We start from the raw sequence: 269,317 nt of genomic DNA on the forward strand, positions 1-269,317 counted from the left end.
TACAGCAAAAACATAATCAATGAATCCTTTATTAGGATTACTCCAACTTTCTTAGCTTTAAAAGTGGCTCAGTTAATATGATTTCACTGTAGTGAGCCCTTATCAATACAAACCCTAACTATTTTAATGTATAAAATGATTTGTGACATACTAATATAAGGTTACTTGCAATTGGTATTGGAAATTACACTGTAAAAATACCATACAAACAGCAGTGATTACAAGGCTACACATCAACACTTATAACTCATGATCTACTATTGGTTCCAACTTTAAACTCACAGTGATGAATGATAGGTATTAGAACAACATGTAAACCAAAAAATAAATTTAATTAAAGAATATATATTTTTGAAAATTAAGATACAAGGAAAAAGCTACATTTTTGTGGTTTAACCGTTTCCTTTGAGTAATCATAAAACATTATATATCATCTGAAAGAGAATTTAATACAACTTTCAAAAATCTAAACCAGAAGTTTCTATGTCAATCACAAACAAAGTTATGGTCATTTTATTGAAGACATGTAAGCAAAATAAAAATTTCAGCAGAAACTTTGAGTGGTCATAACTTAAAGGGAGACCAATGGAATGAGCCAAATTTTGGTGTGAGAAAGTTTCTTGATAGGGTCCACATTTGTGCCAAATTTCATGAAAATTGAAAGGGGTCCGGATTTTTTTTTGTTGATTTGGTATGGAATGACCCATGACCTTTCTTTATCTGGGCAGTCTGGTTCACACTGTATGCTGTTTCTATATTATAACGTCAGCATTCTGAACAGGGGTGTAGCTAGCTTTCTGGATTGCCCGGGCACAAGGTTCAACTGTTGACCCCCATGTAAACTATTTAGCAAGAAACATGAGCCCATCTCTGTGGACTCTTTTTTACACATTTGCTTTTGAAAAACTGTTTAAAAGTGCATACATGTACCTAGCTGGCTACTATGACACTGCTGTTTGTGTAGCTTGATCAGACTAAGATACTACTGCATGAAAAATATAGAAGCTAAATCTAAAAAAACAATGATGGATTAACTTAGCCTCCAACCCTAGTATCGGTCTTCTTTTTTCACTTCTCTGTCTGACACCGTCAGCGCTTCATAGGCATAATACTTCATCAGTGACAACTCCAGCCCCAACATCAACTACAGCACAAGTGCTGAAGGTCTGTATGACACTTGGTCCTACAGCCTGTTCAAAAACTTTAGCTACATAAGGTGTGTTTGAAAAGTTGGAGAAAGGAGAAAAAATCCATGACTGGACCTAGGTAGCCTACCTGCAGCCATCCGATTTACGCTCGAACGCTTACAGGAGTCTACCAGGTGGTCAGGATGTTTTCTCCTTGTTATTTTCATGTAATTTTATTAATAAAGAATGTCAACAAGCATGAACTAGCTATACTGCATGCTGCTGTTATTTGCAGCTTATTTCTGTGCTCTATGGCGTTAATCTACACATAGAATCTAAGCAACCTGGAATTCCGAGCACGGTGTAGCATTACGTGAATCATAAGTCTGCTTATTCAGCTTTATGCTTATCTTTGTGATGATGTAGGGATCACTAATCCTTTCACTAGGTCTGAATCTGGTTTCTGCTTTGGTATGTGATATATTTCTCGCTGTCGGGAAATATATCACGTACCAAAGTTGATTAATGCTAGAAAACTTATTTACTACCAAACAAAAAAAAAATGAGAATGTCACTTTATCATGTTGTAATACAGTGTTTGGTTACAGGTTGGCTCCAGTATTTTAAGTGCCATAAAATTTAAACATTTATCACATGAGAAAATTTAAACATTTATCACATGAGTACTATATCTTTTTTTAAAAATGATGAATAGTATAATAATCGAGACATAATGACACGGCAAGTGTATAAATGCTATTGTAATTAGCTGATTCAGCTCTCCACCAAATGCAGTTCAGTGGAGATAGCAGGATGCTCTGATGGCTGCAACTTTCTGCTCCCTCGGATAGCCAGCACAGCAGAACATAATAAAGAAAATGAGATGGCACAATGCGTCTGTCGCAGAGAACGAACTATAGGTTTAGGTAATATATACTGTTGTACTAAATAGTTGGAGTCATTAGGCAATTGTTGTATCACGTGTTTGTTGCAGTTTGTGATTGTGGGTATAACATGTGTATCGGGAGCGCTTGAAGCAATCGCTCCTCCACCATCGTCGAGTAGAACTTGGTTGTTCCACCAACGAACTGACTACATTTTGGTGCTGTGACCAGGTACGTGCCAATGCTGTCATAACCACGCTACATTTTGGTGCTGTGATCCAGAAGAAGACACACCATGGCGGAGTTCAAGTGAGCGCAATGCTCAAGATGAGGGTATCTAACACACTTGAAGAAACTGCAGCAGTCTGCCGAAGAACTACTATCCACCCCTCAGCAACGACAACGTGGTTGCTCTAAGAGATTTACATGAACAACTTCAGCGTAAGCAAGACCTTATTACAGCGTTAGATGCAAAGATTCTAGAAGCCACTAAAGGTGATGATGAAATCTTAGCTGAAGTCTTACAAGCTGAAGAAACAACCTCTTCTATATCAAGTGCTAAGACAAGGATAATCAGCCGTCTGAAATCTACAACTTCAACAGAAGCAACCGCTACTTCCAGCAAAGTTACATCACCCCCACCCATCATAGAGCACCACGTTGAACACACATGTGACCCACCTCCCCAAGCTGGACCTTCCACAATTCTCAGGCAGTCCCCTCAACTGGCAGCCCTTTTGGGATTGCTTCCAAGCTGCAGTGGACACAAACAGATCACTAACAGGAGTACAGAAACTAAGCTACCTACGTGCTCAAGTTCGGGGAGAAGCATCAAGAATTATAGCTGGATTTCAGCTCACCAATGCTAGTTATGCTGACTCTGTTCAACTGTTAAAGGACCGCTTTGGCCAACCCTATAAGCAAATAGATGCCCACATGCAGGCACTCATCGATCTTCCTGGCCCGACCAATTCACTTTCTAGTACTCGTGAATTCTGTGATGCTACTGAGAGCCATATCCGCAGTCTTTCAGCACTTGGCAAGACAGAAGATACTTATGGCAGTTTATTGGTCCCCTTAATCTTAGGCAAGCTTCCAGGGAAGATTAAGTAGAACCTGGCCAGGTCCCATGGCAAGAGAGAGTGGACTATCAATGAACTACGTATTGCCATTCATGACGAGCTCTATATTTTAGAGATAGGATCACAACAGACAGAATTTCACACCTCATCACAACCTACAGCTTCGTTTTTTTCAAGTACAAGCAAGCCAACACACCAGCCCAAAGGGAGAACGCAGTGTCCATTTTGTAATGGACCACATTCTGCTTCACTGTGTGAAATGATCAAGGACCCCAAACAGCGGTCTGACGTTGTATGCCAAGAAAGACTGTGCTTTAATTGTTTGGGGCACCACAAAGCATCATCATGTAACTATAAACACAGATGCCACCACTGCAGGAGAAAACACCATACTAGCTTGTGTACTTATGGTCAGCAACCACCAACCCCTACCAATCTGCAGCATACTGCAACGACAAATGTCACACAACAAACTGAATACGGAAGTGCAAATTCAGGACCAGCCACCTTACAACCTGTCCCTCCACAACCTATCACTCCTACAACCACAAATCAAGCCAACACTAGTTCATTGTTGTAACACGTGCACGATAGTATCAAATGAATAAGAATACACGTGCAACCTATAGTACAATCACGTGATCAACTACATATATGTTACATCTCCCTTGTTACAAAAAGGAGTGTGGTTATTGGTACAATTGCTAAATAATAATTACAGTGCTCAAATCAAACAAAGTGATAAATTGTGCAGTGTATGTATAAAGGTCCAGTTATGGAAATTGATCGGCATACCGCACTGGAGTCTTAATGGTTCTTTGTGAGCGTCGTAGTGTTGGTTCTGTAGCCAGTGCGGCAGGTGGCTGGAGTTCATATGCTCTAGGGGATTCGACCACTGGTTCACTTGTATCACATTCATATTCTTGGTCATCTAAGAAATCATCAACACTTGTGTCAGTATTAACAGGGGATGCCAATTTTCTCAAATCTTTTCTGTTCCTTCAGTAGTGTTGTCCCTGCGGTGTTATAATATTGTAAGAGCGAGGGCCATTTTCATTTATTCCGGTGACCTTGGCAGGTTTCCATTTGCCATCTTTTGCTGACACAAGTATTGAATCGCCAGTTTTTAGATGTTTCAGTGGCTTTGCATGTTGATTATAGTAAAATTTTTGCTTTCGTTGACGTTGGATAAGTTCTTTCTGCACTGTAGTTGGATTAATTGTTCTAGGCTGTAATAAGGTACCTGCAGTGGGTACAAGTGTTTTTGTCCGCCTTCCCATTAGGCGTTGGACAGGTGAACCAATGGCATCAGACCAGGGAGTGTTTCTGTACTCCAATAATGCTAATTGTAAATCTTTTCCGTCATGTACAGCTTTCTTCATTAGTCTTTTGACAATTTGCACAGCCTTCTCAGCCATTCCATTCGATTGGGGGTGATATGGGCTGGAGGTGTGATGATTAAACTGATATTGTTGGGTAAAGCATCGAAATGTATGACTAGAGAATTGTGGTCCATTATCTGTAATCAGGACATCAGGTATTCCATGTCTGGAAAACTGTGACCTACAGATTGCTATTACTTGATTGGCTGTCATGCTAGTAAGTTCGTCTACTTCAACATATCCGGAGTAGTAGTCTGCCAAAACAAGAAATTGCTTCTTTTGTAGCTCGAAAATATCAGCACCGACTTTTGCCCATGGGCGGTCTTGTACACTGTGCGGAAGTAAAGGTTCTTTTGAGTTGCATATTTGGTATGTGGTACAAATAGCACAAGATGAGATGATGTTTTCAATTTGTGATGACATTCCTGGCCAGTACAAGACATCTCTAGCTCGTCTTTTGCATTTTTCTATGCCCAAATGGGAACTGTGAATTAGTTTGAGCATTGCTGGTTGCATTGCTTTTGGGATAATTATCTTTTCACCTTTAAAAAGAACTCCATCATTAAAAGATATTTGGTCACGGAATGTCCAAAATGGCAAACACTGGGCTGGCACTTTTGATCTGTCATCTGGCCATCCATCTGTACAGAGTTGCATCAAGTGTTGTAAAACTGGGTCGAACCAAGTCTCTGTTTGCAATAGGTGTAGTTTGTCATCTGAAATAGGTATTGTAGTGAGTACATTTACCTCAAATTCAAAGGAAGTACAACTGTCGGTTGGTTCTGTCATGTATGCCCTTGACAAAGTGTCTGCAATTACTAGTTGCTTTCCAGGACGGTATACTAGATTGATTGGGTACTTTTGTATTGACATAATCATTTTTTGAAGTCTGGCCGGAGCTTGGTAAAGTGGCTTTCTTAAGATGGCTTCCAAGGGCTTGTGATCTGTCTCTACCTCAATGACGGATATCCCATATACGTAGTCATGAAATTTATTGCAGCCAAATACAATGGCGAGCATTTCCTTCTCGATTTGAGCATAGTTTTGTTGACATGTCGTGAGAGCTTTAGACGCATAGGCGATGGGGTGATTATCTTGTAACAAAACAGCTCCTGAACTGGCATCAACAGATAATTTAATAGGTCTTTTGGGATTAAAATATTTGAGGACAGGAGTTTTGGTTATCAACTCTTTCAACAATGTGAAACTCTTTTGTTGTTCAGTTTGCCACTGCCATTCTACATTCTTCTCCAAAAGGGCTCGAAGTGGTGAAGCTACATGAGATAAATTTGGAATGAATTTACCTAAGTAGGTTAACATACCTAGAAATCTTTGTAGATCTTCTCTGCTTTCAGGGCAGGGCATGTCTATCACAGTTCTGGTTTTCTTCGGGTCAGGCTTCAGTCCGTCTTTACTGAGGATATGTCCGATGTAGCTAATTTCATTCAGTTTTAGTTGGCATTTACTCTTGTTTAGCTTGAGGTTTCGCTGTCTCACTCTTTCCAAAACTTTTTTCAAACGTTTGTCATGCTGTTCATCAGTTTCTCCCCATATGAGTAGGTCGGCAACAACAACTTCTACTCCGTTGATGTCCTGAAACATGTCTGACATGATCCTTTGAAAAATGTCCTGGGATGATGATAGTCCAAAGGGGAGGCGCTTAAACATGTACCATCCAAAAGGTGTGTTAAATGTGCACAACTTGGCACTGGATGGGTCTAGCTTCACTTGCCAAAATCTAGAGCTGGCATCTAGGACTGAGAATACTTTGGCATTTGGCATTCTAGTGACAATTTCTTCGATTGTGCTCATTGGGTAAGGTTCACGCTTTATGGCTTTATTCAGGTCACGTGGGTCTATGCAAAATCTTAGGCTGCCATTAGGTTTCACAATAGTGACCATGCTATTTACCCAGTCTGTGGCTTCTTCAACTTTTTCAATTACATCTAGCTCTTCCATTCGGTTTAATTCTGCTTGGATCTTGGGCCGCAAAGTGACTGGAACTCGTCTAGGCATGTGAACAACTGGTTGGCAAGTTTTGTCTACTTTGATGTGATAGTCAGTGTTGCTTATGGAACCCAATCCTTCAAACACGTCACTGTAAGAGTCCAGGAAATCAGTATCATTGTTGTTGATGGCATCCAGGCGTTGCACTAGGTTCATTTCCACACATGTCTCCAAACCTAAAATGTTTGGAACTTCTTGGTCGATAACTTCAAAGTCGACAACATAAAGATTTCTTTTGTGTTCACATTTCATGGTAACTCTGCCACATGCATTGAGGCGTTCACCACCAAATGCAACAAGTCTTGCATGTGATTGTTGTAGTGGCATCATAGATATTAGAGAGAAGGGATAGGCAACCGAGCGCGCGCCGTGTATATCTACCATTGATTGTGGTTGAAGCACTCCTCGGTATTGATTAAATCCATGCGGACAGGATGGCAGTTTGTGGTTTAGTTGTCTTACAGTTGATTTCAACCACCTTGTGGTATTTTAGTTGATATACAAGACTTTTAATGCTTCTGGCTTCTGTTGTTTAATCGTCTTGGGTGGTTTTCATCGCCATTTACGATTTTGATCATCAATGGGTACCTCCGTTTTTTGTCTACCTGTTACGAAGAACAGAAGTCTAGTTCCACTGGGGAAATAGTGCTGAAGTCTTCGCAATACTTTGAAGTTTTGCACAGTACCACTGAAAGATGTTTCGCGCATAACAGCGTTTGTGTTGAAGTTGATAAATCATGGAGTAGTATTTTAAAGAACCAAGATGAGACTGCCAAAGGGCGTTAATCAAGCGGAATAATAAAATAAAGTACACCATGCAAAACTATGTTACTTTAGGGTTATTGTGGCATTGTTTGCCAGTTGAAAGTGAACTTACCATGAACACAACAGGTACACAAAAAAATCGTGTTGACTGAGATTAAAATGATTGATGGCGGCAAAAACTCAAAACAAGACTTACAATAGGAGTTTGCCTAGTACTTGTAAAACATAAAGAGATTGTCATGAAATACTCCACGCCCGTAGAAAGTAGTCCAGAACAGAAGACACCATTTTGGCCTCATAAATTCACCAACGGCGGAGTGTTTCAGGGTGCGCGCTAGTTTCTAATCCCTACACTCTAATATCTATGGTGGCATTGAGCTGAGTTGGTGGTATCGTCTCTTGGAAATAATGTTACACTGTGCACCTGTGTCGATTTTGAAAGAGGTTCTTTGATGGTTTACTAGGATGGACACTTTCCAGTCTGGTGTTTTAGTGGTTGTACATTGTACCATGCCTATAAAGAGGTCGTCGGGAGTGTCAGATCCATCATGTGCAACACTGTGGACTTTGCGGTGTTACTTTGTAAGCGGGCGACTTCTGCAAACTTTGGAAAATGATTCTTCCGCCCACAGTTGTAGCACTCCATGCCATAGGCTGGGCAATTCTGGTGACATTGGTGTTGAGTACCACATTTGTCACATTGGGTTCTTCGTGGCTTGGCTGTACGTCGTTTTTGAACAGTGAAGAGTTCTTGATCAACTGACTCTTTATTAGTGGCACATGAACTAAGGGTTTTAAGTTGACTTGTTGTTGCTTCGTTTGCTCTACAAATATCCAATGCCTTTTGTAGGGTTAACTCACTGTCTTTAAGCAATCTTGCGCGAGTTCTGTCACAAATAATTCCACATACGATGCGGTCACGAATTAAGCTGTCCTTTACATTGGCAAATTCACACGTCTGTGCCTTCTTTTTTTAAGTCTGTCACGTATTGGTCAATACTTTCTCTGACTTGTTTATTCTGTGTGTTAAATTTGTGCCTTTCCGAGGTGACATTTTTACGCGGGTTACAGTATCCGTCGAACTTCTCTGTTATTTTGTCTACTTTGCTTTTATCGTCGTCACTTTCCCAAGTAAAAGTATTGTAAACCTCGAGTGCTTCAGTTCCTGCCACGTGAAGGAATGTGGCCGTTATAGTTATACAACGGCCACAAGTGCTCTGCCTGATATAAATGCACGAGCCTGAGGGCCGTCAGGCCCGAAGGCAAGTGCGTTTATACAGGCAGAGCACGAGTGCACGTTGTATAACTGTTATGTACCATTCACCTAATTGGTGGGGAGAGTCTCACAAGACAGCTGTAACACTTATAAAGGCCAGGTTTCTAACATCGATTGTGGGTAACCAAGCCTGACGTTGCGATGACGTTCCCCCTGCAGTACTGCAGCCACCTGAGATATTGAAAGCTAGTACGCTATGGGTTTTATCACTAACCTGCATTCGCTGTTCCACTCTCATCATGTAGTGCTCACACTGCTTGAAGTATCTTAGTTTACTAGAGTGGTATATCCCCAGTATATGGAACAGTTAATTGTTTGTTATTTTAGTAGTTTTTCAGTAAACCCGCATTCACTGATGTTTTACTGAGAGTTTAAAACTTAGTAAAATAATTATGTTCCATATACTTAAGTTTACTGACACTTTACTATCAGTATAACTACAGTAAGGCATCTTAACAAATTAGTAAACTAAGAACCTTCAAGCAGTGTCAGCATGCCAGCCATATAGACTAAGCACCAGACTAATAATCGCCAATGATTCTCTCGAGCGAAAAAAATCAGCTAAATAGACGGTTTAAGTAAACAAAACCTAACTACTAAACGATACTAGTCTAATTCTTACTATTCACTCTGGCTAAACTCGAATCTGGTAGCATGACAAAACTGGTTACCACAATCGAACGTAAAGGTTAGTATTATTTAGAATATATTTGTTTTATTGAGTCATTGTCGAAGTGGACTACAGTTTAATCTGGGCTAAGATGGCACCAGACTAGTAAGGTGTATAAGTACGTTTATATATATGTAGACTAGAGTTGTGGCCACCCGCGTTGGCTTTTTTGATCGCCATTGGCTGCTTGTAAACATTATACGTATTGGTGACGTTATGGCCCACAATCGACCTTTACATGTCAGGCTATAAAAGAATTTGAGTGATCTGTGTAGTGTTTTTCCACCTATTAGGTGAGGTGTCGTAGTGGTCTTCGCCACCGGCACTTGTGCTATGCTGCACAAAACCGCAGCCAGTGCAATATCTGTATATTGCACTGCGGTCGGTTCATTATAACTTATAATGCACTCGTTGTGGTCTACAAAACCGCAACCAGTGCGTTATAAGTTATAATGCACTCGCTGCGGTCTGCAGCAGTGCAATATACAAATTATGGCACTGGCGGTGCCTTTGAACTTCCCACGCAGAGTGGTACATTTAACAATTATTGCATTTGAAATTTCATACTAATCACTATACCTAAAACAGGAATGCTAAACTGATGAAATACTAATCAAAATCCAAACTGACACAATTACATGTATTATTAATGCACAAACCAATCAAAACTTTATTTATATATAATTATATATGTGACCGGATTTGGGAAAAGGTACCTTTTCACACATTTGACATACCAGCAAACGAAATATCATAATGGCTGCCTCCTTTCACTTATCAACTTTCTTTATATATCAAAATGTAGCCAACTAATGTAGGTTTAATCAAGAAAAATTGCAACCAAATGTAAGCATTGATACAAAATTAAAGTTATGAAGTTTCAAAGTTCAAAAAATGGGTCAAATTTTATGTGTGATAAAAGTACCTTTTCGCAAATCCAGTCAGATATATATACTGGGTAATATTTGAATGGCTAAAAAAGCCCAATACTCTGTATACTATGTACGTATATGATAAACAACGTAACAGCACAGTTAACCAGTACATAAACATTTGTTCAATTGCAGCCACACCATAATCAGCAGCGCCTTAATGTGCATGTAGTCTATAAAGTAAGTATATGGTACTCTTCAACGACAAAGTTAAATATGAATGCCGAGAGACTATAATATATATGAAGTTCTATGTTATATCACAAAACCTACTAAATTATTTTAATGCCAACTGTTTAAATAGTAAGGTATTCAAACTGAAGCAAAACATAGAAACTTATAGTGAGCTAATCAGAACAAAAATTAGAAGTTAATTAGCTATGTTTATCATTACAAAAACTAAAAGAAAAATAAGGTGGATCATTTATACACACTTAAACTACCTTTCTGCATCCTTCTATCTCAGTTTCATCATTATGACTCCACGAAAATGACTTGAAAGAGCAGTCCTTAATATAATTCAGTGAAAAAACAAGCACCAACACATGCAACCTTGCTGTTTTGAGTTAATATTTGGAAACTGCAAAAATGGAAACCAGTAATGGGAAAATATTAGATATGGTCCAAGCTTCATATAAATGTATCCAAGAGTGAATTTCACTTAAAAATCACTTCGTTACCTTTTTACAAGATCACATTGTAAACATTATAGGTCTCAACCACATGCAACTGAGCCATACAGTACGTACTTCATAGACTCTCTGAGTAATAAAAGCCATGCATTATGGTAGCCATGCATGCAGGTCCCAAACATATCTCTAAGGTGTACTTCATGACTTGATTAATTAGAATGACTCCTTAGTGACTATGTAAAATATGTAAGATCAAGGAAATTTACAGCATACTTTACCTTATAATTACAGTAGGTAAATGTCATTTTTCATCTTTTGATTTATGCTTTGCTCCAGTCATAGTTACACTGTACATTAACAAGTCAATAACAGAATGTGCTATGTACAACGTGGTAGTTGTACAGTACAATAGGAGCTTTGTCTGTATGCAAGTGAAACGTAGGGTAGTATAAAAATGTCAAATTGCAAAGAAAAATAAGGAGATACTGTAACTTTAAGTACCTAGCTTTCTTAAGACCTGCAAAATGACACGCTGACTGTTGAAGTGATAATATATAGAGTGGGACTTGCAACCAGAGGTGTGCGATGACTAATTTAGACATATCTCGATATTTCCTTTGAACTTATCTCAATTATTTAACATATCTCGATAACTGAAACAATTATTTATTTTAGTAAACTGCCAATATTGTAGTAACCAGTAAAGTGAGCAAATTGCAATTTGAAGACTTGAAAAATGTTAGTCTTAACACTGTTCACAAGTGGTAGGAGAGTAAGAGCCCCCAGGAGGTGCCTATACCATCAGGTATACAAATAATTTACAGAAATTTACTATTATCTAAATTAATAAACCTATCATCCTTATCTTGATAAGTCTTATGATATCTCGATAATCGAATATATCTAGATAATCGCACACCTCTACTTGCAATGTGGTCTTAGTAAAAAGGTGGACTTTTAAATGTGGTCACTGAGTGAACATTTACTCTAGAGTTTTGACCATGTCTAAGACTAGTTCATTATACCTTTCCATTTTTAATCTTTTCCATTGCTTGTTTCCATTTCCACTGCTTCCAATTACCCATATTAAATGCAGCTCTTCTGAAAAACAACAAACATAGAAATTACTCAATATCCAAGATTTCTTGTTGCTCTCTCACCACTGTTGGTATGGCCACTCCAAACAAATTCTTTGTTTCCCATTCACCGCCCACATCTGGTTACTGTTAGCTCAAATATTCTATTATTCCGTATTCTTCCATTATTTTCTGGTTATTCTTGCATACTGTACAGGCTCAGTAAAAGTGATCCTGTAACATAATAGCGTAATTTCAGTGTGCTATCAAGCTTCAAGCCAGCATAAATTCACATTTGTGTTAATTTTGTAACTAAAAAGGAAGGTACAAGCTTAAGCATGCCTTTTATTTTCAGCTTTTAATGGTTATGCAAGGTAAGTAATGGCTTTAAAAGCTACCAATCTTATAATGGAATAATGGAAATGGCCTGCCCACCCACATGCAAACATGCCTGTGTCCAAGATGGGAAACAGAGAATTTATTACAGTATATGTACTATAATCAAAGTTGTGCAGTTGGCTATATGTAGTTGACTAAATACCTCAAAATTTGATCTTGAGAGAAGCCTTTAGAATAGAAGAGCTGGCGGTAATGGTACACCCATCCACCACACTATTAGAAACCTTGAAACTAAATGTGCTATTATAATTAACACCATAGTTCGTTGTTTTGTGAATTGCAATGTTTTTATTTTCACCTTCTATAGATGATTATATCTTGGTAGCATTGTTTACTTTTTGTAGCTATTCACCTTTTCGAAAATAGCTATGCAGACCTTTCTTTATATTACCTAGCTACATATTAACAAGTTGAAACTGTGCTAGCTTCTGTACTTCTAAAAATCAAGCACCCATGCAGTTAACATCTACCATCCCTCTCTAGCTAAATAGGCAACTAGTCAATTAATAGCTAGATAATTAGACTAGATTTTGGTTTGTAAGTTAATATTGTAATTTAATGTATCTCATAATTCATGAATTATTTGGCAATTGCACTTCTATGTACTGCTACAGTATAACACAAATTACATATAGAAGGATAGTGTGTCTATCATGTTGTACTTAAAGAAAGCACACAGCTGCCTTTAACTTTTGTTCATGACACTTAAAATGTAGTGTACGGTGATTATGTGGTGTGTCAGCTGATTACGACCTTGTCCTAGCTTGAAAACTGACTGTAAAATGGCTCCTCGGTAATCCTTCAAGGCTGTATCCAGGCTTTATTATGTCATTGATTGAAAATTGTTGCTTTAAAAAAATACAGGTAACTAACGTTGCCAGCCTATGTCAATTTTAAATCAGCTAAATTCAAATATCATTTTGATGTTTAAGTGCCACAGTATGGATTAGAGGTTATTTGGAGCTTGAAATATCTTTTCCTGTATACAATGCAGTATTTGCTTCAAACCATACAAATTGTATTGGAAATATAATAGTTTTATTAATTAAACTGACAGGTGTAACACTACAAAAACGGATCGGATTTACGTATATTTCCTTGTTTCTGGAAACTCATGGAAAGATGATCTTTCAAAGCCCTCTAACTTTCCATATATTTTACATTGCACAGTAAACATAATTAAAGTTGTTAAGTATTTAAATGTATGCAATGGAAGTTATTTAGCTAAGAATTTAATACTGGTGAATGTGTGCACCACTGAATGAGGCTGACTATGGTAGGGTCCGCAATGCGAAAAATCGATATCCTCCAATCAACTATCTAACTATTGTCATGTGTTAGGCTAAGTGTAACTTGAATAACACCAGCGTGGCAGCCAAGTTTGTCACTCTCTTCTGGTAGAAAACTATACAAATGTCTTAAAATCACGTGATTTTTCGTTGCAGCAGTTCGTAGGGTTCTTCGTATGCCACGATATTCACTCTCAACATTATTCAAGTAGTGTATCATCAACTCAAAGTATTGGTGGTTTGATTATATTGGTCAGTTTCCGGTGGCAGCACGATATGTGCAGCTTTTTGGCGACAGACAAAACGTTTCTTGCTCTGGAGCACAGGACAAGCAGAGCAGCAACTGCGCCGTGGGTCAGCAATGACCAGTACTAGGTAAAGTACCTGCATGCGGAGTATGGTTATAATTGAAGCTTGTTAGCCATCTGGCTGAGCCATCTATATGCTGATATTCGGCCAAAACGACGCGATTTTTGCAAACAAATACCAGAATGGTTGATACATCAGTGAGACAGTCTCCAACAGCAAGGATGTGAAGCTTATAAACACCTAACAATACGGCTATCTCGTCCAGTAAACGCATAGAACAATCCATTGCATGAAATAAGCACTCACGTGATCGAAATTCAAATCGCGGAAAATACAACCATAATCTATTCCAATAACTTTAAAATCACTTGGAATCAAGTGGCAATCAGTTTGTGGGCATTAGGTTCAGCATCTCGATTAGTCCAGCTGTCTGAGACTCTCCCTATTATGCCATCACAGCATAAAACACACTTGCACTAGCCCAGACCACGCCCGAGAGAACAATTAACAAATATTTACGAAAGGAGCACACTGCATGGTTCCTATTCAGAAATGAAAGCGATTTCATGGATATTTCCGCGATTTAAATTTCGATCACGTGAGTGCCTATTTCATGCATTGAATTGCTTTATGCATTTACTGGGCGAGATGGCCGTATTGTTAGGTGTTTATAAGCTTCACATCCTTGCTGTTAAAGACTGTCTCACTGATGTATCAACCATTCTGGTATTTGTTTGCAAAAATCGTGTCGTTTTGGCCGAATTTCAGCATATAGATGGCTCAGCCAGATGGCTAACAAGCTTCAATTATAACCATACTCCGCATGCAGGTACTTTACCTAGTACTGGTCATTGCTGACCCACGGCGCAGTTGCTGCTCTGCTTGTCCTGTGCTCCAGAGCAAGAAGCGTTTTGTCTGTCGCCAAAAAGTTGCACATATCGTGCTGCCACCGGAAACTGACCAATATAATCAAACCACCAATACTTTGAGTTGATGATACACTACTTGAACAATGTTGAGAGTGAATATCGTGGCATACGAAGAACCCTACGAACTGCTGCAATGAAAAATCACGTGATTTTAAGACAATTGTATCGTTTTCTACCAGAAGACAGTGGCAAACTTGGCTGCCACGCTGGTGTTATTCAAGTTACACTTAGCCTAACACATGACAATAGTTAGATAGTTGATTGGAGGATATCGATTTTTCGCGTTGCGGACCCTAACTATGGCTACAACTCGCGAACTAGACTGCTAGACGTCAAGCTGCCATGCCAGCGATTACTAAAACAGGACGTTCTGCATGGCCACTGTGACTTAGATCTAGTCTACCTATTTGGCTATTATCACCAGGTAGTCTAGTTGAAGTCGTTATCGCTATTGCAGAGTACGTGGCAGAGTAGCTTTATAATATCCGCACTTGCAATAGCGCATTATTGCGCTAATACTTCTTGGAAATGTTCGTTTATTATAGTTTACAGAAGTTGTAACTTGGCAAAGAAGAAGTGGATGACGGTGACAGCGGTCTACGTCTACAGCTAGAGCAATAAACGCTCAGGTTTAACGCTGAAGTAGCGTGAGAGCGGCGCACGAATGGAGGAGAAAGATTGCAGCTTGCCGACCCGAACGAAATCCTGCCGTGGCCTTCCCACTATGGGATTGACTAAGTTCACCCAATCCCATGTCACTCACGTGACTAGTATTATGTAACCACAGTAGATTGCGGGTGAATCACGAGGTGACGTAACACGTACCTTACAACTCTTATTAGAGCGCTTTTACGATGATGACTTGCAGGATGCTTGTAAGAGAAGAACAGCGGTTTCTTTGTTGGGACTAGACCAAGTTTCACTGGGGTTAGCTACTGAACAAAGAAACTAGAGTACTATAAATGGTAAGTAGGAATGTATTGCATTGTACTGGTAGCTAGCTCCATAGTAAGGCTACAGTCCACTAATACTTCCACTGTGGCCAAATAACTGGGCTGCTGCCGTAGTTCTTCCAAGACAGTACAGAGGCCAAACAGAAGTTGTCAGGCTATGGTGCATGGCTGTTAAATACTCATTCTGTATTCTGTTAGTGCTGCTGTTGGGTATGCCCTAGTTGTTGCATGCTGCCACTAGAATTTACTTGATTGACACAATAACAATATACTCCAACATACTGGGCAAGGCAATGTTTCTCATCATCTACCAGGCTGTGTTCCCTTTATCAACTGTCCCTTGTCATCCTTGGCAGTATTTAGGTCGTCGTGGAACTTCAGGCCTGGCCACTATTTGTGACACTTGGACAGTCTTACCTGAATAGCCCAGTGATAGTTTGCTGGGCAATATGGCTGCCAGAAGTGTGCGTATGTCTTCGGTTGTGTCCGGTCGTATTTTTCTTCAGTAGGAAACTATTACATTGTTCAAGTGTACCCAGCTGTTTAAGTGGGGATCAGCTGCCAGTTAACACTAGATCCCCATTAGATTAACCCAGGTCCTGACTTTAATTACTATAACTGGTTGTACTGATTTTTACTGGGGAAGAAATTCCCCAGGTATATATATATATATATATATATATGGATGTACATAGTACATGTTACATGATATCTGATAACAGGCCTAGGTACTGCATGATACATGACGGAACCCTCATTTGATGAGAGCACTGAGATTATTTGCAAGAAATCAGTTTTCATCATTGGAATGTCTGCCCGGATTTGGTGGTTGGGCCAAAAAACTTCTCTTGAAGGTGTTGCTAGTACACCACAATTATCTACTGGTGTTGTAGCTGATTCTTCTGATTCTTTTATTATGATAAGTAAAACTGTGGACACTGAGGTGAACTATAAGTAGCTACCCCTCATGGCATCATTCATTGATCCATAGTTGCTGCCATGGAAGGCTTCCCTACAGGAGAGCTCTGAAAATTGTCCTTTATATCAATAGGATCTCGGTGGGTTGAACAATGTATTATTAAGGTAAGAGCTAGCTACTTAAGTGCAGTGGAACCTCTTAAGTAAAGGACACTTGGGGACCATGCTTGCTTGTTCTCTGTATGGAGGAGTCCTATGCAGGAAGGTTGACGTTATTTTAACTTGCAAAATTATTTTAGCAAATTCTTTTAGCTAATATTCTGAAGGCTGCAACGCACAACTTAGCAAGGAAGTGTACACACTACATTGCATTAGACACAAGTATGGCTTAGACAGCAACTAGCTAGCTTTACAGTAGACTGCATGATAACATAATGTAACTACTTAGTTTCTTACATACCTATTTATTCATAATCACCGTAAATGTTCCACAACACTCCTCCCAATTTGTACCGACTTAAAGACATAAGAGTATTGTAATAATTGGTGCAGTGCATGTTGTCTCTAATAGTGTGGAGGATTGACTTTAAGGAACTGCAATTAAATTAATATGTTATTTAGAGGTAAAAGCATGTATTCAGTGCACAGCAGGGGTACTCATAGATTGTCCATTACTTGTTATATAGAGGTGTACAAAGGTTACCAAATGGTAGGGGCCCATGATGTAGTGTCCGTAATTAGGAAATGTCCATTTCAGCGAATGTCCATTAATTGAGGTTCTACTGCTGGTAGATTTGTATACAACCAATTGGTAAAAGTTGCTAGCCGGTTCTTCCTGCTTCACAGGTAAGGTACATACACGTACACTGTATATCATCCTGATATGATGTGGATAATTTTAGGTCGTAAACAACAAGGCATAGGTGTTCTCAACCAGGTGTTTTAACAGGTGTTGATTCACTGAAGTTACTGCTGATGGTGCATATTGACAGATAAGGTTAGGTCTTGCAACAAAACTGTTTCTAAAGGGGAATTCTTTAGCATTACTTTACTAACTGCACTACAGCCAACTAACCTTATCGTATTTAGTGGAATTGCTATTATTGGGCACTAATTAAGTTGTCCGGGTGCCTATGTATGCAACTTATGGGACCAAATTATATAACCTTATTAATAGGGGTGCTACAGAGAATTGGTTTGAAATGTTATGATAACTATTCATGTAGGAGGCATCTGATGACCTCATCACCAGCCATGCTTACAAGGTTATCATGAGCTCTTAAAGACCAAGCCATCCTACACTGTATTATTGGAATGTGACAATGAATGGCAAAGTAGCCAAAGGCTATGGAGACAAGAGAAGGCAGCTAGAAAGAAAAACATCGGTCATACTTGTTTAGTGTTGTACAGTCATTATGTTCCCTTGTAGTGGCAATAATATCTGAAGAATAAGAGAAGCCGAGAAATAAAGAATAATGACACAGCTTGTCTAGACAGTATCCTAACATTCAACTATACATGAATTGAGACCTTCCATATGCAGAATAACTCTACTGTAAAACATGGTATGCATAAAATCTTTTGATCTTTGGGTCTTTAAAATCACTAAGAGACCTCTGGAGAGTTCACTCAGATCTTCGTGGCTTTAAAAAACTTTGACGTCGCCTTGGATTTTTATGTATCATCCTTAGTGTTTAAAACCACAAAGATCCTCATGGTAGGTCTCTAACTATTACTTAGTGTCTGTAAAAGTACTGCTTACTACAGTAGAGTGGTTAAACGACAAATTTTGATGAAATTGTTCACTATTGTGATGTGATAAAAGCACCAAATTTTATGTACAAGTTGAGTAAGGTATACTAAATCATTTGAGATATGGTGCGACATCCAAATCACTGTAGAAAGCCATACAAGTGTATTCAAATCTTTGTTTTTGTTTAAATAGCATGAATGTAATTTCAAATTTAGTGCAATCAGAAAATGTAATCAACTTAGTCACTTCTAAAGGTGCCAATATTTCAGTGTAAAAAGTAGAGACACAATCCGATAGAAACAGTATCTATGGTTTTGTATACCTTAATTCTCCATGCTTCTTAACATTGCAAGCTAATGAATGACCTGGATGGACACCTCAGCTTCTGGATGTGTTGTTTATGGACACCTCCCTTGATCACCTCCTGGCCAGATCTTTAAACTCGACATAGACTACAAACGTTTTACAAAGCATTCCACACCCAAATTCCTTTAATTATCTTCCAATGACCAGAGAAACCAGGCAATATCATTTCATGCCTCCAACAACACCTACAACATCATACCAAAAAAAGCTTTTTTTCCATAACAGTACAAGAATGGAACTCGTTACCACGATTCCTAATCGAACTAGATGGCTTTGATTCATTTTCTATTTCAAATTACTGTACCAATGTGAATGTATGATTTTTTCTTCCTGAGCATACCAGCATTGACAAATGCAGATGTAAAGTGTCAGTATGTTCACTTTTATGGCTTCTTCAATACATTTCTGTTGGTTTTACTTTTCAGGTTCTTTGAGCATATGATGGGTACTTTTAATGGCACCATATCTAATATCATATTAGTATGAATCAAGCAAATATGTGATCAGATTTGCGAAAAGGGGTCTTCCACACTTACCAACTTTGATGGTTAATGACTTATGATTGGAAAATGCTACTGACTTGACATTTGGCTAGTAGCGAGTACCAACATAGCTTTATGGATGGAGAAAATTTCAGGTTTGTGCATTAGCTGAACACTAAGTGATGAGCTGATCTCCTGAGTTCATACAAGTGGATGTGTGTCGAACACCCCTTTCGCAAATCCAGTCACATTGTATCAAGTTTGGAGCTTATATCAAAAAGTGAACAATTTTTTTTTTGCTTAGCCGCTCTACTATTATGGACACCAACTAATAGTGTCCTGATTATCAAGGCTTCCTGCTTTTTCAGGTCCGTCTATGTACTATGGGATACTTTGGGACCATTACTGAGTGTCCAGAATGCACAGGTGTTGCTGTAACAGGTTAACGGATTCCACTGTACCAGGTACTAATGACTATTGGTCATTAAATCTCCATCTGCTGCAAATGCTTTAAGGTGTGATACTATTACATGGTTACTTGTGTACAAAGTGACCTGCTAATTAGTAAGGGTAAGTGAAATTAAATTAACGCATTCTTTGCTATCCAAACTTTCTCATGGACAAATTTAGACAAGTCTTAAACTTGGTATTATTATAGTCATGAAGGAAATGATGATTTCAAACTGTCTAGGTGAAGGGGTGCAGTGTAATAAGCAGCACACACAATAGTGTAAATGTGGTCTAATTTTATTTGGTGATTTTAATTGGGAGACTATGCATTGGTTTTGTAACCATGGCATGGAGGGATATTGGCAGAATTTTATTTCAGGGAATTTTGTAGTTTAAATTTCACACCAATGAAACCACATATCTGGTAATTCATTATATCCTTTAATTATACATTAGATAAACACACATAATAGCTGTATTGGCCTGTCAGATCAGTATTGCTCCATATCATACTTCAGACAGCCATTCCTCCAATATCTCCTGTATACAAATACAGCAGTAATACCTCTTTTAAGCATCTAACTCTCCACTAGCTATGTAGACAAGGTCTTTAGCCTTGCACACTCCCTAGCAGATTTTTCAGGTCCAGAGCTTATAAAGATCAGAATGGATGGATGGATCAGTGAGATTATATCAACCAATCGAACTAACATAAGTTGGACACTGACTTTGCCCTTCTTCATCACATTCCACAAGTAGATAGCTTCATCTTTAGGAGCTCAGGACAACCCTTGCGAACATGGTTGGTGATGAGATCATTAAATGCTTCCTACGTGAATATATTTATCATGATACTTCATGAATGGAGCCATACTAGTATATAGTGCTGTGCTAAGCTTTCTGATCGGCCAGGCAAAGTACAGATAACTTGTTTCTGATTGTCCACTTAATACCTCAGCTTCGATACAGGGTGGGTTAGGAATTTAGGAGTATGCAATAATGAAAAAGACTATATCTCAATAACTTTCAATAATGAAACCAATTATCACAATAATAATGAGTCTTTACAGGTGCAAAAAAATTGTTTACGAGCAAGCAAGTAATTATTCTCAAAATGGTTCAAACAGCACTGCCACAACTGGTTGGAGAAATGTCTCACAAGTGTACCCTCAAACTGCCCTTGTTAACAGTATATAAAGGTTTCTATTATCTTAATAATTAGAAAATCAATCACAGCTGTAAGTCATACAGGTGTATAAGTGATCATTGCACAGCACTTATCTAGGTAACCAAAATTGCAACAACAGCAGGCTATTTGTCACTACAAAGATTTGAAAGACATTCTAATCACAATTGCTTATAGACCCTAAGGAGTGGTCCGGCTAAACATTGCTATGGCTTCAGATTTCATGTTTTATTTTTATGGGGAAACTGAGGGCAGAAGCGTTGAGTGTTCTATTACAAATACAAAGCGGAATAACTAGACATGGAACAAGTCTTTTACCTAGTAACTTACTTTTCAATAGCAATACTTTACCTTTCAGATTCCTTTACATTAGCATTTATAGAACATATACATTTTTTGCCCTATAAAAAGATGGATGCACTTTTCACGGCATGTATTAAAGTGCCACACCCTTGTGCGCACAGAGTCTATACTGTTATCGCTTTTCTGAAAACATTTCATAGATGTAAATGATGGTTTGTCTATCGTAACATCGAGCTTGCACAAATTACATAATATATTTTAAGGTGGTGGATGTAAAGTGAGGTAGGCTGCAAAAACTAGGGCATACCCAACAGCACTACCAGTGAATACAGAATGAGCATTAATAGCCATGCACCGTAGCATAATTAACAAGCTGACAATTGGCTGTTTCTTCTGCTTGGCCTCTGTACTGACTTGGAAAAAGAACTACGGCAGCTTTGTAAGCAGCCCAGTTATTTGGCCACAGTGGAAGTATTAGTGGACTGTAGCCTTACTATGGAGCTAGCTACCAGTATAATGTAATACATTCCTACCATAGATATTCGAGTGTATTCTAATATCTATGTTCCTACTTACCATTTATAGTACTCTAGTTTCTTTGTTCAGTAGTTACCCCACTGAAACTTAGTATAATCATTGGAAGACATTTGATCACTTACACTGATTTTCAAAACAAACCGCTGTACAAACATCCTGCAAGTCTGAAACGTAAAAGCGCTTTAATAAGAGTTGCAATGTACGTGTTACGTCACCTCGTGATTCACCCGCAAAATACTGTGGTTAAATATACTAGTCACGTGAGTGACATGGGATTGGGTGAACTTAGTCAATCCCTCAGACTATTGTGGCGCCGCTGTCACCTCTGTTTCCTGACTTTCAGTACCGCTGTGCCGCCTTTTGACACCAAGTACAATAGAGGCAAGCAGTAATTTGCCTGTGTTTGTTGTAGTTGATTTTACTGTAGCATCACCTCGAGCAACACAGATCGCGAGACTTACGTATGAACTAGGAATTAACCGCAGTTTTAGCGAACGCGAGTCACTGAGGGTTATGTTTGAGGTAAGTTGAGTGTATGAGATGGTACGTACTCCTTCGCATTTCTTTTAGGGATGAGATACAATTTAAGACAAAGAATGAGCTAACCACATGTGAACTTTTAAAGTTTCAGGTTAGTGGTTATGATTAATGTGATTATTGGTTGTTAGTGTGGATTGTATGTAAAGAAGTGTGTCTCCTCTAAGTGTAAGTGGTATGGCACTTTGTGTCTCTATCCTCTAATCCAATTCTTGATCCAAAAACCTGTATTGGATGTTAGACTAAGTGTGCAATGTGTGTCTCCTCTGAGTGTAAATGATATGGTACTTTGTGTATCTGTATCTTGTAATCCAATTCTTGATCAAAAACCTGTAATAACACATACTCATGTAATAATACATGTAATGACACATACCCATGGCTCAAGTATATTATCAACTTTACTGGTTAGGAGGGTGAACACAGAAGGTAGAGCTTGTATGAGGTCCTTACGACCAACTAGAGTATTTTATAGAAATATAGTGTATTTGTTCTGCTTGACCTTGGCATTATTAGAAGTTTAGGACAGCAGAATTGTTTGACATTTCTGATGCTGATGTATAGTTTTGCATAGTATTCACTGTGCTGTGACATCCGGCTTGATTTCTTGTGGGTACAATGACATAAAAATAGTAGCTATCTATGTTATACTCCAACAAAACATTCGCAAGGTGGCTTAAAATCTGAGCCTTTGCATGCACATCATTGTTTACTACACATCAGATAAGTGTATCCCTGTTGCCATTAGCCTATGCAAAAACGTAGCGCTACTGTGGTCCAGTGTTAAAGAGGCAGGTAATTTAGGCTGCTTTTGTATAGTACTACTGTATGCAGTTCTATACGCTTATGTATTCATACTCAGTTTGTTTTGTTAAAATTTTTAATCCTGACAAAACCAAAAGAACTTTAGAAATTGTACAAACTAGGTAGGTTTTCATGAAGATGGTCGCATTTACTAGGTTGATTATGGTAGCGAGGTATTGCTATAACAACATACTATCAAAATACAAGGACTCCTAATTCATCACTTCGTATAGCTGTAAAATATTTTGTACTGGTATTGTGATGTGTTTTTCTATTACCAGCAGTAGTTCAATAGCATTCTCTGCATTGGACCATTCAGCATGATTGTTCAGGTATTGATCGCTGCCAGGAAAAGCTGTTTTGGCATCTAGATCGATTATTTCTGGTGAGTTTCTTGAAGGATAATTCTATAATAGAGTAATATATTTTTTGTTAGATATGACTAGTAGAAGGATACGACTTTAAGAGGTGGAACGTTGTTTGGAAAAAGATACAATACTAACAGGTATTTAATCGTACTGCACAATGTTTTGGCATTGCATCTATTTTTTTCTATTTACAGTACACAGAAAATGTTTGGGCAAGGAGTCTGCCATTGATGAACACCCAAGACAGAACATTTTTTGTACATTTACTATGTTGCATTTTTGTGTATGGATGGATGACCTTTTGTTGATTTAAAATTGGAAGTATTTAAACCAATTAATACAGAATATAGGGGTGGGACGAGGGTAAAAATGTGACATCTCCTCACATTTACTGTTGGGAAAACGACCTTTCCTAGCCTTTAAGTGGTAAGGAAATATCAAAAAGACGGCTAAATCTTTTCAGGAAAGTTGTGGAAATGTGATCATTCCTGATGAAAGGAAAGGTAAGATAATATTGTGGAAATCTGACATTTCCATACCTTTCCACAGTCTCTTAAAGGTAAGAAAATCAATTCTTTTTTTGTAGTGTAAACAGCACAAATGTTCTAGTTTTATAATGATAATATTGGGTGGCTGATAACTTGTGAGGTTATGTAGCAGCAGTAATCTATTCACTGCTGTGCTACATTGCCTTATATTTACATTCTCATATGTCTTCAATATTTTTTCTTTATTGTATCAGGCTTTATGACCACCGAAAGTTAGCAATGCAAAAATGAAGTAGGGATCCAAACAGTGAAACAAGAGATAAATGATGGTATTGCAGCATAGCTTGGTGGAAAAATTCCTACTTAGGTTTGTTATAACATGCTAATATAGGGATTTTCCCACTGAGATAGCTGTGATGCCATCTTGTTTCACTACTTTTTATCACTTGGATCCCTACTTCATGTATAAATTAATAATTTTTAAATATACTAGTGTATGTAGGATTCACATTGTATGCTGGTCAGGGGCTGATCCATGGTTTGGTAAATGAGGGTGCACCATGACCAGGGTAGTAGGCAGCTAAATCAAACAGGGGGTCTGGGGGATGCAGCCCCTCGGAGAAGCTAAAAGTATTTTGTTTCATTACTGATTGCTTTATGCAGAGCACAAATATTTAAATTATAGTACTAAATCATGTTTTCTAAGTGGTCAGTACTGATTAAAATCTGGACCATGCAGTGACAGTCTTGAGTACAGTATGAGCTTAAACTATATTATAGAATGACATACAAAGGACCAAATTCATTTAATAAGCAGGTTATATGGCTAAGTGTGTCCATGGGATGGTGCTGCGGATGGAGGTTTTCATACTCTGCAATGATTGATTGTGGTGGATTCTTCCTAGTGTAAATTGCAATGACTGTTCTATTAGAGTATCTCAGTTTATGTATAGATTTTGTTTTTTGGGGAAGTGGGAGGAGAGGGGGTACATGACCCCTGTGCCCCCTCTCTGGATCTGACATTGCTGGTAATTTGAAGCTTTAGCATGATACAGTACTAAAAAGTTTGACATGCCCATTTTTAAAGATTTTATCCTGCCCACACCATCAACAACATCTTATCAACAATCATTGTACTCAAGATCAATCAAAGAATGGAATGAACTACTTGTACTTATTATAGAGATGACAAACTATGATGAGTGTACAACTAACATACAATCACACTTTATTAACAATCAGCACCACACTTAGTAATTGTACCTAATACTGTAATTTCCTCTTTTTTTCCCCTGGGCACGTAGATCTTGCACCTCTCAAACAAATGATCACTGATCATGATCTTAAACAATAATGAAGCCAATGAATCATCTAGTCATAGCACTAATGCAGTTCGTCAGACAAAGGGTGGTGAAATGTCTGTAAAATGTAACAGTGGTGGGTCCCTTGCCACTGGCAGTTGAAAACACAAGAGGTAAAGGTTTCACATTCAATATTACATACTCTTTCCTCTTACTCACACTTTTTTTTCATTTTTATTCTTCTGATAGCAAGAAGAAAGAGTCTAACTAATGTGACTCTTAGCAAAGGGATTAAAACTCTAGCATCAAAAAGGCCAATTGCAACTCATGGGAAGTGTTCCACAAACCCTTAGCAGAGATATCCAATCTTGCTTAGTCATCTGCTTCTGCTGTACGATGAGAAAGGATTTCACCTGAAAGTGGTTGAAGGTGTGGTTCAATTTGTACATTGGGACAGACTTAAGACAGCAAATTAGTTGTCACATCACATAAAATTCATTGGTGGGAAAGCCACCAAAGGAACAACAAAGTGAATGGTCAACAGAAAAAGGCACCACACAAACACAGGTGGCTGGGAGATTAGAGGGTCTCCAGCCATACTGAAAAGCTATAGCATCACAAAAAGCTTGTTTATGTAAAGCATACCCGCGCTTCTGAATTGGCATTCCAGAAGCTCTATTGCTTTCACTACCCTAATAGAACATACATCTGCCCTAATAGAATAAGACCTGGATCAAATTGCTAGTTGGGTAACAACCTGACAACTTATCACCAAGTGTGTACTAATTCGATGTAATAGATCTCATTCACCAATTCATCATCATTACATTTTAAATCATTGTATCCTCAAACAAACTGATAGTCTTGGAGTCATGCTAGACAAGACATTATCATGGTTGCAACATATATCAAACATTGCTAAGCTAAAAACCATCAAATACTATAAACTTTCTAAAGCATTACTTAATTGACTGTCACTGAATGTTAAGGCACCGGCTTATCTAACAATGGTACATGGAGTACACTTCTGTTATGTGGGATCCATATGCCATATCATAGCGATTGATATATAAATTAGAATCAATTCAGTGAAGAGCAGCTAGATGGGTTTTAAGTGATTATAGTAGAACTAGTTCAGTATCATTAATGTTACATCAGTTATCTTGGCCTACCTTACAAATTTGATGGAACATTTCAAGATTACAACTGTTTCACAAGATTTTTCATCATCAAATATCCCAACTTACTACATACTTATAACAAGAGACACATGACACTATCACCCTTATCATTTCATTCTCCCACCTGTATCAACCACATCACATCTACAATCATTCTTTTCAAGGAATGGAACAACTTATCCACTAGACACAACTGACTATGACACCTTTTCAAATAATTTGCAACTATTCCTAACCAATAATTAACTGTATGCTGTTTCTTTTTCCTGCCAGCTGGGCTGACTGCCCAGTACAATAAATAAATAATAAATAGAACACACACGTGCGACTTTTAGTTGTTGCTGAGGGGAGGCTAGCTTCACCCTGATCCCTAGGCTTGTAGGGTCTGTTTGGGCATGTTTCTGTAGTGTTTAGGTAAAAATTTTATAGTTTACTTCGCAGTAGCTAAAAAAACTAGTTTTTACAACTAGCCCAAACTTGAGATAGGGGGAGAGTTTCACATACTGTTTGAAGTAAGTATACATTTGTGCTGTATGATTAATGCCAAACAATTAAAGTAAAGAGAGGGCTTGTGTGACAAAGTACATATGCTATAGGGATTTCTGATTAATTATTGGGGTCTGGGGCATACTCCTGGGAAACTTTTAAAATGAAAGTATGCCCAGATTGAAACTGGAAGCTATTTTAGAGAAATGATTGTGATCTGGAAGTAATTAGCAAGCCAAACGGACAAATATAAAACTAAAAACTGCATATAATTACATACAAGCTTTGTTTAAGGCAATTCTATTTAATAGTGGGCTGTAAGAAATAAATAAGACAATAAGAATAGACCACGAATTAAAACTTTTTGAAAATGGCTATCTCAAGTTTGGATCTTGAGGTACTTTATTCAAATTCCTGTAGTAAATTATAACACAGTCAAGATGTACAACACGTCAGTATATATACATAACTTTGAGTTTATACTATTCTGTGGTGGTGCAGCTGGCTAAGTTTTACAACTAGCCCAATCACCATTTACAACTAGCCAAAAGTCATTTACAACTAGCTTTTTGACCACAACTAGCCCCCTTTTTAAGCCTCTGTTACTTCGTGGAGGTGGTAGGGCTGGTGTCAATTTAAAATAATTAAATAAAAGCTTCTAATTGAGCTTGCATGAAAGATTCTCTTTGGCTATGCTGATGCCTTCTGAAAGCAACTAACAAAAACAACTCTTCGCTATCTACATTATATTTATAAAGCAAATACACATGCTGATGTTTACCTTCTTACTCATTACAGCCAATTAACTTGAATATGACATGTTGTGTGCAGGGCATAGCTGAAGAACAGCTTCGGCTGATGCTGCTTCCCAGTTAAAATAACAATTAAAAAAAACTATACTCAATACTGTACAACACATGTACATAATTATATACACAGTTTGTTATGCAATAAGTAAACAACACAACAGCAGTCTTCTGATATCTGCTTACAAGAGTTAAACTGGCCTTCCATCCAACAATGTCATAGCTATTTCTCCATTTGTTATATTCAAGATAGTCTTCTCCACAGGAACTTGTTACATTTTTGTGAAATTTTCCAAGATCACATCCTCTATCTATTTGGCCTGTTGCTTCTTTTATTAATTCTTTCCGTTAATCTTTGTCAACAGCCAATTTTTGTGGAATAGCCATTCTGCATATTAAAAAGGCCTTGTTCTGTCCAGCCCTCCATGTTTTCTTTTCTGATTTTGTTGTTGTGTGTTTATATTAAGGTGTTTACTTTATTTTTGTACAATCCTGTTGTTTTGTCCTTGTATTCCCAGTAGTTTCATTGTGTTTGGAATGTCTTGTGTTACTGTATGTATGTGTTTGTGGGGAGTAAATTTGTAGGCTTGTCCTTTTGTAAAATCCAGTCTTTTGACAAAATTGATAAATAAAATAAAATACCACGACTAGATGAAGAAATGAAACTCCAATTCAGTTATGCTAATAGAACACACTGACAACACAGTCTAATTAAATGGTTCATATAAACCACTGCATGTGAAAAATGCAAGAATATAGCTCATTGTAGTGATGCACCAACCATTGGTAAGCTGATCATGCCTCTGAGTAATCCACAAATCAGCATGCAGACAAGTCTCATATCACACTCAGACTAATCATGTTAGTTCATGCAACACCACCATCCAATTGTGGCATTGGTCTGCCACTCAAAACTTAGTTTGTGGCATTTTAAAGAGCCTGTAACTGTATAATGGGACACATCTTGATAAGCCACCTTCATGATAGCTGTGTAGATGTGATCAGGCATGTAGGTCTCTGTGTATGTGGCAGTTTAAAGAGCCTGTACCTGGGACACATGTATCTTGATACACCATCTTCATGGTTACTGCACTGATATTCCAGTGCACAAGGCCTTATCAAAACTATGACATCAGTCACTCTTCATTGGTGCGCCAGTTCACCAATGCCTGCATGACATTATAAATGTTAGTGTGCAACACACTATTAAAAAAATGATGTGTGCACATCAGTATAGCTGCCAAATCATGTCTTTGCTGGTACGTATAATGATTTGATTACTCCTTGATTAATTGTAAGTGTATTCACACAATAGCACATAACAATTTCCTTAGTATCAAGCGCATTTTGTGTGGGTACAACTAGTGTTCAATAATACCATATGCCTGTAGGAAACAGCAAGGTATGTTAAAGGAATTACAAAAAAGATAAAGGGATTTATTTATAAATTACGTTATATATAAGTAAAATTGCATTGTCTATCATCTGATACCTAGAACACTGGGAGGTAAAGAAGCTAATGTCTGTTGCAAGAAATATTGATAGTGACCAGTGTACTTTCAACAGTTTATAGTGATTGATCTATGTAGATGTAAGAAGTCATTGTTTGCTTTCTAGATTGTTATCTTAAAAAGTGTGCATGATATTCAGCAACATGTTAGTTTCAGACTTAGTGTAATGCGGCCATAATATGAATTTTGGTCTATCCATTATATCTGTTTTTCATTTTCATTGTATAAGATTGATACCAGATAGTATGCAGTTGCAAACTATCATTAGTGAATGGCTTGAAAAGATAATTATGTAAACAACGATGAGTAGCAATGAACTATATAGAATAGCTTAATTGTATTCTCCAACAGTTAGAACATAATGACACATGCTTGTTACAGTCTCCTGGTGTAACTTATGGGTGAAACATTAATAATTATAAACTTAATAGCTTATACTATATATATATAGCTAGTGCATGATCATGATACTGCATATTTCACACAAAAAATATTAACAAATCAATTGTGTACTTTTCTCAGCAAATAAAGTGAGTACAGTACTGGATTCTGGCATACCTATATAATAATCACAAATAGTTAAGGCCAGTTTTTAATAATAGGTTAAATATTGTCATAAGAAAGACAACAAGTTAAGCAGTTTAAGTTAATTATTTGCTAAGAACATATGAATTTTGAACATATTAATTATTGCAGTATGTTGTTGTTAATGTTATGTAATGTTTCCAACATAGTAGGATACAGCCTGCATGTTACAGTAGTTCCCATAACTATGTAACTGAAGTGTTACAATGTTACATATAACAGCACCGAATATAATCATAAATGCATGTTAGCTATTGTTTGTATGTACTATGTAGCAATAAGCTTAGCTAGGTTTTGATGTGTTTTCAAAGTCCGTTGTACATCAATGCAGTATTGTAGTTATTAAGTTGCAACATACTGGAAAGATAAAGCATTTACAGTGAACTTGTGTGAGTTTGATCATTCATAACAGATGGTGGAATGTCTAATTTTAAATTATCTTCATTATGTTTCTGTTAAGAGTGTGGAGACCAGGAAACATTCTATAAGCAGTACCAGGAAATGATCTTGGCAGGTAATAATTTCTTTATCACTCAGAATAATTATGATGTGGTAGGCAAACAAAAACTGTCTTGATCTGTTTCTGAGCCTATACACATTCTTGTTCTCTATAGATCTGGGGGTTTGGTGTATTGAGACACCTTCTGGTATTTCTGGTAGTGCATCGTCTATTGAGACACAACAGTGTGTAAATCAATTACACAACTGTAAAGGAAGACCATTACACACACACACACAACACACACACACACACACACACACACACACACACACACACCGTATACACGTACACACACACACCCGCGTGCACACAAACACGCACACACACACATACTATAAATGCATAGTTAGACACTATAAAGAGCTCTTGTAACAGACACATCTATAATGTCCATATACTTCCACAGTTGCATAACAAAAAAAAAGAGTATAATTATAGAAGGAAGGACTTTTTAGTAACATACATCTCCTTTGCTCTTCCTTCTTTATATAAATGATCTCCCTAGTAATGTTACCTCTAAAATCAGACTCTACGCTGATGATGTAATTTTGTATAGAGAGATTCATAGTGTAGAAGATATTATTAGACTACAGAAAGACTTGGACATCATTGCTCAGTGGGCCCACACCTGGCTAATGAAACTCAATTTGACGAAGTGTGAACACCTCACTATAACAAATAAGAAAAACCCTATAAATTCTACGTACAATATCAACAGTCATTTCCTCTCTAAGGTCAATTCTGCCAAATACTTAGGAGTCACCTTTACTCACAACTTGTCTTGGCATGATCACGTTGTTGCCATTTGTAATAAAGCAAACTCTACACGTGCATTTTTGCAAAGAAATCTCAGGCAATGCTCTCCTACTATTAAATCACTTGCTTACCTCACTTACGTACGACCAATTTTGGAGTATGCATCTACTGTATGGTCCCCTTATGTCAGAACTGATATTGCAAGACTAGAAATGGTCCAACGTAAGGCTGCTCGTTTTGTCTTCAACAAATTCTCGGCATACTCCAGTGTGACCTCTATGTTGTCTCAATTAAACTGGCAATCACTTGAAGTAAGAAGAACTAATGCCATCATCACCATGTTTTACAAAGTTATCAACAACCTTATTTGTATTGACTTCTCACAAGATCTCCAACCAGTATTGTCATCTACCCGGGGCTATCTTAAAAGATTCATCAGTTTACCTGCTAGAGTTAACTCATATTATCATTCATTTCTCCCACATTCAATTCAACTTTGGAACTCACTACCTACTAACTTAACTAATACACCTGACTTAAACACATTTTGTCATGCACTTCATCTTTATAGAGAACAGTTATTTTAAGTTCACATCTTTTCACATGCACACAACACTCAATTATGAGGTATGTGCATTAAACAAATTAAATTAAATTAAATCTTCACAGAAATACAATGGAACCTCAGTTATCGGAACCCCTTAAACCAGGGGTGGTACATAAGTTTGAAAAGTCCATATCTCTGAAACTGTGTTTAATAACCTTAAAGAAAAATATTTGGTATTTTAACTACCCTAATAGAACAGTCACTACTCTAATAAGAGTAATCATTTCCGTAGTTTGGTTAACCAAGAATCTGGATATGTGGGGTCCGGATAACTGAGGTTCCACTGCAGTGTGGAAGAAAAATCTTCAGGAGTGGCTGACACAATTCTAACCCCAATACATACACAGTTAGAAAAAAGAGTTAGCTATTATAGAAACAATTTCATGCCTTTTTGAAATCTACAAAGTCAGGGAAAGCAGTACAATCGCACAGTACTGTGGTGAAAGTTTGTATTCAAGTATAGTATGTATAATTATGTAAGAATTCACTTGGTACTGTTTTGTATAACTCACATGGTAGTCACATGGTATTTCCTTTGACAATAACTGAAATATTTTAATTAGTTACTTATTTTGTTCAGCTAGTATGCTTCAATTGTGAGTGGTAACTTAATTCCCTGATATCAACAATGTGTACATAGCTACAAGGTGACACGCTACATGCAAAAAGTGGATAGCATTGCACATGAATATGTGTAATTGTATGAACTGCGTACATTATCAATACACATAATTATATGACAGTGTGTCATGAACCAAGGAAGCTAGCATAACAAAATGTGTGTCTATTGGCAGGAAGAAAGAAAACACAATTTCATCACATGGCCCTTCATCCAAATAGCACTATCTTTCATTACAGCTGCCTGCCAGATAGGACAGGTCAGTATGGTCACAGATCAAAATTGCCCTGGGGGTGTTTCTTGTTACCAAATTGTGACCACCAACTCTGTAGCTACAAGTGTTATGAACAAGTTTGGTGTACAGTAATCCCACTAACAACTTTTATAACTAAATATATATAAGTACCAAGCAAGAAGTATCATCTAACTCTGGCTTCAAAATGACACAGATTTTCTTATGCATCTGAATGGATGTATGTACGTAGCATTGTACTGAGAATACCTTTAATTTGTGGATAAGAGAAAAACACAAATCATTGCATGTTACTGTAAATGCATTATTTTACATTATCAACCATAGCTAGCTACATGAAAATTATCTGTTAATGGCATATAAAATTATTAACTTGCCAAGTGTGTGTGTCCTGCATCTCCCCTTTCAGTCACTGCTTAATGTATTTCATCATAATTATTATTAGCCAATCAGTAGTATTGAAAAATCATTTCAGGTGGAATGTGTATATTAAACTACTAATAAAAAATAATACTTGTGATTTGTGCTGTATACGTATGTGACGTTAACAGTGTAGGTACATATTTAACTATTTCCAGCACACAGAGGGCATCCATTTGTGTAGAGCTAGTAAAGCAAACCATTGCCACGTGTTTGATGATCTCTGATAATACAACTAACCAAAACTGCAAGATGTTTGTTGTGTCTGTATTAATCAGTAATATTATGTTTGGGTTAGTACAAAAATATCAAACAAATAACTTACAGCTACAACTGGACAACAGGCCAGGCACTGATAAGTGTAGCTACAGAGATTACTAAATCTCAAATATTTCTCTACATACTTTATTGTCTTTGCTATAACCAGGATAACATGCTATTACCATTCCACTGCAATCTCTTTCTTCGGTTTTGTTTCAATTTTGGAAAATGCATTAAATAATAAATATTATAATTATTGTTAAATATTTGCGTTAAATATCTCGCCAAAATGTGCTTGAAGATGATGCACGTCAGGTGCGTTTTGTTCATTAAAGTTTTGGCATTGTCAATTCTACATTTACACTTGTGTTGCGGATTAAATTGTAAAGAAGGTGCGGAATACAACTTGGAAATGGAAAATGGAATTTCTAACGGAATCTCGAACGGAATATCCTCACCTTTGCTGAAGGAATGTGACCCAGTGACGATGGTGAATTATTCATCAAGCCCATGCATAAAAAACAGAAGCGAGTCTTCTAACGGACAAACGGTTTTCCTAGCCACAGAGGGGCAGAGTGTGTCTTACAATATTACATCACTATCTGAATGTATCATCTATGTCACAGACGTTTTGTACTCCAATGACGGCGACGAAGATTGGATAAGTGTTTACCTGGACAATGATACGATTGGTGAATTCACTACTGTTGCAAAAAGTGGAGATGACCATTTTTGGAATGTATTTGAAAGTTCTGGTATACTAGGTGAAGCACATGCCTTTTTTCCTGGGAAGTACCAGCTGACAGTTATGCTTTTGTCAACAGACTTACATGGTGTGGAACTTGATACAATAAAAATATCATTGACATGTGATGGTGCGTGCCCAGTTGTGCTGCCTCCACACACACCCCCTGATGAGGATGACAATGGCATGGAAAATGGTGATGATGAAAGTTCATCAATTAAATTTGTTGTAGAGGTAGTTGCGCCAATTCTAGGAACAATAGTTGCTATACTAACATTAACAGTTACCATTTTCACTGCTTTTTGTTGTTGTCGTCGTTGATAAATCAGTTACAACCAAGATAGTAATCGATCCTATTGAAACATGAGAAGTCATGTCATTAAGTACAGAATGCAGAGGAAATCCTGGAGGATTCCATGCAAAACGTTTGCCTAGACTGCAAGTTGTATGTGGGATGAAGTCATCACCTGCATGGTCCAGAATTTTATATAGTGCTAAGTTTCTCACTTCCTGCTAAACAGGTTTTCAGTAGCCTTGCTAGTAAGACACTGGTACATAATATCTTTGAAGTATATATTTATACTAATGAATATATAGCTTGGGTGTACAATTTTTTACATCTTGCAAAAATGTGCTATCCGTAATGTGGGATATGGCACAGACTTTTGATTTTCTATATGTGACCGGATTTGCAAAAAGGGGTCTTCCACACACATCTAATTGTATGAACTTCAAACACCATAAACCCATGTTCAAGAAACATAATAATTATTTATAAACCTGAAAATGTCTCCATCCACTAAGTTATGTTGGTGCTCACTACTGACTGAATGTCAAGCTAATAGCCTATTCCAATCCGAAGTTATGAGTCGTCAAAGTTGGTAAATTAGATGTGTGTGGAAGACCCCTTTTTGCAAATCCGGTCACATATATAAAGACTTTGTCATATAGGCACATTGTTAGCATCGACTTACTAGCAGCAATGTCCTGTCTTGCAGGATATTGTTGCTAGAACAACCACCAAGAGTGGCAACTCTCGTTGTCTTGCCCTTCTTCATCTGCTGGTACAGCTCTCTGTTTGTCTTTGGTGACATGCATGCTCGAATGTTTTTGCATCTGTTCAGTTTGTTGCCTGACGGTCCTCTGTGGGAGTTAGACTCTTCCTCCTACTCCCTGCAGTGTACTCAGTCTTAGGCTGCAAGGCTTGCCACTGCCTGGGAGTTGTATGTATGCTGGCAATCCATGCGGTGTTTGTAGGTCTACATAGGCTCTGTAGGTTAGCTGTTTTGTTTTTTCTTTGTTTTCAGTTAGGTTTTAATTCTAGCTGGAGAAGTGAGGGTGGAAAGGAGTTCCATTAGGGCCAGGTAATAAAATATATATATTTTAAAAAACTTTCTATATAAGTTTCTTGATACTTTGATTAAAGCACTTTTGTAGTTTGTCCTTTTTATTGTTGTTTACTTATTCTCTCATGTTTTCCCATTCATGTATTATAGCTGGTGATGTAACAAATGTATTTAGTCAGTTTGCATATGTATGTGTACATGTGGCCATTTGCGTGACTAATAAAATTGAGGACTTCGTTATGATGTACATCGCCATAAACTTTCCAATAGGCTGCTAGGATTGCAAACAACAATACCTAACAATACCTGGTAACTCTACCTAACAATACTTGGTAACTCTACCTAACAATACCTGGTAACTCTATTTCTCTGATGAGAAAGACAAAATACATTCCATGTCTTAAGTATGGCTGCATGACTGTTACCATATATATTATATCTAGTACAGCAAAATTTTAAAGAAAATAATAGACTGGGAACTCTTTGTTACTACAATACCATCATTAGTGCTCTTAGCCATTATATACAATCATCACTGTCCTCACTGTGTAATGCTACATTCAACAAGCTACAGCAATCTCACGGTCTCAATGTAGAAAGTTACTTGATGAAGCTGCTGGATTATCTATTACTGCATCTAGAAGAATTTTTCTAGCAAGGAACTGTGCTGAGTGGTCGGTAGAAACATAGGACTATTTGTTTATTCACTGTTATTTTTTGTTTGTTGTTTTATGTGTTTGTTGTAATTTCACTCCTTGCCACGCCCACCTTATGGTCTTCCATGTTGTGGTCGCATGTGCCCGAGGACACACCACACTTTCAGTTACTGCGGTATAATTTATGTATGCATTATTTTCATCATCGTTGATGGTTCTCTCTCATTGTTGTATTGTTATTGACAAAAGGTGTGCAACATTAATGATTGTTATTATTTGGATCAGTGTAACTCTAGTCTATACATCTGTGGTCTAACTGCATGCATGCTCAGAACTGAGCATCTATGGATATGGCGTGCATAAGCCTACATGAAGAAAAAATGAATAATAATATTATACTAGTGCTATTACATGCTGTTAGAAAGGTTGTAGTGTAGCGTGAATAGAAAGACACATGTGGATGACAGTGTGTCACACAGTCAAGAATGCAGGTGCTGCACATTGTCCACAATGGTATGTTGTCAACAGAAACAAGTTGATGTTAATTGTGCTACCTCTAAAAACCGGGCATCATGCAGCTATCTAATTCATCTGGAATTAACCATAGATAGTATATGCTACTATGAATTAACCAACTATATATGTGTATTACTATTTTACAATAGGGTAGTTTTTGGTTGTACAATAATATTATTAGCTAATTCTCGTATTTCATGAAATTTTCGTAATTCGTTCAATTACGTTGCTATGCACTGCTAACAAGGGGGTGACACACAGGCACTTACTGCGACCGCGGTCTAAGTCAAAGGTAAAGGTCACCAAAATCGTGCCAATTCAACGGTCAAGGGTAAAAGCTTCCAACCCACAATCGAAAAGTGCTGAACTGAATACCGTCGCTAAGTCACCGGTCAAAGGTCGAAAAAGGGTCTTAGTCACAGGTCAAAGCAAATCTTCAGCCGGTCAAGACTTTGACCGCGGTCGCAGATCTGCCTACAGCGCGTACCTACGCGACACCCCCCTTGTGCTAAGGAAGCGCTTGTCAAACAAACCGCTTTAACCAACATATTACGCACAGAAGTACCTTCTAAACTGTTTTATAGTTTAACTATCGTGTTTTTTCCCCACAGATTCTCTCGACAAAGCCTCATAGCTGCTCTTCATTTTCGTTCGCGAGACTTCGCGTACGTAAGGGATACGCCCCCTTTCAACTCGAAGCGATAGGCTATTCCTGGTAGTGTACGAGGCCTGCACCATTGTTTTTCAGTTGTTAAACGCCTGAAAACCTCAAAGGGAAGGTAGTTTACAAAGACTGAGAATAGTCGCCACACCCGTATTTCAGTCCGCCGAAAAGAAGCCACCTCAGAGCAAAGTTCACCTGTGTAGAAGTTTAATACAGACTTCATTTCGCTTTTACTTCTTACGAAAAAGCTGCTTTTACCATTATTCAACGAGTTTGCTCACGTGGGTGCGTATGGACAAACATAGATAGGTACACACACACACACACACACACACACACACACACACACACACACACACACACACACACACACACACACACACACACACACACACACACACACACACACACACACACACACACACACACACACACACACACACACACACACACACACACACACACACACACACACACACACACACACACACACACACACACACACACACACACACACACACACACACACACACACACACACACACACACACACACACACACACACACACACACACACACACACACACACACACACACACACACACACACACACACACACACACACACACACACACACACACACACACACACACACACACACACACACACACACACACACACACACACACACACACACACACACACACACACACACACACACACACACACACACACACACACACACACACACACACACACACACACACACACACACACACACATTTACGAAAACAAATTTCAGTAAACCAGGCGCGCGCCCACAGCTGGCCAAAGGCCGGCTGTGGGCATGCGCCTGGTTTAAAAACATACAATTCAATTATTTGCTAAATAATGGTACAGTGGATTATCCTGCCAGATTCCAACCGATTGAGCCAGTTCGCTTTAGAAATAACATAATTTTTTTCCCCTGCATGTTTGCTTTTGTGTAACTTTAGTGCAAATCTGTGAAACATTCACAGAGGATTAGCTATATTGTCAGTTGAGCATGTGATAGCATTATTTTATAATATTGCTCTAGTACTGCACAGTTTAGCTTCACTTCTAGTATATACCACAGTTGTTCAATTGTAGTTTTAGTCAGCTTTACGTCTAGTACTCCCTGCTCATATGTAGCACAAAATGAGGTATTGCATTATGGAAATGAAGTTACTGTTGCTGGTTTAAGTAATAACAATGATAGCATACATTGGTGATGTTCAAGTGAGCAGTATTTGACTTGTACCATCGTTGGGCTACATAGCATTCAGCAACGCCGGATTGGTTACATAAAGGTAAATACAAGTATATATCAGTAGTAGGCAACAGTGAGTAACTACAGGCATGCAATTTTAAAGTTAGAACTAACTGGAATCATAATTCTAGTAACATGAGTCATGATCTATTTGGACTTCATGCAGAACTACAGTATTGTTATGCTATTGTGTATATAAGCAAAGCAGGGATAATAGAATGGGACTCTTTGACTACATGACAACACCATAATTCCATTGTATCTCCTGGTATTATAAGCTCACACTTCATTTCATCTGTTACTTTCTTGTCACTAAATCAATTCCCATAGATGCACTGTGTGAATATATTTCTGAGAATAGTGGCTGTTTATCTATATACTACTCCAGTGATGATAGCTACATATAAAGATACAGACACTAACAGACTCACGCTGACTGGGTTGTGGTAAGCAGGTGATGCTACCAAAATGTGCAATTGTCAGCAGTGTTAAAATATAGATCAATATAACATCTGTTATGTCTGTTAGCTATGTGGCTTCTATGTAATAACTCTATGACAAAGTTTATCAACTCAGCAATTGCCTGTGTATACTATGCACCTTAAAATCACCTTGGCTGTATAGTAAAAGTGATGTTAAGAAGGCACAAGTGATTGCTTGTTGGACAAACAGATGTGATACAAAAATCTGGCCAAAAGGATTTATAGTAGGTATGACCATGCAGACACCTCATTCTCAATCTCTGCATAAGATACACGTCATTATTTGATTGTTATCTCATGTGTGCTTTCCATCTCACACATTGCAATTTTTGTTCACACATGATATAATATTTAAAACCAGCAATTAGGAAGGAACTAAATAGTGCTAAAAATGAAAACATACAACCAAAGTAGTAGATTTTGCATTTTTTAATTCCATGAAAAGAACATAAATTATCCATGACAGGGGATCACACTCATTTTAGCCTCAGGTTTCACTCCAACCACACTTTACAGATAGAGGTCTCTGAATGACTAAATACTTCAGCTCATAATGAAATTGTGGTAAGCAATGCCAATGGCAACTTACTGTAGGTACTGTGTACACAATGTATACGTTGATGTCCAAGTATTATAGTGGCCAACATATGGACTGAGATAACTGATTGTTGTCTTGGGATACTTGTTTAAAACATTAGTATAGAGTGCAAAATAGACATCCCTATTATAAATTGTAAGCAGCTAAAAGGCAGTGTTGACTAAGTACATACATCACAATCACCATCACAGTATAGACATGAAAAGAAACTTGCTGAGTTGGTAGACTATCCACTAATACATCCTACCTAAAGTAAACCACAAGAAAGGTAGAAGCCTTGTAACACAGTTATTCTAGTGGACCAGTATTTTTGCTGTTTATGACAGTAAAATTGCTGAAAAGAGCACATTTTGTCTCCTACTCATCACCTCACTGTTTGCGTGTAAAAGTAGTTTATACCTGTAACAAATATTTGGTGTAAAACTGTGATATTCCAGTAATTTTAGCATCTGTCTGAATACACACTACCTTGGATTATATAGCACACTGTCTATCAGTTGGCTTCAAAACACACTGGCAGTGTATACATACTGTATATGCAGTGTATTAGGAACTTTTGGAGCACAAAAATACATTTTCTATAGGCTTTGCTAACAGCTTCATATGGGCTCATGCATTTGTGTACGTATAAAATATCCAGACTGATTCACATTTTAATTATTTTCCCTATATATGGTAAAATGATGACATCACTACAGCTACTTATAGGCTAGGTGCTGACACAACAAAATCACAATACAGTTGTGGCAAAGAGAAATGAAGTTAGTGGTTAGCTTGTTGTTGGTTAGTATAACACTGTCTACTTGCACTGGTACCTACACTAATGCTGTGCCAGGAATATTCAGTAGGACTAGCAGCTGTGATGAACTAAAGTTACCCAGTGTATCATCAACTTACTTTGTACCAATTGGTGCTCTTATTACCACTGTCTACATAGCCCAGCCAGCCAGAGTGTTTGTACACTACCAGCTGAATGTCAATAACACAGGTACTTTCACGACCAAATTACAGATTGATAATTTTGATATTGGGTCTATTGTACGTGTTGGCACTCGACTGTACAAGACAATGACTGGATTCTGGATGGGACACCTTAATCCTGGATATTATACCTTCAAGGTCCTTCATTCTGGGTCAGCAGTCTACGTCCCTGCAAGTATGGACTGGCAAGCAGCTAAGTTGGATATAATCTGGTTCACGCACACTACAACTGATGTACTGTATGATGACATCAAATGTTACCCTACTCCAATAACATCAAACAGTTATGATAATTGGGGACCAATCACAAATCTAGCTGTTAACGTACAGTTACCATCTGATGGACCAATGTTAAGTGCTTACCAATTTTCTGCTAGTTCAACAACAACCATGTTTGCTTCACTTGACATTAATGGCTTCCAGCAAACTTCGACAGCTTTTGTTGTAGATGGAGTAAGCAGTTCGTTAGTTGATGTTCGTGGAATTTGGGCAGGTAATTATAAAGATGGTATACATTACTTCAACGTTATCTACCGATCACCTTCTGTCTTCTATTTTACTGACTGTCAATTAAAACATCGCAACAACAAGAATCTTTATGTTATGATACTGCCCACAACATGTAATGTCATTAATGTCAACCCCCGGTCTGATTACGAAGTTAAGAATACAACATGGTCACAAACTGATGTGTGTTATGACCTCAACATAACTAAGACACGGCACTTAATTGTCTTCTTCCATTTCACCGCTGAGAGTGGAAAGCATTATGTGTTCAACCGACTGACCATCAACTCAGATCCGATCAAGCACACAGCATCCATTACAGGTAATGGGAGGCATGCTGGTAATACTGGACTATGGCAGGGAGCACTACCACCAGGTAGTTATAAGATCTGTCTGGAGTACACCAGTAATGTTGAGACACCTACTATCAATACAGATGTCCCATGGCACACTAGATCCTTGACGATTGTGTACTGTTGAACTATCAACTGATATCTCATCCAAGAACACGTACAATAACGCACCTTACATACTTTATTACAAAATCACCTTTTATATAGAGTGTGTCATATCTATGAGTATAAAGTGTGTGTAAAAGCACAATAATATTTCTTCAGTATTTCTTAAAAATACTAGTACTTTTCATTCATTTGTACTTATGTTTCTATTATACTTAAGATTGCATATTATGTACACTCAACAAAAATGTGAGTACAGATCTCAAATTGTATAGTTACATACATAGTAATGCATGCTATGTAATTATGGTATTTGCATGTCCTATATACTGTAGAATCAACTTTAGTAGCTGACCACCTATTGATGAGCAGATTGTCACAGCACTATAATAGTACTAGGGTTTTTTTGAAACCATCAGATGGAGATATAATTATGTACAACTCCTCGGTCATATGCAACCACAAAGACCAAAGTCAAAGTAGGCATTGCAAGGTTGGATATGTTTTGTTTTCTCTGTATCTTTTAATGCATCGATATAATCATATGCTACAGGGGGATGACACACAAGCCCTTGGCAGTCAAACTCAAAGTCAACAGTCAAGCCAAAAAAATTGTGCTAAACCAACGTTTAAGGAATCCACACTTGACTTTGATAAGTATTACAGTAAAGATACGTATGAAGTCATTAGCCAAATGGTGGAATTTTGTCAAGACTTTGACTACGGTTGTAGATCCAGCACCAAAATCGGCTCATTACTGCTGACCCAGTCACCTGGATTAGCCACTGACTCAGATAGAAATTAATCAAGGGCTATCTTTTTGGGCAGTTGCTATTGCATGAGACTACATTTTGGGTGCTTGATTAGCATGTAAACAGGTAAATTTTGTAAATGATCAGTCAGTGGATGTGATTTAATGTAAGTTAACAGACAGAAAAACACCCTACTTATGTATGTTAACATGTTGTATATAGCATGGCACTACATATGCCTACAAAATTACTAGTATTACACATTTCCAATATTAGAGTGAGCATAGCTTATGTACATACCTGGAACTGCTAGACTTAACTTGTGCAATAATGCAGTTTTGCCCCACCTACCCCCCATGCAGACAAGAAGGAGTGGGAGGAGATTTTACCAAGTTCTAAGTCTAATTCCCTACCTTGAGGCAAAAATCAAAGTTGTATGTCTAATTCCTCCCTCTCTACATTAGAATAATTATCTCGATCCTTGTTTCTAGCATAATATTATTGTCTTCAGAGTGGGTTTGGCTCAACCTGTATGCTTCCATTAAATTCATTTATTTATTTATCATCAAAGGCTGGGCTGCACCAAAAGGCTCAGCCTGTTCAACCCAAGATACATGTGTAGAATATGCAATGATGTTTACACAACCACATTCTACAACTATCTGAACACATGTACAAGTATATATTATAGAGACAAGGTTTAAAAGCTGTAAAATAAAAAAAAAATATATATATATATATATCATTTGTAACTATTCAAAACTTTCTGAAAGACTTCCACCTTAGTAATGTGGTGAAGATTGGATTCACTGTAGGATGGGGCAAGTGGTGAAAGTTTGAAATATTAGGAAAATTTATATGTGCCCACATGCCCTATTTCACAAGCCCTGTCACAATTATGCGTTTAAATAAGTGAACATGTTCTATTAGAGTTATGTCACTAATATTATATTCTATTAGAGAGCATTGATGTAAGGAGCTTTGTACAATGCATTTGAGTGCTCTATATAATTTTCTCTATTAGGAAGTTTTATTTTCATGTAAATAAGCTCCACAGTTTGAAATATCCACCTAACATGCCGGCATAGTACTCCAGCCTATTATGACTTTTATCATGATGGCATATTTTGATTCAGGCCTATTCCCTCCCATACACTGTGTGTGTAACAGCCTCTCTATATATTAACCATGTTCTGTCATGTCCAGTGTGTATTTCTATAATGAGGTGAGGCCATGAGGGACCTAACTGTTAAACTATTATCTGAAGTGTGCCATGATCTACACCTGCAGCCTCTGAATGTCAACATAAAACTGCCAAAATTCAAGATGATGCACATTTAGACATTCAATGAATGGCTTTTAGGGCAGTTGTTATGAAAAAAATACTACACAGAGATGACTTATAACTTTTAATCTTAGCCTATATATCATAATATTATTGTATGATTTTCAACCCTTAAGCCATTACAAACTAATCTTATGTTTTACAGATGTGGTGGGTCAATGGTTTGGCTAACCCCAAAATAAATGTACATCATGTGATTTCTTAAAAAGGGTACTAATATGGCTGTGGACTCTACAAGTGTAATAGCAGAGGGGAAGGAAATGGAGTTTATTTTGGAAGAACTTTGGTTTTAATTTTGCACCTGTCAAGATTGAGATACTTTAATAGCCTGAGAGCAGTCATACAAACTCTAACAAAATAGTCAATTGCAGCTGAAAATGATTTACATTTTTATCTTCCTGGGTCACTGCTAATAGCTAGAGAGCAAACAATCGGTGAAACCAAGAGTACATAATATAATAATTATATATTTAGATATATATATTATGAACTCTTGGTGAAACATATGATTAATTTGATATGACCTTAGTAAACAAGTTGGCTATATAACATAAGTTACAGAATGCAAATATTTTATTCCAGTGCTGAGGTATGGCTTATTGTGTGATGGGGTGTATATAGTTTGGCCCATGTACTTGTATGTGCACAGTGCACATGCCCTACTTTCAGGCCTGAGCTGGTCACAAATATGTTCCAAGATTACTGTAAGAATTTTTGCTAACCTAGGAGTATAATGCAAGCATAATAGAAACACTGAAGTGTTACATAATGGTGAAGACTTTGTGACACACTGTAAAAAAGGTGGGATACAATATGGTATTTCCAGTGGCTAATTGAATACAAATAAGCCTTAATATAAATCTTGTATTATAATCATCTTATACTTTAGTATAATCCATACTATACTATTGCATATATGGTTTCAGTTTACCATAATTCGCTGCAATTTTTTTTTGTGATATAATTTTTTGTATAATTTACGTGAATGACTGCTCTATTAGAGTGGTTCGATCTTGTATGAAAATTTTCGTACAAATTTTGCATACGAAAATTATTTTACAATGAAAATAAAGCAAATTACGGTATTTACCACACTACCTGAAATAGATTATATCTAATAACCACACTATACCATCACATAATTATGTGGTTTCAGTCTGTATCATTCTGAGGGAAGTAAACCCACCTCCCTTTCCATTGCCTTATGCACATACGTAGCAATCATATAGCTGACGATTTTTGCTGTGGACACTCCCTCCAACTTCAGTACTCCAAATTCCAAATTTGAGCGAAATCGCTTCTAGCGTTCCCGAGATATGCGACTTCAAAAATTGGCTTAGTTTCTTCTTATTTTCTTCCTCTTTTCGCACACTTACAAAACCGCTATAAAACGCGAATGCAATATCCGATTGCCTTGAAATTTGGCACACAGAAGGGGGTATAAAGGCGCATCTCTGTACCAACTGTAGCTGGAATACGATAAGTAGGCAAAGAGGTATTAGCGATTATTCACGAAAAATAACACCAATATGTTGTCACGCCTACAGGGTAAACCGCGTATGGGAAGAAGCTGAATATCGGTGGGTGAATAGGTTAACTATTGAACCTCACATCTTTTGTAGTTTGAAAGAAATCGAGCTAAAAACAAGGAAGATAGAACAAAAAAAAACCAACAGTGTGTAACAATTACGCAATCGAGATCAACTAATAAAAATACTACTTTCCACGCCCACCAGAAAAACCACTTGGGGTAATGCTTTGAAATTCGCTGTACAGATGGAGTAATCATCTTAGAAAGGATCTTCAATGGTGTAGAAAAATCAGACTTGAAGCCACGGAGTTATAACACGAAATCAAACTTGGTGTAGCAAGTGCGAGATCGAGATACTCTAATAGAGCAGTCAACCTAATAGAGCAGTCACCCTGAAAAGAATTCAACAGATCAGCTAGAAACTAGTAACCTGTATAGAGATAAGCTACAAACAATTCACCCTGTATATAGAGAGATCATCTAGAAGAAGCTACCTTGTAGGGAGTTCAACTACGTAGTTCAGCTAGAAGAACTCACCTTGTAGAGAGTTCAGCTACAAAGAAACCACCATCTAGAGAGTTCAGCTACAAACAAATCGCCCTGTAGAGGAATCAGCTAGAAGAAATTACCCTGTACAGAGTTCAGCTACAAAGAAACCATCATGTAGAGAGTTCAGCTGCAAACAAATCACCTGTAGAGAGTTCAGCTACAAACAAATTACCCAGTAGAAAGGTCAGCTAGAAGAAGTCACCTTGTAGAGAGTTCAGCTACTAACTAATGACCCTGTAGAGAGATCAGCTAGAAGAAGTTACCTTGTAGATAGTTCAGTTACAAACAATTCACCCTGTAGAGATCAGCTAGAAGGACTCACCTTGTGGAATGTTCAGTTACAAAGAAACCACCATGTAGAATTCTGTAATAAATGTATGCATTATATATATATATATATATATATATATATAATTTGTACATTTATTGATAAAATCAGAAATATTTAAAGTATTCATCTGCTTCATCTTTTCTTCCTCCTGTGGAAAAGAGAAAAAAGATAGGTTAAAAAAGCCCCAAAGCTGGCCTGGCCATAGGCCAGCTTTGGGGTATATAAATACAAAAAGAAGTGAAATCTAACCCAAAACAGCCAAGCTGTAAAAAAAGTGTGGCCCTCAAAAAGGCTATGGTGGAAAAGATGTGAAATCTAAGGTGGCGGCCAAGAATTGGCTGTGATGGTAGGTTAATGGTAAAAATTTTAATAACAACAATCCAGGTGAATTTTGTGCCCCACCTTGGATTTCACATCTTTTTTCACCATAGCCTTTTTGAGGGCCGCACTCTTTTTTTACAGCTTGGCTGTTTTGGATTAGATTACTCCTTATCACAACTATTTAGATTCAATCTTGAATAACAATATACACCTTTTCAAACAAAAGGCAGCCAAATTTAAACAGATTTATTGTTGTTCAAGTTTAGCATCGAGATGTTAATTTCTTGCTAATGATCACTTACACACTACATAGCAAAAAACTACATAATTATAAAGAATAACTTGTTGTAAATTACATCTCTAATAGCCGCTAATCATATAGTGTATATAACACAGTTCTTGCCTATTTCATATGTATTCTAAGCCAACAGTGTTTATGTGCACATGTTCAGCATATATAGGCATACTAATTATGTATAATGTAATAACAATAACTGTACAAGTAGTTGGTTGTGGTTTACACTTTGAAAATGTGTTTCTTTCTTTGTTGTCTGCTGCATCCTCTGGAACACTTTACTTTCAGTGCAATGCGATGTTTCCCTTTTTGAAGATCAGTATGAATCATTGGACTTGAACCTAATCAAATGTGAAGTTACAAGACACTCTTTTCAATTAAAGCACACTACACTGTTATGTATCGTCTATCCCTACCTACAATATTTATTTATGAATGCATATACTATTTTATATGCATGTCCCATACTAAAAAGTTGTCAACCAATATTGTGTGTAGCAAGCTAGTGGGTATACTATACAATTAATGTACACCTGTGCAGCATATATATTATTATATAGTTATACAACGGCCACGAGTGCTCTGCCTGATATAAACGCACGAGCCTGAGGGCCATTAGGCCTGAAGGCAAGTGCGTTTATACAGGCAGAGCACGAGTGCACGTTGTATAACTGTTATGTACCACTCACCTAATAGGTGAGGAGAGTCTCACAAGACAGCTGTAACACTTATAAAGGCCAGGTTTCTAACATCGATTGTGGGTAACAAAGCCGAACGTTGCGATGACGTTCCCCCTGCAGTACTGCAGCCACCTGAGATATTGAAAGCTAGTACGTTATGGGTTATATCACTAACCTGCATTCACTGTTCGACTCTCATCATGTAGTGCTCAGCATGCCAGCGTGATCACTCAATCGCCATATAGACTAAGCGCCAGACTAATCGCCATAGTGATTCTCTCGAGCGAAAAAAAAGTAGCTAAATAGACGTTTTAAGTAAACAAAACCTAACTACTAAATGATACTAGTCTAATTCTTACTATTCACACTGGCTAAACTCGAATCTGGTAGCATGACAAAACTGGTTACCACAATCAAACGTAAAGGTTAGTATTATTTAGAATATATTTGTTTTATTGAGTCATTGTCGAAGTGGACTACAGTTTAATCTGGGCTAGGTGTATAAGTACGTTTATATATGTAGACTAGAGTTGTGGCCACCTGTGTTGGCTTTTTCGATCGCCATTGGCTGCTTGTAAACATTATACGTATTGGTGACATTATGGCCCACAATTGACCTTTACATGTCAGGCTATAAAAGAATTCGAGTGATCCGTGAAGTGTCTTTCCACTTATTAGGTGAGGTGTCGTAGTGGTCTTCGCCACCGGCACTTGTGCTATGCTGCACAAAACCGCAGCCAGTGCAATATCTGTATATTGCACTGCGGTCGGTGCATTATACTTTATAATGCACTCGTTGTGGTCTAAAAAACCGCGACCAGTGCGTTATTAGTTATAATGCACTCGCTGCGGTCTGCAGCAGTGCAATATACAAATTATGGCACTGGCGGTGCCTTTGAACTGCCCACGCAGAGTGGTACATTGTCCAATGTGCTCTTAGTTCATAGCATATGTAAGTACCATTGTGTATACACATTGTGATGTGCATAGCAAACAATCTATGTATATAGTACTGTGTAACCTGTTAATCAGGACTCTTGAAAATAAAAAAAAGACACCTGCATCATCTGCACATGTAATAATGGTCCCAAATTATTGCTTAGCAGACGTTGACAATTGGGTAATAGGACACTTTTGTCTAGTCCTAAGTGTCCCTAATACACAGGTTCCACTGTACAATGATTTACTCACAAGATTTAAATCCTTTGTTATCCAAGTTACACTTGAAAGTGGCAGTAGGGTTACTAGATGAAAATGCAATGGTTGCTGTACTTCCCATAACATCATCGGTAATACTTTCTATTATACAAGGAATACCTGTAGAACAGAGTTGTACCAATCAGTTGACAGTCCTTTTTGTTGACATAAATGGAATTAACTGTATGTGATGTAAAACATTTTTTTGTATGCAGTTTGTGACCAAATTTTGGAAGATCACCCTTATGGGTACATTCGACACATTCAATATTTAGTTCTGAAACACAGCATTATAGGTATAATTCCTACCCCATTTAAGGGTAGAACAAACAATAGATGCCTTGAATTACGTACAAGAAAATTTTTAGAAATGTTTTAGTGTTCTTTGCTATTTACAGCACCATACTAATTTCAAAAATTATTGCTTCAGGCACAATCATAAGGATGATTTTACAAAATTCAGTCTCATAAACAGTATACTTTTACATACAGTCTATGTGATATATGCTGTGTAATACTTGTAACACATCCTTGAGGTTTGTATCTAATTTGCCCGAAGGATGCAGGCCAGTAGATGCAAACTGAATGAGTGTGGACATGTGCAGATCAATGATGCCCATTTATATACAAACATGGAAGAAGCAAGAAGCAGCAGGCTATATTGGCTATTGCTGACTTGTCTGAATGAATGGGAAGCAGTATAATGGCTGTGCTGAATTGCCATTGATATCCTGTACCACATGCTTGTTTGTCAATACATTAAGAATAACTAAGGCTATGTACATTGCTACACTAGCTGCTCAGCAATGAATATTATTTCAGCCACATGCCAAAATGTGAAGCAATACAATGCCTGCACAGATTCTTAGGCTGACTTGATGCATTGCACTCATGTTCATGTCGAACTAGCTACCAAAAGCTAGAGTAGCTACCAGCTGACACTTGCATGGGCACCAGCTTGCAACAACATGAAATTTGATAAGGTCCTTGAGACATTGTCAACCTTGCAAGAATATGAGAGTTACAATTCTTAGTCCCTACAAAGGAAAGCCTACCTCATGAGGCTGAAATTACATATAAATCAACCATTGTGAGTACGATAAAAAGAGACAGTTAAAACAGAAACAGTTTGAGACAAGTTTGTTTTTGAATTGAGAAAATAATGATCTGAAGGAATGATTCCTACAAGAAACTAATATACATTTTGTTGATCTAATGGCCCAGAGAACAGAATCCTCAAAGCCAAACATTAAGGAGATGAAGGAATGTAAGAACAAAAACATCAGGTTGATGCTGTTATTAGAGAGGTGCATATACGTACACTTAGACCAATAGAATACCTAGAGTATGCATGGACAGAGGTGCTCTATTTGTCATAAATACAACCACTTTGCAACATGGTAGAAATCAGCCTGCAACAGTTCCCAAGTCCCAATCAGAAAATACAACTTTTACACCGATAATGAAACCTCAGACACTCAGTCAGTGGGTGGGTCAACTTTCTTTATCATGCCACACTGGAGATTGATATCCAAACACTGCTTTTGTTCACATTGGAAAATTGTTTAATCATTTCCTTTAACATGTGTGGATGTCATGAACTATATGCCATGAACTCTAGGTCAGACCTAGTGTGATATAATCTCTAAGACCCAGGATGGGTTGGAACACTTTGGCTACAACAAAAAATGTGGTCCCTTGACATATTTATAGTGAGTTATCCTTTGCAATGTGCCAACTGGAGTACTAAGTGAACCTCCAAAAGCTGACAGCTTTATTGCTGTATGCTCAATTGGCAGCTTGTTCTTTAACCATTTGAAACCTTTGTAGCTTTGCTGTCCTGAACATCAACAGTGGACAGCCATGTAGAGTCTAGTCTCAGTCTACCACCCCTTGTACCTACAATTCATTCATGGATACCAATGTCTCTGTACACAGTGTAGTAGTAGTTGAGAAGAATGGCACTCTGCATTAATGTTTAGACCCAAGAGATCTTAACAATGTTGTAAAAGGTGATTAAAAAATACCTACAGCTCAAGAAATTTAAAGCCACCTCACTGGCAAGAAATTCTTTTCCACACTTGACCTCAAAGATGGCTACTGGCAGGTAGAGTTACAGTTCCCAACTTGTGTACATTTAATATACCCTTTGCCAGTAATATTTTACTTGTTGCCAATTGGCATCACTTCTGCAAGCAAAGTATTTCAAAAGAAGAAGTCTGCTTTTGAAGGAATTGAGGGTGTACACATAATGGCTGATGCTATTGTTATTTCAGCTACCACAGTTGACAAATCTGATCATAACATGCTCAAAAGAGCTTGTGAGTGCAATATTGAATTCAACTGGGGAAAGCTTCAACTCAGAGGTAAAAATAGTGAAATATACTTGGGTACCATCATCAGTGAAGAGGGAATCAAATCAATCCAGACCCTGACAAAATAAGTACCATTTCCTATATGTACCAACTGACAAGTCTGCTGTTTGCCACCTTTTTAAAATGGTCAAAGTTCTGGCCAACCACATTCCTAACATGTCCAATAATTATAACTGCACTGCTGTTTGACGTGGTAACACATGTGCAATGGGGCTTGAGCATCACACAGTCACACACAGTAGAAAAGCTGAAAGCAGGGATATATATCATGCATTTGCAAGTATTATTCTAGCTTATAATGATGATGTACTGGTGTACTTTTTATTAAAATATAATTACTCTCGAGTTGTGAATACCACAGCATGGCCAGACATAATTATAAAAATCAGTTAAACCACTTAATGCACACCCTGAATTATGATGCAAAAAATACTGGAAAATGATGTGGCCACCCCACTTTTTTTTGATTTGTTCCACACATTATACAGCATAATAAATGAATAACAGTACGAGAAATGCTTATGCAATCAATCCTAGTTGTTACTATGGAAATTGCAACTAAATGTGTGCCCCTACAGTTACTGGGAAATGAAGTGGCCATTCCACTTCATTATCAGGTTTGTTCTATTTTAACCTAGCAAGCCTTAAATAATGGCGATGTCTTTTAGTGGCAATTAGTATGTATTTAACCAGCTCCAACCCATGCCTTCAATCTCTTATTATGTATTAAGTCAGCTGCTATTTACACTGTAAAATAAACCTTACACAGCTATTAAGTGGTCTTCTTTCTACTTGTTCATTATGGTTGTTTTTGTCATGATGTAAGAATCAATCAAGTATTATACACAATAAAGTAAATGGGATCATACAATTCACTCACAGTCATTATCCAGTATTGTTACAACTGCTTTGTCTCTTCTACCGATAATCACACCATTGAGTGATGAGGATTGATCAATTGTGAGGAGAAATTCTTCATTTTCCTCAAACACATTATCATCATTTATTGGAACATCAAATGGAACACTGATCTGTCCAGCAGGTATTGTCACATTGTATGGTCCAGAACTGTAGTCAACATCTCCTCCTGTAAATTGTAAACAGGAAACTTTAATGCATTTAAATTGAAGGTAATAATGTATCCTTACCAGTAGCTGATCGATTAGTACTAAACACACTGATAGTAATATCAGTTGATGATGGGTTACTGAGAACTAGTACAGGTTGTGCTGGTCCATCATCTTCATTAACTTTATATTTAGTCTTGATGAACTTCACACTAGGTACTACAATAGAATAAATGATAGTGCTCATGTAAACTAGTACAGTTGCTAGTTTGCTGATTACTCTTCTAAAGTAAGTTGTAACTTGCACCACACACCATCATTATACATGTACGTACATGTAAAAGTTACAAAATAGCTGGTTTGTTTCAATGATATAGAATACACTGAGTAAGTGCATGTGTACAATAAACTGTAATTCAACATAGCACAACTGACAGTAAGCCAATCACTGGCTAATAACCAATTTTGGGTGACCAATCATGTGATCTCAAATACTGGATTCATTCTGAAGGCATGCATTCATGGAACATCAAATAAGTTTGTGTTAGCATAAACACAGAGAAATGCAAGTGATTTTGTTGACAGTAAGTATTGTTCAATCCAGTCACTACAGAAAGTATGGGCGATAAGCATAATAGCCAACAGAGCCACAAGGAAGCCACATCATGGTTTCATGAATCAACACCTTGTGTATAGTCAGTGAAAAGAACTGGAACACAAAGGAGGACAAAGGCAATGCATGTATTGTATGTACCACAGTTGGTGAAACTCATCTTGTGATGAAGCGGCATAGAGGAAATAAGCTTGTAGCTTTATCCATTATTGAATCATGCTTGGCTGTTTCCATCAGTTAGGCAGGCAGTCAGTCAGTCAGACAGCATAAAAGTCTGTCAAATATATATATTTTAAAATTCTATGGAAACATTTCGGAAGGGTTTGGGATTGGTCTGAAGACATTTTTGGGCTTGGTTTTGCCTAACCAATGCTGCCAAGCTGTCATGAATACAAATTGAGGATGGTTTTAGGGAAATATTTAGGGACGAGTCTATTTTGCATTTTTCCACCTATTTTTCTTTCCAGCAATTCTTTTTTTTACCTATTATGCTCCATATTTTGCTCAAGAATTATATATTTTGCTCAGCATTAACCTTTTTATTGATTAACCATCAGTTTCCAAGTGCAAAGCTACAATTTCACCTTAAAGTGACTGTTCTATTAGAGTATCTCAATTTGTACTTGCTCTTACCATGCACAGCAAGAAGCTGGCTAATATTGCTTAACATGTCTGACTGTTCTATTAGGGTGTCTTGATTGCCATTTGCTCTTCCTGCAACGATTAACTATGTATTGCTGATATTTGATTGTATGTGACTGTTCTATTTGGGTATCTCGATCAGTTTTCATGTCCACTTCACAAAAATTGAACCAATTATGCCAGCATTTTGCTAATTGCTTTTACCTACCCATTATGCCAAAAATTTTGTCTGGGAAATTGATGTTTCCCTAGCAATATTCTTGGCTGGAAAATCCTAGTTCTTCATGATCCCAATTTACAGTGTTACTGTACTGTATGATACTGTGATAAACTGCTGAAATCACTCTCAGATTCAATTTTCTTCAGAGGGTCTAATTTTATGCCCCCCTACCCCCCAAGGCTCTCCACACACTAAGGTATGTATTTCCTATATCTTTGCTGCAAATATTTAGCTAGGACTTGGCATCACCAAACGTCTGACTACACCTCTGGAAGTAGTGTAGTTGCTATGTCTTGTTTTCTACAGCAAAACTACAGCTAACTGCAATTAGATCACTAAGGGGAGTGGTTACTGAATTCTGGCTATTTTTGACCACTGTGTTTTGATTTTTCAAGGGCACAACTACCATGCTCTGCTTTCAGTAATTATCTGCTACAGGCAGCTATCTTCCCCCTCTTGTAGTATCATATAACTGCTTCATATACGTAGGTTGGTGTCACCTAAATAATGTGACTGGATTTGCAAATAGCTACCTTTTTCACACACAAAAGTTGACCCATTTTTTGAACTTTGAAGCTTCATAACTTTTTACCATTGCATATAACCTGAAATTTTCATGAGTGCAGTTAAACATCTGGCTACATTTTGATACCAAGAGCAAGTTAATCAATACAATTAAGGAATTAAGTGCTACATCATTCAGTTTGCTGGCATGTAAAATGTGTATGTTTGCATAATGCAATCACGTATGCTTCTCTATGAAAAATTAACACCTTGGTGTATAGTTTTCTTGCATGATGAAAAGAATGACTGAAATTAAAAGCAAAGGACACTTATTGGAAATAGAAAAGGTATATATCACATGTGAGTTTGTTATGGTGGTGTGAAATGGTGGCCGTGTGCTACTTTGCTTAGCCTGTAGCCTTGTAATCATGGTCAGCTGACAGGCAACAAGCTGAGAGGCAGGGAAAAATGAGTTTTGAAAATTTTAATTCAATGTTTGGCTTTTGTAAGTGTTTGTTTTAACATTTTGGATGTGACGTTATTATGTTGGATGCACTAAGACTCTTCCATTTAAAGTGCATGATACTTCTGTGATGGTTTTAACAGCAACAATAGGAAAGAACCATTCATTCATTTTAGGGGGAATCCTACTAAACAATATTACTTCACTCACAGTCATTATCCAGTATTGTTACAACTGCTTTGTCTCTTCTACCAATGATCACACCATTGAGTGATGAGGATTGATCAATTGTGAGGAGAAATTCTTCATCTTCCTCAAACACTTTATCATCATTTATTGGAACATCAAATGGAATTCTGGTCTGTCCAGCAGGTATTGTCACATTGTATGGTCCAGAACTATAGTCAACACCTCCTCCTGTAAATTATAGACAGAAATCTTCAATGGGTTAAAGTGGAAGGTAATAATGTGTCCTTACCAGTCGCCAATCCATCAGTACTAAACACACTGATAGTAATATCAGTTGATGACGGGTTACTGAGAACTAGTACAGGTTGTGCTTGTCCATCGTTTTCATTAACTTTATATTTAGACTTGATGTACTTCACAGTAGGTACTAAAATACAATAAATGTTAGTGCTTGTGTAAATAGACAAAGTTATATGTTTTTTTGCATACTCTTCTTGGGAATAAAGTTAGGCAGCTTATGGTGTCTAACGGTGTCTAGTGCAAGTCGCCACTTGCACTAGACACCATTGTATGTAAATGTAAAAGTTGTATAATAAACAAAACTGATTTGTTTGATGCACTAAGTATCAGCACATGTACAGTATTCTGTTATGCAGTATAGTGCATTGCAGGATAAAAGTTGGTGGGTGACCAATCACCCTGACCAATATGATTGCAAATACTGAAGTCATTATATATATATATAGCTTTATGATCAGCATCAATTTACTGTAAATTTGTAGCTAGCATGAACTATAAGAACTACAATAATATCAAGGAACGTGTTTTAAGGTTTATGTGATTTTGTTGAGTTTAGGTCAGTTTGCTGGCTGTACATGAAGACGCACAGTGATGTGTCAAACAGTCTGGCAGCCAACATGCTACACTTGGGTATATTACCAGCAACAAAGAAAACATGACTTTCCACAAGCATAGCTCCATGGTTCATTTTTCAAGTTGCATCATTGCTGCATTATAACTGTTGTTAGATAAGACAGGAAACACACCAAACTAATCAGATTGCTACAGCTATTTCCCTAAAGTAAGGAAATTCAATAGGGACTGGAGCTGCCCCCTTGAGTTGCTACGCCTATGCCATGTAGTAAAGTAGTACTGTATAGGAAATTATTGACACGGCTGGCTTAATTCTTAGTGACTGATCATGCATGATACGCAGAAAAATCAACACAGAAAATGTTTGGCCAACTACACTGTATATATACCACCTATGCTGCCTTGAGAGATCAATGTGTACACATGTTATGGTATTGAATATGTGTGTTCCAATTCTGTTAATGAATGTTGATCCCATTCATACCCTGTCTGTTAACCTACAGTGGCAAATTGTGTTTACATGCAAATACGTACCATGCAGTTAAAGCAAACTAGTGAAGGTCATGATCACTACTAAATGTAATGAAGGTCACTACTAATGTCTGCCACAATACTCACTGTTTTTGTGTAGTGACGTTCACAGCTACTTTCATAGTGGCTGTCATTACCAGGGGCAGTTCTAGAAAATCTGTTGATTGGTTTCCAACTCAAAGGCAACAGTGGTAGGCTCCCTTTATTACAACTCTTTTAGCTAATAATGAACCAAAAACCCAATAAAATGTTCCGCAGTTAAATGTTACCACTGTAAGTCCATAAAGAGAAATTTGTTGCAGTATCGGAAGTGATAAAAGCATAATAGATAATTATTTTTAGAGACGCTCAACATGTTTAAATTTTGGGAAAAGCAGTTCTGTGCTGGAGAGAAGCAATTTACATAGTTTAACCACTAGAAGGTACTACCTTTTAGTAATACACCACATTTTAGACTAAAATTCTGCTTACTGTTTTAATTATTTATTCAATTTTAAAAAGCTGACTGGTATCTGGAAACCAGTGAAACTCCCTTAGAACCGCACCTGGTCACTACCATGTAGTGATGACTGTCACGTTCACTGCAATGTAGTGAAAGTCACTACAAAAGTAGAGAAGGTCACTACACAAAAATAGTAAGTATTGTGGCAGAAATTATTCACTACTAATTTTTTTACAGTGTACTGCATGTATGCTATTGATGATATGATAGCTTACTATCATTATCTGATATATTCACAACTGCTACATTTGGACTACCAATAATCACACCATTGAGTGATGAGGATTGATCAATTGTAAGGAGAAATTCTTCATTTTCCTCAAACACATTATCATCATTTATTGGAACATCAAATGGAACACTGATCTGTCCAGCAGGTATTGTCACATTGTATGGTCCAGAACTGTAGTCAACACCTCCTCCTGTAAATTATTAACAGGGATCTTCAATGGGTTAAAGTTAAAGGTAATAATGTATCCTTACCAGTAGCTGATCCATCAGTACTAAACACACTGATAGTAATATCAGTTGATGATGGGTTACTGAGAACTAGTACAGGTTGTGCCGGTCCATCATCTTCATCAACTTTGTATGTTGACTGCGTGAACCTCACGACAGGTGCTAAATTGTGAAGATATTAATAGCATAAGCTCATGTGAACAAATTTTTGCATTATGACTTCCTAATTAAATTTCCACTTGTACTTAATACAAGGAGGACATCCAAAAATACATGCATAAAAATTTAATATAATTGTACCTAAAATTTAATACTCTTGTATATTCAGATAACTGGTAAAAATACGAAATAGCTTGAAACTGTAGCCACAACAGCCTACAAATGATCATAGTCTTTGGGTGGGTAGCTTGTTGCAGCAACTAATTTGCATGCGCATGAATGAACATGAACACTGTAGGTTAGGCCTGAGCCTATTATGCTCAAAATTTTACCTATTATTCTTTCCAGAATTTCCCAAAAAATTCTCCTATTATTCTTTTTGCTAATCTTGTATCCAACCTATTATTCCATAATTGTTCTCATTCAGTATACAGATTTGTGAAAATGGGTCTTCCACACACATCCATTTGCAATTCATAACTTCGGATTGGAAAAAGTTGCTGCCTTGAAATTTGGACAGTAGTGAGTACCAACATAGGGTAATGGATGGAGAAAATTTCAGGTTTTCTTGAACACAACGTTATGATCTTCTAAGTTCATAGAATTGGATGTGTGTGGAAGACCCCTTTTTGCAAATCCAGTCACAATTATATCTGTGGCTAGTCGCCTGTTTTTCAAGATGCTGCTATAAGTAGTTTTGTCCAAATTATTAACAGCCATACTGTATATGAAGCATTCCACCTTACACATCATTTTTCTATCCATATTAGTTACAGCAGACTTAGAATAGCTATCTACAGTAATAATTCAAGTGTATTTAATTAATGGTGTATTATGCTGTAACTACTGTATAGCTACTAAGTTATGTAGATAATAATGCTTAAAGACTTGAAGAAGATAAAGACTTGAAGAAGATACACTGGCATAAGATGTACAAGTTTCAGAATTGCAGATAATCATATGTAGTTAAATCCCTGATGCTGGCTGCAGATTGTTAACATGAAACGATCTGAATGCTCTATTAGAGTGTTTGAGCGTTTTATTAGAGTATATCGATCTTTAGAGGCTTTTCAGCTCCTTTCAGCCAGCGCTCCAGTCAGCTTTATATCATTTGTAGTAGCTTAATTCTTTCTTCTAGGTTATCAAGAAGAGACACGCCCCCTGATTCCACCGATTATTCTAAAATTATGCCTGTAACCATCCTATAATTCCGGAATTATTCTCAAGAAATCGGTGACCCATTATTCTGAAGATTATGCTGCAATAATAGGCGCAGGCCTACTGTAGGTATAAGCTTGCAAATAGCTGCAGCCATTGAATTACAGGCATGCAACAAACAATGTGAGTAAATACACATGTAGTAGCGATGCTACATCTAGAACACATGTAATAAGTTTGTGAATATAACGAAACAACCATGCATGTAGACAATGGCAAAAGAATGAAGGAGGGCCCAACTGAAGCTTGGAAAAGATGCTTAAAATTCTGTATTAACTTTTCAGTAGCATTTTGGGTCACTTTGAAGGCATGTTTAGACTTATTGCAGCAGCCAGCACAAAACTAGGTATGTGAAAAAGTCATGTTTCAAGTGACCATAGACTACTGTATGAATAACACACATATTTTCATGCCATAGGTAAACATAAGCTGTTTATTGTCTTTCGTTTTTGTATAAATGTTCTGTACTTTTATACTACCGTATATGACCGTATAGAAGCCCGGCGTTTATTTCCTATAAATCATTTTTGACCCGGCGTTTAAACGAGACCGGCGTTAATTTGGCCCCGGGCGTTTATTTCTTACTAGCCACTTGTTGAGAATGACAGGTGCCAGTACAAGTACCTACGAAATACGAAATCCATAGCCCATCACGTACATAAACCCATGGACTCCTCTGCTGAGTGAAACATTGGAAGTCAGGCGGAAAGATGACAATGACCATGATAATTACGCTATGGCCATCACCAGAAGAGAAGGCATAGTCGAAAAAGACAAGACATCATAAGACTGGTGACGAGACATCACTGTATAGTTAGCAGCTGACACGAGTTTAGAACACCTTTCAGTGTATATCATTAGCACCCCAGCGTTTAAATGAGTCCCGGCGTTTATTATGACAGTCCTCTAGCTGTAACCGGAGTATATTTGAGCCCCTGCGTGTATTTGAGCCCGGCTTTAATACGGTCATATACGGTATTATTATTAGTGTTTGTCCAAGTTATCATAAGATGAATTGGGGGTGCTTATCACCTCCAGCGAAATAGTTGGAAGACCTGGAGCACCCCCAGCACTCCCTCTTCCACCACCTATGAAATTGATTTTACTGTTGCAGTATTATGAAAAAAGGGAAATAGTACAAATTATAGAACACAGAAAAGCTTTACGCTGATGTTGCTGGCTTACCATCATTATCTGACATATTCACAACTGCTACATTTGGACTACCAATAATCACACCATTGAGTGATGAGGATTGATCAATTGTGAGGAGAAATTCTTCATTTTCCTCAAACACATTATCATCATTTATTGGAACATCAAATGGAACACTGATCTGTTCAGCAGGTATTGTCACAATATATGGTCCAGAACTGTAGTCAACACCTCCTCCTGTAATTACAAACAGATATCTTCAATGGGTTAAAGTTGAAGGTAATAATGTATCCTTACCAGTAGCTGATCCATCAGTACTAAACACACTGATAGTAATATCAGTTGATGATGGGTTACTGAGAACTAGTACAGGTTGTGCTGGACCATCATCTTCATCAATATTGTATGTTGACTGGTTGAAATTTATGGTAGGAGCTATAATGAATTATGTAAATTATGTATATAATAGTAGCTATTGAATTTGTCACATTTCACCTTGAGTTCATCCCATTTACAATTGAATTCATTTCTTATGCAATACAAATCATTGTCTTGGCAATTGAATTTCACTCGTTTGCAGTAGAATTAAGTGCTATTGCATTTGCAAGAAATTTCATCACACCTAATCAGTGAACACCTGGCTAACCAAGAACACTATGCGAGACAACTGATTGATTAACAAGAACTTGTAGGAATTGGTTGTATTCAGTGCTTAATTCGTGTACAGCATGCTTGATAAGAATTGTTACCACTGCTATTGATGGACATTATGCCACCAAATGTTCACATGGAATTTTACACCTCTGATATCCAGTAATTCATTTAGAAATCATGACACAGATGTATGCAACAATAACACAATAACTTAATGAAAGAAATTCACTTCTATCTTGGCCAGTAGAACAAACAATCAGTCATGATGCAAATGTGACTAATTCTAATAAACCCTAGAGCGTAATTTTATTGCAAATACATCAAATTCAATTGCCAAGGTAACAAATTCTATTGCAAAAGTGACAAATTCTACTGCAAAAATGACAAATTCTACTGCAAAAATGATGAATTCAACTGCAAATGGGACAAAGTCAATTGCAAAGGTATGAAATTCAATAACAAAGCCATAAAGTAGGAAAAGCTTGCGCATAAATAACATTATCTAGGATGTTCATTTACACCAGTTCCTTGCTGTTCAATCTAAAGCAAAACATGAGGTAATATAAAGGCATATGTGTTACTGTTGAAATTTTTACTTAATGTCTTTCAAAAATGCTGTTAGAATAAATACAATGTGCCACAAGATAACCCAGGGAACTTGCTATACAAGCATTCTTTACAAGCCATTAAAATGTAAAGAAATCTGTTAAGTCTTCATGGAGCATGCCATTAAATGTTTGTGGGTGCCTTATTGTCTAAAGTGTGCAACAGTAGCCACACAATCACTATAGAAAATCAGGCATAACAGATTTTACAAAACTGATTCAAATTGCACATCCGGCAAATCAAATTAACACCACTAGTATTATGCACTACTGTATCATACTACTAGTTTTGATCCTCAGCATTGTTCAAACAACTCAAGGCTGGTTTTAAGAGATTGGTGGTGTGGTGAGCTTGGATGGTGGTTTCTAGTCTTGTGAAGGACCTGGCATGACAAGAATCTCCAGTGTACCGGTGGATGACCTGATACGGTTGGCCAAACATTTTTTCCGTTGATTTTGCTGCACATCAGCTACTAATGCCCTGTAATGTTGTGTCTGCATTTCATTCATGTATGAGCACTAGTGATACTACTTCACTCATCCAACTGCTCATATTTTCTATCTTATTTGGTCAGAAACTCTACAAGCAGCTACAAGTGCTAGAAGTAGGGCTGAGTGATACTGCATGCATGCCATTTTAGTATCATGATCGATACTAAAGCCACTATTCATGATACTGAATAGTTCACAATACTTACAAATATGTCAATCATAGCTGGTGCCACATAATGTATTGCTCAGCATTCCTGCAGAAAGTCCTTATGGGTGATAGCAAACTATCCTTGTTTGCAGCAACAGTTATTGTAACACATGCTTTGAGGTTGTTATGGTGTTCACACCTCTCTGCAGGGGAAACCAGATGGGTGGACTTTATCATTTACAAGGATTCTTAGCCAACTAAACTGCATAACAAATGGATTTTTAATGACAGTAATGTACAGGCATGGTATCACGATAGTTAATAATAAAATATTACTATACTTTCAAAATATCGCGATATATAGCTAAAACGGTAGTATCGCTCAGCACTAGCTGGAAGTAGTCTAAAAGGTAATAGATTGATGCTTTTCTTGTGTAAACTTCATACATGTGCTTGCTATCCTTGGAAAATTACACTGGATAGAAAGCAATTTTATTTCAATTCTTTAAAACGGTTCATGTTGAAACTTCTAATGTGCGATTTTGATCATTTTTCCAAAATGCAGTCACATGATAAAAATTATGTGAAATGCATCCAGAATATTGCGATACTCTCTGACTGTATCGCGATACTGATATCATGCTTGCATATTGATATTTTGATTGTGCAATCATGGAAATGGATGTCTGGTTTAGTGCTATTTAACAGTGTCACTTGGTTGTTTACCAGTTTCTTAGACTTTAACCTTATTGTATAATTATGCAGTGAAGTGAAAGCTGGTACCTAACCATGAAAAATTATCAGCTGCCCACACATTTAATTAATATTAATATGAAGTTTTGTATATTTGCACTATAACAGTGTAGCTGGAATGCTTACCACTTTCCTGAACTCTTTTAAAGCTTGTTATATAACAGTGCAATGGGGTATAGCCGGTACTTTGCTATGAAAATTCATTAGCAGCCCATGAATATAATTGCTTTTTAAAAAAATGTACCATATCATGCGTCGTATCATATTGGCAACTACACAACTGCTAGATAGCTGCAGATGCACTCTTTCATGCATATTGCACATATGTGACCTGCTGAACAAAAACTAGTTTGCATTTTCTAAATCTTCATTTTTGACTCTACAGGGAAAAATGAATGGACTGTTAAACTCTCAGCCTTATCTGGTGAATACTTTTGAAAATGTGTAATAATAGCAGTATAGTTGATTTGACATGATGGATATGTACAAAATATCAAGCAGTATGGTAGTACTATTTAAGTAGGAATCCCCCTCAACATGACACACAGCGTCTTTAAAATCATCATAGAAACATGTTACTTAACAAAAATCACTACTAATATTAGTCCTTCTAACATCAAATACAGCATTAGAAACAAGGAAACAAAGGTGGTCAGATACAGAATTTTTAAACTTGAATTCAGCTGCTTGCTAGCCTGTCTGCCTGCCTGTCTGACCAGGGCTGTCTGACCAGGGCTGTCTGACCACAGTTGCAAGGCAGGAGGCCAAACAAAGCACTGCACAGTACGAATGAGGCTATTATGCTCCAAAAATTAAGCACTATGCTTTTGAGCAGTGCTCAGAAAATCACCTATTATGCTTTTGAGAATTGCCAAAATTATGCTACCATAATGCCAGTTTATTGCTGTACCAGACCATTTTCATTGATGTTTAAGCTTCCAATTGTCTTGCTGGTTGCTGTATTAGAGTATTTCGTTTCAACGTGATTGCTTTATTAGAGTAAATAATATTTAATCCAAAACAGCCAAGCTGTAAAAAAAGTGTGCGGCCCTCAAAAAGACTATGGTGAAAAAAGATGTGAAATCCAAGGTGGCGGCCAAGAAATGGCTGTGATGGTAGGTTAATGGTAAAAATTTTAATAACGACAATTCAGGTGAATTTTGGTGCCGCTTGGTCTTGGCACAAAATTCACCTGAATTATCGTTACTAAAATTTTTACCATTAACCTACCATCACAGCCATTTCTTGGCCGCCACCTTGGATTTCACATCTTTTTTCACCATAGTCTTTTTGAGGGCCGCACACTTTTTTACAGCTTGGCTGTTTTGGATTAGATTTCACTTCTTTTTGTATTTGTATACCCCAAAGCCGGCCTATGGCTCGCTTTGGGGCTTTTTTTAACCTATCTTTTTTCTTTACCACAGGAAGAAGAAAAGATGAAGCAGATGTTAAATACTTTAAATATTTCTAAATTTATCAGTAAATGTACAAATTATATAATATTTGTTACAGAACTCTCTGCATAGTGGTTTCTTTGTAACTTAACGCTCTACAAGGTGACTTCTTCTAGCTGATCTCTCTACAGGGTGAATTGTTTGCAGCAGAGCTATCTACAAGGTAACTCTTCTTCTAGCTGATCTCTCAACAGAGTGATTTGTTTGTAGCTGAACTATCTACAAGGTAACTTCTTCTAGCTGATCTTTCTACAGGGTGATTTGTTTGTAGCTGAACTATCTACAAGGTAACTTCTTCTAGCATTTTCCACAGGGTGACTTGTTTGCAGCCGAACTCTCTACATGGTGAATTGTTTGCAGCAGAACTATCTACAAGGTAACTCTTCTTCTAGCTGATCTCTCAACAGGGTGGATTTGTTTGTAGCTGAACTATCTACAAGGTAACTTCTTCTAGCATTTTCCACAGGGTGACTTGTTTGCAGCTGAACTCTCTACATGGTGAATTGTTTGCAGCAGAACTATCTACAAGGTAACTCTTCTTCTAGCTGATCTTTCTACAGGGTGATTTGTTTGTAGCTGAACTATCTACAAGGTAACATCTTCTAGCATTTTCCACAGGGTGACTTGTTTGCAGCTGAACTCTCTACATTGTGAATTGTTTCCAGCAGAACTATCTACAAGGTAACTCTTCTTCTAGCTGATCTCTCAACAGGGTGATTTGTTTGTAGCTTATCTCTCTACAGGTTGATTTGTTTGTAGCTGACCTCTCTTCAGGGTGATTTGTTTGTAGCTGATCTCTCTACAGGGTACTTTGTTTATAGCTCTTCAGGGTGATTTGTTTCTAGCTGATCGCTCTACAGGGTGATTTGCTTGTAGTTGAACTCCTTACATTGTGTCTAGTTTTTATCTGATCTCTGTACAGGGTGATTTGTTCATAGCTGATCTCTCTACAAGTTGATTTGTGTGTACCTGATCTCTCTGCAGGTTGATATGTTTGCAACCGATCTCTCTACAGGGTAATTTGTTAGTAGCTGAACTCTCTATAAGGTGATTTGTTTGTAGCTGATCTCTCTGCAGTTGATTTGTTTTAGCTGAACTCTCTACAGGGTGATTTACTTGTAGCTGAACTCCTTACATTGTGTCTAATGTCTGGTTGATGTCTCCACAGGGTGATTTTTTTGTAGCTGAACTCTCTACACGGTGATTTGTTTGTTGCTGATCGCTCTAAAGGTTGATTTGTTTTTAGCTGAACTCTCTGCAAAGTGTTTTGTTTATAGCTGATCTCTCTACAGGGTAATTTGTTTGTAGCTGAACTCTCTCCACAGTGACTTGTGTGTAGCTGAATTCTCTAGAGAGTGACTTAATTGTAGGTGAACTCTCTACAGGGTGCATGACTTGTTTATAACTGAACTCTCTTCAGTGTGACTTGTAATGTTCTGAATCTCTACCGTGATATATTTGTAGCTTAATTCTCCACAAGGTGACTTGCTTCTTGCTGAACTGTCTATAAGATTAAATGTTTGCAGCTGAACTCCCTACAGAATAACTTGTAATGTAATAGAATTCTATAATGGAGTAAATAAATTAGCTGAATGCTCTATTAGGGTGACTGTTCTATTAGAGTATCTCGATCTCGCATTTGCTATACGGAGTTGGCTTTCGAATCATAACTCAGTGGTTTGTACTCCAATTCTTCTATACTACAGCAAGGGAATTCTATGAAGATCTATACACCAATTTTCAGCTCATTGATCTAAGCGGTTTGCCTAGTAGGCATAAAAACTAATACTTTTTATTACTAAAAATCGATCGCGTAATTGTGACACAGGTTGGGTTTTGTGTCATATCTCCATGGTCTTTATCTTGATTCCTTTCACACAACCAAAAGGTACCCCTACGATGGTTATTCCATCTACATAGCAATTTTCAACTCATTCCCTGAAGCGGTTTACCCTGTAGGCGTAACAACAAATCGATCTTGTTTTACGCGAATAATCGGTAACAACTCCTGAACCATTCATCGGATTTGCACCAAATTTGATGCTAGTATTCGCCTTTGGACTCCCTTTCTGTGTGCTAAATTTCAAGGCGATCGGAGTACGCGTTTGCGTTTTATAGCAATTTTTACAAGTGTGCAAAAAGACGAAGAAGAAAAAAAACCAAAAAAAAACGAAACTTTGGCTGCTCGTATCTCGGAAATGGCTTGAGTGATTTCCTTCAAATTTGGAAGCATCCAATCAAGATAAATGATGGTATTACAGCGTAGCTCGGTGGAAAAATCCCTACTTTGACATTGAACAAAATCATGATTATAACACACCAATGTAGGGATTTTGTCACTGGGCTATGCTGCAATACCATTATTTGTCTCTTGTTTCGCTATTTTTTATCACTTGGATCCCTACTTCATTTTTAATTAATAATTTTTAGTATGCTAGTTATACATAGACAACCAATAACAAATACATAAAATCATAGAACAGGAACACTTACTAATATTTCATACACAGCTTACCATCATTATCTGATATATTCACAACTGTTTCACTTGGATTACCAATAATCGCACCATTGAGTGATGAGGATTGATCAATTGTGAGGAGAAATTCTTCATTTTCCTCAAACACATTATCATCATTTATTGGAACAACAAATGGAACACTGATGTATCCAGCAGGTATTGTCACATTGTATGGTCCAGAACTGTAGTCAACACCTCCTCCTGTAAATTATAAACAGGAATCTTTAATGCTTTAAGGTTGAAAGTAATATGTGACTGGATCTACGAAAACCGTTCTTATCGCCCAAGACAGGAAGTTTGATTTTTTCACACAAACGCAAAGCTTAATGAATGCACTATCAAGTTTCACTGCCACAGTGGACCAGAGTGAAGTGGTCTGCTTTTGCTGGCTGCTTTTTCAGAGCACAGTGGCGAGCCGTACGAGTGGTCTGGGGTCTTGATGGAGCCCTGGCCAACCAGGTGATGGCTGTGTGTGGTTGTACAGCTCCGTGGTGTTGGACAGTGGCCTGTGCTGTAAATTTCCTTTCATTTTAGCCAGTTCTGAGCCCTGAATGGCCTATAACTTGACCCAGATCATCCCAGCAAGTTTCTTTTCAATTTGTGAACACCATCTTGCCCGCCTTCCAGGGCCCCCGCCTCCCACCCTTCTGGAGCTCACCTGATACAGACAACCTCGGTTTAAAAACTATCTAAAATGGCGGGAAACTTAGCTGCTTATTACTTCTTCAGTGGATGATCAGGAAGGTAAGAAATTGCTGTGAAACGTGTGAAAATTTGGTATGCGTACCTACCACCATTGGCCAGCTACAACACACTGAATGTTTAAAACCGACGTTTCTCGATACTTTTAAATGGGCGATAAGACCGGTTTTCCCAGAGACAGTCACATATAGTATTTTTACCAGTAGCTGATCCATCAGTACTAAACACACTGATAGTAATATCAGTTGATGATGGGTTACTGAGAACTAGTACAGGTTGTGCTGGTCCATCATCTTCATCAACATTGTATGTTGACTGGTTGAATTTCACAGTGGGTGCTATAAAGAAATGTGTACTCTATGTGTAGCCATAAGTAAACACAAAAATACAGTATAACCCTTAGCATCTAATTTCCCATACATTTTTTTGCATCTAATTGACTTATTTCTTTTTGTAGCTGGATGGAAAGTGTTTTGTCTATACCATCTATTTTATTGGTTCAGTAACTTTTTAGCAAAAGTAAGTAGAGTATCACGTCCCTTGTGTGAAAGTTTGATGGCAAGGGTAATTTGTGGTTTTAGTATGGTATCCTTAATGGCAAGGACAGATTTTCTACATCAGTTTTCTCATATACTAGTGAGTTAGACCTCTGTATTTGTGCTGGCTTGTTTACTATACTATAGTATGTTAACGTTGAGCTGAATCCTCAAAAACAATTAATAACTCATGGATGCAATTACACATGATCTTGAAATTTGGCACATTTGTAGCAGCGGTGAAACCGGGTCGGGTCATCCGGGTCATCCGGGTCTGACCCGGTTTACAATTTATCCGGGTCTGACCCGGATTGGATCACGTGAGAAACGAAATTGTTCGTTTGACGATGTGGAACTTATAAACGATATTGCGTAGCTCTTTCGTGAGCCACGCCCACTTATCGCATTACCAACATATGCTCAGCCACACCTATTTGTAAGTAAGTGCAGTATGTAGCATGAAACTGAGGGTATCTATGGTGAGGGGTAGCGATTGTCAGTAGGTGAAGACCTTTTATTATTTTTTTTTTTTGGTCTTCAACCTACAGCTAGGCTGAAGTTGCAATAGTTACTCAACACAAATCAAACGCGACTCGTTCGCTCGCCCGAGACTAGCCGAAACACGTCTCGGCTTTAATTAATCCGGGTCACATCCGGGTCAGTGGGTCATCCGGGTTAGCAGTAGTGACCCGGTTTCAACGTTGATTTGTAGTACTGCTTGACCCGCTAAAAATAGTTCAAAAAATTTTTGTTCGAATGTTTGACATAATATTTATTGCCAATCAAAATTTTCACAAAACATTTCCTATGGGGAAGCCATATAAGTACAGTGTCCATTACAGCCCTTTCCCGAACTTGTAATGGAGTCAAACCATAAAATGTCTGTTGTTGACACCTTTGCTGTTACCATTAATCATCTGGTTAGCTGAAATGTTAACTTTGCTGAGAAAAATTAACTTTAATTTTTAGCTGTTTTTCAGGATTCAGCTCAACGAGAACATACTATAGGTGTAGTGACCAGTAGTGTAAAGAAATGGCTTCTATTGCTGAAGTGAATATTACTCGCAATATTTTCACAACTTTGCAATGTCACAAAAATAATAATGGTTAAAAGCTACCTAGATTTCTCTGTTACTGGGCACTAGCTAGCAGGCTAAGCTATTGTACAGTGTTGGGACTACAGATCTGTAGATACATCCTTTGTCACAATTTTATGGCAAGTGATTATTTTGAAGGTAAATTTAACCCATTGAGTAACTTGGCAAGTGAAGATGCCACTTCTCTAAACTTGTAGTCATGAGTAGGAGGTACATTACATCTTCAATTGCAAGCTTAACTTTTGTGTGTGACTTGTAGGGGGTGTGTGTGTGTGTGTGTGTGTGTGTGTGTGTGTGTGTGTGTGTGTGTGTGTGTGTGTGTGTGTGTGTGTGTGTGTGTGTGCTAGAACAGCACTTTTAAGGGTATGTGTATTTTCAGAATTTTAATGGTTTCTAGTGCACTGCCATCTTAAACAGATATCCATTACATTACTGAAGGTTTGTACCTTGATAAATTACCAACGTATGCACAAAAAGCTGTTTGTACACTCCATTCATCTTCAGCAAGTCATTGCTTTGCAAATTATGGGATGAAAAGCAAGGTTTATTATGCAAGAGTGCATAAGCACTCTTGACAATATCTTTTTGAGTACAGCATTCGTATGTACTGTATCACCTGTAACCATGTCCATTTATTTTGTGTGGTAAATTTTTATGGATTATTTTATTTATTTACGATTTTATTTTTATTTGTTTAACAAAAAAAGGGTAAGGTGAGTACAAAAGGCAAACACCTATAGGAGTATCACCTACAAAAACACAAGATACAAAAACAAAACAAAGAGAACAAACTACACATCACTGTAGTACAAAACAATTAAATAACAAAACAATTATAATGTGGGATGTACTGTAAGCATTAAAGTGCTTAAACAAGAGCAATCATTTTCTGAAGTGTAAGTTTAATCCACACAAAAACAGCCAAGCTGTGAAAAAATGGTGAGGACTTAAAAAGCCTAGATGAAAAAGGTTATGAAATCAAAGGTGATTGCCAAGAAATGGCTGTAATGATATTAACATTCTACCTTCATGACACATCACGGCACGTTACGGCATGCCCTACACAAACCACCCTTCCACCGCACCGAGCTCTAACACATTACTTCACATGATAACTACATAGAAACATCACATCACATACATGTACACACATACGTACATACAACTCTTTGGGGGAGGTAGGGCAACTGAGGTGAGGCGCATTTGCTTGAAAGGGAATCGTGTGTTATCACTGTCCCAGTTGTGCCACGCTTAATGCTACCATTGATGATGTAACTTACAAGACATTAATAACGCCCAACAGTACATACACCCAACAGTGCTTACGCCCAACAGTACTTATGCCCAATTGTAACTTTACCCAATAGTGCCTATACCCAACAGTACTCATGGCCCACAGTACCTATACCCAACATTACATTACAACACTCTAGCATTACCAACATTAAGTGACAGCCCACATTACAAACATCTAGTCGCAACAAACATTACAAACATTAAGTCGCAACAAACATTACAACATTTAGTCGCGACAAACATTACGAACATTCAGTCGCAACAAACATTACAAACATTCAGTCGCAACAAACATTACGCACATCGCAACAAATAACCACATGTAATCGCAACACATAACCACATTTAGTCGCAACAAATATCGCACATATAATCGCAACACATAAGCACATATAATCACAACATATAACCACATTTCTCCGCAACAAACATAGGCACATTTAGTCGCAACAAACGTAACCAGTTTGAAAATAGCATTTATTGTTATGTCACATTAGTGATAACACACGCATCTTTGGACTGAATTACTTTTAACTAAGTTCAGCAATTTGCGCCCAATTTCCCCCAAAATAGTTGTTAACAGTGATATAAAACATAACACATGATGATGTATATTTTGCAGAACTTGTGTCTATTTGTCATACTTGAATTAATGTTCCAGTACTATTACCATACACATACAATATCAAAGCTCACAATGAATACAACATCATGAGTGACAAAATCCAATTCTTCCATTGACTGTAACTCTGATTTACCATAGCACTCATTACTGTTACATTATGACTATTTAATACTGCCACATGTGATGGTAATTAACCCTTAATGACATCAGAATCTATGAATGATGTAATGTATATAGTAGTAGTAGTATATAATCAATATGTATCTGTGTATTATTATCACAGTGGTCTTGTTGAAACCATAAATGGTGTCTACCACTACTGGGACAAGCCATCAAGTTGTGCTGCTGCCCCCCTTTGAATAGCTTCTTATGTACTGACCGTAAGATTTGATGACAAATATTATTCTACTTACCATGGCTATGGGATGTGCACAACCATAAATCTGTGACATGTTTTATGTGAATACAATGTATCCTCTGGTGATATTCTATGTACCCATATATTTTCAATGAAACTACATGACTAGCTTCAGCGGCCGTATCACTATGCACACAAAACCAAGTTTTGCAGGGTAATGTGAACCTACACATGAATATGCATGATGGTAACAAGTGCTACAAATTAAATATGACGCATAACTCTAGTACATTTGTTAATGTATCCTGGTGACATGTTGGGATAATGTACAGAATGAAGAGTTTGAGTTGAATAAAATATCAGGGATCTTCGTGAAGTGTTCAAATGTAATAAGGATTATTAGTGATTATCAGGGTTCCAACCTTGTTAACTATGGAGCATATCTACTGCATAGTAATTAAGAACACGTGCAGAGGGATCTATAAAATTGTTACTGCTGAAACCCACAGGTGCATACAGGTGAGGGCAATGAAAGGTTCTAGTTTGAATGCGTTCTGAGCACGAGGATCGCCCAAAACAGATGGGTTCACAAACGCAGATTGTAAGTTGTGCGCTGTGTCCATGGAGTGTGGGGCAGTGGCGTAACCAGACTTGTACCGACACCAGGGCCCAGTGCAACAAGTCGGAATCGTATTCACAAGCGAAGCCATTTGAGTAGCTAAATTATCGAAGTGACAATCATCTCCAGAGGCGCCTATACCAACAACCTGGCAGCTTGAAGTGATTTCACAACAACGAAAGGTAATATAGCTGCCTTGCAGCCAAAAATGTGTGCAAGGTCTCGATCGATTATTCGGCAAAACAGTCCCCTTCAACCACTCCATTACCAACTCCGTGGGCGCGACTTGATTGCTGACACCCGGGCCTGGGCCCGGGTTTAGTTACACCATTGGTGTGGGGCTGTGTAACCGAAGTTACACCCCTGTCAAATGTTTGATAAGAACAGCTGTACAAAAGCCTTGTCACGGTGATTGCATAGTTCACACTCAAGAGTGAGTGGTACTGTAGTAGTGGGGTGCATGCACCCTACTTACGTATGCTAGGTAGGGGAATCCCCACAAATAAGTTGGCGTGTTGGCAAGTTATTAGGTTGGTCAAATCACAGCAGATTTACATGAGTGATTGTGGTGGGAAGGTAGGATGGACTGCTAGGGGGCAGGTTGGAAGTTTAAAGTTGCGTTGCACTAATAGTTGGGTTGAATTATCGGTAAAAGCCGATATTAACTAATTTTACAAGTAGCAGTATCAGTTACAAAGTGGAGATATTTTGTTGATTAACTAAAACCCACAATCAATCATTGATGACGGTAATGAACAAGTAAAGCTGTGAAATGCAGCATACAACACTTAACTGTTTATAACTATGTAGGCTTTTTTTTTTGCAAGTATGGCTGCCAGGCTATAGTAGGCTGTGGATATTGATTGGCACCCCACGTAATGAGTCAATCACTTTTCGCAAATGGTCTCGAATCCCACCAGAAACACTGTTTGATAAGCTGGCTTAGCTATTTTATAACCACTTGGCTTCTTTTCCATGAAGGGGTTAGTGGCAATACTTCAACAACATTGTAAAATCGTATGCACACTCAATTAACTACATTGATTACATTATCATTACATTTGCAATTTAATTTAGGTGATATCCTGCTCCCCCATCCTTCTTCTGAAGGACTGAACATCAGCATAACCTTTACAAGAATAGGCAAATATTGATATTGGTAAAATTAATGTGAAAAATGTGTATCGGTGCAACAATAGTTTAAGGAGTATAATGCACTGGTAGCTGAACATTTCTAGCACTCGGGATAGTTTAGCTAGAAGAATGGTGGAGACATACATGTTCCAGGCCACCATCCATGAGGCAAAGGAGTTGATTTTTGGAGTGGGTGGGGATTGGGGCAAGTTGAAGCGCATCACTCTGAGATGATATTTTCCGCATGAAAAACATTTGCAAATATGCTGCTGAGTGGTGGGTGTGTCAGGTACAGAGGATATGGCATGGGCAAACGAGCTATTGAATTCTATGTACTACTCCACAAGGATTCCAGTGCACAAATGTGCCTGTAGTGGAGCTATTAGTGGAGGAGGATGAGTAGTACCAAGAATGGCTAGTTCTTGGGTATGCAGTTGTAGCTGGTTGAGGCTACCCGAAGATGGCCAGAACAGCGGGACATAGCCTGAATTGTAAGTTGTTGTTGATTGAGGAGCTTTGGTTGCTAGCTGTAGACTGCAGCTGAGGAAATATGTTCGGGTTGACTGCTGGTTGAGAGGTAGGGGTCACTGTTGTTCCAGACGCAGGAAGCACGAGTTGTGCCAGGGAAGCCTGTGGACTGGAAATAGCAACGGTGACCTGTGACAGGTATTTGGGTGCAACAGGTTTGCAAGCTGTATTGTGACAAAAGTAGCCGCAGTGACTCGTTGTTCATTGTAGCAGCGGCGTCACTGTGACTGGCGGTTGCATTGGTATGTTGAGATGATACTGTGGGAGACGCATAGGAAGCCTGACCAGTGACAGGTGGAGTTTCGTCAGCTTGTATGTGTTGTTGCGTCAGCCTGCAGCTTCAAAGAGTCATGGAGTTCATCCTCGGCATGACGCAGGTTTCTGGACTTCCGCTCCGCCAAAGGATCCAAGCTACGACAGCCAATCCGGCGGAGCGAAGGACCGCCCGAGAGCCAGGTCCAGCGCCTCGACGAGCCCCTCCGCACGATCAGTGGTTGTCTGAGCAACCCCTCACAGCACTATCGGGACGCGTTGCTGGTTAGGTGATAGCTAACGCTATCGCTATTGAAAACAAGCCCGCGTGAGCCGGTAAACCCACTATTTTACATTGCTATTTTACGTCACGCGCTCAGTTGATAGTTGAATAATGCAATAGCTATATTTATATTAAGACAGTTATACACATGCAGTGTGACTTAGCTGGTTTTGTAGCGGAGCAGCTAGGAGGTTGCAAGCTGGTGGTGAGGGATTTCACTGGCGTAACTTAGCGATCTCAGTCAAGCAGCTTATGACTTCTCTAGCAGCAGCAGCAGCTCAGAATGACCGACGACGGTTTATCCTGTTAAACTTCTCTAGTTAGACCTCCAACTTCTCTAGTTCGACCTCTAATTGCTGAGAAACTAAAACCGGGCACCAAATGCACAGATGACACAATTAGACAATTGGCTGCCAGGCTATGTTAGCATTAACATCATTGCAGCCATTTCTTGGCCGCCACATTTGATTTCACCACTTTTTTCACCCAGGCTTTTTAAAGCTGCACCATTGTTTTTGCAATCTGGCTGTTTTTGTGTGGATTTCACTTCTTTTAGTACTTTATAAAGCACCAAAACCAGCATATGGCTGATGTTGAGGTTTTCTTTCTCACATTTCTTCTTTTCTATGTAGATACAATGATGATTGTTGAAGACAGACTTATAAATGTATTTCATTGCATGATTTAATACAGTATTTGTGACTGAATTTGACAAAACAAGGCTTCGACGCACAAAGCTTTGTTAGGAGATATGGCGATTTTAAGCAATCATTGTGTAATAACTTCCCAGTGCCTACAGCTGTGCAAACAAAATTTGCACCAATTGTTCATCTGTTCACTAGCTATCACTGAGTGGGTGTATACATTTCTGATACCAAAACTTTGCCCTGTTTTGAGCAGCTTTTTTCGAGCGGGTAATAATATCACAGGTGGTAGTAATAGGGTGGGAGGGTGGGGGTGGACGGTGGTCTTAATATGCGGGTATAAAATGAAGTAAGAAGACGATTGAAATCCAGAGGCCAAGTTTGGGCTCTCCATGGCCCTCCATGGCCCTCAAATTACTCCAAATTGACTGAGAGCACAATTGGCGAGCTCTCTGTGAAGTCCCAGCTCACTACACACCATTGTCACAAAGCCATGGCCATTTAATGGTGCCAATCTCACACTCGTGGCTTTGACAGGGTCAGAAGAAAGCTGCTACAGAAACCAGACTTGCCAGTGCTGAAGGAAGTACAGTGTGAAATATGATAGTGTATTAGACCAGCAATCCATTTCTGGTAAAATCGTAAGTTTGATTTTGTGTGTGTGGAAGCCTTGCTATATGAAATCCGGTCACATTTGATAATATTATTGTAATACTCTAATAGAGTACACATTTTTTGAGGACTTCTAATAGAACATACACAGAATGTTCTAGAACAATCTAGTAGCTACTTCTATTGGTAGACCTATGGAATTACAAATGTTTGATTATAGTTAAGCAGATTTCAACTAGAAATTTCATTTATAAAGCAGAAATTAAGTGAGGTGATCAGCCAAGGTTAGTGGTTAAGGATGCAGTTGTTAGGTATGGAGATCCCTGGTTTGAACTCTGGTAAGTTTTTTTGACATTTTTTGCACAACTTTTTTACCCTGCAGTGACTGCTCTATTAGAATATCTAGATCCTGCAATTTTGCACTTGCTTGGCTTTTGTTTATAACTTTGTTGCTGTAACTCTATTGCTATTCAAACTATCAAAAGGTACTGCTACGATGATCAGCCTATCTACACACCAACTTTCAAGTTATTTCTATACTCGGTTTACCCTGTAGCCGTGACAGAAGTTTTATCTTTTTGTAGGTAATAAATGCTCATAACTCCTTGAATATACCTCAGATTCAGAAACGACTTGGCGTGGGAATCCATCATTACACACTCTTCATTTGTGCCAAAGATCAAGGCAATCAAGTTACATGTGTCCATTGTATAGCAATTTTTGCAAAGCATGTAGAAAGAAATCAAAGCCACCGTAGCCCCCACAAGGCATAAGAAGAAAAAACGAAGAAATTAAAATGAAACTTTGAATGCCCATATTTTGCAAATGGCTGTTGTGAATTTAGTCAAATTTGCTGTGTGGCGTACCCTACTTGGGGATCAACTATAATGCAAAAATCGTGTGCATTGGAGAAGGGGCCATGAAGCTATGCACGCATGAAAAAGCTGTTTTCTTTCTTCCTATCACAATACTCACGGTGTGGATGCCAGCTTTCTTGGCTGCACGACACACTACTGTGTGTCTTGATCTTTAGTCTTTAGATGATGATCAATTTAAGCATGTTTCATTTTAATAATCTTGGCTTGTAATATTCCTGTTTTCCTTATGGTTTTTAGTTAACTTTGTAGCATAAACTATTCATCTTCAATAACACCACGTACCTCCAAGGAAAGTACAAGAGATATGCAGCTATGTTTGTACAACAAAATACACTACTTATAAACACATATTGTTTGCATTCAAGTTTGGTTGCAGTTGAGTATGATGATCGTAATATGATATGAATGCAATTTTTTATGAAGTTACCTCCATTTACCTTACATACTACTGTACCAATCTACCTTGTGTTTGTTTACAGCTAGAGAACTTGCATAAACTTACCATCATTATCTGATATAATCACAACTGTTACATTTGGACTACTAATAATAACACCATTGAGTGATGAGGATTGATTAATTGTGAGGAGAAATTCTTCATTTTCCTCAAACACATTATCATCATTTATTGGAACATCAAATGCAACACTGATCTGTCCAGCAGGTATTGTCACATTGTATGGTCCAGAAATGTAGTCAACACCTCCTCCTGTAAATTATAAACAGGAATCGTCAATGGGTTAAAGTTGAAGGTAATAATGTATCCTTACCAGTAGCTGATCCATCAGTACTAAACACACCTATAGTAATATCAGTTGATGATGGGTTACTGAGAACTAGTACAGGTTGTGCTGGTCCATCATCTTCATTAACATTGTATGTTAACTGGTTGAATTTTACAGTGGGTGCTACAATGAAATGTGTACTCTATGTGTAGTCATCAGTAAACACAAAAATACAGTATAACTCTTAGCATCTAATTTCCCATACATTTTTTGCATCTAATTGACTTATTCCTTTTTGTAGCTGGATGGAAAGTGTTTTGTCTAAACCATCTATTTATTGGTTTAGTAACTTTTTAGCAAAGTAAGTAGAGTATCACGTCCCTTGTGTGAACGTTTGGTGGCAAAGGTAATTTGTGGTTTTAGTATGGTATCCTTAATGACAAGGACAGTTTTTCTGCATCAGTTTTCTCTTGTATACTAATTAGACCTCTGTATTTGTGCTGGCTTGTTTACTATACTAGGTGTAGTGACCAGTAGTGTAAAGAAATGGATTCTATTGCTGAAGTGAATATTACTCACGATATTTTCTCAACTTTGCGATGTCACAAAAATAATAATGGTTAAAAGCTCTTGTGTGTTCAAAGCTACCTAGACTTCTCTGTTACTGGGCACTAGCTCGCAGGCTAAACTATTGTACTGTGTTGTGACTACAGATCTGTAGGTACATCCTTTGTCACAATTTTACAGCAAGTGATTATTTTGAAGGTACATTTAACCCATTGTGTAACTCGGCAAGTGAAGATGCCACTTCTCTGAACTTGCAGCCATGAGTAGAAGGTACATTACAGTACATCTTCAATTGCAAGCTTAACTTTTGTATGAAACTTGTAGGGTGTGTGTGTGTGCGTGTGTGTGCGTGCGTGTGCGTGTGTGTGTGCGTGTGTGTGTGTGTGTGCGTGTGTGTGTGTGCATGTGTGTGTGTGTGTGTGCTAGAACTGCACTTTGAGGGTATGCATATTTTCAGAATTTTAATGGTTTCCAGTATACTGCCATCTTAAACAGATTTCCATTTCATTACTGAAGGTTTGTACCTTGATAAATTACCAGCATATAAAAGAAAAGTTGTTTGTGCATCTTCAGCAAGACATTGCTTTGCAAACTATGGGATGGAAAGCATGGTTTATTATACAGGAGTGCAAAAGCACTTCTGCCAATAGCTATACAAGTACAGCATTCGTTTATTTTTGTGTGGTAAAATTTCATGGATTATTTTATTTTGTTTAATGAAAAAGGGCAAGGTGAGTACAAAAGGCAAACACCTATAGGAGTATCACCTACAAAAACACAAGATACAAAATAAAACAAAGCAAAACAAATTACACACCACTTCAGGACAAAACAATTAAGTAACAAAAAAAAAAGTGGGGTGTCAGCATAAAAGTGTTTAAACAAGAGCAATCATCTTCTGAAGCATAAGTCTAATCTTTAGTCTTCAGATGATGATTAATTTAAGCATGTTTCATTGTAATGATCTTAGCTTGTAATATTCCTGTTTTTCCTCGCGTTTTTAGTTAACTTTGTAGCATAAACTATTCATCATTAGGGAACTTCAATAATATTACGTACCTCAAAGGAAAGTATAAGACATACGTATGAGACTATATTCAGGGCATAGGCAGGGGGTTCGGATGGTTTGGGTGAACCACCTTTTTCAGTGGCAAAAAAAATTAAATAAAAAATTGCATTGAACTTTTATCCTTGATACACTGCAGTACACACGAATCAAATTGTGCTCTAAAGGTGAATCATTAATGATGAAATAGGTGTATCACATGAGCAATTGTGCAAGTGATACCAGGTTGAAACAGTGGAGATCTGATTGTGAAAATGGTGGAGATTAGTTGAAGGGTAGCAGCTGCGGTAATCATCATACAATACAATAGTACTGTATAGTAGGGAACCACAAAGGAGTAGGCGTGGCCTCAGACTGACCCAAAACACTTTCAACAAGTTGCTATGGAATTTTTTTTTTAAATTAATGGAATTTTCTATTGACTGACTGACTGACTGACTGAGTAACTGACTGATGCCTTCAGACAAGTGTAACTTGATAATGGCTAAGGCTATGAGCTAGATTTTTCACCGTTCGATGTCACTTTGGCCTGACAGGTTCCTTTTGGCATACCACTGTACGTACAGTGCATTCTTCATGGACTTACCAGTGCCCTCCTTTGCGTCCCATTCATCTTTGCTGACTGCAAAAAGTGTCAATTCGGCAGTAGCATGTGATGGCTTCTCTTTGTACAGAAACCGTCCGTATTTTTCATAGTGGCTATTTTGATAGCAGAGGTGCTTTTCAAGCAGTTCTTGATTCGAAATGCTGTGTAACGCATTGAACATAGTTGACAACAAAGTGTAATGGATACTTCACTTTTCAGATGATAATTGGGATGAGAGACACAATTTCAAGTGTGGTATGTGTGGATTGCAGAGGTGCTTTTTGAACAGTTCTTGATTCGAAATGCTGCGTAATGCATTGAACATAGCTGACAACGAAGCGTAATGAATACTTTACTTTTCAGATGATAACTGAGGCGCGCGGTGTCATTTCCAGATGCAGTATGTGTGGGTTCACCAGTCATAATAATTATTTACAAAAAAAGTTAACAAACAAGTACACAGAAAAAATTGGAATTTTCAACTAGAGTAGGGACCATAGCACATCGAAAAAAGTACTGAAACAAGTTGGAGTAGTGCACAATATTAAATCACAGTAAAACAATAAGAAAATAATGTTATATCCCTACTGTGCTCAAGAAACCATAATGGAAATGCACAGTAGGGATATAACACTTCTTGACTTTTTACTGCAATTAATTTTAATATTGCGCACTACTCCAGCTTGTTTCAGTACTTTTATCGATGTGCTATATATGGTCCCTAATCTAGTTGAAAATTCCATTTTTTTCTGTGTACTTGTGACATGTTAGGTTAGTATAAAGTATTGAATATGATATAATTATTTACACTGTGAATGTCTGTTTAGTTGCCATGAGGCGAGCATGTGATGTTTCATATGTATTGGAGTACAGGCCAGTCTAGTGACTAGTTGAGAGAAGTGCTGTCAAGAATGATGGTAAAGAATGATGGTAAAATCTGTACTTGGAACAATGTTTTGCCTGGAGCTCAGCAGTGGATCCCAGAGAAGGGCAGCATGCTAGAAGATTAAAGTTGGGGAGTATGCTATCCAGAAGTAAAGATTAGCTAGTTTCATTAATACAGTAGGATTATAGTGTTCATAAACTGCATAAACAACAGCGTACAGTAGGTTTCAGCTAGATAGATTACATAGAGAGAGCTAATTTTAATTTTACTGTCTAAGGGCAGATTTTGTGTATGCATAATTTTCATCTTGAAATAGCTGTAGGGGAATATCCTGGGAATTTCCCAGATATTCCACTTCCAAACTCAAACCCCCCTCCAAAATTTCCTGGCTATGCCCCTGATATTTGTACAACAAAATACACTGCTTTTATAAACACATATTGTTTGCATTCAAGTTTGGTTGCAGTGGACTGCAGTTGACTGTACCAGTCTAGCGTGTACAGCTTGTGTTTGCTTACAACTAGGGAATGTGCAATAAACTTACCATCATTGTCTGTTATATTCACGACTGTTACATTTTGACTACCTATAATCACACCATTGAGTGATGAGGATTGATCAGTTGTGAGGAGAAATTCTTCATTTTCCTCAAACACATTATCATCATTTATTGGAACATCAAATGCAACACTGATCTGTCCAGCAGGTATTGTCACATTGTATGGTCCAGAACTGTAGTCAACACCTCCTCCTGTAAATTATAAATAAGAATCTTCAATGGGTTAAAGTTGAAGGTAATAATATATCGTTACCAGTAGCTGATCCATCAGTACTAAACACACTGATAGTAATATCAGTTGATGATGGGTTACTGAGAACTAGTACAGGTTGTGCTGGTCCATCATCTTCATCAACATTGTATGTTGACTGGTTGAAATCAATAGCCGGTGCTATGTATATTGATATGTGTACTAATGCAATAGTCTCAGCAAACATGAAAATATAGTAACCACATATTATTCAACAAAATGTCACTAATGCAATCACAGCTTGTCTGTAGAAATAGGTGTGATATCTGAAAATAAATTTTAATGAAAGTAGACTACTATTTACTAGATTTAATAGTGGTCAATGTATCATGTGGTGACCACTGCCTTAGTAAGACTTGCTTTCCTAATCAATACCTTTTAATTTGACTGCAATAGTTGTATTAACATAAGTGTAATGCAAAATTCAAAATTTTACAAGCTAGTAGAGATCATCTCCTGATGGGCAAATTTAAGTTTTACTTTTGCCCACACAACTAACTGTATATCAACATTACTAAAGTAGGGATTAAAGTTGTGCTTCAAATGATGGCTTGTTGTTTAAGTATTATTAAACCAGGTGCGTGCCCACAGTGGGTGCACGTCTAGTTTACTAAAATTGTTTTCTTTAAAGTGTGTGTGTGTGTATGCAGTGTGTGTGTGTGTGTGTGTGTATGCAGTGTGTGTGTGTGTGTGTGTGTGTGTGTGTGTGTGTGTGTATGCAGTGTGTGTTTACATATCTACCTATGTTTGTCCAATGCACCCACATGAGCAAAATCATTAAATAATCATAAAGCAGCTTTAATGTAAGAAGTAAAAGCAAAATGAAGCCTGTATTAAACTTCTGCACAGGTAAACTCTGCTCTAAAGTGGTTTCTTTTTGGCAATCTGGAATACGGGTGTGGCAACTCAGCACAGACTTTGTGAATTACCTTCCCTTTGGGGTTTTACATGTGTTTAAACAATGGTGCAGGCCTCATAGACCATTAGGAATAGCTTATCCCTTCGAGTTGCTGAAGGGGGCATATCCCTTAAGTACACAAATGGAAATGAAAAGCAGCTTTGAGGCTTTGTTGAGAGAATTTCACAGGAAAAACGCATTTCAGTACGTATACTACACGGAGTACCGGCTGAATATTAGTGGCGGTGATTGCACGTATCAGCATGGCACAGCTGCTGGGATGGATCCCATTTAAGTATCCGGACGTTAAATGGTGCATGCACAGATATCGGGTATCGTGTCCGTGTAAGAATGGAGCACCATAAATCGCTCGATTTCACTCGACATCAATAAACAGAAGACATTAGCTACCCTGTATTAGTGCAATATAAGAGCTGAGTATTGTCAGCATAGACAGTGTAAAAAAACCCATCATGATTAGAACTTGAAGGGTAACTGAGCTCTGCAGAGAATTTGAAGGTTAGCTGGGCGTAGTTACGTGTTTAAAAATAACCAGAGTATGGATAATAAATGGGGTGGCTGGAGAAACAAAACTACATTCGGGAAGTGGAAGTACATAGCTGAATAATTCTTACAGTAATAAGCGCCTGCGCTTTTGATTGTACATATTGCCTACCATATTGTGCACATGTTTCGTGTCAAGCTGGGTTTGTGGATTCTAACTAAAATGGAAAAGAAAGGCACTGTATTGTTTGACTATATAACTTCTTGGCATTTTGGGTTGTGTTATTGTCGTTGTGTTATATCATTCTGGCCGCCATGCTGTTATTTAGCGGACCATGTCATTGGGACTGTTTGCTGTTATTGTTGTGGTGTCATCTCATTCTTGCAACCATGTTTCTATTTATCAGGCCATGTTATTTGGGACTGTTTATTGATATTTTTTGTTTCATTTGCGACTGTTTTTTTTTGTGATGTCAGATCTCATTCTCACATTTTGTGCAGGTCATGTCATTTGAGACTGTTTGTTGCGGTGCTGAAACAACGGAGCTAAGCTGTGGTGATAATATGTCAAGTGAATCTCAGAACAGGAGTTTCAAAAGCCAATGGTCAACTTTTCAAAGAAGGGCACACCAGACAGCAGTGAGTGTTGGAGGGACAGCCAGTCACCTTTGAAGAAGCGTACCAAAGATAAAACAAAACTATACACAATTGAGTTCTCATCTACCCACCTTCAGGAAAATCCACATGTGGTGGGGTGTTTGTGATCGTTATTGGACACTGTACTGTTGTAAAAAGATGCCTATACGAATCAGTATAAATGAAAAATATTAGCACCAAGTTTGGTATTCAGAGAGTGAAATTAATGTTGCTAAACTGCAGAGTTGTATTATCAGGAGCTGATGCATGATATTGTCACTGCTGATTCCAGACTGATATAGCTACATGTATTGGATGTTGTGGTGTACAGTGTATTATGTTGTGCACCGGCGACCTGTCTCGGGTCTTGTAGGTGTACGGTGTATTGTGTTGTACACTGGCGACCTGTCTCGGGTCTTGTAGGTGTACAGTGTATTGTGTTGTACACTGGCGACCTGTCTCGGGTCTTGTAGGTGTACAGTGTATTGTGTTGTGCACCGGCAACCTGCAAAGCGCTGATACGGAAAATTAACACCTGGATATGGTTTAGTTGGATGAAGAAGAAGATAAACAGCCTGATTGAAGATAAAAGAAAAGACAAGGCATAGAGGACCTACACTTGTCGGAACCCCAGAAGGCACATCCCACTAGTGAGTTTGTTATTGTGGCGTAAAATGGTGGCCGTGTGCTTCTTCATTTGGCCTCTAGCCTTGCGACTGTGGTCAGTGAGGCAGAAAGGAAGTGAGGCAGTGAGGTAGTCAGTGAGACTAAAATTTGAATTTTTGCAATTTTAAAAAAAGTTGCTATCTGGCCACCTGTAAGTGTTTTGTTATAATACTTTTAATGCTGTAGTGTGTATTATATGGGCTAGTACTATTTTGTAAAGGTGATTTTTGTTGCATAAAATGTCTCTAGGGTGATTTTTGAAAGCGGAATTTTGGGCGGCATGCAAAAGTTTCACTGCTATCCCTACTTAAATGGTACGACTGTGCCATTTGATATTTTCAAATTTACAATAGACACATAGTTGCACACAAATTGTAGTTCATTTCTTGTTCAACATTTCCTGTGGTAAAGAATGACAAAACAGGAAGCATGAAAGGTAGCCATGGCCAGCTTTGAGGCTTGCAATCAATAACAAAAACGAAGTGATATCTGTACCAAAGTTAGGAACAAGGGAGTTATGCCCAAGTTTGGAAATCACAAAAGTGGTTTGTTATCATGCCTACAGTGTAATCCCCTTTACTAAAAACCTTGAAAATCAGTCTGTACATGAATTATTGTAGAGCGACCATGCCCCTCAAATAAAGATAATAGCGAAAGAGTACTGACCCTACCTCTTAACAATCTTACTAGCTGTTTACTTAACAATAAACAAGATCAACTCACTCCTTATTGGTCTAACTACCTGCACACCCCTTGGCTGACTCCAGATATACTCTTCATGTATGATGGAACAGTTACAAGAAAAAAAGCAAGCACAATATAAAATTAGTATAATATACAGTAGTTCCAAATGAGACAGGTACCCCTCAGCAACAGCAAGGTCAATGGCTGGAGACATACAGGGAAGCTTACATTTAAAACAGGCGATCCCCTGATACTCATTATTGAAGAGTGCAGCAAGGAGAACCCCAAAATACAGCATAACCACAGAATATGAGGAACTCCACTTCTCACTGACCAAATGGGCATGATGTTAATAAGTGATGCATGGTATATTTGCCTTTCCCATACCTACAGATGTGGAGTACAAGTGGACTAATACAAGTTACACTGCAGCTAGCTGTGCCACAACAAAAAAACTTATATGTTCTTTCTTTTCTTTTTGTGTGCTTTAGAATAATCTAAATGTGACCGGATCTGTGAAAACCCGACATAATGGCACAAGCCTAAATTTTCAGTATAAGCCATTGATTGCAATGGGTAAAATATTTGCGTAATTGAAAAAAAATTTTTGTAAAATTATTAAACACTTTGCTCTTTGTAAAGAAAGGGTCCAATGATAACAACCAGGATATCATATTATTCACCTACTCAAGAGGAGTTCACAAATCTTTGTTTTGTTGCAGTAGACTACAGGATACATAAGTTATGGGCATTTGTTTACATCACGTCAAAACGATGGTACATGATTGATTTTTCTTCACTGATTTCGTCTCTGTATGCAGTGACAATTAATAGTGTAGCACAATTATACAAGGGAAACTGGTACACAATGATTGATGAAAACACAGAATGGGCTAACACTACTGACTCACCATCATTATCTGATATATTCACAACTGTTACATTTGGAATACCAATAATCACATCATTGAGTGATGAAGATTGATCAATTGTGAGGAGAAATTCTTCATTTTCCTCAAACACATTATCATCATTTATTGGAACATCAAATGGAACACTGATCTGTCCAGCAGATATTGTCACTTTGAATGGTCCAGAACTGTAGTCAACACCTCCTCCTGTCATTATAAACAGGAATCTTCAATGGGTTAAGGTTGAAGGTAATAATGTATCCTTACCAGTAGCTGATCCATCATTACTAAACACACTGATAGTAATATCAGTTGATGATGGGTTACTGAGAACTAGTACAGGTTGTGCTGGTCCATCATCTTCATTAACATTGTATGTTGGCTGGTTAAATTTCAGAGTTGGTGCTAAATTACAAATAACAATATACATATGCATATATGTACTCCATATTTTTATGATCACTCACCATCATTATCTGATATATTCACAACTGCTACATTTGGACTACCAATATTCACACCATTGAGTGATGAGGATTGATCAATTGTGAGGAGAAATTTTTCATTTTCCTCAAACACATTATCACCATTTATTGGAACATCAAATGGAACACTGATCTGTCCAGCAGATATTGTCACTTTGAATGGTCCAGAACTGTAGTCAACACCTCCTCCTGTAAATTATAAACAGGAATCTTCAATGGGTTAAAGTTGAAGGTAATAATGTATCCTTACCAGTAGCTGATCCATCAGTACTAAACACACTGATAGTAATATCAGTTGATGATGGGTTACTGAGAACCAGTACAGGTTGTGCTGGTCCATCATCTTCATTAACATTGTATGTTGACTGGGTGAATTTCACAGTGGGTACTATAATGATATTAATATCTAATCAAAAACAGCCAAGCTGTAAAAAAAGATGCGGCCCCCATAAAGGCCATGGTGAAAAAAGATGTGAAATCCAAGGTGGCGGCCAAGAAATGGCTGTGATGGTAGGTTAATGGTAAAAATTTTAATAACGACAATTCAGGTGAATTTGGTGCTAAGACCAAGCGGCACAAAATTCATCTGAATTGTCGTTATTAAAATTTTTACCATTTACCTACCATCACAGCCATTTCTTGGCCGCCACCTTGGATTTCACATCTTTTTTCACCATGGCCTTTATGGGGGCCGCACCTTTTTTTACAGCTTGGCTGTTTTTGATTAGATATCACTTCTTTTTGTATTTGTATACTGCAAAGCCGGCCAATGGCTGGCTTTGGGTTTTTTTTAACCCATGTGTTTTTTCTTTACCACAGGAAGAAGAAAAGAACTTAAAGAAGATTTTTAATACTTCAATTATTTTTGATTTTATTAGTAATTATACAAATTATATACATATATTTATTACATGCCCATTATTCCCCACAGGATATTATTTTGCAGCTGATCTCTCTACTGGGTGACTTGAAATGTAGCTGAACTATCTATAAGGTGACCTCTTCTAGCTGATCTCTCTACAGGGTGATTTGTTTCTAGATAAACTCTCTACAGGTGATTTGCTTGCAGCTAAACTCTCTACATGGTGGTTTCTTTGTAGCTGAACTCTCTACAAGGTGACTTCTTCTAGCTGAACTCTCTACAAGGTAATTTCTTTGTAGCTGAACTCTCTACATGATGGTTTCTTTGTAGCTGAACTCTCTACAAGGTGACCTCTTCTAGCTGATCCTTCTAAAGGGCGATTTGTTTGTAGTTGAATTCTCTACATGGTGATTTGTTTGAGGCTGATCTCTCTACATGGCGGTTTCTTTGTAGCTGAACTCTCTACAACATAACTTCTTCTAGCTGATCCCTCTACAGGGCAATCTGTTTGTAGTTGAATTCTCTACATGGTGATTTGTTTGAGGCTGAACTCTCTACATGGCGGTTTCTTTGTAGCTGAACTCTCTACAAGGTGACCTCTTCTAGCTGATCTCTCTACAGAGTGATTTGTTTCTAGCTGAACTCTCTACAGGTTATTTGTTTGCAGATAAACTCTCTACATGGTGGTTTCGTTGTAGCTGAACTCTCCACACGATGGTTTCTTTGTAGCTGAACTCTCTACAAGGTGACTTCTTCTAGCTGAACTCTCTACAGAGTGATTTGTTTGCAGCTTAACTCTCAGAGTCTACATGATGGTTTCTTTGTAGCTGAACTCTCTACAAGGTGACTTCTTCTAGCTGAACTCTCTACAGGGTGATCTTTTTGTACCTGAACTCTCTACAGGGTGATTTGTTTTCAGCTGAAATCTCTACATGATGGTTTCTTTGTAGCTGAACTCTCTACAAGGTGACCTCTTCTAGCTGATCTTTCTACAGGGTGATTTGTTTCTAGCTGAACTCTCTACATGGTGGTTTCGTTGTAGCTGAACTCTCTACACGATGGTTTCTTTGTAGCTGAACTCTCTACAAGGTGACTTCTTCTATCTGATCTCTCTACAGGGTGATTTGTTTCTAGCTGAACTCTCTATAGGTGATTTTTTTGCAGCTAATCTCTCTACATGGTGGTTTCTTTGTAGCTGAACTCTCTACATGATGGTTTCTTTGTAGCTGAACTCTCTACAAGGTGATTTGTTTGCAGCTGAACTCTCTACATGATGGTTTCTTTGTAGCTGGATTCTCTACAAGGTAACCTCTTCTTGCTGATCTCTCTACAGGGTGATCTTTTTGTAGCTGAATGCTCTACAGGGTGATTTGTTTGCAGCTGAACTCTCTACACGATGGTTTCTTTGTAGCTGAACTCTCTACAAGGTGACCTCTTCTAGCTGATCTCTGTACAGGGTGATTTGTTTCTAGCTGTGTGAACTCTCTACTGGCGATATGTTTGCAGCTGAACTGTCTACATGGTGGTTTCTTTGTACCTGAACTCTCTACAAGATGACTTGTTTCTAGCTGATCCCTCTACAAGGTGACTTCCTCGAGCTGATCTCTCTACAGGTTTATTTGTTTGTAACTGAACTCTCTACAGGGTGATTTGTTTGCAGCTGAACTCTCTACAGGGTGATTTGTTTGTAGCTGAACTCTCTACAGGATGGTTTCTTTGTTACTGAACTTTCTACAAGGCAACTTTTTCTAGCTGATCTCTCTACAAGGTGACTTCCTCTAGTTGATCTCTCTATAGGGTGACTTGTATCTAGCTGAACTGTCTACAGGATGATCTGTTCATAGTTGAACTCTCTACAGTTTAATTTGTTTGTAGCTGAAATCTCTTGTTTCAAACTGATCTCACTGTAGCATAATTTCTTTGTAGCTGAACTCTCTACAGAGTGATTTTTTTGTAGCTGAACTGTATATAGGGTGATTTGTTTGTACCTGAACTTTCTACAGGGTGATTTGTTTATAGCTGAATGCTCTGCAGGGTGATTTGTTTGTAGTTGATCTCTCTACAGGGTTTCTTTGCAGCTGAGTTCTCTACAGGGTGACTTCTTCTAGCTGAACTCTCTCTTGTTTCTAGCTGATCTCTCTACAGAGTAACTTGTTTGTATAGCTGAACTCTTTACAGAGTAGTATTTTGGTTGCTGAACTCTCTACACGGTGACTTGTTTGTAGCAAAATTCTTTACAGAGTGACTTGGTGGCAGCTGAATTCTCTACAGAGTGACTTATTTGTAGCTGAATTCTCTACTGCAGAGTGACTTACTTGTAGCTGAACACTGTATAAACTATAAAGTGACTTGTCTGTAGCTGAACTCTCTTCAGGGTTACTTGTTTGCAGGTGATCTCTATAGGGTAACTTGTTTGTAGAGATGAAATCTTTACAGGATAGTTTCTTTGTAGCTGAACTCTCTCCACAGTGACTTGTTTGTAGCTGAATTCTCTAGAGAGTGTAGCCGAACTCTCTACAGGGTGCATGACTTGTTTATAGCTGAACTCTCTTCAGTGTGACTTGCAATGTTATGAATCACTACAGCGATATATTTGTAGCTGAACTCTCTATACGGTGACTTGCTTCTTGCTGAACTGTCTATAAGATTAACTGTTTGCAGCTGAACTCCCTACAGAATATGGTAATAGAATTCTATAATGGAGTAAATAAATTAGCTGAATGCTCTATTAGGGTGACTGTTCTATTAGAGTATCTCGATCTCGCATTTGCTACACGGAGTTGGCTTTCGAATCATAACTCAGTGGTTTGTAATCCAATTCTTCTATACTACTGCAAGGGCTTTCAATGAAGATTATTCCAGCTATACACCGATTTTCAGCTCATTGCTCTAAGCGGTTTGCCTAGTAGGCGTGAAAACTAATACTTATTTATTCCTAAAAATCGATCGCGTAATTGTGACACAGGTTGGGTTTTGTGTCATATCTCCGTGATCTTTATCTCGATTCCTTTCAAACCACCAAAAGGCACTCCTACGATGGTTACTCCATCTACATAGCAATTTTCAACTCATTCCATGAAGCGGTTTACCCTGTAGGCGTGACAACAAATCGATCTTGTTTTACGCGAATAATCGGTCATAACTCCTGAATCATTCTCCGGATTTGCACCAAATTTGATGCTAAGATTCGCCATTGTACTCCCCTTCTGTGTGCCAAATTTCAAGGCGATCGGAGTGCGCGTTTGCGTTTTATAGCAATTTTTGCAAGTGTGCAAAAAGACGAAGAAGAAGAAAAAAAAAAACGAAGAAAAAAAACGAAACTTTGGCCACTCGTATCTCTGAAATGGCTTGAGTGATTTCCTTCAAATTTGGAATGTAGACTCCCCTAGCTGGCGGGCAACTCTGCAGGAAATTTGGTTCCAATCGGATGAGGTATCACCGAGATACAAATGTGTGAAAATGACGTTTTCTTTCTTCCTGTCAATATACTCACGGTGTGGCGCGCCGGCTTCTTGGGCCGCACGACACACGATACTTGATCTAGCAAATACTGTATTTCTATGCAAAAACATCCAGTAGGAACCCGCCAATTTTGCTTTTTATTTTTATGAGCACTGTTCAAAAACTTTTACCTATTATGTTTTGCTAATAAATTTGCACTTTATGAGTAAATAACAAATCACTGTAGCACAGACTATAAATTCTTGCTTGTCAAAATGTATGTCACAGAATAGATCAACATACTCTAATAGAACAGTCAGCTACCTGAATGTTCTATTAGAGTTACTGACTGTTCTATTAGGGCATATCAATTTTTCTGTGATATGTATTTCAGAAGCAAGAATTTACAGTATTGTACAAATATTCTGCCTATTATTGCTCAATGCTTTTAGGCACCTGTTATGCTCATAATTGTGCAAGCACAATCGACAGGTCCCTAACATCCAGCAAGCTCAGTCTTATATATATACATCTGGGCCAAAAGTTGTGAAAACAAAGGCGGCAGCCAAGAACCATATGTATATTGGTTGCTACCTTTGATTTCACAAATTTAAAAATCTAATGTAGATGACTTTAAGGCCACACCCTTTTTACAGCTTATTTTTGCATGGATGATGGATTATACTTCATTTTATCCCAATACCAGCTATACTTGTATGTTGGCATTTTGGCATGTACAGTGTACAATGATGGTCACATGAAGACATTTAATACAGAAGTATAATAATTATTGTATTGCATTTGAATAGAGTACTTGTTAATACAATATTTTTGTAATGCTCTAAACAGAGTACACATTTTTGAGGAATTCTAATACAGCACATATATTTTTTAACCAGGCGTGTGCCCACAGCCAAGCACTTACCTGGTTTACTGAAATTGTTTTCATAAAAACGTGTGTGTATGTGTACTTACCTACCTATGTTTGCTTGACCATATGCACCCACGCGAGCGAAAATGCTTAAAATAATATCATAAAAAGCAGCCAGCATGTAAGAATTGAAAGCTAAATTAAGTCTGAATTAAACTTCCACACAAATAAACTTTGCTCTGAGGTAGTATCTTCTTGGCGGTCTGAAATACGGGTATGGCGAGTCTTCATATACTTCTTGAACGGTCTTCCCTTCTGGGTTTATAGATGTTTAACAACTTTAAAATAACACTGAGGCCTCTTAGACTACCAGAGGTAGCATAATCGGTATCCTTCGGGTTAAAAGGGGGACGTTACCCGTACTTATGCAAACGAGAATGAAGGGCAGCCTCGAGGCTTTCTCCATACAATTTGTCTCCATACAATTTGTATGAGAAAACATGATAGACACACTATAAAACAATTGAGAAGATACTCCTGTGTACAATTTGCAGCTTAAAGTGGGTTGGTATAGTTATGCTTCCTTAGCAATGCACAGCAACGTAATTGACAAATTACAAAATAATTCATGAATTACAAAATATGCTGAATTACAGAATTTACAAATTCTAATTATCTAGCTGTATTAATAATACCTATAACATGAATATAAGCTAAATTATATACATGGCTGATTTAGTTCGAATGGGATAGTACAGTATTGGGCGCCTGGTTTTTAGAAGTAGCACCACATCAACTTGTTATAAATCTATAGTTAGATCTACTTTATAGAAAAACTTAACAATTTCGTAAATCTACAATTATAAATTCTAGATGTTTAGAACATTTTATGGTAGAAATTAAGTAAAGTGAAAAGATGGCAATGGTTGAGTGTAAGGTGTGGTGTTCCCTGGTTCAAACATTGGGTCATTTTTCTTTTGACATTTTCTTGTTCATGTTTTACTGTGTGCACACTGTTCCATAAAAGTATATCAACCCAGTTATTTTATACATGTTTCATCTTTTGCTGTAGCCATTACTCCAACTTCTTTCAATCCACCAAAAGAAACTGTTACAATGGACAAACTTATAATTTTCAAGTTATTTCCATGAGCAACTTTCCCTGTAGTTGTGCCAAAAGATTAATAACGCAAATAAACATCTACAATGCTGTAAAAGTGTATCAGCTTGTACACATACGAAACTTCATTAATTCAATTGAATAATACTTTTTGCAATTGTAAAGAAGAAACATTTTGGCTATTACAATTCGCTTATCAAAATTTGGCTTTATATGGGAATGGCTGAAGCAATTCAATGTGTACTGGCAGCCATAGTACAAAAATGGTGTTCTTTGCAGAAGAGACTATGAGCAGGGATCCAGGAATTATTCCTAAATAATTTTAGAAATAATGATCCAGAAGGAATAAAGGAATTGAGAATTATCATATCTTTATACAGTACTTATCAGGGCCGGAGCCCAGAGATTTTGAGTGGTCAGGCCATTCATGGACTACAATGGAGGTCATAGTCATGCACACTACATTTTATTGATTTGAAATTTAAATCACATTATCTACTGTAATGTATTTTGTGTGTGCTAGCTACAGCATGTATTAACATGCTAAACTAAGGAAGTCTGGGGACATGCTCCCTGGGAAAATTTTTGAAAATACATGTTCTGAAATGGCATCTGGAAGCTATTTTACATACACGGTCTCTTTCTGTTTTTTACACCAAGAATATATCCAGGTAATTTTGTGCTACTGTATACCAATTAATTCAATTTAATATATAGCTAGTAGCTAATTTTACTTTCATGATACAAAGCGAGTTTAGTTCTTTTGAGATACAGAAGCAATTTTGATTGTAATTGTTGATACATAACATGCATTATCAATTAGCCTATTGTGCAATTCTATGCAGATGGTTCATTAGAAAGTAATTTGAAAACAATTAAAATGGATATAATGGCTTAGATCAACCAGTGTAATAAGAGTATTGATATTGTATACCGAATGCTCTAACTATCACCATGACTGTTCTATTAGAGTATAATGCGATGACTGCTCTATTAGAGTATCTCGATCTTTTTGCAAATTCAAGTGGCTAAAAAGTGGTCCGGCCAATGCCGGACCGACCGGACCGTGGGCTCCGGCCTTGCTTATAGTGTGAGCACATTAAAAATTATAGAGATCAAGATTCTCTAATAAAGAAGTCAATCATTCATATATCATAAGCATTACTACCAAGTAGATTAAACATAGAAAGTCTAGAAGCTGTTATTTATTTGTGTATGATGCAGTTGTTTGTTTATCTCAGAATCATTATTTTCACATCAAGAGATGCATTAATTTTGCAGACAAAATTTGTTGCATAATAGGCTAGTAGTTACATTGAGTAAAAGATGGCATAGTAGGTGCAACTTTTAACTAGCACAGGATGCATAATTGGTTTTTTTCTTCTTCTTAAGAGTACATACATGCCTAAAACATTATAATGTACTTATATTTGTGGAGGAGGACTGCATTTGTGACACGTGTTTATACGTATGTCTGTCTCTTCCATGCACATGAACGAATCATTAGATGGTAAAAAATCAGCCTGCACATGAGAAATGAAACCTGCATAGGGTCAGTATTACATTTCTGCATTAACCACTGTAGATAACCACTATAATAGAAGTCCAAAAAGGGCATTTCCCTATTTCCCTTTCCTAATGAAAAGCAGCCTTGAGACTTAAATATTTCGTCAAACAACACAATAGCTAAAATATAAAACACTTGCAAAGACCAGTGTGTTATTGAATCTATGTGGAATAATATTTAATTATTAATTTTCTCTTTAGGTAGGGAATGAATACATTTCGTTAACTATAGTGGTGCCTTGCATGCTGTGAACATCATGCATAACATCAGTTACTGACTTACCATCATTATCTGATATATTCAAAACTGTTACATTTGGACTACCAATAATCACACCATTGAGTGATGAGGATTGGTCAATTGTGAGGAGAAATTCTTCATTTTTCTCAAACATGTTATCATCATTTATTGGAACATCAAATGGAACACTGATCTGTCCAGCAGGTATTGTCACATTGTATGGTCCAGAACTGTAGTCAACACCTCCTCCTGTAAATTATAAACAGGAATCTTCAATGCGTTAAAATTGAAGGTAATAATGTATCCTTACCAGTAGCTGATCCATTAGTACTAAACACACTGATAATAATATCAGTTGATGATGGGTTACTGAGAACTAGTACAGGTTGTGCTGGTCCATCATCTTCATCAACATTGTATACTAACTGGATGAAGTTGATAGTTGGTGCTACAATGAATGCAATTACAGTATAATGCTTGCCCTAATAAACATGATTAAATAGTTGTGAAATCAGTGGTGGTTGATAATTATTAACATCATTACAGCATTATGTGAAGCTATGAAAACAAAGGTATGACAAAAAATGGTAGTACAGGCATAGCACAACAGCCTTTCTACATTTGCTTGTAACATGAAGCTGCTCTGGTTAACTGTGCCAAGATTTCCCTTTGACTTGATGACCTTCCAATCAAAACGGCTTTGCTACCTTCATACAAGATGATAGAGTAGTGTCCCATTGTGTTTATCTCCTCAGCATGTAAGAATGATGTAACTAATGATTAGTGATGCATCGAGGCCCTAATGTGGCAGTATCGGAAAAGCTACATGTATAAATGCCCAATACCAATCGATATGACGTCATTTAATTACTTTTCAAGATGGCAGCATACATAGAGTGTAGTGCTGAAACAATTATTCAGTTATTTGACTATTCGGTCGGCAAGACACTATTCGATTTGTTAACACACTATTCGAATAATCGTTAGCACTTTGTACACTGTATTCAGATGGAAAAGCCAGCCTTGAAACTTAAGATTGTCAATGAAGTGATGTTTTTATGCTGTAAAAATTCTATTTTAGAAAAGATAGAAATAGCTCTTAGGCTTTACCTTACTCCCTAATGAAAGGTTACAGTACTTATTCAATAGAAGTATAAGCTTAAAGAATAATCGAATATTCGGTCGTTTTGTTCGCAACTATTCGAATAGTAAAAATTGCTATTCGTTTCAGCACTAAAATTTAATAGAGTGTCACACAAAGATGAACAAGAGCTGATATAAGGCTGATATATTTCTAATACAGACTACATACAGGCAGTATCGGCAGTATTGAGGAGGTATAGGTATAACCAAGCCCAAAAACAGTGCTGTAAGTGCAACCTAAAACATTTCCAATAATTTGCTGTGAATAATTTTTAGGAATTTTCTGCTGACAGACTAATGTACTAATGCCTTCAGACAATTGTGACTTAGGCTACAGGCTTGCACTGCTAAATGTTACTTCAGCTCAACAGGTGCCTTTTGTAAAATAGTTGAATTTTCTTGTACGTGTCATGTACAGTAACTATCAAGAAACTAGTGTTTAGTATTTTAATGGAAATTTGAATGAGTTATAACATGAAAACCAACCACACATACATGTACCAAGCACATTTTGAGGTCTCTTATTAGTGCTGAAATAAATAGCAATTTTTACTATTCAAATAGTTGTGAACGAAATACAAAATATTTCATTATTTTTTAAGCATGAATAAACACTGAAATCTTTGTTGGGCAGTAAGGTAAAGCCTGAGAGCAATTTCTATCTCTTCTAAAATGAAATTTTTCAGTATAAATATACCACAGTGTTCACAGTCTCAAACTTCTAGTTGGTTTCATTCATCTGATCACAGCTTATACAGTGCTAAAGAATATTTGAATAACATGTTAATGAATCAAATAATGTCATGCTGTCCGAATAGTCAAATATCCAGTTTTTGCACTACCCTTTATACATGCAACGTTCAGCAACTAGTTAATAATATAATTATTGTAACTCAATATATAATACAAAAGTCTTTTAATATCTAGTTCTTCTGTTTACCTGTAGGAAAAAAAGATAGACAAAAACCAGCATAGCTATACAAGCTTTATGTAACAACTCTATACAGGTTGTAGGACCAGGTGTCTAATGTCCATTTGATTCCACAAGGGGTACTTTGAGATAATAAGTCACTCTTTAGAGTTCCTATGGATATATATACTTGTAACTGACAAGGAGAAAACATCCTGACTGCCTGGCAGACTCCTGTAAGCATTTGAACATTAATTGGATGGCTGCTGGTTCGATGCTGCCCAGGTCCAGTCATGGATATTTTTTCTCCTCTCTCCACCTTTTCAAACACACTTTATGTAACATCTCTAAACAGGCTGTAGGACCAGGTGTCCTACAGACCTTCAACACTTGTGCTGTAAAGCCTTAATAAATTTTTTTTTTAGAAAGTACAAAAAGAAATGATATCTAATCCAAAGCAGCCCAGCTGTGAAAAAGGGTGTGGCCTTTCTAAAATAGACTACTATGAAAAGATGTGATATTAACCCATTAACGGCCACTGCCACCATATGGTGGCATGGCATCATAACTCACTCATAGAATAAAATTAGCCTCACTATAATTTAGTAAACGTGTTTCATCACAAGATGCGCATATACTGAAATGGACATGCTCATAGAGATCCTGTTCTGGGATAACCAGATCCTTCCTACACTAGTGCGTGTTTGTTACGTAATAGCGTAAAGTGTAACCTTTTATAATAGGATAATTAAATCATTCTTCGAATTAAAAACTAGTAGCTGATAACAAAGAAAGTGTTATATATCGATGGAGACAGGTAAAGTCTACAGTCAGCTGCTTTATCCCAGACATGGCATGGTGGACACAAGTGCAGATACACATGCGCAACAGCAGAAATGGGACAAATCATGAAGAAACCAGCTGTGGAATGGATCGCACTGTAAGTAAACTGTATCAAACAGTATGGTAGTACTGTTTAAGTAGGCCAAAAATGACGTGCACCACCTAAAATGCCACCTTCAAAAATCATCCTAGAGACATCTCACACCGTGAAAACCTTTACAGAATAATATTAGCTCATATTACATCAAATATAGCATTAAAAACAAGAATACAATAATAGGCAGCTGGATGTAGAATTCTAGAAAAATCACTAAAACTCGGATTTAGTCTCATTGTCAGCCTGCCTGCCTGCCTGCCTGCCTGCCTGCCTGCCTGCCTGCCTGCCTGCCTGCCTGCCTGCCTGCCTGCCTGCCTGCCTGCCTGCCTGCCTGCCTGCCTGCCTGCCTGCCTGCCTGCCTGCCTGCCTGCCTGCCTGCCTGCCTGCCTGCCTGCCTGACCACAGTCGCAAGGCTTGAGGACAAACAAAGCAGCACACGGCCACCATTTTACACCATAATAACAAACTGACCAGTGGGATGTGCCTTTCGGGGTTCTGACGAGTGTGTGCCCTCTATGCCTCGTCTTTCCTTCTATCTTCAATCAGGCTAGTCTTCTTCCTTCTCCATGCAATGAAACCATATTGAGGGGCATTAATTTTTCCTATCAAAACTTTCCTTGAGCAGCATAATAGATGCTGCAAACTTATTGAAGCGCTTATGCTCGGTAGATACCTGTAACTTCACGACGAGTTCAATGCCACACCTATTAATTAATAAACACAATCTGGTTAATCAATAATGTGACCATACCTCTTAGCAATCTATCATGATGACACACCCTGTTATTATTGGCCTATCTGTATGTTAGTATAATGAAATAGTGACACACACCATGGTAGTGAAAAGCTGACTCGAGGTCGAGGTACTCTAATACAGCAGTCACCATAATAGAACAGTCACAGGAATATAGCTGCACAGGGACGAATATGGGGGGGTCAAAGGGGCTCTTGACCTCTCCAAAAATTTTAGTATAACAAGATCGAGATACTCTAATAGAGCAGTCACTCTAATAAAGCAGTCACAGTATTAGAGCAGTGTGTAGCGATCTATGTAAGGATTTTTATGTACTTTATCAGTGATAAATATGTAGTTGGTGAGATGGGCAGCTATTTTCAGCTGGCTGTAACTCTTTTTTTTGGTCTCAACCCCAGACAATGTAGCGTCTCAGCGTTCATTTTGACCTCCCCCTTTCCATAACTCTGGATCTGCTCCTGCTGCATGCTATAACAAAAAAACAAAAACAAACTAGTATATTAAAAATTAGTAATTTTAAAAATGAATTAGGGATCCAAGTAATAAAAAGTAGTGAAACAAGAGATGAAATGATGGTATTACAGTGGGAAAATCCCTACTTTGGCATTGAAAAAAATCATTGTTATAACATGCCAATAGGAATTTTCCCACTGAGCTATGCTGTAATACCATCATTCATCTCTTGTTTCACTACCTTTTATTGCTTGGATCCCTACTTCATTTTAAAATTAATAATACTATAGAATAGTTCTTTGGAGTGTAATACACCTTTGTATATATTGTAGTTAGTTGAGATTCCGTTGTTTGTTCGGGCTGGTTTTTACTAAAGTTTAGACTTTGCTGTTTGATAACTTCATTGTGGTTACTATTATGTAAACAGAAACAACACAATCAACCTACTTAGTTTATAGCGAGTAGTTAGATATATGGTCACTAAGTAGTTCTGTGTATTGGACAGTTAGTATGATGCGATTCGGTAATTCAGCCAGTTGTCCCAAAGAATTTGGCTATGAATGGGTTAATTAAAGGTGGCGGCCAAGAAATGACTGCAACCTATGGTCACTTAATTTGTAATGCAATTATTACAAATTAAGTATACAAATTAAGTGACAGTATAATATTATTGCAGCTATTTCTTGGCCGCCACCTTTGCTATCATATCTTTTGTATACTAGCCTATTTTTGGAAGGCAGCACCTTTTCTCACAGCTGGGCTATTGTGGATTAGATTGAATTTACTGATGCAGTAATTGAGTTGACACGTCATACGTACATAGTTTAGCACGTTATCATACAGTACGGTAGAACTGTATATTAAGGATCACGAAGAACTGGGCTTTTCCAGCCAAATATATCACCCAAAAAACTCAATTTCCCTTCATGGCAGCTTGGCAGCATTGGTTACGCACAGCCAAGCCAAAAAATATCTTCAGATCAACTCCAAACCCTTCCAATGGAATTTTAAAATTTTATATTTAACAGAATTTTATGCTGAGTGACTGACCACCTGACTAACTAGATTTTGCATCTGGCCAAACATAATTTGACAATGGATAAGGCTATGGGCTTAAATTCTTCACTGTTTGACATCGCTTTATCCTGAGATGTGCCTTTTGACCAAATGCAGTACGTACAATACACACATCATAGACTTGTCATTATCCTCTTTTGTATACCAGTTCTTTTCGCTGACAACACAAGGTGTCAATTGATGATAGCGTAATGTGGCTTCCCTGTGGTTGCATTGGTATCTCCCTTGTATTTTCCAAAGTGACTAGATTGATTGCAGAGATGCTTCTCATACCATTCTTGTTTGTAATGCTGTGTGACAGGCTGATATTGGTGAAAGAAAAGTGTAATATCCACCATCCAATTTTGAGTAGCTAGTTGGAACTCGTGAATCGTCCGTATCTTTTGTAGTGACCGAATTGATTGCAGAGGTGCTTTTCCTACTGTTCTTTGTTTGTAGTGCTATGTAACAAGCTGAACATAGCTGAATGTGAAGCGGAGTGGCTACTTCACTTTCGAGTTAGTAATTGATAGCTATGGCATGTGTTCAGATGAAAACATTAACTCTGGCGCCATCCTTTCAGTATACATGGAAACAAAGAAGTTTACGGAAAAATTAGAAATTGAAGTTTCACTATTTTGATTAGGGATCATAGAAAAAAGGAGTTAAACAAGGGAGGATGCCTACACCTGTAGATATACTAGTAGACATTTGTAATCTTTAATTTAGTCATGGTGAACTTAAATTTCTCATTTTTCCTTATACATGTATAGGTACACAGTTGGCAAAATCACAGAACAGAATTTGTATATGCTAATGTTACTCACCATCATTATCTGATATATTCACAACTGTTACATTTGGATTACCAACAATCACACCATCGAGTGATGAGGATTGATCAATTGTGAGGAGAAATTCTTCATTTTCCTCAAACACATTATCATCATTTATTGGAACATAAAATGGAACACTGATCTGTCCAGCAGGTATTGTCACATTGTATGGTTCAGAACTGTAGTCAGTACCTCCTCCTGTAGAATTTTCAATGTGTTAAAGTTGAAGGTAACAATGTACAATGTACAGTATCCTTACCAGTAGCTGATCTATCAGTACTAAACACACTGATAGTAATATCAGTTGATGATGGGTTACTGAGAACTAGTACAGGTTGTGCTGGTCCATCATCTTCATCAACATTGTATGTTGACTGGTTGAAGTTGATAGTTGGTGCTATAATGAATGTAATTATACAGTATAGCATTAGCCCTATAGCTAGTAAACATCATTAAATATTTGTGAAATCAGTGGTGGCCGATAATTTCAATCAGTAATGTCATTGCAGCCATTAAGTAAAACTATTTAGAATGAAGGTATGACAAAAAATGGTAGTACAGGAATATCATGACAGATTTTTACATTCATGAATTGCTCTGGTTAACTGTTCCTCGACTTGATGGACCGCCCAATATTATTAACATCATGCATTCATCATAATAAACTATTGCCTTCACACAAGTAGTGGCCTGTTCTATGTATTCCTTCATGAGGTACAGTATAACCAAGCCCAAAAGTGCTCTCAGTGCAACCCAAAACACTTCCCAATAATTTGGTGTGAATTTTTACAATTTTTTATAATAAAATGGAATTTTCTGCTGACTGACTAACTTACTAATGCCTTCAGACAAGCGTAACTTGATAACAGTTTAGTCTACAGGCTTGCACTGCTAGCCTTTGCTTCAGGTGCCTTTTGGAAACTAGTTGAATTTTCTTGGTAACTATCAAGGCATAAACCTTTAGTAATGCTATGGGAATCCGTTTAATGATCAATGAGTTATAATGTGAAAATGAACCATACATGCATGTACCTACATACACCCTGTACCATGCACATTAATTTTCACAGTGCCTTTATACATGCAACATTCATCTGCTAGTTAATAATATTATGAAACTACAAATGTCTTTTAAAATCTAGTTCTTCTGTTTATCTGTAGGAAATTAATATAGATGAAAACCAGCATACAGTAGCTATACAACAAAATGATATCAAATCCAAGATAGCCCAGCTGAAAAAAAGGGTGCAACTTTTCAAAGATAGGCTAATATGAGAAAGATATATAACAGAAGTGGTGGCAAAGTAATGGCTGCAATATACTATATCTAAATTTGTAATGTAATGCTACAAATTATAATATCACTGCAGCCTTTTCTTGGCCGCCACTTTTGATATAATATTTTTTGCATACTAACCTATTTTAGGAAGGCTGCACTTTTCTCACAGCTGGGCTGTTATGGATTAGATTAAATTTACTGATGCAGTAGTTGAGTTGACAAGTCATACATAGTTTAGCACATTATCATACAGTACGATAGTAACTGTATAGTAGGGACCACAAAGGAGTAGGCATGGCCCACGAAATAATATCACCCAAAAATCAGCCTCGATTTTTCCTTATGACGATGAGGCAGTATTGGTGAGGTAAAACTAAGCCCAAGCAAGCTTTCAGGTCGACCCGAAATGTTTTCAACAAGTTGCTACGGAATTTAAAATTTTTTTTATTCAACGGAATTTTCTACTGACTGACTGAGTAACTGACTGACTGACTGATACCTTCAGACAAGCGTAACTCGATAACATGCAGCTAAGGCTACTGGCTTGATTTTTTCACTGTTCGATGTCGCTTCGGCCCGACAAGTGCCTTTTGGCATACCGCAGTACGTGTAATGCATTCTCCATGGACTTACCAGTGTCCTCCTTTGTGTCCCATTCATCTTTGCTGACAGGGAAAGTTGTCGATTTGGCGCGAGCACGTGATGGTTTCCCTTCGAAACGGAAATCGTCCGTATTTTTCATCGTGGCTATTTCGATTGCAGAGGTGCTTTTCAAACAGTTCTTGATTCATACTGCTGTGTAATGGGTTGAACATAGCCTACAGCAAAGCGTAATGGATACTTCTCTTTTCAGACGATAATTAATATGATTGGGGGTGCGGCACGATTTCTTTCTTTTGTATGCATGAATTGTAGAGGTGCTTTTCGAACAGTTCTTGATTCGAAATGCTGTGTAACGGGTTGAACATAGCTGACAACGAAGTGTAATGGATACTTCACTTTTCAGACGATTATTGATATACAGTAGCTGGGGCACGTGGTACCTTTTCAGATGCGGTATGGGTGGGTTCACCAATCATAATAAAATTATTTACAAAAAAAGTTAACAAACAAGTACATGAAAAAAATAGGAATTTTCAACTAGAGTAGGGACCATAGCACATTGATAAAAAGTACTGAAACAAGTTGGAGTAGTCCATGATATTAAATCACTGTAAAACAATAAGTGTTAGCTATATATCCCTACTTGAGCACAGTAGGGATATAACACTTCTTATTGTTTTACAGTGATTTAATATCATGGACTACTTCAACTTGTTTCAGTACTTTTTATCAATGTGCTATGGTCCCTACTCTAGTTGAAAACTCTTAATTTTTTCATGTATAAGTAAGTAAGCAACTGACTGATTCTTTCAGACAAGCGTAACTTGATAACGGCTAAGACTATGGGCTTAATTTTTTCACTGTTCGATGTCGCTTCTGCCCGACAGGTGCCTTTTGGCATACTGCAGTATGTACAATGCATTCTTCATGGACTTACCAGTGTCCTCCTTTGTGTCCCACTCATCTTTGCTGACAAGGAAAGGTGTCGATTTGGTGCATCCATGTGATGGCATCCCTTCGAAACGGTAATCGTCCGTATTTTTCATCGTGGCTATTTCGATTGCAGAGGTACTTTTCAAACAATTTTTGATTCGTACTGCTGTGTAACGGGTTGAACATAGCCTACAGCGAAGCGTAATGGATACTTCACTTTTCAGACAATAATTGACATGATTGGTGCACACGGCATGACTTATTTCTTTTGGTATGCGTGGATTGTAGAGGTGCTTTCAAACAGTTCTTGATTTGAAATGCTGTGTAACGGGTTGAACATAGCTGACAACGAAGCATAATGGATACTTCACTTTTCAGACGATAATTGATATAGCTAGGGTACGCGGTGCCTTTTCAGATGAGGTATGCGTGGGTTCACCAGTCATAATCAAATTATTTACAAAAAAAGTTAACAAACAAGTACATGAAAAAATTTGGAATTTTCAGCTAGAGTAGGGACCATAGCACATCGATAAAAAGTACTGAAACAAGTTGGAGCATAGATAGTAGAGGCACATAATATGGTTGGAGTAGTCCATGATATTAAATCACTGTAAAACAATAAGAAGTGTTATATCCCTACTGTGCTTAAGATAACGGAAATGCACAGTAGGGATATAACACTTCTTATTGTTTTACAGTGATTTAATATCATGGACTACTCCAACTTGTTTCGGCACTTTTTTATTGATGTGCTATGGTCCCTACTCTAGTTGAAAATTCCAAATTTTTGCGTGTACTTGTATAAGTACACAGTTGGCAAAATCACAGAACAGATTTTGTATGCTAACATTACTCTTGCCATTAGTGCTCTGTGATATATTGGTAACGCCATTTATCATGATAAATTATCATAACCGATTATCATACCGTGACAGCTTTTGATAACCGATACATTGAAATACCAGTATATCGATGAATACTGGTATAGGATTGCTTTTAACCCAGCCTTTGGTGTTTAATTATCCAATTTGTTGATGGTGTAGCAGACACGCTCTAAACAAAAACTTGAGGTTGTCACATTACAACACATGCCTACTTTTAATGAACTATATATTTTTGGTTTTAGGGATGCATACTACTTCATACTAGGCCCAAGAATGAAGCAATAGTTACAATAACAAGCTAACTATATACCAATATACCGCGATATTAGCCTGTTACTAATACCGTGTATTCAAATTTCAATACCGCAGAGCTCTACTTACCATCATTATCTGATATAGTCACAACTGTTATATTTGGACTACCAATAATCACACCATTGAGTGATGAGGATTGATCAATTGTGAGGAGAAATTCTTTATTTTTCTCAAACACATTATCATCATTTATCGGAACATCAAATGGAGCACTGATCTGTCCAGCACGTATTGTCACATTGTATGGTCCAGAACTGTAGTCAACACCTCCTCCTGTAAATTATAAACAGGAATCTTCAATACGTTAAAGTTGAGGATAACAATGTATCCTTACCAGTAGCTGACCTATCAGTACTAAACACACTGATAGTAATATCAGTTGATGATGGGTTACTGAGAATTAGTACAAGTTGTGCTGGTGCATCATCTTCATCAACATTGTATGTTGACTGGTTGAATTTCATAGTCGGTGCTATAATGAATTGTGTACTAATAGTACTTTTCAGTAGTCAGTAAACAGAAAGATCCAGTATACAGTGGAACCTCTCTTATATGCAAAGATATACTGTATGTACTTGGTTTTGTGTGTGTCTGTGTGTGTAGTGTGTGTGTGTGTGTGTGTGCGTGTGTGTGGTAGTGTTGAAGCCTTCTGTAGAACAGTATGGTAGTACATTTTAAGTAGGGATTCCCCCATAACTGACATGTGCAGCCTGCAATGCCTCCCTTTTAAAAGTCATCTAGATTCTAGAAACATGAAAATCACCTTTACAGAATAATACTGTATTAGTCCATCTAACATCAAATGCAGCATAAAAAACAAAACACAGCCAGGTAAAGATTTAAAACACACACAATTTTTGTCTGCTTGCAAGACTGTTGACATTGGAGGCCAAATGAAGCAGTGCACCGCCACCATTGTACACCTAAATAACACACTTATGTGCTTTTTAAGGTTCCAATAAGTGTGTGCCCTCTGCACCTTGTCGTTCCTTTTATTTTCAATCAGGCTGATCATCGTCTTCTTCATGGAATGAAACCTCCTATCAATACTCTCCTTGAGGAGTATAATTACACGCCACAAACTTGTTTAAAGTGCTTACACAGGGTAGATACCTGTAACACTCATGATAGTTTCACATTAATGATCTGTTTTGATTAATAATGATCAAGCACAGAGAACACAATTTTTACCAATCCATTTACTCAATCATGATAACCATACCACTTTATTATTGATCTAGCTGCATTCATAATGCTAGCACAGTGAAAATATGAAATGCAAAAATTTACTTTGTTTTCATTGTAGAATACCTTTTGTTTTCAAAACTTGTATAAAATTTATTTTCTTACATGAAATTTTTTACATAAGATCAAACTTCTCTAATAAAGCAGTCATACACGTTAATCATACAAAATTATTTTGACATGAAAATTTTGTCATGAAAATAAAGTGAATTACGGTAGTGATATGTCCACTCATAGGTGAAAGGTTGACTCGAGATACTCTAATACAACAGTCACCCTAATAGAACAGTCACTCTGGATGCTATAACAAAAAACTAAACAAAGTAATAATTAAAATAAAGTAGGGATTAAAGCAATAGAAAGTAGTGAAACAAGAGATGACTGATGGTATTACAACATAGGTCAGTGGTAAAATCTCTGCTTTGGCATTTAACAAAATAATTGCCAATGTAGGGATTTTCCCACCGACCTGTGCTGTAATACCATCAATCATCTTTTGTTTCACTTTATTTCTTGGATCCTACTTCAAATAATCTTAATATACCAATACAACTATAAACCAGTTGAGGAGATACTTCTGTGTGTTATTTGTGGTTTAATACATGGCTGACTAATTCCTTTTAGAATTAGTTAACTGCAGGAGTGTCTTGTATATAACATCAATTTCTGGATAATAATATAACATAATGTTACTAGCTTACCATCGTTATCTGATATATTCACAACTGTTACATTTTGACTACCAATAATCACACCATTGAGTGATGAGGATTGATCAATTGTGAGGAGAAATTCTTTATTTTCCTCAAATACATTATCATCATTTATTGGAACATCAAATGGAACACCGATTTGTCCAGCAGGTATTGTCACATTGTATGGTCCAGAACTGTAGTCAACACCTCCTCCTGTAAATTATAAACAAGAATCTTCAATGGGTTAAAGTTGAAGGTAATAATATATCCTTACCAGTAGCTGATCCATCAGTACTAAACACACTGATAGTAATATCAGTTGATGATGGGTTACTGAGAACTAGTACAGGTTGTGCTGGTCCATCATCTTCATCAACATTGTATGTTGACTGGTTGAATTTTATAGTTGGTGCTATAATGAAATGTGTGCTAATAGAACTATTTAGTAGTCAGTAAACAGAAAAACACATCAAGACACATGGTAGTGTGTTGTGCGGCTAGGGACCCGCCGATTATGCTCATAATTTTACCTATTATGCTATGCTGCACTGCTCAAAAATTCACCTATTATGCTTAAATTAATGCTCAATATTTACCTATTATGCTCGATTATGCTCAATGTTCATGCCTTAGTTCATATGCTTTGCTACTAGTTTAACACGTTATAGAAAAAAAAGGAATGGCTGGAGCATAAATAATAAATTCTGCTGCATATAAGAGAAAAGATCGATATACTCTAATAAAACAGTCAGTTAGATGATTGTCCTATTAGAGTTACTGACTGCTCTATTAGAGTATATCGATCTTATTTGCAATTGTCATTTTTCCAGCAAGAATTGATACTATCGTACAAATATTTAACCTATTATACTGGCATTATGCTCAATGCTTTTATGTACCTATTATGCTCAAAATTATGCCAGCATAATCGGCGGGTCCCTATGTGCGGCTAAGAAAGCCAGCACTCGACATTTACAGGAAGAAACTAAATACAGTTTTCATGCATAAGTAGTTCTGTGCTCTCTTCTTGAATTGGAATCATTTTTATTCATGCATATTCCCTCCACCTTCAGCACCCCATATACCAAATTTTCCTAATGCAGTCAAGAAATATAAGCTTTCAAAATTTGGCTTAATGCCTTCACTTTTTTTTCTTCGTTAAGGGGCCTTGGGGGCTTAGATTCTTTTTTTCGCACACTTTACAAAAACCATTATAAAATGCAAATGCATAGCTCGACTGTTTTGAGCTTAAGAACGTTTTGTGGCACAATTATGCACCAAGTTTAGTGCAAATCTGATTAATAGTAGTAGAGCTATGGACGATTATTTGCGCCTAAAGTTGTCACACCTACAGGGTAAACTGCTTATGGGAATAACTTTAAAATTGGTATGTGTATAGGTTAACCATCATAGCTTAGAAATCACATTGACAGCTATAGAGTTACAATGCAATAACCAAACAAGTGTAAATGGTGGGGTCAAATACTCTAATAGAACAGTCACTGCAGGGAAAAAAAGGTGTATGAACAATGTCAAGAAAGTTACTAACCAGCATTCGAACCAGGGACCTCCACACTAAACACCCAAATCCTTAACTACTGAGTCGTTGCTATCATGGCTGATCACCTCACTTAATTTCTACTATATAAATGAAAATTCTAGCTAAAATCTACTCAATAGTGAAAAACAGTTAATAAATTTGTAGATCTAGCTAGCTACCGATGGAAGATTGTTCTAGAACATTCTACGTGTGTTCCATTAGAAATCATCAAAAAATGTGTGCTCTATTAGAGCATTACAAACGTAATTTAAATAAACTCTGTAATACTGTACTATTACAACTTCTCTAGTATTCCATTGAATTAAACTAGTCGAAGATCATTTTGGTACAGATCGCAGTGGTGTAGTACATTATTATTAAGACATACTCGTGCCAATCATCGTCATCATAATCATCATTTGTTTAATTGTCATATTTACTGTTGTTTCATTGTGTGTATGCTTTAATGTGTTTTATTTAATTTGTCATATCATAATCATCATCATAATCATCATAATAAGTGCTATGCTAATAAAACGTTTGACAACAGGCTGCAAATTGTATTCTAGCACAGAAGGTGCAGGATTTGCTTTATAAAATTGAGCAACTGCAACTTATCACATTTTGCATGAAAAAATTGAGATACTCTAATAGAACAGTCACTGCAAATCTTAATTGACAATTACTATACCTAATTAACTTGTAAGGAATTTACTTTGTTATAAAATGCTATTGCAAATAAATATAGGCACTACATGTTTTTATTATTTATTATCACATCATCTTCATTGCATCTGTATATAAGAAGAACAATGATTTGTGTAAAAACAAATGTAACCAGATTTTTCAAACCGATCCAAATTTCACATCAGGAAAAATCAAACTAACACCTCCAGTGGATAGCTACACTGTCATACTAATAGTTTTGACACTCAGTACCACTCAAACTACTTGAGGCTGGTTTCAACTGATGTCTTTTCTGGGTGGTGTGTAGAGCTTGAATGGTGTTTCAGGCCTTGTGAAAGACTAAGCTTGGCAAGAATCAGTGGTATACTGTGGACAGGCTGATAATGTTGGCCAGACATTTTTCTGCGGATTTTGCTACATATCAGCCACTAAGAAGTCAGCACAGTCCTGTAATCTCGTCTCTGGAGTCCAGTCATGGTCTGCCTCCATTTTGAGGTCTAACCCTTGCCCACTCCACCACCCCCACCCTTCACCCCTTTGTGAGCACTCGTGATACTAATTTGCTCATTTAACTGCTCAGATTTTCTATCTTATTTGGTGGGAAACTCTAGAGCAGCTACAAGTACTGAAAGTGGTCTGAAAGGTAATAGATTGATGCATCTTTAGTGTAAATTTCATATGCATGCTTACTATCCTTGGAGAGTTACGCTGGCTTGAATTCTTTAAAACTGTTTATCTTGAAACTTCTAATGTGCGATTTGGATTGTTTTTCCAAAATCCAGCCACAAATTAAACTTCAAAGCTAATTATGGTTGAATTTAAGTATATATATATATATATATATATATAAACTACAAAAAGAAGTGAAATCCACACAAAAACAGCCAAGCTGTATAAAACAGGGTGCTGCCTTTAAAAAAGTCTGGGTAAAAAAGTTATGAAATCAAAGGTGGTGTCCATGCAATGGCTGCAATGACGTGTATGATACTAAATTTTAATAATAGCTGTATTAATAAAATTTATCATCATCATAATCATTGCAGCCATTTCAAGGCCACTACTTTGATTTCAAAACGTTTCTCACCCAGACCTTTAAAGGCCACACCCTTTTTATACAGCGTGGCTGTTTTTGTGTGGATTATATCATCCAGTATGCAAAAATTTAATAGTGTAAGCTGGGAAAGGTATTCTGACTTAAAACACCTGATTTTAAAAGCTGAAAAATCAAAAGTGATAGCCATTATTGGCTGCCACCTAGTGTTTTTTCTTATCTGTTGGCACAATGATGATCATATGGAGATACTCAAGACAGTAGTTATATTTGTATTTGACTATTTATTAATATTTATGTAATGCTCTAAATAGAGCATAGAATTCCAATATAACACATGTAGAATATTGTCTAGTAGAACAATTTACAGGCAGACCTATAAAATTACATTACTATTAAAAATATTAAAAGTAGAACTTTTGTTTATGAGATAAAGTAACTTACAGTAGTGGTCCAGTGTTGAAAGATTTGGGTGACAGGTGTGGGGGTCACAGGTTCAAAATCAGGATATGTGTGACTGTTCCATTATTTCAACCCCACCATTTTATATTTGTTGTAGCTGTTACTCCAATTTCTTTCAGGCCATTACAATGCAATGTTTTGATTGAAAGTCAAGCACAGAGGGATTTTCAAGTTATCCAGAGGGATTTTCAAGTTCACATAAGTGGCTTATCTTATAGTTGTGAAGAAAGATTTACTCATTTAAATTCACAATACTGTGAGTGTTTATCAGATTTGTGGCATCTTGCTATGTGAAATTATCTCCGTACACTCTTTATCCACACCATGCAAACTTCAAGGGGTTGAATATAAAAGTTTGAACTTTATTGCTATTTTTGCAAAGTGAATAAAAGAAGAAAACAATTGATTTTGGCTAATTTGCTTAAGAAGAAAAAATCTAGGAAAAAATCAATACTTGGGCAGCCAATATCTGATACTAAGTAATCACAATCCTTGAATCTTACAATCAATATGATTTTGCACTAAAGAGTCACGAAGTGACAACGGAAAAGGCTGGTAATAGTACTGAGCAAATTGTTGGCATAATAGATGCATTTTTTAACTATGCACAGAATGCACACTTGGTTCCTTAAATTGTTTTCCAAAGAATGTGTGTTTATGCAAAGATACATATGTGGTCTGTGTGTGTATGTGTGTAGGGGATAGTATTGAGGAGGCCTTCTGTAGAAACATATCATCATAAAAAAACAACAGCTATTCAACTATAAAACAGTTGAGAAGACATTTCTAAGTGCTATTTGTAGTTTAATACATGGTTGACTATTTTCTTTTAGAAAAAGTTTAAAGAAAAATTAGGAATTTTAGGTTTGATTAGGGATCATAGAAAAAAGTAGGGAAACAAAGGAGGTCGCCTATGCCTGCAGATATACGTACTACTGAACATTTAAATTTCTAATCACTCTACACCCAAGACCTATGGATTCAAGACCAAGATTATTATTTTTGATCATTAGACAACTATACCTCTAGGGACCTGCAAGAAGGCTAACAGTAAGCCTGTGAAGCAGAGAGTCAGAAACCTGTAACTGAAAACTACGCTGGAACCAGAAAAAAATCCCAGGCCAGGTGGTGACTTGATCCAAAGACAGCTTGCAGTCTAGGCAAGTGTCAGACTGAGTTAGGGATTAAATGTTCACTAGTATATCTGCAGGTGTAGGCAATCTCCCTTGTTTCCCTACTTTTTTCTATGATCCCTAATCAAACTTAAAATTTCTAATTTTTCCTAAATTTGTTTGTTTACTTTTTTGTAACATAATTATGACTGTTGAACCCATGCATACTGCATCAAAAGAAAGAAGATCCCCAGAATCATTTTTTTTGTTTTTTTGTCTGAACGCGTGCTCTAGCTATCAAATATTGCTTGAAAGTACAGTGGCCATTATGCTTTGCTTTCAGCTATGCTCAGCCCATTACACAGTACTACAAATGAAAGCAATAGAAGAAGCGCCTCTGCAATCAATCCAGTCACCACAAAATCTGATGATTTGTGCACTACAACTATCAATTACTGCCTCAAAATTGCAGTGGCCATTATGCTTTACTTTCAGCTATGTTCATCCCGTTACATAGTGTTACAATTGAAGAAAAGTGTTAGAATCATGTTACTGTGAATCAACATCTTGGGATGTCAGGAAAAAGAAATAGGACACAAAGGAGGACAAAGGTAAGTCCATGATGTGTGCACTGTACATACTGCAGTATGCCAAAAGGCACATTTCCGAATGAAGCGATGTCGAACAGTGAAAAAATCAAGCTCATAACCTTATATTAGCCATTATCAAACCATGCTTGCCTGAAGGCGTCAGGCAGGCAGGCGAATGGGCAGGTGGGCGGGCAGGCGGGCGGGCAGGCGGGCAGGCAGGCAGGCAGGCAGGCAGGCAGGCAATTATTTAGTAAAATTCCATTAAATAATTTTTATTAAATTTTTATGGAAGCTCTTAGGATTGTACTGAAGGCACTTTTGGGCTTGGTTATGCCTAACCAATACTGCATGCCAAGGTGCCAGGATGATACAATGAAGCTGGTTTTTTATTTTCTTGGCCAGAAAACCTCAAATCTCCATGATCCCTAATATACTGTACTGTATGATTAGTTAACTGGTGGGGTGTCTTGTCAGTATGCAGCATCAATTGCTGCATAATAATACACAATGTTACTAACTTACCATCATTATCTGATACAGTCACAACTGCTACATTTGAACTACCAATAATCACACCATTGAGTGATGAGGATTGATCAATCGTGAGGAGAAATTCTTCATTCTCCTCAAACACATTATCATCATTTATTGGAACATCAAATGGAACACTGATCTGTCCAGCAGGTATTGTCACATTGTATGGTCCAGAACTGTAGTCAACACCTCCTCCTGTAAATTATAAACAGGAATCTTCAATGGGTTAAAGTTGAAGGTAATAATGTATCCTTACCAGTAGCTGATCCATCAGTACTAAACACACTGATAGTAATATCAGTTGATGATGGGTTACTGAGAACTAGTACAGGTTGTGCTGGTCCATCATCTTCATCAACATTGTATGTTGACTGATTGAAGTTGATAGTTGGTGCTTTAATGAATGCAATAACATAGCGCTTGCACTAATAAATATGATCAGTACATTATTACAAGTATTTCAAAAAAAATTGGAATTTTCAAGTAGAGTAGGGGCCATAGTACATCAATAAAAAGTACTGAAACAGGCTGGAGTAGTGCACAACATTAAATCTTAGTAAAACCATAAGAAGTGTTATATCCCTACTGTGCTCCAAGATACCATAATGGAAATGTACAGTAGGGATATAACATCTCTTATTGCTTTACTATGATTTAATATCGTGCACTACTCCAGCTTGTTTCAGTGCTTTTTATCGATGTGCTATGGTCCCTACTCTAGTTGAAAATTCCAAAGTTTTTGTTTGTTAACTTTTGTAAACAATATTATCATGATTGGTGAACCCGCGCATACCGCATTTGAAATGGTGCTGCGCGCCCCAGCTATATCATCTGAAAAGTGAAGTATCCATTACTCTTTATTTTCAGCTATGTTCAACCCATTACACAGTAGTAAAAATCAAGAACTAATGTACTAATGTACTAATGCCTAATGTAATGTACTAATGTACTAATGGACTAATGTACTAATGCCTAATGCCTAATGCCTAATGCCTAATGCCTAATGCCTAATGCCTAATGCCTAATGCCTAATGTACTAATGGACTAATGTACTAATGCCTTCACATAAGTGTAGCTTGGTAACGAGTTAGGCTACTGGCTTTCACTGCTAAACATTGCCTCAGCCTGACAGGTGCCTTTCAGAAACTAGCTGAATTTTCTTGCACGTGTCATGTAACAATCAAGAAACAAACGTTTAGTAATTTAATGAAAATCTATTTAATTACCAATGAGTTATAACGTGAAAACTAACCATACATGCATGTACCAAGTATGTTTTGAGGTCCCTTTATACATGTAATGTTCAGAAACTAGCTAATGATAATTATAATGCAAAATGTCTTTTAATATCTTACTAGTTCTTCTGTTTACTTGTAGGAAAAAAGATAGACAGAAGCCAGCATAGCTATACAAGTACAAAAAGAAATGATATATAATCCACAACAGCCCAACTGTGAAAAGGGGTGTGGCCTTTCAAAAATAGGCTAGTATGAAAAGGTATGAAAAAATGTGAAGGTGGAGGCCAAGAAATGGCTGCAATATACGGTCACTTAATTTGTAATGTAATTAAGCAACAGTATAATATCACTGCAACCATTTCTTGCCCACCACCTTTGATATAACATATTTTTATACTAGCCTATTTGTGTAAGGCCACACCCATTCTCACAGCTGGGCTGTTGTGGATTAGATTGAATTTACTGCTGCAGTAATTGAGTTGGCAAGTCATACGTACATAGTGTAGTACATTATCATACAGTACATGTATGGTAGAACTGTATATTAAGGATTATGAAGGACTCGGCTTTTCCAGCCAAACATATCACTCAAAATCCAGCCTCAATTTTCCTTTATGACAGCCTGGCAGCATCAGTTACGCAAGCCAAACCCAAAAATATCTTCAGAGTTCAGACCAATCCCAAACCCTTCCAAAAAGTTTCTATAGAATTTAAAAAACTTTCTAGTTAACAAAATTTTATGCTGACTGACTGAGCAACTAAATAACCAACTGATGCCTCCAGCCGAAGCATAACTCAACAATGGATAAGCCTATGCATATGGGTTTAATTTCTTCACTGTTACACAACATTTTGACAATGCAAGGTGTCAATTCTTTCATTATAATTATAGTATTACATGTATAAGTACACAGTTGGCAAAATCACAGAACAGAATTTGTATTCTAATGTTACTGGCTTACTATCATTATCTGATATATTCACAACTGTTACATTTGGACTACCAATAATCACACCATTGAGTGATGAGGATTGATCAATTGTGAGGAGAAATTCTTCATTCTTCTCAAACACATTATCATCATTTATTGGAACATGAAATGGAACACTGATCTGTCCAGCAGGTATTGTCACATTGTATGGTCCAGAACTGTAGTCAACACTTCCTCCTGTAAATTACAAACAGGAATCTTTAATGCATTAGAGTTGAAAGGTAATAATGTATCCTTACCAGTAGCTGATCTATAAGTACTAAACACACTGATAGTAATATCAGTTGATGATGGGTTACTGAAAACTAGTACAGGTTGTGCTGGTCCATCATCTTCATCAACATTGTATACTAACTGGTTGAAATTAACAGTTGGGGCTAGATGCATTTTGAACAATGCATACACTCTAGGTTACTATCCTTTAAGATCACTCACCATCATTATCTGATATATTCACAACTGTTTCATTTAGACTACCAATAATCACACCATTGAGTGATGAGGATTGATCAATCGTGAGGAGAAATTCTTCATTTTCCTCAAACACATTATCATCATTTATTGGAACATCAAATGGAACACTGATCTGTCCGGCAGGTATTGTCACATTGTATGGTCCAGAACTGTAGTCAACACCTCCTCCTGTAAATTATAAACAGATATCAACATGGGTTAAAGTGGAAGGTAATAATGTATCCTTACCAGTAGCTGATCCATCAGTACTAAACACACTGATAGTAATATCAGTTGATGATGGGTTACTGAGAAGTAGTACAGGTTGTACTGGTCCATCATCTTCATCAACATTGTATGTTGACTGGTTGAATTTCACAGTGGGTGCTATAATGTAATTATACCATTAAGTTGTCAGTCAGTAAACAAAATCATTGGTAGTAACCAAGAGTCATTTATTGGCTGCCACTTTTTATCTACAGGCACAGTGATGATCATATGAAGACACTCAAGACAGTAGCTATAATTATAATTTTGACTACTTGTTAATATTTCTGTAATGCTCAAATAGAGTATGGAATGACAATACGACACATGTTAGTAGTAGGCCTCAGGGAATTATGCCAGCATAATTTTGAGCATAATGATGGATCAAAAGAATTGGGAATTATTCTGGCATTTTGAAGTGATTTAAGAGCATAATTCACATAATATACAATTTTATGTAGGTTGATATCAAGATACTCCAATAGAGCAGTCAACTACTTTAATAGAACAGTCAGCAGAATAATCTTTACTCTATTACAATTGTAACTAAGCATCTTGCCAGCTAAAATCTAATAGAACAGGATGACTACTACTCCAATATCTTTCTAAACATTATAAATTGCAAAAGGTGAATAATTTTTATAAAAACTGTGAGAACAATGAGTTTATTTTGGGAATAATAAAAGCATAATGATAATTTTTGGAGAGATTTGGAATAGAATAATGATGAAAATTTGGAGCATAATTCCCTGAGGCCTAGTTAGTAGAAAAATATAGTTTGAATTGGTAGACCTATAAAATTCATACATAACGTAAAGTAAATGACAGCAGTCGAGCAGTGGTCCAATGATTAAAGATTTGGGTGACACTGGTTCAAAATATTTTTAAAATATTAATTTTACCATGTTGTGACTAATCCATTAAAGTATTTCAACCCCATCATTTTACATTTGTTGTAGCTATTACTCCAATTTCTTTCAAGCCATTGTAATGTAATGTTTTGATTCAGAGTTAAGCACAAAATGTCATTTAGTGGTTTACACCATAATTGTGAAGAAAGATTGAATCTTTTAAATCTTTAATATTGTGAATGTTTATCAGATTTGTAGTTATATCAGTGAAATTACCTATACCATGCAAACTTCATGGTGTTGAAGTTATAAGTTTGAACTTTATCAATATTTTTGCGAAGTGAAAACCTTAATCTCCTTAACATCAAACTATTCGAATAGAGCAGTCATACACGTAAATCGTACAAAATTAGTTTCACATGAAAAATTTATCACAAAAGTAAAGTGAATTATGGTAGTGATATGCCACTCATAGGTGAAAAACTGACTTGAGATACTCTAATACAGCAGTCACCCTAATAGAACAGTCACGTATGTGTAGCTGGATGCTATAAAAAAACCCAAACAAACTAATTTTAAAATGGAGTAGAGATCTAAGTGATAGAAAATAGTGAACAAAAGATGAATTATGGCATTACAGCATAGCTTGGTGGGAAAATCTCTGCTTTGGCATTTAACAAAATAATTGTTATAAGATGCCAATGTAGGGATTTTCCCACCAAGCTATGCTGTAATACAATCATTCATCTCTTGTTTCACTTTTATTGCTTGGATCCCTACTTCAATTTTTACTTAATAATCTTAATATACCAATACAACTATAAAACAGTTGAGACAATACTTCTGTGAGTTATTTGTGGTGTAATACATGGCTGACTAATTCCTTTAATAACTGCTGGGGTGTCATATGCAGCATCATTTGCTACATAATATACTGACTTACCATCATTATCTGATATATTCACAACTGCTACATTTGGACTAGCAATTGTCACACCATTGAGTGATGAGGATTGGTCAATTGTGAGGAGAAATTCTTCATTTTCCTCAAATACATTATCATCATTTATTGGAACATCAAATGGAACACTGATCTGTCCAGCAGGTATTGTTACATTGTATGGTCCAGAACTGTAGTCAACACCTCCTCCTGTAAATTATAAACAGGAATCTTCAATGGGTTAAAGTTGAAGGTAATAATGTATCCTTACCAGTAGCTGATCCATCAGTACTAAACACACTGATAGTAATATCAGTTGATGATGGGTTACTGAGAACTAGTACAGGTTGTGCTGGTCCATCATCTTCATCAACATTGTATGTTGACTGGTTAAAGTTTGTGGTAGGAGCTGTAGTGAATTGTGTATTAATAGTACTATTCAGTAGTCAGTAAACAGAAAAACACACTATAATCTAGTATGCAAAAATACTGTAAGTTGGAAATAATATTTAGACTTTAAAAAAAATTATTTATTAAAGCTTTACAGCACAAGTGCTGAAGGTCTGTAGGACCAGGCTGACTTGAAACACCTGAGTTGAAAAGTTGCAAAATCAAAAGTGGTAGCCATTATTGGCTGCCACGTATTATTTCTTCTTATCTATGGGCACAACGATGATCATATGGAGATACTCAAGACAGTAGTTATAATTGTATTTGACTATTTGTTAACTGCAATTCTGCAATGCTCTAAATAGAGCATAGAATTCCAATACAACACATGTAGAATGTTGTTTAGTAGAACAACCTACAGGTATACCTATAAAGTACATTACTATTAACATATGTGACCCGGTCTGCGAAAAGGGCTCTTATAGCCTTTCCAATTATCCATGTTTGGCTAATCATAACTCCTAATCTACTAAAGCTATCACCATGTAATTACACCCACAGCTACTGCCAGGTTAGGGTTGTTGAGTGACCAAATTGTAGGCTTGTACCATATTCACCAGTCAAGTTATGGGTTACCATATATATGCAATTGGAAAGGCTATAAGAGCCCTTTTCGCAGACCGGGTCACATATGTAAAGTAGAATGTGGTAAAGTAAATGACAGCAGTGGCCCACTGATTAAAGATTTAGGTGACAGATGTGGGGTAGCAGGTTCAAAATCAGGATAGTTTTGCTATGTTGTGACTATTCCAATAAAGTATTTCAACCTCATCATTTTATATTTGTTGTAGCTGCTACTCCAATTTCTTTCAAGCCATTGCAATGCAATGTTTTGGTTGAAACTTAAGCACGGAGTGGTTTTCAAGTTATTTCCATAAGTGCATGGCTTACCCTATAATGGTGATTCTAAATACTGTCAGATTTGTAGCATCTTATTATGTGAAATTACCTCTGTACAGTCTTTATCTGCTTCAAGGTGTTAAAGTTAAAAGTTTGCACTTTATGACAATCTTTGCAAAATGAGCAAAAGAAGAGATATGTTGGCTATTATAATCTCCTTAAGAAGAGTAATATTGAGGAACACTTGGGCAGCCAATATCTGATACTGAGCAGTTGCAATCCTTGAATCACAGAATCATTATTTGTGACCAGATTTCACATAACAAGGTTTCCACACACACAAAATCAAACTTACGTTTTTACCAGAAATAGATTGCTGGCCTAATACACTATCATATTCCACACTGTACTTCCTTCAGGACTGGCAAGTCTGGTTTCTGTGGCAGCTTTCTTCCGACCCTGTCAAAGCCACGAGTGGGAGATTGGTGCCATTGAATGGCCATGGCTTTGTGATAATGGTGTGTAGTGAGCTGGGCCAATAGTGTTCTCAGTCAATTTGGAGTGATTTAAGGGCCATGGAGGGCCATGGAGAGCCCAAACGTGGCCTCTGGATTCCAATTGTCTTCTTGCTTCATTTTAAAAGCTTCCCAAAACAGGGCTAATTTTGGGTTTCAGAAATGTATACACCCACTCAGTGATAGCTAGTAAATAGATGCATACTTGGTGCAAATTGTGCTTGCACAGCTGTAGGCACTGGGAAGTTATTACACAATGATTACTTAAAATCGCCATATCTCCTAACGAAGCTTTGTGCGTCGAAGCCGGGTTTTGTCAAATTCAGTCACATTTGTACTAATGACTCAAGAAATGCATTAATTTTGTGGCAAAAAGGGCTGGTAACAGCATTGAGCAGAATGTTGGCATAATTATGCAATTTTAAACTATGTGCAGAGTGCATTATACTTAATTTTCAACTTTTTTCCAAACAATGTGTGTTTATATAATAGTTAGACATTAAAACACAGGATTCTACAGAATGTGGTAGCCAGAAAGGCCCTGTGTTGTGATACCTGAGCAAAGTAATGGTGCTACTACAGGGCCTAATGTTTTCTAAATTCTGTAGAACGCTGTGTTTCAGTGTCTAACTTCTTTAGACCACAGTTTATTGTTGCACCTTCACAGCTGAGACATACTACAGGATTTAGATACCTGTAATTAACCAATGAAATTCGAGTATTTACTGTTGCTGTGGTCTCAAATACTGATATAGGATTGCTTTTAACCCAGCCTTTGGTGTTTATAATTATCCAAGGCACGTTCTAAACAAAAACTTGAGGTTGTCACATTACAACACATGCCTACTTGTACTGAACATATAATTTTGATTTTAGGAATGCATACTGCTTCATACTAGGCCCAAGAAATGATGCAATATATTTACAATAACAAGCTAACTATATACCAATATGCCATGATATTTTCCTGTTACTAATACCATTTATTCAAATTTCAGTACCGCCAAGCTCTACTTACCATCATTATCTGATATATTCACAACTGTTATATTTGGACTACCAATAATCACACCATTGAGTGATGAGGATTGATCAATTGTGAGGAGAAATTCTTCATTTTCTTCAAACAGATTATCATCATTTATTGGAACATCAAATAGAACACTGATCTGTCCAGCAGGTATTGTCACATTGTATGATCCAGAACTGTAATCAACACCTCCTCCTGTAAATTATAAACAGGAATCTTCAACGCGTTAAAGTTGAGGATAACAATTTATCCTTACCGGTAGCTGATCCATCAGTACTAAACACACTGATAGTAATATCAGTTGATGATGGATTACTGAGAACTAGTACAGGTTGTGCTGGTCCATCATCTTCATCAACATTGTATGCTGACTGGTTGAAGTTAATAATTGGGGCTAGATACATTTTGAGCACCAAATTATACATACACTCTAGGTTACTTTTCTTCAAGATCGCACTCACCATCATTGTCCAGTATGGTGACAACTGTTACATTTGGACTGCCAATAATCACACCATTGAGTGATGAGCATTGATCAATTGTGAGGAGAAATTCTTCATTTTCCTCAAACACAATATCATCATTTATTGTAACATCAAATGGAACACTGATCTGTCCAGCAGGTATTGTCACATTGTATGGTGCAGAACTGTAGTCAACACCTCCTCCTGTAAAGTATATACTAGTGTATATGAAACCATTCCTCAAGATAGTGAAGCAAGAGCTATGTATATGTGGGTAATAAATATTAATACAGTAATGGTACACAATCATGTCCTTTAGCACACTGACCCACACTTCATGTTTATCTGTCTATAAACTAGTGCATTACTTATTCTTTAAATAGCTACAATGAATACTTGTGAGTTGTATTGTACTAGGGATACAGTTTAGATAAGGCCACTGCAACTAAATCTTTTGTTTCTCAGACTGAAACTAGTTGAAAAGTGGGTCGGTAGGTATAAATAAAATAATAATAGGTGGTAATAATTTTTTTAAACTGAAGTTATGGCAACATGTGTAACTATGGTATTTGATAGCATTCGATGACAAACTATTAGTTATGGTTAGTACATCTAAATGATCGAACGTCCATCCAAAGTCTGCTTTTACAACTCTTCTCGTATTAACCAAGTTCGCTCCATGCATACCAGATATGGATGGCCAACAACACATTGACGCCTCAAACTCACGCAATCAAACACGTGATCTTCAAAAATGAACAAAAACATTTCATTTACAAATTTTATGGGTCAGTCGGGTCTGAGAAACAAGAAATTTAGTTGAAGTGTCCTAACCAACTGATAATAACACACATTTGGCATCAACTTATATCACAATTAACAATGTTACAAAAATAGTGATGTAATTCACATATGACTAGTGTCTCCAGTAGTTGACTCTCCAGTAGTACTCCACCCAATTAGAGACAGATTATTCAAAAATTTACACAGCGTCTCACAGTAGCATGCTAAATTAAATCCAGTGCAGATTACAGTACAATTTAGGTATGTACTCTGGTGATGCCCGGGTGGCCGTACATGGGAAGTACCATATAACAATGATCCAATTGATGATGCCATTTTAGTCCACCTAAGGTTATAATTTTTACATTTGTCCTATAGCCTGTTTCAAGCCCCAAACCAGTTTTTTTACTCACATTATCCAGTGTTTTGTACATCAACCTGTGTATCCAAGAGACACCAAAAGTAATGGTACGCCTTTGTAATTTTACATGCCTGCAATGTAATCACTGGAAATCTCAAAATGGTGCATGCTTTCACTGAGGTATCTTGATCACCTCATGTTAAGCTATCCAACAGGTGCTCATTGGAACTCTAAAAGGTATACACTTTAAAACAAGGATCCCCCCCCCCCCAAAAAAAAAAAACAAACAAAAAAAAAAACATTGAATCTAGACTTAGAAATCAGAACAATTGTGTAGAAGCACATTCAAGCAATACAGAATCTGCTAAAATGTAATTTTTGATCTGCTCACAGTACCTGCCTGACTACAGTTGAAAGACTAGAGGTTAAACTATGCACCACACAACCAGTCACTTTATGGTTCACAGTATTACTGTACTGTATGATAAGTTAATGGGTTAAAGTTGAAGGTAATAATGTATCCTTACCGGTAGCTGATCCATCAATACTAAACACACTGATAGTAATATCAGTTGATGATGGGTTAATAATGTATCCTTACCGGTAGCTGATCCATCAATACTAAACACACTGATAGTAATATCAGTTGATGATGGGTTACTGAGAACTAGTACGGGTTGTGCTGGTCCATCATCTTCATCAACACTGTATGTTGACTGGGTGAAGTTGATAGTTGGTACTGTAATATACATGTACATGCATTACATAGCAGACAATTCAAAACAAAATTCACCATCATTATCTGATATATTCACAACTGTTACATTTGGACTACCAATAATCACACCATTGAGTGATGAGGATTTATCAATTGTGAGGAGAAAGTCTTCATTTTGCTCAAATACATTATCATCATTTATTGGAACATGAAATGGAACACTGATCTGTCCAGCAGGTATTGTCACATTGTATGGTCCAGAACTGTAGTCAACACCTCCTCCTGTAAATTATAAACAGGAATCTTCAATGGGTTAAAGTTGAAGGTAATAATGTATCCTTACCGGTAGCTGATCCATCAGTACTAAACACACTGATAATAATATCAGTTGATGATGGGTTACTGAGAACTAGTACAGGTTGTGCTGGTCCATCATCTTCATCAACATTGTATGTTGACTGGGTGAATTTCATAGTCGGTGCTACAATGAAATGTGTACTAATAGTATTATACAGTAGTCAGTAAACAGAAAGATGCAGTATAAACACATTATATTATCCAGTATGTAAAAATAGTAAACTGTGTCAAGTATATATTTGGCCTTTAAAACATCAAAGATAAAAAGTTGCAAAATCAAAAGGTGGCATATAACCAACAGCTATTAATTTTTATTGGCTACCAATTTTTATGCCTTCTTATCATGATGATCATGTGAAGACACTCAAGACAGTAGATATAATTGTATTGTCACTATTTCCTTATGCTCTAAATAGAACATACATCACATGTAGAATGTTGTCTAGTAGAATAATGTATATAGCTTGAATTGGTAAATCTTCTGTATGGACACAATAACTTTTTTTATTACTAATAAAAAGATTTAAAGTAGAATTTTTATTTATAAGGTAAAGTAAATGACAGCAGTTGAGCAGTTGGCTAGTGATTAAAGATGGGTGACAGGTGTGAGGGTCACTACACTGTAGTTCAAATCAGGAAATTTTTTTTGATATTAATTACCATGCTGTGACTGTTCCATTATTTCAACCCCATCATTTTGCATTTGTTGTAGATGCAGTTTAAATACCTTTAAACAAAGATAAAGTTGAAGATGACAGTGGCCTCAAGTAATCATCAATATAATTGACAATAATAGGTACAACAGTACATTGAAAAGAACAATAGTGCATGCGCTGTAGCACGTGGCAATGAGTGACCATCACGTGTTATGCCTCTGAAGTCAAAAGACAAGAGGTTCATACTGCTATCGTAGAGGGCAGCTGCAAAGAGTGTAATGGCAAAAACTGCAGACAAATCTGCCTCTGAGGGCCCCAGCAGAAACCAGATCATGAGGTGAAGTGTCCAAGGATTTTACTGCAGCGGTAGGCAAGAAGAGAAGACAGCACTGGAATTCTGCATGAGAAATGATCGAAAACACCCCCCCCCCCTTAACAGCACCCAACATCCCAAACATAGTTCAGTAATGGTAAAGGCCATGCCACAGTCTAAGGATGCAATCTTGACTACAACAAGATCAAGCCGTTGCACATGAGGTAATACCAGCCAAGTAACACATTGAGGCACCACGCTCCAACCATCAACCTCCTCCCAACGAACTAGTAAAATATCCAAGATTGTTGTAACAGGTCATCAATGATGATGCACTAGGGACAGCTTGATGCATAAACGTTTTATACATGTATGCCATGGGCAGAATTTGTTACTCATCTCTCTTTTGTATAGATGTTGACATGTATGATCAGTTGTCATTTATACTACCATTTGTAACCTGCAGACTGCAGGTTGGACTCTTATACAAGAATACAGATACTTGAGTGAAAGGTCACCCATTGTACCTCACGGTCCTCCTTTCTGTGACTTAAGGCATTTAGAGCATAGAATAATTCTGGGCACCAAATTCCTTCCTTTCCCAAGTATCGGCACACCTGGAAAGTAAATATAAGTCCTTAGACCCTATTTAGGCTGTTTTGGGTGGGTAATAAATCGCATATACTCCACCTTGTTTTTTTCTAATATACTCCCAATATTCCATGCCTTCAGATGCAGTATAACATATGCTCAAAATCTGAGTTTGTCCAATTGCTATGCATTGATCATCGGCAGTGATTTAATGACCGCAATCATTTTGTCACGTGAGGATGCATAGTTGCCATGGCGCTAGTATTATCGCAAGAAAACCAGCTACTTTTGCTGAGCCTACAGCAGAAACAGACGTGGATGAGGTAAGTAATCTTCACTCGTGCACTACTAAGGGCCTGAGGGTTTATAAATTTCATAGACTTCCCGTTGTGCCTGTATAACTATTATTTGTACCCAAAAATATTAGGTTGGAAAAAATACTATATTTTTAATCCAACATGGCAACCAGGACCAGGTACATTTACCAAACCACTACCACTAACACCAGTTGGTGGGAGGCGAAGAGCTACCAGTGCTGTATGACCCTGGACTTGCTGAAGGTCAGTTATTGACAAGTAATCAACATTAACTGATACTCCCATTCTTTTCAGGCCATTACAATGTAATGGTTTGATTGAAATTTAAGCACAGAGTGATTTTTAAGTTATTTACATAAGTATTGAATCATTTAAATCTATAATACTGTGAATGTTTATCAGATTTGTGGCACCATATTACCTCTGTACACTCTTATCTGCACCATGTAAACTTCATGATGTTGAAGTTCGCGCTACTTTTGCAAACTAGCAAAACAAAGAAAAATTATAGCTATTTTAATCTCCTTAAGATAAAACAAAACGTTAAGGAAAAAAATCAATCATTGGACTGCCAATATCTGATTCTGATATTGAGGAATCACAATTCTTGAATCTCAGAATCTAATTTTGCACCCAAAAATCAAGAAATGCATTAATTTTGTAACAAATTTGCAGCAGAAAAGGCTAGTAATTACACTGAGCAAAATGTTTGTATAATAGATCCCATCCAAAAACAGCTTATAGCTGTAAAAAAAGTGCGCATCCAAGTAAAGCAGAGTTAACTGCGACAAAAAGTAATGATATCATAATGTGGCCATGTGCGAGGTGTGCAAGTTGTAAAATTAATATTAGCTAATCAGATAATACAATGTTATTGTTAAAGTGTTAATGAGAACTATGTGATGCTGCTAGTTTTTAAGTGTGTGAGCATCTTCATAAATGCCACATAAATTTAATTCTCAATAAAGTAATGTGTATAGATTCTCTGATAGTAATAAATAGTTTGAGTTTGGCCACCTTTCCTCTGTTCGTAGCATTGCTGTATACAGGAAAGGCGGCCAAACTCAAACTATTTATTACTATCAGAGAATCTATACACATTGCTTTATTGAGAATTAAATTTATGTGGCATTTATGAAGATGCTCACACACTTAAAAACTAGCAGCATCACATAGTTCTCATTAACACTTTAACAATAACATTGTATTATCTGATTAGCTAATATTAATTTTACAACTTGCACACCTCGCACATGGCCGCATTATGATATCATTACTTTTTGTCGCAGTTAACTCTGCTTTACTTGGACGCGCACTTTTTTTACAGCTATAAACTGTTTTTGGATGGGATTTCAATACTTTTTGTTAGAATAAGCAATGCACTGTTGATAACAGTAGGTGAGTTTCCATGGTTTTGACAGAAACCCCAGATTACAGTGACAGAATATTAAAGTATAACTGTAATTTTAGTGGCCAGGGCCGCCCACATTGGGGGTAACTGGGGTATTTTGCCCCCTACCACAGCCCGAAAGGGGCCACTTGAATACCTGTTTAAAGAAAGATCGATATACTCTAATAGAGCAGTCAGGTTCTAGACCCTTCCTTGCCCCTGGGCCCCTCTTTAACACTTTTCCCTGGGCCCTCTAATTTCTCTGGACGGCCCTGTTAGTGGCATGCAACTGCAGTCAATTAACACCCATTTTAACTAGTAAACCCTTAACAACACTTTGCCTTTCATCTTGTACTGCATTGAAACGATCAAGATACTCTATTAGAGCAGTCACAAAACAGCTGTAACACAGCAATCAATATTTAGCATAGTTACAACATCTTCTTAGCATCGGATTGTATAGTTTAAATTACTAGCTACTTACAGACTTTACAATATAAAAATATGGCACTTGTAGAAATGTGACTGTTCTATTAGAGTATCTCGATCTACTTCAAGCATTGACTAATTCAAAAGTGAAGAAGCTACACCCCTGCCAAGAGATCTTGTGAAATGAAATGAGAATAGTAAAGAAAAGGCAAGTATGTACAGAGACAATAGAGGGGCACGTAATTATGTCCTGTTGTAAATAAACGCCTTTAAAATTTATATTACTACTAAATAGACGCACCAGAATAGGCTTGTGTAGCTGTTGTCTCCAAGGTTGTCTTATTACTTGTCTTTTCGTGTTGAAGGGATTTAGTCGCAATTGGTGAGTTTAACTATACATGTATTTGTGTTGTAAAACTTAATTGTAAAAAGGCGATTAGCACATATCATGATAAACATGTATTTGTCACAGTAGAGTCTCTCACGAAGTCACGATTATTACGAGACATTGGACCAGGGTAAAAAGTTTACTGCTATATTTAGAGGTTGTAACGTTTGTATACCTTAGTATCTTAATAAATAATCCCCCATGATCACTAATCACTAATAGTACAGTGAAAACTGGTCATTATTCAGGCCGTAGGGACAAACTTTTCTAACCTTGCCTTTTACAGAGGTGGCTGCATTATGCGGCCTTAAAAAAAGGTAAGAAGCATGCTGTTCTAACTGGCTATAGAGATGGATTTAGTGTATGACAGCGTATGAGACAGTGAGTGCTGGCAGCAAGGGGGCAGCCAATCTGTTAGAGCACCAAAAGCACTGCTTCAGACATAGGCAGTTGACTGTCAGCCTCAAGTGTAAAAAGTTTCACTATTGGTCCTTATAAGCTCCTGATGAAGAAAGTGATGAAGTCATTATCCATAGGATATATTTTTCAGAGTATCCATTTCAGTTCTACAATATAGTAGCCAAGCATAAGATGAACATAACACAGCATTCCAGTAGTTTAGTGGTGACCACAACACTGCCTGAGTTAAACTGTGGTGAGATTTGAGACTATCAGAAGCCCTGGAATGTCTTCAACACATGAAATACCAAATATCTAATGCCTGGCTTTCATCCACAGTGGACCTGTCTTGGTGGCCACTTGTACAGAAGGGAAACAGCTGCCACACAGTCTTGCGAGCGAAACAGCTAGTTGCCACACCCCTTAATTATCAATTTGTAAAATCTTTAGCAAAATTGTGTGTGCGAGCAAGTGCGATGCGGCAGTGCCGTGTATATGGTTGCTGCCTAGCAGTGACACATCACGATTATTGAAATCACAATGCGTTACTGTATCATCCATCTAAATACAATCTCTGAATGTGTCATTTTGTGTAGAGAGCAATCTTCCACAAGAAGTGACCTGCAAGTTTCAGTGTATATTGTTAACCATTAATATTGTTCACAATATTGTGAACTATATGTACAGTGAAACCTCACTTAGTGGCCACCTCTTTAATAAGACCACCTCATTATATTGGCCACCTCTAATAGGTCCCAAATATAGCTAAGCATTACTTATGACCTCATTAATAAGGCCACCTTGTTATTCAGGCCAAATTTTTTGGTCCCACAGCCTGCCATATTAATGAGGTTTCATTGTACTTATGTGAATTTTTATTTTTCGTAACTTTTTTTCAGGTTTACTGATGGGCACTATGAAGCATTGTTGACTGGTACGTGTATAATGTGGTGACTTGAAATGCTAAAACAGTACGGCATGTCGTGTATGTACATGTAATGTGTTGTAATGTGTCCACACATCCACACATCTTAGAAATAAATATAATTGTATTCTCTATAAATAGTCAGTTCCATTGTGCCACTGGGTCATAAGTTGGTTGAGTATGGATCATCCAGGGCACTTGAGTCACATTTTGTCCTGGCCAAGTGGATCTCATCCACTGACAGAATATACAGGATCAGATCACGTGTATAAATTACGGTGGAACTTGTTTATTGCCACCTTCACTCATTCAGCAGGTAACAGTGTATAAATTCTCATGGAATTGGCTTTTCAAGAGTGGTTGTCTTTCTATACTAGTGGCCATTAAGATAGGTTGTACTGATAGAGTGTACATACTAGAGATGCAACAATATCCTCCACTTAGTGTCGTTTGATAGTGATGCAATGGAGACTATGTATTATTGCATTTAAATACTATACTATTATATTGCAACTCTAGCACGTATTTATAACAGGAATGTTTGTTAACTGTTTAGACATACTGGAGCCACACCCACTCATCTGGATTCTACAAATGGAGTCATACCAACTTGTTGTCATCATACTTACTCGTTACTCCCATTGTGTTTGGATGAATATACATGCCGTCATGTGAGACTTGCTACCATGGCGGGCCACTGGAAAACATTTGCATAGCAGTTATATTACAGTCATTATTGTACAATTATTACATTATTGTTGTGAAAAGTGTTTGGTATTCATGTGTCTCCTCTGTATGTTGTAATTACATGTGTAATTTTGTGTGGGGGTGCTATAAAATGCAATAATGCATGGTGACAATTGTATTAGGCGATTTTGCACACTTCCTAGCTACATGTGCTAATTACTCACAGCTTGTGTCAACAACTGGTAACCGCAGTTGTACTCTTGTGTCATTCTTTAAGCCGCGCCCTTAGAGGACGAATTATGTAGGGGCAACTAATTTCAAAATGAAGGATGGAATGTAGCACCATAGATTATATCTATGGACTATAATCTATAGCAGCACACTTCTTGGTGGCTATATGTACTGATTAACTACATAGAGCGCCAGTTCATCAATACCCAGTGACCGCAGTTGTGCTCTGCATCATTCTTTAAATTCCGAGTAAAATTCTTAGAGAGCAAATGACGTGGGGGCGACTAAATTCAAATTTCAAACTAGCCATTCTCGAAAACAAATGTTTCAATCTGAACGAAACTTTCAGAACAGTTTAAAGACACATTGCCCTACACGCCAAGCGAGTATTGCGGAAAACAACAATCTGGGATTTGTATTTGGCCTCTAGGTCGACTGAGGACGACTGAAACTTTGTTTGGTGCTGAAATCACGACTGTAGGGTAATCATGTATGGTGAAATCGATGATGTGAATCTTGAGGTGATTGAGTGAATACTGAAGCGATAACAGGGCGATCAATGTTTGGAATGCACAAAGGAACGCAAGGCATACACCTGCGGTTGCGTCTAACCGCATGCGATAAAAAAAAATAAAAATAAAATAAATGAAACTTCCCCTTTGATGTCGGCAACCTCGATCACGAAACAATCGGCATGGATTTGCTTCACTGCTTGTGTGGTAGTTACTAGTGACACGATGAGTTCAACTCCAGAGTTTCAGAGGGATAGCGTAAGTGACGGGTGGATTACAGGAAGGCCGAATTTGACAACGTTCATTCTTGTAAAATCCTCACGTAGTGGTCGCGTCATTTATTGTCTGCGGCGCGCGTTTCTGCTTTACTGGCCGCGCGACTCACTACCGTGAGTCTTGGTGTAGTTTTAACTATGCACAGGATGCACACTTGATTTTTAAAATAATATTGTTTTCCAAAGAATGTCTGTTTATGCAAAAATATATTGCTTTTACTTGGTCTTGTGTGTGGGAGTTTATTGATTCCTTCTGTTGAAAAATATCATCAAAACAAAATAACTAAACAACTATAACAGTTGAGAAGGCACTTCTCTGTGTTATTGGGGGTTTAATACATAGTTGACTGGAATTAATTACCTGCAGGGACTTGTATGCAGCATCAAATGTAACTTAATATTACTGACTTACAGTCATGATCTGATATATTCACAACTGCTACATTTGGACTAGCAATTGTCACACCATTGAGTGATGAGGATTGATAAATTGTGAGGAGAAATTCTTCACTTTCCTCAAATACATTATCATCATTTATTGGAACATCAAATGGAACACTGATCTGTCCAGCAGGTATTGTCACATTGTATGGTCCAGAACTGTAGTCAACACCTCCTCCTGTAAATTATAAACAGGGATCTTCAATGGGTTAAAAAGTTGAAGGTAATAATGTATCCTTACCAGTAGCAGATCCATCAGTACTAAACACACTAATAGTAATATCAGTTGACGATGGATTACTGAGAACTAGTACAAGTTGTGCTGGTCCATCATCTTCATCAACATTGTATGTTGACTGGTTAAAGTTTGTGGTAGGAGCTACAGTGTATAGTGAATTGTTAAGCAAAAGAATTTTATATAACTACATATTATGTATATATCTATGTGAAAGCTGGTGAGCTACATATGTATGTTCACTCTTAAAATAAACCTGAGTTTAAAATATTTAAATTAAAACAGTAGCAACAAATGGCTGCAGTGATGTTATCATAGTACTGTGTAGTACTGTAAGTACTGTATCATGAAGGTTAGGGCTTTCTCATCAGAAAATATCGACAAGAAACCAGCCTTTCAATACATTCACAGTACCTTAACAATATTGGTGACTTAAAATGTTCTAACAAGTTGCTCCAAAATATTATTATTTTAATTTAATAATATTCCATACTGCCTAAGTGATTCCTGCAGCCAAACACAACTCAATAGTAGTTATGGCTACAGACTTGATTTTTCACTGCTAAATGTTTCAGCCCAACACATTCTTTTATTGGCTTGCTGCAGTAAGTACACTACACATATAATCAACTCGTGTCACACCGCACATACTCCATTTCTTTTATATAGCTGACAGCAGAAGGTATAACTTTGTTGTAGCTCATCAATGGTTTTGCGCTACCTATAATAAGAAAAAATGGAAAATAGTCTGTAATGTTTATACTACATCTCCGACAGCCAAATTAAGTAGTAGCTTCACGTATCATTACCTGTTTGTTTGGCTGTGCAATAGACTGTTCATGGTCAAAAATAAATAATAGTTATATAGACACAGTGTGGAGTCTACAGACAAAGACCCGAGTCTGTAGCATATCAGTGAAGCAAAGGGCACTACTAAGGGCCCAAGGGTTCAAGACACACGGTAGTGTGTCGTGCGGCCCAAGAAGCCGGCACGTAACCCCCGTGAGTATATTGACAGGAAGAAAGAAAACGCAATTTTCGCACCTCCGTAGCTCTGTGCTTCCTTGATGAAACACGACGATTTTTGCTGTGGACATGCCCTCCAACTGCAGCACTCCACATTCCAAATTTGAGCGAAGTCGCTTAGCGCGTTCCCGAGATATGCGACTTCAAACATTGGCTCAGTTTCTTCGTTTGTTTTTTTTCTTCTTATTTTTCTTTTTCTTGTCGTACACTTACAAAAACTGCTATACAACTCGAACGCCATATCCGATTGCCTTGAAATTTGGCACACAGAAGGGGGATGTAAAGTCGCATCTCGGTACCACCTTTGGCTGGAATACGATAAACAGGCAAAGAGTTATGAGCGATTATTCACGAAAAATAACACCAATAAAAAAAATTATGTTGTCACGCCTACAGGGTAAACCGCGTATGGGAAGAAGCTGAAGATCGGTCCGAAAAAACCAACAGTGTATAACAATTATGCAATCGAGATCAGCTAATAAAAAACGACTGCTTGCCACGCCTACCAGATAAACCGCTTGGGGTAATGCTTTGAAAATCGTTGTACAGATGGAGTAATCAACTTAGAAAGGCTCATCAATGGTGTAGAAGAATCAGACTTAAAGCCACGGAGTTATAACACGAAATCCAACTTGGTGCAGCAAGTGCGAGATTGAGATACTCTAATAGAGCAGTCATCATAATAGAGCAGTCACCCTGAGGAGAATTCAAGAGATCAACTAGAATAAGAAACTTGTATAGAGATCAGCTACACACAAGTCACCCTGTAGAGAGATCAGCTAGAAGAAGTTACCTTGTAGGGAGTTCATGCAACTATGGAAAGAGATAGTTCAGCTAGAAAAAATCACCTTGTAGAGTTCAGCTACAAAGAAACCACCATGTAGAGAGTTCAGCTACAAACAAATCGCCCTGTGGAGAGATCAATAGAAGAAGTTACCTTGCAGAGAGTTCAGCTACAAAGAAACCATAATGTAGAGAGTTCAGCTACAAACAAATCTCCCTGTAGAGAGATTAGCTAGAAGAAGTTACCTTGTAGAAAGTTCAGCTACAAAGAAACCATCATGTAGAGAGTTCAGCTACAAACAAATCTCCCTGTAGAGAGATCAGCTAGAAGAAGTTACCTTGTAGAGAGTTCAGCTTCAAACAAATCACCCTGTAGAAAGATCCGCTAGAAGAGGTCACCTTGTAGAGAGTTCAGTTACAAAAAAACCACCATGTAGAGAGCTCAGCTACAAACTAGTGACCTTGTAGAGACATCAGCTAGAAGAAGTTACCTTGTAGAGAGTTCAGCTACAAAGAAACCATTCTTTAAAGAGCTCAGCTGCATACAAATCACCTGTAAAGAATTCAGCTACAAATAAATCACCCTGTAGAAAGATGAGCTAGAAAAAGTTACCTTGTAGAGAGTTCAGTTACAAAGAAACCACCATGTAGAGAATTCAGCTACAAACTAGTGGCCCTGTAAAGACATCAGCTAGAAGAAGTTACCTTGAGAGAATTCAGCTACAAAGAAACCATTATTTAAAGAGCTCAGCTGCAAACAAATCACCTATACAGAATTCAGCTACAAACAAATCACCATGTAGAGAGATCAGCTAGAAGAAGTTAACTTGTAGAGAGTTCAGCTACAAAGAAACCATCATTTAGAGAGTTCAGCTTCAAACAAATCACCTGTAGAGAGTTCAGCTACAAACAAATCTCCCTGTAGAGAGATCAGCTAGAAGAAGTTACCTTGTAGATCGTTCAGCTACAAAAAAAATCACCCTGTAGAGAGATCAGCTAGAAGAAGTTACCTTGTAGATCGTTCAGCTACAAAAAAAATCACCCTGTAGAGAGATCAGCTAGAAGAAGTTACCTTGTAGAGAGTTCAGCTACAAAGAAACCACCATCTAGAGAGTTCAGCTGCAAAGAAATCACCCTGTATAAAATTCTGCCACGAACAAATTGCCCTGTAGAAAGATCAGTTAGAAGAAGTTACCTTGTAGAGAGTTCAGCTACAAAGAAACCATTCTGTAAAGAGCTCAGCTGCAAACAAATCACCTGTACAGAATTCAGTTACAAACAAATCACCCTGTAGAGAGATCAGCTAGAAGAAATTACTTTGTAGAGAGTTCAGCTACAAAGAAACCACCATGTAGAGAGTTCAGTTGCAAAGAAATCACCCTGTAGAAAATACAGCCACAAACAAATTGCCCTGTAGAAAGATCAGTTAGAAGAAGTTACCTTGTAGATCGTTCAGCTACAAACAAATCACCCTATAGAGAGATCAGATAGAAGAAGTTACCTTGTAGAGAGTTCAGCTACAAAGAAACCACCATGTAGAGAGTTCAGCTGCAAAGAAATCACCCTGTATAAAATTCTGCCACAAACAAATTGCCCTGTAGAAAGATCAGTTAGAAGAAGTTACCTTGTAGAGAGTTCAGCTACAAAGAAACCATTTTGTAAAGAGCTCAGCTGCAAACAAATCACCTGTACAGAATTCAGCTACAAACAAATCACCCTGTAGAGAGATCAGCTAGAAGAAGTTACCTTGTAGATAGTTCAGCTACAAACAAATCTCCCTGTAGAGAGATCAGCTAGAAGAAATTACCTTGTAGAGAGTTCAGCTACACAGAAAACATCATGTGGAGAGTTCAGCTGCAAAGAAATCACCACTGCCCAAATTTCAAGGCAATAGCTCTTTCCAATCTGAAGTTATCAATTGTCAAAGTTGGCAAGTTGGATGTGTGTGGAAGGCCCCTTTTCGCAAATCCGGTCGCATACGTATGTATTATATATAATTTGTACATTTACTGATAAAATATTTAAAGTACATCTACTTCATCTTTTCTTCTTCCTGTAGTAAAGATAAAAAACATAGGTTAAAAAAGTCCCAAAGCTGGCCATAGGCCGGCTTTGGGGTATACAAATACAAAAAGAAATGAAATATAATCCAAAACAGCCGAGCTGTAAAAAAGTGTGCGGCCCTCAGAAAGGCTATGGTGAAAAAAGATGTGAAATCCAAGGTGGCGGCCAAGAAATGGCTGTGATGGTAGGTTAATGGTAAAAATTTTAATAACGACAATTCAGGTGAATTTTTGTGCCGCTTCACAAAATTTACCTGAATTGTCATTATTAAAATTTTTACCATTAACCTACCATCACAACCATTTCTTGACCGCCACCTTGGATTTCACATCTTTTTTCACCATAGCCTTTCTGAGGGCCGCACACTTTTTTTACAGCTTGGCTGTTTTGGATTAGATTATAAATTCCATAGACACTCTACATTGTGCCCATAAAATGCTTTAGATTCTATAGCATTCTTCATTACACTTACATTAGTTACCACTTCCATGGCTGTTTCTGCTGTAACATCAGTAAAAGTGGCTGGATCTTTCATGATAATACTTTTGTAGGATAAGATTCACTAAAGCACTTTTGAGCTTGGTTATACCTAACCAATACTGGCAAGGCATCATGAAGGTGTTGTGAGGCTGTTTTCTGATCAACATATTGTTGAATCTCATCATCCCATTCGTTAGTATGGTAAGTAGTGTATGATACAATTTTCATAATTTGTGTGCAAAAGATCAAGGTACTCTAATAGAACAGTCATATGAGAACATCCCAGCAATACAAGATTGTTGTGGGACAACTTATATGATCACAATACATAAGCAGTAAAAGACAACTTTTTCACAAAAGCTGTTCTTTTGATACACTGACTCACCAAGATGATTACTTAAGATGGCATATGCTCTGTAACATTTAAAACAATTTTACAACTGCAGTATTTGACCTGACAAGTGATAGTTGACACATTATAATTATGTATAAGGAAACCTGGTACACAGTTGGCAGAACAGAACTTATATATTAATGTTGCTAGCTTACCATCATTATCTGATATATTCACAACTGCTACATTTGGACTACCAATAATCACACCATTGAGTGATGAGGATTGATCAATTGTGAGGAGAAATTCTTCATTTTCCTCAAACACATTATCATCATTTATTGGAACATTAAATAGAACACTGATCTGTCCAGCAGGTATTGTCACATTGTATGGTCCAGAACTGTAGTCAACATCTCCTCCTGTAAATTATAAACAGGAATCTTCAATGGGTTAAAGTTGAAGGTAACAATGTATCCTTACCAGTAGCTGATCCATCAGTACTAAACACACTGATTATAATATCAGTTGATGATGGGTTACTGAGAACTAGTACAGGTTGTGCTGGTCCATCATCTTCATCAACATGGTATGTTGACTGGGTGAAGTTTGTGGTAGGAGCTATAGTGAATTGTGTATATGAAGTAAGCAAAAGAATTTTATATAACCACATACTTATATCTATGTAAAAACAGTTGTGCTATGTTCACCCTTAAAAACCTGGGTTAAAGTTGTAAAATTAAAAGTAGCAGCAAGAAATTTATGTATTTTACTTGTTTGAAGGTCTGTAGGACTCCTGGTCCTGTATAGCCTTTTCAAAGTTGTTACAGAAATGGCTGCAATAATGTTATCATACAGTATTGTACGTAGTACTAAGTGTTGGGAAAGTTACTTTTTAAAAGTAACTAGTTACATAATATAATATTACTGGCAATTGAACTATTTAGTTGCAGTTACATATTACCCATAAAATAAAGTAACTATAATAATATTACATATTATATTACTTTGTGTCCCAGCCTAAAGCTGTCACGTGTGAAACTACCACCTTATCACGTGACATGATTGCGTTGTTGGACAATGTGCAAATTTTGGTTATAAGTAAGAAGCTGGTGAATAAGCTTCATTCAGTAGGCTTCATTACTTCGTTGTGGTGGATTACTAATGAGATTAGTAACTTCGTTACTTGTAGTAATAATATTACATAATATTAGATTCGTTACAGTAACTATATTACTTACGTAACACACTACATTTTTATGTAAAGTAACTTGAGTTATATTACCTGTTTTTATAGCGTATTTCGTTATATTACTTAGTTACCACAAATTAAAGTAATAATATTATGTAACGCATTACATAAGTAATGTGTTACTCCCAACACTGGTTGTACCGTGTAGTAAAGATCATGAAGGTTTGGGCCTTCTCATCACTAGAAACCAGCCTCAGCATCCTTTTTTACAACCTCAAGGCTGTTTTTGTTTTAGGATATCACACATTTTTGCCACCGAGAAACATCAAGACAAAAATTAATGCTTAAAGCTACAATAGTTCACTAGTATATCACAGTAAAAATTATTAATTTAAAAATGAAATAGGGATTCAAGCAATAAAAAGTAGTAAAACAAGGATGAATGATGGTAGCTATTATAGCATAGCTTGGTGGGAAAATCCCTATATTGTCATGTTATCACAATGATTGAGATTTTCCCACTGAGTTATACTGAAATAGCTACAGTACCACCATTTATCTCGCATTGTTTCACAACTTTTTATTGCTTGGATCCTTGTTTCATTTTTAAATTAATAATTTTTAACATACCAGTTTGTTTGGTTTTTTGTTATAGCATACAGCTATATAATATATACATGTGACTGCTCTATTAGGGTGACTGCTGTATTATAATACAGTATATTGAACCAGTCTTTCACATACTGGATGTGCGTCACTATTAATTTTTGTATTGCTAGCATTATGAACACAACTTGACCAATAATAATAGGTATGTCATTGTGATCAAGTGAATAGATTGTTTAGAGGTGTGGTCTCAGTTCTTGGTTGTTATTAATTTATGACGATTGCATTAATAGGTGTGGTGTTGTGAAATTACAAGTACAGTGTAGCTATCCAGCTACCGAGCATAAGCACTTATTCTGGCAAAAATATGTGGCCACGCACTGCTTCGTTTTGCTTCCAGCTTTGCAACTATGTGGTCAGGCTAACAGATGAAAATTCATGTTTCAGTGATTTTATGTTAATTCTACATATATCCGGCTGCCTGTAAGTAATTTCTTCAATACTGTATTTGATGTTAGATGGACTAATATTGTTCTGTAAAAGTGATTTTTGTCGTGGAAGATGTCTCTAGGATGATTTTTTAAAGGTGGTATTTTAGGTGGCGTGTGTCACTTTTGGGTGATATCTGCTTAAAAAGTACTATCATACTGTTTGATATAAGCCAGCTTTGGTTAGCGTAAGAGCCTGTTATTGTGAGTATTACATCATAGCTTGGGATATGTAGTGGTATGCATCCCAAAAAAGAATGTAGTTCGGTACGAGTAGGCAGGTACTTGCAGTGTTGCAACCTCAATGATTACTTAGGGTATGGCTTTTGGGCACTATTAAACCATCAACAGATTGAGTAAGGCAGGTTTATCACTAGATCCAAGACAATTTGCAGGTGAGAATGTGCCCAACCTCTTACAAAGTAAAATGTAACACTTAAACCACCACCTACTGGTTTATGTGCATGAAACTATGCAGCACTCATGGGAAGGTCTAAATTCCAATACAGCACTCAGCCTTGTGTATCAGTTTCCAGACATACAACTTCATACAATACTTTTAATGTGGGTGTTCTACAGTATGTACATCATTGGAAACCATACAACTATAGCACTGGAAGTCTCTCTACTCTGCAACACTGCTACTCATATGTAATCACACAAAATGCAACAAATATTCAAAGTGAATTTACTTGCAGTATATGTAGTTGATAGTTTAGCACATACAACAAATAAAAACAGCTTAATGTTTATAAAAATCACAGAACATGCATACACTGAAACCTCTCTAATCCTAAACCTCTGTAATCCAGAATATCTCTATAATCTGACATTGTTTTGTATCCCAAAAAGACTTTTTCTATATATGTCGCATCCAAAACAATTGACTTATTTCAATAATCATTGGATTATAGAGGTTTCACTATAGCTTTATGTTACAGGCGTACCATCATTATCTGATATACTCACAACTGTTTCATTTGGACTACCAATAATCACACCATTGAGTGATGAAGATTGATCAATTGTGAGGAGAAATTCCTTGCTTTCCTCAAACACATTATCATCATTTATTGGAACATCAAATGGAACACTGATCTGTCCAGCAGGTATTGTCACATTGTATGGTCCAGAACTGTAGTCAACACCTCCTCCTGTAAATTATATGTGTAAACAGGAATCTATCACTTTCACACCTTACTTTAAGTGGAAGAGTAGGTGTATAAGTGCCATATAGTACTAAATTAATATTAGTGCTCAGGAATGCATTAATATATAATAATCAGTACATCAAAACCTATACCATTTTAGTGTGGTGTTCAAAAGCAACTGCTCAGGGTTTAATTTGCATATTATTCAGACTAGATATTACCTGGGCAACAATAATATCATGGAAAGCAGCTACACATTCCTTAAATGTGACTGTTCTATTAGGGTAGTTGACTACTCTATTAGAGTATTTCGATCTGAACCTTTGCTATCATACAAAATCAATTTTTACTGTCGGAATATAATTGACCAGTTTCTGGAAACCTCAAGAAACCCCCTAGATCCGCTCCAGACCTTGGTGCACTTAAGACATCATTATGAGGATACATACACTGTTGAGCATGTCTGCAGGTTCCCTGAGTCATTCCAGTGAAACATATCAAGACACATGGTAGTGTGTTGTGCGGCCAAGAAAGCCAGCATGTCACACCATGAGTTTACAGGAAGAAACAAAACATGATTTTTACGCATACGTACATACGTAACTACACCCTTCTTAAATTGGAATCATTTTTATATTGTAAATGCCTTCCACCTTCAGCACCGCACATAACAAATTTGAGCAAGATTGCCTAATGCAATTGTGAAATATAAGCCTTCAAAATTTAGCTTAATTTCTTTGTTTTGTTTCTTGATCATTTAGGGAGATTGGGGCTTAAATTATTTTTTCACACACTTCACAAAAACCATTATAAAATGCAAATGCATAACTCAATAATTGTCTTGAGCTTTGGTACACTTTAAGAACATATTATGGCACAATCATGTACCACATTTGGTGCATATCTGATTAATAATTATAGAGCTATGGATGATTATTTATGTAAAAAGGCCGATTGTTGTCACGTCTACAGTGTAAATTGCTTATGGGAAAAGCTTTACAATCAGTATATGTATAGGTTAACCATTATAGCTCAAATCTTTTGTGGTTTAAAAGAAATCTTGTTGACAGCTATAGAGTTACAAGGCAAACTTGAATGAAACCAAATAATTGTAAATTGTGGAGTTGAAATACTCTAATTGAACAGTCACTGTGGGTAACAAGTTGATGTTGTGCTTCTTCTAAAAACCAGGCGCCATGCAACTAGCTAACTCATCTGGGATTAACCATAGATAGTATATGCTAGGGCTGGGCGGTTTCTCGGTATTATAGTAATACCGCGGTATTGCAATGAAACGATATCTGTATCGCGTAGATTTCGGTGAAACAATAATATCACGATATCGATATTATTACGATTTTTAGTGTTTGTGACAGCTTATTAAGCCCTTAAGGTTGTTATAATGCACCTCAAATAATCACGTGATACTACTGCAAACAAGGACCTAGTACTAGCTAGTCAATTTTTTTTTACAAAGATCGAGATACTCTAATAGAACAGTCAGCTAGGTTCGAGATACCCTAATAAAGCAGTCAGCTACTCTAATATAGCAGTCATCTTTAATAACCGCGATAAATAGTAATATCGTGATATATTTCTGCACATAGGCGGCGGAAAGGGGGGGGGGGCTAGGGGGCTAAAGCCCCCCCCTTGGTCTGCTGAGGGGGGCTTAGCCCCCCCTCAGAATGATATCCCACCGAAATTATCTTTCTTGGAGTGGGGCTGAAAACCGTGATAAAGATCGAGATACTCTAATAGAGCAGTCACTCTAATAAAGTAGTCAGTGTGTAGCGAGCTATGAAAGCATTTTTATGTAGTTTATCAGCTAGAAATGGTAGCTGGTGAGGTGGAAAGCTCTTGTCAGTTGGTTGCGACCTTTTTTTTTTTTTTTTGGTCTCACCTTACCAAACTATAGAAATAAGTCTGGGTCAGCCCAGCCCCCCCTCATATTAACTACTTCCTCCGCCGCTGTTTCTGCACGATATATCGTGAAGCGAAACTCCAATACCGCCCAGCCCTAGTATATGCTACTATGAATTAACCAACTATGTATTACTATTTTACAATAGGGTAGTTTTGGGTTGTGCAATAATATTATTAGTTAATTCTCGTATTTTGTAATTCATGAAATTTCCGTAATTTTTCAATTATGTTGCTATGCATTGCTAAGGAAGCGCTTGTTAGCAACTGCAACTTACCCCATTTTGCATGAAAAATAGAGATACTCTAATAGAACAGTCAATGCAAAATCTAATAGACTTGGAAGGAATTTACTTTATTATTGCAAATAAATACAGGTACGTACCATAACACATCTTTATATAGCCATAAACATGCAAGAAAGCACAAAATTATATCAACATAAATTGGCTTATAGTATCGGATCGGTAGGCATTTTTCTGTATTGGTAGAGCACTAGTTTGTCATATCATTGTCATTGTATCCGTATACAATTAAGAAGAACAATGATTTGTGTTCTTCTTAATTGTAAAAAACAAACATCAAAACCAGCTTATGGTTGGCTTTGAATATATATTTAAACTACAAAAAGAATGAAATCTAGCCAAACAGTCTGAAAAGAGTCCAGCCTTCAAAAAACCTGGGTGAAAAAATTTATGAAATCGAAGTCGCTGGCCATGAAATAGCTGCAATGATGTTGATCATTAGTCTTTACACCATGAAATGGCTGCTGACTTTGATTTCATAACTTTTTTCACCCAGGCTTTTTGAAGGCCACACTCTTTTATACAGTTTGGCTGTTTATGCGTGGATTAGTTGTAACACGGACATAACTAAAAATTGTACACCTTACAAAAAATCATGAAACTTACCATATAAATGGTACTATCAAGAGTATATAATGCCTCTTCCATTATATGTGACCGGATCTTGGAAAACCTACCTTTTGGGCACAAGCGAACTTTTTGGGAAAACTCAAATGAAAATTTCATTAATATTTTTTAAATTAATTTATTTGCACATTTGGATAAAGCAACTATTAAACCTTCTTGCTGTGAAGTTTCACACCCATAGCTTCTTTTTCCTAGGAGATATGGATGATTATATCAGACCATGTAGTAATTTCATATGCGTGGGACAACAAGTAACTTACAAATTGGGTGATTTGTTCAGATGCTGGAATGGCTAAAACTTAGTCTTAGACAATGATACATGGCATTTAATTGCAGAAACGTACCAAGAATACTTCATTACACTATCAGAAATGTCTTTTAAAGTATTTTAGATGGTAAGAATGGAATTTTTAGTAAACAAAGTGATTTGTCACCATTTGTCAACCTTAATCACCCATAGAACTCAATACATTACCATAAAAGTTAGTTTGTAATGTACAGGACAGAAAATCGGCCATATCTCAGGAATGCTTAAAGATATTAAGCTGAAATTTTAACACAAGATAGATGAGCACCTAGTACCTCATTTAAATTATAAAACAGAAAATTGACCAATGTGCCAAAAAGGTAGGTTTTCCAAGATCAGGTCACATATACTCTTGGTACTACTCATGACATGTAGTGTTAGAAATACTTCCATCACAGATTTGACCTTTGGTGACCTTTATGGCCATTTTGTATAGAAATTCTACCTTTAACTCCCTGAGAGAGAGAGAGTAACAGTTGTTTGAACATGGTACCAAAGTAAAGGTTTTGTTAAAAGAAAAATAAGCTTTATTCCAGAGTTATATTATGTATGAATTTCTATTAAAGTATCTGCAAATAAAGTAGCTTGAAAATTAATAAGCCCACATTCCACAGATCTCGAACCACCCTACACGTCAAAAATTTTCAAAGTTTTCTTCGCCCTTGCACTATTGGCACAGTTCTATTAAAGTAGCTTGCAGGTAGATTCAAAGAATTTTGCAGCTAATAGAAGTAATTATACTGTAACTTGAGAAAGAAATTGCTTCAAATAAAAACTCAGTTGTTTCTTTCAACAAGACCTTTAAAAATGTACTTTGGTACCATGTTTTAGAATGTCTCAGGAATTTAAAGTTGATTTTCTGTGTGAACATAGCCATAAAGGTCATCACAGAAGGTAAAATATGTGATAGCATTATACCTAAAAATACATGTTATGAGAGGAGAACTAGTATGTAGAATTTTATGAAAAGTTTACAATTATGCTGATTTTGGTGGCTATCCAATTATAGGGTAATAATGTATCCTTACCAGTAGCTGATCCATCAGTACTAAACACACTGATAGTAATATCAGTTGATGATGGGTTACTGAGAACTAGTACAGGTTGTGCTGGCCCATCATCTTCATCAATATTGTATGTTGACTGGTTGAATTTCATAGTCGGTGCTATAATGAAATGTGTACTAATAGTACTATACAGTAGTCAGTAAACAGAAAGATACAGTATAAACACATTATATTATCCAGTATGTAAAAATAGTAAACTGTGTCAAGTATATATATATGGCCTTATAAACACCCAAGTTAAAAATATGCAAAATCAAAAGGTGGTAGCCAAGAAATATTAATTTTACTGGTTGCCACTTTTATGTCTTCTTATCTACAGGCACAACGATGATCATATGAAGACACTCAAGACTGTAGTTATAATTGCATTGTATTTGACTAATTGATAATGTTTCCGTAGCATTCAAACTAGTGCATACAATTCTAATACAACACATGTAGAATGTTGTCTAGTAGAACAATCTATAGTATCAAATGATAGACCTATGAAATTATAAACTTTTTATATTACTATTAAAAGATTTAAAGTATTGTACTATGCAATAGTCAGAAAATATTCAAATCGTGTAAGATATAAAATCAATGAGTATATATCTCCTGCAAAATTTATCATTTATATGCATCTACAAAATATACACGTATTTTAATTTTAAAATCAAATAGGGATCCAAGGTAGGCTTGAGTCTATTATGCTCCAAAATTTGCCTATTATGCTTTTTGGCATATCCCTAATTTTCTGTCTATCATGCTTGTTTTTGTGCTTTTCAGATATGCATTATGCTTTTATTCTGTGTTTTTTCTTTGTGTAGAGAAGTTCTTCATAATTATGGTAGAATATAAATGAAAAAGTGTCACTTCAACTGCAACATACAATTATTAGCAAAAGCTTGAAATTGGGATGTGCTCCAGAATTAGTAGACGTATTAGATCAAGGTGTCTGGGGGGCACATCTATAGTCCCTCAGGAGCTATTGAAATTTACTGTCTAATATCTTTGCAGTTGTGTATGAAAATAATAATTTATAAATTATTATACATGGTTTCTGATTGGTCTCCTGATTGTTGTAGCAATTGGTATTTAAAGGACAGCAACTACTATGTATGCAGCACCATGCTAAGAACATATTAGCCTCTTGGGGATAAACACTTAAATGGTTATCATTCTCTCTGTTGCATGTGATGATTGTTCTATTAGAGTGTTTGACTGCTCTATTAGAGAATCTTGATTGTTTTGAAATATTTTCTTGGTTCGATATTAACCTCAGTCTCACTACAGACCCACACAGACTCCACTATTTTCAATGTCCAGACAGTCACAAGCTATACTGTCTCAACACCAACTTTATCATCATCGGGGCTTCTATTGTTTTGTCTTCCAATCGAGCTTCCAATAATCATATTCATCATATTATTCAAAGTCAGATAACGAGACAAGCTATAATAATACCAAATTCAATGATTGAAGCTCAGCTAAACTGCTTTTCCATGCTTTGGTACTAGTTGGCACATGAATCCACGTGTACTATAAAACTCAAACCCACAATGAAAGGCACCCATTCCATCGAGTGTAAACTTGTAGTAAGACTGTAGTGCATTTTTCTACTCATTGTAAGGAATCATTTCATCATCCAAAACAGGTTAACCCTTGACTCTGTGATGGTTATAGCAGAAGTTATACTTATGGTGGCAGAAAGTTACCCCCCCATTATGCTCTCTGTTATGCTAGCACTATGCTTTATGCTTTTCATCCCTTATTATGCCAAAAATTATGCCGGCATAATTGACACAAGATATAGCAGTGTATTAATGAATGATGTTGTTAGGATATAGTTGAGTGAAAAAAATTATTGTGTTGATTGTCAAAGTAGGGATAATCCCACACAGCTAGCTATGCTGTATCTATATACAGTAGCTATATGCCAATAAGAAATTACTGATACAGAAAAGTAATACCTTGATATGTTTGACTCACCTTGTCCACAGAGTACATTTTTTATGAGTAAACAATTAAACTACCACAATTCACTTAATTTTTTTGTGCAAAAAAAATTTGTGATAAAAATTTTCGTGTAAAAATATTTTTGTGATTTACATGAATGAATGCTCTAATAGAGTAGTTCGATCCTGCATAAAAATTTGCTTGTAAGAAATTTCTGTTCAAGTTGCAAACAAAAATTATTTTACAATGACAAAAAAGGAAATTATGGTAATTAATACCCTGAGCTCATAGTTCCTTGTGTTCTTTCCTATTCATTTAACTACTGTTCACTTGTATTATACAGTATCATAATATATATAGTGGTAGTACTGTATAATAAGGTATAATGGTGGTTTGGTTTTCTTGCCAAACAATACCACCCAAAGAACAGCCTCACCCTTGGCAGTATTGATTAGGCAGAGACAAGCCCATAAATTTCTTCAGAATGGGCCTAAACCCATCCAACAAATTTCTATGCTTTAAAAATTTTCTATAGATTTCCTTGTGTTCCAGTTCACATTTTACTGACAATGCAAGGTGTCGGTTTGTGATAGTGTGATACAGCTTCCCTGTAGCACTATCATGCTTATTACCATAGTGATATTACGCATGATAGTGCCACAGTCCATAGTGATAAGCACGATAGTGCCATAGTGCAACAGTTATTTGCCATAGTGACTAGATTGATTGCAGATATGCTTCCTGTGCTGTTCTTTATTTGTAATGGGCAGAACATAGCTGAAAATGATGCAAAATGACCACTTCACTTTCAGTAATTGATGGTTGAAGCATGCGTTCAATGCATAATTAACTTCATGGCGTGCTTGGTGCCATTTTTTTGATGCAGTTTTAGGCATGAGGATATTATGCTCCAAAAATTGAGCATTATGCTTTTGAGCAGTGCTCAAAAAATCACCTATTATGCTTTTGAGAATTGCTCATCATTCCCAAAATTATGCCATCATAATTGGCCAATAATGTCAGTTCATTGTTGTATCAGGCTATTTTCATTGATGTTTAAGCTTCAAATAGTCTTGAACTCTTTAGCTGGTTGCTGTATTAAAGTATTTCATTTTAATATGACTGCTTTATTAGAGTAAAATAATATTCGATGACTGCTCTATTAGAGTTTCTGACTGCTCTATTAGAGTATCTCAATTTTTTAAACAATTGTGCAATCTGCAGATTTTCCTACTGTTAAAGTTTTATAATCATCTCAAAATACTAGCATAATTCCTGATTCCCACATGTACTTATTATGCCCGAAATTATGCTGACATAATCGCCGCATCCCTATGCAGTATGTGCAGGTTCAGTAGTCATTATTATGTTATAAAAATGTAAACAAACAAAAAATTAGGAATATTAACTGGATTAGGAATTAAAGAAAAAAATAAGTGAAACAAGGGAATAGCTAAAAAGTAGAGAAATGAGAGAGGCTGCAGATAAGCTAAGGGACATTTAATCTCTAATTCAGTCATGGTTAAAGACTGGAGTATAAGGATTAAATGTCTATCGGTATGCATATCTGCAGGTATAGACAACCTCTCTTGTTTTTCTACCTTGTTTCACTGTTATTTTCCTCAATCCCTAATCCAACTTAAAAATCCTAATTTTTTTCCTACTTGTAATACTATATCTAATCCAAAACAGCCAAGCTGTAAAAAAAGAGTGCGGCCCTCAGAAAGGCTATGGTGAAAAAAGATGTGAAATCCAAGGTGGCGGCCAAGAAATGGCTGTGATGGTAGGTTAATGGTAAAAATTTTAATAACGACAATTCAGGTTAATATTGTGCCACTTGGTCCAAATTCACCTGAATTGTCGTTATTAAAATTTTTACCATTAACCTACCATCACAGCTATTTCTTGGCCGCCACCTTGGATTTCTTGGCCGCCACCTTGGATTTCAGATCTTTTTTCACCATAGCCTTTCTGAGGGCCGCACTCTTTTTTTACAGCTTGGCTGTTTTTGATTAGATTTCACTTCTTTTTGTATTTGTACACCCAAAAGCCGACCTATGGCCGGCTTTGGGGCTTTTTTAACCTACCTTTTTTCTTTACCACAGGAACAAGAGAAAAGTGAAGAAGTTTTTAAATACTTTAACTAATTCTAATTTACCAGTAAATGTACAAATTATATATAATAATACATTTATTACATGTTAATTATTCCCTACAGATAACTTGTTTGCAACTCTCTACAGGGTGATTTGTTTGTAGCTGAACTCCCTACAAGGTAACTTCTTCTAGCTGATCTTTCTAAGGGCAATTTGTTTGTAGCTGAGTTCTCTACAGGGTGATTTGTGTGCAGCTGAACTCTCTACTTGGTAGTTTCTTTGTAGCTGAACTCTCTACAATGTGACTTCTTCTAGCTGAACTCTCTACAGGATGACTTGTTTCTAGCTGAACTCTCTACAGGTGATTTGTTTGCAGCTGAACTCTCAACATGGTGGTTTCTTTGTAACTGAACTCTCTACAGGGTGATTTGTTTGTAGCTGAACTCTCTACAGGGTGATCTGTTCATAGCTGAACTCTCTACAGGGTGATTTGTTTGCAGCTGAACTCTCTACATGATGGTTTCTTTGTAGCTGAAGTCTCTACAAGGTGACTTCTTCTAGCTGATCTCTCTACAGGGTGATTTGTTTGTAGCTGAACTCTCTACAGGTGATTTGTTTGTAGCTGAACTCTCTACAAGGTGATACTTCTAGCTGATCTCTCTACAGGATGACTAGTTTCTAACTGAACTCTCTACAGGGTGATCTGTTCATAGCTGAACTTTCTACTGGGTGATTTGTTTGCAGCTGAACTTTCTGCAAGGTGGTTTCTTTGTAGCTGAACTCTCTACAAGCAAGAGTTCATAATACATATATATTTAGGAGAGTATCCAACACTGTATTGCCCCTTCAAAACACACTGCGTTATAATGTTACGCAATAGTCGTCGTCACCAAAGGTGTTAACTTGCTTCAAGAGCTATAAGGACCTTGAAATGCTTACAGGTCTTCGCTTTGGTATATCAATGCCTATCAACAAGTCTTTCATGGCAAAGCCATTTGTTGGAGTTTACCGAAATTATACTAAAATATTCAGATATGTTACACAATGTTGCACAATTATTACGCAGTGTGTTTTGAAGGGGTAATACAGGCGTTGGATACTCTCCTAAATATATCATACAGTACGATAGTACTGTATATTAGGGACATCGAAGGTGTGGGGGCGATCCATGATATAATATAACCCAAAAACCTGCCGCGATTTTTCCTCACAAAGACATGACAGTATTGGTTGGGTAAAACCAAGCCCAAAAGTGTCTTCAGATCGACCCGAAACGTTTCCGTCCAGTTGCTACAGAATTTTTTTTTTAATTAGTCAATGGAATTTTCTACTGCCTGCCTGCCTGACGCCTTCAGTCAAGCGTAGCGGAAAACTGGCTACAGCTACAGCCCTAATTCTTTCGCAGAAACGTTTCTAGATCGCTTAAGAAAAAACCTTTGGTATATTGATAAACATACAATGCTTGCGCTATTGTCTTACCTTTTAGGGTACTGATGAAAGCCGAATGGAACGGAACGGAATCAATAGGGGGTGTGCGCCAAATTAAAAAATCGTTTTAAACAGATTGTGCACTGTTTCCAACTTTCACACAATAACTAGAATTGTGCTAGAATTAGTTCGCTTCTGCTACAGACATGCTAGAAAGCATTTGCTCGACGGTTTTATTTAATGCCCACTGCAAGAATGCGTTGTACAATCGTCTAAGCTAAACAGCGATCATTTAGCTAAGCTGTTAACCTATTTTTGTAAGCACTGATAATATAACATACTGCAGTTTGCTAACTCTCGTAAATCGCTGCCAATAATGGTAGAATTATAGATGCTTCAGAAAACCAGCGACACTTGTACAAAAAGGCTTGAATACCGCTACAACATGAAAATACTACAGTAGTTTACCTTTTGGAATGGTAAGGAAGTACTTCTACATCAGGATTAAACTAAACTGGATGGATTTTATTTACACACACCTTGCCACGTGGTGGGCATTTAATAGACCTTTCCAGCGAACGATTACTAGCATGCCTATAAACAGAAACAAACTAATTCTAGCATAATTCTAGTTGTTGTGTGACAGTTGGAAATAGTGCACAATCTGTTTTAAACGATTTTAAACTTGGCGCGCGTCCCGATTGTTTCCATTCCGTTCCGTTCCATTCCGGCTTTCATCAGTACCCTACCTTTTATCCTTCTTTCCATCAGTCAAGGTTCTACCGCGGAGTGTTAATAGACTACAGTACGGCTTCCATATCAGTGTATATTGCTTCAAACTATTCGAATACTCGTGGTCGCCGGTTGTACCAAAAACACGCGTACGTCAGACTCGCTGTTGATATCGATCAGAGAGAGCAACTCACGGCGAACTATGTAAGTCAATAAATATAGTTTAATTAGTAACAATTAATGTTAAACCGAGTCGAGTCACCCAGGTCTTGCTTTACAGATTATTCGGGTCTGACCTACGTGCTAAATTATTTTATTTTCCAAATAAAATAAAATAATTTAGCACGTAGGTCAGACCCGAATAATCTGTAAAGCAAGATTATTCGGGTCTGACCTACGTGCTAAATTATTTTATTTTGTTTGGAAAATAAAATAATTTAGCACGTAGGTCAGACCCGAATAATTAAATGTGGATGTGTTACCACACGTCATGGCGTAGCTCTGCTTCTTTCGTGAGCCACGCCCACTTACGTAAATTACAGTCTGTAGACATATGGTAGCCACGTCCATTCATCAGTGTGTAGCACTGCTTGAAGGTTCTTAGTTTACTAATTTGTTAAGATGCCTTACTGTAGTTATACTGATAGTAAAGTGTCAGTAAACTTAAGTATATGGAACATAATTATTTTACTAAGTTTTAAACTCTCAGTAAAACATCAGTGAATGCGGGTTTACTGAAAAACTACTAAAATAACTAACAATTAACTGTTCCATATACTGGGGATATACCACTATAGTAAACTAAGATACTTCAAGCAGTGTAGGTATGCACGAATCCACGCCCACTTACGTAAATTACTGTCTGTAGACATATGGTAGCCACGCCCATGTAGATATGCACGAATTCACGTTCATTATTGTCTGCAGGCTTATGTAGAGCCACGACCACTGATCAGTTGTTATTGTATGAGTCGTAATCTAGTACAATAGTGCTGTGAGTAACTCAGCAGATATTTAGTGGTCATGAGCTTGCAAAAAAAACTTCACAAACAAGTATAAGAAAAAATTGGGAATTTTAAATTAGATTAGGGACAATGTATAATGCTGCAATAAAAAGTACAGAAACAAGCTGGATCGGAGTAGTACGTAATGTCCAAATACTGTAAAACAATAAGAAGTGAATATCCCTACTGTGCATTGAGTATTGCAGCATTATACATTGTCCCTAATCTAATTTAAAATTCCCATTTTTTCTTATACTTGTATATATTATGAACTCTTACTACAAGGTAGCTTCTTCTAGCTGAACTCTCTACAGGGTGACTTGTTTCTAGTTGATCTCTCTACAGGATGACTTGTTTCTAGCTGAACTCTCTACAGGTGATTTGTTTGCAGCTGAACTCTCTACATGGTGATTTCTGAACTCTCTACAAGGTAACTTCTTCTAGCTGATGTTTCTACAGGGTGATTTGTTTGTAGCTGAATTCTCTACAGGGTTATTTATTTGCATCTGAACTCTCTACAAGGTGGCTTCTTCTAGCTGAACTCTGATTTGTTTGCAGCTGAACTCTCAACATGGTGGTTTCTTTGTAACTGAACTCTCTACAGGGTGATTTGTTTGTAGCTAAACTCTCTACAGGGTGATCTGCTCGTAGCTGAACTCTCTACAGAGTGATTTGTTTGCAGCTGAACTCTCTACATGATGGTTTCTTTGCAGCTGAACTCTCTACAACGTGACTTCTTCTAGCTGATCTCTCTACAGGGTAACTTGTTTCTAGATGAACTCTCTACACGGTGACTTGCATGTAGCTGAATTGTCTATCAGATTAACTGTTTGTAGCTGAATTCCGTACAGAATATCTTGCAATGTAATATAATAGAATGGAGTTTTAGATAACCATCATTAACAATTGTGATGAAAAGATGTACAACAAAACAAATAGGCATGTGAAACCTCGGACAACATGCGAACACAAAAAGTAGAGGACTACACCGTGGGCATGGCAAGGTAAAAACAACAACAACAAAAAAGACTAATTACTGTAATTACAAAAATAAAGCTGTCTAATTTGTGCACCACTCTGTACAGTTTCGTGCTAGAAAAATTCTCTGAGAGGCAGAGATACTGGCAGAGGCAGCAGCATCTAACCATTCCTTAATAATGTGCTTCGAAATCCTTATATCAGCTTGAACAAAGTTTAACAAACTAGATAAATTCTTGATGGAAGACACTTGAAAATGACCAAGTACCGTGATTTCAATGGTGTCATAATAGTTAGCAATATTTAGGCGATCAAATTCAGCCAACAGCTGCAGATACTCAGTTTTGCTCTGCTTCCTATTGCGAGCAGACTGGATGTGATGGATGGAGTCCAGAGGGCATGTTAGTTCCAACAGAGTGATGGAAGAACTCTGGGAATTATATATTACAATGTCTGGACGGGAAGATGTAATAAGGAGACTCATCGGAATTGTAGACTGTGGAGAATTGTCTGCATGGAAATTAGGTATATCAGCAAACACTTTAACAAATGGGATGTCAGCAAATGCTTCAGAAAGTTTAGTGGCCAAAACACGAAGAACCTGATCATGACGGTAGGTATACCGCTGTTGATTTAATGCTGCAGGGCAGCTACTTAAAACATGAGCAGTTGTTGGGCGCCGTGAATCGCAAAGCAAACACTTCGCTTCACATAGGATGGACCATCTCTGTAAATTCACAGCGGTGGGTAGAGTGTCAGATGCTGCACGAAGGAGGAATGACAATTGACCGGGGTGGAATCCCTTCAGTAGCCTGTTCCAAGTTTTACAGGAGCTCTCTAGTTCAGCGGAACTCTCAAACTTTGACTAAGTTATAAACGTAGCTAAATTCTCTATTAGGGTGACTGTTCTATTAGAGTATCTCGATCTCGCATTTGCTACACTTAAGTAGCCTTTCGAATCATAACTCAATGGTTTGTAATCCAATTCTTCTTTACTACTGCAAGAACTTTCTATGATGATTATTCCAGCTACGTACTGACTTTCAGCCAGCGTTGAAACCGGGTCGGGTCATCCGGGTCACATTTTCTCCGGGTCATCCGGGTCTGACCCGGTTTACAATTTATCCGGGTCTGACCCGGATTGGATCACGTGAGAAACGAAATTGTTCGTTTGACGACGTGGAACTTATAAACGCTATTGCGTAGCTCTTTCGTGAGCCACGCCCACTTATTGAATTACCGACATATGGTCAGCCACGCCTATTTGTTAGTAAGTGCAGTATGTAGCACGAAACTGAGGGTATCTATGGTGAGGGTAGCTATTGTCAGTAGGTGAAGACCTTTTTTTTTTTTTTTTGGTCTTCAACCTACAGCTAGGCTGAAGTTGCAATATTTACTCAACACGAATCGAACGCTCAAAATGTAGACTCGTTCGCTCACCCGAGACTAGACGTGTTAATCCGGGTCACATCCGGGTCACATCCGGGTCTGACCCGGATTGCTATCCGGGTCAGTGGGTCATCCGGGTCAGCAGTAGTGACCCGGTTTCAACGTTGCTTTCAGCTCATTGCTCTAGGCGGTTTGCCTGGTATACGTGAAAACTAATAGTTTTTTAATTTATAAAAATAGATCTAATGTTACTGGCTTACTATCATTATCTGATATATTCACAACTGCTAAATTTGGACTACCAATAATCACATCATTGAGTGAAAAGGCTTGATTAATAGTGAGGAGAAATTCTTCATTTTCCTCAAACACATTATCATCATTTATTGTAACATCAAATGGAACACTGATCTGTCCAGCAGGTATTGTCACATTGTATGGTCCAGAACTGTAGTCAACACCTCCTCCTGAAAATTATAAACAGGAATCTTCAATGGGTTAAAGTTGAAGGTAATAACGTATCCTTACCAGTAGCTGATCCATCAGTACTAAACACACTGATAGTAATATCAGTTGATGATGGGTTACTGAGAACTAGTACAGGTTGTGCTGGTCCATCATCTTCATTAACATTGTACATCGACTGCCATGACTGGTTGAAATTAATGATAGGAACTATATTGTAATGTAAAATACTCATAACAACTAACCATCACCAGCTGACACATACACAAAAGTTTATACTGTACACTAGTGATGGTAAATGGAACTATATATACATGATAGTTTTATCATCATCATTATACGTAAATGCAGTAGATTTCACTACAGAATACTGAAGCCTGTACATATGTGAGTCAAAATTCTGCACTAAAATTGTACCAAACACAGAAAAAAAAGCATCCAAGACCCAGTGGGGATTCAATCCTCTAATAACACGCAGTCTATAGCATGTGCCAAATGAGTTACAATAGATGGGATCTGCAACTTCTTCTGCATTTGACTTAAACAGTTAGGTAATTGAGGTCTCAACCACTGTATTAGCATAGATGGGTAAATTAGTAATTTAATAATGAAGTAGGGTTCCAGCAATAAAAGATAGTGAAACAAGAGATTTGAATGATGGTAGCTGCATGGATTTTTCCACATAGCTATGTTGAAATACATTAGCTATGATCATTGTTCATACCTCCTGTTTCACTACTTTTTATTGCTAGAACCTACTTCTATTTGTACTAGTTTACCTTTTTGTTATAGCAGCTTTATTTGAGTATCTCTATCTTTAGATTAAAACCTTGATACAAGGAGGTTAGTGTTGGAATATGGGTACACTAGTTCACTTAAGTATTGGTTAGAATGAGCAAACAAGGTGCTACATTGTTAATTTTAGAAACCTAAGGACGATGTGGACGAGACTACCAACAAACTTAATTACTTAGGTTGCAGGCTGAGGTAATTAATTGTGGGTAGCCAAGCCCACAGCCATGCCAGCATAATGCTAGCACTTAAGATGGATATTTCAAACTATGGAGCTTAATTCCATGAAAAAGATTGATACTCCCTAATATAGCAGTCAGTGGAAACTTCAAACTGCAATAGAGCACTCAAACGCATTATTTATACATAATATAGTTCCTTAGATTGATACTGTCTAATAGAACAGTCATTGTGTAGTGAAATACTATAATACAGTATTCACTGATTAATATAATGTTCCAAGATATAGTTGTAAGAAATGTTGCTAACAAGGAGCATAATTCAAGCATAATGGGAACACTGAAGAGCATAATAATTGAAAAATTGCCTGAAAGCATTTTGGGTAAAATTTTGAGCATGTTTGACTCAGACCTAAATGCTATAGTATGTTGCAGCTAGATCATTATGGGAAATGTTCACAGGCTCTGATCATTTAAGGGTGAGGCAGAGTGTCCTGTTTGCTTAAGAGTGTGAATGCCACGTAATTGCTTTATATACTAAGTGCAGCTAGAAGTATCTATTGTGGCATGCATGAAATGGTGGCCATGCACTACTTCATTTGGCTTCTAGCCTAGTGACTGTGGTCAGGCAGGCAGGCTGACTGGCAGACCTAAAATCAGGAGATTTATTAATATATTATTTGGCTTTTTGCATTTTAATGCCTGAATTTACACTAGCTACACTCTTAATGGTGCTTTTCATCATGTATGATATTTCTATAGTTTTTATGGCAGTGTTTTGACAGGTGACATTCATTTTAGGGGGAACATCACTGTTTGATACTACTCTACTATACCATATGTTGAAATTATGGGGAACTGGAAATTACATATGCAATGTATCAGAATTACTGGAAGATATCACACAATCTGTGAATGAACTTTTAAAACCACTCAAATGAAAATGGAAATTGAAGATGTTGATGTTACTTTATTAGTGGACAAGTGATAGTTATTTGAGTGCAAACAGTTTACAAAAGGAATAGTGATTTGAAATCTCTGATTTGAGCCTGTGTGTTACTACAGTAGCTCACCATCATTATCCAGTATGGTTACAACTGTTACATTTGGACTACCAATAATCACACCATTGAGTGATGAGAATTGACCAACTGTGAGGAGAAATTCTTCATTTTCCTCAAACACGTTATCATCATTTATTGGAACATCAAATGGAACACTCATCTGTCCAGCAGGTATTGTCACATTGTATGGTCCAGAACTGTAGTCAACACCTCCTCCTGTAAATTTAAAAAAAAAGGAATCTTCAATGGGTTAAAGTTGAAGGTAATAATGTATCCTTACCAGTAGCTGATCCATCAGTACTAAACACACTGATAGTAATATCAGTTGATGATGGATTACTGAGAACTAGTACAGGTTGTGCTGGTCCATCATCTTCATCAACATTGTATGTTGACTGGTTGAATTTCATAGTTGGTGCTATAATGTAGTCAGTAAATATGAAGTACAATATGTGACCGGGCCTGCAAAAACAGGGCATGTAGGCACATAAAATTTGCCAACTTTTTCAAACGCTCATGACTCATAACTTTTAATACCATTAATATGCTATAGTCATGAAATTTTCATCACTTATTTATACTAGGCTGTATAGTACAAGTGACAGAAATACAAATATGTCATTCCGTTACTGAGATATGACCTGTTGTGCGATGGAGTGTAGTTTGTGCTCACATGCCCAGGCCCAGTCACTGTGGTAAGTTGTAGTTACAGTGTATGCGATTTGCCAAAAGGCACCAGTCGAGCTGAATTAAACAATGTCTAAATAAAATCAATCCCTTAATGACATAATTACGTATCAAGCATGGCCTTGACCATACAATCACATGGCAATGCCACAATTGATTGTTATGGTGACTATCAAATACAACAATATTATTTTAAAAGCGATTTATTAAGGTGGAAGCTTCGATCAAACTAGTAAGGTATGCAACTACATTTATATATATATATATATATGTGTGTGTGTGTGTGTGTGTAAATAGAGTTTTATCTGCCGTGTTTGCCTCTGTGATCGCCATTGGCTATTTTTTAATCACATGTATAACGTAGTTGTGACGTTCTCTGTAAGGCCCCACAATTGAATTTCGCATGTTAGGTTATAAGAATTTGAGTAAACAGTGCAGCACCTTGCCACCTATTAGGTGAGGTGTCATAGCAGCCTTATCCGATGGCACTTGTGCAATGTAGTGCAAAACCACAGCCAGTGCAATATAAATATATTGCAGGTCAGTGCATTATACGTTATAATGCACTCACTGTGGTTAGTGCAGCAGTGCTATATATGTATTATAGCACTCACGATGCCTTTGAACTGCCCACTCAGTGTGGTACATTATGAATTTAAACAAAAATCAAATCAATCAAATTAGAAAATGCCTCTACAATTTTAAGCTATTTAAATACTGTATAGTTTTTATCGTTGTATAACAAGTCTCTACAAATGGATGTGTAGGTTGGGTGTGCAGACTAGCAAGGGTTGAAAATAGCATGCTTTCTTTTTGGCCATATAGCACCCTCAGGAATTATACGTATATCTCTCAGAAACATACTAAGGGTCACAGTTCAAAGTTCTATACCAACCTACACACCCTGGTAGCACTAGAAGCACTGATGAAATGGCAGTGCCTTCCCAGTGAAAAGCCTTGACTGTCACATACCCACAACTAGTAGTGCACCGATTAATTGTTAATTAATCAGAAATCAGTTTATTGGCCAAATTTCAGCAATATCGATATTAGTAATTATGCCATTTTGTGCTGGAGTTATTTTAAACTTACTAGTGGGCCAATGAATCAGGTTACATTAATTTTATGTAGTACGTGCACTTACCATCATTATCCAGTATGGTCACAACTGTTACATTTGGACTACCAATAATCACACCATTGAGTGATGAGGATTGGTCAATTGTGAGGAGAAATTCTTCATTTTTCTCAACCACGTTATCATCATTTATTGGAACAACAAATGGAACACTGATCTGTCCAGCAGGTATTGTCACATTGTAAGGTCCAGAACTGTAGTCAACATTTCCTAAAATTATACAAAAATCTTACACGATTAATTAGATGAAGCAAAATACGTGCAAGACATGCATATTTTGCATTTCTTTTACCTTACAAGGCTACCTTGCAAGACTACCCATATCAAAACATCACTTTCAGTAACTCCAGTACTCTTTCAGTATAACTGATGAATAGTACTGACTATTGCATGTTTGTAAAATAGAATTAGACTATGGTACGCATAGTATGCTTTGAAGTTTGGTCATTAATGAGGTATTTAAAATCCAATAGATACCCGCGGGTAGGTATCTAAACTGGTTAGATACCCGTGACAAATGTTTTTGTCACATACATCACGTGTTTAGCTGGATTCCAGTCACAACAGCCATCAGAAATCATCACTAGAGTGTGAAGAAAACATCGCTGGATAATAGAGATGATTGTATTCATCTAGGAAGCCTACCAGTGAGTTGTTTTAACACTAATTTGATCAGGAAGCCGCCATTATTGGCAGTGACCAGAGCCGTACGAGCCATAGTCTAAATTGGTTATTGCCCAAATCCACGGTATCTTCACTATTTTAGAGACCTTCGGAATGGCACATAAACACCTCGGGCTTCACCCTCGGTGATTATTGTGCCATTCCTCAGGTCTCTAAAACAGCGAAGATACCTCGATTTGTGCGATAACCTACATCGGATCTGACAGGTTATATGGTAAGGTCAGGGTAAAAACAGTTACACTGTAGCCTAATAATGTAGGCAGTATCTATTTTGTGCTAGTGGTACGTAGTAAGAGCCTAGTGACAAGCCAATCAATATTCCATAATCTGGCTACAAATGCAATTAACTAATTCATTTACAGTTCATTGCCAACAAAATAATATAACTTATTGTAATAAAAAATTCCTCACCAGCAGCTGATGCATTAACAGCAAAAACTCTAACAGTGATATCAGTAGACAAGAGAACATTAAGAAGAAGCATTGGTTGTACTGATCCATCACTTTCACCAATTCTATATGACGAGTTGCTGAAACTTACACTGGGTACTGGATTTAATATGTGTGAATAATGTACTTTCATCTACCAATTACTCACCATCATTATCTGATATATTCACAACTGTTACATTTGGACTACCAATAATCACACCATTAAGTGATGAGGATTGGTCAATTGTGAGGAGAAATTCTTCATTTTCCTCAAACACATTATCATCATTTATTGGCACATCAAATGGAACACTGATTTGTCCAGCAGGTATTGTCACATTGTATGGTCCAGAACTGTAGTCAACACATCCTCCTGTTAATTATAAACAGGAACCTTCAATGGATTAAAGTTGAAAGTAATAATGTATCCTTACCAGTAGCTGATCCATCAGTACTAAACACACTGATAGTGATAACACTTGATGATGGGTTACTGAGAACTAGTACAGGTTGTGCTGGTCCATCATCTTCATCAACACTGTATGTTGACTGGTTGAAATTAACAGTTGGTTCTGTAATAAAGTTTGGCTTTCAATTATAACCAGATGCCTATCTAAATTACCACAGCTTTCAACTGCAACTAGATACTATCATGTATTATATCAAGAATCAATAACTCTTGATTGTATTTGTTTTATTTCATCAGCACTACCTGGAAACTAAAATGTAGGAGCTCGAATATCATATAGCCTGCCTTAACAGTTTGCTACTTTTTTTAAATGCTTGACAAATTAATTTTACATTTCCAGATTTATGTACCATTGTGTAACACAGTTTCATTTGCTTGAGACAATCATCAGTTTCTATCACTCCATTGCTAATGTTTCCCTGCATAATATATTCGTTTTCTTTATAATAACATCAGAACACGTATAATTTTGTTGTCATGTTTAATTTAATTAAACAAAGTGGTTTATTTCTTTTGTATGGAGGTAGTGTGTGGCCAGTAGCATCCTCAAATCTGGTTGGTGTATTTCCCAGAAGTGGTAAGAGGTAGTGTGTGGCCAGTAGCATCCCCAAATCTGGTTGGTGTATTTCCCAGAAGTGGTAACTCACTGTACATTTTTTGTTTTTTTGCTGCAATGAATTTTGGGTGAATGTACTGCTCAAGAGACATACAATTTCATACATGAAGGCAATCGTTCCATCCAATACATTGGTTTTAAAAGCTGGTGTCTTCACCATGAATCGAGAAAGATAATTCTATCACTGACAGAAACACATATTAGTAACAGTACCAGGCAGATGCAGCCAGCCATCATACGGCCGCAGAGCATGCTCCCGGTTAAACTTACCAGGTGGAGTCGTATTTGTTGTGATGATACTGTAACAACCATAATTTGTTTTACTCTCATGCAATAATTCATAGTAAACTATCATGTAAAAATGCCATGATTATGAAGTTTGCTACAAAAATGGACAGTGTTGTGGTATAATCATGGAAACGATGTAAATTTTACAAACTAATCTGCAGGGTTAATTCACAACACAAGTTGCTGTCAATATCTGCAAACTTCTTCAAACAACACTGAAGGAAATTTATACGTGACTGTTTTCTATTATTATTTTGCAATATGGTAGTTACAGAGCTAAAATATTAATTTTGTTTAGCCACTTTCTATCAAGCTTCATATGTCTTAGTTGAAAGCTACAGTGTTAAAGGCAGTAAATTGATGCTCAGAAACTTTAATTATTGCAAACTTTTAAGTCAAGTGGTGTGAAAATTTTTTGGCAAAACTTTTTCATATTACATATTTTTGCATATCAAATCTATTTTACAATGAAATAAAAATTGACTTATTGAACATGATTTTCCAGTTGAACAGAAAAACATTAAACCGCACTCACAATAGTATTGCAAGAAATTATCTTAATGAACTCTTGCCAGTTTAGACAGTAAATATACACTAATTATCAGTTTGCGTCCCATATAATAGGCAGATAATAGAGCACCTTTACAGTGTTTTGTGGCAATGTACACACATCAACTTGAATAAATACACCCTGCAATTAAACAAGTGACAGCTGAACAAGACTGACTGTAATCATAAAGATAACATTAATGAGAGAATATTAACTTACCATTATCATTATCTGATATACTCACATCTGCTACATTTGGACTATCAACAATCACATCATTGAGTGATGAGGATTGATCAATTGTGAGGAGAAATTCTTCTTTTTTCTCAAACACTTTATCATCATTTATTGGAACATCAAATGGAACTCTGATCTGTCCAGCAGGTATTGTCACAATGTATGGTCCAGAACTGTAGTCAACACCTCCTCCTGTAAATTATAAACAGGAATCTTCAGTGGGTTAAAGCTGAAGGTAATAATGTATCCTTACCAGTAGCTGATCCATCAGTACTAAACACACTGATAGTAATATCAGTTGATGATGGGTTACTGAGAACTAGTACAGGTTGTGTTGGTCCATCATCTTCATCAACATTGTATGTTGACTGGTTAAAGCTCAGTTGTGGTGCTATGCACATACGTATACATACATAATTATAATACATATCAGAAGTGTTTGTGTAACTTATTATAATATACAGATATCTTTCCAGCTCTATAGCACTGTACGGCAATCTTCCAGCTCTTCAACTAGCTGATTTCGAGACCTTCGCAATTGAAGAACCAGTGCTACCCCTGAGTCTCGCCCGTTCAATCACCTTTATCATGAACAATATCTTAGTGCCAATTTCCATCCAGTTTAGCTACTACAGAACCACTCAGTTGCACCAAATCAGAGGTGCAAAATGAAGGATGCGCCAAAGCAGCGCAGTCAAGGTGCGGCAAATGGCGAACAGCCAAACTACAACAAACCACAGCTAATACACTGTACACCTTATCCTAAGTAATGTACAACTCACATGAATTGGTCACAATACAAACAGACACCCAAACCGACACGGCACTGTCCCTCCATATTTGTTTTTAAATACTTACTATTATGTGAATCAGCTCTGCACGTGAGTAGAACAATAGAGAATGTTCCTGCGTGCTTTTGATATGACGACATAAGTGCTGTTCTGTAATGATAAGTTGATAGAAGGCTATTCATAGCCTGGGAATGCCTAAAACTGTTCACTAGTGTATGGCTGAGTAAGGGAAATTTGAATGCAATTGGCTGTATGAATAGCCTTTTATAGATGTACATGCAATCTGTAAGCCTGAGGCCACTTTTTTGATGCTCGGAGTCCCCCTCAGCCCTGAAACTTTAGGCAGGCTGCCTACCCTGCCTAAGATTAAGGCAGGCTCTGAACTCTTTATTCACATGGTGACTTCACTGCATGGTGACTTCACTGCATGGTGACTTCACTGCATGGTGACTTGTTTGTAGCTGAAATTTCTACAGAGTGACTTGTTTATGGCTAAACTCTCTTTACATGGTGACTTGTTTGATGCTGATCTCTTTATAGTGTGACTTGTATGTATGTGAATTTTTCACAGGGTTGGCTGAACTCTCTACAATGGTGAATGATAAAAATTGCTGTCAGTGACAACAAATTGGTCTTTTACATGAACAAGTGGTTGTAACAGTGGACATGGTTATTGTATTTGCACAAAACTCGGTACTGAAATTTGTCCTATAGGCATGCTATGTATCAACTCAATCAGATAAAATATTTGTGTTTTGCATTGGTTTTTGGAAAGTGTGGAAGAAAAAAGAAGAAAACCAACCAAAATTTTGATTGCTCATGCATCAGAAATAGCTGTAGCATTTCTAAATATTGGTATGTGGACTCCTCAGATTAAAGATGGCTCAGAATTCCAGTGCTATTGTGTAGCTACATTTATAAATTTAACTGAGTACTGTAGCCTCACCATGATTTGTGACCAGAAATTCTAAACCAGTCCTAATCATACAACAGGCAGACACTGATACTAAACTAGTGTGTCTTAGCATTCCTCAAACTACACAAGGGTGGTTTTAAGAGCTGCTTGTTTTGTGGCAACAAACGCAATGGCAATTTCTGCCTTAGGTAGCAGTAATTCATTTTCACTTATGTGTATATAACAGCAATTAATTTTTTTAGCCAAATGGTGGACTGGTGAGTAATTTTTTTGGCTATCACAAGATTGGGTTTGAGGCATTTTTAATTAAATGGCATCCTTAAATTTCAAGAAGAGACAAGAGGTGGCATTCAACCCCCCCCCCCCCAAAAAAAGCCTTATTACTGTTTCTGGGAAAACTAATTCCCAGATTTTTTTATTGCCTAAAAGTATCGAGAAATGTCAGTTTTAAGCACAGTGGATCCTTGCTTATCTGAACCTCACTTATTAGAACACCTCAATTATCCAAACGCCAAAACTGAGTGTTCTATTAGATATTTTGTCATTAGTGTGCACTCTATTAGAGTAAATGACTTTTCTATTAGAGTAATGGAATAAAGCTCTATATAAATCAGTTACCTAAACAATTTCGATTATCTAAATAACTTTAAGGGATTCACTGCATTCTAAGTGTTGTACTTACTATATATATATATATACCACTTTCACACCTCACTTCAAAGGGAAGAGAAGGTGTATAAGTTGTATAATAGCACTGCTATCAGTGCTCAGGAATGTATTAACGAGAAATGAAGGTAGTATATACAAGTTATATTTCTCCTAGGAGTGATATAACTTGTATATACTACCTCCTATTCTCATTAATGCATTCCAAGCATTCTCAGAAATCATTTGATTTCTTTGATGAAACTGTGTGATCTCCTCTGCTTTAATATAGCGACACTTCACAGGATCGATAGTGGGTTTTAATTTTGTACAGTGAGCCAAAGCAAAGATCATGGACTTGGGGAAGAAGACAGTTTGTCATTTTTCAGAATGAAGAAGGTCACAGGTTAATTTATATTGATGATACTGTAGTCAATAGGCACATGGTGATGTCCAGACACTGCACGTAGCGCTTAATTGATTTGGCCATTAGTATTAATAGTATTCACTACTTTAGTTTATTTATGGCTAGTAAAAGTAAGTACTTTAGTGCACTTGAATTGTCTTTATATTGCTGTTCACCTGGCGCGATGTCACACACACGTAGTAACTGGGCGTGTCGCTTAATTGGCTAGGCCATTATAGCGCTATAAACATATTCACTGCTTTAGTTTATTTGATTTTCTTTTTTTTCACAATCCAAAACTACGTAATCGTACACAAACACATTAAATGGATACAAAATAAAATAAACATTAAACAGATGAGTCAAACTGAACCTCTGCCAGGCGCAGTTCTGCATGGATAGTATAGTAAATACTTTTTAGTGCACTTAAGCTTCATTATGAGCTGTTCAGCTCGTATTTGGGCTTCCTGTGTTTAATTGCGCACCCACAATCGAAGCGATCTACATGCTCGTGACGATGCACTTATGTTCGGCCTCTCAGCAGCACCTTGTCGTTGCTCTTACGACATTATCCACAATCGAAATTCACATGGTCCCATATAAATACATTCGCAAAGCATTCCTACAGTTTCCATGTACACTTGCAGGTGAGTCACCAAAGTGGAATATATTAGTTGTAAGATGGGCACTTGTGATTTGCCTGAAATACATGCACTCGCACTCGGGCTGCGCCCTCGCGTTCATGCATATATTTCAGGAAAATCAGTCATGCCCATGTACAACTACTACATATATGTGAGGGGGCATAGAAAAGGGACCTATAGTGGTTAACTTGGAATTTGAGTTATGCTAATCAAAGAATTCTACAACTCACCAGCTATTCATATTTCAAATTTCAAGTCAATACTCAATTGTTTCATAAAGTTATGAAGAATTTAAATACAAGTGTGATTTCCCAGTATATGTAATTTACTATAATTACCTAACAATAAACGGAAATTTACTGACTTTTACTCAAAAGTTAAAAAGTTTCTATAGGTCTCTTTTCCTATGCCCTCTCACATATATATATATATATATAGCCAATGGTTGAAGCTATGTGTTCCAATTTTCCACATGTTTAAAATATTATACCAATTGCTTACCTTCCAGAGCATCTACTTTTATTGTTAAAGTAGTATGCAGTTAACAGTTAATTTCCTGGCAAGCTCCAACAGGGGTGGTGTGCAGGGGTGGAAGGAAGGGGAAAAGATTGTATACAAAGTGAAAGAAAGAACATGTAGGGATGAATTATTCCACGTTATGGGCCATTCAGGGCTCAAAACTGATAGGAAATTTACAGCACAGAACTGTAACTGTAACAACATGGACCTATACAACCGCATACAGCCATCTTCTGGTTGGCCAGAGCTCCATAACCCAGTCACTAATAAACCCTTAAAGTATAAGTATGGGGTAGTGCTTACCATCATTATCTGATATTTTCACAACTGCTACATTTGGACTACCAATAATCACACCATTGAGTGATGAGGATTGATCAATTGTAAGGAAAAATTCTTTATATTCCTCAAACACATTATCATCATTTATTGGAACATCAAATGGAACACTGATCTGTCCAGCAGGTATTGTCACATTGTATGGTCCAGAACTGTAGTCAACACCTCCTCCTGTAAATTATAAACAGGAATTTTTAATGGGTTAAAGTTGAAGGTAACGATGTATCCTTACCAGTAGCTGATCTATCAGTACTAAACACACTGATAGTAATATCAGTTGATGATGGGTTACTGAGAACTAGTACAGGTTGTGCTGGTCCATCATCTTCATCAACATTGTATGTTGACTTGGTGAAATTTATAACAGGAGCTGTGTGGAAGATTAAACATTTTAATTTGGTATTGTTACATTCAAAATGAAGGAAAATAATTATGGATCAAGACACACGGTAGTGTGTCATGCGGCCCAAGAATCCGGCGCGCAACACCCGTGAGTATATTGACAGGAAGAAAGAAAACGCAATTTACGCACCTCCGTAGCTCTGTGCTGCCTTGATGAAACACGACGAATTTTGCTGTGGACATTCCCTCCAACTTCAGTACTCCACATTCCAAATTTGAGCAAAATCGCTTCAAGCGTTCTCGAGATATGCGACTTCAATAATTGGCTTAGTTTCTTCGTTTTTCTTCCTCTTTTCGCACACTTACAAAAACTGCTATAAAACGCGAACGCAATATCCGATTACCTTGAAATTTGGCACACAGAAGGGGGTTATAAACACGCATCTCTGTACCAACGTTGGCTGGAATACGATAACCAGGCAAAGAGTTATGAGCGATTATCCACGAAAAATAACACCAATATGTTGTCACGCCTACAGGGTAAACCGCGTATGGGAAGAAGCTGAAAATCAGTGGGTGAATAGGCTAACTATTGAACCTCAAACCTTTTGTGGTTTGAAAGAAATGGAGCTAAAAACCAGGAAGATAAAACGAAAAAACCAACAGTGTGTAACAATTACGCAATCGAGATTAACTAATAAAAAAACGATTGATTTCCACGCCCACCAGAAAAACCGCTTGGGGTAATGCTTTGAAATTCGCTGTACAGATGGAGTAATCATCTTAGAAAGGATCTTCTATGGTGTAGAAGAATCAGACTTAAAGCCACGGAGTTATAACACGAAATCAAACTTGGTGTACGTAGCAAGTGCGAGATCGACATACTCTAATAGAGCAGTCACCCTGAAACGAATTCAAAAGATCGGCTAGAAACTAGTAACCTGTATAGAGATAAGCTACAAGCAATTCACCCTGTAAAGATATCAGCTAGAATAAGTTACCTCGTAGGGAGTTCAACTACGTAGTTCAGCTAGAAGAAGTCACCTTGTAGAGAGTTCAGCTACAAAGAAACCACCATGTAGAGAGTTCAGCCACAAAAAGATTGCCCTGTAGAGGGATCAGCTAGAAGAAATTACCCTGTACAGAGTTCAGCTACAAAGAAACCATCATGTAGAGAGTTCAGCTACAAACAAATCACCTGTAGACAGTTCAGCTACAAACAAATTACCCTGTAGAAAGATCAGCTAGAAGAAGTCACCTTGTAGAGAGTTCAGCTACTAACTAGTGACCCTGTAGAGGCATCAGCTAGAAGAAGTTACTTTGTAGAGAGTTCAGTTACAAACAGTTCACCCTGTAGAGAGATCAGCTAGAAGGATCAGCTAGAAGGACTCACCTTGTAGAATGTTCAGTTGCAAAGAAACCATGCACCATGTAGAGTTCTGATCTATAATAAATATCTAATCCAAAACAGCCAAGCTGTAAAAAAAGTGTGCGGCCCTAAAAAAGGCTATGGTGAAAAAAGATGTGAAATCCAAGGTGGCGGCCAAGAAATGGCTGTGATGGTAGGTTAATGGTAAAAATTTTAATAACGACAATTCAGGTGAATTTTGGTGCCGCTTGGTCAATTGGCACAAAATTCACCTGAATTGTCGTTATTAAAATTTTTACCATTAACCTACCATCACAGCCATTTCTTGGCCGCCACCTTGGATTTCACATCTTTTTTCACCATAGCCTTTTTGAGGGCCGCACACTTTTTTTACAGCTTGGCTGTTTTAGATTAGATTTCACTTCTTTTTGTATTTGTATACCCCAAAGCCGGCCTATGGCCTGCTTTGGGACTTTTTTAACCTATCTTTTTTTCTTGTGGAAGAAGAAAAGATGAAGCAGATGTACCTTAAATATTTCTGATTTTATCAGTAAATGTACAAATTATATATATAATACATATATTTAATACAGAACTGTCCATGGTGGTTTCTTTGTAACTGAACACTCTTCAAAGTAACTTCTTCTAGCTGATCTCTCTACAGGGTGATTTGTTTGTAGCTGAACTCTCTACAGGTGATTTGTTTGCAGCTGAACTATCTAGATAATGGTTTCTTTGTAGCTGAACTCTCTACAAGGTAATTTCTTCTAGCCGAACTCTCTACAAGATAACTTCTTCTAACTGATCTTTCTACAGGGCAATTTGTTTGTGGCAGAATTTTCTAAAGGGTGATTTCGTTGCAGCTGAACTCTCTACATGGTGGTTTCTTTGTACTGTAGCTGAACTCTCTACAAGGTAATTTCTTCTAGCTGATCTCTCTACAGGGTGATTTGTTTGTAGCTGAATTCTATACAGGTGATTTGTTTGCAGCTGAGCTCTTTACAGAATGGTTTCTTTGTAGCTGAACTCTCTACAAGGTAACTTCTTCTAACTGAACTCTCTACAGGGAGATTTGTTAGCAACTGAACTCTCTTCATGATGGTTTCTTTGTAGCTGAACTCTCTACAAGGTAACTTCTTCTAACTGAACTCTCTACAGGGAGATTTGTTTGCAGCTGAACTCTCTTCATGATGGTTTCTTTGTAGCTAAACTCTCTACAAGGTAACTTCTTCTAGCTGAACTCCTTACATGGTGGTTTCTTTGTAGCTGAACTCTCTACAGGTGATTTGTTTGCAGCTGAACTCTCCACATGATGGTTTCTTTAAATTTGTAGCTGAACTCTCTACAAGGTAACTTCTTCTAGCTGATCTCTCTACAGGGTGATTTGTTTGTAGATGATTTTTTTACAGGGTGATTTGTTTGCAGCTGAACTCTATATGGTGGTTTCTTTGTAGCTGAACTCTCTACAAGGTGACTTCTTCTAGCTGATCTCTCTACAGGGTGATTTGTATGTAGCTGAACTCTCTTCATGATGGTTTCTTTGTAGCTGAACTCTCTACAAGGTAACTTCTTCTAACTGAACTCTCTACAGGGAGATTTGTTTGCAGCTGAACTCTCTTCATGATGGTTTCTTTGTAGCTGAACTCTCTACAAGGTAACTTCTTCTAGTTGAACTCCCTACATGGTGGTTTCTTTGTAGCTGAACTCTCTACAGGTGATTTGTTTGCAGCTGAACTCTCCACATGATGGTTTCTTTAAATTTGTAGCTGAACTCTCTACAAGGTAACTTCTTCTAGCTGATCTCTCTACAGGGTGATTTGTTTGTAGATGATTTTTTTACAGGGTGATTTGTTTGCAGCTGAACTCTATATGGTGGTTTCTTTGTAGCTGAACTCTCTACAAGGTGACTTCTTCTAGCTGATCTCTCTACAGGGTGATTTGTATGTAGCTGAACTCTCTTCATGATGGTTTCTTTGTAGCTGAACTCTCTACAAGGTAACTTCTTCTAACTGAACTCTCTACAGGGAGATTTGTTTGCAGCTGAACTCTCTTCATGATGGTTTCTTTGTAGCTGAACTCTCTACAAGGTAACTTCTTCTAGTTGAACTCCCTACATGGTGGTTTCTTTGTAGCTGAACTCTCTACAGGTGATTTGTTTGCAGCTGAACTCTCCACATGATGGTTTCTTTAAATTTGTAGCTGAACTCTCTACAAGGTAACTTCTTCAAGCTGATCTCTCTACAGGGTGATTTCTTCTAGCTGAACTCCCTACATGGTGGTTTCTTTGTAGCTGAACTCTCTACAAGGTAACTTCTTCTAGCTGAACTCCCTACATGGTGGTTTCTTTGTAACTGAACTCTCTACAAGGTGACTTCTACTAGCTGATCTTTCTACAGGGTGATTTGTTTGTAGCTGAATTCTACAGGTGATTTGTTTGCAGCTGAGCTCTTTACAGAATGGTTTCTTTGTAGCGGAACTCTCTACAAGGTAGCTTCTTCTAGCTGATGTCTCCACAAGGTCACTAGTTTGTAGCTGAACTTTCTACATGGTGGTTTCTTTATAACTGAACTCTCTACAAGGTAACTTCTTCTAGCTGATCTTTCTACAGGGTGATTTGTTTGTGGCTGAACTCTCTACAAGGAAACTTCTTCTAGCTGATCTCTCTACAGGGAGATTGGTTTGTAGCTGAACTCTCTACAGGTGATTTGTTTGCAGCTGAACTCTCCACATGATGGTTTCTTTGTAGCTGAACTCTCTACAAGGTAACTTCTTCTAGCTGATCTCTCTACAGGGAGATTGGCTTGTAGCTGAACTCTCTACAGGTGATTTGTTTGCAGCTGAACTCTCTTCATGATGGTTTCTTTGTAGCTGAACTCTCTACAAGGTAACTTCTTCTAGCTGAACTCCCTACATGGTGGTTTCTTTATAGCTGAACTCTCTGCAAGGTGACTTCTTCTAGCTGATCTTTCTACAGGGTGATTTGTTTGTAGCTGAATTCTGTACAGGTGATTTGTTTGCAGCTGAGGTCTTTGCAGAATGGTTTCTTTGTAGCTGAACTCTCTACAAGGTAGCTTCTTCTAGCTGATGTCTCCACAAGGTCACTAGTTTGTAGCTGAACTTTCTACATGGTGGTTTCTTTGTAACTGAACTCTCTACAAGGTAACTTCTTCTAGCTGATCTTTCTACAGGATGATTTGTTTGTAACTGAACTCTCTACAAGGAAACTTCTCCTAGCTGATCTCTCTACAGGGAGGTTTGTTTGTAGCTGAACTCTCTACATTGTGGTTTCTTTGTAGCTGAACTCTCTACAAGGTATCTTCTTCTAACTGATCTCTCTATAGGGCGATTTGTTTGTAGCTGAACTCTCTACATTGTGGTTTCTTTGTAGCTGAACTCTACAAGGTGATTTCTTCTAGCTGAATTATCTCTTTCTATAGTTGCATGAATTCCCTACTAGGTAACTTCTTCTAGCTGATCTCTCTACAGGGTGAATTGTTTGTGGCTGATCTCTCTACAGGGTGACTTGTTTGTAGCTGATCTCTATACAGGTTACTTGTTTCTAGCTGATCTCTTGAAGTCTCTTCAGGTGACTGCTCTATTAGGATGACTGCTCTATTAGGATGACTGCTCTATTAGAGTATCTCGATCTCGCACTTGCTACACCAAGTTGGATTTCGTATTATAACTCCGTGGCTTTAAGTCTGATTCTTCTATACCATTGAAGATCCTTTCTACGATGATAACTCCATCTGTACAGCGATTTTCAAAGAATTACCCCAAGCGGTTTATCTGGTAGGCGTGGCAAGCAGTCGTTTTTTATTAGCTAATCTCGATTGCGTAATTGTTACACACTGTTAGGTTTTACGTTGTATCTTCCTGGTTTTTACATCGATTTCTTTCAAACCACAAAAGGTTTGAGGTTCAATAGTTAACCTATTCACCCACCGATTTTCAGCTTCTTCCCATACTCGGTTTACCCTGTAGGCGTGACAACATATTGGTGTTAATTTTCGTGAATAATCGCTCATAACTCTTTGCCTGTTTATCGTAGTCCAGCCAAAGTTGGTACAGAGATGCGCCTTTATACCCCCCCTCTGTGTGCCAAATTTCAAGGCGATCGGATATGACGTTCGCGTTTTATAGCAGTTTTTGTAAGTGTGCGAAAAGAGGAAGAAAAAAACCCTAAGAAACTAAGCCAATTTGTGAAGTCGCATATCTCGGGAACGCTTGAAGCGATTTCGCTCAAATTTGGAATGTAGGGTGCTGAAGTTGGAGGGAATGTCCACAGCAAAAATCGTCTTGTTTCATCAAGGCAGCACAGAGCTACGGAGGTGCGAAAATTGCGTTTTCTTTCTTCCTGTCAATATACTCACGGGTGTTGCGCGCCGGCTTCTTGGGCGGGTATCACTCTTTTCACCCTATTTCATAACCCTACAGAACTTAGACAAAAAACGGTGAACCAAAAAGGCGAAAAAAAAAGTGCAGTATTGAAGGGGGATTGAACCCAGGATCCCTGTGTGATGGGCCAGTGTGCTACTGATTATGCTACCGCTGCTAGCTCCCTTGATTCCCTTCTTTTGTATCTTATAAATGTGACTCAGAAATAAGCTGTATATAGTAAGAAGAACCTAACCCTAAAGGTGAAGAAGAAACCAAAGCTGAACTCTAACCCTAACGCTAACACTACTAGATGCTTCCCCTAAAGTCTACTACTCGTGGCAACTACTGGACGCTTCCCCTAAAGCCTACTACTCGCGGCAACTACTGGACGCATCCCCTAAAGTCGACTACTCGCGGCAATTACTAGATTCGTGCCCTAAAGTCAAAGGGAGAGAGAGCAACAACTACAGTAGGAAGTCTGGATGCTTTTGAGCTTAATATTACGTAAGGGTTATGAAAGGTGGTGAAAAGAGTAAAACCCCTTCTTGGGTGGCACGACACACTACCGTGTGTCTTGATATGTATTATATATATATATATCTATATAATATTATATAATTATAATTTGTACATTTATTGATAAAATCAGAAATATTTAAAGTATTCATATGCTTCATCTTTTCTTCTTCCTTGTGGAAAAGAAAAAAAGATAGGTTAAAAAAGCCCCAAAGCTGGCCATTGGCCAGCTTTGGGGTATACAAATACAAAAAGAAGTGAAATCTAATCCAAAACAGCCAAGCTGTAAAAAAAGAGTGCAGCCCTCAAAAAGGCTATGGTGAAAAAAGATGTGAAATCCAAGGTGGAGGTCAAGAAATGGCTGTGATGGTAAGTTAATGGTAAAAATTTTAATAACGACAATTCAGGTGAATCAAAAAGGCTATGGTGAAAAGAGATGTGAAATCCAAGGTGGCGGCCAAGAAATGGCTGTGATGGTAGGTTAATGGTAAAAATTTTAATAACGACAATTCAGGTGAATTTTGATTCGAGGCAGCTGCCTTGGTAAAAAAATGCTCAACTGAACAGGCTGAGCAGGCCGAATTTTCTACTCAAACATTACTAGACAGCATTACTATACCACACACAATAGTATCTATGGCTGTAGTACTAAGCAGGGCCAGAACCCTTAGTGACACAGTCCGGAATTGGATGGATCACTTTTCAGCTACTTGAGTTTGTAAAAAGATCGAGATACTCTAATAGAGCAGTCATCATAATATACTTAGTCACATAACATTTCCACACAGCCACGAAGCATACTAAACAATTAAACACTCATACAAATATCTACACACATTTATGTTGGGCAAAGACCAACTGGAGCAGAGTGTAAAGATTTTACATAAGCTTGATAGATAATCATAGATATTAGACAATAAAATGTCTATAGCTTCTAAAAGACTACAGATTTGCCTCCAGATCCCTTGCTCTAAAAGGCCCACAAACTCTGGAGCACGTACCAATTTCAAGCTATTGCTAATTTTGCATGTTGAAGTTGAAGTGACACTTTTCATTCACGTTCTATCACATGAAGAACTTCTCTTATTTAGAAAAAATACAAAATAAAAGCATAATGCATTTCTGAAAAGCCTAAAAACAAGCATAATAGGCAGAAAATTGGGGAAGTGCCAATAAGCATAATAGGCAAATTTTGGAGCATAATAGACTCAAGCCTATCAAAAAGTCTGGGTGACAAGTTATGAAATCAAAGGTGGCAGACATGAAATGGCTGCAATGATATTGATAATAATAAATTTTATTAAGGCATTCTCCATTGCTACATGTAAATGTAATCCACCCCAAAAACACCTTCGCTGTAAAAAAGGTGCACCCAAGAAACTACAAGTACCTGGAACCCAATGTAAAAAACAAAACAGAAAATAAACAGCTCAGCTGAAGTGAAAAGTAACTGGTAACTTAAAGGTCAACTGAAATGGAAAATTCATGTATGATTTTATTGTATGGATGTATTGTTTGTATCAAGCAATGCACAAAAACACCATTTTAATAATTTAATTATGCTGATATTGCGAGATATTAACCCATAAAGTTTGGTAATTATGTGACATCATAAATCGTCACAAGAAGAGTTCCGGTACGCGTATTGCATAAAACGGCATAGCTATAACTATCAAAATCTAGTTTAAATTCAAGTTCACTTTAACGCCTGACGATATTAGAAGCGAAGACGCTATGCCAAGACGTTGTGTAGTTGCTGGTTGTCACACTGAAGGAGGTATGGGCTACAGCTTACACGGATTTCCTAGTGACGCAGCTGTTCACTCGAAGTGGGTAAGGGCTGTGCATCAACAGCGTAAGGATTGGAAAGGACCAACAACTGCTTCCTTAATTTGCTCGAAGCATTTCGAACCTGAATGCTTTAATACAGAAGGGCGACTTTATCTGGGCATTCCAGCCAAGAAGCCGTGCCTCAAGCCAGACGCCATTCCAACTGTTTTCCCCAAGCCTATTCGCAGCGGTAGCAGCAGCCAAGTGTCAACACAATCTCGTAGACCAGCTTCAGAACGAAGAAAGCAAAAAGCAGTATGTTGGAAAAAACAACATAGCTAATAATTATATGTACTAAAACATTATTAATACAGATTGTTGAAGAGCTACTAGACACCAGCTCAACCATGCAATCAAGTGCGGATGATCCAAGAAGTAGTTCCCCAGTTGAAGACGTAGGCAGCCCTCTGTTGTTGGCATCTACTTCAACAGGTATGATCCCTATGGAAATACAGTCAGGAACACCTACAGAAATACAGTCAGGAGCAGATGACAAAGGTTAGCATCAAAACAAACTACAGTATGGAAATAGCTACTATACTCTGTATCCAATGAATAGACCCAATGACTACTCCTGGCACAAAATCAGTTGGAACCCAGTGTGATCTATTGGCAGCACCCCCTCTTACACTCATGTCTCATGCAGATACTACCACTGAATCAAGTGAGCCTGAAGATGGTGATATTGATGACTCTGTTTCAAATTTCTCAAGACGAAGCCACAACAGAGTGAGTACTGATTCATCCACACCCATAAACAATTAATCATCACTAATTTGCATTAATACAGTGATGACAACCTGCAGCCATCCACTGAAGCTGATCCAGGATCAACAAGGGATGAAATCAAATACATAATATTTAGATCAGCACTCATACAACTATTTACGCACTGTACACTGTGTCACAGCTCATGTCCTGGAGTCATAACCAAGCCAAAGGGCACCAATATTACTGTAAAGCAAGTATGCCATCATTGTGGATATCAAAGAGTGTGGCCAAGTCAACCACGTATCAAAGATACCCCATGCAGGAAATATTCTATTATCTGCAGCTATTTTATATAGTGGAGAAACAGCTACAAAAGTCCTCAGGGTGCTATCTCACATGAACATTGCATGCATTACAGATAGAGCATACTACATTAATCAGAAGGAGTACTTAGAGCCAGCAGTCATATCAGTTTGGGATACAAAACAGGCAGAATTGCTAGCACAGTGTAGAGCTAGTGGCAATCCACTCACTATCGGTAGTGATGGACGTGCTGATGGGCATTCTGCCAAATATGGGTCATAGGGAATAATTGACCTATCCTCCAACAAAGTTATCCACCTAGAGCTTGTTCAGGTTTGCCACAACTAATGTTTCTTTATTCATAATGTTATTAACTATGCAGAGCAATTTGGTAGCATCTAGCAATCACATGGAAAAGGAAGGATCGAAAAATGCTCTGCAATTTTTAATGGAGAAATCAATAAATATAGGTGCACTGATTACTGACCGTCACAAGCAGGTTACAAAATTTGTGAGCCAAAGCTTTCCAGATATTGACCATCGTTTTGATGTTTGGCATGTTGCAAAAGGTTTGTCATTTTGGGTACATGTTTGACTATAATTTTTGCTCCTAGATGTTAAAAAGAAGCTACTAAATATGTGACTGAATTTGACAAAACCCGGCTTCGACGCACAAAACTTCGTTAGGAGATATGGCGATTTTAAGTAATCATTGTGTAATAACTTCCCAGTGCCTACAACTGTGCAAACAAAATTTGCACCAAGTATGCATCTATTTACTAGCTATCACTGAGTGGGTGTATACATTTCTGATACCCAAAATTAGCCCTGTTTTAGGCAGCTTTTCTCGAGTGGGTAATAATATCACAGGTGATAGTAATAGGGTGGGAGGGTGGGGGTGGATAGTAATAGGGTGGGAGGGTGGGGGTGGATGGTGGTCTTAATATACGGGTATAAAATGGAGTAAGAAGACGATTGGAATCCAGAGGCCAAGTTTGGGCTCTCCATGGCCCTCAAATCACTCCAAATTGACCGAGAACACTATTGGTGAGCTCTCTGTGAAGACCCAGCTCACTACACACCATTATCACAAAGCCATGGCCATTCAATGGCGCCAATCTCCCACTCGTGGCTTTGACAGGGTCGGAAGAAAGCTGCCACAGAAACCAGACTTGCCAGTCCTGAAGGAAGTACAGTGTGGAATGTGATAGTGTATTAGGCCAGCAATCCATTTCTGGTAAAAACGTAAGTTTGATTTTGTGTGTGTGGAAGCCTTGTTATGTGAAATCCGGTCACATATAGCTAAATACAAAGATTGTGAAGTGGTGGGTGAGTGGATTAAAAGCATTACCAACCACATGTACTGGTGTGCAGTGAAAACACCGGGTGGTGATGGGAAGGAGATGGCTATTCGGTGGAAATCACTGATGGAACATCTATGTGATCAGCATGAGAATTGCTACCACACTCAAGACCTAGGAGATCGACGTAAAAAGTGGCTCCAGCCAGGTATAATACAAATAATTATGAATGGAACCTAGTAGTTATAATTTAATAAGGTGGCAAAGTCTATGAAAGGTCTGTGATGTCATTTGCAATGAGAGACTCATAGCAGATGTCAAGAAGCTGTCACCACACCATCAGACAAGCAGCTTGGAGAGCTACCATAGTGTAGTAAACCATTTTGCTCCTAAGTTACTAGCCTTTTCTTATGAAGGAATGTACTGCAGGTAAGGTGATAATTACAATAATATACAAATGATTAAATAAATACAATGCAGGTTATTAATTGCCCTAATGTATTTTAATGAAAATTATGGGAGGAAACAGGCAGTAACGAAGTCCGGAATGGAGAGGATGAGACTATGCTTTCCAAAGGCCAAGCAAGGAGAATGTACTCCTAAAATTGTTCCAGTACCACCAACATATCGTAAGTAACAAGGACAGTAACAATATTATTTATCATATGCATTTACTAGACTATGCTGAGGAACTAATCAGTAAGGCTACACACTACATTACACACCCAGAGGAAAGACCTACAATACCAAAGGGACCACCAAAATTGGCTAGTCAATATAAACATCCAGGTAAAGACACAATACCACAATTTTCACGTTATAATAATTAATAATAATTGTATGTGTTGATACATGAAAATTATTTAAGGTGTAGTTGGTGGATGCTGATGACCTGTATATTCATCTGATGGAAATTCCTGTCTTATCCTTGATACTACACAGGAGGGCAGTACTACACGCCTGTGCCTGCCCAAGTAGTGCCATTCCCACCAAGTCATCTGTCGGTACGCCAAGTGTCGAAATTTTCAGAAAATATGCACACATCATAAAACACTGGCAGATTGAATGACCATAAGCACCTGTTTTCATCAACTGCTTCATCAGCACTCCCATAATGGTATCGATGGCTATGCAGTGTTACCATTAGGACTGCTCTACACAGACACACATTAGAAAAATCTGCATGTTCTGAAATACACACTGGATGAACAGCTAAGCCATCACCTTCCAAAAGACAATTAATTTGTTCAATCTCCTTATAGCATATTGATTCTCTTTGTGTAGCCATTACTATGCAATGGCCACATCTGCACCTAGTTAACAATGTGGATCAACTAAATCATAGAACAGTAATGGGCAATGAGGCTTAGCCAACAAAGTTATGCCATAGGCTATAGCTACATAGCCATGGGTAGCTAGCTTTTGTCATTTCGCTATATAGCTATATAATGCAACCCTGCACCATATACAGTTTGTATTATTTACACAACTTAGTGTATGTAGCTTACCAATCAATATTTCCTACATAATCAGCCTCTGTTTCCTCTCTTTCGACCGCCAGTAGACTGAAAGATTCCTCTCTTTCTTCGAGCCTGCTCTCGTACACTGGTTCAAAGCGATACGGCATCACTTCTGACGGTCCAGTCAACAACAGTTCTTCACCAGCCACAGAAGACAAAGATGTTGTCGATTGGGAATCGTCAGAATCACTGTCATCAACCAAAGAGTCGCTGCAGCTATCACTTTCCGCCATTCTAACACATACAAAGACGCGCTTCCGTTCTTTCAGTGACATTACGAAAATAATTATACGTGACGTATTAAGAATTTGTGGGTTAATATCTTGCAATATCAGCATAATTGAATTATTAAAATGGTGTTTTTGTGCATTGCTTGATACAAACAATACATCCATACAATAAAATCATACATGAATTTTCCATTTCAGTTGACCTTTAAAGAGCTGATATCTGAAGCGGCCAAGAGTACAATTACGAAAGTTTAATCCATGCAAGAACACCTTGGCTATAAAACAGGTGTGTACATGGAAGTAACTGGCAACTGAAATGGCTGATATCTGAAGCGGCCAAGAATGAATGGTCATATACAACTAATTCAAAAATTTAACACTGAACCTTTATAATTCGGCTGTGTTCTATATTCACTCTTGCTGCATCGTAAAGTAATTACTTTTAACTCTAATTGGCTGGTAATTTGGCCGCCTTTTTTTGCTCTATTATACTGACTATTAAAAAAGGCGGCCAAATTACCAGCCAATTAGAGTTAAAAGAAATTACTTTATGATGCAGCAAGAGTGAATATAGAACACAGCTGAATTATAAAGGTTCAGTGTTAAATTTTTGAATTAGTTGTATATGACCATTCACTCTTGGCCGCTTCAGATATCAACCATTTCAGTTGCCAGTTACTTCCATGTACACACTTGTTTTATAGCCAAGGTGTTCTTGCATGGATTAAACTTTAGTAATTGTATTCTTGGCCGCTTCAGATATCAGCTCTTTAAGTTACCAGTTACTTTTCACTTCAGCTGAGTTGCTTTTTCTTTTTGTTTTTTACATTGGGTTCCAGGTACTTGTAGTTTCTTGGGCACGCCTTTTTTACAGCGAAGGTGTTTTTGGGGTGGATATCACTCATTTTTGTCAGTGATAGACTCTACATTTGCTTTAATAGGTAATTTTTTTTTGGAAATGAGCAATTAACATTAATGCAGAATATTATCTTGGAGAGTCAGTAAAACCCATACATAATAATGATTGTTTCATAACACCGTAAATTCGGAAGTATGAATTTACGGTGTAGTATGACTGTTCTATTAGAGTAAATCTATCTTTACTATCTGCATGTGACGAATATATCTCATATCTGTGCATGTTAAATGCTTCAGACATCTAATTAAACTTGCAAGTGCCAAATTAGTTCACAGTTGCTACACAGCTATAAATACATTTGTAATTGTTATCATCATAATCGTTTATCATGTTATAACCATTTTTTAATATTTTGGTCACAACTTCAGGATTAGAGCAGCAGAGAAAGGAATAGAGGACTCAACCATCAAGACTTGCATATGGGAGATGGAACAGTATTGCGATGGACAATGCTGGTACTAACCCCTCAAGGGTGTTGCAGTACAGTATAGATGCAAGACCAGAGCCTCAATCGTCACCTTTTGACTGTGGTCACAACTTCAGGATTGGAGCAGCAGAGAAAGGAATGGAGGACTCAATCATCAAGACTCAGGGAGATGGAATAGTATTGCCATGGACAATGCCAGCACTAGCCCCTCAAGGATGTCACAGTGCAGTATCGATACAACCACTCCAACTAGTGCATAAGACCAGAGCCTCGATCATCACCTTTTGACTGAATTTTTTTACTTGATGAAGCAATTAAAACAAAAAAGTTGTAGTACTTATACTTTCTTGAGGGAGCATGCCCCCAGAGTCCCAGACTCCCTTGCCTGTTCAGCAGAATAATAGGATTGAGCCTTACTACCACTTTCACCTTTATTCTTGGCCCGGATGTACATATCAGCAACATAATGCAGTAGCTGTAGATAATGCTAGTTAATGCCCCTTGGCAGAGCTATAGGGGTGGGAATTTTTCCCTTCTATCACACTATCACAGTAGTTCTTCTTGCAGTTCTTTGCCTGGCCATCACCAACTGCTGCCAAAACATTAGTCTCGTCCCCCAGACCCTTCCTCAAGCATGCTTATCACACAAAAATAACTTAGTTTAGCAGTGCACAAACAATTATTGACAGCTTATACTATATTAAAGTACACTTACCGCATTGTTGAACCATGTATACCACCAGAATCCACCGGATTGACAACTAACCCGTGATCTATTTAGGGGAAATCTCGTGAAAAGTACCTAATTACCTTAAGTGGACACTCGTGATACGTAGTTTTAAATCGAATGGTTTAAGAATGTAACTGGATGGTGAGGCGTACTTTAATCGGCTCGACTTTAATGAGAAACTTGAGCCCCTCTTGAGAAACTACATCGCTTGAGCAACGCTTGAAGAAGTAAGAGTCAAGAATACTGAGGTACTCTATGATATATGCCAGTCTTGAATGCTAACGAAACGAGGAGTGAAGTTTGTGCAACGTGTCACATCGCCACACACTGATTCACCATCTTTGTGCGATAGGGTTTTTGGACCTGTCCACCATGCAGATGTTGAAAGGAAATTCATTCCACCACATGTTGAAAGGAAATTCATTCCAACTTGTTGATATACTCATTGTTGGGGTCCACGGGGACATCGATGATCATTTACCAGTCAGCTGTAAGTAATGTCACAACAGAAGGAAAGGAACCATTTCCATACCCCTATGGCATACTGATTTTCCAGGTCAGTTTATGTACACTCAACCACAGAAATGTAGAACTTTGGTTGCAGGTGGAAAATAAACACCTTTTTACTCAGTTACAAGAGATTCACCCAGCTGGGATAAAATGTTGAAGTGAATGTCATTAGTACCAACTTGTTCATCAGGTATTGGACAATTCCAAGTGTCCAGATTATGCAGTTGTCCTCATGTTCAAGTTTACACGTTTAGACAAGTTCCACAATATCCTATAATCTATTACTATATCAGTGTGGAATAATGCTTATAATATTTTTCATATTCCAGGCTTTAGGTGTATTGTATTTAACACCTGCTTGTTGGTTTTTGCAGGCCATCTGGTCATACTGGTTTATCCACTAGCAGTTGAATGTGATCATGGTACATATGTAAGTTGATACCATGCAAGAACAAAGATACAGGTGTCATGAATTTCAGGTCAGTTAACGTTCAGAGGAATTGTATTATTGCAATTGTTCTTTTGTAGTTATCAATTATAAGTGACCAGATTGTGGTAGTGTACTTTTGTTTGACTAATGACCTAACGTTCTGGTTTACATGCTTACCCAACAGTTATGTTACTCACTTAACCTGCATATGGGATATATATTTTTTAGTTCATTTTGATTATCCATCCTTTATTGGTACAGCCTGGCATATTGATTTCTTGCACATTCTCTTTTTAATTCAGTGCCTGCTGGATTGTTTCGTCAGATATCGAAACAGGTGTCTTTGGTGTTGCGACTGATGTTCCAGGTCAGTTTGCATGTGTGTTTAATTTAAGGTTGACTTCAGTGCCTGCTTATTCTTTTACAGGTCTCGGTATTGAGTGTCATGAATTTCAGGTCAGTTGACATACAGAAGAATTGTATTATTGCAATTGTTATTTTTGTAGTTATCAATTATCACTGTATACTAGTGATGTGAATTTGCAGGTCAGTCTACTCAGATGTATCAGGCATAGTGTTGATGGGTTCAAACAAATATCCAGTGTAGACTGTAGTGGCATCAAGGGTGTTAATTTCCAGGTCAGTTTACAGTAAAGGCGTGTCCAAGAAACTAGGCTTGTGCTAATTATGCTGGCATAATTTCGAGCATAAGAGGCTGGCAAAAGCATCAAGCATTATGCCAGCATAATAGGACGATTTTCGAGAATTTTAATTAAAATGTGCAATGCGTGCCAAAACTACCACACAACAAGAACAAACTGCACATTATTACAGCATTTTATATCAAAAACCTTGCAGTGTTACTATTTCTTGACTGATTATTCACACTTTATGGTAATAAGATCGAGATACTCTAATAGAGCAGTCACTTATTCATATACAACAGTCAGGAAATGCAGATTTACTCTAATAAAACAGTCAGCTCTCGAGCATAATCTTGATTTTGAGAGCATAATTTTGAGCATAATACCATACCTGTTTCACTACCCATACAAAAGTCTCAATAGTAGCAGTGAAATTTATCCATATTTCACTGACAGCAGTGAAAAAGTTGTAATTGTAATTTCATTGGCTAGAATTTATGTTAACAATGTTGCACCAATTAGTGTCGACGCGTGTTTAGTACATAGTGACAAATTGCGTACATAGCAACGCTAATGCACAGCATGCATATATGCAGCAAGTATGGTATTAACTGGGAATAGCATGGGTAGCAGTGAAATTTGGGATAAATACCACTCTTGTTGTATTGGAAATGGTAAATTTCACTTGGCTTCGCCTCTTGAAATTTATCCCCATTTCCAAATACAACACTAGTGATATTTATCCCAAATTTCACTGCTACCCATGCTATTACTAGTACTACAGTAATAGGCTGGATTTTTGAGCACTGCTCAAAGCATAATAGGCTATTTTCAAAACATAATTGGCTCAAGCCTATGAGAAACTACAAGTACCGGTAATCCAATGTAAAAACAGCACAGTTGCAAGGAAAGACTTCATGAAAGTAAAAATAACTGGTATCTTAAAGAACTGATATCCGGAGTGGCCAAGAGTCAATCTTAATCCAACTACTTATGTATTAAAGTTTTTTAATCCATGCAAAAACACCTTTGCTATAAAAAAGTGCACTCATGAAAGTAACTGGCAATTGAAGTAGCTGATATCTGAAGCGGCCAAGAATTAATGTTGATATACAACTAATTGAAATTAACAAAAGGTTTAACATTGAACCTTTATCTTTCAGCTGTGTTCTACATTCACTTCTTCTGCATCAAATTGATTTCTTTTAGCTCAAATTGGCTGGTAATTTGGCCACCTTTTAAAAATATTCAGTGTAGCTATAGAGCAAAAAAAAGGCAGCCAAATTACCAGTCAATTAGAGTTAAAAGAAATCAATTTTTGATGAAGAAGAAGTGAATGTAGAACACAGCTGAAAGATAAAGGTTCAATGTTAAACTTTTTGTTAATTTTAATTAGTTGTATATCAACATTCATTCTTGGCCGCTTCAGATATCAGCTACTTCAATTGCCAGTTACTTTCATCGGTGCACTTGTTTTACAGCCAATGCAAGGTGTTCTTGCATGGATTAAAAAACTTTAATATATAAGTAGTTGGATTAAGATTGATTCTAGGCCGCTGCAGATGTCAGCTCTTTAAGTTACCAGCTATTTTTACTTTCATGAAGTCTTTCCCTACAACTGAGCTGTTTTTACATTGGATTACAGGTACTTGTAGTTTCTTGCATATGCCTTTTTTTACAGTGAGGGTGACGTTGGGGTGAATATCACTCATTTTTGTAGGTGATAGTCTCACTGGGGGAATAACAAATTGTTAAATTGGTAACGTTTAGATGACTGATATATGGAAATTAGCAATTATCTTGGAGAGTCAAACATGCACCTGTAATCTTGTTTGACAGTGTTATAAAAAGGTATACACATTACAGACTGTTTACGATGTAAATTCGGAAGTATGAATTAATAAAATAGACAGACTACTCTGTTAGAGTATAGATCTATCTTTACTGTGGCATTCATTTACTATTTACAAAATTTTACACTATCTCATATCTGTGGTAAATGCTTTAGATTATGCTCATAACTAGCAAGTGCCTATAATTAGTTCACAGTTACTACACAGCTGGCTAATGACTGTTCTATTAGAATATATTTATCTTTTTAATATTATTTACAAAATATATCTGTGGTAAATACTTCAGGCATCTTATGCTCAAACTTAAGCTGTAACTGGGTGCCTGATAAATTACTACGGTGCTAGCTATGCATAATTTTGATATGTAGCTGAATTCATAAAACAGACAATTGATTGCACAAGCACTGATGGATGGTGGTACGACGCAATGCTTACCAGCAGCTACAGTGATCTTACTTAGTTCACTGCAGCTATATGCATGTAAGTCTCAGATTACATTTCAAGTGTTTGTGTGCTGTGGCACTGTAGTGAAACACCATGCATCTCCTCGTCTCAATACCTGCATCATCATTTCCTGTGCATTTTGTGTCATATTTAGATTAACTGTTGTAACTGGATTGACAAGGTGTATAGAGTTTCTAGGTCACATAGAATCAATAAAGAGGGATCAGTAAAGAGGATGGAGGTAAATCAACAAGACATAAGATAATTAAACAATAATTATAGGAGGAACAGTCAAAATGTACTCAAATAAAATATCCCAATTAATAATTCTTTACTGATACAGGCAATCGCCTTATCATTGTGTAGAACATTACATAATTTGATTCTTAGTGTGGAGCTAGAGCCTTATATTTCCCGGGCCTCATAGTACATGGAATAGCAATTTATATCTGCAGATAGGGATCTGCAATACATATCGATACGGCAATATATCGATACAGCAAATAAGTATCACGATACGATACTGTACTTAGAAAGTATCAATATATCGAAGTTTTCCAGTAGAAACAGTCAGTGATTGCTCTATTACTGTAGCAGTGATCTAGATACTCAAATAGAAAGCCTCTGCATGTGCTTTAAAATGCAACGTTACGAGAAGCCAAACAAAATTTGCATGTATTAGCTAGGGTGATGCTGTTAACGCCTGTTATGGCTAAAATATTCTTAACCGGGGCTTCTAAATGGTTGCACTTCAAGTATAAAGGACTGTACCACTAAGAAGTAAACAATCTGCTGATACTAGCCATCTTGACAACTCATCAAAATCTTGAGTAATCCAGACAAGCCTGTGTGGGAGCATGCATTAAAAATGTTTGTGGTAGCTAATTGTCTGGGTGGTGTACTAGAGGCAGGTATCCAAGTAGAGATGTACTTTCATACTAAACACACTGGCTCTTTGTCATACTGCAGTTTATCATCACTCACTGAATAAACTAAGAAATTTGTATACACAGTGAATGTAGAATCAGTGTTGGTTCTTTAAGGCACAGATAAATAGGATATTGTTACAACTATTTTTAACTAATGTGCCAGTCATAACTAGTCATGACCACTTCATTGTAGTATCGTGATACAGTATCGTATTGAACAGTTTATTGATGGTGATACGCGATACACAAAATGCAGAACACTATCTGCAGATGAAAGAATACCTTGTACTGTATATGCAACCTGAAAGCTAAATACATATAGTCATTATTACCAAGAGTCGACGCAAGCATATAATAAGGGTTCATTTTAATATGGGCATCTTTTGGACAATGTATATATAGGGCATTCAGAGCTGGTACAGTAAATAAAACCAGTGCATTGAGATCTGAGCCTTTCTGACTGGAATTAAACAAACCTTCAAACTTGATGAAGCAAATTTGGTCTCTGAAGGACTAAAAGTTGCAGTGTACTTAGCTAAACTTTTCTGAGGGAGTATGCCTTAGAAGCCCAGACTAATATAGACCAGTTGACTTAGCAGCCTTAGCTACCACTTTCACCTTATTTATTTATTTTATTTTATTTCTATTGCTTTATAATGTAGGCAAGACCTGCATTAAAGGTCTGTGGGAAACTAGTGCCCACAGCCAGAAAATGTATACATACAACTTACATTCACTGTGAAAAAAGAAGAATATAAGATGGCATATCTAATGGCTTAAACTATACAAATAATCTCAGTGTAGTCGTGCATTATACTAACTATCTTATACTTTAGTATAAACCCCATCTTATATTATGGGAAACAGATTATACTTTAGTTTAATACACATTCTTTGTATGGCTTTGTTTACTTAACTAAAATGTGATAACTTTTTAGGGGTGTAACTAATCATTGGACTGGACTATTGGACTGACATATTTTTGGTTTTTACACACTCTGAGGTTGGTTGTATTGAGTCTTGCTAGCTAAGGGCCTTCAGAAAACTTGCAGTCTGCTCCTAAAATGACAAGTGTGAGGAGTGGAGTAAGCATGTTATGCTCTACAGCATTTATAGACTTCTCAGTATTGTGTTTTGGAGATTGTAATATATAGCAGTAGATAGCACAAATCAAGACACACGGTAGTGTGTCGTGCGGCCCAAGAAGCCGGCGCGCCACACTGTGAGTATATTGACAGGAAGAACGAAAACGTCATTTTCACACCTTTGTATCTCGGTGATCACTTATCTGATTGGAACCAAATTTGCTACACAGTTGCCCGCCAGCCAAGGGAGTCTATATTCCAAATTTGAAGGAAATCGCTCCAGCCATTTCCGAGATACGAGCTGCCAACGTTTCGTTTTTTTTTCTTCGATATTTTTTTCTTCTTCTTCTTCGTCTTTTCGCACACTTGCAAAAATTGCTATAACAAGCAAACGCGTACTCCGATCGCCTTGAAATTTGGCACACAGAAAGGGAGTCCAAAGGCGAATCCTAGCATCAAATTTGGTACAAATCCGATGAATGGTTCAGGAGTTATGACCGATTATTCGCGTAAAACAAGATCGATTTGTTGTCACGCCTACAGGGTAAACCGCTTCATGGAATGAGTTGAAAATTGCTATGTAGATGGAGTAACCATCGTAGGAGTGCCTTTTGGTGGTTTGAAAGGAATCGAGATAAAGACCACGGAGATATGACACAAAACCCAACCTGTGTCACAATTACGCGATCGATTTTTATGAATAAAAAAGTATTAGTTTTCACGCCTAGTAGGCAAACCGCTTAGAGCAATCAGCTGAAAATCGGTGTATAGCTGGAATAATCTTCATAGAAAGCTCTTGCAGTAGTACAGAAGAATTGGATTACAAATCACTGAGTTATGATTCGAAAGCCAACTCCGTGTAGCAAATGCGAGATCGAGATACTCTAATAAAACAGTCACCCTAATAGAGCATTCGGCTAATTTATTTACTCCATTATAGAATTTTATTACATCACAAGTTATTCTGTAGGGAGTTCAGCTGCAAACAGTTAATCTTATAGACAGTTCAGCAAGAAGACAGTCACCATGTGGAGAGTTAAGCAAATACAACACTATAGAGATTCAGAACATTACAAGTCACACTGAAGAAAGTTCAGCTATAAACAAGTCATGCACTTTGTAGAGAATTCAGCTACAATTAAGTCACTCTCTAGAGAATTCAGTTACACAGAATTCTGCTACACACAAGTCACTGTGGAGAGAGTTCAGCTACAAACAAATTACCCTTTAGAGTGATCAGCTACAAACAAAACACTTTGCAGGGTGTTCAACTGCAACAAATCAATTACCTTTAGAGCGATCAGCAATGAACAAATCAACACAAATCTACCTGTAGAGAGATCAGCTAGAAACAAACCACCCTGAAGAGAGTTCAGCTACAAAAAATCACCCTTTAGAGACATCAGCTAGAAACTAGACACAATGTAAGGAGTTCAGCTACAAGCAATCACCCTGTAGAGAGTTCAGCTAAAACAAATCAACCTGCAGAGAGATCAGCTACAAACAAATCACCTTATAGAGAGTTCAGCTACAAACAGATTACCTGTAGAGAGATTGGCTACAAACAAATCACCCTGTAGAGAGATCAGCTAGAAACTACACACAATGTAAGGAGTTCAGCTACAAACAAATCACCCTGTAGAGAGATCAGCTACAAACTAGACACAAAGTAAGGAGTTCAGCTACAAGCAAATTACCCTGTAGAGAGTTCATCTACAAACAAATCAACCTGTAGAGCAATCAGCTAGAAACAAATCACCCTGAAGAGAGGTCAGCTACAAAAAATCACCCTGTAGAGAGATCAGCTAGAAACAAATCACCCTGAAGAGAGGTCAGCTACAAAAAAATCACCCTGTAGAGAGATCAGCTACAAACAAATTGCCCTGTAGAGAGATCGGCTACAAACAAATCAACCTGCAGAGAGATCAGCTACACACAAATCAACTTGTAGAGAGTTCAGCTACAAACAAATTACCCTGTAGAGAGATCGGCTACAAACAAATCAGCCTGTAGAGAGTTCAGCTAAAACAAATCAACCTGCAGAGAGATCAACTACAAACAAATCACCTTATAGAGAGTTCAGCTACAAACAAATTACCCTATAGAGAGATCGGCTACAAACAAATCAACCTGCAGAGAGATCAGCTACACACAAATCAACTTGTAGAGAGATCAATTACAAACAAATCACCCTGTAGAGAGATCAGCTAGAAACTACACACAATGTAAGGAGTTCAGCTACAAATAAATCACCTTATAGAGAGTTCAGCTACAAACAAATCACTCTGTAGAGAGATCAGCTAGAAACCAGACACAATGTAAGGAGTTCAGCTACAAGCAAATCACACTTTAGTGAGTTCAGCTACAAACAAATCAACCTGCAGTGAGACCACCTACAAAACAGCACCTTGTACAGAGTTCAGCTACAAAAAATTACCCTGTAGAGAGATCGGCTACAAACAAATCAACCAGTAGAAAGATCAGCTACACACAAATCAACTTGTAGAGAGATCAATTACAAACAAATCACCCTGTAGAGAGATCAGCTAGAAACTACACACAATGTAAGGAGTTCAGCTACAAATAAATCACCTTATAGAGAGTTCAGCTACAAACAAATCACTCTGTAGAGAGATCAGCTAGAAACCAGACACAATGTAAGGAGTTCAGCTACAAGCAAATCACCCTTTAGTGAGTTCAGCTACAAACAAATCAACCTGCAGTGAGACCACCTACAAAACAGCACCTTGTACAGAGTTCAGCTACAAAAAATTACCCTATAGAGAGATCGGCTACAAACAAATCAACCTGCAGAGAGATCAGCTACACACAAATCAACTTGTAGAGAGATCAATTACAAACAAATCACCCTGTAGAGAGATCAGCTAGAAACTACACACAATGTAAGGAGTTCAGCTACAAATAAATCACCTTATAGAGAGTTCAGCTACAAACAAATCACTCTGTAGAGAGATCAGCTAGAAACCAGACACAATGTAAGGAGTTCAGCTACAAGCAAATCACCCTTTAGTGAGTTCAGCTACAAACAAATCAACCTGCAGTGAGACCACCTACAAAACAGCACCTTGTACAGAGTTCAGCTACAAAAAATTACCCTGTAGAGAGATCGGCTACAAACAAATCAACCAGTAGAAAGATCAGCTACACACAAATCAACTTGTAGAGAGATCAGCTACAAACAAATCACTCTGTAGAGAGATCAGCTAGAAACTAGTCACAATGTAAGGAGTTCAGCTACAAGTAAATCACCCTGTAGAGAGTTCAGCTAAAACAAATCAACCTGCAGAGAGATCAGCTACAAATAAATTACTTTATAGACAGTTCAGCTACAAACAAATTACCTTGTAGAGAGATCGGCTGCAAATTAATCAACCTGCAGAGAGATCAGCTACACACAAATCAACTTGTAGAGAGATCAGCTACAAACAAATCACCCTGTAGAGAGATCAGCTAGAAACTAGATACAATGCAAGGAGTTCAGCTACAAGCAAAATCACCCTTTAGTGAGTTCAGCTACAAACAAATCAACCTGCAGTGAGATCACCCACAAAAAAGCACTTGTACAGAGTTCAGTTACAAACAAATCACCCTGTAGAGAGATCAGGTGGAAGAATTCACCTTGTAGAGAGTTCATTTACAAAGAAACCATAATATAGAGAGATCAGCTACAAAGAAATTACCCCATAGAGAGTTCAGCTAGAAGAAGTCACCTTGTAAAGAGTTTAGCTACAAAGAAACCATCATGTACAGAGTTCAACTACAAAGAAATCACCTGTACAGAATTCAACTACAAACAAATCACCCTGTATAGAGATCAGCTAGAAGAAGTTACCTTGTAGATAGTTCAGCTACAACAATTCACCCTGTAGAAAGATCATGCTAGAAGAAGTCACCTTGTAGAGTGTTCAGTTACAAAGAAACCATCATGTAGAGAGTTCAGCTGCAAACAAATCACTCTGTAGAGAGTTCAGCTACAAAGAAACCGCCATGTAGAGAGTTCAGCCTCATACAAACCACCTAGTAGAGAATTCAACTACAACAAATCACCCTGTAGAGAAGAAGTTACCTTGTAGAGAGTTTAGCTACAAAGAAACCACCATGTAGAGAGTTTAGCTGCAAACAATTCACCTGTAGAGAGTTCAGCTAGAAACAAATCACCCCGTAGAGAGATCAACTGGACGAAGTCACCTTGTAGAGAGTTCAGCTACAAAGAAACCATCATGTAGAGAGTTCAGCTGCAAACAAATCACCCTGCAGAGAGTTCAGCTACAAAAAAATCACCCTGTAGAGAGTTCAGCTAGACGAAGTCACCTTATAGAGAGTTCAGCTACAAAGAAACCATCATGTAGAGAGTTCGGCTATAAAGACACCACCATGTAGAGAGTTTAGCTGCAAACAAATCACCTGTTACAGAGAGTTCAGCTACAAAGAAACCATCCTGTATATAGTTCAGCTACATTTCAAGTCACTCAGTAGAGAGATCAGCTGCAAAAAAAATCCTGTGGGGAATAATGAGCATGTAATAAATATATGTATATAATTTGTATAATTACTAATAAAATCAAAAATAATTGAAGTACTAAAATTCTTCTTTAAGTTCTTTTCTTCTTCCTGTGGTGAAGAAAAAAACACATGGGTTAAAAAAGCCCCAAAGCCAGCCATAGGCCGGCTTTGCAGTATACAAATACAAAAAGAAGTGATATCTAATCAAAAACAGCCAAGCTGTAAAAAAAGGTGCGGCCCTCATAAAGGCCATGGTGAAAAAAGATGTGAAATCCAAGGTGGCGGCCAAGAAATGGCTGTGATGGTAGGTTAATGGTTACATTTTAATAACGGCAATTCAGGTGAATTTTGTGCCGCTTGGTCTTGGCACCAAATTCACCTGAATTGTTGTTATTAAAATGTAACCATTAACCTACCATCACAGCCATTTCTTGGCCGCCACCTTGGATTTCACATCTTTTTTCACCATGGCCTTTATGAGGGCCGCACCTTTTTTTACAGCTTGGCTGTTTTTGATTAGATATAGGTTACCTATGATACACTGTATCCTTGAACTAAATAGCTCAGACCCCTGGTCCTTCCTAAGACAATCTATTGTAGCTAAATTTGTTCCTACATGCAATATGCAAACTCATTGCGTAACTGAGGGTTTTTCTGCTATCATGATTAGTTCTTACATGTGCTGGTTGGCATACTATAATATTTGACCAAATTTATTACCATTGTACAAGCTTGCTACTATCTTCAAGACGTTATCATTGGTTAACCATAACTAGCACATTCCCTGCAGTATACTGATAAGGAATATAGGTATATGCACTGTAGAAGAACATAATAAATAGAGATGAAATTACCAGAAGTCAGTTTTTGCTCAAGTTACTCTCACACTCGTCATTTTAGTAGCATGCTGCAAGTTCTCTGAAGGCCCTTAGTTAGCAAGACTCAATAAAACCAACCTCAGAATGTGTAAAAACCAAAAATATGTCAGTCCAGTAATCCAGTCCAGTGTTCCAGTCCAGTGATTAGTTACACCCACTTTTTAGCTTTACCATCTCATTATTCATGGACTTTTGTTTATACAGAGAGCAGGTGGCTTAAGATTTTTTTTACTGTATCACACAAAGACATGATGATTTTACAGTAAGTGCACTTCTGTTAAACACTATATAGCTAGCTAGCTTTGTTGTGATAATTTCAGACGCACACATTTTCATATACGGAAAGCATATAATACCAGAAAAATTAATTATTCAATCAATTCTTTCTAAGAGTCATACAAATCCAGATTTTCTTGCACAGTTAGCATACCTGCAAAAGTTCGTAGTAATGCTTGTTTAAAATTGAAGGGGTCAGTGGTGTGCGCATGCATATCAGATGCAATTAAGTCGCCATCTTTGTTGCTATTGTTGTATCAGAGGTTGTAGATGTGAAAGATAACGACGGTGTATCTCGCGGAGAGAGTGTGCGCAATCGGCGTCATCGTCCAATGAGTCATGCTCCGCACGGTGATAGTTATGCCGCGCTACATCCCTGCTGGCTGTAGTGGTGAAGTGGCGTGGTGGATCTACGATGGCAATGATCAAAAACATCTCTAGATGAGTAAGTATTAGACTAAAATGATAGCTTGTACGATAGGTCAGTTTAGCCGTATTAACTTGTTTATTGTGTATTGTATGACAATGGCCTAGCTGCAAATGATTCAACTTTGGTGTTGCTGTGTATATTACCTGTTTTATAACCAGTTATCTCAGCTTATGGTGGATGACGAGTGGACACAGTTCATCAGCCATCAACAGTAAGAGTACGCATGGTCTGCTGTTACGATTTTGTATGCTATCTCTTCAGACGTACAGTTTCTTGTCGAACCTCTTAGTTCTACAGGTTGTCAGTGTACAACATCTGCAGTGTTAATTTCCTTCAATGGCAGCTGCTTCCTTTAAAGAATCTGGTAGCGACCATATGTGGACAGTTTTGTTCTTTTTTCACGGAGTTGTTCAACCTCATCTTCTAATTACTTACAGCTGTAAGTGCATTAAGCCTGATTGTGTTTTTATTTATTTTCTTTTCAAAAGGGCAGGAATTACAGACTTGGTCTCAGCTCTAGGAGATTCTTCTTATTGCTAACATCTGTAAGTAAGTAGACTGAGAGCGTCCAGTATATAATTTATATTTACTTTCGTTTAGGTTTGTGGAAACTGGTATCATTTCTTCTGGGTACCGGTCCTATTTCTTCATGTTTTTTACTACTTTTTATCAACAGCTGATGGCTGCTACCTCATGTACATCTGGCACTGTAAATGAGTTGAGTGCTTTCAAGAACCTGTTCCATCTTGTTTGTCCTTATTTCACTGACCATGCTCGTATTGCTAACAAAAGTAAGTTCACTGATAGTATGCAAATTATAGTTTATTTAGTCTTGTTTCAATGATTACAAGATTCTTGGACTTGGCTATCAGTGTATCAGATGCTTCTTGTGAGCTTACGTAACAGACATAAAAATGGCCACGTGGTAGGAGTAGTTTTGTGAGTTTTGGGTATGGGCGGATGTCAGATGAAGATTCTTGAATGGTTATATCTCAGCCAAGAGTGAATATTTTAAACTCTAACTAGTAGGTATATGCTTATACATTAGCCAAAGATAGGGATTTAACATAAATCAATGCTTGAATGTACTTATTTTAACACTTGATAACCATACCTGCTAGTTGCAGCTTGATATCATTGTTCTTGACTGAGATATGACCATTCAAAACAAAGTCACATACTAAGTGGCCGTTTTATGTCTGGTTAGACTCACTGATAACAACTGTAAGTACACTAAGTAATCCAGAATATGAATTATGTTTGCCTCCATTTAGAGTTGTGAGATCCGGTCTTATCAGACTTGTCTTGGTTCTACATGGATTGTCAGTCTCAGTCTCAATTTTAAAAGATTGTTACAAACTGTAAGTACAATGATTGTTCAATATACGCATTATATTTGCCATCTTTAATAGAGTTGTGGGACCTAGCCGCTGTTCTACATGGTAATGCTAGGTTTTCAGATGAGGTCTCGGTTTTATGAGATTCTTATTGTTACTAACTGTAAGTCCAACGATTGTCCAGAATACACATCATATTTACCATCTTTGTATTAAAGCTGTGGGACTGTTCTACCAGACGACTAACAGATTGTTACAGAGTTCTACGTGGTGATGATAATACAGGTAATTTGTAATGGAACTTGTGAATTGTATTTACTGTCTTACCTGCTGCAGTTGGATAAAGACTGATAAACGACGAAATTGATTTGATACTGTCATGGCTGGACAAGGAGACATTGATTTACTAGCTGTTCCTATTGTGGTTTTAACATATTTACATAATTAAATTCACTACAAATGTAATTATAGAAACTATTTAATTAAGGTAGCCACAGATTATAGGAAAGTGAAAAAGTACAGTAGTATAGTAGCCAATATATGGTTGAAATAGGCTTAGTATAGTCTGATAATACACTGCACTATACTAGTGATTTAATCTCTAATATATGACTGTCTTAAATGTATTCAATAAGCTTGTTATAGTAAAGTCCTAATCTAATAATATATGCTGTACTATTTCATTCCAATAATAACATAATAAGACTATTATAGACCTTATTATTCTGAGCTTTTTTCACAGTGATTTACAATTGAATGTATAAAATTCAAAGTTAAGCTAGCTGGCTAAAGTTATCTAATCCAAAACAGCCAAGCTGTAAAAAAAAATGCAGCCCTCAGAAAGGCTATGGTGAAATAAGATGTGAAATCAAGGTGGCAGACAAGAAATGGCCGTGATGGTAGGTTAATGGTAAAACTTTTAATAACGACAATTCAGGTAAATTTGGTGCCAAAATTCACCTGAATTGTCGTTATTAACATTTTTACCATTACCTACGTACCTGAGCCATTGTAATTCGTTCGCTACTGCCAATAGTGAAGATGGTGCCCATCTGATGTTGTTGCCAGGTCGAAATAGGCAGCGTGCATTTCTCGATGTCAGGGTTTTCAACCTTTTTGCGTGCTCTTATTTTGCTCCCGATTGTTCAGATGTTACCAGTTTCATGAAAGTGAAAAAAAGACGGGCATATGATGAGCGTGTTAGAGAGGCTGAGAGAGCTTGCTTTTCACCGTTGGTGTTTGCAGCTACTGGTGGCATGGGGCCCACTGCTACAACAGTCTTTAGGAAGTTTGCTTCAATGTTGGCTGAGAAGCGCAGCACTAATTACAGCAAATGCTTATACTGGCTGCGATGTAGGCTTTGCTTTTCATTGTTAAGATCTGCAGTGGTGTGTTTGAGGGGTCATCGCTCTTCATTTGGCCGTCCATCAACCACTAATATTGATCTGGCCTACTCTGAGGGCCGCTTGGAGTCTGGCGGCCTTGTTTGATTGCTGGTATTTCCAGCTGTCCAGCACTTTAACACATAGTGCTGGGGATGGTGGATGGGCAGTCCATCTAGCCTGGGAAAAAAACAAAAAAAAACTACCATCACAGCCATTTCGTGACCACCAGCTTGGATTTCACATCTTTTTTCATCATAGCCTTTCTGAGGGCCGCACTCTTTTTTTATAGCTTGGCTGTTTTAGATTAGATTTCACTTCTTTTTGTATTTGTATACCCCAAAGCTGGCCTATGGCTGGCTTTAGGGCTTTTTAACTTATCATTTTTTTCTTTACCACAGGAAGAAGAACAAGATGAAGCAGATTTTAAATAGTTTAACCATTTATTCTATCAGTAAATGTACAAATTATATATATAGAAATAACTTATTTGCAGCTGATCTTTCTACTGTGTGACTTGAAATACAGCTGAACTCTCTACAGGGTGATTTTGTTTGTAGCTGAACTCTCTCTACAAGGTAATTTGTTTCTTACTGATACAGTATCTCTGCAGGGTTACTTTGTCTGGCTTATTTCTAAAGGGTGATTTATTCGACCATGTCATACATTCTGTTTGGTGGCCACTTGTTGTTTGACAGGTCTCCCCATATTTATGTTTACGTACTTAGGCACCAAAACACATTTACATTACCTTTGGTACGCCAGATTCACTTAGCCTTGAATATATAATTTTTAAATGTCTAATTCAGCACCTGCTTGTTCTTTTACAGGGCTCACTTAATCTTGTGTCATCATGCAGACATCCAAGAAATAATCACTTTTGGTGTTAACCCTTAAACGCGCAAAGGCCATTATAATGGCCCTATTATTTATTACTCCGAAAATGCACGAAAGTTTATGCTTACTTTCGCAAAATAATCGCGCATCTTTACAAGGCTGTATCTCTGAAAATCCTCGACGTATCAACTTGAAACTTGGTACACAGATGGTGGATACCCTGGGGTTTACCCATCATGACTATCAATTGTTTATCATTAATGCTTCTCTATTTATCCGAAGTAATATGCGCATAACTTGGAAATAACCATCATGGTAGGTGGCTCCGTTGGCGATTCGCCTCAATACTTGGTGTTGAGAAAGAGTTGTACCCTTGATACAAGGTGATGAAATTCCATTGACATAGCTGCAACTCTCAGGTATTTATGAATTTTAGAAAAAACTTGTGGTATTCACACAATTGTGCGAAGTAACCGCTTGTCTTTATACGACTGAATCTGTGAAAATCCTTGATGTATCAGCTTGTAACTTGGTACACAGACGGTGGATAACCTGGGGTTTATCCATTATTATTATTATGTTTTTATCAATAATACTTCTCCATTTATCCACAGTAATATGCGCATCATTTGGAAATAATCATCATGGTAGGCAGCTCCTCTGTCCATTCGCCTCAACACTTGGTGTTTAGAAAGGGTGGTACCCTTGATACAAGGTGGTGAAATTCCATTGACATAGCTACAACTCTCAGATAGTTGTGAATTGAAAAAAAATTGTCGTATTCTCATAATTATTTTTACCCTGTAGGCATGTAACAAAGAACTCCAACACAATCACTGTGGCGTTTCAACGTGCTGCCAAGACGTATTCTGGTGACTGGTCAATCAAATACCAACAGCAATCCATTTTATCATGCACTGTTCATCAAACATAAAGTATTATTATTAGCATTAGAATTTGAAAAACTTTTCAAACATAAAATGTACATGAAATATATGCACTAAAGAGCTGGGATCTTTACTCAGTAAAGGGTTTGCCTCTTTTAGAAACCACCGATCCAAGTGATTTTAGAGAAAAAAAACCACAATCGTGGAAAAACCTGAATTACAAACAGCTAGGTACATAGCTGAACAGATAATACTGTCAACACATCTAAACTATATACATCGGCTGAACCTGTAAAAAGTCTAAGACATAGTAAATAGCATACACCCCTTATTTATTTATAGTTTTCCTTGGTGTGGTTTATCTTAAAACAATTTTCAAGGCACAAATGAACCATTCCACAATTTATGCAGCCATACTTAGTACGTTTTCTATGCGTCTTCCGGTCAGAACACACTGCAGTCACCGTCAGTCCCAAGGTTCTCTATGAAATGGCGTTCCTCAAGCCTCGCAGGCGATTGAGGTGGAAGAGCCTGTGATTGACGTCCTCCATGCTGGCGTGAGCTATGTTGCACAAGATCCATTGGAGACACAGTTCCCCTACCCCTCCCTCTACCTCTCCCTCTATTTCTACCAGACAAAGGATCAGATGGAGATGGTGAGTAGTCCCTGCCTCTATCACTAGGTGAAAATGGGGCATGTGGAGAAGAAGAACGAGAGTGCATGGAAGAACTAACAAGAGAGCCATGGTAAGCCACAGGAGAACCACTACAGGAGTATTCAGTTTCCAGGCTACCCATCCCACCGTCACTCACTCCACTATGTAGCCCAGATGGTCCAGGATGGCTTGACTCATCATGACCTTCACAATATATCACATCAGCTATTAGAAGAAGCAGGACTCAAGTTATAAAACATGTGAAAAGCATTATACCTTCATAATCATCGTTTGTTTCTTCCTCGATGTCTTCTTCGTCGTTGCTGAACTCTTCCTCACGATCATTTTCTTCCACATCGCCATAATCATCTATAATGGCAGGCGAAGTGATAGGACCGATTCATCTGTCCGCCATTTTACCGTCTTGTTCCCTGGTAAGCCTATCAAGGACAAAAGAGTCTTCTCCATGGACAAAAGAGTCCTCTTCGTCCGAGTTGTTCCAGTCATCGTCGGTGTCGCTATAGAAAAGTTGATCAACAACAGTATTTTCATCCATATCTCGCTTATCTTTAATCACAGCACAAAGTTCTTGAGCTCGAATTAAAGCCCAGAAACGTGGCTTTCCGTTGCACTAAACCGTTTCACGATCACATAATCCTAGCGCGCGCACCTCTGTGCCAAATATGGAGGGCCACTTAAATGGCCCTTGCGATTTCAGCGCAATATTTCGTAAATTCGCGTGCGCGTTTAAGGGTTAAACTGATGTCTATTAAATTGGTATTATGTGTTGTAATAGCATCGTTATATGTTTACTCTACCGCAAGAAATGTTCATGAATTTTGCAGCCATCTTATCCGCAATTAGAATTGCCTCATTTGTTTTGTTTGTAGCTGTCACAGCATTTTCACACTTCCACAAAGCACTAATTAAGGTAGAGCTTGTGCTGTGGCTTTCATTATTTATGTACTGTACGGCAGCAAAGTTTTGTCTACAATGTGGTTCATGGCTTGTGTACATGAGTTTTGGTCATTCCACACCATCACAACTTACAAAATATTTCTTGCATGGTGCATGGCACTAAATGGTGTATTGACTAATGATTTATACACCTTCCCTAGTGTCTGTACATTCTTCACACTTTCACACCTTGTTTACAAGAAATCTACCAATTATAAATGCTCACATGGGGCATGGTACTAAATGGACTCTAAAAGATTTCTGCTTAAAACATCTTTCCTAGGGAACTTACGGGTCTGCACGCTTTTACAACTTGTTTGTCAGACATTAGGGCTTGTGTCCACATCATGTCTTTAAAAGTTATTGTAGGGATTACAGGTATGAACAGAGAAAAGACGCATAGGGCTAACCAGAAGTAGATAATGTCAGACCTAGATGGCTGGTACAAACATGGGTAAGATGACTGGTATATCATTACAATACGTGTAACACAAGGTAGAGAATAAAGTGAAATATGTCTAAATACAGCTACATTTTTTTTATTTTAGCAAGGTCACAAGAAAACAACAACGACTAAAGATTTTTTAATTACGTAATGCAATGCAAATCCATTGAGAGATGTTGCTTAATCCAGGGCTAATATAGTGAAACTGACCCTACACGTACGCGTAAATAACTCACAGTAGTGGCCACATCTTTTAAGTAGGCATGCACTTTGTAGTTTCTAGGCCATGCACCTCACTACCTTGAGTCTTGATTACCATTCACTCTTGGCCAATATGGATATCAGCGCTTTTGGTTACCAATTGCTTTCCAATTATTAGAGCTAAGCTGTTTTTACACGGACATGTAGATTACAGGCAACATACAATGGCACAATCATACCTGTTAAAGCTGTTGTGAATTTCATTTCAACACCATGGCAATCAGATGAACACAAATCCATCATAAAAGTAACCTCACCATGTATTGTAATATTGTCTACAACATGAAAAGAGAATGTTTCGGCACTTTTATTCCTTGTTATCCAAGAGTTTTCAGGTGGTAGGCTGATAGTCCTATTATTATCTTGCTTTGATCCGTTTACAGTCAAAGCAGTGGATTGTAAAATTCCTTGCGTATCCTCATATCTATAGTATACCCATCCTGTAGTGTTAGTAAATGTCCTCACCTCCAGTAATGTTGTTGTTATACTATGTACAGACAATATGGTACCAACACTGACATTGTAACGTTCAAGTGTTTTACTACTGTACAAAGCATCAGGGAATGTTAGAAGATCATCTAATTCATTAACAAGGAAATCTAGTACTCTGTCATCTTCTGGAGGATTGTATATTCTTACATTTCTGATTAGTTCATGAATTTCTAATTCATCAAGAATTGAGAGGTTTGGATCACCAAGTGGATTGATGTTCTCAAATGTAGCAGAGTAATTTCTAAATTCTCCTTGTAAACTTGATATTATCTTCCATCTTGCCACTTTGGTTGTGTCTGGAGGGACATCTCCAAACATCACTGTTAAAGATGGCTCAATACTTCCATTACCAATCATCGCACCAATTATCATAAAACTAATTAACAATCCTTTTTTATTCTCAATTATTTCTGGTTGTCCTGAAGTAATACGTAGACTACTGGCTACCCCATGACCAGCATTTTTTACAGCAACTCCAAGAGTGAATGGTACAGAATCTTCTACCTCATCAGTGAATGGGTCATCTCCAACTACAAATCTTTCCCAAAAGTAATGAACTAATAGAGAAGGGTCAGGTGTAACAGTGATAACTGTTGGAACTAGAGGAATGGTGATATTTTCTCCATCCAAAGAATACTTTAGAGTACCACCAACATCATAAGATCGATCAGATTTTGGAGCTGCTTCAGAAAATGGTATTATGAGCCACTCTATACTTCCGGATGCTTCACTAGGTAATGTCCACCCTTCATCACCATCAGTCAGTGAACCAGACAAACTTCCATTACCAATAGCAAACAAGTGTGTGGCTACTACTCCTGTGCCAGCGTCTTTTATTAAAATATCTAGATGTCCATTAAGCAGAGGTGAACTTTCTTTATTTTCAATTTCTAGTTTAGCGAGAAATGCTGTTCGTGTCACAGCCAATTCTTGTTCAATGCGAATCCTAACCACAGCACATACCCCTGCTGCATCGTTCCAACTATTGAGCTTATTCATTTCACCACTAGCAAAGTTGTATGCATCCAAGTACGATAAGAATCCTTTATCAACAGCTATATCATTGTAGGTGTTAATATCTTTGCTTAGTTTTTCAACCATATTAAAGGAAGCCATATTAAAACCTTCCACTGGTTCTAACTGACCATTATTCCAGCCATGTAATGTATTGTTTAGTCGTTCCACTAATCTTTGAACTATTTCTCTTGTTGTTCCATTAGGAGGAGATTCAGTCAGGATAGCAGAGAGTTCTGTAGTAGATATCAGTGCACCCGCATCACTGCTGTCATCCAAGGTTGGCTGTAAAGTATCAGACACCCATGTTGCATTTCCAGCAGAAATCCACACTTGATTTCCAAGTACTTCAGTAGCAAGTTCCAAACTTTGCACTATAGGAAACATTGACTCAAACAAGTCAAGCAGCATAGTATCAACATTTTTTCTCTTACGACTATTAATGACCTTTAGGGATTCTCTTAGGCATTTTAATGTATCATAAGTACAGAAACCTGCCTGTATCCACTCTGCAGCTATTTTTCCATATGGATTTTTTAAAGAACCCAAAATGCACTGAAGCCATTTAATTTGAGCCAGAATTAGCGCTTTTATTGATTTCTCATTTGCAGGCCCTGACACTGCTAATGGTATACACCCAGCCAGTGGAAATTTAGGAGATGGCCAACACCCAAGAATCACTGAAATACATGAATTACAAAATGCTAGAGTATCAGCTGAGTAGCTGAGGAAGTCAACGTCACTTTCCACTCTACGAGACCAATGACAATTAGTGCACCGTACTTGGTTTGGTGGTTGGTATATTATTGGTCCTGGTTGGAGAACCGCAATAGCTTGACGTGATGATCGCTCTATGCATTGTAGTTTTTTAAATACCAATACAATGGTTCGAGATTGTAAAGTACCACAAATATAACTGTATATGACATTTAATCCATACATAAGCCATTTTATTGCTTCAAATGTTGCTGTTACTTGATTTCGAAGTGCTGCAACAGCTATTGCAGCTACTGCAGCAACATCAAGCGCTGGTCCTAGTACATCATCTACCTCTTCAAATTTATATTTCGGTACAAAACCACAAAACCGTGCTTGTCTTTTATTGTCTTTATGAGTCACATTTATTGTTATAATAACAGATGACAGAGGCTCTATATAACCCAGTTCAGTTGTGTCTGCAGTAAACACCAGAAATGGATGGTTATTTGGAAGCTGTAAGTTTGTACTATTAGCTCTTATGAGACCATGATTAGTGATGTTTATTTGAAATGCACTGTAAAAACCAAGTTCAAACAGCTCAAGATCAATTTCTGCAGGATTCACAGTCACTATTGGTATTGGAACATTTGTCACGAAATCTGCCTCAACAGTGATTTCATAAATGTCTTCAAACTCAACAGGAGTCACACTCCATGTGTATGTCACTGTTTGTCTCTGCATAAACAATGTCAATACTGGATCATCCACTGACGTGATTATGACCTGACGAAGTGATAAGTGATCAGGGGCTTCTATGAACATCTCATAACGATCTTCATGAATGTTGATAAATGTTACTGTACCATTACCAGCCTCAGTTGTTAGTGTGATCCTAATACCACGTTGGTAGTTAATCAGTGTAATAGCTGCATTGTTGACTAATGGCTCACCAGATGCAAAATATGTGAACTCATCTTCTACAATAACTATCAAATTCATCAACAGGTTTGAAGATACTGTTAACCTTATGGGAACAGAAACAGATACCTGTGTGCTAATTATAGCAACAGTTGCAGAAATATCCCCAAGTGCTTGTACTACAGGAGTTTGCACAAGAAGAGACAAAACAGACATTTCTCCACTACGTAGATTCAAATTGCTTTCATTAGTCTGAGGGTTTCCAAAGCTTACAAATGATACAAAGTCATTCTTTGGTAATAAAGAATGGACGTCATTTGCAACAGTTCTGCCAGTGTTTGTCACAATAAACTCAAGTATTCGCGATGTACCTCGAATTATTCTGGTGTTAATTGAGGATGGTTCAATCAAAAGATGTGGTAAAATTGGCTCAATATTGAAATTTACAGTAATTTGCATTGATGGTCCTTGAGAACTCTGAATAATAATTGCAAATACTCCACTTATTGGGTTTGAAGCAAAAAGCAATATGTTAATTGATGCTTTTTCTCCAGGTTCTAGTGTGATATTATTTGATTGCATCCCTCCAAATAATATACTCACATTTACTAGTTCTGAATTACTTAGTGATGAAGATAATTTAATATTGCTTAAACGTGCTGGTCCATCATTACACAAAATGGTTGAATTATAAAACACCTTTTCAAAACTACTGACTGCTTCTCCTATTAAATACACTCTATTAGGCGTAGACTTAAATCCTAAAATACTCCATTGAGTGTGATCAACAGTGCTGGATAAACCAGGATGTCTTGATCCAGCTTTATAGTTTCCATACTCCATTGCAGATGGATAGAATGCTACAGAGAACTTCCCTTCTTTGTTAGTAAAGGCATTAAGTGTTCTTGTAGCACCATTGCTAATAATGTCAACAGACACTGGTACAGTTCCTGCACGAAATTCTTCAACCAAATTGCCTTTTGTATATTTTATTGCTCCACTAAGTACAATAGGCTGAGGTCTAGGAAATGTTGTTGGTGAAACAGAATGTAACATTGTACTGTACCCAGGTAATACTTGTAACTTCCATACAAACTCTGCTTGTCCAACCTGATTTTCAACTTGTACAATAACAGTATGATCACCAACTACAGCAAAAAACCAAATAACCTGGCCATTATACTGATCAACTGAAAGATGACGGGGTCCAGATACTAGAGTCCAAGACAATGGAGGGGTGCCTTGTGACACATGTAAGTTGACAAAATATTGTTCAGCTTCTTGTAATATAGAATTGTCTACTGGTTCAGCTACAGGTTCATAGATTACAGCATCACAGTTATCTCCAAACCATGGTCTATTACACTGACATTCACCAAAAGAACATACTCCCCTTGGGGTGATCTCATTCCTACCACAGGCATGTAGAGGACAAACATCATACAAAGTGATAAGTTGTGACTGCAATACAGTTTTGTTACAAACACTTACAGTCCAATTACGCACAAAATCACTAGGGCACCTGCGCTCACTAATAGAGTCCTTAAAAGAGACCTTTAGTGGAAGATTACATGGATTTGGTGCACTGGCAGTGTTAATTGGGACTTTAGTCAAATTTGATGCACTATCACATGGAAAAGAAAGCGTAGTCAGCAATGACAGTGAAGGTGAAAATTCAAGTCCTATTTGCTGCTCTAAATGAGCACTATTGCCCGCCCCATCAATAGCTGTCCATGTTCGTTTAATTGAACAACCATGGTTACTGTCATAGTATGTTAGTGAAGAAATCACTGATCTGTCATCAGTTACTTGAGGTCGTCCTGTGTAATCTGGAATTGTATCACTACATAGAGCAGTTGTATCATTAATGCCAAAAATTTGTGGCTTAACAAAATCCGTTTCCCACTGATAGTTTATTGGTTGTCCTCTGTTGCCAACGTAATCTGTAGCAATGACAGATAACATGTAGCTGACATTATTTTTTAAGGTAGGAGTAACAAGCTGTCCATTTCTACATGATGCAGAAACCATATTCTCCTTTGATCTATTGTAGAGTTGACACTCAAAAGAACAAGAATAAGCTTCATTGCATGTAAATGTTATGACTGGTCTAACAATGTTGGACAATGGTTTGGGTTTTCGTACTATGTTAACAGTGGGTGGTGTCAGATCAACCTCAAACGTGTGTGCTAGTGTTGCCACATTCCCAGTATCATCAGTTGCAGTGATCATTAATTCATACCTACCCTCACTGAGATTATATCCTCTCCAGTTAGCTCCTGAACAATTAACTGAAGATGTTACGAAATTTACTACAAGACTACATTCCCATGTTACATTCTCATTACTCTCCCATGACAAAGAAATATTGGTATTGCTAACACGGGGTTGTACAAGAAACCTTATATGTGGTGGAGTTACATCCAGTGTTTCAAATGTCCAAAATGTTTTATTATTTATTGGTTCATTTAGTGGTCCACATCCTTGCAGACCTTGAACTACTCCCCTTTCAAAATTGATGTAAAAGCTTTGCATTTGGCTAAATCTGTAGTGTGGTGCAATCAGTAATATTTCTGAATGGTTAAGCGTCACCTCTGATGATAATGAAGCATCAATTCTATATACTTCTCTTTCTGATTTTACTTCATAAAAGATGATAAAAGCAGTTTTTGTTGGACGTTGCACCTCCTTATCAAACTGAATGTGCCAAGTGGTTTCAAATGGATGAACTAGCTTTTGATTGGGACTAGCAGTTTTTGGATTTGGAACAGGTGGATGATAGCCAGCCATGATTTGTATGCACAACTGCTCACTAGATAGACCTACTGAGTTGACTGCAGTAAAGCAAAATGGATGTGTTTGATTAAGTTGGCTAGTCTCAGGTGTCCAAGTGATATTCACAAAATAATGATTAGTGCCTGGTATACTTGATAGTGTTCCTTTCTTAGTCCCATGTGGTGATACAGTTTGAATTTCTACTATAGAAACACTTGTACCACCACTGCTTACTACCAAATGTGTTTTGAAGGTTACACCTGGTGTGAGCAAAATGCAACTTTCCAGTTGAGTAGTAGGTTTTATAAATTGTGGTTGTTGAGAACAAAACCTAGTAGAAGGAACAACAAGAATTAGAAACTGAATGGCAACACTACTAAAAGCCCGTTGTGAACTTGAACTAAAATCTTCTATCATTACTGCAACTGCCTTATATCCTGTACCCATGTTAGCCTTGTAATTTATAATACATAACTCCTTATTGAGTTCTGCTCCAGGAAATGCATCACAGATTCCTCCACACTCTTCACCTACAGCCCACCTACACTTGATGATGTCACCATCTGGATCACTGACTGCTAGAGGAATAGTGTGGTTACATCCTTCCTGTAAATGTAGAACAGGAGAAGTCATGGCTCGTGGCGATGAATTTATTTGACCAGTATCACTTCTTTTAGTCAAGGAAAATGTTGTCAGAATGTTCCAACTGCTATTAAATGGTGCAACCCAACAGCATCCTACAAACCCTATTGTAATAGTGTCCCCAGCAAATGGACCAAATGAGTCAGTAAAATGACGTTCACCAATTGACCAGTTCTCTTCAGTGCTATAATCTGTACATATATAAGTCATTGGAGTGATAACACCATAGCACCCATGCTGACATGTAAGACTACCTTCACCTGGAATATAGCTACCAGCCCTAACTTTATTAGAATCACAGTAACCACCTGCTGTAGTATCTCTTCGCCATGAAACATGATAAGAAATTTCCATCTATAAGCAAAATTTATAGCATATATATACACTGTATCATTATTAACTACATAAAATATGCATACAGTATGTATACAGGTATGTAGTAAGTATCCACCTTCATTTGCTTTCCATTATAATGTGGGTCAATACTATTATACAGTATAAAATTCATATTCTTGCTGGCACCTTTTCATAAATCTGCTAATTAACATATTGTATAAAAATGTTGATCTTTATGTGCATAGTTTATACAACTTAGGGATGGGTATAGTAACAAGGATCTGCAATACATATCAATACAGCAATATAATGATACAATTTCTATGTATCATGATACGACAAGAATATCAATACTAGGAGATACTAGGTAAATGATAAGATCATTAAAATCATGTGCATAAAAAATGTCGGTGAGCAACAAGAAAGGGCATCAGAGAAGGTGCAACCAGTGAGGCCAGAGCCTCACCACTTTTGGTTGGACTGAAGTAAAAGAAAATTTCAGACTTGATGAAGGAAAACCAAAAGTAGTAAACATGTTGTGCAATACTTATAGCATTTGTTTAATGGCAACAACACAACAAAATATCTAATCTGTCTTTCACTCAGAACAGCTCTTTGTCAGTGTTAAGCGCTTCTAAATAATTACTGTTATAGTTAGCTCAGCTTCAGTTTGGATTTGTTTCTCTTTGTAGCTACTTAGGAAACATTCCTTATGGTTTATTTCTCAAGTAATAAATTCAAATTATAAGTTTTAAGTCAAATAGTATTATGGAGGTGCTTTTGGCAGTGTACTGTGATACAGTTTATGAGTTATTAAACTTGTCAGGGTGCTAACTAGCACCTTGCACACAGTGTAACCGCCCAAAATTTCCTCCGAATAGCATCTCAAAATGTGCAGTTTCAAAACTTTCCTGGATGGGGCATGCCCTAACTTAGGCTTACCACTTTCACTTTACTCTGATATCCTTGCACAATGCAAGTACTGATGAGAGTGTAGGTGAAGAAACAGAAGCAGAGAACTCCCAAATGTCTTGAGAGAATGCTATTATAACTGTCACTGGGGCACCAACTCATCACTTCATATCATTACCTGGAGCAAAAAGTAAAGTATGGGAAAACTTTGCCTTTGAAGTAAACGACAATGGCAGAATTCAACAGTACTGTAAATTTGCCAAGTGCAGAATCACAACGCTAAAATTGAATCCTCAAAGAAACAACTACAATAATTTGTAGATTTACAGCTACTGAGCATTAGCCCACCATTCTTACAGTTACTCAATACATATCCTGGATCCAAAGCTCATGCCAGCTTCTGAGAGTCAGAGTGGTACGTAATACCTAATTTTTACAAACAGACTAAACCTAAGGTAAAAGATAGTCTGTGTAAACCTGATTACCTGTCAGTTACAACTGATCCATGGTCCGGATGTTACAATTACTTGTACATTTCAGTTACTGCTTATTTATAGAATTTGAAGCATTATTTGTATAAAGGTTCAAGAAATTAGTGCAATATATTAGTGTTATTTTCGCAAATAATTAGCTCGACTGTTTATTGTATTCCAGCTAAACTTTGTACTAAGATGCACCTTTAAACCCCCTGCAATTGGGTAGTACAATTTACTTTGTGTTTTATGGCAACTTTTGTAAGTGTATAAAAAGATAAAGAAAATAAGAAATTAAGACAATTTTTTAAGGCTTGTATCCTGTAGTGCAGTTGTGCACAAAAGACTACTACCGAAAGTGGAGGCAAAGCAAAAATCATCTTGTGTTGAAGAGATACCATGGAGCTATGTATGCGTGAAATAGCTTTTTTCTTACTGTCAATATACACACTGGTATGACATGCCAGCTTCCTTGGCTGCACGGCACGCTGTCACGTGTCTTGATACGTGTGAAGAATTTTGCTACACAAATGGATACTATTTTACTTAACAGGTGAATTTAACATTCAAATTAGTTTTGTTTCATTTGTAACACTATCGTGGTGAGGATGAATGGGTACATGTCAAGATGTCGGTAGATAATTAGTTTGCCCTCTCATCTCCCATTCAATTCTCAATACAACCAGAAAGTGTTTTCAACTTGTACTTAAATTTCACCCGATTTCCTTTTGCTATAAATAGGCTGCCTAATGGAGACATGGCAATAAATACGTAGCCTATAATTAACATAATTAAAATTGTCCTCCATTTTATTGGTCAATGCCAACCATCATACCATGTGCTGATTGTGCCGTGGGTTGCAAAGTAGAGCTTTTAAGAACAAGATAGATCTGTTTCAGTTTCCAGAAAGCGAGTCACTACAAGATGCTTGAATTAGAGTGATTAAACAAGATAACTGGATGCTTAACGAGCATAGTAGGTTATGCCAGTTGCATTTCATCTCATTTCTGGCTATGTGCCTGGTTGAATTCAACTTCTAGAAAAATAAGGATAGATCCAAAAGATTGCAAGCCACGAGAAGAAAACAATCGCATTATTAAACTGAACACCAAAAACAAGGTGAAAAAATTGCAAATTTGACTCAGAAATGCAGCAAATACCAGGTGATGTTACAGATTAACTGGTATGTACTGGAGAACCAGGCAATCATGTTAAATCATAATGCTTAGTTGTCTTGTGATAACTGTGGGATTGTCAGCCAATAATATGGAGCTGCCAGCCAATGATGTGGAGCTGCTAACTGCAGACAATGATGTCAAGCCTATGAGAAAAAGCAAATGAGAAAATCTCCATTTTATAAAATCAACCAATTAAACTGTTAAGATGAGTGATACAACATGTTTGAAAAGCTACAGAAACCAGAGGTGGGGAAAATTTCAGTGATGAGACAAAAATACCGAACATCAAGCATAAAATTGAATTTCCAAATGATGATATATTTTTGTTTACAGGGTTACCCTCTTATGGCCTTTTTCTCTGCTAGTAATGCACCTTACTCCACTTGCAACTAAGGAGAAGTGTCTTGGTTCAGGGTTGAGCTTGGCTGATGAGCCATTGGAAACATTGTTGAAAACTCTAGCAAATGAACTCATAGGAAGTATACATATTTGATAGTAAAGATTATAAAATATTTTGACAGATGGATTAATGTAATGTTTGAGGGACTCCAGCCATTATAGTATAGCGGCACAACATAAAAATCCTACACCTTTTCATATATAAAAGCATGAAACTTTCCACACAAGTAGTACTCCCCATGATATAAATTGTTTGATATAGTGCCATTGCAGATTTGACCTTTGGTACCTTTTATGGCCATTTTTTGCCCAGCAATTTGATCATTTTGTCTTTATCTCCCTGAGGCATTAATTAACATGCTTAAAACATGGATAAAGATCTTTTTGAACGAAACAGCTCAGCTTCTATTTGAAGTTAATAGGTGCATGATTTTATTCCAAAGTTATGATCATTTATATTACCTATGAATTTTGAGATAATTTACCTCCCAATGGATAATTTACACCCCAAGGGCAGGTAAACTCAGAGAATTTTGGAGATGATAAAAACAATCATAACTTCAAAACGGAAGTACCTATTAACTTCAATTAAAAACCAAGTTGTTTCGTTCAGCAAGACCTTTACTTTGGTACCATGTTTTAGCATGCCAATAAATGCCCCAGGGAGATAGACAGAAGTGATCACATTTTTGGAAAAGATGGCCATAAAGGTCACCAAAGGTGAAATCTGCAATGGTACTATATTAAAAAATGCATGTCATGAGGAATACTATTTATGTGGAAAGTTTCATACTTTATGATAAAGTGCACGATTTGGCTAATTTTGGGGGCTACGCCACTATACTATTAGTTGTTTTCTCAGACAAAGGAACAATCATCAAACATGTGCCAAGTTGCTTTAAGCCATGTTGCGTTAAAGCTGTATGCATAATAGACTGCTCTGAAGAGTTTATTCTGTGCCCTACGTGTTTAACAGCCAGAGTCCAAATCTACACTGCTAAGTTTCTTGTTGCTATCACTCCAACAAAAGCAGTGTCCTGGGGAGGCCATGCATCTGTTTGACACCTTAGTGGCTTCTTCAGATGATTGACTTATGGGAATTTGATATTAGCTGACAATCTGGCCATGGTTAGAGCTTCATTGGCAAAATCGCTTTTTACCAAGGAAAAACCTCTACCATCACAGTGTAAAGTTTAGTCTTCTCTATTGCACGCATTCATGGTTCGAGAGCCACTTGATAAACCATTAACATGGTCAGCACTATCAAGTTGTGGTCTATCTCAGACTGCAGTTGTTGTCTACTTCAGTCTTTTCTGTGAAAATACAAGCACCAGAGACAACTTCACTTAGTGCCTGATACAGGCTATGAACACTGGCTTCTGATTGTTGAAAGATTTGTGACCCACTTGACTGACTGAACTACAAGGTACCAATTTGTTATGCTTGCTGTGCTCTGCTTTTATAAAGTTAATATCAACATGCATAAATGAAGGGTCAACCTATATTAAAATATATCATATGAAAGAATTTAGCATGTTAAAATACACTGGTGATAAAAGACCGATTGTGGCAAGACAGATTCCATTCTCGCACAGCATGGAAGTGCATGTCAACATGCTGTCTCAACTTAAAACAGTATTGCAGCCACATGACTACAAATCTCCCCTCCTAAAATGAGTAGCTACAACATCAGCTTGTACATCCTTACCCAGTGCCAGAAATAAAAATTCATCATTGACTGGTCAAATGTCCTAGCAAGATTAAATTTGGTATGCCATTTCCAGATTTGATTGGTCATCTTGTCTCCTGTGATATGTAGCTGATGTACTTCAGAGGATAGGATCACAGGATATATACTATTGGACACACCATGAGCAATCCTTCAAAGAACACCAGCACATGGAACACCTAGAAACACTTCTGACTCCACCACATACATTTTAGGAGTCCATTTTCATATGGACTAGCTCCTATTAAATTTTGTTAATCAAAAATGTGTGCATTAACTAACTACTCTAATGTGTACGACTAGCTACCTTACAGCATGATGACTACGATAAAGTACGTGAGCTACGAATATTTACCAGGTTAAACGCCACAGCTTTGGTAATAGCCACACCTCATCTAAGAAACATGCTCCAGTACATAGATTAAATGTACTAACCACCACATAACAATGATTCGGCTACAGCAACAACCGCTACCATCCTTTAAGTTATCCATGTCAAGCCAGCTTACCCTTAGCCATGAGTTATCGTGTGATATTGCTGGTTTCCACTGTTTTACTTCAAGAATAATCGCTAAGTTATACTGTTTTACTTCAAGATTAATCATTGAATATATCATATATCAGTAACACCAAGGGCACATCACTCCTGGCCAACCTGCCTCAACTGGATCCCGACAAAAACTAGACACAAGTTACTTTAAATCCATTTGCTCGGTAGACTCGAATATCCTGAAATGTAGATAGTCTAAAGTCCCTCCACTCTTTCGAAGTCTTCACAAAACAACTTAAGTTTAAATCCACCAGTGTGTGCACCAAAATATTAGAATAAGTTTCCTATCATCTGTGATCATGTGGTAACATCCTATATGAGTCGCATCATCGCTGGGACATTGAGCAGCTATGAGGTACCCTATAAACTTGATGTGAATCCCCCGGTAACATCCGTTATGGCTTGATTGATAATTAATTGTGTGAGCTTTTACCAACTGTGTCTTGCTGCTTGTCGGACATTTGACCGAACAAGCCTCCAAATAATTGGTCAAATTTTTTGAATGACAATCCAGACTTTGTGAATGTAACTTGGTGACTTTTGGCTAGGGTTTACTTCAGTCATTAAAACACATAACTTGCTATGCCTAAATGGCTCATAAAAAGGGAAGTTTTGACATGTCTACTAACAAAACAATTGGATGCTTCTTATGCTCTCAGTGATTGTTGTGTGTAACGACCTTCTACTCTATCAGGTAGATGTAGACACATGTATCACAGGTTATAATTATTATGCCATTTATTATTTTGGGGGGAAATGTGTGGACATTTTGATTCTATGAACTGGGCTTCTTCACAGTCAGTTGCTCTATATGTATCACATCCGGACAACTACATGTACTGGACATAAGGTAGGCAGTACACATGCAACGAACAATGACATTAAAATAATTTTTCAATACCAATAGTAATGTATTGTACAAGCTGGCAATTTTGCCATGAAGTAACTATAAGAAACATCCGCAAATTACTTTGCATAGCAAATATACGTTCTGCAATTTAGCTGAGGTGTGAAAGTGTTACTGTACATTGATAATTTGTGACAATTTAAAGTGCTAAGACTTAGATTGCCAGTGACATGCTCCACCGTAGTTCTGACTCCAGTATATATACAGTAGTACCAACTTATCATTATCAATACAATCTGCACAATTGAAAACATATATGCTGACAAGTATATTCATCACATAGCTCAGGCTAATACAATAATATTATTATGACAATTACCATATGTGGACATATGGTTTATGTAGTTATTTGCAATGTTTGCATTGTAACCATAGATTATGAATACAATTTTGTGATTATAGCTAGCTAAATGCACCTCGAGAACAACACCTGCTGGCTATTTAGCTATATACGTACACAAGTACATACGTAGCCACATCTACGTATGTACTTGTGGGTGACTGTATCAATTCTAAGATAAGTAGTCAGCAGTGCTCTACAACAAGCGAAACAACACCGGTACCGACAAGGAAAGAGTATTAATTGTAGTTTAGTTCACGCTACACAAGAATTACCTTTCTGTATCCGTCCAACCTGGGTCTCACCATTATGACCGCTCCACGAAAATGGCTTGAAAGAACAGCTCTTAATAAGGCGCAGTGAAAAACCAACACCACCAGCGGTTTGCTGAGAGTCAACATTTTCATTAGTCGCGCTAAGTAGCTAACCACCATACACTGTGTTAGTGTTGTTCTATACCATATGCGTATTTGTACCGTACGCGTATGGTACATACCATACGCGTACGATACGATTTTCCGTACCATACGCGTACGGTATAGACATACGCGTATGGTACGTACCATATGCGTATTATCCCTTTTCTCAGTGTCTTCTAGCCTTGCCAAAACCTAGCTACAATAGGCTGTCTTTACAAGCATTTCTAGCTGAGTAAACTTAGAGCACAACATAATAATCTGCTTACTACTGAGCTGTAACTATAAATTTATTCATCAGCACACACATGCATTTTACCCTGCCCATGCTTTTCCCACTATATAGTCCTACTGATGTATCTAAATCTTATGTACATGATCTCACTTTGTCTGCAGAACTTCACATGAATGATACTGTGCATGTATGCTACTTTATAGTTATCAGAAGCATGCAGATGGTCTTATATATACTCAATTATAAATGTGGATAACTGACAATTTACAACACAATTGGGTAAATAAGCAAGGAGAGCAATTACAACGTGCATGGTAGCTAGTAAGTTCTTACTGAATTATACCTATACCTCTTGTGCAAAGCTAATAACTTGAAAAATGAACTTCGTAAGTGTCATCAGTTGTGCAACATGGCTCCTCAATGTATTTTCATTTTTATATACTATGTACACTCTTCTTCTTTTGAGGATCCAATTTCTTGTTTACATACTTTTCTTGTTTATACATACTGTTAATAGTACTGTTCCACCACTCACATTCATCACACTGGACCTACAGCACAAATTAATGTGGATGTTGTTAACTTTAAAGAGTACATTCAGATAAGAGTAGCTAAACACATTGTCTTCCCATCCACAAGCATGACAGTAAGTATAGTGAGTAGCTATACAACACACTTAACAATTAAACAATGCTATAGATAATATACATTCATTACTAAATTATTCATTAGAACTTATAAACTCACCATTAAATCTCTGCCATGTTATGTTTTCCTACTTCATCTCAGTAGGCAATGCACATGCCTCATTCAATAGCAAAGATTCAGCTAACTAAAATTAATTACTATGCATGCACATCAGTCTTAGAGTATATAGCATGCCTAATATTGCTATAAGCTACAGCAATGCAGGTTTACATTAATTTGCAAACTGAAACATTACTTTCTCTACAGTTATATCTCTTTGCTACCTCCCTCAACGTAATTGTATCAGCATTCTCCATTTGAGCTATCAATGATCTACCGGAATCCATTTTACATAGTTCTATTAAACTATTCGCTGATGACTGTATAATATATGGGGCTATTCGTACCCCTGAAGATGCTGAGAGGTTACAAGAATATTTATGTGCACTACAAGAATGGCAGCAGAGATGGCTGATGAGACTAAATGTATCAAAGTGCTTTACCATGATTGTTTTACATCCTAGAAGAAATAAAATCATTACTCCCTACAGACTACACAATCATCTCCTCTCACCTGTTGAACATTACAAATATTTAGGCATCATTATTCAAAGTGATATAAGTGGCACCTACATATCCAATCTATCACCTCCAAAGCAAATCAGATGCTTGGTCTGCTAAAGCATAACTTGAAGACATCATCTATTCACCTTAGAGAGAGAGCCTACCTTAGCCTAGTACGCCCTAAACTTGAATATGCAATGCAACTACAGTCTGGAACCCTCATTTAACAACTGACAAGATCGCTTTAGAAAAGGTTCAGAGGCGTGCTGCACGATATGTCCAAGGTATATACTCCTATCATGCCAGTGTAACACAGATGGTTAATGAACTTAAGTGGGAATCACTATAGAGTCTCGAAGAGAACAACTCTCCTTAACTATGTTATACAACATTCTTAAACAAAATGTCTATTTACCACCTGAATACATATCTGAGTTTCATCTGCAGACATCACAGTACCAGCTACAGACCAGATCATGCCATATGTTCAGGCTCATTGAACCATTTTGTAACACTGACACCTACAAATACTCCTTTATACCATCAACATCAAGGCAATGGAACATACTACCTCGCTACATCTTTGAAGCGGAAAACATTGACATGTTCAAATCTCTGCTACATAACTATTATTTTGCAATCAATAGCTAACATTATTTAATATATTATATCTGTGTATATTCTTCTGTTTGTGAAGTTTTCACAGCAAAATTAAATAATAATAATAAAAATCATTACATTGTACTTCTCGAGCTCATCTGATTGAAATTGTCTGCTCAACTCTCCTTTAGTGCCACCAGGCATAAATATCCATTTTAAGTGGAATGTACTAACAAATTAAAGGTAAACAATAGATTATATGTAGCAACAATAGAATAAAATATTTAATGACATAATATACATATATGTGACCGAATTTTGGAAAATCGCCCATATGGGCGCATTTGACACCTAAAATATTTAATGATCAAATCACAAACTCTATAGTGCAAATTTATATGATAATGATTGTAAACCATTCTCAATACCTTAAATTACAAGAAAATTCTTGAAATATTTTTTAAAACTGTTCCCTGCTCTTATTAACAACCCACTAAAGATGAAAATTCTAATTATTTCATGCGCACCCATATGGGTGATTTTTCATCACATATGCCTGAAAAAATTGGCTAATTATTTAATATGGTTGCTATGTTTTAACCAATCAGAATGCAGTATTTTAATGTGTATTTATATGGATAATTATATCAAAATCTTATGTTTATATTTAGCTACAATGCTACCTCTACTGGCTTAGTGTTTATATCACTATGCATTCCTGTTATATTCATTGAAAAATCATGAATATCAATATGCTGGCACAATTTTACAGCCTAACAGAAATCAATGTCTTTTGTCCTAAATAATGCTTTAGAAGATCAAACTTCAAATTTCAGTTTCTGAGTAAGGCAAGGAACATAATGCTCTTGTTTTATGTTGAAAGGATAATTGGGCACCTTTAAACCCAAACACATTTTTACAAAATTCATATATAAAAGTATAAAGAAGCCCCTAGTAGAGTTTTTGGGTAATATTGCTCTATAGCTTTTAATTATTGTACTAATCTTTGACTGTCTTCAGGTGTATTTGTAAACACATATGTGTGAGTATTGTTCTAATTGTAGGGAAGCGTAGGCTCTTGGGCAGACCGTTTATAGGCAAAACAGACCATGCACTGTATATAATATTATCATTCAATAACTGAAAGTACACAATAACAACTAACTCTTACAACTACAGTACACAATATTAATATTACAGGTATACATAAATTACATTATATTACATCATGTCACATCATTACATTACATCATTAACTCTATTACAGATATGAAGGAGGAGTAGTATTATGTAATAATGGCCTAGTTTTTTATTTTCATTGTATCAATTAAACAATGGACCATGAATTCAATAGGAAGCAATATATGTGTAGCAATTGCAGCCACAATTTACTGTGTGGAAGAAGAAACAAAAATTAAAATTTACCATACGTTGTCAGTGTGTGCAGTTGCTACTGTATACAACAGCTAGATAATTTGTGACCGGATTTGCAAAAAGGTACCTTTTTCACACACAAAATTTGACTTATGCATATCGGGGTTTCATAAGTTTTTGAACATATATGTGACTGGATTTTGGAAAAACGATCCAAATCGCACATTAGAAGTTCCGAGATAAACGGTTTTAAAGAATTGAAGCCAGCATAACTCTCCAAGGATAGCAAGCACGCGTATGAAATTTACACAAAAGATGCATCAATCTGTTACCTTTCAAGCCACTTCCAGTACTTGTAGCTGCTTGTACAGTTTCCCGCCAAATAAGATAGAAAATCTGAGCAGTTGGACGAGCGAAGTAGTATCACGAGTGCTCACAAAGGGGTGGAGGTTGGGGGGTGGCGGGGAGGGCAAAAGATAGACCTCAAAATGGAGGCAGACCACGATTGGAGTCCAGACACGAGATTACAGGGCTGTGCTGGCTCCTTAGTGGCTGATATGTAGCAAAATCAGCAGAGAACACGTCTGGCCAACATTATAAGGCTGTCCACCAGTAAACCACTGACTCTTGCCAAGCCAGGTCCTACACAAGGCCTGAAACCGCCATTTGAGCACTCCACACCACCCAGAAAAGACGTGTGTAAAAACCAGCCTCGTGTAGTTTGAGTAGTGCTGAGGGTCAAAACTTGTAGTACGATAGTGTAGCTATCCACTGGTGGTGTTAGTTTGATTTTGACTGATGTGCGATTTGGATCGGTTCTGTGAAATCTGGTCACATATATACCTTATAATTTCCTGCAATTATCCATGAGTGTACAGTAGCTACTAGTATCTAGCAGCATTTTTATACTAAGAGCAAGTTTATCAGTGTAAGGAGTCAAGTGTTACACCATTTTGTTTGCTGGTATGTAAAATGTGTGGAAAAGGTACCTTTTCACAAATCTGGTCATTTTAACTCAACCATTCTACAGTATACCAGCTTGTGTACTTTCAAATCAATAGCATTTCCACTGTGGAGAAATGAAGTCATTTGTTATAAAAATGCAAGATGGAAATCCATGACAAATAAGGCAGTAGACAGCTGGACGAGCAAATAAATCAATATGTACACAAGTCAGAAGACATCAAGAAGATAATCTACAGGTGCTTACATAAACCATCATAATTATATGGGTGATGGCACTATTGTATTTTGTGGAACTGTCAGATACTTTGATGAAATGAAATGTTAAACAAACAACGAGATACAGCATTGTTATAGATCATACACCAATGACTATGTATAAATCAAGACATATTATATTAATCCACTTCCTTTGATTTATAGTTTTCAGACTTATACTGTATGCAGCTAGGTGTTATCATCTTTTTCGTAAAGCTTCCAACCCAGACGATTAACCTTTATTAATTTTGACTAATGTATGTAGAACTCCATCAGATCCTACCAGATCAGCAGGACTTAACAATGGCGGATCTAGGATGGGGCATTTGGGGCAAATGCCCCCCCCCCCTTCTTCAGCACTGATGTGGAGGAGTCAGCCATACTTCTGATTGAAATAGCTACTAAACTTTATGTCAGATCAAGAAAACTCATGAAAATGTGTTTTTACTAGCAGTTTATTACAAATTTACCTGCCAAAGCGAACCAAAGTCAAACTAGCTGTGAAATTATCAGACAGCACATTCGTGCGTATTAAGCGCCTCTAAAAATAATTATCGTGTTATTATCTAATCCAAAACAGCCAAGCTGTAAAAAAAGAGTGCGGCCTTGAGAAAGGCTATGGTGAAAAAAGATGTGAAATCCAAGGTGGCGGCCAAGAAATGGCTGTGATGGTAGGTTAATGGTAAAAATTTTAATAACGACAAGTCAGGTGAATTTTGTGCCAAGACCAAGCGGCATCAAATTCACCTGAATTGTTGTTATTAAAATTTTTAACATTAACCTACCATCACAGCCATTTCTTGGCCGCCACCTTGGATTTCACATCTTTTTTCACCATAGCCTTTCTCAAAGCTGCAATCTTTTTTTACAGATTGGCTGTTTTGGATTAGATTTCACTTCTTTTTGTATTTGTATACCCCAAAGCCCGCCATAAAGCCGGCCTATTCTTTAGGGCTTTTTAACCTGTCATTTTTTCTTTACTACAGGAAGAAGAAAAGATGAAGAAGGGTGATTTCTTTGTAGCTAACCTCTCTGCAAAATGGTCCTTCTAGCTGATCTCTCTACCGGATGACTTGTTTGTAGCTGAATTCTCTACAGGGTGATTTGTTGGTAGCTGAACTCTCTACAAGGTGACTTCTTCTAGCTGATCTTTCTACAGGGTGATTTGTTTGTAGCTGAATTCTTTACAGGGCAATTTGTTTGCAGCTGAACTCTCTACATGGTAGTTTCTTTGTAGCTGAACTCTCTACAATGTAACTTCTTCTAGCTGAACTCTCTACAGGGTGACTTGTTTCTAGCTGAACTCTCTACAGGGTGATTTGTTTGTAGCTGGACTCTCTACAAGGTAACTTCTTCTAGCTGATCTTTCTACAAGGTGATTTGTCTGTAGCTGAATTCTCTACAGTGCAATTTGTTTGCAGCTGAACTCTCTACATGGTAGTTTCTTTGTAGCTGAACTATCTACAATGTAACTTCTTCTAGCTGAACTCTCTACAGGGTGACTTGTTTCTAGTGGATCTCTCTACAGTGTAACTTGTTTCTAGCTGAACTCTCTACAGGGTGATTTGTTTGTAGCTGAATTCTCTACAGGGCAATTTGTTTGCAGCTGAACTCTCTACATGGTGGTTTCTTTGTAACTGAACTCTCTACAATGTAACGTCTTCTAGCTGAACTCTCTACAGGGTGATTTGTTTGTATCTGAACTCTCTACAAGGTAACTTCTTCTAGCTGATCTTTCTACGAGGTGATTTGTCTGTAGCTGAATTCTCTACAGGGCAATTTGTTTGTTTGCAGCTGAACTCTGTACATGGTAGTTTCTTTGTAGCTGAACTCTCTACAATGTAACTTCTTCTAGCTGAACTCTCTACAGGGTGACTTGTTTGTAGCTGAACTCTCTACAGGGTGATTTGTTTGTAGCTGAACTCTCTACAAGGTAACTTCTTCTAGCTGATCTTTCTACAGGGTGATTAGTTTGTAGCTGAATTCTCTACAGGGAAATTTGTTTGCATCTGAACTCTCTACATGGTAGTTTCTTTGTAGCTGAACTCTCTACAATGTAAATTCTTCTAGCTGAACCCTCTACAGGGTGATTTGTTTGTAGCTGAACTCTCTACAAGGTAACTTCTTCTAGCTGATCTTTCTACAGGGTGATTTGTTTGTAGCTGAATTCTCTACAGGGCAATTTGTTTGCAGCTGAACTCTGTACATGGTAGTTTCTTTGTAGCTGAACTCTCTACAGGGTGACTTGTTTCTAGCTGAACTGTCTACAGGGTGATTTGTTTCAAGCTGAACTCTCTACAAGGTAACTTCTTCTAGCTGATCTTTCTACAGGGTGATTTGTTTGTCTCTACAGGGCAATTTGTTTGCATCTGAACTCTCTACATGGTAGTTTCTTTGTAGCTGAACTCTCTACAATGTAACTTCTTCTAGCTGAACTCTCTACAGGGTGACTTGTTTCTAGCTGAACTCTCTACATGGCAATTTGTTTGTAGCTGAATTCTCTACAGGGTGATTTATTTGAGCTGAACTCTCTACATGATGGCTTCTTTGTAGCTGAACTCTCTATTAGGTACCTTCTTCTAGCTGATCTGACTACAGGGTGACTTGTTTGTAGCTGAATTCCCTACAGAATAACTTGAAATGTAATATAACTGAGTAAATTATACATGCAGCTGAATGCTTTATTAGGGTGACTGTTCTATTAGAGAATCTCGATCTCGCATTTGCTGCACGTAGTTGCCTTTCGAATCATAACTCAGTGATTTGTAATGCGATTCTTCTGTACTACTGCAAGAACTTTCTATGATGATTGTTCCAGCTACATACTGATTTTTAGCTCGTTACTCTAAGCGGTTTGCCTGGTAGACACGAAAACTAATAGTTTTTTATTCATAAAAATTGATCGCGTAATTTTGGGTTTTGTGTCATATCTCCATGGTCTTTATCCCGATTCCTTTCAAACCACAAAAAGGCACTCCTACGATGGTTGCGCCATCTACATATCAACTGATTCCTCCAAGGGGTTTACCCTGTAGGCGTGACAGACCTTCGACCTTATTTTACGCAAATAATCGGTCATAACTCCATGAATGTTCATTGGATTCCTACCAAAGTTGGTACGAAGATCCGCCTTAATGAGCCCTTTAAGTGTGCAAAATTTCAGCCCAGTCCGAGCACGCATTCGTGTTTTATGGCGAATTTTGCGAAGTGTGCGAAATGAAGATGAAGAAGAAAAAAACCAAGAAATTAAAACGAAATTTTGTTCGCTCGTATCTCGGAAATGGCTGGAGCGATTTTCTTCTTATATTACTGCTCCAGAAGCCAAGCCGCACATCTAAGGACAAGGATCACACTCTCCTATTGGAGCAGCGGCTGAAACAGTGGAAGGATGGGAATCTACTTGAACTGGTTACTGAGGGAGGAGCTATACAGGGTCGTCTCAAGAGCCATTTACCAAAACTAAGTGAGGCACAACTTGTACGTAACTTTTCTAAGCTAATGTTTGAGGGTAAAACCAAGGTTGCTTTACGATTAGTCTCAGGTTACCAACGTGGTGGAGTTCTAAACTTGGATGAGATAGCTGATTCTGCTTCTCCCGGCCATTGTGTTTGCGATGTTCTGCGGGCTAAACATCCTCCAGCTCAGCCTTTGGATCCTAAGTGTCTTCTACAGCATTGGGCTGACTCACCATCCGTACACCCTGTTATATTCTCTTCTCTTAACGCTGCTGTTATCAGGTCTGCTGCTTTGCGAACATCTGGTGCGGCTGGACCCTCTGGGATCGACGCTCGTGGTTGGCGTCGACTTTGTACCTCATTCCACTCTGCTTCAGGTGAATTGTGTGTTGCAATGTCCTCATTTGCTCGTCGTTTATGTACTGTTTTCCTCTCCCCAGATTTGCTCTCGCCTTTTTTGGTGTGTCGCCTCATTGCTTTGGATAAAAATCCTGGGGTGCGGCCTATTGGTGTGTGTGAGGTTATGAGACGTATTGTTGCTAAGGCTGTGCTGGTCATCCTGCGGGATGACATTCAGGAGGCAGCTGGTTCACACCAACTTTGTGCGGGGCAACTTTCTGGGGCGGAGGCTGCGGTTCATGCTGTCCGAAAGGTTTTTGAGGAAGGAAGCACTTAGGCTGTGTTGCTGGTGGACGCCTCCAATGCCTTTAACTCGCTGAACCGTTTGGTGGCTCTACACAACATCAGACAACTGTGCCCGCCACTTTCCACTATTCTGATCAATATTTATAGGTCTCCAGCCTCTTTGCTTGTTTCTGGGGAGGTTATTTTATCAGAGGAGGGTACTACACAGGGAGACCCACTAGCTATGCCTATGTATGCCCTTGCTACAGTGCCTTTAATCAATCAACTTCATGGGACAGTGGACCAGGTCTGGTATGCTGATGATGCTTGTGCTTGTGGCAGTATACAGGACTTGCTCATCTGGTGGAGCCAGCTCTGTATTAAGGGACCTGCTTTTGGCTATTTTGTGAATGCTCCTAAAACTTGGTTGGTTTCTAAGGAAAGGTTCCATTCAATTGCTACTACTCTGTTCTCAGATACTGATGTTCAAATTACTTCTGCGAGCCGTCCCTACCTTGGGGCTGCCATTGGTTCAAACGCTTATGTCCAGGAATTTGTGAGGGACAAGGTTGTTGGTTGGTCAGCAGAGATTACACGGTTTGCCAAGTTCGCACAAGTTCAGCCGCATGCTGCTTATTCCGCTCTCACTCATGGCTTGTCAAGCCATTGGCTCTACCTTTGTCGCACTACTCCAAACATATCAGAGGCTTTACAACCCCTTGAGGACAACATCCGGCTGGTACTTATCCCTACTTTGATGGGTTGCTCTCCACCAAATGACACAATCCGTAAATTATTTGCCCTTCCACCTCGATATGGTGGTTTGGGTATCATAAACCCAACTCTTATTGCAGCTGAGGAGTATTCAGCCTCGTGTCACATTACTGAGCCTCTTTCACAATTCATTCTGGACCGGGGTACAAATTCGGCTATTGTTAAAACAGAACAGCTATCTCGCAAGTCTGCAATCCGCAATTCCAAATCTTCCAACTATTCGGATAGATCTTCCAGTTTGCGTACCCACTTAGATCCCTCCTCTCAACGAGCTTTAGATCTAGCCTCAGCCAAAGGGGCCTTCAACTGGCTTACCACTCGGCCCCTACAGGAACATGGCTTTGCACTGCATAAGTCCGCGTTTCACGATGCCGTGGCACTACGTTATGGGTGGTCTCCTCAGCGGACTCCTGCTCACTGTGCATGTGGGACTTCCTTTTCAGTGGAGCATGCTTTATCCTGTCCCAAGGGTGGCTTACCTCCTATCCGACACAATGAGATCAGAGATCTAACTGCTACCCTGTTGACTGAAGTATGCTCTCAGGTAGCTGTTGAACCAGAGCTCCAGCCGGTTTCACAGCAGGACTACCCTGCTTCTGCCAATATCCAAGATGGTGCCCGTCTTGACATCGCCATGAATGGTTTTTGGGGTGGAAGAAGTGAAAGATGTTTTGTGGATGTGCGGGTGTTCAACCCTCTGGCTGCTTCTAATGCGTCCTCATCACTGGCCTCCTGTTATCGGAGGCACGAGAACATTAAGAAAGGTGCGTATGCTCAGAGAATTCGTGAGGAGGAGCATGCCTCTTTTATCCCCCTGGTAATGTCTGCCTCTGGTAGTCTGGCTCATGAGGCTTCTGTTTTTTATCAACGCTTGGCTCATCAATTTTCAAACAAGTGGGGCGATGATTACTCTGTTGTCATGGGGTGGTTAAGGTGCTGTCTATCTTTTTCTCTCTTGCGGTCCTCCATACAATGCATCCGCGGAGCCCGCTCATCCATCGGTCACTATGTTAAGACTCCCCCAATTGTGGAGCTGATTCGGGCAGAGTCTCAGTTTACCGTGGACTAAGAAAGTCCCGGTTTGTCCAGCACAGGCCATTTATGTGCTGGGGGTGGTAGGCAAGGGCAGTCCATCAAGCCCGGGAAAAAAAAATTTTCTTCAAATTTGGTATGTAGACTCCCCTAACTGGGCGGCACGTCTCTAGCAAATTTGGTTCCAATCGGAAAAGGAATCACAGAGCTACATAGGTGTGAAAATTGCGTTTTCTTTCTGCCTGTTAATATACTCACGGTGTGGCGCGCCGGCTTCTTGGGCCGCACGACACACTATCGTGTGTCTTGATTATTTATTGTTAATCAGCAGGATCCTCCAGGGGTATAATGCTGATGTGCAATTACATGTGTACAATTTCCATTAGTTACTTAACTATATAAGTATGTACAATTACGACAAGTTACTTAATTATATACATAATTATGTACAATTACAATAATAAACTATAAAATATATACAATTAGGCCCCTATTTGGTGATTATTAGTTTCTCATCCACCGCCCGCATCCTTCTTAAGCTACCGCATGGTAAGCCATTATTTACTCTGCGCATGCTCAGAAGAACACGTGATACCAAACTGTTATAATTTTTTGTTGATGAACGCTACAATGCGCTATATATCACCAGGAGAACTGTTGTTTTCCTTAGCAAATTGCTGCAGTGCCAGTTGCAATCGCACTCTATCGACTTCATCAAAGCAGGCTTTCAGTTGACTGTCGAAAAACAGTTGGCGATCACGAAAAGTAGAATCAGCTGGTGAAGGAAATGTTTGTAGTAAGAAAAAAAGACAATTTGGACAAGGTCTGTACATCAGTGTGTTAATATTATAAAATAATGGTATAATGGTAATACCCTCCCGCCCGCATCATAATAATTAGAAAGGCTGGATGAGAAACTAATAATCACCGAATAGGAGCCTTACGATAAGTTACTTAACTATATACATAGAAGGGGCTAATTTTTGCTTAAATTCTTCAACACAGTCAGTCTCAATAATCTCATCATCTAATCTATTCCATTCTGGTACAGTTCTTGGGAGGAAAGAATATTATACATCAATTCTTGGTTGGTAAGGTACTAGTTTAAAGTTGTGTGAGTGTCGGGTCCGTAATACAGTAGATTTAAATGGGAGATAACAGTTTGGTATAATTAATAAATCATGTAGTACTTTATATAGTAAAACTAGTCTAGCTGATTGCGACGTTCTTGCAGTGTAGGCCATTGCAAGTTTTCAAGGATGTTAGTGATGCTGTCTCTATTATTTCGTCTCCATGGTTGACCTGTGACAAAACGAGCAGCTCTATGTTGGACCATCTCTACTTGATGTATGTTGGTTTGGTGATATGGATCCCATATTGGGGAACAATACTCTAAAATAGGCAAGACAAATTGTTTATATGTTGCTGCTGTTTGAAACATTCGGAGCCTTTTAAACAACTTATATCACTTCGCAACCATCTGAAACAGTGAGATACTACTAAGAGGTGATTATTTGCTGTTTCAAAAATGCAGCACTGAACTAGAGACTCTGGCTCCCCAACCACTTACAACTTAGCCTGTTAGTGCCCCTCCCCTTGCCAGCTCCTGGATCCGCCCCTGCTTAACACAATTCAAGACTGGATCTACCAACAGTGTGATGAATTCATGATTGTTTTTATATCATATATTGTCCTAAATCAAGATGACAGTTTTATCACTTATATATATAGTCATGCATGATATCATGCCATCAATATTCTTTTATTTTAAGAAATGCTTTATTTTAAATAGGTTTGCATCATGCAGTAAAGCAAATTATGTCTTATTAAATCGCAGTAAAGCTGAATACATCTCAACTCTAGAGAATAGAATAGCTAATCAGATCAAAATATGATTGCTCTATTAGAGTATCTCGATCTTCACTGAACAGAAACTGCTAAGCGAGACTAGCTCCTCCCCCCTTCCCCGAAAAGAAATGAGAGCAGATCTAGAGTGCCATCCGGCGTAGTCAATAGGTACAGCATTGCAAAAACCTTCAGCTTAATAAATTATTATACGCATACCAGGTTAGTACGATTTTCCGTACCAAACGCGTATGGTTGTACCGTACGCGTATGGTTGTACCGTACGTGTATGGTTGTACCGTACGCGTATACGGTACCCGCGTATACGCATATGGTATGTACCATACGCGTATGGTACAAAATACGCATATGGTATAGATCATAAGGATTTTTATGTAGTTTATCAGCTAGAAATGGTAGCTGGTGAGGTGGAAAGCTCTTGTAAATGGTTGTGACCTTTTTTTTTTTTGGTCTCACCTTACCAAACTATAGAAATAAGTCTGGGTCAGCTCAGCGGAGCCCCCCCTCATATCAACTACTTCCTCCGCCGCTGCTATAGAAGTACGTATGTTTCGACCTTAAATCAGAATCAGTTATTCTCAATCAACATTACAACTACTGAGAGCTGATTCGGATCAAAATTCTCTCACTCGAGTCCCTCAATATTGTGTCATCATTTGGAGACTTATACGCGCCGGTTTAGGCTGTCAAGATGGAGCAAACTGTCAAGGATAAATCTTCCGAGTTGTTTATTGACCACCCCACTCTGTTTACTTTAGTGGCTCTTCCGATAGAGTTGCTAGTGTACATATTCTCTTTTGTTACTAGCACACGCGAGGGGTCCGCAACCAAGCGTAAATGTCATCATTCTACTAGGTCTTCTTCCATCAACAAACTTGAACATGTTTTTATATCATCTAATCAACAAAGAAACTTCTACTTCAACAGACTTCCTCGAACCTTCAACAGCTTACCAGTAATTGACCTAACTCAACCCTTTGTTACCATTAAATTTCAACTAACTAAAATCATATGGCAGCATTTTATGAGAAACTTCGATCCAGATAACCAGTATAGTTTCCATTTTACATGTCCTTGTAGCATCTGCTCCAAACATCCCAAGCCACCTAACTTTGATACATTTAGCAGCTAATTGTAATTATATAAGTAATGATAAGTACTTAATTTAAGTTATGGGATCTGGTACTTACCAGATTACCTTTAGTGCAATTGTATACAAACTCACTTTTATTGTTGTACAACCATGTACACCTGTAACATTGCACTATAAAGCTAATAATTGAATTGAAAAAAATCTCGTACGCTAGGGTAAAAATCTAAGTATAAATCTTTGTAAATCTTAAATCTTCGAATGAAAATTATCCGCAATCTTCCGTAAATTAGCGTAAACGCATCGCACGTGATTAATGCGTCATAGTAGCAGCACGTTTTTGAAGGTGTTACCGCGTGCAGCTGCAAGTGTAAGATTGATAGAAGGTTTGTGCCTCGTGTTTAGGTCGCTTTTGTAATTACACTCTCACATCCTATTTAGTTGCGGTTGTCTATGAAATGGAGAAGAAAAACTTATACTCGAGGAAACAAGTAGCAGCATCAAGCGAGGCATCAATTCAATGCATGAATTCAACAAGGCTATTGCCTGCTCGATCATCTGGGGGTTAAGGCGTGGGCAATCCGAGAGACAATTCGATAGAAGCAGCGATGGAGTGAATTGCAATGAAAGTGACACCTCGATCGAGTGACCCCACTAGTAACATCGAAACACTCAACCGAGCTTGCAGCAACTTCCGCATTGATGTAGCCTTGGATTTAACGATCGCAAAAATTGCATGGAAATGGAAACCACTGGATAATAGAATCTAGCTACAATGGATCCAGGTTCTGACATGATGTAACTATACATGATTTTACATTGCATCAAAGTACAAAATCACTCGCACAATTGATAAAAGCACCAAAGAAGCACATTACAGTAAGATTTGCTAATACTAATTACAAGCAGGCTGGAGAAAACGACTGTGGTGTGTTTGCTGCTGCACACTGTGCAACACTTACTCATGGTGAAAACTCCAGTACGTTTGTGTACAACCACTGGCAAAAGGTCATGAGAAATCACTAAGATGTTTAGAAAATGGTGTTATCCAGTCATTCCCTGTAGTAAGACAGAGGAGAATTGGAGTTTCTAATACAATCACAATAGATGTATTTTGCTACTGTAGAAACACAGATGATGGAACCAGGATGGTATTGTGCAACAAGTGTAAAGAGTGGTATCATCTGAGCTGGATTAGCAGTACAGTTAAGGAAGAAAATAAGTGGCATTATATATAATAACTGTCAAAAGAGTTTGTAGTTTATTGTTATCATGATATTGATGTACTTTTCAGACTTCATTAATTTAGTTTTAATAGAACACGTGGTATATTGTATAAATTTTCACAGTACAAGGGCTAGTCATTGCCTACACAGTCTTTGCAACTGGGATAAAGATTTTTGATTGGTGAAATTGATCATTTGATTTCATCCGAAAAGGTGCCTTGATTGCTTTACGATTTAGCAAAGTCTTGTAAACTCTCGTGTAATGGCTAAGGTGCTTGATCATCCAAATTTAGGACCTCTTGATTGCTTGGTTTAGTGTAAATTTACCTATTGATTGCTTTTAATTGCAGCAAGGATCCTAGTCACAAATGGATCTACAAGACTACTTCTTACATATGAAATTATGTGACGATATAAACGTGCAGCTTAAGCCTGTCAGCAAAACTCTTGAAAACCTTGATAAATCTGCAGAGTAAGTCTTTATAAATCTGAGAAAATCTTGACAAATCAGTAAATCTGAAAATCTTTATAAATCTCTGTAAATCTTTATAAGTCTCTGTAAATCTCAAGATTTAAAATCTTGTACGCGAGTTTTACCTCGTTGCTGACCCCTCGAGCACACGCGACAGAGTGAAACTACGCTATGTTTCACAACTACTAAAAGCAGGAGTGGAAACCCCGTCGTTGTGGAGGGACTTTATCTGGCCACATTATGATTTTCGTGAAAAACGTTGTATTGAGAATGTGTTGAAGTCGTGTGGTAGACACGTGAAACAGTTATCATTTCCGAATCACGCCATACATGTGAAATCGTTACAATATTGTAATAACGTCCTACGACTTAGTTTGCCTTCAGTTAAACTAAGTGTCAACCAACTGAGGGCCATCATGCAATCTATGAAGAAACTGCAATATTTAGATGTTTTGTGGGTGTCAAAAAATGATGTTAAATTACTACTTTTGATAGTGGGGTATCCTGTCTATGGTTGTACCATCAAAGAACTTACAATTAGAGAACAAGTGAAGTATTCCTCACGTACTGAAGCATTAGTGTTTTTGCTTAATGAGTGGACAGCATCAATGCTAGTACCACATACATTAAATGTTGTTAGTGATGGTAAAATTGGTCATGTACTTCATTATTGGTGGATGTTGTTCAAGAACTCCGTATCACAACCACATCATCATGTTGGCTATTTTAATTTGTATTGTGCATTTAGGATCATCATTGATTTGGTTCCTGTATTTCCTCTATTACGCATTGAGATTAGCTTTATGCCATCCTTTAGCACTTCATTTGTTATTGCCAAAAATTGTGGATTGTCAGGATTGGAACAAGATCATATATTGTTAAATGAGCATAGTACTGCTAATGGTTATGTATTGCACAAGGGTGTAGTGAAGAATAGCCACCATCTTCACCGTACTCCTATGAACATTAATAATATTGAATTTTTGACACGTTTCAGTGCTGCTAAATGTGGCTTCTTGCTGCTAAATGTGGCTTCTTTTGTGAACATCTAGAGCAACTAGCTATAGCTTGCCCCAACTTGCAACAGTTAAACTTGAAGGAAAATGTTAACTGTTTAAAAAGCTTGCAAGGTTTACGTGCAATTGCTACTCATTGAAAGCTAGAAGGTTTAAACGTTTTAGAAATTTCACTTGGAGAATTGGAAAGCTGTGTAAAATTGTGGGAACTTTTAGTGGATTTACAGCTGACTTATTTAGCTATTGATTTATGTTGCTTGTTATGTTCTGAAAGAAGACAACCACACTAAGGAGAGTATTATCAGCCTACATCAGAAATGTTTAAAACTAAAACATTGGAGTCATACGCTTCCTGTACCAAGTGTTTTGAGGTTGAAGATTTGCTTGAGACTGACGAACTGCTGTTGCAATTCAATTTTCCGTCACTTATCCATTGTGTTACTGGGCCTGTGCTATTGGGACTTGTATCACTACATTGAGCACTTGTATCATCAATGTCATAAATTTGTGGATTACTAAAATCTGTTTCCCATTGATAGTTTTCAGGCTGACCGCTGTTGCCAACATAATCTGTAGCAGCTACAGACAGTGTATAGTCGGCATTGTTTTGTAGAGAAGGTGTAGTAATACTCCACTATCACATTGCACAGATAGGACAAGCATGTTCATATTGTCAGAATAAACTTGACAGTGGTAAGAGCATCCTAGAGACTCACTACATGTAAATTGTAAGGTTGTTGTGACTTAATTAGACAATGGCGGAGGTCCATCTGTTATAGTAACAGTAGGTGGTGTCAGATCAATCTCAAATGTGTATACTAATGTCGCCACATTGCCAGCATCATCAGTTACAGTGATCATTAATTCATACCTACCCTCACTGAGATTATATCCTCTCCAGTTAGCTCCTGAACACTAAACTGAAGATGTTGTGGAATTTACTACAAGACTATATCCCCATGTTACATTCTCATTACTCTCCCATCACAAAGAAATGTTACCATTACTCAATATTGGACTGTGTAATAGTGTGATAACAGGTGGTGTAATATCTAGTACTTCAGATGTCCAGAACATTTTGTTAGTTTCTGGTTCATTTCCTGCTCCACATCCTTCAGTACTTCTCACAACTCCTCTTTGAATCACAATGATAAAATTTATCTTTTTCTGTGAAGTTATAGCTTGGTGTAAATGCTGACAATTTGTATATGTGACCGGATTTCACATAACAAGGCTTCCACACACACAAAATCAAACTTACGTTTTTACCAGAAATGGATTGCTGGCCTAATACACTATCACATTCCACACTGTACTTCCTTCAGGACTGGCAAGTCTGGTTTCTGTGGCAGCTTTCTTCCGACCCTGTCAAAGCCACGAGTGGGAGATTGGCGCCATTGAATGGCCATGGCTTTGTGATAATGGTGTGTAGTGAGCTGGGACTTCACAGAGAGCTCACCAATAGTGTTCTCGGTCAATTTGGAGTGATTTGAGGGCCATGGAGTGATTTGAGGGCCATGGAGAGCCCAAACTTGGCCTCTGGATTCCAATCGTCTTCTTGCTTCATTTTATACCCCTATATTAAGACCACCGTCCACCCCCACCCTCCCACCCTATTACTATCACCTGTGATATTATTACCCACTCGAGAAAAGCTGCCCAAAACAGGGCTAATTTTGGGTATCAGAAATGTATACACCCACTCAGTGATAGCTAGTAAATAGATGCATACTTGGTGCAAATTTTGTTTGCACAGCTGTAGGCACTGGGAAGTTATTACACAATGATTACTTAAAATCGCCATATCTCCTAAAGAAGCTTTGTGCGTCGAAGCCGGGTTTTGTCAAATTCAGTCACATATATACATCAAACTCAAATCAACCAGATAATTATTATAATGTAATACAAGTGATCACAAATTCACATGGTGACAATTTTATCAAGTAAAATGATAACTTTAGAACAAATTAAGCTATGGATACCAAACAAGTATCAACTTGTTCCTTATAGTGAGGCCAATCATTTGATTCAAATTTGAATAGTTTGGATTATGCACTGCTGAAATGGAAGCGGAAATACAATTTTTTTATTTGGCAAAATTGGCTATAATAGTTCATGCGAAAGGTCACTTCAAGTTCCCCTTGTGGGATTTTCCAGGACTTTGGATGTTATAGGGCACATTTTTCTGTGCCAGAAACTGTTTAAACCATTTGTGTTGCAATCAGGGGTGTAGCCAGGATTTTAATTTCTGGAAGGGGATTTGGATTTGAAGTGCACAAATGACTTTGGGGAAAGCCTGTGCACTTCCCCTGAAGCATACTTGAATGGAAATCATGCATACACAAAATGTGCCCTTGGGCAGTGACAATAAAAGGTGCTGTTTGTGCATCTATCTAGCTAAAATTACTGTCTATACAGTTTATAGAAACTCTAACCCTATTGTTATACTAGCTAAACCTACAAAGAAATCTAAGAACCTGCCCTACTTACTTGAAAGAACAAGCATACAAATAACTAGTGCTTCCACTACTTGAATATTGTGCTCCTATTTGGGACCCTCACCATCAAACAGACATCAACAAACTAGAGTCAGTTCAACGCAGAGCAGCAAGATTTGTTCTCAACAAACCATGGAATAATAATTTGGACAGTGTAACTGTGATGCTAAATGATTTGAAATGGCCAACACTCCAAAGTCATCGCAAATATCTTAGATTGATCCTACCATTCAAAGTTGTAAATCATCTTCAATTAATACCTGAACAATATTTACCCTCACCCGCAAGACTGACATCAACTAGATCAAATCATCCCTGTAAATTTTACCACATTCAAACCTCTTGTGATACTTACAAATTCTCCTTCTTCCCCAAAACAATACCTGAATGGAACAGTCTCCAAATCAATAACATTAATAACCTATCCCTTGCAGATTTTAAACTTGTATTAACTAATAACTAACTTAATTTTGATATTAGCGTTTTACCCCTTTAGTGTGGCTTTGCTAATTAATAAAATGAAAATGAAATGAATGAAACTTCCATTTCCAGACAATGACATAATAATTATTAGCAATACTGACAGCTAACTTCAATGATTTCTCAGCAGACAGGAGCCCTCCACATTTGAATCCCTTATAGTTGGCAATACTTTCTTCCAGGTACACATCATGGGGTAGGTAAAAACAGTGGGACCCGGGACCAGGGGACCCGTAGAAATCCAACTCTGCTTGGACACTTCACAATATTCTATACTTGTACTAAGTACCTTTGCAAGTAGTCTTGCATGGCCAATCCACTTTTTCGCCCCTCTAGGCGTCTCGCACGATGTTTACACTAATTAGAAATTATAAGCGCCTCTAAAAAGTGACTGAAGCTGACTGCATTTATAGACCACTGCCTGCTGCACAGTAAGCACTATATGATAGTAGTCTATTATGCCACATAGCTACTAGAGTAGTTCAGGAACATTGTGCAAATGCACCATGACGTATGAAGAGCTGGTGTTGCTTAGCTTGGCGTAGCTGATAATTGTTCGCCTTCTGCACAATGAGCATGCTAGTCTATTATGTCACCTAGCTACTAAAGTTTAGAAACATTGTGCAAACAAATACGGAAAATAGCGAGTGACCTGTAATTAATCCAGTCAGCTTCAGACACTTTTTCAGAGGCGCTTATAGTTTCTAATTGGTGTAAACATCGTGCAAGACGCCGCGAGGGTGGATTGGCCATGCAAGACTGCTTGCAGAAGTATCTAGTACAAGTATAGAATACTGTGAAGTGTAAAATATTCCAAGAAGAGTTAGATTTCCGTGGGTCCCCGGGTCCACTGTTATTACCTACCCCGCATCATGCAGTCCAGGCTTGGCTTGTATTCGACACATCACGTGCCTGCAACATGTGACAAGTAACCAAAACATTCATCATGTTAATAATATCTAATCCAAAACAGCCAAGCTGTAAAAAAAGAGTGCGGTCCTGAAAAAGGCTATTGCAAAAAAGATGTGAAATCCAAGGTGGCGGCCAAGAAATGGCTGTGATGGTAGGTTAATGGTAGAAATTTTAATAACAACAATTCAGATTAATTTTGGTGCCGCTTGGTCTTGGCATAAAATTCACCTGAATTGTAATTTTTTTTATCATTAACCTACCATTACAGCCATTTTTTGGCCACCACCTTGGATTTCACATCTTTTTTCACCACAGCCTTTTTGAGGGCCGCACTCTTTTTTTACAGCTTGGATGTTTTGGATTAGATTTCACTTCCTTTTGTATTTGTATACCCCAAAGCTGGCCTATGGCCAGCTTTGAGGCTTTTTTAACCTATCCTTTTTTTTCTTTTCCACAGGAAAGAAGAAAAGATGAAGCAGATGAATACTTTAAATATTTCTGATTTTATCAATAAATGTAAAAATTATATAATTATATATATGTATATACATGTATATATATAATACATATATTTATTACAGAACTCTACATGGTGCATGGTTTCTTTGGAACTGAACACTCTACAAGGTGAGTCCTTCTAGCTGATCTCTCTACAGGGTGAACTGTTTGTAACTGAACTATCTACAAGGTAACTTCTTCTAGCTGATCTCTCTACAGGATGATTTGTTTGTAGCTGAACTCTCTACAAGGTAACTTCTTCTAGCTGATGTCTCTACAGCGTCACTAGTTAGTAGTTGAACTCTCTACAAGGTGACTTCTTCTAGCTGATCTTTCTACAGGGTAATTTGTTTGTAGCTGAACTCTCTGCAGGTGATTTGTTTGCAGCTGAACTCTCTACATGATGGTTTATTTGTAGCTGAACTCTGTACAGGGTAATTTCTTCTAGCTGATCCCTCTACAGGGCGATTTGTTTGTAGCTGAACTCTCTACATGGTGGTTTCTTTGTTAGTAGCTGAACTCTCTACAAGGTGACTTCTTCTAGCTGAACTACGTAGTTGAATTCCCTACGAGGTAACTTCTTCTAGCTGATATCTCTACAGGGTGAATTGTTTGTAGCTTATCTCTATACAGGTTACTAGTTTCTAGCTGATCTTTTGAATTCTTTTCAGGGTGACTGCTCTATTAGAGTATTATAACTCCGTGGCTTTAAGCCTGATTCTTCTGCACCATTGAAGATCCTTTCTAAGATGATTACTCCATCTGTACAGCAAATTTCAAAGCATTACCCTAGCGGTTTTTCTGGTGGGCGTGGAAAGTAGTCGTTTTTTAATTAGTTAATCTCGATTGCGTAATTGTTACACACTGTTGGTTTTTTCGTTGTATCTTTCTGGTTTTTAGCTAGATTTCTTTCAAACCACAAACGGTGTGAGGTTCAACAGTTAACCTATTCACCCACCGATGTTCAGCTTCTTCCCATAAGCGGTTTACCCTGTAGGCGTGACAACATATTGGTGTTATTTTTCGTGGATAATCGCTAATAACTCTTTGCCTGTTTATCGTATTCCAGCCAAAGTTGGTACAGAGATGCGCCTTTATACTCCCCTTCTGTGTGCCAAATTTCAAGGAAATCGGATATTGCGTTCGCATTTTACAGTGGTTTTTGTAAGTGTGCGAAAAGAGTAAGAAAAATTAAAAAAACGAAGAAAAACTAAGCCAATTTTTGAAGTCGCATATCTCGGGAACGCTAGAAGCGATTTCGCTCAAATTTGGAATGTAGAGTGCTGAAGTTGGAGGGAATGTCCACAGCAAAAATCGTCTTTTTGCATTAAGGCAGCACAGAGCTACGGAGGTGCGAAAATTGCGTTTTCTTTCTTCCTGTCGATATACTCACGGGTGTTGCGCGCCGGCTTCTTGGGCCGCACGACACACTACCGTGTTAGTCTCGTGCCCAGACCGCTTTTTTTTCTTTTTGTGTGGGGGCGGAGAAAAAAAGGGTCTGGTGGATCTCCAATACATTTTTTGTGCAGCCGGATCTACAACTTTTGGGGATCGTTGATTAGTTGTGATGAGTAGCAAAGGCTTGGTAACGAAGCGACAATAGGAAATACGGGGCGCGTTTGCTTAGCAAGGCTGCATCCTTGGGTACGCGCGCCGTATTTACTATTGTTGCTTCGTTAAAAATGTATTGGAGTTCCACCAGACCCTTTTGTTCTCCGCCCCCACACAAAAAGAAAAAAGTGGTCTGGGCACGAGACTACTACCGTGTGTCTTGATACCATCAACTATATTCATGGTTTGTACTAACCTGACACACGTATAACACGACCAATCAAGGTTATTGCAGTTGCTATACGTTGTATGTCTCGACCAATTGAACCAGCAGTCCTTAACCATTTTTACCATAAATCACGTGCATATTTGATCACGTGATGCAGTGCTTGATTCATCGATGACTCAGCATTTAGCATTTATTTTCGAGGGTTTAGAACTCAGCATTTATTTTCGATGATTCAGCATTGATTTTCGAGTGTTGTTATGAGTGGTGTTACAAGAGCTACAACGCAAGAACAAACAATTATAAATGACGGTGTTTAGATACTCTAAAAGAACAGTCTCCACGGGTAACAAAGTTCATCAAAAGAACTTGCCAGAGTTTGAACCAAGGACCTCCACACTGAACACACAAGTCCTTAACCATTCACAGCTATCATGGCTGTTCATGTCACTACTGGCTAAACTACTTAATAATAATTAGCGATGATAGCTCTAGAAAATTCTATGTGCATTCTATTAGAATTCCTTAAAATTTCATTATTGAGTCTGTAAAAAATAAAATAACGTGGGCAAATCCAAAGCCAGCTCTTACAGTTGGCTTTGGGGCCATATAGAGTACAAATAGAGATGAAATCCACACTTAAAGTGCCAAACTGTAACATAGGCCAAAAAGGGTGTGGCCTTTAACATCCTGGGTGAAACAATTGTGAAACCAAAGGTGGCAGTAAAGATCAGGAATGTGGTAGATATTTTTGCAATACTTGGTAGCTATTATTGTTTACCCTTCCAGGTACTGTGCATAGCAACAGTGGTCCTTCTCTGTACTTCCTATAAGTGACAGGGTCTGCAAGAAATGGGCATGTGGGAACATAAATAGGTACAATTAATCAATCTAGATTTCTAGCTAAGGTATTGGATAATAAATCACTGTATTTAATTAATTAGCATATGCAAGTTTAATTCTGTTCTGGTACTTAGATACGTAAGACCTATTACTGTCAAGGTGTGGCATGCCAGCTGTGTCTCAACAATTTGTTTACAAAAATTTGTGTCATGATATCAATGACCTACATACATAGCTACTGTATACTATTTTATACTGGTGTCAGTTTATCATGCTGTAACCATTTTATTCACTGCTAGATACATTTACAAATATAATGTGGCATGCATGCAGCTTTCAGGCTCTTCAACTGATATTGCAGACAGCAGCTATAGGCCATTACTAAAGTCTACACTTAAAGGTACAATAGATGGTTTATATATACCCCTGCATAAAAGCCCACAATCATGAATTCAGCCTCTACCCCATCCAGGATACATTTTTGGTTGCCAGATGTCATAACGGAAAATGGCAAAATTAATATTGCTGCATAGGCATAACATAGATATCGTGCAACAAGAATATACCCCCAAAAGTCTGTGATTTTTCCAAGTACAGATCTGGTTAACTGGTTTATGTAGGGTATATCCAGGGCAGTTTCCAGATTTCAATGGTTGTATACATGTTATTATGTATAATTGTAGGGGTCTGTGGGTGCAACTCCCAGTAGCTGACAGATTTTGAGCATTAAAATATTTTTAAAACTATAGTAAATTTATATAAATGTTTCCTTTTTTAAGTCCTAAATATCATTAATTTTATGATTTATGCATATGGCTTGCCAGGTGCTGTAGTGATCTATGAACAATGATTACTCCAATTCTCATTGAAATCATTTAATTTAGCTGTAATTATCTAGCTAATATTAAAGATTGTATTCCATTATGAATGTTCTATTAGAGTAGTTTTGTTAGTTTAAGAGTATCTCGATCATAATTAATATGTTTCAATGCATAGGCAACGTTTGTCTATTACACTATTACTATACTCCCTGTGCTGTTTTAAATTCATCGTGTGATGTATTTATCAGTGCTGTCAAACTAAGATAAGCTGGTATTTTGGTTGCAAGCTGTCCACAAGTTGAAATTTCAAAAGGGGGTTCTGTAAACCAAAGAACCCCCTAAACACACTCTTGTTATGTTATTAATTTTATCCTAGTTAGGTTTGCAATGTTGCAGTGTTAATTTTTATGAACATTTCCTAAATAAAATAATGTGACACTGTAAAAATAGGCATGTTCATGGGTCCACAAAATTACTCACTGTTTTTAAAGTTTTATGACTCATTAGTGTATCATGTCATCATGCTCAATTTTGCCCCTTATTAAATCAAGACACACGGTAGTGTGTCGTGCGGCCCAAGAAGCCGGCGTGCCACCCGTGAGTATATTAACAGGAAGAAAGAAAACGCAATTTTCACACCTATGTAGCTCTGTGATCCCTTATCCGATTGGAACCAAATTTGCTAGAGACATGCCGCCCAGTTAGGGGAGTCTACATACCAAATTTGAAGAAAATCGCTCCAGCCATTTCCGAGATACGAGCGAACAAAAGTTCGTTTTTAATTTCTTCGTTTTTTTCTTCTTCTTCTTCATGAAAGAAAGAATAAACGTCTTAATGATTAAGACAAAATATACATTACAAGCATACAGGGGCCTAGACACAGGGGTACCATGTGCTGATGGATCAGTACAGGAGCCCTGGCAAGACTTACATTAACTAAAGGTAAATTAAATTACAATACACAAAAAAAAAAACTATCTACATATATGTAATACTTAAAGATCCCAGCCCGGACGCACATTTCGCAAAATTCGCCATAAAACACGCATGCGTGCTTGGATTGGGCTGAAATTTGGCACACTTAAAGGGCTCATTAAGGCGGATCTCCGTACCAACTTTGGTAGGAATCCGATGAACATTCACGGAGTTATGACCGATTATTTGCGTAAAATAAGGTCGAAGGTCTGTCACGCCTACAGGGTAAACCCCTTGGAGGAATCAGTTGAAAATTGATATGTAGATGGAGCAACCATCATAGGAGTGCCTTTTTGTGGTTTGAAAGGAATCGGGATAAAGACCATGGAGATATGACACAAAACCCAACCTGTGTCAAAATTACGCGATCGATTTTTATGAATAAAAAAACTATTAGTTTTGGTGTCTACCAGGCAAACCGCTTAGAGCAACGAGCTGAAAATCAGTTTGTAGCTGGAATAATCATCATAGAAAGTTCTTGCAGTAGTACAGAAGAATCGGATTACAAATCACTGAGTTATGATTCGAAAGGCAACTACGTGCAGCAAATGCGAGATCGAGATACTCTAATAGAACAGTCACCCTAATAAAGCATTCAGCTGCATGTATAATTTACTCAGTTATATTACATTTCAAGTTATTCTGTAGGGAATTCAGCTACAAACAAGTCACTCTGTAGTCAGATCAGCTAAAAGAAGGTACCTAATAGAGAGTTCAGCTACAAAGAAGCCATCATGTAGAGAGTTCAGCTCAAATAAATCATCCTGTAGAGAATTCAGCTACAAACAAATTGCCTTGTAGAGAGATCAGCTAGAAGAAGTTACCTTGTAGAGAGTTCAGTTACAAAGAAACAATCATGCAAAGAGTTTGGCTGCAAACAAATCACCCAGTAGAAAGTTCCGCTATGAACAGATCACACTATAGAGAGTTCAGTTAGAAACAAGTCATCCTGTAGAGAGATCAGCTAGAAGAAGTCACATTGTAGAGAGTTCAGTTACAAAGAAACAATCATGCAAAGAGTTTAGCTGCAAACAAATCACCCAGTAGAAAGTTCCGCTATGAAAAGATCACACTGTAGAGAGTTCAGTTAGAAACAAGTCATCCTGTAGAGAGATCAGCTAGAAGAAGTTACCTTGTAGAGAGTTCAGTTACAAAGAAACAATCATGCAAAGAGTTTGGCTGCAAACAAATCACCCAGTAGAAAGTTCCGCTATGAACAGATCACACTATAGAGAGTTCAGTTAGAAACAAGTCATCCTGTAGAGAGATCAGCTAGAAGAAGTCACATTGTAGAGAGTTCAGTTACAAAGAAACAATCATGCAAAGAGTTTAGCTGCAAACAAATCACCCAGTAGAAAGTTCCGCTATGAAAAGATCACACTGTAGAGAGTTCAGTTAGAAACAAGTCATCCTGTAGAGAGATCAGCTAGAAGAAGTTACCTTGTAGAGAGTTCAGTTACAAAGAAACAATCATGCAAAGAGTTTAGCTGCAAACAAATCACCCAGTAGAAAGTTCCGCTATGAACAGATCACACTGTAGAGAGTTCAGTTAGAAACAAGTCATCCTGTAGATAGATCAGCTAAAAGAAGTCACTTTGTAGAGAGTTCAGCTACAAAGAAACTACCATGTAAGAGAGTTCAGCTGCAAACAAATCACCTGTAGAGAGTTCAGCTAGGAACAAGTCACCCTGTACAGAGATCAGCTAGAAACAAGTCATCCTGTAGAGAGTTCAGTTAGAAGAAGTTACATTGTAGAGAGTTCAGCTACAAAAAAACTACCATGTAGAGAGTTCAGTTGCAAACAAATTGCCCTGTAGAGACAAACCAATCACCCTGTAGAAAGATCAGCTAGAAGAAGTTACCTTGTAGAGAGTTCAGCTTGAAACAAATCACCCTGTAGAGTGTTCAGCTACAAACAAGTCACCCTGTAGAGAGTTCAGCTAGAAGAAGTTACATTGTAGAGAGTTCAGCTACAAAGAAACTACCCTGTAGAGAGTTCAGCTACAAACAAATCACCCTGTAGAGAGTTCAGCTAGAAGAAGTTACATTGTAGAGAGTTCAACTACAAAGAAACTACCATGTAGAGAGTTCAGCTGCAAACTAATTGCCCTGTAGAGGGTTCAGCTACAAACAAGTCACCCTGTAGATAGTTCAGCTAGAAGAAGTTACATTGTAGAGAGTTCAGCTACAAAGAAACTACCATGTAGAGAGTTCAGCTACAAATAAATCACCCTGTAGAGAGTTCAGCTAGAAGAAGTTACATTGTAGAGAGTTCAGCTACAAAGAAACTACCATGTAGAGAGTTCAGCTGCAAACAAATTGCCCTGTAGAGAATTCAGCTACAAACAAATCACCCTGTAGAAAGATCAGCTAGAAGAAGTTACCTTGTAGAGAGTTCAGCTACAAACAAATCACCCTGTAGAGGGTTCAGCTACAAACAAGTCACCCTGTAGATAGTTCAGCTACAAAGAAACTACCAATTACAGAGTTCAGCTGCAAACAAATTGCCCTGTAGAGAATTCAGCTACAAACAAATCACCCTGTAGAAAGATCAGCTATAAGAAGTTACCTTGTAGAGAGTTCAGCTACAAACAAATCACCCTGTAGAGGGTTCAGCTAGAAGAAGTTACATTGTAGAGAGTTCAGCTACAAAGAAACTACCATGTAGAGAGTTCAGATGCAAACAAATTTCCCTGTAGAGAATTCAGCTACAAACTAATCACCCTGTAGAAAGATCAGCTAGAAGAAGTTACCTTGTAGAGAGTTCAGCTACAAACAAATCACCCTGTAGAGAGTTCAGCTACAAACAAGTCACCCTGTAGAGAGTTCAGCTAGAAGAAGTTACATTGTAGAGAGTTCAGCTACAAAGAAACTACTATGTAGAGAGTTCAGCTGCAAACAAATTGCCCTGTAGAGAATTCAGCTACAAACAAATCACCCTGTAGAAAGATCAGCTAGAAGAAGTCACCTTGTAGAGAGTTCAGCTACAAACAAATCACCCTGTAGAGGGTTCAGCTACAAACAAGTCACCCTGTAGAGAGTTCAGCTAGAAGAAACTACCATGTACAGAGTTCAGCTGCAAACAAATTGCCCTGTAAAGAATTCAGCTACAAACAAATCACCCTGTAGAAAGATCAGCTAGAAGAAGTTATATACCTTGTAGAGAGTTCAGCTACAAACAAATCACCCTGTAGAGGGTTCAGCTACAAACAAGTCACCCTGTAGAGAGTTCAGCTAGAAGAAGTTACATTGTAGAGAGTTCAGCTACAAAGAAACTACCATGTAGAGAGTTCAGCTGCAAACAAATTTCCCTGTAGAGAATTCAGCTACAAACAAATTACCCTGTAGAAAGATCAGCTAGAAGAAGTTAACTTGTAGAGAGTTCAGCTACAAACAAATCACCCTGTAGAGAGTTCAGCTAGAAGAAGTTACATTGTAGAGAGTTCAGCTACAAAGAAACTACCATGTAGAGAGTTCAGCTGCAAACAAATTGCCCTGTAGAGACAAACAAATCACCCTGTAGAAAGATCAGCTAGAAGAAGTTACCTTGTAGAGAGTTCAGCTTGAAACAAATCACCCTGTAGAGTGTTCAGCTAGAAACAAATCACCCTGTAGAGTGTTCAGCTAGAAACAAGTCACCCTGTAGAGAGTTCAGCTAGAAGAAGTTACCTTGTAGAGAGTTCAGCTACAAACAAATCACCCGGTAGAGAGTTCAGCTACAAGCAAGTCATCCGGTAGAGAGATCAGCTAGAAGGATCACCTTGCAGAGAGGTCAGCTACAAAGAAATCACCCTGCTTCATCTTTTCTTCTTCCTGTATATAGTAAAGAAAAAATGACAGGTTAAAAAGCCCTAAAGCCGGCCATAGGACGGCTTTGGGGTATATTAATACAAAAAGAAGTGAAATCTAATCCAAAACAGCCAAGCTGTAAAAAAAGAGTGCGGCCCTCAGAAAGGCTATGGTGAAAAAAGATGTGAAATCCAAGGTGGCGGCCAAGAAATGGCTGTGATGGTAGGTTAATGGTAAAAATTTTAATAACAACAATTCAGGTGAATTTGGTGCCGCTTGGTCTTGGCACAAAATTCACCTGAATTGTCGTTATTAAAATTTTTACCATTAACCTACCATCACAGCCATTTCTTGGCCACCACCTTGGATTTCACATCTTTTTTCACCATAGCCTTTCTGAGGGCCACACTCTTTTTTTACAGCTTGGCTGTTTTGGATTAGATAAAGATTTACTTGACTTTATTTACAGAGTGCTACTCATCCAATACTGAGATATGACATGTTGTGTGACAGCCTGTAGTTTGTGTCCACAAGGCCTGTTTTCACAGACCTAGCCATAAATTTCATTTTTGAATCTGGGGTTGACTTTATATCATGCTTCCAAATCTACTCATTAAGATTATTTTTGGCATTGCTATCATTAGTGGATGATGACACATCTCTGAAAGGCACCAATGGAGTGAAGTGATTTACAGCTGATTGATAAAAAACTTAGCCAGCACTTACTGATGTTAAGTAGTTTTTTTCTAAACACAGTTCACTGATTTATTAAAGAATGAAACTGCTGCATCAAAGTGTTTCAACAGCTTGGAAGTGAAACAGTGCCTCTGAAATCAAAGTACAGGGATTCATCCCTTCAGAAGTTGCTGTCAGACCTTCAGTGTTGGTCACTATAAAGCATTAATAATATTAGTAATAATAACTCTCTTCTGCTATGCCAACTTATGCAAAATAAAATTAATAATAATGTGTAGACTGCAGTACTTACAAATCACATTAACAGTGATGCAGCTTTTACATGAAAAACAATCAGAATTTGTAGTTTTATGAGAATGCAAAGCACACATTTTTTATATGTGGGCAACTAACTACATACTAACAGTTAGGAAAAACAACCTATAAGCAGTATATGTCTATTTCCCATATGCATCTTCAAATGATTTGGCAGACACACACTTCGGCTCTTTGCACTCCATGCTCCATCAGTGCAGGTAAGAAGAGTTGGTCCAACAATAGTGTACCCAGTATTGCAGGTAAAGACAAACGTCTTTCCATCACTCACTGGGAATACTTGCCCGTTCACTGGATTGTTAAGACGAGGGCACACTTTTGGTATCTCTTTTTCTAAAATGGATAATATTAACTGTAAACATTTCTACTATCAATGAACACCATTTAAATGTTACCACTACCAATGAACACAATTGTATACATTATTTATTCAGCAATTGATAATTTTTAAAATTAAAATGGAACATAACATCAAGACACATGGTAGTGTGTCAAGTGTCCAAGAAAGCTGGTGTACCACACCATAATTATATTGACAGGGATAAAGAAGTGCAAATTTCACTCATACGTAGCTCTGTGTTCCCTTGAAATCAATTTTACACTTCCATCTTCAGCTCCCCACATACCAAATTGGAGCAAGGTTGCCCAATGCAATCGTGAAATATAAGCCCTCAAAGTTTGGCTTAATTCCTTCATTTTTTCCTTTGCTTTAGGGCCTTGGGGGGTTCAGATTATTCTGTTTCACACTTTATCTACAATTACCATCATAAAATGTAAATATTTTCTTGAATGTTGGTGCACTTTAAGAACGTATTGTGGCAAAATCACATACCAAGTTAGGTGCAAATCTGATAAATAGGTAGAGCTATACGGACAATTAATTGCACTAAAAGGCCGACTTGTTGTCATACCTACAGGGTAAACTTTTGGGAATAACTTTAAAATCAGTATAAATTAACCATAATAGCTCAAAGCTTTTTGTGGTTTAAAAGAAATTGCACTAACAGCTATAGAGGTGTTTAGATACTATAATAGAACAGTCACTGTGGGGTAAAAAGGTGCATAAATATTTTAAAAACTTACCAGCTTTTGAACCAGAGACCTCTATCAGTGTAGCCTTAACCACTGAGCCACTGCTATCATGGTTAACGTTGTTTACCTCATTTAACTTAATGTGTGCAGTAAGCGTAAACTTGCTTGTAAAATGACCAGTGTAGTTATACATTGCCATACCTCGGGCGATTACAATTATTCAGTGACATTATCATTCATTTAAAACAAGAGTTGTTTTATGATTAAATACTAGTGACCTATTGCAAAGACTTCTGTCAATAAGATTTGATTTTTAGAAAAATACTGTAGTTTTGCAGGTACAAGAGGTGACCACCACCTTGTCATCTTTCCCGCAATCATGCGTAAGGAAATGAGGGAATGAACATCCCTGTTCCTGTTCACTTAAGGATGTGACCATTACAAGATAAATGCAGGGGCTACTAAAAGGTTCTACAGAAGCTACACAGTGGCTGACAGTGCTTATAAAGTTATGCAACAAGTGTTAATTGGTCCTATAATAAAGTGGTTGTGGCGGTGAGCGTGTATGCTAACAATATGACTTTCTGATCTCTAAAAGCATCAGCATCACGTTTTAATCACTCCTTAACTAGATATACCTGTTTCCATCTTACAGATTAATTTAAAACTATATAATTCATAAATAATCGTATGTCTAGCTAAATTCAATGCTTGGTATAGTACAGTTAATAAATGATTGTGATGCTCACATCAAAATCAGTCTTAAAAATAATGACAATTGTGTATAAAATTTCTGAAAATACTTTCCATTTATAGAGAGCCATATTTTCAAAATTTCTTGGGGATGGGGGGGGGGAATACCCCCCAGACCCCTAGTTTGGTTTGCACAAAATATATACCTCATAATTTTACTATAGACACTTATCACCTGACTTCTGCATTCATCACATCCCCTTGGAATCACAAAAGTTTGGCTAGTCACCCTCCTGAAAAAATCTGAGATTTACCCCTGATAAACAAGTGATGTTTGAATGCAAACAGTTTATAGCAGGAGAAGTGATTTACAATCTCTGATTTGAGCCTGTGTGTTACTACAGTAGCTTACCATCATTATCCATTATGGTCACAACTGCTACATTTGGATTGCCAATAATCACACCATTGAGTGATGAGGATTGATGAATTGTGAGGAGAAATTCTTCATTTTCCTCAAATACATTATCATCATTTATTGGAACATCAAATGGAACACTGATCTGTCCAGCAGGTATTGTCACATTGTATGGTCCAGAACTGTAGTCAACACCTCCTCCTGTAAATTATAAACAGGAATCTTCAATGGGTTAAAGTTGAAGGTAATAATGTATCCTTACCAGTAGCTGATCCATCAGTACTAAACACACTGATAGTAATATCAGTTGATGATGGGTTACTGAGAACTAGTACAGGTTGTGCTGGTCCATCATCTTCATCACCATGATATGTTGATTGGTTGAAATAGATAGTTAGTGCTATAATGAAAAGTGTAGTAGTCAGTAAACATGAATTAAAAATGTGTGACTGGGCCTGCAAAAACAGGGCATGTGGGCATATTAAATTAGCCTATTTTTTCAAATTTTCATGACTATCATTAATATGCTATAGTCATGAAATCGTTGCCACTTATTAAACATGTGTAAGCTATATAGTACAAGCAACAGAATACAAGTATGCTCTTCTGTTACTGAGATCTGACCTGTTCTGTGATAGGGTGTAGTTTGTGCCCACATGCCCTGTTTTCTCAGGCCCAGTCACTATGGTAAGTTGTAGTTACAGTGTATGTGGTTTGCCAAAAGGCATAAGTTGAGCTGAAACAATGTCTGGCAGTGAATAAAATTAACCCCATAGCCTTAGACATTATTGATCTAAAGGATTTAGTAAGTAAGCAGGCAAGCGAGCTAATCACCAGAAAATTCCACTAAAGAAAAAACTAAAATTTCATAGCAACTTATTGCAAAAGGTTTGGGTCATACCAAAGGCACTTTTGGACTTGGTTATACTTAACCAATACTGCCAAGGCACCATGAAGGTATTGTGAGGCTGGTTGTATGGTGATATTTCTGTCTGCCTGTGAATGCTATCTCTCTAGGGACCTGTGAGATATTTTTGCCCAGAAAAGCCCAAACCTTCATGATCCCTAACATGTCTACATACATTTCATATTATCTACATAATTTAATACATACCGTACATTTCTAATATACATTTCTTATCTACACACAAAATGATGATCATTGAAGACAGAAGTTATAATTGGATTGCTTTATTTGACTTTTGGCAATATCTCTAATAGAATGCACATTATTAGAGGAATTCTAATAGAGCGCACATAGAATGTTCTAGAACAATCTAGAAATTTCATTCTATAAACTTTTACTATTGAGTAGAATCTTCATATATAAAGAAATGAGAAACTCTGGTAAGTTTTTTGACATTTTCGTGCACTTTTACCCCACAGTGATTTTTCTATTAGAGTATGTATCTCAACCCCATGATTTACAGCTGTTTAATTTATGCTTTGTAACTCTATGGCTGTCATTCCTTTGTTTTTCCGACCACCAAAAGGCACTGCTACTATGGATAGCCTATGTACACACCAAATTTCAACTATTACCATCAGTGGTTTACCCTGTAGCTGTGACAAAAGTTTAATCATTTTTATGCTATTGAATGTTCATACAGCAGCATCACGGGTACTTGAAGTGAAATCCACTCAAACACAGTCAAGCTGTAAAAAAAGAGTGCGGCCTTCAAAAGCTTGGGTGAAAAAAGTTGTGAAATCAAAGGTGGCGGCCATGAAATGGCTGATAATAAATTTTATATTAATGCACAGTCATTATTAAAATTTGTTAGCATTAACAGCATTGCAGCCATTTCATGGCCACCACCTTTGATTTCACAACTTTTCCATCCAGTCTTTTGAAGGCTGCACTCTTTTGTACAACTTGGCTGTGTTTGAGTGGATATACCTTTACATGTATGCTCTTTGTCTTTACCAAATTTCAAAGTATTTAAATTACGCATTTGCATTTCATAAACACTTTTACAGAGAGTGTGAAAAGAATAATCTAGGGCTAGGTCCTCACACTCCTTAAGAAGAAAAAATGAAAAATAAATAAATTTAAACATTTTGGCTGCCCATATCTCACAAATGGCTATAGCAAATCTAATCAAAGTTTCTATGTGGTCTACCTTACCTGGTGGACAGCTATATATATATATGTATATAATGCAAAGAATGGTGTGGTTTGGAAAAGAGACCTTGGAGCTATGTATGCAGGCATGAAAGTCACGTTTTATTTCCCCTGTCACTATACATAAAGTGTGATGCACTAGCTTTCTTGGCTGCACAGCATATTACTGTGTGTCTTGATTTGTCTTTGTGTGTGTTCTTTGTATTTGTACTTTTGTTTATGTGCTTGTATGTATACTCTGGTATGGAAGAACGACTATGTGGAATGATATGAGTTTAAACAAAAATCAAATAAAATTGATCAAATCAGAAAATGCCTCTACAGTTTTAAGCCATTTTAAATACTGTCAGTTTTTATTTATGAATATCATTGTATAACATGTCTCTACAAAGGGATGTGTAGGTTGGGTGTGCAGACTAGCAACGGTTTTGGCTATATAGCACTCTCAGGAATTACACGTATATCTCACATAAACATACTAAGGGTCACAATTCAAAGTTCTATACCAACCTACACACCCTGGTAGCACTAGAAGCACTGATGAAATGGCAGTGCCTTCCCAGTGAAAAACCTTGACTGTCACATACCCACAACTAGTAGTGAACCAATTAATCAGTAAATAATCAGAAATCAGTTTATCGGCCAAATTTCAGCAATATTGATATTGGTAATTATGCCATTTTGTGCTGGAGTTATTTTAAACTTACTAGTGAGCCAATGAATCAGGTTACATTAATTTTATGTAGTGCACTTACCATCATTATCCAGTATGGTCACAACTGTTACATTTGGACTACCAATAATCACACCATTGAGTGATGAGGATTGATCAATTGTGAGGAGAAATTCTTCATTTTTCTCAACCACATTATCATCATTTATTGGAACATCAAACGGAACACTGATCTGTCCAGCAGGTATTGTCACATTGTAAGGTCTAGAACTGTAGTCAACATTTCCTAAAATTATACAAAAATCTTATACGATTAATTAGATGAAGCAAAATACATGCAAGACATGCGTATTTTGTATTTCTTTTACCTTGCAAGGCTACCTTGCAAGGCTACCCATATCAAAACATCACTTTCAGTAACTCCAGTACTCGTTCAGTGTAACTGATCAATAGTACTGGCTATTGCATGTTTGTAAAATAGAAGCAGGTCTGACAGGTTATATGGTAAGGTCAGAGTGAAAACAATTAGCCTAATAATGTAGGCAGTATCTATTTTGTGCTAGTGGTACGTAGTAAGTGTTTGCCCTACTGACAAGCCAATCAAAATCTAGCTACAAATGTAATTAACTAATTCATTTACAATTAATCGTCAACAAAATATAACTGATTGTGATAAAACATTCCTCACCAGCAGCTGATGCATCAACAGCAAAAACTCTAACAGTGATATCAGTAGACAAGAGAACATTAAGAATAAGCATTGGTTGTACAGATCCATCACCTTCATCAATTCTATATGATGAGTTACTGAAACTTACACTGGGTACTAGATTTAAGATATGTGAATAATGTACTTCATATACTACTGACTCACCATCATTATCTGATATATTCACAACTGTTACATTTGGACTACCGATAATCACACCATTGAGTGATGAGGATTGATCAATTGTGAGGAGAAATTCTTCATTTTCTTCAAACGCATTATCATCATTTACTGGAACATCAAATGGAACACTGATCTGTCCAGCAGGTATTGTCATATTGTATGGTCCAGAACTGTAGTCAACACCTCCTCCTGTAAATTATAAACAGGAATCTTCAATGGGTTAAAGTTGAAGGTAATAATGTATCCTTACCAGTAGCTGATCCATCAGTACTAAACACACTGATAGTAATATCAGTTGATGATGGGTTACTGAGAACTAGTACAGGTTGTGCTGGCCCATCATCTTCATCAACATTGTATGTTGACTGATTGAAATTAACTGTTGGTACTGTAATTAAAATCTAATCAAAAACAGCCAAGCTGTAAAAAAGGTGCAGCCCCCAAAAAGGCCATGGTGAAAAAAGATGTGAAATCCAAGGTGGCGGCCAAGAAATGGCTGTGATGGTAGGTTAATGGTAAAAATTTTAATAATGACAATTCAGGTGAATTTGGTGCCGCTTGGCCACCTTGGATTTCACATCTTTTTTCAACATGACCTTTTTGGGGGCTGCACTTTTTTTATAGCTTGGCTGTTTTTGATTAGATTTCACTTCTTTTTGTATTTGTAATACTGCAAAGCTGGCCTATGGCTGGCTTTGGAGATTTTTTAACCCATCTGTTTTTTCTTTACCACAGGAAGAAGAAAAGAACTAAAAGAAGATTTTTAATACTTCAACTATTTTTGATTTTATTAGTAATTATACAAATTTTATACATATATTTATTAAATGCCAATTATTCCCCACAGGATAATTTCTTTGCTGCTAATCTCTCTACTGGGTGGCTTGAAATGTAGCTGAACTATCTACAGGATGGTTTCTTTGTAGCTGAACTCTCTGCAAGGTAATTTGATTGTAGCCAAGCTTTCTACAAGCTTCTTTCTAGCTAATCTATATTATAGGGTAACTTGTTTGTAGCTGAACTCTCTACAGAGTGGGTTCTTTGGAGCTGAACTCTCTACAAGGTGACTTCTTCTAGCTGATCTCTCTGCAGGGTGACTTTTATCCAGCTGAACTCTCTACAGGGTGATTTGCTTGTAGCTGAACTCCCTACATTGTGTATAGTTTCAAGCTGATCTCTCTACAGGGTGATATGTTTGTAACTGAACTCTCTAAAGGGTGATTTTTAAACAAACAAACTCTCTACAGAATGATTTGTTTGTAACTGAACTCTCTACAAGGTAACTTCTTCTAGCTGATCTCTCTACTGGGTGACTTGTTTCAAGCTGATATCTCTACAGAGTAAATTGTTTGTGGCTGAAATCTCTACAGGGTGATTTTTGTAGCTGAACTCTCTATAAAGTGACTTCTTCTAACTGATATTTCAACAGCATGATTTTTTTCTACTTGAATTGAACTCTGTACAGGGTTATTTGTTCATAGCTGAACTCTCTACAGGGTGATATGTTTGCAGCTGAACTCTCTACAGGGTGATTTGTTTGCAGCTGAACTCTCTGTAATGTGATTTTTTTTGTAAATGAACTCTCTACAGGATGAAATGTTTGTAACTGAACTCTCTACAAGATGACTTCTTCTAGCTGATCTCTCTACAGGGTTACTTGTTTCTAGCTGAGCTTTTTCTAGGGTGATCTTTTCATAGCTGAACTCTATCTTTTTGGAGCTGAGCTCTCTACAGGGTACAGGATGGTTTCATTGTAGCTGAACTCTCTACAAGGTGACTTCTTTTAGTTGATCTCTGTAACTTGTTTCTCTCTACAGGGTGATTTGGTTGTAGCTGAACTCTCTATGAAGTGATTTGTTTGTACTCTACAAGGTGATTTGTTTGCAGCTGAACTCTCTACAGGGTGATTTGTTTGTAGCTGAAATCTCTACAGGGTGGTTTCTTGTATAGCTGAACTCCATACAAGGTAACTTCTTCTAGCTGATCTCTCTACAGGTGATTTGTTTCTTACTGGACTCTCTACAGTGTGATTTGTTTGTAGCTGAACTCACTGCAGGGTGATTTGTTTATAGCTGAACTTTCTACAAGGTGACATCTTCTAGCTGTGAACTCTCACTTGTTTCTAGCTGATCTCTCTATAGAGTAACTTGTTTGTATAGCTGATTATGATTATGATTATGATTATGGCTGAATTCTTTAAAGGGTGGTTTTTGGTTGCTCTACATGGTGACTTGTTTGTAGCTGAATTCTGTAGAGTGTGATTTGTTTGTAGCTGAATTCTCTACAGATTACATGAATTTTTTATAGCTGAACTCTCTTCAGTGTGACTTGTAATGTTCTAAATCATAACAGCAATACATTTGTAGCTGAACTCTCTACAGGGTGACTTGGCTTGTAGCTGAACTGTCTATAAAATTAACTGTTTGCAGCTGAACTCCCTACAGAATAACTTGCAATGTAATAGAAAATTCTAAGTAATGAACGTAACTGAGTGCTCTATTAGGGTGACTGTTCTATTAGACTATCTCGATCTCGCATTTGCTACACATAGTTGGCTTTCGAATCATAATTCAATGGTTTGCAATCCGATTCTTCTGTACTACTGCAAGTGCTTTCTACGATAATTATTTCAGCCACACATCGATTTTCAGCTCATTGCTCCGAGCGGTTTGCCTAGTAGGCGTGAAAATGTTTGGTAATTTAATTCACAAATCTCGATCGCGCAATTGTTACACACCTTTTGTTTCATGTCATATCTCCATGATCTTAATTTCGATTGTTTTCAAACCACCAAAGGCACTCCTACAATGGCTGATCTATCCATAAACTGATTTTCAACTCATTCCATGAAGCGGTTTACCCTGTAGGCGTAACAACAAATCAATCTTGTTTTATGCGAATAATCGGTAATAACTCCTGATCCATTCATCTCACTTTCACCAAATTTGATACTAGAATTTGCCTTTGGACTGCCTTTATGTGTGCCAAATTTCAAGGTGATCTGAGTACGCATTTGTGTTTTATAGCAATTTTTCAAAGTGTGCGAAAAGACGAATAAGAAAAAAAAAAAAGAAATAAAAACGAAATTTTGGGCACTCATATCTCAGAAATGGCTAAGGCGATTTTCTTTACATTTGGTATGTGGGCTGGCCTACCTGGCGGACACCTCTGCAGCAAAACTGGTACAATTGGATGAAGGATCACGGAGCTACAAAGGTGTGAAAAGCGCGTTTTCTTTCTTCCTGTCAATATACTCACGGTGTGGCGCGCCGGCTTCTTGGGCTGCATGACACACTACCGTGTGTCTTGATACAAACAGTTTTATTTAATAGTTATACCACAGCTGTGAGGAATTTTGCTGATATATACACCCAAAGCCCGAGGGCCGCAGGCCAGAGGGCTATGGGTGTATATATCAGCAAAATTCCAAGCAGCCGTGGTATAAGTGATATATATATCACTCAAGGCACACTCACCTAATAGGTGAAAGAACTACAGAGCACTCACCCCATTTGTTTTATACACTAACATCTGATGATCGATTGTGATTTCAATTGCGTGGGCAAATGTGACCGAATTTTGGAAAATCACCCATATGGGTGCATTTGACACCTAAAACATTTAATGCTAAAATCACAAACTTTATAGTGCAAATCTACTTGTTGATGGTTTTAAGCCATTCTCAATACCTTAAATTACAAGAAAACTCTTGAAACATTTTCAAAACTGTGTCCTCATAATAGCAACCCACTAAACATGGAAATTCTAATTATTTCACGCATGCCCATATGGGTGATTTTCCAAAATTCAGTCACAAATAACTCTCAAAACATTATTCCTAAGTTGCTATACACCCTCCAGCAGTGGCGTATCTAGACATTTTACTTTACCTGGGCACTGGCCACTCAGCCAAGCAACACACATACACATGCCCATCTTCATATGGACATCAATATAGTGTCTAAAATATGTTGTGCATCACTATCTATGTGCTATACCTACATTAACTGCATGCAGGATAACTAATATTACCCTACTTGATACAAACGCTAGCTACTATCGTCTTCTTCACACACAGTGCGCTGGAGGAAACTTTGAAGTTTCACACAGTCACATCTCAAAACTTTGAAGTTTTACACAGCCACATCTCAAAACGTCTCAAAAGTGCTCTTGTCTGTTCACATCTGAATTTTGACTACATCTTCGTCTTGAATTGGCACTATTCACCACACATTCATTTGGTCTCTGTCACGATGCTGCAGTTGGTAGTCATGTGGTCTTCCTTCTATTAAGTGCCTTACATTGGCAATACCACAATCGAAACCAATGCAAGATCACCATTCTCCTCTGCACTACCTCTGGAAAGAAAGGCTTGAGTTGACGTGGATTAGAGCTACGTAAGTTGTGCTAGTTATTCTTTACAGTCATTATTGCTATAAATGGTTATTCAACATTGATGTTGAATAGCATTTACCCGGGCACGATTCAAATTAACTAGGGCCCAGGCCCGGGTAGGCCCGGGTGTAGATACGCCACTGCCCTCCAGTGCCTAACTGGTAAAGTAGATAATAACAATAACAACAGCTATGTTCAACACACTCCAAAAACTTCGATTGTGAGATTGATTTTTGAAGTGTAAAGTATTTAATACTGCATTAAACCTTCACTATTGTGGCAGTAAGTAAGTTAATATGTTAAGTTAAGTACTTAGGACTATATGCTACTCACCTGGGTTGTCATATTCTTCTTGTTTCGTGATTGCTCAATAGCTGACACGCTCCTCGTGCAGTGGGTAGAAATACAAATCCACGCACCACCCAAGTGCTCGTTATACAGATCATTTGTCTTAGAATATAGTTTAAATAATCTAAACTTCGCAATTTCACTGAGTCTAGCCTAACTTACAAAACCCAAACCCATAATTAAATGCTCTGTGTTACTCAATATAACGAGTCAAAGCATACCATATATTTGAACTGGTTGGGCATCAAAGCCATGAGCAAACCACATTTTCATGATATTGCCCACGCAGTATGCCAGTTAAACCCTGAGTAGTTCCTTTGAACGCCCATGCTAAAGTGGTTTAATTAATGTAACTAGATACCAAATATAAACGGCTGACTATTTTTATTATATCAACAGTTATAAACTCTTGATTGAATTGTTTTATTGCATCAGCCCTGGTAACTGAAAAAATTAGCTTATATGTAGGATCTGGAATATCAAGTATCCCCCCCCCCCCCCAAAAAAAAACACACCTTTGCTATAAAAAAGGCACGCCCAAGAAACTACAAGTATCTGTAACCCCATGTTAAAAGACTCTATATGAAATTAACTGGTAACTGAAAGAGCTTATATCTGCAGTGGCCAAGAATCAACATTACTGCAATTCACTATGATTACCAAAGTTTTCCCCAAGTCCATACAAGTTAAAAATAATACCCAAAGCTGGCCATATAGGCTGGCTTTAGGTATGAAATTACAAAAAGAAGTGATATCTGATCAAAAACAGCCAAGCTGTAAAAAAAGTGTCTGGCCTCTAAAAAAAGCCAGGGTGAAAAAAGATGTGAAATCCAAGGTGGCAGCCAAGAAATGGCTGTGATGGTAGGTTAAAGGCAAAAAATTTAATAACAACAATTCAGGGTGCCGAATCCTTGGAGGAGGCAACACAAATTCACCCGAATTACCGTTATTAAATTTTTTGCCATTAGCCTACCATCACAGCCATTTCTTGGCCACCACCTTGGATTTCACATCTTTCTTCACCCTGGCCTTTTTAGAGGCTGCACCCTTTTTTTACAACTTGATTAATTAGTTTTTACTGAGGCATCTCATGACAGGGAAAGATTTACACTTTGCAATTGTTGTTGCATGTGTGAACAATGTAGGTATTATGGGCCCCCACCTTGTGCCAGTGGCCACTCCCCACCTACCCGTCGGTGGCCCTGCATTAGAGATAAGGAACTCTATGACATGGGGCTCGATGCAATCTGTCACCATGTTATGTATGAAGTGAAGTAACAAATATTATAACCAAATAAAAGTATACAGAAGATACAAACTAATGGGAATATGACCATAATGACACACAGTCCATGTTATACCGAAAAACTAAACGACGAAGCTCTTTATCATTTTCCTTTCTTTTGACAAAACAGTAACTGCCACACAAAAATAATTTCCTATGAGCATATTTCTTCTTTAGCCTTAATCTGAAATCTCTTGACATACACAAACTAGTACTATAGACATGACAACTTATGAGGTTTGGAGAATTTCCTATAAGAGCTGCAATTCCAGTTTGTGTGACAAACTTGGCACACAAAAATACATGCACCAGTCCACCATGAGCAGACAGTGTGATCATGAAATTGTCAGGCAGAGAAAATGAATCTGCTAAAATGCACACCTGTTCCAAGTTGCAGTTTGCCATCTCCCAAGAGTGCCTATCACTTACATAGTACAAATATTTAAGTCTATCACCAATATTGACATTGTCAATATCGGTAACACAATGGATAAGTGACAGAAAGTTGAATTGCAACAGCAGTTCTTCAGTCTCAAGCAAATCTTCAACCTCAAAACACTTGGTACAGGTAGCGTATGACTCCAATGCTTTTAGTTTTAAACATTTCTGATGTAGGCTGATAATACTCTCCTTAGTGTGGTTGTCTTCTTCAGAACATAACAAGCAACATAAATCAATAGCTAAATAAGTCAGCTGTAAATCCACTAAAATTTCCCACAATTTTACACAGCTTTCCAATTCTCCAAGTGAAATTTCTAAAATGTTTAAACCTTCTAGCTTTCGATGAGTAGCAATTGCACGTAAACCTTGCAAGCTTTTTAAACAGTTAACATTTTCCTTCAAGTTTAACTGTTGCAAGTTGGGGCAAGCTATAGCTAGTTGCTCTAGATGTTCAGAAAAGAAGCCACATTTAGTAGCACTGAAACGTGTCAAAAATTCAATATTATTAATGTTCATAGGAGTACGGTGAAGATGGTAGCTATTCTTCACTACACCCTTGTGCAATACATAACCATTAGCAGTACTATGCTCATTTAACAATATATGATCTTGTTCCAATCCTGACAATCCACAATTTTTGGCAATAACAAATGAAGTGTTAAAGGATGGCATAAAGCTAATCTCAATGCGTAATAGAGGAAATACAGGAACCAAATCAATGATGTTCCTAAATGCACAATACAAATTAAAATAGCCAACATGATGATGTGGTTGTGATACGGAGTTCTTGAACAACATCCACCAATAATGAAGTACATGACCAATTTTACCATCACTAACAACATTTAATGTATGTGGTACTAGCATTGATGCTGTCCACTCATTAAGCAAAAACACTAATGCTTCAGTACGTGAGGAATCCTTCACTTGTTCTCTAATTGTAAGTTCTTTGATGGTACGACCATAGACAGGATACCCCACTATCAAAAGTAGTAATTTAACACCATTTTTTGACACCCACAAAACATCTAAATATTGCAGTTTCTTCATAGATTGCATGATGGTCCTCAGTTGGTTGACACTTAGTTTAACTGAAGGCAAACTAAGTCGTAGGACGTTATTACAATATTGTAACGATTTCACATGTATGGCGTGATTCGGAAATGATAACTGTTTCACGTGTCTACCACACGACTTCAACACATTCTCAATACAACGTTTTTCACGAAAATCATAATGTGGCCAGATAAAGTCCCTCCACAACGACGGGGTTTCCACTGCTGCTTTTAGTAGTTGTGAAATATAGCGTAGTTTCACTCTGTCACGTGTGCTAGTAACAAAAGAGAATATGTACACTAGCAACTCTATTGGAAGAGCCACTAAAGTAAACAGAGCGGGGTGGCCAATAAACAACTCAGAAGATTTATCCTTGACAGTTTGCTCCATCTTGACAGCCTAAACCGGCGCGTATAACTTAGTCTCAACCGTACTAATGATGACACAATATTGAGGGACTCAAGTGAGAGAATTTTGATCCGAGTCAGCTCTCAGTAGTTGTAATGTTGATTGAGAATAACTGATTCTGATTTGATGTCGAAACATACGTAATTTTATAGTACAAGAAGGTGAGGCGTGTTAATACAGGAATGTGCAAAATCGTGGTAATTAGTAAGCGCTTGCATTGGTGGCATAGGCGGTGGATAGCCCCCCCCCCCCTTACTCTAATAGATCAGTCAGGATCTGGATACTCTAATAGAGCAGTCACAGTATTCAGAGAAGCCGTGTAGCAAGTTGCTTAGCTACGTATGTGTAGTTATATATAATCGGTGGAGAGTAGCTATTGTCAGCAGGCTGTGACCTTTTTTTTTTTTTTGGTCTTCAACTTACAGCTGGCCTAGCCCCCTCACTCTTTGGCCTGCTTCACCGCCCCTGATTGGTGGTAATTAAGGCCTTAAACTAGATTCCTGTTTCCGCCCGCATGCTTTAGTGGAAGCAAGGCATACCTGCATACATGTTCAGATTCACCATTACTAATCCTTCAGTTTTCTATCTAATCCTCAGCCCTAATTCACCTGCCGATGCTAGATACCACAGTTATGCTTCACCAATATGGAAGGAAATCACAGCAAAATAGTGGTACAACACAAATGGTAGGGTCTGCAAACCGAGAAATTGATATTTTCAAATCAACTTACAAACTATAGTCATGTGTAGCAGTAGGTCTAATCAAGAAAACACTAGAGCGGCAGCAATTTTCGTCCATTTCTTCTAGATAAAATAACGCGAAATACCTTGAATTTGATCGATTTTTCACCGTCGTAATTTGCAATGTTATTTATTTGGGCCAAAACTCTCTCAAGCTTTTAGAGGTTGTCCACTCTTCACTGTTAATACAGAGGTGGTCATAACACACCAGCACAGGTGTGATACTGCTGTCCAAACTGGCACATCTTTACAAGGGTAGTATGCGCACCATATCAATCACACTAATAAGAGTGTGACCATAAATTTACAACTGATAAAAAGCACTTAATGCATTTTCACTGACTTAGCAAAGCAGTGGCAAGAGGCATAGCTACAATGTCCTTTTCATTACTGGCTGACCATTTTCTAAAACATTTAGGCAGCAACTCAAGGCATAATGCTTCATAGCAGGTGTTGGAATGATGCAATAGAAACCTCAGCTATACTTCAGTTTCTTATTTATGCGACTGGATTTGTGAAAAGGTACCTTTTACACACACAAATTTTGACCCATTTTTTGAACTTTCAATCTTCATAACTTTTGATTGTGGTTTACTGAAAAACTACTAAAATACCAAACAATTAATTGTTCCATATACTGGGGATATACCACTCTAGTAAACAAAGAAGTTTCAAGCAGTGATGGCATAATGGAAAATGGCAAATATTGCTGCATAGGCATAACATAGATATCCTGCAACAAGGATATACTCCCAAAAGTGTGATTTTTCCAAGTACAAATCATGATTTACTGGTTTATGTACAAGGACGGATTTAGGGGGGGTGCTTGGGGTGCTGAAGCACCCCCCCTCCAAAATTTTACCATGTGCAAGCTAGGAAGCTTCTAGAAGTTGCAGTATAGATGCAATTACATCTTATACATATGTATGGGCAATGAAAAGATGGAAATAGGAGGGAGAATAGCTAATCTTTACTTAAGATTACTAAGAGGGGTTCAAATTATACTTTGGTGTGGGACTTAACCTAAAAGCTGCTAAAAATCGAAATACTCTAATAGAACAGTCAACTACTCTAATAGAACATCCATCATAATTTCACTTTTTTCAAGATGTTGCCAGTGTTTACTTGACCTGTACACTGCTATATTACCATTGCTCCAAACATCCTGCCATATACTAATCACTGTCTGAGAGCAACTTCTGTCAAATAGTTTAATTATAGTGAGTATTTTCAGTTGTAGCTACATTGATGCAAGGGTTAACATGCTTAAGTAAAACAGTTAATTTCATGGCATGTATAAGGCTGTATTATCTGAGAACTGTTTGTTTTTGCTTTATCAGTACCAAAGTTCCATGCTGCATTTATCTGAATCTAGCATCAATTGAAGCTAATAAAATTTAATGTCATACAGGGTTTGCACTTCCAAACCCCTTGAAGCTCAACTTTATAAGCTCAATTAATGATACCACAGCATTGATGCTGTCACATTATAAGGGGTTAGTTGTGGCCAAAACTAGTTGTATATGTAAATGACTTTCGACTCTGGTTGTAAAAATTAATATGTGACCCGGTCTGCGAAAAGGGCTCTTATAGCCTTTCCAATTGCATATATATGGTAACCCATAACTTGACTGGTGAATATGGTACAAGCCTACAATTTGGTCACTCAACAACCCTAACCTGGCTGTAGCTGTGGGTGTAATTACATGGTGATAGCTTTAGTAGATTAGGAGTTATGATTAGCCAAACATGGATAATTGGAAAGGCTATAAGAGCTCTTTTCGCAGACCGGGTCACATATGGTGATGGGGCCATATAGTTGAAAAAGTCAGATTGAAATAGTAACAGAACAGACTGTGGCTATATATACTACAAAGTTGAAGTTATTTTTGTGTGCATTTTAAATCTCTACAGTGACCTTAAGATCCAATCCTGTGTATGTCTTTGACAATCCACTATTATGCATCCAATAGCATTAAAGGTGTACAGTAGTTTTGTTTTTTTCTAAAATTGCTTACAACTGAACTCATCCATCTTGTACCCCACAATCTTTCAGTACAATAGAGTATTTGGTTAAAAATAGCTTCCAGATTCAATCTTGTGATAGCTATATTCCAAAAATTTCCAGAGGAAGCATCACCCAGACCCCTCTAGCTGGAAAATTCTACATATTATGTATATACTCTACACACTGCATGGTGAGTGTATATTTGCCCTTACTGTTTGGACATTATAGTTTGAGCCATGAGACTGTAAAGCACACTAGCTATACCTTAAGCCAAGCAATACACTAAATTTAGCGATATTTTATATTGATGAATTTGCCATATAAATTTTATTAATTCGTGAATTGATGCAATCAATTAGCAAAAAAACCAAACTCTAAAATTGCTAAATTTAATGTACTGCTAAATTAAGGTATTTCAAACACAAAATTAATGGGAAGTGATCATATATGGCTGCATCCTTCTCCTTCCTGTTCTTTATGTAAAGAATATATTTTTATATAGTTACTGGCTGTGCCCTTATATGACAGCTAGTATTACAACTGCTTGGGAATAATGGTGTCATTTCATTATTATTACACTTAGGTAACTCACAATGCTTTACAAACATTGTCAATCACTTAAACAAAATGGCATCATTTTCAGTCAAAAGTATTGCCAAATTTTAAACTGATTAGGCTAAATTTGCAAAAATTTTCTGTGGGGGCATGCCCCCAGACCCCCCTAGATGAATGTGCTTTGCACACTATAGCTAGTTGTATTAACCAGTTGTCACTTTTCTTAACCAACCAACCAACCATTATATTAGCACCCCCCCTTCTGAAATCCTAGATCCGCCCCTGATGTAGGGGCATATCCAGGGCAGTTTCCAGATTTCAATGGTAGTATACATGTTATTATGTATAATTGTAGGGGTTTGGGGGTGCAACTCCCAGCTGCTGATAGATTTTGAGTATTAAAATGTTTTTAAAACTATAGTAAATTTATATAAATGTTTCCTTTTTTAAGTCCTAAATATCATTAATTTTATGATTTATGCATATGGCTTGCCAGGTGCTGTAGTGATCTATGAACAATGATTACTCCAATTCTCATTGAAATCATTTAATTTAGCTGTAATTATCTAGCTAATATTAAAGATTGTATTCCATTATGAATGTTCTATTAGAGTAGTTTTGATAGTCTAAGAGTATCTCGATCATAATTAATATGTTTCAGTGCATAGGCAACATTTTTCTATTACACTATTACTACCTGTATACTCCCTGTGCTGTTTTAAATTCATCGTGTGATATATTTATCAGTGCTGTCAAACTACGATAAGCTGGTATTTTGGTTGCAAGCTGTCCACAAGTTGAAATTTCAAAGGGGGGGTTCTGGAACCCAAAGAACCCCCTAAATACACTCTTGTTATGTTATTTATCCTAGTTAGGTTTGCAATGTTGCAGTGTTAATTTTTATGAACATTTCATAAATAAAATAATGTGACACTGTAAAAATAGGCATGTTCATGGGTCCACAAAATTTACTCACTCTTTTTAAAGTTTCATGACTCATTAGTGTTTCATGTCATCATGCTCAATTTTGCCCCTTATTAAATAAAGATTTACTTGACTTTATTTACAGAGTGCTACTCATCCAATACTGAGATATGACATGTTGTGTGACAGCGTGTAGTTTGTGTTCACAAGGCCTGTTTTCACAGACCTAGCCATGAATTTCATTTTTGAATCTGGGGTTGACTTTATATCATGCTTCAAAATCTACTCATTAAGATTATTTTTGGCATTGCTATCATTAGTGGATGATGACACATCTCTGAAAGGCACCAATGGAGTAAAGTGACTTACAGCTGATTGATAAAGAACTTAGCCAGCACTTACTGATGTTAAGTAGTTTTTTTCTAAACACAGTTCTCTGATTTATTAAAGAATGAAACTGCTGCATCAAAGTGTTTCAACAGCTTGAAAGTGAAACAGTGCCTCTGAAATCAAAGTACAGGTATTCACCCCCAACTCACAAGTTGCTGTCAGACCTTCAGTGCTGGTCACTATAAAGCATTAATAATAATAGTAATAATAACTCTCTTCTGCTATGCCAACATAAAAAAAAACATGCATCCAAAATAGAATTAATAATATGTGTAGACTGCAGCACTTACAAACCACATTAACAGTGATGCAGCTTTTAAATGAAAAACAATCAGAATTTGTAGTTTTATGAGAATGCAAAACCACACAGTTTTTATATGTGAGCAACTAACTACATACTAACAGTTAGGAAAAAACAACCTATAAGTAGTATATGTCTATCTCCCATATGCATCTTCAAATGATTTGGCAGAAACACACTTCGGCTCTTTTGCACTCCATGCTCGATCAGTGCAGGTAAGAAGAGTTGGTCCAACAATAGTGTACCCAGTATTGCAGGTAAAGACAAAAGTCTTTCCATCACTCACTGGGAATACTTGTTCGTTCACTGGATTGTTAATACGAGGGCACACTTTTGGTATCTCTTTTTCTAAAATGGATAACATTAATTGTAAACCTTTCTACTATCAATGAGCATCATTTAAATATTACCACTACCATTGAACACAATTGTATACATCATTTATTCAGTAATTGATCATTTTTAAAATCAAAATGGAACATAACATCAAGACACATGGTAGTGTGTCAAATGTCCAAGAAAGCTGGTCTACCACACCATAATTATATTGACAGGGATAAAGAAATGCACATTTCACTCATACGTAGCTCTGTGTTCCCTTGAAATCAATTTTACACTTCCATCTTCAGCTCCCCACATACCAAATTGGAGCAAGGTTGCCCAATGCAATCGTGAAATATAAGCCCTCAAAGTTTGGCTTAATTTCTTCATTTTTTCCTTTGCTTAGGGCCTGGGGGGTTCAGATTATTCTGTTTCACACTTTATCTACAATTACCATCATAAAATGTAAATAATATTATTTTCTTGAATGTTGGTGCCCTTTAAGAATGTATTGTGGCAAAATCACATACTAAGTTAGGTGCAAATCTGATAAATAGGTAGAGCTATACGGACAATTAATTGCAATAAAAGGCCGACTTGTTTCCATACCTACAGGGTAAACTTTTGGGAATAACTTTAAAATCAGTATAAATTAACCATAATAGCTCAAAGCTTTTTGTGGTTTAAAAAGAAATTGCCCTAACAGCTATAGAGGCATTTAGATACTATAATAGAACAGTCACTGTGGGGTAAAAAAGGTGCATAAATATTTTAAAAACTTACCAGCTTTTGAACCAGAGACCTCTATCAGTGTAGCCTTAACCACTGAGCCACTGCTATCATGGTTAACGTTGTTTACCTCATTTAACTTAATGTGTGCAGTAAGCGTAAACTTGCTTGTAAAATGACACTAAGTTACCAGTGTAGTTATATATTGCCATACCTCGGGCGATTACGATTATGCAGTGACATTATCATTCATTTAATACAAGAGTTGTTTTATGATTAAATGCTAGTGACCTATTGCAAAGACTTCTGTCAATAAGTTTTGATTTTTAGAAAAATACTGTAGGTTTGCAGGTGTAAGAGGTGACCACCACCTTGTCATCTTTCCCGCAATCATGCGCAAGGAAATGAGGGAATGAACATCCCTGTTCCTGTTCACTTAAGGATGTGACCATTGCAAGATAAATGCAGGGGCTACTAAAAGGTTCTACAGAAACTACACAGTGGCTGACAGTGCTTATAAAGTTATGCAACAAGTGTTAATTGGTCCTATAATAAAGTGGTTGTGGCGGTGAGCGTGTATGCTAACAATATGACTTCTGATCTCTAAAAGCATCAGCATCACATTTTAATCACTAGATATACCTGTTTCCATCTTACAGATTAGTTTAAAACTATATAATTCATAAATAATCGTATGTCTAGCTAAATTCAATGCTTGGTATAGTACAGTTAATAAATGATTGTGATGCTCACATCAAAATCAGTCTTAAAAATAATGACAATTGTGTATAAAATTTCTGAAAATACTTTCCATTTATAGAGAGCCATATTTTCAAAATTTCTTGGGGATGGGGGGAATACCCCCCAGACCCCTACCTGTAGTTTGGTTTGCACAAAATATATATACCTCATAATTTTACTATAGACACTTATCACCTGACTTCTGCATTCATCACATCTCCTTGGAATCACAAAAGTTTGGCTAGTCACCCTCCTGAAAAAATCCGAGATTTACCCCTGACAAACAAGTGGACAAGTGATGTTTGAATGCAAACAGTTTATAGCAGGAAAAGTGATTTGCAATCTCTGATTTGAGCCTGTATGTTACTACAGTAGCTTACCATCATTATCCAGTATGGTCACAACTGCTACATTTGGATTGCCAATAATCACACCATTGAGTGATGAGGATTGATCAATTGTGAGGAGAAATTCTTCATTTTCCTCAAACACATTATCATCATTTATTGGAACATCAAATGGAACACTGATCTGTCCAGCAGGTATTGTCACATTGTATGGTCCAGAACTGTAGTCAACACCTCCTCCTGTAAATTATAAATAGGAATCTTCAATGGGTTAAAGTTGAAGGTAATAATGTATCCTTACCAGTAGCTGATCCATCAGTACTAAACACACTGATAGTAATATCAGTTGATGATGGGTTACTGAGAACTAGTACAGGTTGTGCTGGTCCATCATCTTCATCACCATGATAATTGGGGTTGAAATAGATAGTTGGTGCTATAATGAAAAGTGTAGTAGTCAGTAAACATGAATTAAAAATGTGTGACTGGGCCTGCAAAAACAGGGCATGTGGGCATATTAAATCTGCCTATTTTTTCAAATTTTCATGACTCTATCATTAATATGCTATAGTCATGAAATTGTTGCCACTTATTAAACATGTGTAAGCTATATAGTACAAGCAACAGAATACAAATATGCTATTCTGTTACTGAGATCTGAGCTGTTCTGTGATAGGGTGTAGTTAGTGCCCACATTCCCTGTTTTCACAGGCCCGGTCACTATGGTAAGTTGTAGTTACAGTGTATGTGGTTTGCCAAAAGGCATAAGTTGAGCTGAAACAATGTCTAGCAGGGAATAAAATTAACCTCATAGCCTTAGACATTATTGATCTAAAGGATTTAGTAAGTAAGCAGGCAAGCAAGCTAATCACCAGAAAATTCTACTAAAGAAAAAACTAAAATTTCATAGCAACTTATTGGAAAAGGTTTGGGTCATACCAAAGGCACTTTTGGACTTGGTTATACTTAACCAATACTGCCAAGGCACCATGAAGGTATTGTGAGGCTGGTTGTATGGTGATATTTCTGTCTGCCTGTGAATGCTATCCCTCTATGGACCTGTGAGATATTTTTGCCCAGAAAAGCCCAAACCTTCATGATCCCTAACATGTCTACATACATTTCATATTATCTACATAATTTAATACATACTGTACATTTCTAATATACATTTCTTATCTACACACAAAATGATGATCATTGAAGACAGAAGTTACAATTGGATTGCTTTATTTGACTTTTGGCAATATCTCTAATGGAATGCACATTATTAGAGGAATTCTAATAGAGCGCACATAGAATGTTCTAGAACAATCTAGAAATTCCATTCTATAAACTTTACTATTGAGTAGAATCTTCATATATAAAGAAATGAGAAACTCTGGTAAGTTTTTTGACATTTTCGTGCACTTTTACCCCACAGTGATTTTTCTATTAGAGTATGTATCTCAACCCCATGATTTACAGCTGTTTAATTTATGCTTTGTAACTCTGTGGCTGTCATTCCTTTGTTTTTCTAACAACCAAAAGGCACTGCTACTATGGATAGCCTATGTACACACCAAATTTCAACTATTACCATCAGTGGTTTACCCTGTAGCTGTGACAAACGTTTAATCATTTTTATGCAAATAAATGTTCATACAGCAGCATCACGGGTACTTGAAGTGAAATTCACTCAAACACAGTCAAGCTGTAAAAAAAGAGTGCGGCCTTCAAAAGCCTGGGTGAAAAAAGTTGTGAAATCAAAGGTGGCGGCCATGAAATGGCTGATAATAAATTTTATATTAATGCACAGTCATTATTAAAATTTGTTAGCATTAACAGCATTGCAGCCATTTCATGGCCACCACCTTTGATTTCACAACTTTTCCATCCAGGCTTTTGAAGGCTACACTCTTTTTTACAACTTGGCTGTGTTTGAGTGGATTTGCCTTTACAAGTATGCTCTTTGTCTCTACCAAATTTCAAAGTATTTAAATTACGCATTTGCATTTCATAACCACTTTTACAGAGAGTGTGAAAAGAATAATCTAGGGCTAGGTCCTCACACTCCTTAAGAAGAAAAAATGAAAAATAAATAAATTTAAACATTTTGGCTGCCCATATCTCACAAATGGCTATAGCAAATCTAACCAAAGTTTCTGTGTGGTCTACCTTACCTGGTGGACAGCTATATATATGTATATAATGCAAAGAATGGTGTGGTTTGGAAAAGAGACCTTGGAGCTATGTATGTAGGCATGAAAGTCACGTTTTCTTTCCCCTGTCACTATACATAAAGTGTGATGCACTAGCTTTCTTGGCTGCACAGCATATTACTGTGTGTCTTGATTTGTCTTTTTGTGTGTTCTTTGTATTTGTACTTTTGTTTATGTGCTTGTATGTATAGTCTGGTATGGAAGAACGACTATGTGGAATGATATGAGTTTAAACAAAAATAAAATAAAATTGATCAAATCAGAAAATGCCTCTACAGTTTTAAGCCATTTTAAATACTGTCAGTTTTTATTTATGAATATCATTGTATAACAAGTCTCTACAAAGGGATGTGTAGGTTGGGTGTGCAGACTAGCAACGGTTTTGGCTATATAGCACTCTCAGGAATTACACGTATATCTCACATGAACATACTAAGGGTCACAATTCAAAGTTCTATACCAACCTACACACCCTGGTAGCACTAGAAGCACTGATGAAATGGCAGTGCCTTCCCAGTGAAAAGCCTTGACTGTCACATACCCACAACTAGTAGTGAACCAATTAATCAGTAAATAATCGGAAATCAGTTTATCGGCCAAATTTCAGCAATATTGATATTGGTAATTATGCCATTTTGTGCTGGAGTTATTTTAAACTAGTGAGCCAATGAATCAGGTTACATTAATTTTATGTAGTGCACTTACCATCATTATCCAGTATGGTCACAACTGTTACATTTGAACTACCAATAATCACACCATTGAGTGATGAGGATTGATCAATTGTGAGGAGAAATTCTTCATTTTTCTCAACCACATTATCATCATTTATTGGATCATAAAACGGAACACTGATCTGTCCAGCAGGTATTGTCGCATTGTAAGGTATAGAACTGTAGTCAACATTTCCTAAAATTATACAAAAATCTTATACGATTAATTAGATGAAGCAAAATACATGCAAGACATGCGTATTTTGTATTTCCTTTACCTTACAAGGCTACCTTGCAAGACTACCCATATCAAAACATCACTTTCAGTAACTCCAGTACTCGTTCAGTATAACTGATGAATAGTACTGGCTATTGCATGTTTGTAAAATAGAAGCAGGTCTGACAGGTTATATGGTAAGGTCAGAGTGAAAACAATTAGCCTAATAATGTAGGCAGTATCTATTTTGTGCTAGTGGTACGTAGTAAGTGTTTGCCCTACTGACAAGCCAATCAAAATCTAGCTACAAATGTAATTAACTAATTCATTTACAATTAATCATCAACAAAATATAACTGATTGTGATAAAACATTCCTCACCAGCAGCTGATGCATCAACAGCAAAAACTCTAACAGTGATATCAGTAGACAAAAGAACATTAAGAATAAGCATTGGTTGTATTGATCCATCACCTTCATCAATTCTATATGATCAGTTACTGAAACTTACACTGGGTACTAGATTTAATATATGTGAATAATGTACTTCATATACTACTGACTCACCATCAATATCTGATATATTCACAACTGTTACATTTGGACTACCAATAATCACATCATTGAGTGATGAAGATTGATCAATTGTGAGGAGAAATTCTTCATTTTCTTCAAACGCATTATCATCATTTACTGGAACATCAAATGGAACACTGATCTGTCCAGCAGGTATTGTATGGTCCAGAACTGTAGTAAACACCTCCTCCTGTAAATTATAAACAGGAATCTTCAATGGGTTAAAGTTGAAGGTAATAATGTATCCTTACCAGTAGCTGATCCATCAGTATTAAACACACTGATAGCAATATCAGTTGATGATGGGTTACTGAGAACTAGTACAGGTTGTGCTGGTCCATCATCTTCATCAACATTGTATGTTGACTGATTGAAATTAACTGTTGGTGCTGTAATTAAAATCTATAGTATGTTCACGTTGAGCTGAATCCTGAAAAACAGCTAAAAATTAAAAGTGGATTTTTTGTCAACAGAGTTAACATTTTAGCCAACCAGATGATTATTGGTAACAGCAAAGGTGTCAACAACAGACACGTACGGTTTGGCTCCATTACAAGTTCGGGAAAGGGCTGTAATGGACAATGTACTTATATGGCTTCCACATAGGAAATGTATTGTGAAAATTTTGATTGGCTGTAAATATTATGTCAAACATTTGAACAAAAAGATTTTGAAATATTTTTAGCGGGTCAAGCAGTACTACAAATGAGCCAAATTTCAAGATTGTATGTAATTGCATCCATGAGTTATTAAATGGTTTTGAGGATTCAGCTCAACGTGAATATACTATAATCAAAAGCAGCCAAGCTGTAAAAAAGGTGCAGCCCCCAAAAAGGCCATGGTGAAAAAAGATGTGAAATCCAAGGTGGCGGCCAAGAAATGGCTGTGATGGTAGGTTAATGGTAAAAATTTTAATAATGACAATTCAGGTGAATTTGGTGCCGCTTGGCCACCTTGGATTTCACATCTTTTTTCAACATGACCTTTTTGGGGGCTGCACTTTTTTACAGCTTGGCTGTTTTTGAATAGATTTCACTTCTTTTTGTGTTTGTAATACTGCAAAGCTGGCCTATGGCTGGCTTTGGAGATTTTTTAACCCATCTGTTTTTTCTTTACCACAGGAAGAAGAAAAGAACTAAAAGAAGATTTTTAATACTTCAACTATTTTTGATTTTATTAGTAATTATACAAGTTTTATACATATATTTATTAAATGCCAATTATTCCCCACAGGATAATTTCTTTGCTGCTAATCTCTCTACTGGGTGACTTGAAATGTAGCTGAACTATCTACAGGATGGTTTCTTTGTAGCTGAACTCTCTGCAAGGTAATTTGATTGTAGCCAAGCTTTCTACAAGCTTCTTTCTAGCTAATCTATATTATAGGGTAACTTGTTTGTAGCTGAACTCTCTACAGAGTGGGTTCTTTGGAGCTGAACTCTCTACAAGGTGACTTCTTCTAGCTGATCTCTCTGCAGGGTCACTTTTATCTAGCCGAACTCTCTACAGGGTGATTTGCTTGTAGCTGAACTCCCTACATTGTGTATAGTTTCAAGCTGATCTCTCTACAGGGTGATATGTTTGTAACTGAACTCTCTAAAGAGTGATTTGTTTGCAGCCGAACTCTCTGCAGGGTGATTTTTAAACAGACAAACTCTCTACAGAATGATTTGTTTGTAACTGAACTCTCTACAAGGTGACTTCTTCTAGCTGATCTCCCTACTGGGTGACTTGTTTCAAGCTGATATCTCTACAGAGTAAATTGTTTGTGGCTGAAATCTCTACAGGGTGATTTTTTGTAGCTGAACTCTCTACAAAGTGACTTCTTCTAACTGATCTTTCAACAGCATGATTTTTTCTACTTGAATTGAACTCTGTACAGGGTTATTTGTTCATAGCTGAACTCTCTACAGGGTGATATGTTTGCAGCTGAACTCTCTACAGGGTGATTTGTTTGCAGCTGAACTCTCTGTAATGTGATTTTTTTCGTAAATGAACTCTCTACAGGATGAATTGTTTGTAACTGAACTCTCTACAAGATGACTTCTTCTAGCTGATCTCTCTACAGGGTTACTTGTTTCTAGCTGAACTTTTTCTAGGGTGATCTTTTCATAGCTGAACTCTATCTTTTTGGAGCTGAGCTCTCTACAGGGTACAGGATGGTTTCATTGTAGCTGAACTCTCTACAAGGTGACTTCTTTTAGTTGATCTCTGTAACTTGTTTCTCTCTACAGGGTGATTTGGTTGTAGCTGAACTCTCTATGAAGTGATTTGTTTGTACTCTACAAGGTGATTTGTTTACAGCTGAACTCTCTACAGGGTGGTTTCTTGTATAGCTGAACTCCATACAAGGTAACTTCTTCTAGCTGATCTCTCTACAGGTGATTTGTTTCTAGCTGGACTCTCTACAGTGTGATTTGTTTGTAGCTGAACTCACTGCAGGGTGATTTATTTATAGCTGAACTTTCTACAAGGTGACGTCTTCTAGCTGTGAACTCTCACTTGTTTCTAGCCGATCTCTCTATAGAGTAACTTGTTTGTATAGCTGAATTCTTTAAAGGGTGGTTTTTGGTTGCTCTACATGGTGACTTGTTTGTAGCTGAATTCTGTAGAGCGTGATTTGTTTGTAGCTGAATTCTCTACAGAGTGACTTGTAATGTTCTGAATCATAACAGCAATATATTTGTAGCTGAACTCTCTACAGGGTGACTTGGCTTGTAGCTGAACTGTCTATAAAATTAACTGTTTGCAGCTGAACTCCCTACAAAATAACTTGCAATGTAATAGAAAATTCTAAGTAATGAACGTAACTGAGTGCTCTATTAGGGTGACTGTTCTATTAGACTATCTCGATCTCGCATTTGCTACACATAGTTGGCTTTCGAATCATAATTCAATGGTTTGCAATCCGATTCTTCTGTACTACTGCAAGTGCTTTCTACGATAATTATTTCAGCCACACATCGATTTTCAGCTCATTGCTCCGAGCGGTTTGCCTAGTAGGCGTGAAAATGTTTGGTAATTTAATTCACAAATCTCGATCGCGCAATTGTTACACACCTTTTGTTTCATGTCATATCTCCATGATCTTAATTTCGATTGTTTTCAAACCACCAAAAGGCACTCCTACAATGGCTGATCTATCCATAAACTGATTTTCAACTCATTCCATGAGCGGTTTACCCTGTAAGCTTAACAACAAATCAATCTTGTTTTACGAGAATAATCGGTAATAACTCCTGATCCATTCATCTCACTTGCACCAAATTTGATACTAGAATTTGCCTTTGGACTGCCTTTATGTGTGCCAAATTTCAAGGTGATCTGAGTACGCATTTGTGTTTTATAGCAATTTTTCAAAGTGTGCGAAAAGACGAATAAGATAAAAAAACAAAGAAATAAAAACGAACTTTTGGGCACTCATATCTCGGAAATGGCTAAGGCGATTTTCTTCAAATTTGGTATGTGGGGTGGCCTACCTGGCGGGCACCTCTGCAGCAAAACTGGTACAATTGGATGAAGGATCACGGAGCTACAAAGGTGTGAAAAGCGCGTTTTCTTTGGCTTCCTGTCAATATACTGACGGTGTGGCGCGCCGGCTTCTTGGGCTGCATGACACACTACCGTGTGTCTTGATACAAACAGTTTTATTTAATAGTTATACCACAGCTGTGAGGAATTTTGCTGATATATACACCCAAAGCCCGAGGGCCGCAGGCCAGAGGGCCATGGGTGTATATATCAGCAAAATGCCAAGCAGCCGTTGTATAAGTGATATATATCACTCAAGGCACACTCACCTAATAGGTGAAAGAACTACAGAACACTCACCCAATTTGTTTTATACACTAACATCTGATGATCGATTGTGGTTTCAATTGTGTGGGCAAATGTGACCGAATTTTGGAAAATCACCCATATGGGTGCATTTGACACCTAAAACATTTAATGCTAAAATCACAAACTTTATAGTGCAAATCTACTTGTTGATGGTTTTAAGCCATTCTCAATACCTTAAATTACAAGAAAACTCTTGAAACATTTTCAAAACTGTGTCCTCATAATAGCAACTCACTAAACATGAAAATTCTAATTATTTTACGCGTGCCTATATGGGTGATTTTCCAAAATTCAGTCACAAATAGCTCTCAAAACATTATTCCTAAGTTGCTATACACCCTCCAGCAGTGGCGTATCTAGACATTTTACTTACCTGGGCACTGGGTGGGCATGCCACTCAGCCAAGCCGCAACACACATACACATGCCCATCTTCATATCATTATGGACATCAATATAGTGTCTAAAACATGTTGTGCATCACTATCTATGTGCTATACCTACATTAACTGCATGCAGGATAATTAAATTTTACCCTACTTGATACAAACGCTAGCTACTATTGTCTTCTTCACACACAGTGCGCTGGAGGAAACTTTGAAGTTTCACACAGCCACATATCAAAACTTTGAAGTTTCACACAGCCACATCTCAAAACGTCTCAAAAGTGCTCTTGTCTGTTCACATCTGAATTTTGACTACATCTTTGTCTTGAATTGGCACTATTCACCACACATTCATTTGGTCTCTGTCACGATGCTGCAGTTGGTAGTCATGTGGTCTTCCTTCTATTAAGTGCCTTACATTGGCAATACCACAATCGAAACCAATGCAAGATCACCATTCTCCTCTGCACTACCTCAGGAAAGAAAGGCTTGAGTTGACGTGGATTAGAGCTACGTAAGTTGTGCTAGTTATTCTTTACAATCATTATTGCTATAAATGGTTATTCAACATTGATGTTGAATAGCATTTACCCGGGCACGATTCAAATTAACTAGGGCCCAGGCCCGGGTA

General features: G+C 37.5%; 6 protein-coding genes and 8 long non-coding RNA genes across 25 annotated transcripts; 8 read left to right on the top strand and 6 right to left on the bottom strand.

Moving 5' to 3' along the window:
* The first annotated feature begins 2,306 nt into the window (after nt 1–2,306).
* LOC136249026 (uncharacterized) lies at nt 2,307–3,124 on the top strand. Its single transcript, XM_066041256.1, has 3 exons — nt 2,307–2,320; nt 2,364–2,637; nt 2,702–3,124. Exons 1-3 carry the CDS (start codon nt 2,307–2,309, stop codon nt 3,122–3,124), a joined length of 711 nt encoding a protein of 236 aa, XP_065897328.1.
* Nucleotides 3,125–15,117: 11,993 nt separating this feature from the next.
* LOC136253394 (uncharacterized) lies at nt 15,118–18,087 on the top strand. 4 transcript variants are annotated; one of them, XR_010700119.1, is made up of 6 exons: nt 15,118–15,568; nt 15,628–15,724; nt 16,435–16,655; nt 16,704–17,476; nt 17,533–17,627; nt 17,857–18,087. It is a non-coding gene; the product is annotated as an uncharacterized lncRNA (long non-coding RNA). The 4 variants fall into 4 exon arrangements; XR_010700118.1 differs by having other exon boundaries at nt 15,485–15,724; nt 16,704–17,339; nt 17,388–17,476; XR_010700115.1 differs by having other exon boundaries at nt 15,485–15,724; nt 16,704–16,795; nt 17,388–17,476.
* A 2,014-nt stretch (nt 18,088–20,101) lies between these two features.
* LOC136253404 (uncharacterized) lies at nt 20,102–21,922 on the bottom strand. Its single transcript, XR_010700121.1, has 2 exons — nt 21,747–21,922; nt 20,102–20,510 (listed from the first exon to the last, which is right to left on the bottom strand). It is a non-coding gene; the product is annotated as an uncharacterized lncRNA (long non-coding RNA).
* A 13-nt stretch (nt 21,923–21,935) lies between these two features.
* Nucleotides 21,936–23,750, top strand: LOC136253382 (uncharacterized). Of its 4 annotated transcripts, XR_010700113.1 has the most exons (6): nt 21,936–22,088; nt 22,135–22,229; nt 22,278–22,338; nt 23,333–23,433; nt 23,485–23,553; nt 23,611–23,750. It is a non-coding gene; the product is annotated as an uncharacterized lncRNA (long non-coding RNA). The 4 variants fall into 4 exon arrangements; XR_010700111.1 differs by having other exon boundaries at nt 21,945–22,229; nt 23,330–23,433; XR_010700109.1 differs by having other exon boundaries at nt 21,945–22,229.
* A 22,750-nt stretch (nt 23,751–46,500) lies between these two features.
* Nucleotides 46,501–102,109, bottom strand: LOC136250734 (adhesion G-protein coupled receptor V1-like). Its single transcript, XM_066043311.1, has 25 exons — nt 102,034–102,109; nt 99,474–99,611; nt 99,206–99,412; nt 93,433–93,570; nt 93,165–93,371; nt 85,272–85,409; nt 85,004–85,210; nt 84,804–84,941; nt 84,537–84,743; nt 80,241–80,378; nt 79,973–80,179; nt 76,369–76,506; nt 76,101–76,307; nt 66,937–67,074; nt 66,029–66,235; nt 59,705–59,842; nt 59,438–59,644; nt 56,900–57,037; nt 56,632–56,838; nt 54,800–54,937; nt 54,532–54,738; nt 51,961–52,098; nt 51,693–51,899; nt 48,432–48,557; nt 46,501–46,901 (listed from the first exon to the last, which is right to left on the bottom strand). The coding sequence occupies exons 1-25, from the start codon at nt 102,107–102,109 to the stop codon at nt 46,783–46,785; spliced, it is 4,116 nt and encodes a 1,371-aa protein (XP_065899383.1). The 3' UTR covers nt 46,501–46,782.
* A 938-nt stretch (nt 102,110–103,047) lies between these two features.
* LOC136251522 (adhesion G-protein coupled receptor V1-like) lies at nt 103,048–130,462 on the bottom strand. The gene is made up of 22 exons (XM_066044251.1): nt 130,435–130,462; nt 129,202–129,339; nt 128,932–129,138; nt 121,393–121,530; nt 121,125–121,331; nt 120,933–121,070; nt 119,185–119,391; nt 118,980–119,117; nt 118,712–118,918; nt 116,160–116,297; nt 115,892–116,098; nt 114,080–114,217; nt 113,813–114,019; nt 113,617–113,754; nt 113,348–113,554; nt 111,404–111,541; nt 111,136–111,342; nt 105,446–105,583; nt 105,178–105,384; nt 103,566–103,703; nt 103,298–103,504; nt 103,048–103,085 (listed from the first exon to the last, which is right to left on the bottom strand). The coding sequence occupies exons 1-22, from the start codon at nt 130,460–130,462 to the stop codon at nt 103,048–103,050; spliced, it is 3,516 nt and encodes a 1,171-aa protein (XP_065900323.1).
* Nucleotides 125,403–127,658, top strand: LOC136247570 (uncharacterized). The gene is made up of 3 exons (XR_010697663.1): nt 125,403–125,484; nt 126,789–126,860; nt 127,371–127,658. It is a non-coding gene; the product is annotated as an uncharacterized lncRNA (long non-coding RNA).
* Nucleotides 130,463–134,103: 3,641 nt separating the features above from the next.
* Nucleotides 134,104–137,264, bottom strand: LOC136247626 (uncharacterized). Its single transcript, XR_010697684.1, has 3 exons — nt 137,116–137,264; nt 134,366–134,503; nt 134,104–134,304 (listed from the first exon to the last, which is right to left on the bottom strand). It is a non-coding gene; the product is annotated as an uncharacterized lncRNA (long non-coding RNA).
* A 16,588-nt stretch (nt 137,265–153,852) lies between these two features.
* LOC136252408 (uncharacterized) lies at nt 153,853–198,231 on the bottom strand. Its single transcript, XM_066045158.1, has 10 exons — nt 196,494–198,231; nt 163,204–163,341; nt 162,936–163,142; nt 158,965–159,102; nt 158,694–158,903; nt 156,986–157,123; nt 156,718–156,924; nt 156,531–156,668; nt 155,442–155,645; nt 153,853–154,028 (listed from the first exon to the last, which is right to left on the bottom strand). Exons 1-10 carry the CDS (start codon nt 198,229–198,231, stop codon nt 153,853–153,855), a joined length of 3,294 nt encoding a protein of 1,097 aa, XP_065901230.1.
* Nucleotides 171,313–172,345, top strand: LOC136241493 (THAP domain-containing protein 10-like). Its single transcript, XM_066032715.1, has 4 exons — nt 171,313–171,663; nt 171,723–171,906; nt 171,968–172,137; nt 172,199–172,345. Exons 1-4 carry the CDS (start codon nt 171,313–171,315, stop codon nt 172,199–172,201), a joined length of 708 nt encoding a protein of 235 aa, XP_065888787.1. The 3' UTR covers nt 172,202–172,345.
* On the top strand, nt 173,763–174,530 carry LOC136247661 (uncharacterized). Of its 3 annotated transcripts, XR_010697728.1 has the most exons (4): nt 173,763–173,931; nt 174,027–174,152; nt 174,204–174,352; nt 174,402–174,530. It is a non-coding gene; the product is annotated as an uncharacterized lncRNA (long non-coding RNA). The 3 variants fall into 3 exon arrangements; XR_010697708.1 differs by having other exon boundaries at nt 173,769–174,157; XR_010697697.1 differs by having other exon boundaries at nt 173,769–174,152.
* LOC136247776 (uncharacterized) lies at nt 177,989–179,128 on the top strand. Of its 2 annotated transcripts, none has more exons than XR_010697730.1 (6): nt 177,989–178,105; nt 178,154–178,249; nt 178,434–178,538; nt 178,792–178,856; nt 178,917–178,945; nt 179,036–179,128. It is a non-coding gene; the product is annotated as an uncharacterized lncRNA (long non-coding RNA). The 2 variants fall into 2 exon arrangements; XR_010697729.1 differs by having other exon boundaries at nt 178,996–179,124.
* LOC136247867 (uncharacterized) lies at nt 189,145–191,333 on the top strand. 3 transcript variants are annotated; one of them, XR_010697731.1, is made up of 9 exons: nt 189,145–189,763; nt 189,814–189,991; nt 190,041–190,097; nt 190,153–190,343; nt 190,404–190,776; nt 190,827–190,913; nt 190,965–191,052; nt 191,108–191,174; nt 191,226–191,333. It is a non-coding gene; the product is annotated as an uncharacterized lncRNA (long non-coding RNA). The 3 variants fall into 3 exon arrangements; XR_010697733.1 differs by having other exon boundaries at nt 190,229–190,343; XR_010697734.1 differs by lacking the exon at nt 190,404–190,776.
* Nucleotides 194,440–195,301, bottom strand: LOC136241503 (uncharacterized). Its single transcript, XM_066032727.1, has 3 exons — nt 195,072–195,301; nt 194,928–195,020; nt 194,440–194,876 (listed from the first exon to the last, which is right to left on the bottom strand). Exons 1-3 carry the CDS (start codon nt 195,205–195,207, stop codon nt 194,440–194,442), a joined length of 666 nt encoding a protein of 221 aa, XP_065888799.1. The 5' UTR covers nt 195,208–195,301.
* Nucleotides 198,232–269,317: the final 71,086 nt, after the last annotated feature.

Source organism: Dysidea avara, chromosome 1, assembly GCF_963678975.1.
Source record: "Dysidea avara chromosome 1, odDysAvar1.4, whole genome shotgun sequence".
NCBI lineage: Eukaryota > Metazoa > Porifera > Demospongiae > Dictyoceratida > Dysideidae > Dysidea > Dysidea avara.

Coding starts and splice junctions, on each gene's coding strand:
- LOC136249026 (XM_066041256.1), top strand. Junction 2,638..2,701: donor CAACCGCTACTTCCAGCAAA/GTTACATCACCC, acceptor CACCTCCCCAAG/CTGGACCTTCCACAATTCTC.
- LOC136250734 (XM_066043311.1), bottom strand. CDS start 102,109: ATGCCATCACATGGATGCACCAAATCGACACCTTTCCTTGTCAGCAAA. Junction 99,612..102,033: donor GGACACAAAGGAGGACACTG/GTAAGTCCATGA, acceptor CATTCATTATAG/CACCAACTATCAACTTCAAC. Junction 84,744..84,803: donor TAATGATGGATCAGCTACTG/GTAAGGATACAT, acceptor TTATAATGACAG/GAGGAGGTGTTGACTACAGT.
- LOC136251522 (XM_066044251.1), bottom strand. CDS start 130,462: ATGGCGTTCGAGTTGTATAGCAGTTTTT. Junction 119,392..120,932: donor TATTGATGGATCAGCTACCG/GTAAGGATACAT, acceptor TATACTTTACAG/GAGGAGGTGTTGACTACAGT. Junction 103,505..103,565: donor TACTGATAGGTCAGCTACTG/GTAAGGATACAT, acceptor TATAATTTACAG/GAGGAGGTGTTGACTACAGT.
- LOC136241493 (XM_066032715.1), top strand. CDS start 171,313: ATGCCAAGACGTTGTGTAGTTGCTGGTTGTCACACTGAAGGAGGTATG. Junction 171,664..171,722: donor AACGAAGAAAGCAAAAAGCA/GTATGTTGGAAA, acceptor TTATTAATACAG/ATTGTTGAAGAGCTACTAGA. Junction 171,907..171,967: donor GTCAGGAGCAGATGACAAAG/GTTAGCATCAAA, acceptor TCCAATGAATAG/ACCCAATGACTACTCCTGGC.
- LOC136241503 (XM_066032727.1), bottom strand. CDS start 195,207: ATGGATGAAAATACTGTTGTTGATCAACTTTTCTATAGCGACACCGAC. Junction 195,021..195,071: donor GCTTACCAGGGAACAAGACG/GTAAAATGGCGG, acceptor CTGCCATTATAG/ATGATTATGGCGATGTGGAA. Junction 194,877..194,927: donor AACAAACGATGATTATGAAG/GTATAATGCTTT, acceptor TTCTTCTAATAG/CTGATGTGATATATTGTGAA.
- LOC136252408 (XM_066045158.1), bottom strand. CDS start 198,231: ATGCTGCTTGACTTGTTTGAGTCAATGTTTCCTATAGTGCAAAGTTTG. Junction 159,103..162,935: donor GAAAATATCAGATAATGATG/GTAAGCACTACC, acceptor GTATGTGCATAG/CACCACAACTGAGCTTTAAC. Junction 156,925..156,985: donor TACTGATGGATCAGCTACTG/GTAAGGATACAT, acceptor TATAATTAACAG/GAGGATGTGTTGACTACAGT.